General features: G+C 44.1%; 4 protein-coding genes across 11 annotated transcripts in view; 1 reads left to right on the top strand and 3 right to left on the bottom strand.

Moving 5' to 3' along the window:
- Nucleotides 1-16,342: 16,342 nt before the first annotated feature.
- Nucleotides 16,343-17,838, bottom strand: LOC139069785 (putative nuclease HARBI1). Its single transcript, XM_070550735.1, has 2 exons — nucleotides 17,561-17,838; nucleotides 16,343-17,180 (listed from the first exon to the last, which is right to left on the bottom strand). Exon 2 carries the CDS (start codon nucleotides 16,946-16,948, stop codon nucleotides 16,343-16,345), a length of 606 nt encoding a protein of 201 aa, XP_070406836.1. The 5' UTR covers nucleotides 16,949-17,180; nucleotides 17,561-17,838.
- An 84,018-nt stretch (nucleotides 17,839-101,856) lies between these two features.
- Nucleotides 101,857-106,145, top strand: LOC139069619 (spectrin alpha chain, non-erythrocytic 1-like). Of its 6 annotated transcripts, XM_070550230.1 has the most exons (11): nucleotides 101,857-102,028; nucleotides 103,223-103,345; nucleotides 103,499-103,633; nucleotides 103,718-103,822; nucleotides 103,907-104,011; nucleotides 104,087-104,119; nucleotides 105,052-105,099; nucleotides 105,212-105,280; nucleotides 105,361-105,672; nucleotides 105,767-105,978; nucleotides 106,061-106,145. In XM_070550230.1, exons 9-11 carry the CDS (start codon nucleotides 105,465-105,467, stop codon nucleotides 106,109-106,111), a joined length of 471 nt encoding a protein of 156 aa, XP_070406331.1. In that variant the 5' UTR covers nucleotides 101,857-102,028; nucleotides 103,223-103,345; nucleotides 103,499-103,633; nucleotides 103,718-103,822; nucleotides 103,907-104,011; nucleotides 104,087-104,119; nucleotides 105,052-105,099; nucleotides 105,212-105,280; nucleotides 105,361-105,464; the 3' UTR covers nucleotides 106,112-106,145. The 6 variants fall into 6 exon arrangements, with proteins under 6 accessions (XP_070406331.1, XP_070406332.1, XP_070406335.1 ...); XM_070550231.1 differs by lacking the exons at nucleotides 105,767-105,978; nucleotides 106,061-106,145 and having other exon boundaries at nucleotides 103,416-103,633; nucleotides 105,361-105,572; XM_070550229.1 differs by lacking the exons at nucleotides 101,857-102,028; nucleotides 103,223-103,345 and having other exon boundaries at nucleotides 103,404-103,633.
- A 21,082-nt stretch (nucleotides 106,146-127,227) lies between these two features.
- On the bottom strand, nucleotides 127,228-248,562 carry poc1b (POC1 centriolar protein B). 3 transcript variants are annotated; one of them, XM_070550226.1, is made up of 12 exons: nucleotides 248,068-248,561; nucleotides 246,869-246,953; nucleotides 246,034-246,205; nucleotides 245,777-245,956; nucleotides 243,175-243,282; nucleotides 242,179-242,294; nucleotides 241,294-241,427; nucleotides 241,115-241,183; nucleotides 238,457-238,609; nucleotides 236,806-236,883; nucleotides 135,377-135,631; nucleotides 127,228-128,195 (listed from the first exon to the last, which is right to left on the bottom strand). In XM_070550226.1, the coding sequence occupies exons 1-12, from the start codon at nucleotides 248,080-248,082 to the stop codon at nucleotides 128,037-128,039; spliced, it is 1,524 nt and encodes a 507-aa protein (XP_070406327.1). In that variant the 5' UTR covers nucleotides 248,083-248,561; the 3' UTR covers nucleotides 127,228-128,036. The 3 variants fall into 3 exon arrangements, with proteins under 3 accessions (XP_070406327.1, XP_070406328.1, XP_070406329.1); XM_070550227.1 differs by lacking the exons at nucleotides 127,228-128,195; nucleotides 135,377-135,631 and adding an exon at nucleotides 148,030-148,682 and having other exon boundaries at nucleotides 248,068-248,562; XM_070550228.1 differs by lacking the exons at nucleotides 127,228-128,195; nucleotides 135,377-135,631 and adding an exon at nucleotides 190,799-191,494.
- Nucleotides 248,563-287,334: 38,772 nt separating this feature from the next.
- The window catches only part of LOC107397133 (leucine-rich repeats and IQ motif containing 1), a 90,630-nt gene continuing 89,606 nt past the window's right edge, over nucleotides 287,335-288,358 (bottom strand). Inside the window, exon 27 of the mRNA XM_070550212.1 lies at nucleotides 287,335-288,358. This exon is cut by the window's right edge and continues 470 nt beyond it. The gene's annotated coding sequence lies outside the window, so the exon portion shown is untranslated.

Below are 288,358 nucleotides of genomic sequence, written 5' to 3'. Positions count from 1 at the left end.
GTACATGAGGCTGGATTGTGTTAAATTCAATTCAATTCAAGTTTATTTATAAAACGCCAAATCATGACAAGAGTCGTCTCAAGGCACTTCACATAATAAACATTCAAATTCAGGTCAGTTCATTAAGCCAATCAGAAATAATGTTTCCTATATAAGGAACCCAGCAAATTGCATCAACTAGTCAGTGACTTGATGCAATCCTCATACTAAGCAAGCATAAAGCGACAGTGGAGAGGAAAACCCCCTTTTAACAGGAAGAAACCTCCAGAGAATCCCGGCTCAGTATAAGCAGCCATCCTCCATGACTCACTGGGGATCGAGAAGACAGAGCGCACGCACGCACGCACGCACGCACACACACACACACACACACACACACACACACACACACACACACACACACACACACACACACACGTTCTAGTTTGCTTATTCAGGTGGACCAACAGGAGTCTCTCCAGGACCTTCATGATGTGGGATGTCAGGGCAACCGGTCTATAGTCGTCATTGACTGATGGGCGAGTTTTCTTTGGAACTGGATCAAGGCAGGATGTCTTCCACAGGACTGGGACCTTCTCCTGGGCCAGGCTGAGGTCGAAGAGGTGCTGCAGAATCCCACAGAGCTGCTCTGCACAGGCCTTCAGTACTCTGGGGCTGACACCATCTGGACCTGCAGCCTTGTTCCTGTTCAGTCTCTCCATCTGCCTCTTCACCGGACTTCTAGAGACAGATAGGTGGGAGGGGGAGGTAAATGGGGCAGCAGCATCTCCTGACTTGGTTGAAGACATAATTATAGAACCAGAAGAGTCCATGACTGTGTTTGAGGACAAAAGAGCTGGCGTGTGACAGGAAAATGTTGGGTCAGAGGAGAATGGGATGTCTGATTGGCTGGGGACAGGCGAGGAGGATGCTGGGTTTGTTTCTGAACTGAACCTATTGAAGAACTTGTTCAGTTCATTGGCTGTGTCCAGGCTGCCATCTGTGCAATCCTTCCTCTGCTTGAAGCCTGTGATCTTCTTCATCCCTGACCAGACATCTCTGATATTGCTCCTCTGCAGTTTGTTCTCCAGCTTCTTCCTGTATGCCTCCTTGCCATCTCTGATCTTGATCTTCAGTTGCTTCTGTATACTCCTCAATAAATCCCTGTGTCCCTCCTTGAAGGCTCTTTTTTTCTCATTTAGCAGATTCTTCAGTTCACTGGTGATCCAGGGTTTGTTATTAGCGAAGCATCTCACTGTTATGGTGGGTGTGATGTTGTCCACACAGAAGTTTATATAGTCAGTGACACATCCAGTCATGGCATTGATGTCCTCTTCATATCATTAGCAGAAAGTCATCCAATCTGTGGTCTCAAAACAACTCTGCAGGGCTTCTTCAGTGTCCTGTGACCATTTTCTCACAATTCTTCTTGTCACAGTTTGCCTCTGAACACGTGGTTTGTATTCTGAGCAGAGAAAAACAAGATTGTGATCAGATTGTCCAAGAGGTGGTGTAGTTTTGGACATGTATGCATTCTTTACATTTGCATAACACAAATCCAATGTCTTGTTTTCTCTGGTGGAGCAGCTGACAAACTGTTGAAATGTTGGAAGTGTAGCAGAGAGCGAGGCATGATTAAAATCACCAGATATAGCCACAAATGCATTGGGGTGCTGGGTTTGTAGCTTAGCGACAACGGAACTGATGGCATCACATGCATTTTCAACAATGGCTGAAGGTGGAATATAAACAGTTGCCAAGACAACACTGGTAAAATTTCTTGGCAAATAATATGGGTGACAACTTACTGCCAAGACTTCAACATCTGGGCTGCAGAGACGACATTTCACTGAAACGTGACCTGGATGGCACCATCTGTTGTTGACAAGCACTGCCACTCCACCTGCTTTTCTTCTCCCACTCCTCTTCAGATCTCTGTCTGCTCGTACAGTCAGGAATCCTGGCAGAGAGACGCTGGAATCAAGGATATGGTCCTGCAGCCACGTCTCAGTGAAACACATAACACTGCACTGCCGAAACTCTGGCTGAGTCCTTGAAAGGGCTTGGAGTTCATCCATCTCGTTGGCCAGTGATCTTACATTGCCCATTATGATCGATGGCAGAGATGGCTTGAATTTCCTCTTCCTCTGTGTCCGTTTTGCTCCCACTCTGCACCCACGCTTCTTGCATTTTAGCTCAACATTTAACTCAACATTTGGGTTTTTCTTTGTTGTGAAACAGAAAAACACAATAACTCCAAACTATAAGATTCCTGTATATGTGTTTAATTTTCAAATGTTGTGACTATTTATGGTTTTGTCCCTAAGATTATATTATCTTGTTTTTCTTCCTTCACGATCCATTTTGCATTTACCTCAGGTGAGTCGGAGGTGTTTGGGTCATCCTGTGATCTTTACTTCAAGCTTTACTTTCAACAAAGTAAATCTTGAGTTTGTGTTCATGTTTCTTCACCCTGTCACCCACCCGTCTGATTTCACCCTCCCCTATCCTCCTTCTTCCCTCACTACCAGCTGCTTGGCTCAGATGGGGAAATCCTTTGTCCTCACACAAAGACTCCCATCATGCATTAATCGGGTCTAGAGCTAGACCTGTCAGTGTTAGTGTGTGTTTGTGTGCAGTGATGCACATGACACACACTTAGGAAGTGAATGTGACTTCTCGTGGCATTTGTAGTCTGGGAACAGCCCTGAGACAGACAAAGACAGACAATGAGAGCATGTCTGAGAACGTTGCTGAGTTTCAAAAACAGCAAAGTTAGCACATGATGTGCAGGAAGTCTGCGTTTGGGTGTGAAAGGAGGAACCAGGCATTAAGTGTCATAAATGGTGCTTACACAAGAAAAGCAGAAAAAAATAAAGGCAAATAAAGAATTGGCTGAAGTTGCTGTGGAAAAACATCAGGATGCACATCTAATCTGAACACATGGCTAAAGAATAACTCACACGAGCATGCCCACTTTGAGTATTTATGAAACTTAAATGACTTCCAACAAGCAGTGAAAGTTCAGTTTAGGTTTGTCAGTCAAAGATGTTAACAAGGTTTCTGCATTGTGGCTCAGCTTATAGAAGCTGTGGCATTTGTGTGGAGTTAGCATGTTCTCCCATACATGCATGGTCTTTCTCTGGGTACTCCTCCCACAGACCAAACATATAAGTAGCTTTGGAGAAAGCATCTACAAAACGAATGGCTATTTTGTGTGATCATTCGATTTAAGTGTAGTGACTGACTTAGATAGCATTCCCTACAGGCTCACGGCATTCCCAGAGCATTTCAGAAGCTAATCAGTACTGAAACTGCTCACTGAAAGCAGCTGGTCCTACAAGTAAATGACTGGAGAATAGCAAAACCACACATGATTTCAGCAGTTTACACCATAACAAGCAAGGAGAAAGATGGCAACATGTATCCAGAAAGGTCTGTGCTTTATCTTCTACTCTGTTTACCTCAGCTTCAGACTTTCACAGGAAATGACATACTTTTTTTAACAGTTAAAAAAACTGGAAATCTGCACACAACTTTTATTTTGAAAACATACACACACACAATGATAAAAAAGCACACAGGACTTGCAAAGACTCGTTCCTCCACATCTGCTTTTAGTTTGGAAGAAAATGTAAAAGATGGAACAGAGAGAATAGAAAGCATGCAGAACTCCTCTGTTGTTGGATTATCCAAAAAAGTTTTATGAAAGTTCTAAACAACACACACAGAACATAAGATATCAAGCTCTGCAAGATCACAATTAACCACAATCAGGGTTCAAACTCTCATGAATTAAGAGGTTAAAACGAAACAAACACTTTGATTACCAGGGAGGCTCCCTCAAGCTGTTCTGTGACAACCCCAGACAAACACACACACACACACACACACACACACACACACACACACACACACACACACACACACACACACACACACACACACACACACACACACACACACACACACACACACACACACACACACACACACACACACCCTGTTCCTAACCTTGTGAGGACAATGGTGGCTCCAACCTTATCACCTCCATCACTTTGTCTTTGCTCTGCATCTCTTCTGCTAGCCTGTGTTGCAGGTTGACACACACACACACACACACACACACACACACAAACACACACACACACACACACACACACACACACACACACACACACACACACACACACACACACACACACACACACACACACACACACACACACACACACACATGCATACTTGAGTACTACAGAGCCACTGAGAGGATTTCCCCTCTAGTTGGGTGTCCACTTCCCTCTGTGTTAGTCCCATTCATGTCCAGATCCAGTCAGACAGACATAAACAAGCTTCTCTGCTTCTGCTCCAGAGCTTTTAGGCATATATAGCACCCAGAGTGGCCTTAAGAAATCATTTAAGGCTGATCAGCTGTTTTCTTTGGCTGTCTCCATGAGGAAGTAAGATTCATGCAAGGTGTTCAGACGGACGGGGGGAACAGCAAAGTACAGTAGAACATCCTCCAGACTTCATGGAGCCAGAACTAGTTTAGTCACTGAAGAGGAGAATCGTTGAAAGACAAACATCCCGTGTGTCGTGTTTTGAACACATTTGAATGCTAACTCACCAAATATTTTACAAAAGAAAAGACTTCCTTCCTCCCACTAGGGGAGCCAAGGTCAAACACAGTAGCTACGAACTCATTTATGTAGCAGAAAGACATTTATTGTACCTTATTATTAGGAATAAAACAACATTTTTCTTTAAATGATCTGCTTTCCATATTTTGTGGATGTAATCTCTAAATGATGAGTCTGATGGTGTTGTGACTTTGTTTATTGATACCAGACTTACCCCCAAATTCCACTACCTCCGCTCCGCTCCGGTCCGCCCCCGCCTTCCGCAGCCACTCGCTTCCGAACTCAATTTTTACTGGTACCCGCTCTACAACGGCTTTGCTCCGGGGCGGAGACCTGAGGTGGGCAAACAAGCATGAGCGGGATTTTCGAAATCTTGCGATACAGTCCGAGCAATAAACGCGGAAGTTAGATCCAAACACCCGTTGTGTGGGAGAAGCATCGAAACAAACTGTTTAATCTGCCCATCAGTTGTGTTGAGAGATCAGCAGTGTTTGGATCAACAAAGTGTGACTACTTTGATAGTAGAAACTGTATTTATGGCTTACTTTTGTGCATTTAAACTTCAACCGCCATTGATAGTTGTTAAAAGTTGTTAAACCTGTGCATATGGAACAAAAAACGCCTTTTGTTTATCGATTTATTGTGAAAAACGGAAGTTGTGCTTGCTCCTTTTCCTGTTGGGCGGTTGTGATTTCTGTCCATTTACTGCGGAGGTGCTCCGGCGTCCGGCGAAAATAGAATCAATCCTATTTTTGCCGGACTCCGGAACAGAGGGCGGCGCACTGCGCCGCACTGCCGGAGCACGGTCGCAGTAGTGGAATTGCTCTGATTGACTACAACGGGACCGATTTTGCTCCGGCGTTCGTGTCGGAGCGGAGCGGAGGTAGTGGAATTTGGGGGTAAACTCCCTCATTTGCTCAACAGCTTTCCCTCAAACATCACAGGTGAGCTGCTATGTATGCCCAGCACTCAGCAGGTGAAAGGCAGGGGACACTCTGGACAAGTCCCGGTCCATCAAAGGGACAGAGACAAACAACAAGTCCCACATTAATTCACAGAGACAAGTCTTCAGATAACCTGACATGCATGTTTTTAACCTGTTGGAGGAAACCAGAGTACCTGGAGAAAACCTGTGCATGCTTGGGGAGAACATGCTAACATGCTAACTCTACAAAGAATGGCTGCAGTCAGGATTCAAACCTTCAACCTTTTTGCTGCAAGGCACCAGTGCTACTATCTCCCAACATCACAAAAAACCTGCAAATGCTATCTTGGTTCTTGTCTAAGAGCACCAGTGTTATTTGGGCCGAGGTTCACCATTGTACCTGTCCAATCAGATTCCTGTGATGTTTTACCTCCTTGGGTCCAAACAAGAAGTCAAGAAGTCAGAGGAGCAGGAAGTTCCCTGAAGCTGTTAGATTCATGACCTTTGACCTTTGTCAGTATGACATAAGGTATTTTTTAAGTACTGTATTAATTCACACTGACCTGAGTAACACTTGCTGTTCTCCTGAGCCTCTCACATGTTGTTGAATGACAGCAACAGTGTGAGCAGCCCTCTGTCTCACACACACAAACACACACACACGCACGCACGCACACACGCACACACACGCACGCGCGCGCACGCACGCACACACACACACACTCACACAAAACAAATCTTAAACTGAAGGTTCTGAAAACGTTTAACAGCTCAAGACAAATGTTGACATACCATACCATACCACTTTATTTATATAGCGCTTTCAACACGGCATTACAACCATACAAAGCGCTGCACAAAAAACAAGAAAGAAAACACAAGTTAAAATAGTCAGGTAGATGGAAAATGTAAAAAGGAGCAAAAGAAATATAAACAACAGACTATTAACAGTAAAAGCAAATAAAACCTGAATATAAAAACACAAAATTAAAATTGAATTGACTAGGTGGAACAATGGATGAGCTAAGGAGTTATGGATTAAGGATCGAATGCGTAAGTGAACTAGAGGGTCTTCAGACGAGATTTAAAAACGGCGATAGAGGAAGCTTGCCTAACCTGCAGTGGTAATGAGTTCCATAACTTTGGGGCACAGACTGAAAAAGCCCTTTCCCCACGAGTCTTCAAACGTGCCTTAGGGACAGTTAAGAGGAGTTGATCTTCAGACCTAAGAGCACGAGGAGGGTGGTAGTAATGAAGGAGATCACACAGATAGGGAGGCGCTTGACCGTTCAAGGATTTGAACGTGAGAAGTAAAATTTTATAATTGATCCTGAATTTAACGGGCAACCAGTGAAGCGTTTTAAGAATAGATGAGATGAGGTATCTTCTTTCAGCTCCAGTCAAGAACCTTGCTGCAGAATTCTGAACAAGCTGAAGCCTAGACAAAGCCGCCTCACTGATACCGTACAAACAGGAGTTTGAATAATCCAACTGAGAAGTGATGAATGCGTGAATCACAGATTGTAGAAGACGGACACTCAGGATGGACTTTAATTTTGAAATACGTCTAAGATGGTAAAAGCAGGACCTGACCGTGCTATTGAACTGAACATCCATCTTCAGAGCAGAATCAATTCTTATTCCAAGGTTGGAAACAACAGAAGTGACATTAGGCGACAGATAGTTGAGGTCTGGTTGCTGAGCTGCTCTAACACTAGTTGGACTAAAAACGATTACCTCTGTGTTGGAGTCGTTCAGATGTAGGAAGTAGTCAGCCAACCATTGCTTGACTTTGTGATGACAATCGAACAGAGGTTTAGTGGAGTCTTTGGGTTTCAGGGAAAAATAAATTTGACAATCATCTGCTTATAGATGGTAAGACACTGCATGCTGTTTGAAAACAGCTCCCAAGGGCAGAATATAAATACAGAAGAGTAACGGGCCGAGGATGGAACCTTGAGGAACCCCCCAGGGAAGGGAGAGTGTTTCGGATGAATAATCATCCAGCATGAACCTAAGGGACCTGTCATGGAAGTAAGACCTAAACCAGTCCAGGGCCGAACCTGAGATGCCAGCCCAAGTCCGTAGTGTAGAGATCAAGATGTTGTGATCAACCGTATCGAAGGCTGCAGATAGATCCAGAAGCACCATAACCACATGGAACCCCGAATCTAATGCCAGAAAGATGTCATTAAGCACCCGAACAAGAGCAGTTTCAGTGCCGTGCTGTTTTCTGTAACCAGACTGAAACATGTCCATTACCTGATGGTCATTAAGATGTATAAGTAACTGTTCATACACTACTTTCTCAAGTACTTTAGATAAAAATGGTAACTTAGAGATTGGACGGAGATTAGAGAATTTGGCAGGATCCAGACCAGGTTTTTTCAGGATTGGCTGCACAACAGCGTGTTTAAAGTCACGAGGAACCACAGCCGAGGTCAAGCTACCATTTATAATATCCAGCACATATTGCCCAATCAACGGAAATACCTCAGTCAGGAGACGAGGTGGAACAACATCATCTGGAGAGCCCGATAGCTTCATGGTAGCAATAGCTTTTTCCAGACAAGACAAAGAAATGGGTTGAAAACTATTAAATAAGCCATGAGTGGGAATGACAGTAACAGGAACATTGGAAGTAGGAGGAATCTGAGCTCTGATTTTATCAACCTTATCTAAAAAAAACTGAAGGATTTGGTTGCACAAGCCAGCAGAAACAGAGGAAAATAGTGTTTTAACAGGTGAGAGCATAGCATTCATGGTTTTATACAAAACAGCTTGATTATTAGAATTAGCAGAAACAATCCCAGCAAAGAAACGATTTCTAGCGCCTCTAACAGCTTTTTGATACTGCGACCACGCTTCTCTCATGGCTTCAAAGGAGACCATAAGCCTGTCTTTACTCCATTTACGCTCCAGTCTTCTGCAGTTTTGCCTGATTAAACGAGTGCACTCGTTCAGCCAAGGGTCAGGCCTATTTTTGGTCAGTCTGGATTTTAATGGAGCTACAGAATCCATAGCAGCTAGACAGGATGAATTAAGAAGATGCAAATAACTGTCAACAACAGTAAAATCGCAGGGGGCTGATATCAGAGCAAAAACATTTACAAAATCTCCAGCAGTAGAGGGAGTAATAACTCGAGAGAGACGAGTGTGGACATGGTCAGTACGAGAAGCGGAAGCCACGTCCAAGTTAAACAGAACTGATGAATGATCAGAGAAAGTAGCAGGGAGAATAACCAAGTCACTGCTACTCAGCCCATGAGACAGAACCAGGTCCAGTGTGTGAACATGGCCACGCGTGGGCCCATTCACGAGTTGGGACAGGCCAAACGAATCGACAAGATCCAAAAAGTCCTTCACCATAGGTCTGTCGGGACAACAGACATGAATATTAAAATCCCCCAACAGGAGGAGACGGTCATATTTACAGAAGATTTGAGCTAGAAACGCGGCAAATTCATCTAAAAAGTCCTTATTATATTGTGGAGGACGGCAAATAAGTGCGCACAGCATGGGAGGCGATTGACCAGTTCAAAGGCGCTTAGCTCAAAAGTTAGTGGAGTTGAAGAGGGGACTGTGAGGTTACAGATAAGACCCGATTTAAATAAAGTCAACAGACCGCCGCCACGGCGCTGCGCTCTTGGAGTGTTAATGTAGGAGCAGCCAGGTGGAAGGACCTCCGCGAGTGTGGAGGACTCACCCGGGTGGATCCAAGATTCAGTGGCGCATAAAACGTCCAAGCTGTTGTAGTTAAAGAAATCCTTCAGGATAAAAGTTTTATTCCCAATGGATCTTGCGTTGATCAGCGCGAAGCGAGTTAGCGGCAGAACCGGCGGTGGGGAAGCACCCGCCCCAGCAAACCTCATCACATGCCGCAGATTGCCGGGGTTTACTCCGTGCTGGCACCGATGGCAAAACGAGGAGCGGGGAGGCGATCCGAAGAAGGTCACAGGGACAACAGGAACCAGGCACCTCTTTCTAGCATCCGATGAACTCAGAAAGCGCCGCTCAATTCCCCAAGTGCAGAACTTGGACCTGACCACGCAACCTCCACGTTTCCCACGCCGGCGATGCCGCTTCCGTATTCGTGGAGGACGAGGTAAGCGACACAGACAGGCTGGTATGTCAGTCAGAAATGAGTGGGTTGAGCCACTTTGTTCCCGAGCAAACAGAGATATGCTCACAGTTGATTGGATTTGTAAAAGAGTAAGTCTATCATAAACCAGGAGTGAGTTTATGTTAAAACATAAACAGAGCAGAATCATAAAAAAAATCATAACAACAAGAGGAGACGGACGGCGTGCCTGACATGCTGGCGCCATCTTGTCTCTCATGATGCTTGAGAACCTCTGTTCCAGCTAGCTTAATGCTACTTCTAAGAAACTTTGTGTAAACTCTAGTTTCACATCACAGTTGTCTATTCCAAACCAGTGATCATATTTGGTTTTAGGGTGATTTAATTTAGTTTCAGATTGATCCTAATGATGACTCCGCTTCAGAAAACCAATGCCGGCAAGACCACAAGCTCTTAAATGTTACAATTAACACTGACCAAGAAGGAAAAGCTCAGCTTAAATTAGATCTAAATTATAACACGTCTACCTTTGCAACATTTTAGAAGCTTGAGTTTGTTTGAAACCGCTATTAGACAAATCATATTTAGCTTTTGTGGGTTTCTTTCTGTTAAAGGGGAGTTTCCTCTCTACTGTTGCTACATGCCTGTTTAGTATGGGGATTGCTGTAAAGTCACTGACAAACCAAGTCAGTGACTCGATGCAATCTGCTGAGTTTTCTTAGGTCCCAGGCCCAAAACACATTTGTTCAGGACTGAAACCACTGGTAATGCATTACTTTATTTGATGTTGTTATTTTAACAAACTTACATTTGTTTTAATTAAACTCTTCCTTCATCTTGTCAGTCCTGGTTCTGGAACGAATGGCGTCTGAGCTCGAAAACCAAAGCAATGTGATACTGTGTAACAGTTATGGCACAGAAATGCCAGTAGCGTTTCCTTTTTTCACCCATCTGGTGTTTGCTGACCCACAGCAGTAAAACCAGGCCAAAACAGATCTTCAGATCACTCTAGAGGAGTGAGATGGAGACAAATCATCATCATGGTTCAATGGATGCATTTTGTTGTCTTCGCTTTGACTGGAGATCTTTGTCTCAATCAACAAATCTGCTGTCTAAGTCAACCAGCAACCAGGCTCAACATATTTTGGTGACAGCAGCGTGTCGGCTGACCCGGTCAGTGAGTGCTGTTGTTAAACACAGACAGGATGTTTAGAATGTGAGCAATCATCCTCCTGGGTTATATAACATCATTAGTCATTTATCTACAACCTGCGGCAGCTTTATCTCATGAAGTCCAGACTGAAGATCAAACAAGGATTTTACTAACAGAAAACATTCATGGAAACCAGAGCTTCAGTTCTTTATTACAAGATCTTCCTCACAAATAATTAAAGTGGAACTTCACTTGATGAGAAGTGGAGGACATGCTACATGTGCCTCTGTTCTCTATGAGCAGCTCAGGATGTTCTGCAGCAGAACAGAGGACTGCACTTATTCTGTGGTTGGGTGAAAACAGGAAGTGTCACACTAAAGGGCATCCTTCGAGGGCGGGCCTGCAAACAAGCAGACCTGCTGAAGGCGTGCGAGCACAAGCCTGAGGGAAAACAGGAAACACTGATGGGGAGGGCAGGGAAGGAGACACTTTCACAATGTTGTGTTTTCAGAGTGTGTGCCTTGTTTTGTTTTCAGTTCCACTCATTTCATGCCTATTATTCCTGGTAAAGGAGAAAGAAGAAAAAGAGACAGTAATTGTTGAAAAAAAAAGTGTGTAAAGGGAATAAAAAGTTCTGCCTGGAATTGAGAAAACCAACTGTCCCCTAAAAGGCCATCATCTCTGTACGAAACCACTGATTGGTTTTTGTGGAGCCAGATCACAGAGAATACTTGAGAAACTCTGGCTTAGCTGGGGTAATTATTTACTTTCAATAATTGTAAACTGCCTTAAAATGAGCTTTGTGCACAAACTGAAATATTTTGCACTGAATCTCTGATTCTGATGCACTAAAGCTAAAAGACAGAGCTCAGTCCAGTGTTTAGTTCCTCACCCGCTATTGTTTTTAATCTAACAGCGCACACAGTTCAGTAGAAAGGGTCGGGATCTGTGTGATGTAACTAAATCACTCCAATAGGAAGCATAAACACAGGAACACTGCCATTAAAAAGGCACGTGGTCAAAATCCCTGAAGCAACAAAACATCCTCCCTGTGAGGTTTGACGAGCTCTGCATGATTGCATTAGTGCTTTTATGACTTCCTGTTTTGCGTTTAGAGGAAACCAAATTATTGTCTATAAGGTTGTGGACCAATTAAACCCTTTGTTGTTACAATTTACATTTTTGAGGTAAACAATTGAAAACAAAGATTGGTGGCTCCTTAATGCTCAAACAAATAAGCATCTATTTGATGTTTCCTCAGAACGTCTGAGGAAATGAGGCAAAACAAACAAGTTGATGCAGGTCCCGTCTCCCAGCAACAGCTGTTTCAGTGTCACACAAACAGAAGCACAGCCCTACTCGCACCAGTCTGTAGCTCCCTGTGCAAAAGGGGCTGGAGAATGAGAGGAATGTGGTGGGCTATGGGAAAGGAAAGAGGCCCTAAAGCAGCGTGGGTAATGAGGGATGATGGGATGGTAAGCAGGATAAGAATAATTATGGGGTTGTTTGTTAGTGATGGGATGGTTGTTGTGTGAAGTGTGGAGGTCCCTGTAATTGAGCCACATTGGCAGTTATTGCTACCAGCATCTGATTAGTGGGATAAACAACAGGAGGAAACTTTTATGAAGATGTTTTAGCTTCTAGAAGAAGAAGAAGAAAATAGAATTTCTGTAGCGCCTCTCAAGGTAAAAATCATGAGGCACTTCACAAAAACAAAAAATGTAAAAATATAAAAAAGAATTTAGAAAATGATTAAAAATATATTTAAAATGAGCAAAAAATAGACAATTGTGATTTAAAAAAATGTTAAGAAAGAGAGAAAGTGAAAAGGAAAGAGGGAAATCAGTGGATCCTGAGGAAGGTGGAATAGGTGGGGAGAGCAGAATAAAGAGAGATTTGAAGAAGGTCATACAAAAGCCAGCTTGAACAGGTGAGTCTTCAGCTGCTTTTTAAAGGAGACCACTGAGTCCACTGATCTCAGGCTCAGGGGGAGAGAGTTCCAGAGTCTGGGGGCCACAGCAGCAAATGACCTGTCACCTTTGACCTTTAGCCTGGTGCAGTGGCGGCTGGTGAAAAATATTTTTGGTGGGGCTGTGCTATTTTTTTTTAAACAAACTTGTGCTTTCTGAGCTTTGTGCACAACTTCACTATTTCCTGAATTAAGCACAGCTCTTTTATTTCCTGTCTTACATCATTGGACAAACTGATTAATCCAGGTGTGTCTGACTATTGGCACACTGCCTTGTGGACCAAGGTTGAAAAATACTGCATTAAATTGCACATAAAATAACACGACCATAAATGGTAAATAGGCAATGCAAGAGGCAAGTAACAAAAACTTTTGTTTAATTTCAACATTTGAGTGAACACGAAAAATTATGAGCAGGTAACTGTTACAGTAATGGTAGTAAACACTACTTAGACAAAATGCCAGAAATTTACACTGTTAGGACTTATGGAAAGTGGAAACACTTTCATAGGAAATAATGTCATCAGTATCCTCTTACAAATGTCATATTTCCCACTTTTTGGGACAATAAAACATTTCTGGTTCAATGTAAAAACATCTCATTGAGAATCAGAAATGTTTTATTGTCCCAAAAGCTGGGAAATTTGTTTGCTGCAGCAGAAGTGTAACAAGTAAAAAAAAATCAGATTGATGTATGTACAAATTTACTTGAAATACACATTTACATGATTAAATATGTATAATAAGTATGTGTGTTGAAATTAGTTTTTACAGTTATTGCACATTAAACAATGTACATGTTATTAAACAAATGTCCCGGTTTGTGGGACAACCAAGGATTTCTGATTCTGATTGTCTTGTTTACAGAAATGTAATGTACAGCTTACCTCTGCACCCAGCTGCTGTTCTCCCTGTCCAAACGTCCTCCGTTTCTTTGTTGGCTGCTGCATTGATGCGCTGCTTTCCTCAGTCAGAGAATGAATGGAGTCCCCAATGAGACACAAGTTCCACATCCACCTTCTGTGGATCCCAGCCGTTTTGAATAACAAACACAGAAAGCAAAATAACGCATTAGCGTGATTGCATCCAGCTAGCCACTGCTTCCTGGTGTACCAATTTTGGGAGAAGCGTCATGTGTACAGTTTACCCTTCTCCTTGTCCTGCTGGCTTATCTTTACATCAGGCTGATCTGGTCCAAGCTCTTTGACATTAAGTTTTTCCACCATAGTTCTCCTCTCGAACGGATACTGGAGAAGAGACCGAACTGAATTCAGTGGCTTCTGAGATCCGGTATCCATGTTGTAGGCGCACTGGCGTCCATGGCTGTGTCCGAATCCAGGGGTAGGATGCTTGTGAGTGCGCATTTTGAGGTCGATGACGTCAAAGCGCAGCGACGAGTACTGTCCGAATTCCAAGAATCCTCATTCTCGCGTCCTCAAACGCGTCCTCGCTCCACCCACATTTCGAGATGGGTCTGATGGATCCTCATAGGAGCAAGGGTATCCCAGCATGCTTTGCACGCCGGCCGCTGGACTCGACACTCGCAACAACGGCGGACGGAGCGGGACAGCAGTACAGCTTAAAATGTAAGTTAGTTAAAAAAATAGCGGTCAAAAAAATAAAATACGTGTTTGGGCACTTTTGGTTTGTTTTTTGTATAAGATCTAATACCGCAAATTGTTTTTTTTTTTTCATGTAATTTAAGGCTAAAACATGCCCCACCAAAAACCAGCTTGAATGTTTAATAGGAAAACCCCACCGTAAACTAGCTTGATCCCAGCAGGCTTTTTAAAAGAAAATAGCGGTAGAAAACTAAGCTGAAAGCGGTTCTGTTTATAGACATTTTTCGTTTGTATAAGTACATTTTAAGCAGAAATCAGCGAGAACGAGCTTGTATGGTGGTCCCGTCATAATTCCCGTGTGTGTGTGTGTGTGTGTGTGTGTTTATTTAGCGAATAAAGCTTCTCATCATTTGTTTTAAGGTTAACACCCCACTGTAAACTTGCTTGAAAGTCTAATAGGAAAAAACTCACCGTAAAAGAGCTTGTATCTTATGTAATCATGTAACGAACGCCAAAAATAACGAAAACTAAGTTTAATGTTTATTTAAGTTAATTTTTAAGAAACCACATTACTGATTTAATGTTTTTAATTTCATTTTAGGCGGAAAAAACCGAACACAATTTTCATCTCCCATGTTGATAAATTAAAATATTGTTTATTGCATGTTTTATCAACTATGATTTATAATCTGACTTTGTTCTTCTATTCCTCTCTATTCTCATCCAGAACCAGTATCTTTAAGGAGCATCTGTAATTTCATTATGCCCACAGTGTTCTCTGTTGTTAAATGACAATAAAGCCTTGTAATTCTAATTCCCTTTGTCTGTAGGACTGCAAGTATCCAGGGTCAGGAGAGGGAGTCAGCGGAAAGCCCACTGCTGAAACCTGGCCCTGGTTTGTCCCCATGGACGAGGTGTTGGGACAGAGGCCTTCCACTATACATCCTGTCCTTATTGCTTCCATTCCCGAGGACACTCCAGGGCCAAGTGCAGCAGTGGGTGAGACAGAGGACAGGGAGAGTGGTGGAAGGAAGCCAGACTTCTCATCAGGGAGAAAAAGGAGAAGGTCTAATGAGCTCCTTGACCTGATCAGGGAGGACATGAGACAACAGAGGGAAGCGGAGGAGAGGAGAGAAAGAAGGATGGACAGATTTTCAGCATTGATGGAAAGGATGGCCGAGAAATGGGTTTTTTTCTTTTAGTTTCTTCTGGTTCAGGTTCTATATATGTGTTTGAATATTTTTGTTATTTGTTTAAATGTAATAAAATTTCTATTAATTGATAACTCTTTTTTGATCATTAACAGTTTTATTATTCAGTTTTTAACAAGTAACAACATAGAAAATAAATGGTAAGGGAACACTGTAAGGAATAAAAGTAAAGATAAAAGTAAAATATATACAGTAAACTTGGAAAGCAGGGAGTCTTTGGTGGTGTTGCTAAATCTACTAAACATGGATCATCGAGGTGGATGGAGTGCAGGAACCGAGATCCGTGGCTGAACGTTTCTGGTTGGCAAGTGGAACATCAGACAGAGTGGTCTGCAGAGGGTGCTTCTGGATGCCTCATCTGACTGACCACTGCATCGTCCATCAAAAGGGTTTGCTGGGCTGGCTCAATCGACGGCTGTCACATCACTAATATTCAGATATATGCAAAAAAGGAGATCATGAGTATAATACTTGTAACTCTAGCAGATAACAGGACTAAATGATTTTTAAACTAGAGATTCCTACGTAAATTACTTGCCTGTTAACAGTAATTGTGATCTGGTGGTACTTCCTCCAGAGCAGACACCTCAGCAGAAAGTTGGTCCCGCCAGAGGTCACCACTGACTGCCTCCAAACCAGCCTCCCCCTCATCTTCTGGAGCATCATCCTCCAGTTCATCATCCTGCACCACAATGTCACCAGCACTGAGGCAGATGTTGTGCAGGATGGTGCATGCTGTGTTGACCTGTAACAGAGATAAAAATTTAATTTATATTTCATTCCCAAACAAAGATTACACCCAAAGTTTATTTCCACTTTGTGTTAACTTACATGAAAGGTGTGGTGGACCTCCAGCGCTTTCAGGAAGATGGTCCTGAACCTGGTCTTCTTCATTCCAAAAGCACGCTCGATGATGCAGCATGCTCTGGAATGATGGCTGTTGAAGCGCTGGGCTCCCACACCTTGAACCACCCGTTTGTAGGGGGTGATGAGGGGGAGTGGATGTTGGAGGCATGGGTACCCTCCATCCGCGAGGATGAAGTGCCCTGGAGGAGGAAAGGCTGACTGCCTGTACAGTGGGCTGTGCCAGAGGACCCTGGAGTCGTGGACCGACCCAGGCCAGCCCACATAGGTGTCGATAAAGCGGCCCTGATGGTCACAAACTGCCTGCAGGATGATAGATGGGAACAGTTTCCTGTTTCTGTAGCACTGACCATCAGGACCGCTCGGAGCCTTGATCCGAATGTGACAGCCGTCGATCGCACCTGCTGCTTTCATGAAAGCTCTGTGTCGAGCCTGCCCAGCAAACCCACGAGACACAACCTCCATCTCCTCTGGGGTTTTGGGGAGGTGAATGACCTGGTGGAGGTTTGCGACCACATCCTCCGTGACTCGATGGACGATGTCGTGGACAGTTGAGCGAGGCATCCCAAATACTCTTGAGACCACCCTGTAGGATGTTCCACTTGCCAACCAGAACAGAAACACCAGGGTCTCGATTGTGGCACCCCAACCATGTCGCCGATCTTGGTTCAGGAGATTTAGCAACACCACAAAAGACTCCCTGCTCAGACGAAAATCTGGCCTGGGATCTTCCTGGTTAAAAAAACCGGTCCAGGACTGGCACACTCATGTTTATCCTACAGTACAGGGGTCTGTTCTGTTAAAAGAAAAGTAGAGAACAATAAAACAATTTAAAAAAACCTGTATAAATGCTTGAGATTTTTAGAAGAGAGCTAGGCATTATTAGGCATAAGTTGAAAAGGACAATACACATTAAACACATTGTAATGCTACTTTTACTATGAAATTTATGCACAGAACCAAGCATTATGATCAAATACAAACTTCTAAAATGTCATTCCATTAATTATTTTAGATGAATATAGGTTAAATTAACTATATGCATGTTAGTCTACTCTATACTAATGTGTATATTCAGCCACATGTCTTTCTGTTGCTTAAAATATAAATGAAACTAGCACTAAAGTTAACATGTAATGCCTGAAAGCTGGTTCACTAAACAAAAAATTATTTTACCTGGATATGGCTGCTTCTCAGCCATAAATACAAAGGCCGGTGACGTTTACTAAGCAGTCGCAGCTCCTCAAAAACCAAAAATAAAAGGGAATACTGCTGTGGATCCATTTTCACCTCTGACTAGCTTGTTAGCTTGTTAGCCTGTTTGACGCCGTCACGGTAGCTAAGCAACTGGACCTGGGGGCGGGAATAAAAACGAGGCTAGTACTGTCCGAATTCAGAGCCGCTGACTTCCGGTTTTAGCGGTCTAGCAAGGACCCGGTCTTGCTAGACCGGCGAGGACCCGTGCTCACAAGCATCCTACCCCTGGATTCGGACACAGCCCATGTCTACGTCTGCGTCATGACTGTCACGAGTCACGACCAAAAACGTGCTGGAGTCGAGACTCTCCGAGTTCTACCGAACACCAACGAAAGCCTTGGCGGTAGCTCTATCGCCCATCATGCTTCTGAAACGTTCTGAAACAACGTTGACGCTGATTGGATACATTCCCATTCCTACCCTTTGATTTTCTTGTCAGCAATTGGACAACTGGTCCCGTCTTGTTTGGGCGATTGAAAAACAGCACACAGCCTCCACCGCTCGGCAGAGACCGGCAGAGATCGGCAGAGACCGGCAGAGACCAATATATATATATATATATATATATATATATATATATATATATATATATATATATATATATATATATATATATATATGATTTCTTTTTGTTACAAAACACACAATTAACTTAGAATATGTGATTATTGTTAATTTTATTTATTTATTTTTTTAAATAAAAATTAAAAACACAGGGGAAACTGGGAGGGCGGCGCCCTATCGCCCTCTACTGGCCAGCCGCCACTTGCCTGGTGCTGCACAACCAGTAGGCTTTGATCACTGGACCTCAGGGACCTGCTGGGGGTGTAGGGACTGAGAAGATCACCAATGTAAGATGGTGCTTGTCCATGTAAGGCCCTATAGACCAGAACAGGATCTTGAAATTAACCCTGAAGTTGACTGGCAGCCAGTGAAGCTGGAGGAGAAGCGGGGTGATGTGGGTGTGTTTGGAGGACTTGGTAAGAAGCCGAGCACAGGTATTCTGAACCACCTGTAGACGGTTCAGGGAGGTTCTGCTCAGACACGTGAAAAGAGAGTTACAGTAGTCTAAGCGTGAGGAGATGAAGGTGTGAATAACTGTCTCAAGTTCAGAGCGGGACAGAATGGGACTCAGCTTAGCAACGTTCCTGAGATGGAAGATGGAAGAGCGAACAAGAGACCTGACATGAGAATCCAGGGTGAGAGCTGGGTTAAAGGTCACGCCAAGATTCCTGACAGAAGGTTTGGTGTGGGAAGCAAGCCGACCAAGACAGTCTCTGACTTTGGAAACCAGCTTGTCTGGGGCACAGATGAGGATCTCAGTCTTATCTTCATTCAACTGGAAAGTTCCCAGCCATCCAGGTTTTGGTAGAGTCTAAGCAGGTGTGTAACAGCTGCAGCTTAGACATCTCATGGGGCTTAAAGGAGATGTACAGTTGGATGTCATCTGCATAAAGATGGTAGGAGATTCCTTTGAAGGAGCTCAGGAAGAGGAAGCAGATAGAGGAGGAAGAGCAGAGGCCCCAGCTCAGAACCTTGTGGGACACCATGGGTAAGAGAGGTGGTGGAGGACCTAAACTTGGAGACGGCCACAGAAAAGGAGTGCTCAGAGAGATAAGAGGAGAACCACTCCAGAGCAGATCCTGATAGGCCTACCCAGTCTCTCAGCCTCTCCAGTAGCAGGCGATGGTCAACAGTGTCAAAGGCTGCAGTCAGGTCCAGCAGGACCAGAACAGAACAGTCCCTGCATCACTGTGAGTCAGAAGGTCATTAGAGACCCTAAGAAGAGCTGTTTCAGTAGAATGAGCTCTACGAAAACCTGACTGGAAGCTATCATAGATGTTATGTTCATCAAGAGCAAATGTGAGTTGTTTAGTCACAACCTTTTCCAAGATCTTGGAGATGAACGGAAGTTTAGAGATGGGTCTGAAGCTGCTATGGAGAGAGGTGTCAAGACTTGGTTTTATAAGAAGCGGCTGGATTACAGCATTCTTAAAGTAAGCAGGGACCTGACCAGAGGCCAGAGAGGCATTAATTATAGAGAGCACGCTGGGACCGATGGACTGAAAAGCACTTTTAAACAAAGATGAGGGTAAGATGTGGAGGGGACATGCAGAGGTCTTCATAGAGTTAACTAGTTTGGTTAACTCAGGCAAAGAAACAGGAGCAAAGCTATCTAGGATGATGGGCCTGGTTGGAGTCGGGAGAGGCAGCGATAAGGCTGAAGGAGAGATGCTAGATCTAACCTTACTGACTTTGTCCACAAAGAAAGACAGAAAGTTCTCACAGTCTGCAACAGAGTGGATGAAGGCTATAGGAGTGGCAGGAGAGACGATGCTGCTGATGGTGTTAAACAGCACCTTGGGGTTCCCTTTGCTCTGGGACACCAGGTTGGAGAAATAGGAAACCCTAGCGTCTCTGACTGCAGAGTTAAAGGATGTCAGAAGATCCTTTAGGTGCAGCAGATGGACGTGGAGATGGGTTTTCTTCCACAAGCGCTCAATTTTTCTGCATTGACGCTTTAGGCTGCAAAGGCTGTCATTAAACCAGGGAGTAGGGTTCACTGCAGGAACTGATCTGGTTCTGACAGGACAGATGTTGTCCAGGATGGAGAGGCAGTGCTCGTTAATCTGAGAAGTTAAGGAATCTGGGTCGTTATCAGAAGAACGGGGTGGGTTAAAGGCAGCAGAAAATTTTCTAGCTGTGCTCTCATTAAGAAAACAAGAACTAACCATACGGCGAGCAGGAGGTGGGGACGCAGAAACTGACAAGTTAAAGAAAATGCAGTGGTGGTCTGAAATATAAACATCCTCAGGACAAACACTGTCAGCATTTAGACTCAGGGTGAAAACAAGGTCTAGAGTGTGCCCCAGGCGCGGCACCAGGCGGTAGCTTGGTGTTGCTATAGCAACCACAAGATTTGACCAAGCAACTGCTTAGCAACCCTGATTATGTTGTAACAAAGATTGTATAAAGTTTTTATATTAAATAATTTAAATATATATACTGTATAGTTAATCTAACATAAAAAGCGGTAGTTTTACTTATAGTTTTGGAGAACAAATTTCTTGGAAGAACAAAAAAAAAGACGTGCCTCACCGGTGCTATCGCGAGACTTCGATTTAACCCCATGCTTTTAGAAGCACTGAGGTTTGTCTTGCTAGCGCATAGCTATTACAAAGCAGCCCGATGCAAACATGGACAAATATCTTATTCCACTCAAACGACCGCGATTATCAATGGAGACGGATGATGCAGCTACTTCCACCATTGAAAAGGACCACGCCACGGATTGTAACAGCAGCGAGGATCCACGGGTTGAGGATGAATGGGATGAGCACAGAGGAGAACAGGTGCCCGCGCTGTGTGAAGAGACGCGCCCTGACCTGCTTCTATCTGTCCCAGGCAGTGGAACAAACAACGACTCAACTTTATCAGATATCAGCCAAACCCCTCATGAAGGACCACGTCGCCTGATACTGGTAAAATACCGGGCTAAAAAGTGCGGCATACAAATGCGGTCCTTTAACCGCCGATGGTACGAGCAGTATAGTTTGTTGGAGTACTCAGTCACCAAGGACAGTGTGTTTTGCTTTGCATGCAGACATTTTGCTCACCCAGGCCGGCAGTTTCAGAAAGAGACCGCGTTTACCCAGGATGGGTTCAGCACATGGGTTAAAGCTACACAGTCATTCCACACACACAATGTCAGTGCTGGCCATAAATATGCAATGGATGTGTGGTCTGAATTTAAGCTGAGAAAAGAGAGTGGCTCCAAAATAAGCAATACACTCAGCGAGGGACATTCCAAAACGGTACGTGAAAACCGGGAATATATGCGTGCAGTTGTGGAAGCTTTACGCTATACTGCATGTCAGACCATTGCACAGAGAGGACACAGGGAATCTGAAACATCTAACAGAGGCAGTTTTATTGAACTTTTACATGTCATTGGGAAGTTTGACAAAACAGTTAAATCAAAAATTGCCAATAATCTGAAAAATGCAAAGTACACTCATCATGACATACAAGATGAACTGGTTGACATCATGGCAAATATGGTCAGGGAACAAATAAGCGGGGAAGTACAAGAGACTGGCGTATTTGCACTGATAGTTGATGAAAGTAAAGATGTGAGTAAGAAGGAGCAGGTGTCTGTGGCTGTGCGGTACTTGCATAATGAAGAGTTCCTTCACTTTACTCCAGCTGATGGGCTAGATGCCAACTCCCTTCTGACAACCATCAAACAGACTCTGAGCAAATGCAACATTGATCACAACAGGTGCATCGGCCAGTGTTATGACGGGGCAGCTGTCATGTCAGGGTGTAATAATGGTGTCCAGGAAAAATTTAGACAGGAGGTCCCACAAGCGCTTTATGTCCATTGCCATGCCCACGTCTAAATCTGGTCTTGGTGGATTGTGTCAATAATGTCGAACCAGCTGGAGAATTCTTTGAAATTGTGTAGATGCTGCATAATTTTTTTTCTGGCTCTGTTGTGCACAGTATTTTCATGAAGAAACAAAAGGAGCTTCAAGCTGCAGATAAGCCTTTTGAACTAAAAAAGTTGTCTGAAACTAGATGGGCTTGTCAGTATTCTGCACTGTTAGCCATTCAGAAACTCTGCCAGCAATCTGTGCGTCACTTGATGATATGATGCAGCAGCCAAATGCCCGAAGGATGACAGAAGCAAGATCAGTAAAGGGCCTGATTGACTTTCAGTTTGTTGTGCAGCTTGCTCTATTTGAGGATCTCTTTCGCACCACCAAATTCTTGTCTGATCACCTCCAGTCCCCAAATCTTCAACTAGCATCTGCTACAGACCTTGTTGAGTCCACAATTGCATCTCTCTCTGAAAAGACAAACGACAAGTTCTGGCGTGACATTTGGGATAAAGCTCAAACCCTGTCAACCAAGGCCGGCATCTTAACAGAGATGAGACCAGCGAGGCGACATGTGCAAACTGCGGGAAAGTTAGAAGGCTTTGTAGTTGAAGCTCAAACAGGAAGATGTCCAGCCCTCTACTCTCCTGATTCCATTAGACACAACTATTTCTACCCTGTCATCGATAGACTTGTCAGTGAACTGAAAAGACGCTTTTCACCTGAAGCATGTGGCGTTCTACAAGGCACATCTGCTTTAAATCCAAAACATCAGTCCTTTCTTCAAATGGATCTCCTGTTACCCATGGCTCAGCATTATGGAGTAAGCAAAGACAACCTTTCTGCAGAACTGCACCAAGTGCAACAGATGCTTGACCAGAAAAGACAGAACGGACAAACTGTAAGCACCACACAGGAGTTTTTCTCCCTTCTTCATCCATACAAGGATGCATTCATTGATCTGCACAGACTTTTATGCATTTCACTCACACTGCCTGTCACATCTGCAACCTGTGAACGGAGCTTTTCATGTTTACGGCGCGTCAAAACATACCTGAGGAGCAAAAGCGGGGACTCAAGAAACAGCAACCTGGCTTTGTTGTCCATCAACGCAGAACGTGCAAGAGCCCTTGATGAGCAGGACATCATCGATGCTTTCGCCTTGAACCACAACAACAGACGCATTATTCTGCTCTGACATCAGTTGGTGAGTAACTACACCCTCCCTGACCATAATGCATGTGATGAGTGTTTATTTTGGTACATCAAATTACAGTGTTAAAACAGTCCAAAAGCGCAATATTTTTCACTGTGTAATGAAAAGACAATAACTTTAATATCTACTATTATTTATGATCATATTAGTATGTTTTCCTGTTACTTTCTTTCCTGGAAATCTAATTTCCTCTTATTAAAAAGTCGTACAGAGTCATTTTTTTAATTAAGTACACAACTTCAGGCTAAATTGGAACAATTTTAGGATTTGCAAATCCTTACTGTCACTAAGCAACTATTAAGCTACTGCAGAAAAAAAATCCTGGAGCTGCCCCTGGTGTGCCCCCTGGTGTGTGTGGGGCCAGAAACATGCTGGGTTAAGCTGAAAGAGTCCATAAGGCTGGAGAAATTCATGGCAAAGTGGTCTGAGGGATCATCAGCGTGGATGTTAAAGTCACCAAAAAACACCAGTCACAGTGGAGGATAGAAAGTCACTAAACTCCTGAAGGAAAGAACCGTTTGGACCAGGTGGACGATAAACCACAGCACAGTAGAACGGGTCCTTACGCCCGACTTTAATCAGCTGCAGTTCAAAGGAAGCAAAGTGACCAGAGGTTGTAGAGCTACATGGGAGATGTTCTCTGAAAACAACAGCTAGGCCTCCACCACGACCAGAACCCCGGGGCTGGCTAAATAAAGAATAACCACTCGGGCAGATTTCAATCAGACCAGAATAATCAGTTGTTTGCTGCCAAACTTCAGTCAGAAACAGAAAATCCAGGTTTTTAGATAGAATTAGATCATTGAGCAGGAAGGACTTATTGTTAACAGAGCGGGTATTTAATAGAGCCATGCTGAGTGAGGTAGAGGAATCAGAAACTACAGAAACAGCTGGAGTCAGTGGACGTAAATTAGTAGGGTTAGATCCACGGTGTTTATGAAAACCACTTATGGAGGGAACAGGAGAAGAAACCACTGAAGAATGAGGATAAACCGTTGTCGTCGTCGTCGTCGTCTTCCTCCGCTTATCCGGGTCCGGGTCGCGGGGGCAGCATCCCAACTAGGGAGCTCCAGGCCGTCCTCTCCCCGGCCTTGTCCACCAGCTCCTCCGGCAGGACCCCAAGGCGTTCCCGGACCAGATTGGAGATGTAACCTCTCCAACGTGTCCTGGGTCGACCCGGGGGCCTTCTGCCGGCAGGACATGCCCGAAACACCTCCCCGGGGAGGCGTCCAGGAGGCATCCTGACCAGATGCCCAAACCACCTCAACTGGCTCCTTTCGATCCGGAGGAGCAGCGGTTCTACTCCGAGTCCCTCCCGAATGTCCGAGCTCCTCACCCTATCTCTAAGGCTGAGCCCGGCCACCCTACGGAGGAAACTCATTTCGGCCGCTTGTATCCGCGATCTCGTTCTTTCGGTCATTACCCAAAGCTCATGACCATAGGTGAGGATTGGGACGTAGATCGACCGGTAAATCGAGAGCCTGGCTTTCTGGCTCAGCTCCCTCTTCCCCACGACAGATCGGCTCAGCGTCCGCATCACTGCAGACGCCGAACCAATCCGCCTGTCGATCTCCCGATCCCTCCTACCCTCACTCGTGAACAAGACCCAGAGATACTTAAACTCCTCCACTTGAGGTAGGACCTCTCCCCCGACCCGGAGGTGGCAAGCCACCCTTTTCCGGTCGAGAACCATGGTCTCAGATTTGGAGGTGCTGATCCTCATCCCAGCCGCTTCACATTCGGCCGCGAATCTACCCAGCAAGAGCTGAAGGTCAGAGCTGGATGAAGCTAGGAGGACCACATCATCCGCAAAAAGCAGAGACGAGATTCTCCTGCCACCAAACTCGACACACTCCACACCACGGCTGCGTCTAGAAATTCTGTCCATAAAAGTGATGAACAGAACCGGTGACAAAGGGCAGCCCTGGCGGAGTCCAACCCTCACTGGGAACAGGTCCGACTTACTACCGGCTATGCGGACCAAACTCACGCTCCTCTGGTAGAGGGACTGAATGGCCCTTAACAGAAAGCCACCCACCCCATACTCCTGGAGCGTCCCCCACAGGGTGCCCCTGGGGACACGGTCATAAGCCTTCTCCAAATCCACAAAGCACATGTGGATTGGTTGGGCAAACTCCCATGCCCCCTCCATCACCCTTGCAAGGGTATAGAGCTGGTCCACAGTTCCACGGCCAGGACGAAAACCACATTGCTCCTCCTCTATCTGAGATTCAACTATCGATCGGACCCTCCTCTCCAGTACCTTGGAGTAGACCTTTCCAGGGAGGCTGAGGAGCGTGATCCCCCTATAGTTGGAACACACCCTCAGGTCACCCTTCTTAAAGATGGGGACCACCACCACGGTCTGCCACTCCCTAGGAACTGCCCCCGATGACCACGCAATGTTGTAGAGACGTGTCAACCATGACAGCCCTACAACATCCATAGCCTTGAGATACCCAGGACGAACCTCATCCACCCCCGGGGCTCCGCCGCTGTGTAGTTGTTTGACTACCTCAGCAACTTCTGCCCCCGAGATCGGACAGTCCATCCCCAGGCCTCCCAGCTCTGGTTCCTCCTCGGAATGCGCATTGGTGGGATTAAGGAGCTCCTCAAAGTATTCCTTCCACCGTCCGACTATAGCCTCAGTTGACGTCAGCAGCTCCCCATCCCCACTGTAAACAGTGTGAGCGAGTTGCTGCCTTCCTCTCCTGAGGCGCTGGACAGTTTGCCAGAACCTCTTTGGAGCCGATCGATAGTCTTTCTCCATGGCCTCACCAAACTCCTCCCACGCCCGAGATTTTGCCTCGGCAACTGCCACTGCTGCACTCCGCTTGGCTATCCGGTACCTGTCTGCTGCCTCCGGAGACCCACAGACCAGCCACGCCCTGTAGGCCTCCTTCTTCAGCCTGACGGCTCCCCGAACCTCTGGTGTCCACCAGCGGGTACGGGGGTGTCCACCACGACTGGCACCGGCCACCTTACGACCACAGCTAGCAACAGCCGCCTCGACAATCGCAGAGTGGAACAAGGCCCACTCGGACTCAATGTCCCCCACTGCTCTCGGGACGTGGTCAAAGCTCTGCCGGAGGTGGGAGTTGAAGACCGTCTTGACAGGTTCTTCTGCCAGGCGTTCCCAGCAGACCCTCACTATGCGTTTGGGTCTGCCAGGTCTACGCGGCATGTTCCCTTGCCATCTGATCCAACTCACCACCAGGTGGTGATCAGTGGACAGCTCCACCCCTCTCTTCACTCGGGTGTCCAAAACATACGGCCGCATGTCAGATGATACGACTACAAAGTCTATCATCGACCTGCGACCTAGGCTGCCCTGGTACCAAGTGTACCGGTGGGCATCCTTATGTTCGAACATGGTGTTCGTTATGGCCAAACTGCGGCTTGCACAGAAGTCCAATAACAAAACACCGCTTGAGTTCAGATTAGGTGGGCCGTTCCTCCCAATCACACCCCTCCAGGTCAAGCTGTCATTGCCCACGTGAGCATTGAAGTCCCCCAGCAGGACAATGGAGTCCCCTGATGGAGCACTATCTAGCACTCGTCCCAGGGACTCCAAAAAGTGTGGGTACTCTGAACTGATATTTGGCCCATAAGCACAAACAACAGTCAGGACCCGTTCCCCGACCCGAAGGCGCAAGGAAGCTACCCTCTTGTCCCCTGGGGTAAACCCCAACACACAGGCAGAGAGTCTCGGGGCTAACAAAAAGCCAACCCCAGCCCTCCGCCTCTCACCCGGAGCAACTCCAGCAAAGTAGAGTGTCCAACCCCTCTCCAGGTCTCGGGTTCCAGAGCCAATGCAATGTGTCGAGGTGAGTCCGACTATATCTAGCCGGTACCGCTCAACGTCTGCCACAAGCTCCGGCTCCTTCCCCGCCAGCGAGGTGACGTTCCATGTCCCAAAAACTAGTTTTCTTGTCCGGGGATTGGACCGCCAAGGCTCCCGCCTTGGTCTGCCACCCGATTCGCATTGCACCGGACCCTTCATGCTCCTCCTGCGGGTGGTGGGTCCACAGTTGGACGAGCCCATGTATCCGGTTCGGGCTGGGCCCGGCCGGGCCCCATGGGCGAAAGCCCGGCCACCAGGCGCTCGCTCACGGGCCCCAACCCCAGGCCTGGCTCCAGGGTGGGACCCCGGTAACCCTCCGGGCCGGGTACTCCGACTCTTCGTTTTAACCACCATGAAAGATCCTTCGAACCGTTCTTTGTCTCACCCTTCACCTAAGACCAATTTGTCATGGGAGACCCTACCAGGGGCACTAAGTGCCCCAGACAACCTAGCTCCTAGGATCATTAGGGCACTCAAACTCCTCCACCACGATAAGGTGACGGTTCAAGGAGGATAAACCGACCTTAAAAAACTAGGACGGAGAAACCGCACTGCAACTCGGCCTGGCGAAAATGCGGAAGTGGCGCTCAGGTCACCAAACAAAGGACAAGAAGCTAGAAGATCTCACCGATGTGTCAGGTTTGGTGGCAGAGCTGAAGCGTAGCTGAGATGTTCTGTTGCCCAGACGTGGAGTGGTGGAGGTAAATAGCATGGTTAGATCCGTTAGGTTAGGTTTGAGGGCTGGTAAGCCTGAGAACTCGTTTCAAAGTCTGGTAGGAACAATGACAGAGTAATGAATGAATGCCGGCACTTCCGTTTATAGTGTCGGCGTGATGACGTCGGCGGCTACGTTGGTGGCGGGAATGCTGGGAAGTGGTGGCGAGAATGCCGGGAAATGGAGTCAGCTGGAAGAGTTCGTGACAGGACCCCCCCAAGGGACAGCTCCCGAAGTCCCAGGACGGCGGGCCCAGAAGTCAGTCAGCAGGGTAGGGTCGACAAACGAGCTTGTGGGCTCCCAAGAGCGCTCCTCCGGGCCGTACCCCTTCCAGTCCACGAGGTACTGCCAACCACGTCCCCGGAGGCGAGCATCCAGAACCTTGCGGACCGTGTCGATACGATCCTCCCCCACACAGCGGGGCGGAGGCACCCGGGTCGGCGGAGGGTGGAGAGGAGAGGAGACCACCGGCTTCAGCTGGGAGACGTGAAAGACCGGGTGGATCCGGAGAGCAGCCGGGAGGCGCAGATGGTAAGTAACTGGATTGATGACCCTGAGGACAGGGAACGGACCCAGGAAGCCAGCTGGCATCCTCAGATTGGCTGAGGAGAGCCACACCTGGTCGCCAGACCAGAAGACGGGGCCAGGCCGATGGCGGCGGCGATGTTGACGGGCATACTCCGTGTTGGCTCGGGTGATGGCCGCACGGGCCTGGATCCAGGTGAGCCGACAGTGGCGGACCAGCGTCTGGGCAGCAGGGACCTCCACCTCAAGCACCTGATAGTCGAACAGAGGGGGCTGGTACCCATAACAGGTCTCGAAGGGAGACAGACTCGTGGCAGAGGAGGTCTGGAGGTTGTGGGACAGTTCCGCCCACAGGAGGAAGCGGGGCCAGGTGGTCGGCTGGGATGAAGCGAAGCAGCGCAAGTAGCGTCCAAGCTGCTGGTTAGCTCTCTCTGTCTGACCGTTCGTCTGCGGATGGTACTCAGAGGACAGGCTGGTGGAAGTGCCGACAAGGCGACAGAACGCTCTCCAGAAGCGTGAGACGAACTGGGGTCCTCGGTCGGAAACCACGTCCTGAGGGAAACCATGGAGCCGCACCACCTGTTTGAGGAGCAGCTCAGCCGTTCTCTTGGCAGTGGGGCGGCCGGCCAGGGCCACTAAGTGCACGGCCTTGGAGAAACGGTCCGTGATAGTCAATATGGTGTCCAGGTGTCCACGGCCGCTTGGGCACAGGGAGAGGCTGTAAATCCCCAGTGCCAGGTCGGTTAGAGGACTTGGATCGAGCACACATATCACATGCAGCAGTGAACTCTCGGACATCCCTCCTCATAGACGGCCACCAGAGAGCCCGACGGAGGAATTGGAGGGTACGGGCTTGTCCTTGATGTCCCGCGAGCCGCGAACAATGCCCCCACGTGAGTGCCTCTTGTCGGCAGGAGACTGGAATGTAGAGACGGTTCGGTGGAGTCTCTGGGGGCGCCGGATCGCCAGGAAGTGCGGCCCGTATGGATTGCTCCAACGGCCATTGGAGGGAGGCCAGGAAGCGTTGAGTCGGCAGAATGGTCAGAGGCTCCGGGGTGTCTGAATCTGGAGTGAAACGCCGAGAGAGAGCGTCTGCCTTGAGGTTCTTGGAGCCGGGCCGGTAGGCGATATGAAAGTTGTACGGCTCGAAAAAGAGGGCCCACCGAGCCTGACGAGGGTTGAGTTGGTGGGCAGTCTGTAGATGGATGAGATTCTGGTGGTCGGAACCAGATCAGAAAAGGGTCGGTAGTCCCCAATAGCCACTGCCTGCATTCCTCCAGAGCCCATTTTATTGCCAGCAGTTCTCTGTCGCCGACCCCATAGTTCTGCTGTGTGGGGGAAAACTTCCGGGAGAAGTAGGCGCATGGGTGGAGCTTAGAGTCCGGGCCCTGTTGCGAGAGGACGGCCCCCGCTCCCACATCAGAGGCGTCCACCTCCACGACGAAGTGCCGGGTCTGGTCCGGGTGGAGGAGGATGGGTTCCTTAATAAAACGCCCAACCAGCTCATGGAAAGCACGGACAGCCTCTGGAGTTAGGCGGAAAGGGCGAGGCTGGTTGGTGGTTTTGGTGAGTGAGGTCAGAGGCGCTGCGAGGGAACTGAAGTTGCGTATGAACCTCCGGTAAAAGTTTGAGAAACCCAGGAAGCTCTGCAACTGCTTCAGGGTCGTGGGTAGAGGCCACTGAGCTACTGCCTGAACCTTCTGATGGTCCATCTTCAGGCCCCGGGAGGAGATGGTAAAACCCAGGAAGGAGGTGGACTCCTGGTGAAATGCACACTTCTCCAGTTTGCAGTACAGCTCATGATCCAGGAGGCGGGACAGAACAGCCCGAACATGCCGGATGTGCTCTTCAGCCGTGCGAGAGTAGATGAGGATGTCATCTAGATATCCAAAGACCCAGCGGCCCAACATGTCTCTTAGCACACCTGTAATGAACCGCTGGAAGACGGTGGGGCTGTTGCAGAGGCCAAAAGGCATCACTAAATATTCATAGTGGCCGGTGGGCGTGATAAACACGGTCTTCCACTCCTCACCCTCCTTGATATGGATCAGGTTGTAAGCACTGCGCAGGTCCAGTTTGGTAAATACAGCGGCTTGGGTGATGGCGTCCAGGGCGGTGCTTATGAGAGGAAGAGGGTGACGGTCCCGGATCGTTATTCTATTTAACCCTCGATAGTCAATACAGGGCCGGAGATCCCCCTCCTTCTTCTTTACAAAGAAAAACCCTGCGGCACCGGGGGATGTTGAGGGACGGATGAACCCCTTCTGGAGGGCATCCGTTATGTAATTGTCCATAGCCCGGGTCTCCGCCGGAGAGAGAGAGAGTACAGGCGACACAGAGGGGGGTGGTGCCGGGCTGGAGCCTGATCTCCAGATCATAAGGTCGATGAGGAGGCAGCCTGGTAGTGGGTTCCTTAGCGATGACCTGAGCGAGGTCGTGGTATTGAGGAGGAACGAGCGTCAGGTCTACATCCTTGGGTGGAGTTACTCCAGTCTGCGGTGTGGGGGAGCCATGGTGGTTCTGGCAACCCGCGCCCCAGGTCAGGACATTACTGGTGGACCAGGAGAGGTGAGGCTCATGACGGCAGAACCAGGAATGACTCAGGATGAGTGGCATAGCCAGAGCCTGGATGACCAGGAAGTGGAGGGTCTCCAGGTGTTGGTCAATAGTCATGTGGAGACCCTGGTTTCGGCGGGTGAGAGGGTACGGCATGATTGGCCGGCTTTCCACAGAGGTCACAGGGATGGGTCGGTTGAGAGCAGTGAGGGGTATCTTGAGCTGAGTAACCAGTCCTTGATCGATAAAACACTCTGCGGCCCCAGTGTCTAAAAGAGCCTCCAGTCTGGTCGGGCCTTGGTCCAGGTGGAGGGAGACTGGGAGAGTGGTGCGGTGTGGAGCCGGAAAAGCGGAGACTCCGGGCGGGACAGCCCCTACTCCAACCTGGAAGGACCGTTTCCCGGTCTTTTTGGGCACGTGCCACGGTGGTGACCCAAATCCCCACAGTACGTGCATTGTCCCTCCTGATAGCGCCGTGCCCGTTCCTCAGGGGGGAGATGTCCGAGCTGCATCGGCTCCTCAATCGGTTGGTGAGCCAGACGACGGGGTGACGTTCTGGTGTGGATGGGAGCTGACATGGTGCTCGGCCTGTTCAGGATGCAGCGGTCCAGCTGGAGGGCCAGATCCACTGCCAGGTCCAGGGAGGTTGGGGCCTCGTGTCCGATCATGCCCTCCCGGATTCTAGGTGACAACCCCTCCAGATAAACGGCCATTAGGGCGGCGTCATCCCACGTCAGCCGAGCGGCTGTTGTCCGGAAGCGAGAGGTGTACTGAGCCACCGTCTGGGAGCCCTGACGAAGCTGGAGCAGCCGAGTCTGGTCCGAGACCTCGCTGCTGGGATCAACAAATGTCTTTTTCATCTCCTTCACAAAAGTCTCATAGTCATTGCAGGCAGGAGATTTTTGATTATAAAGAGCCGCCGCCCATTCACCGGCTCGACCCGTCAGCAGTGAGGTCAGCAGGGCGACGCGAAAGCAAGAAGTGGGGTAGCGTGCCGGCTGGCACTCAAAAGTCATTGCCAGGGTCGCCAGCATGCCCTCCGGAGACCCCCTGGTTCCGTCCCACTTATCTGGAAGGCTGAGGTGTGGTTCTATCATCTCAGAGACGGCCGAGGTCCATCGTTGCAGGGCAGTGGAGAGCTGGAGAACTAGCTCGGTGAGGGACTCGATCTTCGGGGCTTGGCGATCAGTTACGGCACGGAGCTGGTTCATTTCTGCTGTATGCTGATCCATAGCTGCGCGCAGTTGAACCACTTCAACACACAGACGAGCGAACTCCGCTGGGTCAACTTGGGACTCTGTCATCCTGTCAGGTTTGGTGGCAGAGCTGAAGCGTAGCTGAGATGGTCTGTTGCCCAGACGCGGAGTGGTGGAGGTAAACAGCGTGGTTAGATCCGTTAGGTTAGATTTGAGGGCTGGTAAGCCTGAGAACTTGTTTCAAAGTCTGGTAGGAACGATGACAGAGTAATGAATGAATGCCGGCACTTCCGTTTATAGTGTCGGCGTGATGATGTCGGCGGCCACGTTGGTGGCGGGAAAGCTGGGAAGTGGTGGCGAGAATGCCGGGAAATGGAGTCAGCTGGAAGAGTTCGTGACACAATGTTTACTAGATAAACCACGCTTTAATAGAAGTCTTATTCTCACCTGGATTCCTGCTCGTTTACCTCTTTTCCTCCGAGGTTTTCCCGGGACCGGATAAACATAGCCAGAGGCGCGCTGGATGGGATCATCGTTTGGCTCCGGGCCAGTGCGCCACTCAGATAAACAAACAGGATAGTACGTCCTCGGTGCATCTTGGGCGATCGTGAATGAACGGAAGGACAAAAGAGTCTGGTGATCATAGGAGATAGTAGCAGGGACAATACCGAAGAGGATCGCAGACAGGAGCAAGGTGGAAAAGAGGAGGTTAGTGGAGAAAAGATTGAAAAAGTGGCCAGTGACCGTGGCTAAGCCAAGCACAGGCGCCATCTCGTTACCGATTACAGCCTCGAGGAGTCCACAGTGTAGTAAACAGTTGTGATTGGACAATCCCAGAGATGGGTAATCAAGTGTGAGACTTAAACTTGGGTCACATTTAAGTTGCATAAACAAAGAATATCTCAACTTGCCCTCTAAAAGTCAAGATTGACACAGACTCAAGGTTTGGGATTCAAGTCTTTCTCTCTGTGGCTAAACTGTTCATATTGTTTATTAATGACCTGGTAAATGTATCTAATTTACTTGGCACAGTTTTATTTGCGGATGATACCACATTGTTTTATTCAGGATTAAATGCACATGAAGTAACTCAAGTGATAAACAGTGAATTGATTAAAGTTAAAAAATGGTTTGATATAAATAGACTGTCACTGAACCTGAACAACACAAACTTTATACCGTTTAATAATAGAAGAAGCTGTGATGTATCTTTAATGATAGATGGAATGGAAATTCAAAGAGTAAAATAAATCAAATTTCTTGGAGTCATGTTCAATGAGAGTCTCACGTGGAAATCACATGTAGGTTATATAAAGGGGAAAATCGCCAAAGCCATAGGTGTATTATATAGAGTCAAGTTTCTACTAAATCTGTCAGGGTTGTTAACATTGTATCACTCACTGTTTGAACCATATTTATTTTACTGTTTAGAAATCTGGGGAGCCACTTGTAAAACTTTTACACAACCATTGTTCATTTAGCAAAAAAGAGCATTGAGAATAAATAATAACAATAACTATAGAGATCACACTGATCAATTATTCATTAGATACAAAATAATGAAATTTCCTGACTTGGTAGAGTGGAAAATATTGCAAATAATGTACAGAGAGAATACGAGTAATCTACCAACTAATATTCAGAAAATGTTTCATAAGAGAGTAAGTGGGTACATGTTAAAAGGAACTGATGTTTTTAAGAAACCTAGATTCAGAACCAAAGTGAGGGAATGTAACATTTCTGTAAATGGTGTAAGATTGTGGAATGCCATTAACAAGGAATTTAAAGAATCAACTACACTTGCTATATTTAAAAAAATGTATAAAATCTAATGTATTTAGTAATTATGAAAAGGAGAATTATAATGGCAAAGATTAGACATGAAAATATTAGAAAGTGACTGAGGTTATACTGTGTTTGTTTGGCGGATAATTTTATTTCGTAAAAAGGGGCAGAAATCATAAGATTTTTTTCTTCTATCTGCTCCTTTTCATTCAAATGTTTTTTTTTCAATATGTTAATGTATGTTGTATTTGTTTGTGTTTATTTTATACATTGTGAATTAAATAAAAGATTTTTTAAAAAGTTACTGGTTACAGGACATGAAGACTTGAGTCTAAGACCTTTATCTTGAGTCAGCTGTCAAGTCTTGCTTGCACCTGAACTGATCAGCTCTGACCAGTACCTACACTGACTTGTATATACAGTAGTAGCCACTTCTCTAATTATTGCCGCCTTTATACCTTAATATATTATTAATTCAATGTGTTTATTTCTTAATTCAAAATGTTGATGATCTTTTTTTTCTTGCACCAAGTACCACAGCAATTTCCTAATGTTGTGATTAATACATGGCAATGAAACCTTCTGATTTTGATATAACTGTTAAATGAATCCTCACTTCCACCCTGACCATAGGAGGGTTTCAAGGCCAGCCAAAAGAAAGCGACCCTCTATCATATTCTGGGTCCATCCTGGTCTGGAAGACAAGCCTGTCAGTGCATCTTAACCACATATCACCTCAGCTTGCTCTACTCCATTTCCCTCCCAGGTTTCCCAAAATTCTCTTGTTGTCTGGTTTTCCTTTCCCAGGTTCTTTACTAGACTAATAATTGTTTAAATTAAAAAGTGGTTCCACCGCCCTGGTCCACCAATCCAGTGAAACTGCCCCTGATGTCCATCCAATATTGGGGAGCCCTGTCAATCAACACAGCCCTAAAAAATCAGGAGCCTTAAAGAGCAAATCACCCCCAAATCAACCTTTTTTTTGCTGGTGAATAATATAAATGGGTTACTCGTGCTGTAGACATGTGTAGTCAACAATTTGGCACTTTAGTGCATCTTAGTTAAAAGTTAAATATTCTGCCTAAAACTGCCAGTGTAGTGCCCTCTTCAGGTAAAACATCTGCCCTACATTTCAAATTAAATCTGCCATTGCTACTGGCTAAGAGGTACGCTATGACATTAGCTGGTACCATATGATGTCACGATGTTGTGAGCCTGTATGTGCGTATCTGTTAGCAGCTCCGCCCTGTGACTTTTTTGGCTGCCTTCTATTGTAGTTCCAGAACTTTCTGGGGCAGTTTGGTTAGGGCAGAGCAACAACACAGTCCACTGATTGGTTTACAGATATACTTCACTACTTGCAACAAGCAAAAACAAATGTGGTTCAATTGTTTGTATTTTTGTTAGCATAACATGAATGTGAAAGTAATGCCAGCAAGTAGCAGCAAATTTTAGTCAGCTTCAGGGTTCCATATATCCTCACCACCGTCGTAAGAATCCACCGGAGGAGCTAAACGGATCGGTAAGGAAAGTTTTTTTGTCAGTGCATGGTAGCCGAAGAATCATAACGGACATTGGCACAGTGTTGGGTCAAGATGAAGAAATTAAAGCCCAATATAGAAAAGTTAAGGGCAGAAACAGCCGGAGTAGATATTTATTTATTTTTGGATGGGAGAAATACTTGAAGGTGCTACGATGTGCCGGATGTTATTTATAGCCGAGGCAGGCCTAAGGACTTAGCAGCTGAACTCTGGAGTCATGTGGAGGCTGTGGTGAGCATTTTGTTTTTGTCTTTAGCACTGTAGACCATTTATGGAAGCACAGAAATACTGAATAGTTGTACAACTTATAAAATCACGCATGGCGGTTTGTTTAAACCTGCCTGCCGACGCGATGGCCCAAACTGCAATCGAAATGCTTGCCTAAAAATTACACAACCACACCAGTCCAAAAATAACCAGAACTGATCGTACCAGACCCGGCAATGGAAAAGAGCTGTAAGAAACTCTGGGCAGATCTCCTCCACCCATGGGTCCTTCCCCAAGGAACTTTTTGAATAATTCAGTGACCGCAGAGATTGGAGAGGCCAACCCAAAGTCCCCAGGCTCCGCTTCTTCACTGGAAGACCCACCAGTGGGATTGATGAGGTCTCTGAAGTACTCTGCTACCATCCCACAACATCCTGAGGTGAAGTCATCAGCACTTCATCTGCACCATAAACAGTGTTTGTAATGCACCGCTTCTCCCTCATGGGATGCCAAGTGCTGGACAAGAATCTCCTCAAAACCATACTGAAGTTTTTCCCTTTGGCCTAACCAAACATCTCCCACACTCCTTCCAAACATTCTCAACACAATTGTATATTTTTATTGCACGAGTCAGGCACCATTCTCAAACTTCTTAATTGTTTCTTATTTTATTTTCTGCAAGTCAGCCCTGCAGGAAAAGAAAAACAACTTAAGCAGTGGATGGTAGCCAAAATGAATATAAATCAAAACAAAATTAAAACACTTCTTGACTAAATATCTTATGAAGACATGCACTGCAGTTGCAATTTGCTTGCAACAATGCCATCTGCACAGTACGGGTCATTTATATGTTATCATTAAAGTATTACACATCCTAGTCCAGTGTGATTTCAAATGATGGTCTGCATATTTTCATGCAATTTTGTGATTTCAACTATTCGCCAATGTTCACTAACAAAATAAGAGTTTTACTGGTTGGGGATTCACTCTACACTTCATGTTGTTTCAGTAAGTCCATAATTGTATATAAATTCTGAGTTCCAGTTTTTATGTTTTTCATCTGGTATGTTAAATTGCCCAAATGGTTCTCACAAGTCTTAACTATGCAAAGATATTGTTCACATCTTGTTTCTCGTAAACTCTAAGATTTAGGACCCCTTTAGTGTTCTGACACAGCTCTGTGGAGGGTTTCAAGTCCTCTGAAAACGTTTGTAAAAGGTTAAAGATTTGTTCTGTACACCAAACAAGCACTGATTTTGCTTGATTCAACCCCACTACCCCCAAGGTAGCGTAGCAGCGGACCACCCAAGCAGTCTCCTAGTCCCTCATTCAGACATGCAGTGGACCACTATTGTTCAGGTCTGGAATCTGTCCAGAAGAACAAGCCTTGCTGTACTTCATCTTCATTGAAACAGGCAGCAAAAGGAATGACCTTTGACCCACTGAGCACTGGGGAAGAAATGAACTCAGAAGGTCTCAAAGGGGGGAGTCTTGCTCTCTTCTGAAGGTAAACAATAACCAACGTTTTGAAGAGAGTGGTTAATTAGCTTAAACAAAGAGAATGACTGGTTTCCGTTTAGCAGACCCAGCTGAGCTCAATCAGAGTAGCTAACTGTTGGAACTACTGGTGGAAACCTTTTCATAAAAACACTCCATGTCGTTGAAACACACATTTTTTATGAATTGCCTATTTAACCATAAACCTTTTATTGTTTCTTTCCTGTGATAATATGACTCTTTTACTAGAATTCATTCATGTTTTTTTTAATATACTTTATTTGACAGACATTTAAACAAAAAAGTTGGGAAATGTTGACAAAAATATTATGAAGGTTGGCGTGAGAGAATGTGAAGATAGTCATGTGTTTCATGCTCATTGTGTGAGAGTTGGCAGCCCTAAGAACTCCTTCAGGCTTGTGTTATTTGTGGAGATAAAACATCCACGTTGCAAATGAAAGGACTCAGTGTTAGAGATTGTTTTGCTGTAAGCCAATTAAAGGTGAGATGTCCAAATTTCAGGAAATAACACTCAAAATTAGGGCAGAGAACTATCTTGATATTTTAAAAATACTGATATAATGTCAAATGAGAAAGAAGATGGCTCATTAAAGTGACAGTGTGTATTTACCCTGGAGATAGGGGAAAGTAGAAACCCTAAATCATTGCAAGCAAGCATTATTTTTGTGTTCAAGTCAGACCTTACCAACAGATGGCCATTACAGTCATAAATCCTTGGGAGTGCAACCTCCAGCAAAATAACAAGAACATCAGATTCCCTTTCATCACTTGCAATGAGTGAAGAAGAAAATGTGTAAAAGAACATTTATTAATGTTGAAAGTTTTGTAACCATTTGTTTCAAATCAGTAAATACATTATGTCCTAATGGGTTTCCGTAGAAGGAAACATGGCATCCAATATGGAGTCGCCCAGAGACTTAGACCTGCTCCCATGTATTTTAGACCCGATATTTATGGTTATATGTTATGAAACTGCCAACATTTTTCAACAACTGGGTATCTTTTAATTGATTCACAACAACATTTCCATTTATATTTCTAGAAATTAATGGTAAAATCTATATGTTGTCACTTTAAGGCTTATATCTATATAAATTTACAAACTGCTAGCAATAGCAGCTAGCATGTTCTGTATCTAAATTCTAATGGTGCCCCCTATTGGCTAGTAGATGTAAACATAAACCCGGTGTCATGCCAGTCAAAATAAATATTTGATTATTTTTTTAATTAAAAAATGGCTTTTAAAGGAAAAACTGTGCCTTCATTCTTCACACCTCTAAACGTCGTGGATGTATTTTAATTTTTTTAATACAGCTTTTTAGGTGAGGGATCAGACAAAGAGCAGCCCAAAGACTCCGTATGAAGAAAAATATACATGGAAACACTGTTCCCTCGCCTGGACGTGGGTCACTGGGGCCCCCTCTATAGCCAGGCCTGAAGGTGGGGCACATTGGTGAGCACCTGGTAGCTGGGCTTTCACCCATGGAGCCCAGCAATGTCCGAAGAGGAAACATGGGTCCCCTTTCCCATGGTCTCACCACTTGTGGGAGGGGCCATCGGGTTCAGGTACAGTGTGTGACGGGTGGTAGTCGAAGGCGGCGACCTTGGCGGTCTGATCCTCGGCTGTAGAAATCTTGGTGTTATTATTGACTCCTACCTGAACTTCTCTGTACATATTAAGGCTATAACTAAATTAGTGTTTTATCACCTTCATCAAATAGCAAGAGTCAGAGGTCTCATGTCCAGACCAGACGTAGAGAAACTTATTCATGCTTTTATTTCTAGTCGGCTGGACTACTACTCCTAACTGGTCTTCCCCCCCCAAAAAAAGCTGTGATGCAACCACAGCTTGTTCAGAATGCTGCTAGAGTCTTAAGAAGAAGGAGAAGAAAATATGATTTCTATAGCGCCTCTCAAGATAAAAATCACGAAGCGCTTCAAAAAAACAAAAAATAAAAAAATGTAAAAATATAAAAAAGCATTTAGAAAATGTTTAAAAAAATATTTAAAATGAGCAAGAATAAGCAATTACGATTTAAAAGAAAAATGTTAAGAAAGAGAGAGAGTGAACAGGAAAGAGGGAAATCAGTGGATCCTGAGGAAGGTGGAATAGGTGGGGAGAGCAGAATAAAGAGAGAGTGGTGAAGAAGGTCATACAAAAGCCAGCTTGAACAGGTGAGTCTTCAGCTGCTTTTTAAAGGAGACCACTGAGTCCACTGATCTCAGGCTCAGGAGGAGAGAGTTCCAGAGTCTGGGGGGCACAGCAGCAAATGATCTGTCACCTTTGGTCTTTAGCCTGGTGCTGCACAACCAGTAGGATTTGGTCACTGGACCTCAGGGACCTGCTGGGGGTGTAGGGACTGAGAAGATCACCAATGTAAGATGGTGCTTGTCCATGTAAGGCCCTATAGACCAGAACCAGGATCTTGAAATGAACCCTGAAGTTGACTGGCAGCCAGTGAAGCTGGAGGAGAAGCGGGGTGATGTGGGTGTGTTTGGAGGACTTGGTCAGAAGCCGAGCACAGGCGTTCTGAACCACCTGTAGACGGTTCAGGGAGGTTCTGCTCAGACACGTGAAAAGAGAGTTACAGTAGTCTAAGCGTTAACAAGAACTTAGAGAACGGAGCAGATCACTCCTGTTCATAGATCCCTACACTGGTTACCAGTAAACTACAGAATAGACTTCAAAGTGCCTCTACTAGTTTATAAATCACTCAATGGCATGGGACCAAAATACATGTCCAATATCATTCCTGTATATTCACCCAATAGGGCTCTGAGATCCAGAACCAAACATGGTGGAGATGCATTTAGTTACTATGCTGCTCACACATGGAATAAGCTTCCCGATGACCTCCGATCTGACCCAGCCCTAATGTTGTTTAAAACTAAACTAAAACCCTCATGTACTCATCAGCCTTTAAATGAATTGTTTCTAATGCTGCGTCATCTCCACTGTAATCTGCACTGTAACTTCGTCTTCTCCTCTAGCTCTATACTGTAATTCTACCTATGTGTATTTTAATTTGTGTTTTTAATGTTGCAAGTGCCAGCTGGTCAAGACTCAGAAACAGTGGTCAGAGACAAGGGTCACAGGAGGGTCAAGAGGACAAGAGTTCAGGACTTGCTGTCGGGGACAGAACTAGGCCAAGGGTCAAGAGGCAGGCTGGCTTCTCTGGATCCACCCATGGCCCCACCCCTGGATCCACCTCTGGCGGGAAAAGAAGGAATGGAGAAGAGTAAAAGACAGTCCATTTGGATCCAGAAGTCCTCAGGAATGCTGAAGGAAGACCTACAATTTGCTACCAACATGAAGATTTATGACCTGTGTTCTCATGAAGGAGTGCTGCATATAACGTTTTGTGCCCTCATGTGAATGCTGAATGAAGTAATAATGACACCAGATGTTTTATGTTGAGCTAAAAAGTGTATTTGGTAAATGACCTCTTGACCTAAACTGTCAGGATAGAATGATATGTGACTCTTACATTGTGTAAAGCAGTCTCAGGAATGATATAAAAGGATGCAGCTCAGAAGAGTGCTTCACACAGTTTTTGGGCGATTCTCAGAAGACCGAGCTGGTGTAAACCAACTCTCTTATTTAATCATTTTGAACTAATCCCTCCTTGGGGGATAGCGGTTGTTTTTTATATTTACCCATTTTTGTATTCTTTGATTTTGTAATAAACTTTTTTGAAAAAGAAACATAATCCTGATTCTTTCAGGTTTTCTCTAAAGCTTCACGAGTGGGAGCCCTGACCATTAATTGCACAGAGGTAAGCACATTAATTATGGGTTCTTGAATTATCAGGACTTACTTTACGGTTTGTGACGAATTAATATAAAGAAACCTTAAGATAAGGGGAGCTTGACTCCTCCCTCACCCGCAAGTGATGAGTGGTCTTAAGGATGATAAAACCAGAAAATTAGTGGTTAATTTTGGCTCTGATTCGCAAGTTGAAAAAGTCTCTATCAGCTGGAGGGTTGGATTAATTAAATAAATTGATACATTTATGTTAGCCTGATCAACTAACAAAAATCATTTTATAGTTACCAACCACCCACATAAGCTGTTAGAGGCTCAATTAATCCAAATAGCCCAAAAAATTGCCATTCGGGTTGGCCTCCCGGTGGGCTTCGTCCCCAGTATCTTAACCAAAAGATAACGGGATTGCTTAAAAAGAAGTGAGCTACTACAGAAGGAAAAGTCTTGCATATTATTTCACCTTTAAAATAAAAGATATGATTCTAACTTAGGACGCCCATACCAGGGTCTAATACGATAAAACTCACCGAAATCCCCACCGAACCCTGATAGATGCACAGTCTCATAAGTTCTGACGGAACTGGGTTTTAACGGAACCGGTAAATGGGACGTGCACGCGACATTATGTGTTTTCATATCATCGCCTGATAACTGTAAAGCACATTGAATTGCCTCTGTGTTTGAATGTGGTCTATAAATAAAGCTGTTTTGCCTTGCCTTGCCTTTTGGCACATGGAATGTCACATCTCTGGTGGGGAAGGAGCTTGAGTATGTGTGTGAGGTTGAGAGGTTTGGACTAGATATAGTCGGACTCACTTCAACGCATGGCTCTGGCTCCGGAACCAGTTTCCTTTAGAGGGGTTGGACACTCTAGCACCCTGGAGTTGCTCCCAGTGAGAGGTGCAGAGCAGGGGTGGGCATACTGGTATCCACCCATCTTGGTGTCTGTATGTTGGGGTTTACCCCGGTAAACGAGAGGGTAGCCTCCCTCCGTCTACGTGTGGGGGGACGGATTCTGACTATGGTTTGTGCTTATGTGCCAAACTACAATTCAGACTACTCGCCCTTTTTGGAGACCTTGGAGAGGTTGCTGAGGAGTGCTCCATCCGGTGACTCCCTCGTTCTGCTGGGGTACTTTAATGCTCATGTGAACAACGACAGTGAGACCTAGAGACATGAGGTTGGGAGGTTGGCTTCATCGGGACGTGATCTTCAGCTTTCGCTGGTGCGGTTCGCAGCTGAGTGTTGTAACGTGATAAAGGAGCTATTCCTCCGAAGGTTATTTACCTTCTCTCCACAGATGCCTCTGACACAGTACTAAGCTGCATGAGACTGCCTCAAGGTCATGCATTCGCTTCTAAAACTGCTTTCTTTCCAGCTCAAGAGAAGAATGAAGAAAAGGACTCTTTCCTTTTAATGAATCAAAGAACTCTATTTTTAATAAAGCTAATCAAACAAAGTGTTAGTCAATAATATAATGTTGACCGATCAGTGAAATAACAATGTTGTGAATAATATGCTTTAATAAGTAATATGACTTTAATCTAGTGCACTAGACATGCTGACTACACATAATGTAAACGCATGACACATTGCTTTCACTGATCCAATCAGAACCTTCCTTTCTGAAGCGTGGTATAGTCTGTGGTGTTTATAAATCTGCCAACTTTGATTCGACCAGAAATCAAAACATCCAGATTAATAAAACCAGTCCCCACGCCATCTTAGTTCAGTTCTCATCAGTTCTCTGAGTTCTCTACAGTTCACTGCAGTTCACCGCATGCTAAGCGAAGTATCAGACCGGCCATCCGGACTTCCTTCTTTTTAAGCTGAGAACCACCAAGCTGGATAAAATCTGTTGCATTTTACCAACCAAGCAATGGTTCCTTTCAGAATAAAAGCTGAACTCACTGACCCTCTGGGTCCATCTGATGCTGTGAACCAACTGTCACTTTTTACCTGGAGACAATCCAAAGACTAGTCTGTCGTACTGCTGACGCTGTTTCATCGGCTCCTGTACAGAAAGGGGGGTCGTGGACCTGGCATTCTGGATCTGTATGGAGGTCTCATTAAGGGTATGTGTAGAGCGACAATATGGTGTCTCATGTGTTTATGAAACTCTGATCAAACTCTGATCATAGCTAAAAGCAAAACATCACAACATCATTCAGACTTTCTTCTCCGGATACGAGAGTTCTGATTACAACATCACTCACACATACACCATTCATCTCACATCTCATTCACACCAGATCCTTCCATCATTTAGAGCTAGAGTTAGTCTTGTTTAAAATTGTTTAAATTGTTAGAAATCAATCAATCAATCAATCAATCAATCAATCAATCAGTCAATTTTATTTGTAGAGCACCTTCCACAACGTTATCAGAAGCCCAAGGTGCTGAACAGCAACATCATAAAAAACATTCCCAGTATACCTGGGCATAAAAGCAAGATAAAAACATAAAATCATAAAATAACAAGCAAGCAATATTAAAAATACAGAGAGATAACTGGTGGACAGAATAAGATCAAGCATCCTGATCAAAAGAAGAAGTATTAAAAACCATAATGTCAGGGCAATTCAATGAACCCTAGCGCTGAAAAACAATCAAATAGAAATGAGTCTTTAGATGAGAATTAAAGACTTGAAGGGATGGCGCCTGCCTAATGCTCAATGGCAATTTATTCCACAGAGTTGGAGCCAAAACAGAAAATGCATGATAACCCCTCGATTGATATTTCGCCCGTGGGACCACCAGATGTCCCTGCTCGGCTGAGCGAAGAGACCGAGATGGAGCATACTTGTGCAAAAGTGCAGTAATGTAAGAGGGGGCACTGCCCTGGAGGGTCTTAAAAACGAGAGTTAAGATTTTAAACTTAGCTCGATATTGCACCGGGAGCCAGTGCAGAATATCCAGCACTGGGGTAATGTGCTCTCGACATCTAGTACCTGTCAGGAACCTAGCCACTGAGTTCTGTACAAATTTGAGCCGTGCAACCCTGCACTGGGCCAGACTGGCATACAGAGCGTTACAGTAGTCCAGACGGGACAGGACGAATGCATGCAACACAGACTCCAGATGAGCTCTGGACAGCGGAGACCTGATCCTGGATAGCCGTTTCAGGTTAAAAAACAGGACCTCACCACTGTATTTACGTGTGTCAAGATTAAGTGAGGAGTCAATTTTTATCCCCAAATTACTGACCATTTTCTTTTCATAGGGGGTCAATGGGCCAAGGTCAATATCAGCACCTGAGCCATTTCTTCTGCCAGGACTAAGTATTATGACTTCCGTTTTGCTCTCATTTAGATGCAAAAAATTAAAAGCCATCCAACATTTTATGTCCTTCAAACAGTCCAGTAAATGAGAAACAGATCTATCCTCCCCACATCGAAGAGGGAGATAGATCTGGCAGTCATCAGCAAAAAAATGAAATTTCACATTATGCTGACGAAGGAGGACTCCAAGAGGAAGCAAATACACTGCAAATAGGAGAGGACCAAGGACAGAGCCCTGTGGCACACCCCAACAAAGTCTCATGCAGGGTGACGTCACCTCACCCATCTGAACACTAAATGTCCTGTCCTGAAGGTAGGAGCGAAACCATTGGAGGGCCTGCCCAGTTATCCCCACCCAATGCTGTAGTCGGTCCAGAAGGACTTCGTGGTCGACTGTATCAAAAGCTGCAGATAAGTCCAGCAATAGTAGGACAACTTCGTTATCCATGTCACAGGCTAAGAACTCGTCATTAAAAACCATTAAAAGAGCAGATTCAGTGCCGTGACCTGCCCTGAACCCTGACTGAAAGGTCTCCCATAAATCATTTGTGTTTATAAAGGCAACCAATTGTGAATACACGACATTCTCCAGCAGTTTGGAAAGAGAAGGAAGTTTTGAGATGGACCTGTAATTAGCTAAGGTTGTCACATCCAGCCCCGGCTTTTTTAACATAGGATGAATAACAGCCTTCTTAAACGAGGACAGAACCATACTAGAAGTAAGACTGCCATTTATGATTGCCAAAAGAAAATGGCCTATCACTGGAAAGAGTTCTTTATAAATTCTAGGGGACAGCACATCACAAGGAGAGCCAGATGGTTTAAGCTGAGCGACCAGTTTTTCCAAGTCCGATAAGGATACAGGCTCAAATCTTTCCAGTGTAGCCTGGGGCGGCTCTGGGAGTAGAGAGTCAGGTGGTGAGTTTGTAATGGCAGCTCAAATAGCTGTAACCTTATCAACAAAAAAGTGAAGAAAGTCATTACAATTTTCAACTGTGGGAGGCAAAGAACTAGAGTCAGAGAACTCAAGTAGCGAATTTATAACAGAAAAAAGAGAGCGTGGATCGTGAGAATTTTTTTTCCACGATATCAGCAAAGAACTTCACCCTTGCTTCCTTAAGAGTTTGCTGGTAGTTAAACAAAGATTCTCTGAATATCTCACGAGAGACTTGGAGTCTGTCTTTCTTCCATTTCCTTTCTGCCCTCCTACAGGATTGCCTGCAGGCCCGAACATCATCAGAGAGCCACGGTTCTGGCCTAGGCCTCGGCTTTCTAATCCTAGGAGGTGCAATTTTATCCAAAATGTTTTTACAGATACTGTTCAATTGGAGTGTAAGCTCCTCTGCATTAAGTGACATTGTGTGTAGCTCACTTCCTTCAGCACATAGGAGCTCACCAAGCTCAATAATCATTGCTGTATTTAAAACACGATGAAATCTCACATGAGAGGAAGCCACAGCAGGCATGCAGGGCAAGTTAAAATTACATAAAATGGGCGAGTGATCAGAAAAAACCGGGCTCAGTATCTCTACACCAGCAACAGAGAGACCAATAGAGATCACTAAATCCAAGGTGTGTCCCTGCGCATGAGTGTGTCCCAGGACCCACTGTGAAAGATTAAGGGAGCCAAACAGATGTAAGAAGTCTTTGGCCAATGGCTTATCAGGGCAACACACATGAATATTAAAATCACCAAGAATCAAAACATGATCATACTTTAGCATGTTTACAGACAGGAGGTCAGAGAAGTCCTTTAAAAAGTCCCCATCAAATTTAGGAGGACGATATATCAACGCCACGATCAACAGGGGAGGTGGGCCAAGTTCAAACAGGCACATTTCAAAACTGGAAGGAGGATTCGACGGAATAAGCTGTTTACAGTTGAAGTGAGATTTATAGACGACAACCAGTCCACCGCCTCTGCCAGAAGACCTCGGGACATTAAAACAGCTGCAACCCACTGGTGGTATTTCCAGTAAAGCACTCGAATATCCCATGGGCAGCCAGCTCTCACATATGCACAGGAGTTCCAACCCCTGTGCAACAAAGAAGTCTTTCAAAATGAAAGTTTTATTCATTACCGACCTGGTGTTGACCAGACCTAGCCGTGTGAGATGTGGAGTCGTCGGCCCAGCGCTATTTAAGTCCAGGGACGTGGATGATACCCCCATACAGGTCACCGGGTGGAGATTCGGTGGGTTGACTCCCCTCCATCGGCACCGAGACACTGGACGAAAGCGTGGGTACGCAGTCTCGTCTTCAAATCCCACCAATGGCACCAACATTTTAAAGGACTCTCTCTTCTCTTGTCTCTCAGTTAATACAGTGTTACATAATCCCTGCAATAAAAAGTTCCAATCTTCTGGTTAAAATAACCCAACGGTCCGTAAAATTGATTTCATATTTAATATGGAATCTTACGTCTTATGGGTCCTTAATTAGATGTAAATTAACTTCTTTTACAGTGTGAAGCAGCTGAGATGAGAATCATCCCCTCTAAATCTGAGACCACAATCTTGAGTCGGATTAGGGTAGAATGAAGTGGAGGAGTTTAAGAATCTCGGTATCTTGTTCACGAGTGAGGGGAGGCTGGAGCACGAAATCAACAGGCAGATTGGTGCTGCGTCTGCAGTGATGCGGGCATTGTACCGGTCTGTCGTGGTGAAAAGAGAGCTGAACCAGAAGGCGAAGCTCTTGATGTACTGGTCGATCTACGTTTCCACCCTCGCCTATGGTCACAAGCTTTGGGTTGTGACTGAAAGAACGAGATCGCGAAACCAAGCGGCCAAAATTTTTCTCCACAGGGTGGCTGTGTGTGTGTGTGTGTGTGTGTGTGTGTGTGTGTGTGTGTGTGTGTGTGTGTGTGTGTGTGTGTGTGTGTGTGTGTGTGCGTGTGTGTGTGTGTGTGTGTGTGTGTGTGTGTGTGTAACCAGTTTGACCCGCTTGTTGATATCAGAAACTGTACTGATTCTGCTGCTGTTTTGTAGACCAGTTTCGTTTTAAATGGGTAAGTAAATAACCTAGTGTTTATGGTAGTGTACAATTCTATTGTATATTGTTGAATTAAACTTATTTGTTTGTAATTACATTTATTAAATCCCATTAATAATCCCATAATTACATTTATTAAATCACCCTTCGTGGCGCTTTGCAGCAGATGTGACCAAGAACGTAGGTTAACAGAAGCGCTCGGCATTCCACAGCGCTTTGCGACACATCGTCGTGCTTCCACATCTGGTGTATTCCGGGCGTTAGAAGCCCGGTCATCCAAGAGAGGCTTGGAGTAGTTTTGCTGCTCGTCCACATCAAGAGGAGCCAGTTGAGGTGGCCCATGCGTCTGATTAGGATGCCTCCTGGACGCCTCCCTGGTGAGGTTTCCCGGGCACGTCCAACCGGGAGGAGACCTAAAGAGAGACCCAGGGCACGTTGGAGGGACTACGCCTGTCACCTGGCCAGGGAATGCATTTGGATTCTCCTGGAAGAGCAGGCGCAAGTGGCTGGGGAGAGGAAAGTCTGGGCCTCTCTGCAAACCAACTGTGGATAAGCAGAAGAAATAAATGGATGGATGGATAGCTTAAATTGCTCCATAGTCAATCTTTAAGCCACTATGAGTTCTCTTTACACACACTGACTTGTCTAGTGGTCATGTGACCATGAGTTTAGATTTCAAAGGAATATCCATCCACCTGTTCTCTACTTTAAAATTTGTTTTTTTCAGTTCTGAGATTCGTAGCACAGATATGTTTGATTTGTTTATTTATATGGTAGAAAAGTTTTTCCATAAAAGTTATTGCCTCTTTTCAGTTTTTTGTTTTTTGCCTAAACAAACATAAATTGAATATAACTTAAACTCTTAGATTTAATTATTGGCACCAAGTCCAGTGGGGAGTTCACTCAAGATGGCGCCGGTGTTCGTGGCTTGCCGTCTGTCACTACCAGTGTTATGTTTGTTTGTTTTGATTTTATTGACTATTGTAGGAAATGCCAACTCTCTCTTGGTATATGATCGCCTATCCCTATTGGATCTCCGACCTTCTGCCAAAAGCTGGGCGAAATGGAACCAAGCTGGACATAAAACTTTGCCCCCGCTAATATCGGAGATCCCGGCTCACCTGTGCCGTGTCCCAGATCCACCTCTCCGGCATAAGTACCGTCACCGCGGTCGCCGGGCCGGCTTCCTGGTGAAGCTGAAAGCTTCTTTGGCTACTCTCACAAGCCCTTATTTAGAAAACAAGGAGCGGCGCCTAACCTCCGCTTCTCTCAGCGATCGTTGGATCCTGTCTGTGCCTGGCTGGTACCTGTCTTCGGCCTGGATGGGACGCCCTAGTCCCGAAAACCCTACTCTCCTCGTCCCCGCTGGCGTGGTGTGAATCCGCGTAACCTGCGGCCTCTGTGTCGGGCTTCTATGACGGCTTACTGCCAGGTTTGGCCTGGTAAATGCTAGGTCCCTACTGAATAAAACATTTATTTTGAAGGATTTTTTTACATCCCGAGGACTCGATTTCCTCTATGTGTGCGAGATGTGGCTGAGCGCCGGTGAGTGCAGCAACTTCACTGATCTTCTACCTGGCGATTGCTGCTATTTTAATTCCCCGCGTATGTTGGGCCGAGGAGGAGGAATAGCCACTATCTTTAAAAGTCATTTTAGATGTAAAAGCTACCAACCCCGTTGCTTACCAGCTTTGAACTGTCTGTGTTTGAGCTGGGCTGCGCTCACACAGTGTTGTGTGCGGTGGTTTATCGCCCTCCAAAATGCAATACGGACTTTTTGGATGATTTTGCTGACTTTTTGGCTAAATTCATGCCAAAATATGATCGTATTCTTTTTGTTGGTGATTTTAATATTCATGTATGTTGTCCTGGTATGCCCATGGTGAAGGGCTTTTTAAACCTTATTGATTTGTTTAATCTGGTGCAATGGGTGACAGGTCCCACACATGAACGTGGACACACACTTGATCTTGTTTTATCTCATGGCTTCTCTAGTTTTAAAATAGAGATTTGTGATGCTGTGTTTTCTGACCACAGTCCTGTGATGTTTGAAGTTCCTCTTGCATGCATCTCAGTTAAACCTTGTGCTGTTGATCAGCACAGTCGTGTTTTGAACTCCTCCTCTGCTGAGCACTTTTCAACAGTCTTTGACCAGATTTGTCAGATCCCGGATTTTTTATGCAGCCAGACTGAGGAACTGAGCTCTTGGTTTGATTCCACCTGTTGGACTGCTTTGGACACTGTGGCTCCATTAAAAACCAGGCGGCCTAAAGCTAAATCTGAGCCTTGGCTGAACGACATGACCCGAGTTGTCAGACGCGACTGTCATCAGGCTGAGCGCAAATGGAAAAAGGACAAACTACAGGTGTCATTTCAGATGCTGAAGGACTGTTGGCGTCAATATCAAAGAACTGTGAGAGGCCAAAAGAAAACACTTATCTGACATTATTTTGACTAACTGCCACAACCCGCGTGTCTTATTTAATACTATTAACTCTGTTCTTAGTGCACCATTTACTGTCTGTATTGAGCCCTCAGCTGAAGCCTGTGAAAATTTTTTACACTTTTTTATTGAGAAGGTTTCCTTAACAAGGGCTCAAATCTGTCCTTGTACTCATGACCCCTCAGTCTTTGTTTCCTGCTCTGCTGTCTTTGGCAGGTTTGAGCGAGTGACCCTGTCCATTATAAGGGAGACTGTTGGTTGTCTTAAGCCTGCAGGGTCTCCAAATGATGCTGTTCCTCCTCGACTTTTAAAAGAGGTGTTACCTACAGTTGGTCCTCTGGTTCTTGAGCTGGTAAACCATAGTCTGATGTCAGGTGTTCTCCCTAAAGATTTTAAACATGCAGTAGTCAACCCTCTGATTAAAAAACCTGCTCTTGATCCGCAGGATCTTGCGAATTACAGGCCTATCTCCATACTACCTTTCCTTTCTAAAATTCTTGAAAAGATAGTCTATAGCCAAATATTGGCCTTTTTGGAAAATCAAAATGTATTAGAGGTTTTCCAATCGGGTTTTAAACCCTTTCACAGCACCGAATCAGCCCTTTTAAAAGTTTTTAAGGACATATTCTTAGCTACTGATGCTGGGGATTGTGTTGTTCTTGTGCTTTTAGATTTGACAGCTGCTTTTGATACTGTGGATCATGCCATTTTATTCTCTCGTTTGGAGCACTGGGTGGGCATTAGAGGCACAGCTCTCGAGTGGTTCAGGTCCTACTTGGCAGGGCGAACATTTTATGTCAGTCTCAGTGACTATGTGTCGTCCTCTGCTCCTCTCTTGTGTGGTGTCCCGCAGGGCTCGGTTCTTGGCCCTCTCCTCTTCTCTTTGTATCTTCTTCCTCTCAGGTCTATACTGAGTAAGCATGGCATTGCTTTCCACTTGTATGCTGACGACTGTCAGATCTATGTCCCTCTTCAGAAAAAAGGCGGATACCACATACAGCCATTACTTCAGTGTCTTGATGACATAAAGGCTTGGATGTCTATTAACTTTTTAAAATTCAATGATAAAAAGACTGAGGTGATGATTTTTGGTAGTCCTACTGAGACCCCCAATGTGTTTGTAGATTCCTTGGCCCAGTTTGTTAAGCCAACTGTCACAAACCTGGGGGTCAAAGTGGACTGTGATCTGATGTTTGAATATCAGATTAGGGCGGTGGTAAAATCTAGCTTCTTTTACCTCAGGCTAGGGCTGTAGCGACGCATCGATGACGTCGACGGCTCGATTCTAAAAATTTGTCGACGTCAGATCCGGAAGTCGACGCACCGCGCCCACTTGTTGCATCCCCAGGAGTTTGTAAATAGAGGAGGAATCTGCCTGTTTTTCCTCTAGTTCGCCCTCTTCTCCGCCTTCACTAACATCTCCGCCAAATACCGAAGACCCGGAACAATGTCCGTCCACTACTAGATTATTTTCCTGTTTTGCCCGCCTTCGTCTCCTGGCAACGGACAACAACTTCCGGGGTCAGATGCGCTGCTTCGTGTCTACCGCAGATGTAGAAAATCACCGGGAGCGTTTCTCCCTTCATTAAGGAGCTTCTTTCGGACATTAGGAGAGCTGTTTTGGTGGTAGCAGTCTCTCCTCCGTGCTGGTCTGTTTGCTGCTGGGTGTTTTTGGTTTATTTAAACGTGGTAACTTGAACTTAACGTTGGTAAAGCTACTGTTAGCATATTCGCTAACAGCTTCTTGCGTTTGGATAAGCTGTTACGTTTTGGTTTAGAGTTCATCTTTTTTGTGGTGCAGATCTCCCTTTTATTACATTTAGAGTGTTGTGGGTTTTCGGTTTAGTTTAAAATATCACCTTGAGTTTGGTTTAACCACCCAGTTTAGAGTTTGGATCCCTACTTATTTGTACTTTGTTTTAATTCCCCACAGGCAGAATTAGTTTTATTATTCCCAACCTGTGGATGGAAAGATTTAAGATTTTTGTTGTTGTAAATAAACCTGATCATCATTTTAACTTTTAAATCCCGTTATTGTCCCTTCCTTTTTGCACACGAGCCAAACTCCCCAGGAAGGGTCGTAACACCACTCCCCTCACACACATAAGTGACCAAAACAAAGCAGCATGGAGACACTCCATCTTCTACCACCTCTCAGGCAGCAGCCTGCACTCCCAAGTTCTACATGTCACCAGAACATAACCAACCGCAACACAATAAAAGCAGTGTTATACAAAATGGAAGGTCTGTAGTGTTTATTCTCTTACAGTAACAATTTATCAATTTTTTTGAGGAATTTATTTGAGATTTTCTGGTTTTTGTTAATTGTGCAATAGAAAAATAATCATTAGATTAATTTTCTAAATAGTCATTAGAATAGTCGACTATTCGATAAAATAATCGTCAGAATAATCGTTTTAAAAATAAACGTTTACCCCCAGCCCTACCTCAGGCAGCTGGCGAAAATAAAGCCAATTCTTTCACGGCAGCACTTCGAGACAGTGATCCACGCCTTTGTTACCACTCGGCTGGATTACTGTAACGCACTCTATATTGGGGTCAGTGCATCTTATATTAGTCATCTACAGAGGGTGCAAAATGCCGCAGCCCGTCTTTTAACTGGCACTCCAAAGTATGAGCACATTTCCCCTGTTTTAGCTTCACTTCACTTGCTGCCCATTTCTTTTAGGATTCATTTTAAAATTATTTTATTTGCTTTTAAATTTCTCCATGGCATTGCACCTTCTTATCTCTCTGTCCTGTTACAGCCTTACACACCCTCCCGCTCTCTCAGGTCAGCTGATCAGCTGCTCCTGAATGTACCCAGGACTGGGCGTAAACTTAGAGGAGATCGCGCCTTTGCTGTAGCAGCTCCTAAACTGTGGAATGAGCTTCCTTTAGGGATAAGACAGGCCAGTTCCTTACCTGTTTTTAAGTCTCTCTTGAAAACACACCTCTTTACCCTTGCTTTTGACACCTTGTGAGATGTTGGTTGCTATTTTTAGTTTTGACTTATTTTAGCTGTTTTTGGGTGTTTCAATGCTGTTTTTATCTAGTTTTATTCTTATTATTGGGCTGTTTTAATTTTATGTCTCATGTGTTTTATTTATTTCTCTTTGCTGCTTTCTGTTTATTCTATAGTTTTAATGTATTTTCTGTACAGCACTTTGTTCCTGTGCTGGATGTTTTAAAGTGCTTTATAAATAAATGAACTGAACTGAACTGAACTACACATTCGGTATTTACTGTGCACATGCCTGCAGGTATTTCCACAGGTTGAGACCTCACCTGGTAGAGTTGTGTTTGGTTTAAATCCAGACAGATTTCTTACAGCTCTTCAGCAGCTGTGACACTGACACCCAGTGACTGTGAGCAGACGGCTGCTTTACGCTAAGAGTTGACAGCCGTTAGCCGACTGCTTGAGATGCAGCGATTACCAGTGTCACCACCCTGCAACCTGGGTCACCAACTGTCATCACATTCAGCTGCATCAACTAACACTGGCCTGAACTAAAAAATATGTTGAATAAACAGCCAGTCATTAACGTTGTTTACACTGAGGGAGCAACCTCAAAATATCTTAACAGACACTTTTAGAGTCATTTAATCATCTAATTTGACCATAAAAAACAAAACAAACAGTGTTCTACAAGTTTATGTGAAATATTTGTGGTTTACCACAAACTTCCTAATTGTTTAGAAAACCTACAAAATATAACTAGCTGATCTTGTCAGCACCTCTCAACCACAAACATTTCCTCACCTTGTTCTGTCCTTCCTCCATATCCCCGTTTGACCCAAAGCCTACCTACAACCCATCTCCCACTGTAGTTCCCACTCCTTGGATTAGTCCAGTCAGCCTGCATGGGGACAGCTGCCAGCGGGTCTCGTGCATGGCTGGCTAGACTTAAAGGATCTCCCTTCCACTAATACCACTTAAACACAAAGCGCTTAAACTGAGGAAGGCTCAACTCTGACGGTACATTCTAGTGAAGATGAAACATTACCGTCACATGGCCAGATGCTTGCTGGCTGACACGGCTAATACAGCAGGAAGAATGTGTTTTACCCTTCTGTGGCTCAATGACTACATAGTGCATTGCAGGTGGCTGGAAGCAGACAAATTGGGGGTTTTGGCGTAAAGATGTCAGATGTGCACCTCTTTTTGTCATCAAGCAATTTACTGTAGTCCTGATCAAGTAGATGTTCAGAAAATAAGATGTTTGTTAAATACTGATTATCCTCCCAAGACCCAGAATAATGTCTCAATCATGTTGGAAGAACAGTTGCATTGAAACAGAATTCATGCAGTCAGCTGGTGGAATTTCAGGTTCTCTCCTTTCAAAAAATGAAAGATGGAACATAGTTACTGTTTACCAGTGTTGTGGAGTACCGGAATACTAGTGCCGCCTTTACATATTTAGGATACTAATTATGAGTAACTGTTTTCCGGTACAGTTACTATTTTTAAACGTGGTATTTAGAATACAGTTACTTTCGTAATATCATTGAAATACTTGTGTGTTTTTCACTTTTCACCCGAAAGATGAATAAAGAAATTCAATAAATAAAGAAAGAAATTGTCGGGCAGTGTCTACGGTCCGTCAACGGCTCTCAGCTCTCTTTCTAGTCTCTGCTCTAAGCGTGGGGTGCAGTGGCGGATGTAGGATTTTTCTGAGGGTGGGGCCATCAAGGGGCCACAATATTTATAGAGGGGCCACGTACAGTCCAACATACTTGCATACTATTCCCAGTTCTCTTTCTTAACATTCGTTTCGATGTCTCACTATGGCATACGCCCCTCCGCGGATTCCTCAGAAGCACTTATCTCAATACGCCAATCCTGATTGGCCAGTGACCGTGACGTACGCGTCCCCCTGCTACTATAATTAGCAAGCGTCCCCACGCACGCACTATTCAATCACCTCTTCTCGCTTCGGTGGTCGCTTATCTCTGAGGTAAGTTAGCTCAACTGTTCACAGACGGAGCCAGCTAATATTCTCTCCGTCGCCGAACGTTAACTTACTGTCCTTCTGTCCTGGCCTTCACCATAGGCTCGAGGCATAACGAGCAGCTTCACACTCCAGTGCACCTGTTCGTTCTCTGCTAACACACCAGTTAGCCTACATGGAAGCCGCTCCTCCCACCAGAGGAGTCGACGGCGCAGGAGCTCGCCTCTGTACCTGTGGGAACAAAATCTCGAGCACAGACACGCACAAGGTCTGCTCGAGCTGCCTCGGGCTGGAACACGACCAGCTGGCATTGGAAGTCCCCGGGTCATGTGAGAGCTGTGCTTGCTTCACCCTGAAGAGCCTTCGCCGGCGGCTAGCGCGCCAAGCTAGCCTGTCGGGTAAGGACCCTTGCCTGCCGGCCCCTGGGCCACCGCCTGGGGACGCCAGCGAACATGTCCTCCCGGAGCCGGAACCGTGTGCCGAACTCAGCTGGGGCTCACAGCTCGAACCAGCCGGTCCGAGCCACCCCGTCGAGGATGTGTTGGAGTTGGACTACGGAGACGACGAGGACACCACGGAACTCCTCATTTCAGAGGAGGACGAGGATGACGACGTTTTTCTCCCCATCGCTCAGGCCTCCATGCCTAGCTGTCCGTCCTCTCCCAGGGATGGAGCGGCTTCTCCGGCCGCCCACCTGGACATGCAGTCAGTCTGCCGACGCGCTGCGACCAGGCTCAACATCCCTTGGCCCACCATGGTCACTGAGGCTGTCAGATCCCGCTACGAGGGTAAGAAGCTGCCTCAGGCCACAAGGGCGGCAAAGCCTCTCCTTCCCACCTTCCCGGAGCTTCTCCAAGAAGTGAGGTCCTCCTGGGACAAACACCCTTTCAGCTCCAGGTCTCCTGTCCAAGGAGCCTCCTCGCTGGACTTCGAGGGGGTGGAGAAGGCTGGCATGCTTCGCATGCCGCCTATGGAACCGCTGGTTGCAGCCCACCTGCACCCACGGCTCTCGGCAACTTCCTCCAGGCCTCCTGCTCTCCCTGCGAAGGCGGACCGCTTCCAGTCGGCGCTGAACGAGAGGGCGTACAAGGCTGCCACCATCTCCGTCCGAGCTTTGAATGTCTCCTCCATGCTCTCGGCGTACCAAGCTGAGCTCTGTGAGGACATGAATACGAAGCCGGACCTGGAGGTGTGGGAGGAAATCACCGTACTGGCCGACATCTGCCTGCGTGTGCAGCGCTGCGCGGTCCAGGCCACGGGTAAAGCTATGGGCATGATGGTGCTTCAAGAACGTGCACGATGGCTGAACCTCACCAACCTCTCTGATAGAGAGAAGGAGGACATTTTGGACATGCCAATTGTGCCTGAAGGCATTTTTGGCTCTGCCCTGGCATCAATGCAGCAACGGTGTGAGGCCAAAAAGAAAGAGGATGAAGCCCTTCATCTCTGCCTTCCCCGTAAGCCCTCACCGGCGCTGCCGGCTCGGCCGAACCTTCCTCAGGCGGCTGTCCGAGCCCAGCCTCAGTTCCGGATCCCAAAGCGCCCGAAGCCTCAAGCTGTCCAACCAGCTCCTTCGGGCTCAGCGCCTCGACCAGTTTGGCCTCAGAGATCCGGCAACCAAGCCGCTCCGCCGCCGGGACAACCCACCCGACCCGGCGGTCAGCAGGTGCGGAAGAAGAAGAGGGCGGCCTGACGGAGTTCTTTCCCTCCGGACGCTGCAGCTGGCAGTTCCCCGTTCGCCAGCTCCTCCTGTTCGATGTTGCCATGGTGCCTTCTCCCCCCCTCACGGAACCCCTCCGGCAGAGTCCCCGAGTGGTCCAGGGTGGGGCCAGGACGTGCAGCCGGCTGTGCCGGCTCAAAACACACGTCACAAGCACTCACATTGTTTTTCACAAACATGTCACGCTCAAGAAGCATTAAAAAGTTCGCTGCCGCATCCAGACAAAATGTCAAGGGCGCAGCAAAAATCAATAAAAATGTTGCCCATGAGCAGTTCCAGGCGGGGGCGGCCCCTGGCGGACTTACCCGCCAGCCACGGGTCGTCCCTGTACGCCTGGGCCGTCAAAGCACAAAGCCCCCGCGCATGCTCAGTGGTTGCCACGACCACCGCTGCCCCACAACCTATGGAGGGAGCTGCTGCTCCGTGTGTCACGGCTGTGTCACCGCTCTCCACTCACATGGAGGAATGGACAGCGGTTTCTGCTTCATGTTGGGTGCTGAGAACTATTTCGAGAGGTTACAGGCTCCAATTTACTTCTGTTCCTCCTCGATTCTCCGGCGTAGTGTTCTCCCACGCCCAGGGGACGTCAGCTCACATCCTTCAGGGAGAAATCTCCTCCCTGCTGGAGAAGGGAGCGATATGCATTGTGCCTCCCGATCGGTCTCAGAGCGGTTTCTACTCCAGGTACTTCCTGGTCCCGAAACGGGGAGGGACCGGGATTCGCCCGATCCTGGATCTGAGGGCCCTGAACCGATGCCTCAGAAAGTACAGATTCAAAATGCTGACGCTCTCATCCCTTTTGCGTCTGATTCACCAGAACGACTGGTTCACCTCAATCGACCTGAGGGACGCATACTTTCTTATTCCCGTGTACCCTCCACACAAGAAATTTCTGAGGTTTGCCTTTCAGGGAGTGTGTTACGAATACACCGTGCTCCCATTCGGCCTCTCGCTGAGCCCGAGGGTGTTTGTCAGGTGTATGGAGGCGGCGATCGCCCCTCTGAGAGGGAGGGGCATTCGGCTGGCCACGTATTTAGACGACTGGCTCCTGCTGGCACGGTCCAGAGAGGAGGCAGCGTCAAACACACTGGTTGTGATCCATCACTTGTGTGGTCTGGGTTTCAGAATAAACTGGCAGAAAAGCGCTTTACTCCCCTCCCAGAAAATAACCTTTCTAGGTCTGAATCTGGACTCAGGGGTGTTCACGGCCCGTCTCTCGACACCGCGCGTGAACGCGCTCTCGCTCTGCCTGGCGCGCTTCCGCCTACACAGTTCGGTGCGGTTTGCGTTATGCCTCAGGCTTTTGGGTCTCATGGCGTCGGCTATTTCAGTGGTACCACTCGGCCGTCTACACATGAGAGATTTTCAACGCTGGGTGGCTTCTCTGGGTCTCTCTCCAGTGTGCCACAGAGCGCGCAGGGTGACGGTCTCTGCAGCATGCGTCGCAGCGCTCCACTGTTGGCGTCACCCCTCCCTCTTGGCACAGGGGGTGCCTTTGGGGTTGGTTCTCGTGAGGAAAGCGGTCACGACAGATGCGAGCCTGTCAGGTTGGGGGGGGGGGGGGCTCCTGGAGGGTCGCTCTGTCAGGGGTGTGTGGAGCAGAGAGCTCTGGGGGACACACATAAATTATCTGGAACTCCTCGCGGTCTTTCTGGCCCTGAGGCGCTTCCTGCCTTTTCTCTCCGGCCATCATGTCCTAGTGAGAACAGACAACACCATGACTGTGGCTTATATAAACCGCCAGGGGGGGCTGCGCTCCATGCGGTTACACACGCTGGCACGCAGACTGATCCTATGGTGCAGCAGGCATCTCCTCTCAATCAGAGCCACCCACGTCCCGGGTGTTCTGAATCGGGGGGCGGATCTGTTGTCCAGAGGGACACCCCTGTACGGGGATTGGAGCCTGCATCCAGCAGTGTTGGAACAGATTTGGATCCGGTTCGGCACAGCCGTAGTGGATCTTTTTGCCTCCAAGGAGAATGCTCAGTGTCCTCTGTTCTTCTCCCTCCGCGACCGAGACGCTCCACTCGGCGTGGACGCGCTGGCGCACGACTGGCCACGGGGAATGCTTTACGCTTTTCCCCCAGTGGCCCTGATACCACCCACCTTGCTGAGGGTACGAACCCAGCGCCACACTCTCATTCTGGTGGCCCCATACTGGCCAGCCATGCATTGGGTGGCGGACATTTTCCAGCTCCTGGAGGGCCAACCTTGGAAACTGCCGCTTCGCAGGGACCTGGTGTCCCAAGCGTGAGGCTTGATCTTCCACCCTCATCCAGAACGACTGGCCCTGTGGGCCTGGCCCCTGAGGGGTGTGTGCTAGTGTCAGCAGAGCTGCCCCAGGCAGTCATTCGAACCATTCAGAATGCTAGGGCCCCCTCCACTAGGTCCCTATATGACTGTAAATGGAGGGTGTTTGAAGCCTGGTGTCAGGGCAGGGAGGTCTCACCCTTCCAATGCCTGGTGAACGTCATTCTGTCTTTCCTGCAAGACTTGTTGGATGGGAAGAAGGCTTTCTCCACCATTAAAGTGTACCTAGCAGCCATTTCCGCCCGACACTTGGGTTTTGGAAGGAAATTGGCAGGTCAACACCCCCTGGTGTGTAGCTTCATGAGGGGCGCGCGCAGGCTTCTCCCTGTGTCTCGACCCCTGGTGCCCTCATGGGATCTGTCCTTGGTGCTGTCGGCCCTCTCCGGGCCTCCATTTGAACCTATGGACGGCCTGGACCTTAAGATCCTGTCTCTTAAGGTGGCGCTACTCCTGGCTTTGGTAGCTGCAAAGCGAGTTAGTGACTTAAAGGCTCTCTCTGTGCACCCATCCTGCACCCAGTTTCCACCAGGTGACATGAAGGTGTCCTTGAAGCCCAACCCTGCCTTTGTGCCTAAGGTAGTGGGCTCATTTTCTCCTATTATCCTCACAGCTTTCTACCCACCACCCTTCTCCTCTCCTGAGGAGGAGCGGTGGCACAAGCTGTGTCCGATTCGCGCGCTCAAGGAGTATGTGAATCGGACGGAGAACCTTCGCAGGGGGGACCAGCTTTTTATGTCATGGGGTGGGCCTCGTAAGGGGAAACCCGTCACAAAGCAGCGGCTTTCCCACTGGATTGTGGAGGTTATTTCTATGGCTTACTCCTGTCAGGGCATTCAGGCACCTGTTGGGCTCAGGGCCCATTCTACTAGGGGCCTGTCTGCTTCTTGGGCCCTTTTTCGGGGGCTGTCAATCCAGGAGATTTGTGCTGCAGCAAGTTGGGCTTCTCCACTTGCATTTGCACGCTTCTATAAGCTTGATGTTTCGGTCCCTGCAATGACTCACACGATTCTGAGTGTGGGGTCTTTGGCGGGCCAAGACGTATCCCTGTAGGTTGGTGATCGCTGGATAAGCTGTCTGGCAATACGGGAGTCTCCATATCCCATAGTGAGACATCGAAACGAATGTTAAGAAAGAGAACTTTAGGTTACTATCGTAACCCCGGTTCTCTGAGTAACATGAGTGAGATGTCTCACCAGACAACCCTTCTTGCTGGGCGAAGCGAGAAGAGGTGTTTATCTTGAATAGTGCGTGTGTGGGGACGCTTGCTACTTATAGTAGCAGGGGGACGCGTACGTCACGGTCACTGGCCAATCAGGATTGGCGTATTGAGATAAGTGCTTCTGAGGAATCCGCGGAGGGGCGTATCCCATTGTGAGACATCTCACTCATGTTACTCAGAGAACCGGGGTTACGATAGTAACCTAAAGTGATGTATGGTAGATACAGTTTACCACCCACACCATGTTGAAAAACATCAATGCAATTGTACATCAATTTTTACTGTACATAGACAAAATACAACCACACACAGCATTTGAGAAATTTTAGCATTCAATTTATTTTTCAAAGCCACAAATATCAGGTTAAAATATGTTTGTGTGTGGAAAAAACACCAGAAGAATATCACAGGACCCTCTGCTCTTGACTGGGAAATGTCTGGTGAGAAGTAAATTAAATAAGTCTGAGTCAATTGCTTATATCTCTCAACCTTTAACATTCATGGCATTCAGAATCTGCAAGTTATTGACTGCAAAATTCAATTAAATTTAAAGAGCCTTTACAAAATGAGAAGCATACCACCAGGTCCTACTGGACCAGAACGCCGTTCTGATGTCTGCACAGGACTCTGTGCATGACACTGGAAGATGTCTGAAAACAGCAAATGAAAAATTATCTAACTTAAGCCCAATACACACACAAGCATTCAGGGTCCGAAATTAACACTCGCCACTTGCCAAATGCGAGCAAATTGCTCCATTTGGCGAGTAAATTCTTGAGCTCTATCTGCCACATAGCGAGTAAATGTTTGCACCAAATTAGTTATGTTTATCAGTCATCTTCCATGGATTTCTGATACTCCTCCCGCCTGCATGCAACGTACACAAACGTACGCGAAACGTGAGCGCCGCATCCAACGTCATTTCCACCTATTCCATTCAATCAGTTTATCAAGTTAGCAGTTAGCTTCGTGTTAAAACTAGCGGTGAAATGTGGCGGTTTTTAACGAGTCAGCCAGCCTTCCAAAAGAAAACTCGTCGAACTGGAAGAAAAACCACCAGGACCAGTGGCAACCAGAAGATTTTGTGAAAAGGGGCGAACCGGAGATGGCGGAGTCGTGAGACAATGGCTACATTATGATGGCCACGTAGCGTTGCTGCCTTTCACAGACAACTGTCCCTCTGCATTCTTCAAATAGCCCAAAAAATGCCCATACTTCCGACTTTGTCTTCTTTGAGGGATGATAAATGTCCTTAGTGCTGCCATCTCCTCCTTTGGCCATTATTTTAGCTTTAGCTTAAAGAAAGTTTTGGTTGTAAACAACAAAGTGCGCATGTGCCGCCGGCAACTTCAGCAGATGATACGGTGGCTGGTAAGGGTCACCGCGCCTATGCCGCAGCCACGGTAATCCATCGAGGTAATTTTTTTTAAAACAAGACGGTTATTATTATTGTCAACTTTTTTACCGGGGTTTACCGCTACACCGGTTACCGTGACAACCCTAGCCCTGACACACTTTCAGATATTCTCATGGTGCAGCTGTGTTCTCCAGAGATCAAGGACTATGACCCAAATGAGGCTGTAATGCTTTGGCACAAAGACGGTGTCAGAAGCAGGAGGCCAGACTTCATGGACAGAGAAAACAAGGAGTCTGACTAGATTTCAATGAAAGAGTTCATAATAAACATCTCTAAAAATAAATAAATAAATAGTAAAAATGACAAAAGAGTTGTTTTTCTTATTAATTGATGTTTTAATTATTTTGTCACTCTGTTTGGAATCAACATAATATAGAATTACATGCTTTAGGTAGATCTAAATCATTTAGAATTTTGGCCGGTAAAAAATATGCTTGGCCGGTAGATTTTCATCATCTACCAGCCAACTTGGCCGGTGAGTAAAAAATGTAATTTCGGACACTGCAAGCATTTATTACTTTCTAAGATCAGTGTTTACCATTTGATCCTGCAGGATTAGCAGTGATTGGTGACTCTGGTGGCCCAGCAGGATGGGAGGTTAAGTCATTAACTTCACTCTGGTTGTCCGAATTGGAGGGTCTTGTCCCAGTTTGCAGCTAAAACACAAATATATGTCAAACTCCAGCTAAATCCAGCCAAAACTTTGTTTTTTCTACTGCAGATCTGGAAAAAATCATCCATGCCTTTGTGTCATCACGCTTAGACTACTGTAACGCTCTTTTTACTGGTCTCAGCAAAACCTCCCACTCACCCCTTCAAGCCATCCAAAATGCAGCAGCCAGACTCCTAACCAAATCCAGCAGACGAGCTCACATCACTCCAGTTTTACAGTCCCTCCACTGGCTCCCGGTAGAATATAGAATACAGTTTAAAGTTTTAGTCCTGACCTATAGAGCTTTTAACAACCAGGCTCCAAGCTACCTATCTGAGCTTTTATGCCCACACACCACCTCTCGGAACCTTAGATCCACATCTGAAAACCTCCTGGCTGTTCCTCGAACCAGACTGAAAACCAAAGGGGACAGGGCCTTTCAGACTATTGCACCCAGACTTTGGAACAGTCTACCTTCTAATCCCATCTCTCTAACACTGTAGAGGTCTTTAAAAATCATCTAAAAACTCACCTTTTCATCCAGGCGTTCTCTCCTTAAATGTTTCAAAATGATGGCTTTGTTTGGGTTCACACCTTCACTTTGTTTATACTCATGATTTTATTTTCTACTTTATCACTGCTATTGTTTTTCTGATGTTTTTATTGGTTAGAGGTATTTGCCCTGATCTTTATCATGTTGTACAGCGCTTTGTGATTTATATCTGTGAAAGGCGCTATATAAATACACTTTTACTTACTTACTTCTATGAGACCACATTTTTATTTATTTGAAATTGAAGACTTGAAAGATTGGAGACTTGAAAGATTGGACTATAAAGATGAGTTGTGGTAGATGTAGACAAAGAAACCAGTACAATTTAAATCCATTATGTTAATGTTATAGTAAATCACATCACCATGAAGCGATAGAATTCAGTTAACATATGTGCCATTAGTACAAGATAACAACATAATTTCACAAATTTGAGATAATGGTGATTTTTTTATTTTTACCTAGAATAATGGCAGGAAAAATTGGACTAACAAAGGAATATCCAAAACACAAAATCTCTTTGGAAAACTTAACCTTGATCTTACTTAATCAACCAATTAGAAAATTCAGTGTCTCAAACAAGGACTTTTACCACACATTTTACAATACATCAAAATGTCACAATTTAGGGAAACCTTGAAGGGATTGTGGGAAAGGAAACTTAACTGCAACATTACTGATGATGAATGGAAAGATGCTTTGAGAAATGACAGCTCATTTTACTAATGGGAAGCAATTTTGCCACTAATGATTTGTCACAATTAACAACTTCTATCAATTTAAACAATAATCCATTATTTTTGGTACTTGAAATAACTGACCCAATTATTACTGATAAATATAAAAAGCTCAATGCAAATTTTCTGTGGAAGAAAATGACTCCACATTAACTGGATCAGCTCCAAGATAAAATGGGAAAAGGTTATCCTCAATTAGAAGGAGAAAACATTGGGCAGCATTAGTTCATTTATAAGTGGTCAGACCGTCCTGCTGGATAATGTGGTGCAATCATGATCTTTTTACAAAAGATTACGCGATGGCGGTGAAAAGGGGGCTTGGGGGTGGTCTCTGCGCTGCCACGGACTTCAGTTTATCTTGGACATAACTTGCTTTTTATTGCGATCAAAGCCACACTCATTAAGCTTTTTTAACAAACCGCGCCAGAAGGTGTCTGTCCCCGTGCAGTCTCTGGTGATCTGAGCTTCAACTCTTACGGAGAGAGGCTCCCCATCATCTCAGCTGATTCTGTTTAGAAAAGCCAAACTTACGGCCCATGTTTGCTTTTATTTTCAAGATAGTTGCCGGCCGGAGCTCAGCAGTAACTGCCCACGTGATCATGATACCTCCCTCTGTTGCGCCAAGTTGTAATATGCATTCACAAGTCCGGCGTTGCAGTAATATTAGTATCAACCATGGCAGCACGAATGCCACAAAATTCCCGCAACACCGCCATGTTGCGTTTATATTACACACCGTACGCTGATTTCCCGGCATGCTGTGTCCCAAAAGAGGCTGTCTCTCGTGTTTATCTGACATGACTGTTGCACAATAAAGATTATATTCTTTCTGACCTGATTAAGGGGGAATGGAGGTACCTTGCCCTGTTCCAGCCTCTGGTCCACTGTCTCCTGCTGCTCTCTCTCTGATTTCTCCATGCTCGTTTTCACCAGCTGACACATTCACTCTCTTGGGAAAAAACTGCAGAATTCCCGCCTGTATCTGACCCTTTTTTTTCATGTTCTCTATCAGACTGTTAGGTTGTTAGTAGGTAGATGGACAGTATCAGGGAGGGAGTTAAAGGGTGTTTTCCTGGGGTGTCGGTAAGAACACAAGTTCAGACTTTATTTCAACTTGGCCTCTTTATTCTCAGGCTAAAAGTAGTAGCAACAGCAATGCACAGGGGCACGCTGGACAATGATGCAGGGCTGAGCAATGAGTATTCAACTCATTAACATTAACAGGGATGTTGGTAGGTGAGTGTGGTTTAGCAGTCATTCACGCACACAAAACTGACTTAACCTGGGAACTAGCTAAGTAAAACTCTCCTCCACTCTGCTGTCTCATGAGCTTCTCCACCTGCTCTGCTCGGTGGTCTCCTCTGCACTGTCGTCAGCTCTGCTCTGAGAGAGTGAGAGCGTGAGAGCGCAAGTTTGCCACCCGGTGGCCTTTCCAACACAGCCGCCCCCAAATTTGTGATAAATTTGCTCCCTGGAAAGGCCAACGTACAGCAGTGGGTTAGTCTCGGAGTCAATCTTTAATCTGGAACCTCAGGTAGCACGACTAGGCGGGCGATGGGTCTTGTGTGGGTACGGTCTTGGATCTGCACTTCGGCGCTCCTTACTTTACCGTTGGCACCAAGGAAAACCTTGGACACTTTGCCGATTTGCCAGGCAGATCGGGGAAGCTGGGTGTCGACTATCATGACAACAGTACCTGCTTCGATGTTTGGTGCCGAATGCTGCCACTTCCCTCGGGTCTGTTGGCCGAGCACGTAGTATTTTTTAAAGGATGACCAGAATCGCTCAGCCAGTACCTGCACATGTCGCCATCGTCTCTTGCTTAAGAGCTCAGATGTGGGGTAAACAACTTGGGGAAGGGAGGTGTCTGGCCGCCCCATCAAGAGGCAATTTGGGGTCACCGGGTCAAGATCTGACAGGTCTGATGAAACGTATCCAAGGGGTTTGGAGTTTAAGATGGCTTCTTTTTCGACAAGGACAGTGGTCAAAACTTCTTCCGTAATGGTCTCTGCTCCCAGGGTAGCACGTAGTGCTACCTTAACGGATCGGACATCCCTTTCCCAGACTCCTCCGAAATGCGGGGCAGCAGGGGGATTGTAGTTGAAGTGGATTTGCCTTTTAGCTAAAATGTCTTGCAGCTGTGGGTTAAGCTGGTCAAAGCTGGTCTCCAGTTCCTTCTGTCCCCCGTGGAAGTTGGTGCCATGGTCCGAATACAGTTCGAGTGGAGTGCCACGGTGGGCAATAAACCTTCTCAAGGCCATAAGGAATGCATCACTGTCAATGGACGTGAGCACCTCCAAATGAATGGCTCTGGTGGTGAGGCACTTGAATATCAAGCCCCATTGTTTCTCAGTACGACGCCCAATCTTGATGGTGAGGGGGCCAAAGCAGTCCATTCCTGTGGAGTGAAATGCCGGTTTACATAACTGCAGTCAGGCTGGAGGCATGTCTACCATTTTCTGGCTGGCGGTTTTGGCTTTAAGCTTACAGCATTCTAAGCATCGGCGTTGGTGTTTCTTTATGGCTTCACGGCCTCTGAGGATCCACACCTTCCTACGTAGCTCTGCATAGACTCTTTCAGGCCCAGGATGATGCAGTCTGTCATTATAGTCCTTGATCAATAGCTGGCAACTCTGGTGCTTGGGGTCCAAGACAATGGGGTGCACCAACTCTGGACTGAGAGCTCTGCTACGTCGCAGATGACCCCCTACCCGGATAAGATGACTGGAATCTTCAAACTCTGGGGACAGGCACAGCAGCCTGCTGTTGCACTGAAGGGATTTACCACTCTGTAAAAGAAGGTAGTCTTCAGGAAAGCTGTCCATCTGAGCCTGCCTAAAGACTTGACGCTCTGCATCACGGTAGGTCTCAGCAGGGGGTTGACCCGTCTGGTTGGAGTATTTGTGAATCTGTTCCACTGTAGCTTCAACTTGCTCTTTCCAGCTGCGATTCTCTTTCCTATCCGCCAATGAAGGGGAGATAATAAGGCCACAAAAGGCACCTTTCTTTCGTTCATTGTCATCAGGAGGCACAGGTGCACATGGGTTCAAAGGCCATTCACTGCTGGGCTGCAGCAGGAAAGGAGATCCTGGGAACCAACGGTTTGGTCCAAATAGGTCCTTCAACTTCTGGCCTCGAGTTAGGTCATCTGCAGGATTCTGTTGGGATTCTACATACCGCCATGCCTCCGCCTTGGTGAGTTCCTGAATCTCGGCCACCCGTGTGCCGACAAACACTTTGAAATGGCAGGACTCAGAACTTAACCAGTGGAGGACTGTAGTAGAGTCTGACCAGCATATCACCTCTTGTATGGACAAGGTGAGCTCGTTGGTTAGTAGCTTTGCCAGTTGTGCTCCGGTAAGAGCAGCACACAGCTCCAGTCTGGGTATGGATTGCTGCCTCCGTGGTGCCACACGGGATCTTGCTAGTAAGAATGAAATGTTAACATGTCCATCGGGTCCCACAGAGCGGAGGTAGGCTACAGACCCATATGCTCTCTCTGAGGCATCCGAGAATATGTGTACCTCATGGGTCACTTGGGGGTCATCCATGAATGCAGGGGTGTAGCACCTTGGGATGGTTATTTTTGGCAGGTGTTGGAGGTCTGCTTCCCACTCTTTCCATGCCTGCAGTAGATGATCCGGCAAGGCAGGGTCGTCCCAACCCCTGGTCTTGTCCCACAACTGCTGTACTATTACCTTCGCTCGGGTGGTAAAGGGTAGGAGGGCACCTAGCGGGTCGTATTGCGTCGCCAATACGCGATAGATGGTCCTCATGGTAAGGATGCTGTAGGAGACAGGTCTGTGCTTGAAGCCAAGGTGATCAGTGCTGCAGTTCCAACTTAATCCTAGAGTAGACTCCTGCGCTTCTGCTTTGTCCTGTGAAAGCCATAGCTCAAGTTTAGGGGATCTGGCTTCAGGTGGTAGGTGACTTACAACTTCGGGCATGTTACTGGCCCATTGCCGAATATCAAATCCTCCGGCTGCTAGCACAGCTCTGAGCTTGTCACTCATGTGAGTTGCTGCCTGGCCAGATGAGTAGCTTTGAAGACAGTTATCTACACATAAGCTCCTTTCTACTGAGGATCAGATGTCCTCATCGGGGTGCTGTGCAGGCTAACATGCCTTTGGAGGGCATATGATGCACAACAGGGACTGCAGGTTGCTCCAAAAGGCAGAACCTGCCACTCAACCACATCAGGTAGCTCACTACTCACTAAGTCTCGCCAGAGGAAGCGTAGCAAAGGCTTGTCTTCAGGCAGAAGCAGCACTTGGTGGAACATGCCGCGTACGTCTCCACTAATGGCCATGCTGTGTTCCCTGAAGCGCACAAGAACACCTAAGAGGGAGGGGCTCAAAATGTGTCAAGGAAGTAGCCACTCGTTGAGATTGAGGCCCAGATACTGAAAGGAACAGTTAAACACTAGTCTGTTCTTTAGTAGCTTTCCCTACTGGGGTCACCTCTGCAGGGAGTTTAGCTACAATCCCGCTCTCCAGGAGTTTATGGACTTCAGCCGTGTATGCCATTGCTTTAACAGGGTCTTTGGCCAGGCGTCTTTTGGTACCTCTGAGGTGTGGCATCACTGCTTCTTTGGGAGCTTGGAACTGGGGGAAGCCCTTTCTCCTAAGAAGTGGAGTGGCATAGCGGAGCACCCCGCTCACCTCCTGCCTGATGGTCTTTGCCTCTAGGAGAGCAATGGCTTCCTGATCCTCCCTTGAGCTGGTCGCCTGCTTCTCGCAGCGGTAAGGTAGTTGGTCGAGTTGCCACAACCTCTCAACGTTCCTCTTCAGCTCCACCTCGGCAGGACTGAGAGAGATGTGGAGACATTGTGGTGATGGCATCTGGGTCTGGAGGTGGCGGGCAGGGCCCTGGAGCACCCATCCTAGGTGGGTCTTGATGGCAGCTGGGCCATCTGGTGCTGCCAGCTGGACCGGAGCGGTGGGAGTGATCAGATGGGTATGATCAGCACCAATCAGGAGAAGAGGATGGACATGTTCGAAAGGCTGAATAGGAATATCCTTCAGGTGCTTGAATCTCTGAATGATGGAGGCAGGGTAGGAATGCTCGGCAAGCCCCAGGCTCTGAGCAGTGAAGACTGAGGTAATTCGGAACCTCTTCTGTGGTTGCTTGGCAGGGGATATCTGAAAGGAAACTGAGGAGCCATTAATGGTACTTACATCCTGACGGATGGTCCTTAAGGCTAGACTTTCTCTAGATCCTTGGATTCCGAGCTCAGCTGCGGCAGGTGAGAGCAGTATAGTGCGCTCAGACCCGTCATCGAGGATGGCATAAGTGCTGAGGCTTTTACCTTGGTGGTGGATTACTACACCAACAACCTTGAGAAGCACCCTTCTGTCATCTGCGGGTTTGTCCAGGCACAGGGTCTTCGTAGTGGAACTCAACAAACAGGAATCCTGGTTTGCAGGTTTAGCATTGACTTCATGAAGGATCTGCAGATGCTTGCCTTTGCAGAGGTTGCATGCTTTCTTAAGGGTACACTGCGCGGCTTGATGTGAACGTGCACAGCGCCAGCAGCGATGGTTAGTACGAATCCAGTCCACCATCTGGTCTTTGTTAAAGGCCTTGAATATGGTGCACTGGCTCAGGTAATGTTCATCATTGTTGCAATATGGACAGAAAACCTTAGAGGTCGCTTTCAGCTTTGATGACTGGGGTGTCCTAGATGGTAACGGCTCATGAGATTGTACCTCTGAGGTGTTGTTAGCTCCATGCAACACTGTGGCAGAATGGGTTGCTGGTAACTTATTCTCTCGCCATTGGTTTGGATTAGGTACGCTTCGTGTACTTTTGATGCTAGACTGTGGATCTGAGCCTTGGCACCACGCCTCATACTGGAGCCAATCTGCCAGTTCTTGCAGGGTATAAACTGTACCAGCCCGACGTCCTAGCTGCCGGCGGAATGCTGCTCTCATTTCTGCAGGCAGCTTACTCAACAGCCGTTCGACATGTGACCCACACCTTAGCTCGGCCTGACCCTCCCTACCCAAGGTCCATAGCATTCCCACAAGAGACTGAATCCGGAGAGCAAACCGCTCGAATGCTTCGGCATCACCTCTTCTGGTGTCTGGCGAATCCATCACTTTGACTATTCTTTGGAGGGCTAGGCGATGAGGCTGTCCATACCTCTCATTCAAAGCAGCCATTGTGTCACTGTAGGGGTAGGGTGAGTTGAGGAAAGAATCAGCTACAAGACTAGCCTCTTCTAGCTTTAAATGGTCGACTAGGATCTGGTATCTGAAGAGCTCGGTAGCATCAGGGGGTAGGAGGTTTTTCAAAGCTATTCGCAGGCGGGTGAACTCACTTGGATCTTTACTGCGAAAGTCCGGGATTGTCGGTTGCGGGCCTCTGTAGGTCTTCTCCTGGGCCAATGGAGTAGCTAGCGGGTGTGAGGACTGTGGGTTTTGCCAGGACAGGTGAGGCTGGGAGTAGATAGGTGTAGGTTGTTCGTACCCAGACCATTGTGACCAATGTTGAGTAGGCCTACCTGAACGTAGGCTCGGTGGATACAGTGTATTTGTGTAGGGGCTGCTAATCTGATCCCTTGGGTCAGCACTATTGCATGATTGCTGGCCGGCATTGGATGCCTTTGATCTACCGGGTGTGATGGCGGCGACCTGGTCCTTCACTACCTGCAACTCGTGGAGCATCTTGCTAAGCATGTTATAGACCGGATCCTGAATTGGCTGGTCTGATTGTCTGAATGGGTCCCCAGCTTGTATCGGAGTACCTGTCAATCGGCTGTGGGATGGGAGCCTAGGAGCTGGACCGGAAGGTCTGAAGGGTGACCCCGGTGCCATTATTTCTTCCTTCCTCAGAGGCTGAGGCTGCTCCCGCTCTTGACTGAAATTGACCTGCGGTCTTGGCACGTTATCCTCCCATGGTTGGCAGTAGGGTACAGTGAGCGGGGGTTGTCTAGTATGCAGGATGTGATCCTATGAGGCAGCTCCTAACTGAGGGCCTTGTCCGACGGGACCCTGAGGTCGATGAGTGTTGTTGGGATATGAAGGGATTTAATCTAGAACTTCCCACTGGAGGCCTGGACTGGAGCATCTCGAGAGGGATGGTATAGACATCCCCTCCTCCACTTGCTGCTGTTGATCCTCTTCAGTGCCCCATGCATGCTGTGCTGGTTGACTAGGATGCTGAACACCGCCTGAAAGGTGATAGTCTTGGAGGTAGGGGGGTAGCTGGGACTGGCATCGAGGCCTGACAGTCTGAGTCGTAGCTGAGGTTGGTTGCATACTACTGACTTGTCTCCAGGAAGTGCACTAAATCCGGCTCGAAGGACCAGTGTTAGATTGTTAGTAGGTAGATGGACTGTATCAGGGAAGGAGTTAAAGGGTGTCTTCCTGGGGTGTCGGTAAGAACACAAGTTCTGGCTTTATTTCAACTTGGCCTCTTTATTCTCAGGTGAAAACAGCAATGCACATGGGCACGCAGAACAATGATGCAGGGCTGAGCAATAAGTATTCAACTCATTAACATTAACAGGGATGTTGGTAGGTGAGTGTGGTTTAGCAGTCATTCACGCACACAAAACTGACTTAACCTGGGAACTAGCTAAGTAAAACTCTCCTCCACTCTGCTGTCTGATGTGCTTCTCCACCTGCTCTGCTCGGTGGTCTCCTCTGCACTGTCGTCAGCTCTGCTCTGAGAGAGAGAGTGAGAGCGTGAGTGCGCAAGTGTGCCACCTGGTGGCCTTTCCAACACAGACAGTGCCAACTATTAACACACACAATGCATATTACAAAAGAAGTACATGGATTAGCAAGGGCTAACGTTTTTTCACAAGCCTTTTTTAACATTACTTTCAACTAATGTCGGCATTGCTTTCCATTTGACTTATTGTCAGACTTGACTTACATAGCAACTGTGAGTAAACAGTGATTCATGACTTACCAACAAACTCCTCATAATGTGGACTTTCATCAGATCAGATGTCGGTTGAAAAGTTCTCCCTCCTTGGAATCTTTCAAATCTTCTTCTGTTAGATTTCACACACTATTTTGCTCCTTAGCGCCACGCGGCTACTAGTGTTTGGACTCGTAATTGCATCCACCTACAATCTCATCATCACACAAAGAACAGAGTGACAGGACAGGGGCACTACAGGGGCCAATCATATTTCAGCAGGGGCCAGTGCCCCTGTGGCCCCGCCCCTAGAACCGCCAGTGGTGGGGTGGGATCTACGGTATTTCTCCGCATGCTATTGAATACCAAACAACCAGACTACTCACCATTATGGATGTCAAGTCAACGATGCGGTCCGCCCTACTCCGTCAAAAAAGTTGCTGACACGTCCTTTTCTAAATAAACTTAAGTACCTCCATCTCCCCTTGACACAAAGAAAACCCTAAGTCAAAAATAGTCCAAAGTTGATGCCAACGCCATTTCAAATGATACACCGCTATCTTTATAACAGTAACATCCCGTCCACCAACAGAGTGCTGTGATTGGCCCACCAAACCAAAACAATGCTGTGATTGACCCACTACGGAGCAGCGGCCATCTTGGCTTGCTAACTTGCAGGTACATCTCGCCCATTTGGCTGACCGAGTAATATGATTGGCCCATCAAACATATAGAGCACTGTGATTAGACTGCTTTGGATGTCTGTCAATGAGGTAGTCCACCATTCCATCGTGGAAAAACTACAAACACATAAAAAAAATAAAAACAATACATTGTTTTTTTTCTAAATAAATGCGCTGTGATTGGCCAGTCCCAATTATTTTGAAGTGTTTTTTTCTAGATTACATTTTCTTGCAGACAGTAATGCTGTGCAATGTTCAAGCACTTTCTCACAGAAACAGAAATATATTTTCTATTGACTGTTTGATAAAAAAGTAACAAAAATAATTTAATCGTTTTATTTTTTTCCAAGTCGGTACATGACATTTAGCGATAATATGCCCTGCTTTCCTGTGGGAGTAGCTATCAACACATATTGTGACATTTAATAGACCTAAATGCTGTTTTTATGGGAAAGTATTCTAAGTATTCTGAATACAGTACCAAGATTAAACAAAGTAACAAAATACATTACAGAATACATTTTAAAGCAAGTATTCAATATTCTGTAACTACTGAATTTAAAGTATGCAAAGTATTCTCCTCAACACTGCTGTTTACACTCTTTGAGCCTGTGAGGTTCCCAAGTCGGCGCTGCACTTGTAATTTGACACAGGCTGGCAAAAAGCTGCAAAGTTGTTAAAGGTGGTACTTTACTCATACTTTTAATACAGTTGTGTTATGAATGTCTTGTAAGTTGTACTCGGGGAAGAAAAGTTCCTGTGACCCTGTTTCAGGAACTAGAATTGAGCCAGAGAGTTGAGTTGAACACAGTGGGATTTGGAGTATATTGACCTCATATTTGGTTATCTCATCTCTGATTCGCAATGCAACTCTACCTGCTGCGGAGTTGCTTATGCTAATGGTTAGCTTATACTAGTCAAGATGTTCTCTGATGTTTACTGGACGCTTAAACAACAACAGTCTTCCCATTGCGAGTCAAGATAGGTGAATCCATGAATGGTAAGTGACAGTGTGACGTAGATCTGTCAGGCTTTTCAAATCCTAGCGATTCACCATTTATTTTTCTCAGAAGCTATCAGAGGCTAATACAGGAGATAGGTATAGGAGACCATTTTCAGAGTGACCAATTCTAATCAGAAAAAATAAATAAAAATGTTTTTTTTTTCAGTTCAACACTTTAAAGAACCAAAGCCAGTAAGTTATATATGAAGGACCAGAAGTTATATCTTGTACCCCTAAGAAGCCACCGTATCCTTTTATAAAAGTCTAATATCAAGGGAAGCAGGCTAGAGGCTAACATTGAGTTTACAACGCAAACGGTGAATTTAAAGCAAATCGTCAACACTGAAATAATGTCAAGCTACTTTTTCAATTACCAACAACAGCAAGATGGCAAGAAGCCACACATTTCCCTTAATGCCAGAGGCTTACTGCCAGACTTTAAGGAATAAGTGCTTCACACCATAAAACATCCAAGACTGCCAATGCCAGATATGACAATGTATTTATTTACTTACCAACTTATTGAGTATGACTTGCCTTCACTCATCATCTAAAATCTTCTGGCATTGATTCGTAACTGTAGCAACCAAGTTTGACCACAGGATGTAATTCTTACTTTATTCTTACATATTGTACCTTTATGTATTGAAGTAAAAACATTTTGAAACATTTTTCTTTTCATGAAAAAAAATCCATGAATTCACGTGGCTGGATTTTTAAAGAATTTATTTGTAAATCAGGGTGGAAAATAAGTATTTGGTCACTTCAAACAAGGAAAATCTCTTGCTCTCACAGACCTGTAACGTCTTCTTTCAGAAGCTTTTCTGTCCTCCACTCGTTACCTGTATTAATGGCATCTGTTTGAACTCATTATCTGTATAAAAGACACCTGTCCACAGCCTCAAACAGTCAGACTCCAAACTCCACTATGGCCGAGACCAAAGAGCTTTCGAAGGACACCAGGAAAAGAATTGTAGACCTGCACCAGATTGGGAAGAGTGAATCTACAATAGGCAATCAGTTTGGTGTGAAAAAATCAACCGTGGGAGCAATTATCAGAAAATGGAAGACATACAAGACCACTGATAATCTCCCTCGATCTGGGGCTCCACGCAAGATCGCATCCCGTGGAGTCAAAATGATCATGAAAACGGTGAGCAAGAATCCCAGAACCACACGGGGGGACCTGGTGAATGACCTGCAAAGAGCTGGGACCACAGTAACAAAGGTCACCATCAGTAACACACTACAACGGCAGGGAATCAAATCCTGCCGTGCCAGACTGAGTTGCATCCCAAGAACACCATACCTACTGTGAAGCATGGGGGTGGGAACATCATGCTTTGGGGCTGTTTTTCTGCTAAGGGGACAGGACGACTGATCCGTGTTAAGGACAGAATGAATGGGGCCATGTATCGTGAGATTTTGAGCCAAAACCTCCTTCCATCAGTGAGAGCTTTGAAGATGAAACGTGGCTGGGTCTTCCAACATGACAAGGATCCCAAACACACCGCCCGGGCAACAAAGGAGTGGCTCCGTAAGAAGCATTTTAAAGTCCTGGAGTGGCCTAGCCAGTCTCCAGACCTCAACCCCATAGAAAATCTGTGGAGGGAGTTGAAAGTCCATGTTGCTCGGCGACAGCCCCAAAACATCACTGCTGTCGAGAAGATCTGCATGGAGGAATGGGCCGAAATACCAGCTACTGTGTGTGCAAACCTGGTAAAGACCTATAGTAATCGTTTGACCTCTGTTATTGCCAACAAAGGTTATGTTACAAAGTATTGAGTTGAATTTTTGTTATTGACCAAATACTTATTTTCCACCCTGATCTACAAATAAATTCTTTAAAAATCCTGCCATGTGAATTCATGGATTTTTTTTCACATTCTGTCTCTCACAGTTGAAGTGTACCTATGATGAAAATTACTGACCTCTGTCATCATTTTAAGTGGGAGAACTTGCACAATCGGTGGCTGACTAAATACTTTTTTGCCCCACTGTATCTGTAGTGATTTTTGATAAGTGTTTAGTATGATCCCTTTTGGGCATTCAGGAGTTTCACATAAACCAACAGTTCTTTAGCTTGCTTTGAAACTGCTGAGTTTGTAGTGTTTATTTCTTTTTTCAAACTTAATTTTTATTTGTTTTCATACATGAACAGACAACACACTAGAACATGCTAGGAAGGGCTGGGGAGGCCAACAGAGGCTGTAGTGTTTATGTAAAAAAATCTCACTTCCTTCCTGACTGGCGCCTGGTCGTGACTCAACCACAATACCAGCCGTTTCCGATTCCCCTGTCCTTTGGCGACAAGGTCATGGGGTTACAACCTGTTTAGTTAACAAGTCTTTCATTAGATCAAGAGCAAGGTGGAAATTAGGTTTATGCTGCATAACCAACCTAACTGTTTTTGACAGTTTCCTCGGACGTTTATTGTATTTTTGCCCTGAACTGAAATTAATCTTTGAAATGAACAAAGATCTTTCACTACATGTTCACTTAAGTGTCTCCATGTGCAACAAAAATCTTTAGTAAAAACTTCAGAAGTGGTTTCTGATAACGAAAATGATAACAAAAACAGAAGTCTGAACCTCGTCAACAAACAGAGTGCATGTAATGTGGTTGTCTGGATCTGCAGAATAAATCCAAATATCTGGAATTTGATATTCCCGGCCTGGGTTCGCCAGCTTTCATCACCGCTGTCTGTAATTAAAGTCAAAAGACTCTTTGGGTTAAAGTAGAAAAAAATAAAAATAAAAATAACAGGCTCAAATTACAACCTGAGATAAGATATGTTGTGTATAGAGAAGATTAGGAATAATCAGGAAGCAAACTAACCAAATCAATCAATTTACAAAAAGGGATTTCCCTCAGTTGGTCACGGTATTGTTGTTCTGTGCAAACAGGAGGAAGCTCCCGTACTACCCATCTCTGATTGATCTCTGCTCTTCTGGAACCTCTTTGATGTGGAGAACAAAGGGCTCCTGCTGGGTTACACATGTCGTGACTGATGATGTGTAAAATCAATGCCTCAGAGGAGGAAAGCAGGAGAAGACCACTTGTGAAAGTCCATTTTCCTTTAACGTGCCAGAAGACAAACATTATCAGGAATATGTTGAGAAGGTGGAATCATCAGATGAAACTAAACAGTTGGCAAAGTAAATACAAGAGTTGATGGCTCTTTTCCTGCATTATCTGCACAGGTTCACATCACCATTTAATCCTAAGTAGCCATTTATTTCCTCAGGAAACCAATAGGACTCATCTCCGACAGCTCTGACTGACCCATCTGCTCCTTTTGCCCTCTCTTGTCTGTCATCTGCCTCACCCCTCCTCCTTCAGTCTGGGGGATAAGCATGCTGACAGATGGACCTAGATCATTTGGATGCAAGCAAGGAGGGTGAAAGGAGAGCAGGAAAGATGGAGAAGGGCAGAGTGGAAGGAAGCCAAAAGAGAAGCAGTGACTGCCAGGCAGGCAGACAGGTTTTCTTCATGGGGGTTAGGGTTGTCTAGAGGGGGTAACTAACACCTGAGAGAGGTGAGGTGGGGGATTAGAGCTGGACAATTGTTTTGCCTTTTTAACATCACTAATAATAGACCTGGGAGTGGAGGTGTGTCTATCAGAAATGTTCTAGTACAGTTCCATTCAAGACATTCGAGAGAAAAATAGGAAAGAAAAGGAAACTTTTAAGTAAAGAGAAGCACTCAACAGAAAAAAAAGTGAACAGGTGTCCCGTAAATCCAGCCAGGAAACCTTAAGAGGATGACAGGATAAGAAATGGTGAAAGAAAGTGTGTGTGTGTGTGTGTGTGTGTGTGTGTGTGTGTGTGTGTGTGTGTGTGTGTGTGTGTGTGTGTGTGTGTGTGTGTGTGTGTGTGTGTGTGTGTGTGTGTGTGTGTGTGGAGAGAGGTTGAAACAAATGACACAAGTTTTAGATGAATTTATTTTAATTAATCTGAAAGTCATTTTTGGATGAACAACTGACCTCTGATCAGTTCTACAACTATTTGAGCTTCATTTTGTTGAAGTAATATTTTAGAGTCATTCACAATAAAACTCTGAGAGCTTACCGATCACTCCAGATTTTGTTACATTGTTGATACTGTGAAAAATCCTATTTTAAGTTTGTGACCAAACTGCTATAACTAATGATAAATTGACTGCATTAACAAGGGGAGATTTTCCATCCATTATTGTCCACTTTATCGGGGTCAGGCTACGGGGGCAGCAGTCTATGTAGAGAGGCCCAAACTTTCCACTCCCCAGCCACTTGGGCCAGCTCCTTTGGGGAAATCCTAAGGTGTTCCCTTGCCAGCAGAGAGACATAGACCCCCCAGCATGTCCTGGGTCTTTCTTTAGGTCTCACCCAGAAAACCTCACCGGGGAGGTGTCCAGGAGGTATCCTAAGTAGATACCCTAGCCATCTCAACTGGGTCCTCTAGATGTGGAGGAGCAGCTGATCTCCTCCGAGCCCCTCCCGGACGACCAAGATTCTCACCCTATCTCGAGAGAGAGCCCAGCCACCTTGCAAAGAAAACTTGTTTTGGCCGCTTGCATCTGCACTCTCATTCCTTCTGTGACTATCCAAAGCTTGCGACCATAGATGATGGTTAGAACGTAGATCGACTGGTAAATCAAGAGATCAGCTTTCGGCTTAGTTCTCTCTTCACCACAACAGGCCGGTACAACGCCCGCGTCACTGCAGACGCAGCCCCAATCCACCTATGAATCTTACGCTCCATCTTTCCCTCACTAATGAACAAGACCTCCAAACACCTCCACTTGAAGGCCATCTGCCCTTTACCAATTCAAGACCATGTTCTCAGATTTAAAGGAGCTGATTCTCCTCCCAGGTGCTTCACACTCACCTGCAAACTGCTACAGCGAAAGTTGGAGATCACAGTGTGATGAAGCCAACAGGACCACATCATTTGCAAAAAGCAGAGACCTGCTCCTCTAACCACCAAATTGGACGTTTTCAACACCTTTGCTTAGAAATCCTGTCCATAAAAGTTATGAACAGAATCAGTTATAAAGGGATGCCTTGCTAGAGTCCAACTCTTACCAGAAACAAGCTAGACTTACTGCCGTCAATGCTGACCTAGTTCTGGCACCAGGCATACAGGGACCTAACAGCCTGTATTAAGGGGGGTGGTACTCCCCTCACTAGGAATCTGGTTCCAGAGCCAGAGCCATGCATCAAGGTGAGCCCGGACTTTCTCAACCTCACACACCAACTTCGGCTCTTTGCCCACCTGAGAGATGACGTCCCACACAATGAGACCTAGCTTTTGTAGCCAAGAATAAGACTGCCAAGGTCCTTGCCTTTGGCTACCACCCAACACACAATGCACCTGACCCCTTTGGCTCTTCCCACAAGTGGTGAGCCCATGTGACGTGGTACCCACGTCTCTTCTTCGGGCTATGCATGGGATTTTATGCATGGCTCCATGGGTAAACGCCTGGCCACCAGGCACTTGCCAACATGCCCACCTCCAGGCCTAGCTCCAGAGGAGAGGCCATGGCGACTCACATCCAGGCAAGGAATCATTGTTTCCATTTTAGGTAAATTATCATAAGGGATCTTTGGGCTGTTCTTTGTCTGATCTTTCAACAATTATATTTTTAGTCCTCCAAATGGGTCCAAAAGGAGTCAGTGGTAACACTTTACTGTTATGGGTTACTCCTCATGAGTGTCTTTAATGTGTGTTTTTTCTCTATGTAGGTTGGCTGTGGCTCTTCCTGCAGTTCCTGCCCCTCTTTGGAGCACAGGGGAGTGCCGCAGCTGACTGCAATTTCCTGATTGCCACACCATGTATTTAAGCAGCTGCTCCCAGTGCATGGTGTGGCGTTGTTGTGTAGTGTTGCTGGTGTCTATAGCAAGAACTTAGAGTCTGTGGTAGTTTTTGATCAAGTAAAAGTCCTGTGAAGTCCTTTTTCCCACTTATGTGGTGACTTTTTGTTATTAAAATACCTCAGTATTGGATCTAGTCATCCTGCCTCCTGCTTTTGGGTTTATTCCTGTGTACCCTCGCGTGACATTACAACGCCACCTTGACCGACCCAGCAGGAGGATTACCAGCCACCAACGTTCCCTTACTTGGGTCAGATGAGGACGCGGCAGGTGGAGGAGAACTTGCTGTATTGGCTCGGGAGTTACGCGGCTGCCTGTCCGGAATGCAGCAACTCCATGGACGCCTCTCTAGACTGGAGCAGGCTCCCACTCCGCCTCGTAAGGTTCGCCTGGGTTCTCCCGAGCTCTTCGACGGCATGACTGTGGACTGCCGGCCGTTCCTCGCCTCTTGCAGGCTGCATTTTGACTTCAACCCCGGTGAGTTCCCCTCTGAAGAAAGCAAAGTAGCCTTCACCATGAGCTTCCTAACTGGACAAGATAAGAGGTGGGGCCTGGCAGAATGGGACCGAGGCTCAGAACTCCGCCGCTCTTTCCGGGAATTCTCTCGCCAGCTGCTCACAGTGTTCGATCCATCCATGCCTCACCGAACTGCTCCTGCTGACTTACTTCGCCTTAGGCAGGACAGGCGTAGCGTCTCCGCCTATGCAGTGGAGTTCCGGACCTTGGCAGCCAACACCCGCTGGCTGGAGGAAGCCCAGATCGACGTTTTTCTTCGAGGCCTCTCCAACACTCTCAAGGACGAGTTGGCTGCACGGGAGGTTCCGGAGTGTCTGGAGGAGCTAATCGAGCTGGCTACACGCATCGATCCTCGGAGGATGGAACGAAGCAGAGAGGAACGCCGCCTACCGGATTTTACCTCCCGCACCCATCAGGCCCTTATCACAGCCTCCCGTCGCTCCTGAGGCTCCGCCCCCGTGGAACCTATGCAGCTGGGAGTGGGAAGGCTCCCCGCATCTGAACGACAGAGACGGATGAGGGAGGGGCTGTGTCTGTACTGTGCTCATCCCGGTCACCAGGTGTGTCACTGTCCGGGAAGGGGTGGGGGTGGGGGTGGGGGGGGTGGGGGGGGGGGTCGGCTCGCTAGTGGGAGGGCACCTAGTGAGCCAGTTTTCATCTTCCTCTCCACCCTCTCGGCCCTCCGTCAGCGTGCTGGTGACCTATGGCCAGATGCAGAATGTTTACGAGACTTTGATTGACTCTGGTTCAGATGGTAATCTGATATCCCAGGAGGTGGTAAGCACACTTTTAATTCCAGTAATACATATATCCCCTGCCTTGCTCATCCGTGCCATAAACGGTTCCGTTATCCACAAAGTAACAGCACGCACGGTCCCTATTAAGGTAACTGTTTCTGGAAACCATTCTGAACTTATGGATATTTATGTAGTGAATTCCCTGAAACCTCCGGTTATTTTAGGATATCCCTGGTTGTGTAAGCATTCTCCTCACATTGACTGGTGTTCAGGTCGTGTGCTAACCTGGAGCTCTTTTTGCTTACTGAACTGTTTAACGGCTGCTGCTACACGCTCCTCTGTTTCTAACCCTCCTGTTGAACCTCCAAACATAAGTTCGGTTCCCCCGAGTATGCGGACTTGGCCTCTGTGTTTAGCAAGGTGCGAGCCAAGGCCCTGCCCCCTCATCACCCTTATGACTGCGCCATCGACCTCCTGCCTGGAACGCAGCCACCTAAGGGCTACATCTACCCCCTCGCCTTCCCAGAGCGGGCAGCCATGGAGGAGTACCCACAGGAGAGCCTGCAGGCTGGGATCATTCGCCCATCCTCATCGCCAGCAGGGGCGGGATTCTTCTTTGTGGTCAAGCGGGACTGGGCTTACGACCCTGCATTGACTACAGAGGACTGAATGGTATAACAGTCCGGAACACTTACCCTTTGCCTCTTTTACAGACTGCTTTTGATCTTCTCAGGGGGGCTCAGCTCTTCACCAAGCTGGACCTGCGGAGCGCTTACCATTTGGTTCGTATCCGTGAGGGGGATGAGTGGAAGACTGCTTTCAATGCTCCCAATGGCCATTTTGAGTATTTAGTTATGCCGTTTGGTCTCACCAATGCACCCACAGTTTTCCAGTGCCTCATCAATGACGTTCTCAAGGACATGATTAACAAGTTTGTGTTTGTTTATTTGGATGACATTTTGATATTTTCCCCAGACCGAGACACTCGTGCAGCACGTCAGAGCCGTATTGCAGTGTCTTCTCGAGAACCAGCTGTTCTGCATGGCGGAGAAATGTGAGTTCCACACAACTCAAACAAAGTTCCTTGGACATGTGGTCTCTCCTGGTTCGGTGCAGATGGACAAGGCTAAAGTACTAGCTGTTCTCGACTGGCCTGTCCCCGCGGATCATAAGCGGCTCCAGCGCTTCTTGGGGTTTGCTAACTTCTACAGACGTTTCATCAAAGGGTTCAGTGGCATGGCTGCACCTCTCCATAAACTCATCTCAGCTCAGGTACGTTTTGTCTGGGACGATGGAGCCAATAGGGCTTTTACTGAGCTTAAAAGACGTTTCTCTACTGCTCCTATCCTGACACAGCCTGACCCCTCCAAACAGTTTATTGTGGAGGTCGATGCGTCTGAATCTGGGGTGGGGGCCGTGTTGTCACAGAGAGCATCTGATAACAAAGTTCAACCCTGCGTGTATTTCTCCTGCAAGCTCACTCCTGCAGAGAGAAACTACGACATAGGGAACAGAGAATTGCTAGCTGTGAAGCTGGCCCTTGATGAGTGGCGCCACTGGCTGGAGGGTGCAAGACAGCCTTTTCTGGTGTGGACTGACCACAAGAACTTAGAGTACATTCGCACAGCTAAGCGACTTAATCCACGCCAAGCCCGGTGGGCTCTGTTTTTTGATCGTTTCAACTTCACCCTCTCTTATCGCCCTGGTAGCAAGAACATCAAATCTGACACCTTGTCCCACCAATATCAGCAGGACTGTAAGTCGACAGAGACCCCGGGCACCACCACCATCGTTCCTCCTGTCCTGGTACTTGGGGCAAACCGCTGGGCCTTGGAACGAAGGGTCAAGTCTGCAGTTTCGGGTACAGTCCCAATTCCTGATGGATGCCCCCCTAACTGCTTGTTCGTACCTTCAAGTCTACGTCCCGCTGTGCTGAAGTGGGGGCACTCGTCACGCCTGGCTTGCCATCCTGGGATGACAAGGACCGCCTTCGTGGTGGCTCAGCGTTTCTGGTGCCCACCATGTCCTCTGACATTCGAGCTTTCGTCTCCTCATGCCCTGTGTGTGCCAGTGCTAATGTGCCCAGAACCCCTGCTGTGGGACTCTTACAGCCTTTACCTATCCCCTCCAGACCATGGTCCCACATAGCCATGGACTTCATCATGGGTCTGCCCCGTTCAAGAGGTAATACTGTCATTCTAACTATTGTGGACAGATTTTCGAAGTTGGTTCATGCTGTGCCCCTACAGAAACTGCCCTCGGCAAAACAACTGGCTGAGATATTGGCACGACATGTGTTTCGACTGCACGGGCTTCCTGAGAATATTACCTCTGATTGAGGCCCACAGTTTGTGGCAGCGTTCTGGAGGGAATTCTGCAAGCTCCTCGGGATAACGGTCAGTTTGAGTTCTGGTTTCCATCCTCTGACCAACAGGCAAGTGGAACGTTTTAATCAAGACTTGGAGACCACCCTACGAGCTATGTGCTCTAAGAACCCCACAACCTGGTCCTCACAGCTCCCTTGGGCAGAATATTTGCATAATTCACTTGTGAACTCTACCAGTTTCTCCCCTTTTCAGGCTGCCTATGGTTTTCAACCCCCTCTTTTTCCCCATCAGGAGAGGTCTGCATCAGTCTCCAGCCCCGCCGCATTTGTGCGACGCTGTCGGCGCACTTGGGTGGATTACCGCTCTCGACTGGTCCAGAATCAGGAACGTTTGACCGCAGTGGCGAACCGTCGGAGGTCAGCCGTTCCTGACTACAAGGTGGGAGACAAAGTTTGGCTTGCCTCGACCGATGTGTCATTGAAAGGGGGTTTGAGAAAGCTTCTTCCTCGGTACATTGGCCCCTATCCGGTGTCCAGGATCATCAACCCTCAAACTGAACCTTCCTCGCTCCCTGCGGATCCACCCCGTTTTCCACGTGAGCAAGCTGAAGCCCTTTAGGACTAGCCCCTTGCATCCGCCCCCTTTGGCTCCGCCTGCTCCTCGCCTTGTGGGTTGCGGTCCGGTCTTCAAGGTAAACAAACTCCTGGCCTCTCAGAGAGTGGGTCGGGGCATCCAGTACCTGGTGGATTGGGAGGGTTACGGCCCGGCGGACCGCCAGTGGGTCCCCGAACACCACATCCTGTGCCGTGACCTGATCACCCGTTTTCACCGGGACAACCCTGATCAACCCCATCGTCCGTCTGGAAGCCGGACCTTGTGAGGGGGGTTACTCCTCATGAGTGTCTTTAATGTGTGTTTTTTCTCTATGTAGGTTGGCTGTGGCTCTTCCTGCAGTTCCTGCCCCTCTTTGGAGCACCGGGGAGTGCCGCAGCTGACTGCAATTTCCTGATTGCCACACCATGTATTTAAGCAGCTGCTCCCAGTGCATGGTGTGACATTGTTGTGTAGTGTTACTGGTGTCTATAGCAAGAACTTAGAGTCTGTGGTAGTTTTTGATCAAGTAAAATTCCTGTGAAGTCCTTTTTCCCACTTATGTGGTGACCTTTTGTTATTAAAATACCTCAGTATTGGATCTAGTCATCCTGCCTCCTGCATTTGGGTTTATTCCTGTGTACCCTCGCGTGACATTTACATTAAGGTCCCTTCATTAACATTACTAAAGCTATTTTTCCAGGAGCACTACCCACCCAAAGCAGCTCTGTACAGCGTGGATTGAGTCAGCCCACCTGAGGGTAATTTTGTTCCCATGCCAACTCCATGACAGAAAGTGGGTGCACTACTGATAGGAGTGGGGGGGGGGGGGGGGGGGGGGGGGGGCTGTTTTTTTTTACCTTGTTTGCTAATGTTTCAGCTATTTCCTGTAGCTATCCTCAGAGCTGTGACCATGATGGCAGCTTCACTTCCTTCTCCGTTTATCTGCGGGCAGCAGAGGACGGTGTCGCCCTCTGCTGCCGGGGCCCTCCTTGTCGATGATCCAGTCCCATGTGTAATCTAAGGTGTAGACCCCATCATCTCTGGTCATTGTTCCATGCCCAACTTCTTTTTTCTATCACTTCCTCAATCAATCTTTTGTATTTTTGTAATTCCATGTTTATTGTGATCCTTGTTTTGCCCCAGTCCATTATATGGTTTTCTCTTGTGCACATTGACATATAAATATTGGGCAATGGGTTTCCATAGATTCCAATAATTTTTTGTGCTAAAATGGGAGGTGGCCACCACCGACATTTTGACCGTGTCACAGGTTCCGTCAAGCCCAGACAATTCCAAAAAAGGGAAGAGAGGTGGAGCTCAGGGTGGGGCTGTAAGGCTGGGATCAACTGACGACACCCGGTGTAACTAGCTACAAGCTAACCTGAAGCTAACCCTGGCCAACCCAAAGCTAACAAGGAGGTGGGAGCCAAGCTAACGGATGTAGCCACCTAGCTACAACCAGAGCTTACTCTGTGGAACACTAATCGGCCGCATGGAGTTCAGGTGGAGGTTTGCGGCGCTTTTTCATGAAAAGTACCTTTCTGTGACTAAAAAAGTATTAAATCGGTAAGTTTATGAGTTATTTCCGTAATGAAAATATATTTTGCTTTGAGCAAGTTTTCACTATTTTTAACGTACCGTATTTTTCGGACTATAAGTCGCTCCTGAGTCGCGCCAGCCATTAAATGTATAATGAAGAAGAAAAAACATATGTAAGTCGTATTTTGGGGGGAAATTTTATTATTTATCTTACAAAATCTGAGACCAAGCGTTTCACATTGCAAGACAAGTACCGTAACAATAACCAAATAATGTGCCGCAGCAGTGCGCCACGGTCTCCAGCAGAGGATGGCAGTGTTTGAAACCCTCCCAGCGGGACAGGGGAACTCATTCTTGGGTCGGAGTCGGCCCGCAGCAGCGCAGTGTAGCCTACATATTTTGTTATATAAGTCGCTCCGGAGTAGCAGGACCGGCCAGACTATGAAAAAAAGTGCGGTTTATAGTCCGGAAAATACGGTAGTTAGTAGTATTTGAGATAAATTAGCAGGCTAAATACATTTAATATATTTCCAAACGTAATACCTGTTTGTATCTTGTACAGCCAAGTAGCCTTTATTCTGGACTCAGTACAATTCACCAAAAGTAAAGAGACATTATACAGATGAAGAAAGCACAAGATAACTTACTGGAAGATACAGAATTATCATGAGAACCAGAACAAGACAGCCTGATAACAGTCATGTGAAAATAACAGTTAAAAAGTATGTATGTGTAGTAGAAATAAAAATATATTATAATTAGTGTAACTCACTGTGATCCAAACAATAAATCAGCCATAGCTGATTAGCAATCATGAAATGAGGTCTGGGAGCTTTTAAGTTTCATTCTTTTATTACATTTTTTTTTCTTAGATTTGTTAAAAGGTCACCATGGCAGCCTGTGTGTCTCCAACGTCGGCTACACAACGCAGCAAGTGTAAGTTCCAAGTACTGTCTTGACCACTTCATGTATGGTTTGGTACTTTGAACAGCTAGGCCAAACCTGTTATTTTTTTCTCCATAGCCATTTGGATCATCGGTGACAGCTGAGTGAGGCGTGGTGCCCAGAGAGCTGCAGAGACCCTCAGACAACCTTGGCCTCCCTGACGTCTGTGTCTCCTGGTTCGGTTGGGGCGGACTGAGGTGGAAAGACCTTCTCCCCTTCTTTTTCAACTCCATGCATGGAAGAGCAGCTCCTGATGTCCTTCTCATCCACTGTGGCGGCAATGACATGGGGGTGGTCAGCAGTGTGAATCTGGTGAACATGAAGATGGAGGACCTGCACCGGCTTCACCTTCTACACCCTCATTTCACACTGTTGAGAACTGTTCTTCCTTCACAACCCAATGTTCCACTCACTCTGCAGCTCTCTGGGCCCCTATTATTATTTTAAGTATTTTTTAAATGTACCGACAACTTTGTGTCCTGTTATTTTATAAAATGTGACGTAAAAAAAAATGTTTTTGCTCAATTACTGGAATTTCTTTGGTTAAGACAAAAAAGGAAGAATCATTTATGCCAAGTTGTTTCTACAACAGGCCCGTTTTAAGTCTCAACAGTTTCTTAGCAGAAAATAGAAATGTGTTCTTTACTAACTTTACTTGGTTTAAAAATATTACTAAAATAAACAGAGTGCTGTATTTCAAAACCCAATCATACTTGTTATGTAAATATTAGCTCTGTAGATATTTTTTACAGATAGATATTTGTGTGCTAAAAAACCATAAACTTAAATAATTTGTCATTCCTTATTGAAAAACAACAAAATACAGGTATACAGAAAGTGTGGGGAAATGATAATGTGAAAGTATTGCTCTTTAAATGTAATATTATTTATCTTTAAAAAGAAAAACTCTAAAAATGTCCTGTACAGCAACATGACAGAGAAAAGGTGGTCTGTCTGTCAGAATGTGCTGAACAGATTTGCTCTATCAAGAGGAGCCTTTTGTGTAAGAGTTTATGTTATTGTAATATTGGTTTGGGTTATGTATCGCCACATCAGCATGTAAATGCTGAACCAATCTGGAATAAAGAGGGTTGATAGAGGACAAACAAGTAAATAAGAGAGAAATATAAAAACAACTAGGAAACTATCAGAACCGCTCACGGCGCATGCGCAATCATGCATCAACACCGCTCGCCGGCTATTTCCCTAATAACACACTTTGTTCGTTTTTATTCCTACACGTTTTTTACTCACAAAGATTGTCAAGAAAGCGTGTTTGTCGTATTCATATCAAATTAAACTGATCACGAAACAGATTTACTCTAGAAGATCAGCAGGCCCTGAGGAAAAAAGGAATATTAGTATGACTAGTATGACTTACAAAAGCAAGACTGGTGAGTTGTGTTATGTTACACACGGCTAAAATTTTCAAGTTGGATGGGAGCCACAGAGCAGAATAGTGTAGAGATCAATAGACATCTGGGAGGTGGACAGCATGAGTCACGAGTGGATGAGCAGAAAGATCCATAATGACGAAACTGATTGTTAGTCATGGGAGGATGGCTGAGGACTACCCAGGAGGACGAGGAAGAAATTGTGATTGAGAAGAGAGCTGGGATTCCAGAGATCTGTGCAGAAATTAAGTTTCAATAAAGTAAAGATGAGTGACTGGCCACCAGCTGTTTTTGTTCTCCTTCCAGATGAGATGATGGTTACAGGTGTGAGGATGCATCTTCTGTTATAGCCACATTAGAGGAGTTGTCAGGTAACTCCTCTGCCGTACAGTGGTGTGCAGCCTGGCTGAGGAGGAGAGAAGGAACAACCACACAGAGTAGAATACTAACTAATAATTACAATCTCTTGTTGTGTAGCTCACCTTACGTGCACTTTAAAACCTGGACCTGTGCCTGCTCACAGCATCCCGTTTATCTGGTCTTTGGAACTGGGCACAGAGAGGTTCTGGAACCGGAATTTTGTCCGACTACTCCTGATATGGGAGAGGATCCACCACCACAGAGTTGAACAGCAGGTCCATAAGCTTGTGCACATATACTGGAAAAGGGTTTTCAGTATTACAATAGCTCTCCATGACCATCAGTTTGGTTTTATCATACAATATATGACATACATGAGGTTGGATTGGTCTTCAAGGCTCTCACTGTGTAGTCTCCACGTTTGTACTTTGGGTACACTACAGCATATCTCAGCTCACCAGTTGCTGTTGCTGCATGTGAGCGTGCTGCATTTTCATTATAGTGCATTGCAGCAGTTTGTAATCTGAAATAATCAAATAAACAAACCATATAGATTTTAGGCAAAATTCTACATTTCATGCTAAAATTTAAACAATTAGAGGCATTAATTTGACCATTTATTCTATTCATTACCTAGACAGCATTCCTTTGAAGGAGAAGACCTGACTTTTTGGAGTGAATCTGATGATGAGGCTGTGGAAAGCTTCCAAGGTGGATGTGTGGTACTGAGGGCTTATCTTCTCTACGTCCTTCACAAACCGTGGAGCTAACAGAATGCCAGTGAGCTTCTCACATGATGCTGTGCCTACGTTGAAAATGTTAATTACATAAATTGCAATTTGATCAACTTTAGCCACTTTTGCAGAATTACCGACTGACACAAAAACAACCCAAATTTTCTCAGAGCCTGACAGTAATAGTCATGTGGACCGTTTCATCGGCCAGGGCTTTGAGATATGTTCCAATTCGCCGCTGATTCTAAACTTACATCCCGTTCCACATTTTGTGAACTTGACGAATCAGCCCGAAGGCAGTGCAGACTGAAGTTAGCTAAATGAAGTGAACCACGTCTCTCAAACTTTGCATTTAGGTAGGGTATTGAGCTGCAGTATTTCTGCGGTCAGGTCTCTCTCCGAGTCCGAGAGCTCCACGAGCGGTCAGCCGGCACAGCAGCTGGGTGCCGCAGCGGTCAGACATGCACCGGGCTGACCGCTGGGGAGAAGAATGGAGCACAGAAGTGTCCCTCCAAGAGCGCTGTCATATTTCAACCCATTTTTATGTTAAATGCACTGGGTTTTACCCTTTTACCCATCGACATATGCCCTATTAATCATTTTACCATATTTTACATCTAAATTTCATGGTTAAACAGTACATGCTACATGTTAAAATTATAGTTAGCTAGCTACTTCGATAAACTCAGCTAGTTTAAAGGCGGCAGTGACCTAAAATACATAAATATAATTTAACTTACCGAAAAAAATGAAGTGGAGACTCCTTGGATGCTCTATTAGTGCAATTAATGCCACAGCAAGTCATTTTGTCCAACAATTGCACAAAAAATATCCAAAACAGAATACACACACACAGAGACTCAAAATCCTGAAACAGTTTCCAGGTGAGACTGAGGCTCTACTGAGGCCTTTCCACGGAGCTAGCTCTGTGGTCACGTGGGTCTGATGCTCATTAATTATACAGAATTTTAGACTTTTAATACACTTAAACAGAAGAGTGAGAAAAACATTCACCCCCCTCAGAGTTGTCATGAGTGTAAACTAGATCATTTAAACAAAAAACATGTTTTGGTACCAGGCTGTAAACATGTTTATTTCTCCTGTGAAATTGGTATTTTTAACATGGGAGTCAATGAGGATTTGCTCAAACAAAACAAACAAACAAAAAACAGGGACACACAACAATACAACAAGAGTAAGCTATCGCTGCATCAACCTGAGGAAGAAATATAAAATCAACATTGAGAGCACCATGCGAGCACCTGTGTGTGTACACGTGCTTGTTTACGTAAGGTTTCTCTATAGGAGCGTCCAATAGAGAATGTGAGGGGCCACAGATCTGCCCACTAAAGATGTACAGGAGATGGAGGGAGCTCCAAGCCCCAGAGATCCAGGAGCTGCCCCAGAGCGCAGGGACCCCTGGGAAACTGTAACAAGAAAAACCCCTGTGAAGAGGCACAGAGGATCGCCCCAGGGGGTCACAACCAGCAGCCGGCAGAATCCCGGGAGATATCAGCAGGAAGCCCACAGGCCCGCCCGCAGCCTTCCACTCCCAAGCCAGCCGAGCCCGGAACCCAGCGACCCGGAACCAGGGGCGACCAGATCCGCCGGGGACCCAACAGAGCCCAGGGACTCAGATCTCACCAGGCAGCCACCGGGATTAATCAGGCAGACGTGAAAAATCTTAAACCCCCGACCCGGGAGCTGTGAACACTCAGGCAGACCAAGGCACCACACTCCACAACAAATGTGGCAGGGGGGAGGGGAGGCAAAGATGTGTAGCAGCACAAGAAGTCCAAGGAGAGGGGATGAGTCCAAGACCCCACCTGACATGTACAGTCATACACAGACACAGTCACACACTCCCTCCCTCATGCTCACACATGCCTATTCAACCAAAGACTTACAAAAATGAACGCTAGACACCCACTCACGCTCCCCATACACACCCTATTCACTCTGTTCCCGGTACTGCTGCACAAAGCGTACAACCATCCCCGGTTCCCAGAGTTCGCTCCTTTCTGCTGGGGTGCTGATGAGCAGGCTCCCCCGCCCAACGCTGAGCACAGCAACCCACCACCACAGACCCCAACCAGTTGGCCAGATCTCCCTCTCCTAGCCTCCAGCTCCGGGAAACCAAGCGACAACAGAGGTGTGCTAAGACCCCTAGTCTCCCTCCATCTGCTCCAATACAGTGTTGGTGTGTGTTGATGAGGTGTATTCTATGGCTGTGGTGAGCGGGCAGTGCAGGCATCGTCTGGCCTATGCCAGCTGATGCCCCCACACAACCCCACTTCCCCCCACAGCCCTCGGTGTCTAAGTGCAGTTTAAAATTGGAAGTGGGCACCGGCTCTCGGGATGAGGCTGAAAGATCCCCCTGCCAAATGCAATTGAGTGTGCTCACTCCCAAGGCCCTGAGTGTGTGTTTCCGTGGAATGTCGTTGGTGGAAGTGTTTAAGGTGCAAATAAAATTGGGGGGCAGGTTGCCACAGGAATACAGAAATGGAATCCATACTTGTACCCCCTGACTTGCTCACTCCCCAAGGTCCTATGTGCATGTTTGTGTGATGATGTGAAGGACCAGGAGGAGAAAAATGTATGGGGATGGGGAGGAATGGCTGGTTGGGCTTAGCCCTCCAGGGAGCCAGCTCCCCCACTGGCACCAATAGGCACCTCTGTTCCCAAAATGCCACCCAGGGCATGGAGACCCCAGCCCATCTTACCATGGCCCAAAGCAGCAGCATCGCAGAGCTCCACCTGAGTCCGAGGGCACCAACCCAGCCCCACCCCAGCAGAATATCTACTCCCATCCCTGCATTTGCACAACTTCCAGAATATGAAAGACATACAGTAAGACATCCAGGTAAGTTTGGGTCCTCCCCCTCCTGAACATCCCTCTCCCCTGTGATGGGACAGAGTTGTTATTTCAGAGGAGCCGAGGTCCACCTGAGGCCCCTGAACCTGGGCCATGCACTGCCGCATCTTCCTGCCTTCTTCCCGGCAGCATACAAGTCAGGACCCTACACACACACACACACACACACACACACACACACACACACACACACACACGCAACCCAGAGCGGGGCATGGTGGGCCACCATGCTGTCAGAGAGGTGCTGTTATTTATACCTTTAAAGCCTTTGTTCGTCTTTTCCGTCTGTTGCTGTTTGTTGTTGTCCTTTGTTTGTTGCCCATGTCGAGTATCTGCAGGTGTTTAAAGCATTTAGTATATGTTGTTGCTCTTATTTACGGTCTTGTTTTTCTGTTATTATGTTTGCTCGGTAGTATAACGTTTTGATCAAAGACATTTTATGCATGGTAGGATGTGCTGATGTCTATAGTAAATACTGGTCTGTGTGTGTTGGTTTTCTATATGTGTTTATGTTAAGGGTCCCACCGCTCTGCCTAGTTATTTTCATTTCCATGAATGTTATGCCGCTTTCTATTACTTTTTCATACGTAAATGTTATGTTGTTTGTGGAATCTATGTTGTTTGTGTCATGTGTTATGTTTGCTGTAGGAGTCCCTTCTCTGGTAAAATTGACACCAGGGATATGTGTGAGTGGCACAGCATCTCATGTCGCTCTTATTGTTGGAAACCAGCGCTGGACTGACCATAGGGCATAGCGGGCAACTGCCCGCTGGGCCGACCCTTTCGTCTTTTATGGGCCGGTGTCTTTTTTTTTTTTTTTTCCTGGCCTCTAGTTGTTGCGGACAACTTGCCCGCGCCGCCCCACGCGACGCCTCGTAAAAGTTGGTGGATTGGCCAATTGGTAATAATACACTCTGGGCTGGACCAATAGCCAGAGGTCTGATGCACCCGCCAGTTGTTTGTGAATCTCAGTAAACAGACAGACGAGCTTTACAAAATGGAGAACAAAAAACGGAAAGGAGGAGCGGAGAAAATTCGACTAAAAAAGAAACTGGCCCTTCAGGCTGATGCTGGCACATGTGTTAAAATCTCACAGTTGTTTGGTAGTGAAGGTTCAAGTAAAATCAATTTAGGAAGTGATGGAGCCTCAGCCCAGCGACAGGTTGGAGAAGAAAAGAGGGAGGAGGAGGAGAAACCCGAGCCGGTGTTGTGCCATAAATTGACTCGCTGCCAAAAAATGATTAGCCACCGCGGGATCGCGCACGGTTAGGTAATTGCATTTCTAGACAAAATTCCCCAGGATTTCGCCCTAAAACTCGGCATATCTAGCAATATGGACATTCAGAAAGCAAAGATAACCTCTTCCGGTACTTAAACAGATGTTTATCGCGGATATTAGTGTGCAGTGTTTGTGGCACCCTGCGCGGGAGCACGAGGACGTGCTTGTGGAAAGAGGGAGGAAGATGTAGCTATGTGAGCGTCCTGTCACAATGTCCCGATTGATGATGCGCCCTGGCTACTGGACTAAGGAGATGCCTCTTTGGCTGACTGGTTAGAGCGTATGACTCTCGCCCGGGCACTCCTTTCTGCACCTTGCCACATTAGTTTTTCCAGTTCGGAAGTTGTTTTAAGTGTTGCTATTTGTCTTAAACGTTCACAATGAGGATATATTAATCCTTTTTGCAATATTTGCGATTGAAAGATGGTTTGTGCCACAAACTTTGTGGTAAGAACTGGCTTTCTTTATGTTACAGCCTTGATACTAAAAAAAAAATAAATAAACAATGTAAAATGGCACCCTGTATTGAATGTAAACGTTGTATAAATGGAAATAAACAATTCTCCAGCGATTTAATTTTTCCCCCTTCCTTTCTTTAGTCCACTTGACATGGAGCCACAGTTAACTAGTTTGGGGCACATTTTTACTTGAAAAAAAGTATTTAAAATGATCAAGCTTTGGCTTTAATGACACTGTGTTGGTTACTATCTATACATTACGTTGCTCTATTTAAAAGTAACAAGATAAAAGCACTTCAGCACATAAAATTAAGATTTTCACTTGCCAAATAGACTACACCCTCCCGTTTACCTATAAGAAACGCCTCAAAATATCTTTAAATTCTTTATTGATGATTTAATTGTAGACAACTAAAATGGCATTTTACTTGCCAAAAAGTGATTGAATCGCTAAGATTTTCATGGAGGCTAAAATTGACCAAATAAGGGTTTTATGTATTATCTGTTGATGTTACTGTACTCATACTGCCTACTGTATCATCATAAACACCCCAAAAATGGCAAAAAAAGAAAAAAAAAGAAGATAATTTCCCTTGCCAAAAACTGATTACAGTGTCCTGGTCACGTGTAAAGGTTTACATTTACCTAAATATTACTTTATTTATTATCTCTTGATGTTATTAGTGCCATCACAGGACGCTGGGTGTCTTTCACATTCATAAACACTTCAAAAATGGCAACAAATGATCATTTCCCTTGCCAAAAATTGATTACAGTGTCCTGGTCACGTGTAAAGGGTTAAATTGACCTAAATATTACCTTATTTATTATCTCTTGATGTTATTAGTGCCATCACAGGATGCTGGGTGTCTTCCACATTCATAAACACCTAAAAAATGGCAACAAATGATAATTTCCCTTGCCAAAAATTGATCACAGAGTCCTGGTCACCCATAAAGGCTTAAATTGGCATAAATATTACTTCATTTATTATGATGCTGGGTGTGTTCCACAATCATATTCGAATAAACATGAAAATATTCTGTCCGAATATCTGTTTCTTGTTATAAATATAACAGCATGAAGGATTTACAGTTAAAATAGGAGAAACACGTGACTCCCCAGGAAGGGTCGTAACACCACTTGCTTCATGAACATAAGTGAACAAAACAAAGCAGCATGGAGACACTCCGTCTCCAACCACCTCTCAGGCAGCAGCCTGCACTCCCAAGTTCTACACGTCACCAGAACATAAACAACCGCAACACAATAAAAGCAGTGTTATACAAAATGGAAGGCCTGTAGTGTTTATTCTCTTACAGTAACAACTTATCAATTTTTTGGAGGAATTTATTTGAGAATTTTTTGGTTTTTATTAATTGTGCAATAGAAAAGTAATCACTAGATTAATCATCTAAATAGTCATTAGAATAGTCGACTATTCAATAAAATAATCGTCAGAATAATCATTTTAAAAATAATCAGTTACCCCCAACCCTACTTTTTAGAATACCAGGATAGGAAGGATGGTGTAGGTTTACGTTTATTAGATTGATACATAAATACTACCAATAAGAAAGTGTACGTTGGTGTGTGTCAGAAACAGCGTAAGGCTTAATGTCTTTTCCAAAAAAAACAGGTGATGGGCCGGTCTCCAGTCAAAATGCCCGGGCTGAATTTTTGTCCCAGTCCAGCCCTGTTGGAAACTCCTCTGATTCATTGGCATGCAAGTGAAATGTAGTGGAGAGGGTGTTAGGGTAGGTAGCTTAACCTTCTGATGCAATGGGGGATGTGTGATGCCCTGGCATCCTCCAGAAACTGCTGACAACAGGCTTAGAGAAAAAAAATTATTAGCCAGAAGGGGATCCTTGAGTCTGGAGCCAAACACATGACTGAACACACACATGGATCCTAGTGAGAAAAGAAGCTGGTAACTGGGTTACTCATCTGAGGAGAGAGCTCCACTCTCAGAATGTGCCAAGTTGTCACCCAGCTTCACATCTTCATATCTAAAATACTGGGGGGAAAAATCTACACAAGAATTACTTTTCATTTAGATAACAATGCAATTCTGAATGATAATCAGAATGGGTTTGGTAAAAATAATTCTACTACCATGGCCTTACTCAACTTGACCAACAAAGTCTCAACTGCTCTTATACAATAAATTAACTTGTAGTGTTTTTTTTAGAATTTTCTAAAACATTTGATACTGTAAATCACAAAATTATTTTAGCTAAACTGCACAAACATGGTTTTAAAAAATAATAATTTTTTTAAATGATCTTTCTTATGGAACCCAATTTGTTTCTGTTGATTTTTCAATTCCGTTTTTATGATTCAGTTGCTCACTTTTGGCACCTCGCACCATCTGGTATTTTATTTGGTTTTATTTGTGCTATTTCAAATGTTTTTATCATTCGTCGCATTATTTTATTTTTATAGTGCTGTTAACTGTTCTCCTATTTTATCGTTTTTAGTAGGAATTTTTATCTCCGACTATTTATGCTTTGTTCTTATGTATTTTGCCAGTTTTTATTGTGTTTCAAGGTCAACTGGTTGACTTTTTTATGTGCAGCACTTTGGTTAGCTGCCATGCTATTTTGAAATGGTGCTTTATAAATAAATATGGTATGGTATGGTTTTCTAACAGCTCCATTCTGGGGTACTGCAGGGTTCTATTTTTGGTACACTGTGGGTCCTTATTTATATTATTAACTAATTTGCTACCAGCGTTTCTCACCGTTTTTACAGTTTTTTTAAGAGTCACAGAACGTTGCGTGCTAGGATGATGTTTATGTTTATGTTTATGCATTTAGCAGACGCTTTTGTCCAAAGCGACTCACAAGTGATAATGTCGATGCCAAAACAACCAAAACAAAGAGAAACTCACCTCTTATCAGGAAGAACCCGCGCGTTTCGAGCGTTATCTGTTCTTTCATAATCCGTTTTTGAATTGTTATCTGCAGAAGTTTTTCCGGTTCGCGCCTCACTTTTTTTACAGCAGCGGCCCAAAACGATCTCCTAACACGTGGATTTTCTGCTTCCTGATTACGTGACGTGTGACGTACGTGGATGAAGATTGGCTTTAGAGCTGGGATATTTGTTCTCATGGTGCGGGGGCTCGTTCCGACGCCCACACAGGAAAAAAAATGTAAATGACAATTTTAATCGTCATTGGCAGTGAACGGTTGGATTTAAAATGAAGACTTTAGTCGTCAGTGGTAGTTACAGTAATAACATAATTCGGTCAGCATACTTCCATCTACGTTCCATAAACCGTCTCCGCCCCTCCCTTACCCTTCACACTGCCACCATTCTCGTCCACAGCCTCGTCACCTCCCGTATCGACTATTGCAATTCACTTCTTTATGGTCTCCCCAACAAACTCCTTCAAAAACTGCAACTGGTCCAGAATTCAGCAGCCCGTATTATCACCAGAACCCCTTCCTTTCACCAGATCACCCCGGTTCTCCAACAGCTTCACTGGCTCCCAATTAAATTCAGGTCCATCTTCAAAATTCTCCTCCATACCTTCAAAGCAATCCACAACCTCTCTCCTCCATATGTCTCAGACCTTATAAGTATTAACACCCCATCCCGTTCTCTCAGATCTTCTTCTTCCATCCATCTTGCGGTTCCTTCTGCCCGTCTCACTACCATGGGGAGCAGAGCTTTCAGCCGCTCTGCTCCTCGTCTCTGGAACTCACTTCCCCCAGACATCAGGAACATCGACAGTTTTACCCTTTTCAAAACAAAACTCAAAACACACATGTTTAAATCTGCCTACAACCTCTGATTTTATTGAACTGTTTCTCTCTTTGTTTTTTCTTCTTTACATTTTATTGTTGTTTTAATGTTTTTTCTGAAGTATTTTCTGTCAAGTGACCTTGGGTGTTCTGAAAGGCGCTTTTAAATAAAATGTATTATTATTATTATTATAACATCAGCCGTCTGCTTTTCTGTGCTAAAGTCCTAACAAATCCATCCATATCTAGGCCTGTTGTGGCCTTCTCGTGAGCCAGAATGACTACATTTCTTTTTCTCTCATGTAGTGTAGTACGGCAGAACGAGGTAAGAACACGAGACACAGAGGAGAAAGCTCTACCATGATGCTGCTGATATTCCAATCACAAGGGAGGTCACATACGTGCGATGGAGCTGAGGAAAGGCATTCTTATACCCATGTAGATATTTGCAAACGGTGGAGAGGTCTACAACCTCTACACTGTTATCATCATCAGTCTTTTTGAACTCTTTCTCCAACATTATTTTTGCAACAAGAATCTCATTGGAAAGTTTGTAACTTCCTGTCATTTTCTGCAGAGGACTTAACATGTCAGGATCCAGAAGAGAGGGAGACTGAGGTTGAAGGCAGTTAACGCTTTCATGAGATGGAGATTGCTTTTGGAGAATCTTGTCTCCTTCTCTAGAACGACTATGTCCTAACTGTTGAGAAGAGCTCTCTTCAGAGCCTGGCTAGGAGTTGTGGAGTCTTCTGCGTGGCCCACAGTGGACATTACAACACTACCTGTTAGCAGTGAGCTTGTTTTTCTTTGTCTTTTAGCAGCTGGTGCAGGTGTGCTGGTTAATGTCTCACTTTCCTCCTCTCTCATCTGCCTCAAAGCCTGCAGAGATGCACTGACTACTTCTGAAGCACAGCACAGGTCAACAGAGTGAGACTGCAGCAAAGAATTTGCAGACTTCAAGGAACCCAGAACTTTTAGGAGGAATTTTCCTATTTCAAAGAAATTGTGCCCCCTTCACATCATCAACAGCCCTGATGCCTCTGTACAGATATCAACAGCAGCAGCTCTGTCCTCTGTAACCTCTGACAGGATACTCATAATAGCATCCTGATTCTCCACAAGGCACTTGGTTCCATCATGATGGCTTATCCACCTGATCTCCAACAGTCGTTTCAGGGAGGGAACGTCATAGTTCTGTGAAACATAATGACGGTGGAAAAATGAGTGTAGAGATCCTGAAAGATCAAAGAAGGTTTTTTCACATGGGTCTGCCTGCATTGCATGGACCACTGCCAGGTGCAGCTGGTGGTTGTAGCAGTGGATGTAGGGAATATCCTTCCCTACCTTCTTCTGCAGTAAGGCCTGAACCCCACCCCTGAGCCCACTCATGACAGAAGCTCCTTCATAGCACCGACGGATCATTTCAGCTGCACTATAGCCTGAGTCAGAGAGATGCTCAAGGGTTTGGGTGGTAATGAATTCAGCATTTAACTGACTGAGGTCAAGCAGACCAATCAGGTGTTCCTCTGGAATGCCATTACAGACAAATCTAACCATGACTGACTGATTCTCCATGTTACAGCCACCAGCCTGGCCACTTTGGATGCAGGAGCCAAGATCACCCAGCCCTGGTGATCAGCCTGACACCTCCCCTCCTCCTCCAGGCTGCTGAGGAGCACAGCTGAGATTAATCTCTCTGAAGACCCACACCTGGGATAAAAAGGCTGTGCCTGCAGCAGTCTGGGAGGCAGCAGTCTAGGGGTTCTGCTGTTCTCCGGGCCTTACGCTTTGTTTTAAACCCCTTTTGAGTGTTTTAGAAGATCCATGTGATCATTTTGGTTTATGTACTGGTTTTAAGGTCAACATCGTAGTTTACCGACTTTGGGATTTTAAAACACACACTGTGTTGGTAGTGCGTCAGTTTTTATTATCAACTTGTGTTTTTAAAAACACCTTCTGTTTCAGTAAAACTTTTAACCAGGTGTTTAAATGTTAAGTGGTCCTTTAAATGTTAAACTTTTAGTCTTGATTTTTGTTAGGCAGTATTTAAATAATGCTCTCCATCTGCTTGCTCGCTTGTTTTTAAAACCTTTTTATGGCACTCAAACCCGTTTCAAATCCACTGTCACATCTCTTATGTTACCCCTCCCTTCACATTTTGACAACACATGTCGGGGACGTAACGCTCCACATTGCATCTGTCCCTATTGTTCCATCACTTTTAATGCAAAATCAGCATTATCTGCTCTGTCATAATTATCTTTGATCTTTTTTTAATACCATTTTTGCCATTGTTGCAATAATTTTGTTTTGTAAGTTGTGACATGTGTATTTAGCATTTTCTGGGATGTTTGTTTATTTCATTAAATTTGGAGTCTTTGGCCAGTGTGTAGTCGACCATTTTTAAGAACAGTCCTGCAGAGAAATCATCACCACTGGAGCTTTCCACACTAACATTTACTGCTAGTAACTGAACTACTTCTCCAATAGTTTTTACGTAGTGTCTGTTCTTTTCGAGTTGAGAAGCAGCACCCGACGAGCTGGCTTCTGCCGCTAGTGTCTTAGCACTGTTGCTAGGTTTAGAAACCAGAAACCTGTGCATGTCGACTCGGTTCACTTCAAAAATGAAAGAAGAGAACGAGGCAAACTAAAACCTTGAGAAAGAGTAACCAAATAATTCCAGTGACCAACAGCAGAAGAAAACTTCAACCAGTGGATAAGCTCAGATATCAACGGTGCATCTCTGTTCTGCTGCTGACTGTCTGGGAGCGTGTGAAGCGAGGGACACGACAGAGAACGAAGTGCAGTGGCTGGCCACACCCTCCCTGTGCATCTACCAATCAGCAGCTGCTTTGAGTGAGCGAGAGAGGAGGGCACTCTGATCCTTTTTCATCAAATCTTTTCAAATTTGGGATTTCTACATGTCATCGCATTTGGGGGGGCAGTCAGTAGTTTTTAGGGGGGTATTGCCCCTCCTTGCCCATGCTTACATCCGGGCCCATCGAAGTAGGGCAAAAAACTCCACCAGCGCCCAAGCACTCCCCGAGGTGCGCCCAGGCCGCCACAGTCGACCACCACCTCCAAGGCAGAGGGTCCCACAGAGGAAAACACTGACACGAACAAATAAGTAACATAAAAAATAATAAGAGCTGTTATGGATAGTAAAATAACTAAAAACTGATTAAAAGATAGTAAAAGACTAAGACATAAATGTCTAATAAAACTAAAATATAAATAATAAAATAAAAATTAAACAAGCAATGCAGCTAAAAACAGATATCAGTTCAAAGCTATGGTAAAAAGGTGCGTCTTAAAAACATGAACATTCTCTACGACCCTGAGGTCCTCTGGCAGCCTGTTCCAGAGACGAGGGCCATAAAATTGGAAGAACGCCTTACCGTGGGTATGTGTCCTGACTTTTGGAATCAGAAGTGGACGGCTGCCAGAGGAGCGCAGAGGTCGCGAGGGTTCATCGGGTAAAAGAAGTTCTGAAAGACAAGCAGGCCCAAGACCATTAAGACACTTAAAAACCATTAAGAGAACTTTAAAATTGATCCTGAAACATACGGGGAGCCAATGCAGTGATTCTAAAACTGGTGTAATGCGCTCCCACCTCCTGGTCTTCATCAGGACACGTGCTGCACAGTTTTGTAAAAGTTGCAAGCCTGAAATGCTCTTTTTAGGAAGACCAGAAAGCAGGGCATAACAATAGTCTATTCTGCTGGTGATAAAAGCATGCACTAGCGTCTCAGGATTGGCCCGAGAGAGAATAGGGCGGACTCTGGCAATGTTCTTTACATGATAAAAACCTATTTTAGTAATGTTTTTTATGTGTGGGACAAAAGTCAGCTCAGAGTTGAAAGTACTCCCAGGTTCTTCACTTGTTCAGAAGGAATAAAAGACAAAGACTGTATTTTTTGGTGAAAGTTTCTCTCTCTGGGCCTCAGGACCAATAACTAAAACTTCAGTTTTGTCCTGGTTGAGCTGGAGAAAGTTTTCTGCCATCCACGATTTGATGTCTAAAATGCAGTTAAAAGTGCATCCATTGGCTGTGTGCCATCAGGAGACACAGAGATGTACAACTGTGTGTCATCAGCGTAGCTGTGGAAGTTCACCCCATGTCTCCTGATGACCCCGCCAAGAGGGAGCATAATAAGGTTAAAAAGCACTGAGCCTAAAATTGAACTCTGGGGCACACCACATGTAATCCCATGGACCCTCGAGGAACAGGTATCTAAACTCACCATAAAAGTCCTGTCTGTGACATAGGATGTGCACCATCTATGTACAGCACCAGAGAGGCCAATCTGTTTTAAACGAGTTAAAAGAATAGTGTGGTCTAGTGTGTCAAAGGCAGCGCTAAGATCCAATAGTACCAACACCATTATCCTTTGGGCATCTTAACTTACTCTAAAATCATTTAAAATCTTCAGAAGGGCCGTGTCCGTGCTGTGGTTCAACCTACAACCAGACTGAAATTTCTCTTGGACATTATGAGTATTGACAAAATCACTAAGTTCAATTAAAACAAGATTTCTAAAATTTTGCTTAAAAATGGAAAGTTGGATACCGGTCTGAAGTTGTTTAAATCATTAAAATCCAAATTGCTCTTCTTCAACAGGGGTCTCACCACCGCCCCTTTGATGATAAATTACCCGCACTTGTATAGCACTTCTCAGAGTAATGGGCTCGACACGCGGGAGGCGACATCGCCTCTCCTCCATTTATTTTCAATGAGACATGCACGACAAAGCGATAATCGCAGGTCTCTCTCCTACTAAGCGAAACGCGAAAAACTTGCGTGTGAAGTTTTGCGCTGGTGCACGTGTCGTGCACAGGCGACCCAGCGACGCGATCCCAGAAAGTTGAAACATTTTCAACTTTTCATCGCTGTCGCTTGGACGAGGACCAATCAACGGAGGTTTAATTCACTGACCAATGAGCGGACAGGATGCTCCGTACATCTCCGAGCAAACATGGAGGAGAAGTTGATTATTATTATGTTTTATAGTAAAATCAGAAGTAAGATTTCACATAACTCTAGCAGCACCTTGTGAAACATCATATCTACCGCTTTATTAACTCTGAACCGCTAAATAACCTTAATTCCCTCCAACGTGACACAGCCAATCAAAACAACGGAAGTTTCGATTTCGCCATGGAACAGAACGCGTAGACGGCTTTGCCGCTGGCCACTGCCGCGGATCGCCTCCCGTGTGTCGAGCCCCTAAGGACTCCAAAGCGCTTTACACTACAGTGTATCATTCATCCATTCACACACACAATCACACACTGATGGTGATGAGCTCCAATGTAGCCACAGTTGCCCTGGGGCACACTGAAAGAGGCGAGGCTGCCGAGCACAGGCACCACCAGTCCCTCTCTCAATAGCGCAGCTAGGTTTTAGGTGTGTTCTCAGCAAGCCCCCACAATGCCGCTCAGAAAATGGTCCCAACCCGGAAGTAAGAAAAATTGCAGTTCCACCCTCATCCGCTGGGGGCTGGTACCAGAAGCGAGCAAATCCTCATTGACTCCCATGTTAAAAATGCCATTTTCACAGCAGAAATAAACATGTTTACAGCCTGGTTCAAAAAATGGTTTTTTGTCTAAATTATCTAGTTTATACTCATGACAACTCTGAGGGGGGTGAATTTTTTTCTCACTCTTCTGTTTAAGTGTATTGAAAGCCTAAAATTCTGTATAATTAATGAGCATCCGACACACGTGACCGCCGCCTCAGACCCACGTGACCACAGAGCTAGCTCCGTGGAAAGGCCTCAGTACAGCCTCGGTCTCTCCTGGAAACTGTGTCGGGATTTTGAGTCTCTGTGCTTGTGAATTCTGTTTTGGATAATATTGGTGCAATTGTTGGACAAAATGACTTGCTGTGGTATTAATTGCACTAATAGAGCGTCCAAGGAGTCTCCACTTCATTTTTTTCGGTAAGTTAAAATCTATATTCGTATTCTATGTCACTGCTGCCTTTAAACTAGCTGAGTTTACCGAAGTAGCTAGCTAACTATCAGTTTAACATGTAGCATGTACTGTTTAACCATGAAATTTAAATGTAAAATACGGTAAAATAATTAATAGGGCATATTTAAATGGGTAAAAGGGTAAAACCCAGTGCATTTAAGATAAAAATGGGTTGAAATATGACGGGGCGCGCCGCTTGGGGGGACACTTCTGTGCTCTATTCTTTCATCCGGTAATCCCCAGCGGTCAGGCCGGGCAGGCTGATCGATGCGGCGCCTCGCTGCTGCGGGCTGACCGCTCGTGGAACTCGGAGACAGATCTGACCGGAGAAATACTGCAGCTCGTTGAGAAGTCTATAGGGCATACAGCGTTTCCCTTAAATCCCACTGCCACGCCGACAAGATCCCAAGTTTCTTTGTTTTTGTTGGCGCTGTTTACCGAAGAAGCAGCGGGAATACCAGCAACTTTCATCAGACTCATAAAGTTAGTTTTTGCAGGGGACCCCCTGTAATTTACTGCTCCCTCCTGCAGTCTTCCCCTATTAAAATTTAAAATGTGTAACTTCATGTATTGTGATGAATGACTAATATTCATGTTAACTAAAACGTTAGGTATTTAGGGGGAAAAAACAAAATAATAAACATTATACAGATGTCAAATAAATCAAACTGTAATTAAACTATATATTTTCAAAGTCTCGATTCTGGATAAAATCCAACAACATATGCTTTATAAATAAACACTACGCATGGCTTTTACACACACACACACACGTTACATTGTGATTTCTTAGTAAATATTCTATTTGGCGAGAGATAAACTTTATTGTATTTATCCTAGTGAATCTATAATTAAACGGGTAAACTAGTAGTAGCACATCCAACATCAAAGAAAGTAAAATGTTATTATCAGGAGAGGGAGAATGATTAAGTGGTTAGCAGCAGTGTGCTAGACGATGGCCCCCTCCATGAGGCCACCACAGCTCAGCAGAACATCATTGTAGCTTCTTCTGGGGAGAAAAACACTTACAGAAAAAATAAAGTTAACAGCTGAAATAGCAGGAAATAATACAGTTAAAGAGCAGATTGTAGAAGAAAGAAACCCCTAGGTTAAACTGGTCTGTCTACTGCATAATGCTGAACTCTAACATGTGTCCTCAGGGAAGGACCTGATTGGTGTCCAGAACCTGCTGAAGAAGCACGAGGCTCTGCAGGCTGAGATCACAGGTCATGAACCTCGCATCAAGGCTGTCACCCAGAAAGGAGAGACCATAATGGAGGAAGGTAGAGCAGGTCTGGTCCTGACATGTTTCTGAGGTGTCTGCAGGTTCTGGCTCACTTTGTTTGGGTCCAGGTCACTTCGCTGGTTCAGAACCCTCGGCCCGTCAGAACATTCTTATCCACCACGTTCTAACACCAGACCTGTTAACCCAACAGCAACAAGTGGCTCCAACTGACGATGAGACCGGGAAGGAGCTGGTTCTGGCTCTGTACGACTACCAGGAGAAGAGTCCTGGAGAGGTCACCATGAAGAAGGGCGACATCCTCACGCTGCTCAACAGCACCAACAAGGTTCGTATGCCCTTCACAGCCGAGGAACGACCTCCAGCTCAGAGCGAACATCTCCACACCTGCTTTGTGTTTGTGTGACTTTAGGTTGTTTTACTTGAACTCGCGTCTTTAGCTGAATGAGGATGGAGAGACGGGTCGGACCTGGAGCAGGTCGAGGTCTTGCAGAAGAAGTTTGACGACTTCCAGAAGGTCGGACTTTTCCTCCTCTCCGTCTTCCAGCAGCAGCTGTCAGATCAGCTCAGGTGATAATCAGCAGGTGCTTTTGTCCTGCAGGACCTGAAGGCCAACGAGTCCCACCTGAGGGACATCAACAAGGTGGCATCTGAACTGGAGTCAGAAGGTCTGATGGCTGAGGAGGCTCCTATGGTTCAGGCTCAGGTGAGCGTCACCAGTCTGCAGCAGCTGGTCCCTCTCACTTCCTGGTTTGTTAACTCTGCTCGTCTCTGTTTGTAGCAACAAGAACATCTGGGTTCTGCTCCTGGAAAGGTGCGTGTTGTCCTCCGCCTCCACCAGAACCAGACGTGGTGTTTTTGTTACCACTCATTTGTTTGTTTACAGGATGAAGCCGTCTCTAACCCCGGCTTTCCACAGGAGTCGTCAGCAGCACGTTACTGCAGCAGCACGTCATAGCTGCTGATAGGAACCGCTGTGGTCAACAGAACCTTTTCCACCGGAGCCGTCAGCAGCGCGAGTCGGCCACGTCTCAGGAGCAGCATGTCGCGGCCCTTACGCGCCGGTTCTATTTTCTACGCGCGACGCCTCTGAAACGGGTCAAGTTCGACATTTTTGGGGAAGGAAAGACAGGAAATCGGACGCGGAAATTGAGAGAAGCTACCGAGATTTTCAGAATAAAGAACGTGCTGCCTTCCGGTTGCTTTACTTTTAAAAAAGGTTACTAACTGAGCGGCCCCGTGAGAAGTTATCACCTAGCTAGCGGTCTCCTTTGTTTTTCAGGTCCGTATTGGCGATTATAAAACGGACAGAACATAAAACACAAACCATGTTGTAGTTTTCTCCTGCTTGTTGTTGTGTTTACTGACAAAGTCACTCGAGTGACTTCGTGCTCGGTCGGTGACAGCTGCTCCCCTGCTGCTTCGCGTCTCGTGGGAAGGGCCAAGCAGCAGCTTACGCGAGCAAGACGTGCTGCTGCAGTAACATGCTGCTGACGGCTCCCGTGGAAACCCGGGGTAACACGGCGTCACCCTAGAAGGTGAGTTCATTCAGCTGATCAGAGGTCACCTCTGATGGCCGCAGTCACGGCCGACCGTGCTGAAATCACACAGGAATTCAGGTGACCCGGCAGGCACCAGGTGCTGGTGAAAGTGGGGACATGTCAGCTGGTTGCCATGGCTACAGTTATCTTTATGCATCTGTATGACTGCTGACTGGTGTGTGTTTCCTGTGACCTTTGACCTCAGACCGTACGGTTGGGCGTTCAGACGACGGCTAACTTTAATTCCATCAAGGTAAGAGGAAGCTCTTCCCTTCCTGTCTGAGCGATCCGTCTCCAGGTTTCCTCGTCCGGCGTCCAGCCCACTGGCGTCCACCTTCATCTCACTGGGTTTGGTTTCTCTCCAGGAGCTGAACAACCGCTGGCGCTCGCTGCAACATGCTGGGCAGCGCCCATGAGGTGTAGCGCTTCCACAGGTACCCCGCACACTTATGCGCCGCTTACGGGTCAGTAGAGTTTGGACCCACACTCAGACGGAGTTCTGATGTCTTCTCAGAGACGCTGATGAGACCAAAGAGTGGATCGAGGAGAAGAACAAGGCCCTGAACACAGACAACTACGGCCACCACCTGGCCAGCGTTCAGGCTCTGCAGCGTGAACATGAAGGCTTTGAGCGTGACCTGGCAGCTCTGGGTGATAAGGTCCGCTTTCCTGATCGGTACCAGGACCCGGGTTGTCTCTGGAGACACGTTCTTCATGGTTCTGGTGACTCCACCCCAGCCGTTCCTGATCAGCGATCAGCGGGGTGCTTTCCTATTTAAGGTGGATGGAGGACAAAATTTGACGCCAGAAGATTGCCTCAGTTTTGGTAGTAACCAGCCACTCGTGTTACCTCTAGTGTTCCTAGGATTAATGTTATTTCGTAGTGTTTTTGCTCTTATATTGGATTTACCATTCTTCAGGATTCCTGTCGACCTCATTGGATACTGAACTCTACTCCAGGAGTTGGATATTTAACACACGGACCTTATCACCACCCTCCATAACCCACCTCTCATCTCACCCGTTGCCCCATCCACCAGGACGCCCCGCTTCTCTCCACCTCTGCTCCCTCTCCTGCGCTTCCCCGGCTCTCTACCTCTCCCTCCTCCAGCCAACACATACACCCACCACAGTAAGTCTGCTGAACACCTCTGCCTGCCTACAATGGATTTTGAAACCAGAACCTAAGCTCACCTGTGTTCTCCCTCCTCCAGATGCTGAGCTGTTGTTGCAGTTCCAACCACAGACTTATCTGTGCACCTTAAGTTCCTCCTTATAAATAAATCATTTTTTCCATCAGTTTTTGGTCAGTGTTGTATTCTGCATGTCTTGGGTTAAGTACCTTCCTCCAAACATGACACTCCTCTTCAAAGAGCAAATCTGTTCAGCACATTCTGACAGACAGACCACCATTCTTCTGTCATGATGCTGTACAGGACATTTTTAGAGTTTTTCTTTTTAAAGATAAATAGGATTACATTTAAATAGCAATACTTTCACATTATCATTTTCCCACACTTCTGTATAACTGTATTTAGTTGTTTTTCAATAAAGAATGACAAACTATTTAAGTTTGGATTTGTTGCACACAAATATATATCTGTAAAAAATATCTACAAAGCTAATGTATACATAACAAGTATGATTGGGTTTTGCAATACGGCACTATTTTAGTAAGAGTTTTAAACCAAGTAAAGTTAGTAAAGAACACATTTCTATTGTCTGCTAAGAAACTGTTGGGATTTAAAATGGGCCTGTTGTACAAATAACTTGTAAATGATTATTCCTCACTTTTGTCTTAACCAAAGAAATTCCAGTAATTGAGCAAAAACATTTATTTTTAACACTACATTTTATAAAACAGGGCGCAAAGTGTCGGCACATGTATGTATGTCGATGGTCCACCCCAACCGAACCAGGAGACACAGACGTCAGGGAGGCCAAGGTTGTCTCTGCAGCTCTCTGGGCACCACGCCTCACTCAGCTGTCTCCAATGATCCAAATGGCTATGGAGAAAAAATAACAGGTTTGTCATAATTGTTTAAAGTACAAAACCATACATGAAGTGGTGAGACAGGTATGTGAAACTTACACTTGCTGATGTTGGAGACACACAGGCTGCCATGGTGACATTTAAACAGATCTAACAAAAAAATAAAAATGAAAATTAAAAACTCCCAGACCTCATGTCATATTTACTAATCAGCTATGGCTGATTTATTGTTTGGATCACAGTGAGTTACACTAATTCTAATATATTTTTATTTCTATTATACATACATACTTTTTAACTGTTATTTTCACGACTGTTATCAGGCTCTCTTGTTCTGGTTCTGATGATAATTCCGTGTCTTCCAGCAAGTTATCTTGTGCTTACTTCATCTGTAGAATGTCTCTTTACTTTTGGTAAATTGTACTGAGTCCAGAATAAAGACTAGTTGGCTGTACAAGATACAAACAAGTATAACATTTTGGAAATATATGAAATGTATTTACGCTGCTAATTTAGCTCGAATACTAATAACTGCAATATTTTCCGGACTATAACAAGCACTTTTTTACATTTTCTGGCAGGTCCTGCTACTTATACTCCGGAGCGACTTATATAACAAAATATGTAGGCTACACCACGCTGCTGCGGCCCGAATCCGACCCACACAAGAATGAGTTCCCCTGTCCCGCTGGGAGGGTTTCAAACACCGCCAGTATCTGTTAGAGCCTGTGGCGGGGTGCTGAGGGCCGGCTCCAGCCCAGGAATGAGCTCTCCTCGCCGGCCGGGAGGGTTTGAAACACCGCCATCCTCTCCTCTGCATGTTGTTCATTCTGTTATGGTTACCGGTGCTTGTGTTGCAATGTGAAACGCTTGGTCTCAGATTTTGTAAGAAAGATAATAAAATGTCCCCCCAAAATACGACTTAAATATATTTTCTCTTATTCATGATACATTTAATGGCTGGTGCGACTCAGGAGTGATAGCGCCGAAAAAAACTGTACTGAAAACTTGCTCAAAGCAAAATGTTTTCATTACGGAAATAAATTATAAACTTACCGATTTAAAACTTTTTTAATACAGGTACTTCTCACGAACAGGCGCAGAAAACCTCCACCTAAGCTCCGTGTAAGGTTCAGGTCGATGGGTGTTCCAGTTAGCTCCGGTTGGGTTGAAGCTAGGTGGCTACATCCGTTAGCTCGGCTCCCACCTCCGCTTTAGCTTTGGGTTAGCCAGGGTTAGCTTCAGGTTAGCTCGTAGCTAGTTCGCCTGGGTGTCGTCACTCGAGCCCAGCCTTACAGCCACACCCTCAGCGCCTCATCTCTTCCCTTTTATGGAATTGTCTGGGCTGGACGGAACCTGTGACACGGTCAAAATGGCGGTGGTGGCCACCTCCCATTATAGACAACAAACGTGTTATTGAAGCCAATGGAATCCGTTTGTCCAGTATATGTACAGTCTATGGTTCTCAGCGAGGTGAAGAGTGTAAGAACAGGAATGAAAGTGACACGGTCGCTTATAAGTGGAGGGCAGGGCCTCCACGCAGCGTCACATTCATTTGCCTTACAGGCGTGATTAGATGTGTTTTCAGCCAGGCCACATGAGGGTGTGATGTCCCATAGTACCTTTGTTGCACCTTGTTCCTGTCCGTCAGGGAACAGCGGTTATGTGCATAACCCAATGTTTTCTATGGTTTAGTTCTGTCTTAATGAAACTACCTGGAACACTGGATTTAAAAAGTACATTCTTGTTGCCTTGTTTGACTTGATTTCTTTCTCTCACAGGGAAAACTGTATGGAAAATAAAATGTGTCATTGCAAACCAGAAAAATATTCAGTCTACTTGTTGCTCTGAATGGTCTGTGGGATTCAGAGCTAGAAGTAAGAAGGACACAATATAGACAATTTATGCAACACTAAATCAGCAGAATTTAAAGTGCAAGTAAGTTTACATCCTGTTTATCACTTTGTGCTTATAATAAAAAGTTCACCTCTGGCTTACTAGTGAGCTACTGAGGTTTGTGTACACTATCATGTCCAAGAATACAAAGCACACCTATGAGAAGTCAGCTGGCTCAGAATTGCTGCAACATAAATGTTGTGTTGGATCTGAATCAGGTCATACCACAGGGTCTCTAAAAGTTTTGGTCCACTCTAGTGTGATTCATTTGTTCACATGTAAACTATTAAACTGTACACACTGGACAAAAGGTCCTCTTAAAAACGACTATTGAAAACACACCTTAAATACATTCTCTGAACTGTTCCAGAATTCCATGTGATCCGTTAGAATAGGTTGTTTTAATAGCTGTGGTCATTTATGATACAATCACAGAAGATTCTCTCATTCTGGAATTATTAAAGCAAACATTTCATGTGCAAAAAGTCATAAAACATGGGACAAATTCATTAAGCAAGCAAATCGTGCCTTTTGAGACAAAATAAACAGACACACACTGAACAGGAAGAATGTGTGTCCTATCTGACTGACCTCCAAATCACATGACCCTGGACCAGCCAGGATGTCAGGAAGTCCAGCTCTTCCTTTTCCGAAGAACAGAGACTGTTTGTTCCCGCGTTTTGGCCCTTATTCCAGAGAAAAGGGAACCTGAGGCCGATTGGAAGAGCAGAACTACTTGTAATGGGAAGTGGAAAGTTTAATCATTGTGTGTTTTGAACTTCTGAAGATTAGATCAGGCTTTCTGAGTAGAAGAGAGTGAGTAGGTTTCAAAATGCTTCCCTTAGTTAGGGTTAACTAAAAACATCATCCCTGGTTATAGTTTATTACAAACTTTAATCCCATTAAAATAAAAAATATCTCAATTCAATTTTATTTATATAGCGCCAAATCACGACAAGAGTCATCTCAAGGCACTTCACATAATAAACATTCCAATACAGGTCAGTTCATTAAGCCAATCAGAAAATCACATCACCTTTGAGAGAGTGAGATGGCGCTCGCGCGGGTGCACGCTGCGAGCTGCTCGTCCTCTTTATCAGTGTTGGGAGTAACGCCGTTTAAGTATAACGGCGTTTCTAACGGCATTATTTTATAGGTAACGGAATAATCTAATTAATTACTTTTCCCGCCGTTGCAACGCCGTTACCGTTACTGGGGACGGAAGGTTGTGCGTTACTATGTGCTTGTCGAACGTTGAGCAACAGGCTTTCTGACCGCCACACTTCAGCTGCAGCCAGGGAGAGAGAGGTGTCGGCGCGCTAGGATGATGTCGACGCCAAAACAACCAAAACAAAGTGGAGACTCACCTCTCACATCAGGAAGAATCTGCGTGTTTCGAGCGTTATCCGTTCTTTCATAATCCGTTGTTGAATTGTGATCGGCAGAAGCTTTTCCGGTTCGCGCCTCACTTTTTTTACAGCAGCGGCCCACGTCTTCTTTTATCAAAACGTCGTTTCTGTTACTGATAAGGAAATGCGTGCGTTAAGCAGCGCGGTGTGTTGAAGCTGTCATCAGCTGATCAGGAGCTAAAGAGGTAGACGTTTTCATCCAAGAGCATCACGGCCCGTGAAGAACGAGGAAGACATGATGAATTGTCTACGGCTGCAGACCCGCAGATTCGCTGCTGCAGATTCCCACCTGCAGCAGCGAATCTGCGGGGGGTCTGCAGCCGTGCCCTTCTTGGCGTGACAGCGGGACGTCCCGAAGGTCTGCTCACCTGTTCACCGCTCAGACGTCCTGATCTTCTACCTTCCTAGATCATCCAGCTGTAACCTGTTTCTGATCATGTCTTTAGTCCCGCTGTAACACTGATGCATCAGTCTCAGACGGCATGGAGCTCAGGTGTTATTAGAACTACCTGTGTGTGTTTACCACCCAGCTTCAGCTCTTCTGTGGTTGGGTCTGACCCACGTTAGTACATTTAAGTCCTCCATCAGGCTTGTGCCTCTTCTAGTGTCATTTTAAAGGATTTTATTTATTTATTTAACCATTACTAGATTACCAGCAACAGAAATGCTGCTAAAAACACACAATTATGTGAAGCTGGAAAAATTAGAATACTGTGCAAAATTACATTTATTTCTGTAATTTAACTAGACCGAGATACCATTTAAAGGCTCGGGAACCTTTACAGGTGTTTCTATTTGCAATTTTAAATTTTAGCTGATTGGGGTCTTGTTAAATATCACACAGTGACCATTTAATAGTCTAGATTAGTGTAATGTTCCTATTAGTAGTTCCTCCTGTTAAGTGCTTATTTATTGAAATTATTCAGGTTTATAAAAAACATTTGGACATACATTTTATTATGTTCAGTCATTAGTCATTTATATTTTACTATTGTAGTAATTCTTGCATTCTTTAATGAAAAAAGTAACTAAGTAGTTATTTTTGTTGGTAATTAGTTACTTTTATGATCTTGTTACTCAGTTAGTAACTGAGTTACTTTTTTGACAAAGTAATCAGTAACTATAACTAATTACTTTTTTAAAGTAACGTTCCCAACACTGCTCTTTATGCAGTGGTACCTTGCTTTTTACTGGCTTTTATTGGCGTTTTATTGGCTTTTATGCATTTTTGTTGTCTCTGATGACTTTTTTGAATGGTGTGGATTCCCTGCTGACATACGATCGAGCTGCGCTGCTGAGGCTTCGTCCTCCCATTGATGTAGCGGGCTGCGCGCGCTGGGAACCTCAAGGATGGTGCTGCTGGTTGGACTGCCCGCGTGCTCTATCCCCTCAAGCCGTGATGTGTCGGCCCTCTGTCTGCCCCAGCTCGAGAAGGAAGCATCGGAGAAGACGGGGAAAGAGAGGTAGCCGGCGTGTGAGACGTCGGCCTGGATCCCTAAAGAAGCGGCTGGCCCGATTCGGCCCAGCTTCTGACCCGGTGGTTCCGAGATGTCTCCTGGATTACTCAGTGCCCTGCCTAGGGAACTTGGCCGGCTCTGAGGGTGAGCTGGCACAGCGCCATGGCTGATCGGCTCGAAGATCTCGCCAGACTGGGGTTTGCTGGGAGAATCTGCGCTCGGTTACAGGCACAGAGTTAGAGGGGACTGGGCCCATGCGCGATCTCGGTGCCGCAGCCCCGCCGCAGACCCGGTTTGGTCTAGTCAATACCAGGTCTGTGCTGAACAAAACATTTATTCTTCGTGACTTTTTTATTCAGCATGACTTGGGTTTTCTGTACATCTGTGAGTCCTGGATCCCGTTTGGTGACTCAAGCACCCTACTGGAGCTGGTACCACCTGGCTGCTCGTGTTTTAATATCCCCAGGTCACGGGGCAGAGGTGGAGGGCTGGTTGTTGTTTTTAAATCCAGCTTTCCTTGTAAACAGCTTACACACACCATGTCATTTTCTTCCTTTGAACTGTGCGTATTTGAACTGTGCATCTCCCTCGCCTGCTCGTTGTGCTGATTTAACGCCCTCCAAAGACTGACTCTAACTTCCTTAATGATTTCTGTGATCTTGTGGCAGACTGCATCCTAAAATATGACTATGTCCTATTTTTTGGTGATTTTAACATCCATATCTGCTGTCCTGACAATGTGCTTGCTAAAGGATTTTTTAATTTGCTAGATTCATTCAATTTGACTCAATGGGTATCATCCCCAACTCATGCCAGGGGTCACACCCTGGACCTGGTTCTCTCTTTTGGTCTCCCTGTCATGAACCTATGACTTTGCCTCCTGTGTTCTCTGACCACTCTCCTATACTCTGTGATGTTACATTGCCATGTCCTGTCCCTGTGTGTGAAGCTCCAGCTACTAGGTTCAGAGCCCTGGATGCAGAAACTATTTCAAAGTTTGTGGACTGTATGTCTGTAAGGTTAGAGACCTTTAACCCTGATCCATCTAACATTGATCACTATTCACAACACTTTGATTTACTTTGTAATCAGGTCCTGGACGTGGTTGCCCCTCTCAAGCTTTGTAAGTCTAGGCCTAGGAGGGAGCCTTGGCTCTCTGATGTCACACAGGCTTGTGTAGAGCCTCTGAGAGGAAGTGGAAAAAGGATGGCCTACAGGTCTCGCGTGAGTTGTTCAGAGCATCTCTGGTTGCTTATCAGGATGCTGTGAGGGCTGCCAGAACGGCTTATTTTGCAGACATCATCGAAACAAACTCCAATAATCCTAAGATTCTCTACAAAACACTAAACTCTGTTCTGGTGTATCAGGAGCCTAGCTTCATGTCTCCTACAGCTGCTGGAAACTCTGAAGCTTTTCACAGGTTCTTTGTTGATAAAGTGTCAGGCATTAGAGCAGCTATTTCTGGTAACTCTGTTGACCCGGTTGCAGTTCCTCCATCACCACCCACCCTGAGCTCCCTCAATACTGTTTCATACTCTGAGCTGAATAAGCTTGTTGCGAGGCAGAAGCCATCTGGCTCTCCACTTGATGTTCTGCCGCCTCGTCTCTGGAAGGCTGCCTTTCCATGTCTTGGCCCTTCACTTGGTCAGATTATCAATGGGAGCCTCAGCACAGGCGTGGTCCCAGCAGCTTTGAAAGCAGCAGTTGTTCGGCCGACCCTGAAGAAACCTGGTGCTGATGTCTCTGTGATAGAAAATTACAGGCCTATCTCTACCCTGCCTTTTACATCAAAACTGCTTGAGAAAGTCGTTTATCAGCAGCTGGTCTCACATTTAGCTGACTCTGATCTATTTGAGGTTTTCCAATCAGGGTTCAGGTCTGGCCATAGCACAGAGTCCGCTCTACTGAGGGTCCTAAATGACATCTATCTGTCACTAGATCAGGGAACATCTGTGGTGCTTCTGTTGTTAGATCTGACAGCAGCCTTCGACACAGTTGACCACGCAATTCTACTGGATCGCTTGGAACGATGGGTTGGGATCAAAGGGTCTGCTCTGGATTGGTTTAGATCATATCTCCACAACAGGACATTCTGTGTTAAACTGGGCGATGATTTTTCATCTTGGGAGGGGCTCCGCTGGGGGGTCCCGCAGGGATCGATCCTTGGTCTACTTTTGTTTGCCATTTATCTGCTACCTTTGGAGTCAATCTTTCGTAAACATGGCATATCATTCCATCTCTATGCTGACGATTGCCAGATTTACTTCTCCATTGTGTCAGGAGAAAGGTCACTCTATCCAGTCCTTTGTGTCCTGTCTTAACGAGGTGAAGTCTTGGCTAATGTCCAACTATCTACATCTGAATGAGGGAAAGACAGAGCTCATTGTTTTTCACCCCAACAGCAGGAATGTGGATCGTTATGCTGATCTTGGCCCTCTTTCTCCCTACTCAAAACCAGTTGTGACCAGTTTGGGGGTGAAACTTGATGCTGGACTTAAATTTGATGCTCACATCAACTCAGTGATCCGGTCCAATTTCTATCACCTGAGACGCCTTGCAAATATCAAGCCTATGCTGTCGAGAGCCCACCTGGAGTTGGTACTGCATGCTTTTATAATTTCTAGGCTTGATTACTGCAGCTCTCTATATGCAGGGTTGTGTCAGTCATCACTGCGTCACCTACAGGTTGTGCAGAACAGCACAGCCAGGTTCCTGACTGGGACCAGGAAACGGGACCACATCAGTCCGGTTCTGGCCTCCCTGCACTGGCTTCCGGTTTGCTATCGCTCACAATTCAAAGTCCTCGTCTTTGTTTACAATTTCTTCCAGGGTGGTGCTCCCCCCTATCTAGCCACACTCCTGAACAGACATTCCCCATCACGCGCTCTGCGCTCCTCTGACCAAGACCTGCTCTCTGTCCCTCGTTCTAGGTGTCGTACTCGCGGGGACCGGGGCTTTCTCAGTCCTAGCACCGTCACTATGGAATCAGTTGCCACCCTCAGTTAGGCTGTCCCCATCTCTGCCAGCCTTTAAGAGACGCCTAAAAACACACCTCCTCTGCTTGGCGTTTCCTGAACATGTTTGAATTTGGCCCTCTTTTATGTTGATTTTACCTCACAGTTTTCATTGGTTCACTTTTTCCCTTGTTTTACCCATCAGTCCTGTACTAGAATGTTTCACCTTTTTTGTAATTTGTATTTTGTAATTTGAATTGCTTTTATTTTTGAATTATTCACTATATTTGTACTTCTACTTTACCATGTTCAGCACCTTGGGCTTCCTGACAGGGTTGCGGAAGGCGCTTTATAAATAAAGCTTTGATTGATTGATTGATTGATTGATTGATTGATTGATTGATTGAAAAAATGTTTCCTATATAAGGAACCCAGCAAATTGCATCAAGTCACTGACTAGTGTCAGTGACTTTACAGCAATCCTCATACTAAGCAAGCATGCAGCGACAGTGGAGAGGAAAACTCCCTTTTAACAGGAAGAAACCTCCAGAGAATCCTGGCTCAGTAAAAGCAGCCATCCTCCACGACTCACTGGGGATGGAGAAGACAGAGCGCGCACACACACACACACACACACACACACACACACACAAAGCTGTTGTGTGCCCTCCTTGATCCTTAATTAGGTGTAGCACCCTGCATTGAATCATGACACAAAGGGCTGGAAAACAGTAGGCGTGAGCAGAAGTGCTCGTTGAAAATTCTCGCCTGATGTAAACAGAGGAGGAGTGGACAGCGCATGGACTTCATCAGCAATCCATTTCGTGGCGCTCCTCAGCTGGTGTGTTCCTGGCGTTATTCTTCTTCTCTGCATCTGTTTGAGATGCTCTGATCAGCGGGTCTGGGGTTATTAGAGGTCAGACCCTCAGCGTGCACCGGCCACAGTGAGAGAGAGAGAGAGAGAGAGAGAGAGAGAGAGAGAGAGAGAGAGAGAGAGAGAGAGAGAGAGAGAGAGAGAGAGAGAGAGAGAGAGAGAGAGAGAGAGAGAGAGAGAGAGAGAGAGAGAGAGAGAGAGAGAGAGAGAGAGAGAGAGAGAGAGAGAGAGAGAGAGAGAGAGAGAGAGAGAGAGAGAGAGAGAGAGAGAGAGAGAGAGAGAGAGAGAGAGAGAGAGAGAGAGAGAGAGAGAGAGAGAGAGAGAGAGAGAGAGAGAGAGAGAGAGAGAGAGAGAGAGAGAGAGAGAGAGAGAGAGAGAGAGAGAGAGAGAGAGATTTAGCATTTTCATAGGCACGGCTGTTTCAAGACATTTGGGGGCCCCAGGCAAGATGGTCTTTGGGGGCCCATTAACTCATTCACTGCCAGACGTTTGCTGATCAGTAAAGCCCTTCGCTGCCAGCATTTTTCAGCGTTTTTACTGTTTAAGAGTCACAGAACGTTGTGCACTAGGATGATGTTGACGCCAAAACTACCAAAACAAGGCAGAGACTCACCTCTTACATCAGGAACAATCCGTGCGCTTCAAGCGTTATCCGTTCTTTCGTAATCTGTTGTCAAATTGTGATTGGCAGAAGCTTTTCCGATTCGCGCCTCACTTTTTTTAACAGCAGTGGCCCAAAACAATCTCCTAACACATGGATTTTCTGCTTCCTTATCACGACGTGTGACGTACGCGGATGAAGATCGGCTTTAGAGCTGGGATGTTTGTTCTCACGGTGCGGGGGCTAGTTCTGATGCCCACACAGTAAAAAAAATGCATATGAAGATTTTAGACATCATTGGCAGTGAATGAGTTAATATAGGGAGAAATATTAACTTTCCCACATACGCCCTGTAATGCTCTCACCGACCACTAATGTACACGTAACCCTGGTCTGGAATCAACGACACATGCCCATAGGTGACGTTTGTTGTGTAGTTGTACACCAGGAAATTATAGTCCACCCTTTAAAGCTGGGATCACCAACACCAGTCCTTGTAGGCTAACATGCTTTAGCTGGTTTCTTGTCATAACACCTGATTTAAATGAAGTGGTGATTAACAGAACTCAACTGGGTCAAGAGGGGAATAAGCCATATGACTGGAGCTGGAGCAGGAAATGTTTACAACATGCAGGGTGCTAGCCCTCAAAGAATGGATTTGGTGATCCCTTCTTTAAAACATGAAACAATTAATGATAGTAATTAGAGTTGGACAATATATCGGCATCAATATCGATATCGGTCGATGTTGTTGCTGGTCATTTTTTAACATATCGGTATCGGTTCAATAAATAAAACCGGGCCGATATTAACAACCGATATTTTTTCCATCTTGACTCCAATTGTTTGGCTGTTTCAGAGGGTGAGGGGGGTGATGTGTAAATGTTTAGTTATGTGAACCATGAATTAAATCATGTCAGAACCATAAACTACAATAGTGAAAAATAAATGACTAATGACTGAACATAATAAAATGTATGTCCAAATGTTTTTTATAAACCTGAATAATTTAAATAAATAAGCACTTAACAGGAGGAACTACTATCAGGAGCATTACACTTATCTAGACTATTAAAAGGTCACTGTGTGATATTTAACAAGACCCCAATCAGCTAAAATTTAAAATTGCAAATAGAAACACCTGCAAAGGTTCCCGAGCCTTTAAATGGTCTCTCAGTCTAGTTAAATTACAGAAATGAATGTAATTTTGCACAGCATTTTAATTTTTCCAGCTTCACATAATTGTGTGTTTTTAGCAGCATTTCTGTTGCTGGTAATCTAGTAATGGTTAAATAAATAAATAAAATCCTTTAAAATGACACTAGAAGAGGCACAAGCCTGATGGAGTACTCACATTTACTAACTTGGGTCAGACCCAGCCACAGAAGGGCTGAAGCTGGGTGGTGAACACACACAGGTAGTTCTAATAACACCTGAGCTCCATGACGTCTGAGACTGATGCATCAGTGTTACAGCGGGACTATAGACATGATCAGAAACAGGTTACAGCTGGATGATCTAGGAAGGCAGAAGATCAGGACGTCTGAGGGGTGAACAGGTGAGCGGACCTTCAGGACGTCCCACTGTCACGCTAAGAAGGGCGTAGACTATTCATCATGTTTTCCTCGTTCTTCACGGCCGTGATGCTCTTGGATGAAAACGTCTACCTCTTTAGCTCCTGATCAGCTGATGTCAGCTTCAAAACACAGCGCTGCTTAACGCACGCATTTCCTTATCAGTAACAGAAACAACGTTGTGTTAAAAGAAGACTGTAATTAGTTACTTTGCTCGCTACAGAAAGAAATATTTTTTTATTAACGTGATTATTTTAAACGGCGTTATTCCCATCACTGCTCTGCTGTGTCTACAGCAGGCAGCGACTGAGACAGTGAGAACACTGAGGGTCTCCGTCCACCCGGCCAATCATCATCGTGTTTGTAAGTGTGTTACCGACACCTCTCTCTCCCTGGCTGCAGCTGAAGTGTGGTGGTCGGAAAGCCTCACACTGCTGCTCAACGTTCGACAAGCACATAGTAACGCACAACCTTCCGCCCCCAGTAACGGTAACGGCGTTGCAACGGCGGGAAAAGTAATTAGTTAGATTATTCCGTTACCTATAAAAGAACGCCGTTAGTAATGCCGTTATACTTAAACGGCATTACTCCCAACACTGGTGGTGTGTGTACATAATAAAATAAATTCAGCTTTAACTATTTTCATTCTATACAAAATCTGCTGATTTTAGAAGCATTAATGTCAGTTTATCGGTATCTGCAAATATCGCTTATCGGCCATAACAGTGATCTTAATATCAGATATCAGTATCGGCCCAAAAATTTCATATTGGTGCATCACTAATAGTAATGTTTAGATTTTAAATGAACTATTTGGTGTCTAGTTTTATTATAAAACCCATATAATAATTATTTTATTTTATTACATATGTATGATATATAACAGAAATAAGTTGGCCCTTGCCATGTAGACATGTACAGGACTGGACGTAGGTTTATGAAGAAGGTAAAAATACTCCATCTAGGCCTTAAGGCCACAAGCGGCTTGATGTTAATCTGCAACAATAATATTCAAGAGGTGACAGGTCAAAGCTAATTGACGGAAAGTTTGAAGGGAAGTTTAAAAGTTTGAAGGAAAGTTAGAGGGAAGCACTGTTTGGCTCAAAAAAACAAAAAGTAGAATCTGCTGTCAAAGGCCTTGGGTGCATATGCATTTTTACTTCCTGCAAGTGAGACAGAAACAGGAAGACTCAGAGAGAAGAGAGAGAGAGAAATGAACTCAGAGATCAAACAACATCTCACACAAGGACAGAGGTCCATTTGAAGCTTGTGTGAGGAAGTCAGCTTTTCTTTTCTGCATACACCGCGCCCTTGTGACCATCAGAGAAAAGCTTCCAGCGCACTGACCTCTGTAACAGGCCTTGGCTGTTTAAGAAGAGGCACACTTGGGTGCATTTCTGCATCAAACTACTGGTGCTTCCCACGTTGTGTGGTCTTGACTTTTTTAGAGCCTCACCACAGCAGTAACTAGCATGTTGTAAAGACAGGAGACTAGATTAGTCAGAAGTGTAGTGTTTGTGTTTAAAGTCATGCACCAGCCAAAGATCCACCATAGGCTCCATTGGATCAGTGCTGACACTTATGGAGTCAAATGAACAGAGACCTCCTCTGCCTTTGATGTAAACCTTTGCTGTTAACTGGAATGATCAGAAACCGGGGTTGCCTACTTTTGAATATTAAAATTCAAATGCATGAGAGAGGTAGGGGGTCGGGGGGTGACCGGACCAGAGGGTCAAATGCATGTGTCTCACTGTCAATTCATGAGAGTTGGCAGCCCTGAGAAACACATGTAAGCAAAAGGGAAATGCTTGGATTTGGTTTGATCCACTACACAGCCTAATTCTGAGCGTAAGACATAGTCTCACAAGTCCTTTTGTAGGTTTCTATGGAAGTTCTCACCCTTTTCCTTACAGACAGATGTTAGAGGTTGTTTCCTTGGCCTAGCTCAACTATGTGAGCCATTTTTTACCAGTTCCCCTTGACTTTTTATTTTAGTTCTTCTGTGAAAATTTTCAGTTTGATCTTCATAGACTTTCTCGCTCCTGAGATGCCTTAAACTAGTCTACTGGATCGCTGTCTGGACTTTGTGGTGCCACTCATCCTTTCTTATGAACGTGTTGTCTTCTGCAGCTCAAGTCAGAGACGATGCAAACAACAAAAGTCTATGAAAATGGGGCTAAAATTACAATCTTTGAGTGAAATGACAACAAACAAATGATGAAACTACATTATGAAACAAGTTATATTATAATCCTGCTAGGAAAAAATATGAAACTGGATTTTTCTGAAATATATAGAAAGGTTTTTATTTAATGTTCAAATCCTTTATTTTTTCCACCCGAGAGACTGTCCCAAACAAATGTCACTGGAACACAACCCAGAAAAGTCATCATTCAAAGATGACTAACAGGACCACTGTTAGAATAGAATAGAATCGCCTTTATTGTCGTTGTACAGGGTACAGCAACATTTGAATGCAACTCCCTTTGGTGCAAAATGTAAAAAAAAAAATACAGGAAAATGATATAAAAATAATGTAGAATCAACAGTAGTATTTACAATTATATACACAGAGTAGCAGCACTTATGATGAGGAGCAGTCGGATGTGTAGAGTGTAAACAGGAGGGCGCTTAGGTCTCATTTATCAAACATTGCGTAGAATCCTTACTAAAACTGTACTTAAGCTCAGCGAAAAAATGTGCTTGCGCCAAGCAGGTTTGTGATCTATCAAACATGGAGTACGCACAGCTGCATGCAATCTCCGCTTCATAAATCGGAGACTAACGAGTATGTTTCTCAGTTGCTTTTTAGTCACATCCCGCCCTCACCATGCCCACTTACTGCCATAAATGGTCAATGCAAAGTGCCTTGTGGACCTCATGCATATACATAAGCCGGCTGTTGCAGCGCTCCACCAATGACATGGTGACCGTAGATCAAGGCAGATCAAGGAAGCGCAATTTCACAGAAGCAGAAGTTGAGGTACTTGTGGGTGAGGTGGAGAAATGAAAGGAAGTGCTTTTGCAAAACAGGTAAGAGAAAATCCACGGAGTGGCACAGCGTTGCTGAAGCCGTCAGTGCTGTGAGTTCTTCAGAGAGATCTGTGGCGGATATAAAAAAAATGGTCCAATCGGAATTCGATCCCCAGACTTCCGGGTGACAGTCACGCACCCCTGTACAAGTAGCCAGGGCACATAATCAATCGGCTCACAGTGACAGGACACACACTGTTACAGATGCATGATATTCTGTCTCAATCTGTCCCCCTGCTGATATTCTGCATTCTGTATTCTGCGCTTCAGGCTGTGTGTGTGTGTGCGCGCGTGTGTGTGTGAGAGTGTGCGCGCATGTGTGTGTACTCGCGCAGTACAAGTGATAATGCTGCAGGATTTCATAATTTAATCCTTCTCAACAGCAGCACTGCAGGTGCTCTCCATGTCCAACATGTGTGTAAGCCAGGTCCTTAGTCAACTTAAAGTTGCGCACATTTTCCCGCTAAGTTTTCTTTCATAAATCCCAAAGTTTGCATGGAAAGTTGCTTACACAGTTTTCCGGCCCCATGTTGTGCGTAAGCAAGCTTGATAAATGAGGCCGCTGGTGCTGAGCGTGATGGTGTTGGACAGTAATGATTAGAAATGAGTGACCTAACGCATTGCTGTTCCCAAAGCAGGAATCAGATAAAAGTCACCTGTTTATGTCATTTTTCTTTAAAAAAAAAAACATGCACTTTCTTCTTGCATCTGAGGGAATTGTGTGGCATGTGATAAGTCACGTTTTCAGCATGTGTAATAAATACCAAGCATCCAGCAATGCAAACAGAAACAACAGAGGGAGTAGAAAGATGCACGTTTTCTAGCTGGAAATAGAATAACTAAATAACGTTTATGTCAATGTTAAATTTTGTTGTTCACTCTGTGATGGTGAAAAGTGTTCACTAGCTTTAAAAAGCCGTCAAAAGCCGTCAAACTTAAAGCAACTCTAAAGAGATTTCAACACTTAAAACTATTGCTTTAGAACAGGTTTCAGTGGATCTTGAGCACCAGACAGCACCCTGTAGCCCCCTGCTGATCGCAAACTGCACTCAACAGTTGTTTTGGTCTGAGTAGGAACATTAGTGGGAGGTTTCCACTACAATAGTCCAATGGGATCCAGAGATACTCTCCTGCATAACAGAGCTTCAGCCAAAGCCTTTAGCGTATTTTTATGCTCATCATTTCAATAGACAACAGAAACCAGCCGGTGAAGGAAACAGTACTGCATTCCAAATACACTTGGCAAAAATGTGCCATTTGAGAGTGTGCCTGAAGTGTTGGTGTAAAAACCTCTGGTTCTTCACTTTATCAAACTCTGTACTACTACAGTCAAGGTGTAGGGTTATGAATGTAGTGAAGTTCGAAGCTACTGCTGCATTTTTCCAAAGCGTTGTTCAGCCTGAAATCAAATGCTTTCAGGTGGCAATAAAAAAGTTAATCTTTTTACAATGTTCCACCAGCCTAATCAGTGACACATATACTGATAAGTAAACATTTGAACAATCCCACAAGATTTTACTTTAAAATGAGACCAAAAGCAATCAAATAAAGCTTTTGGTTACAGAAACATACTCATTAAAGTTTTCGAACATATTTCTCAAAAGTAGAAGTTTCTTACTGTAGAATCATTTTGCAAACGTTTAATAAAAAACCTCTAACTTGAGTGTGTGTTTGAACAGAGACATCTTTATCAACGCCTGCAGGACATAGCTGGTAGGTTTGTTCTTTCTGCACCCACTGGTATAGAAGCTGTCCATGCTTTTATTAAAAGGTGCAAATAAAACCAAGTGTTGTAACTAACGTTAGTGTTCGTCTGAGCTCAAAGTGAGATTCTGTAACCAAACACAGCCGTAGCTGCTGCTGGGGCTGCCACTCTTCTGCCGTCTCTTTTGCCTCTCTGTGCCTTTGTCCCTGGTATTCATTTATCTTTTCATGTCCCTGAAGGGGGTTAACGGGGAATTTGCAAAAAGGTAATCCTCCTGTTATTCAGAGATGGATGGGAAGCAGCAAAAACACGGAGGAGGAGGAGGAGGAGGGGGAGGAGGAGGAGGGGGAGGAGGAGGAGGGGGAGGAGGAGGAGGAGGGGGAGGGGGAGGAGGAGGAGGAGGGGGAGGAGGAGGAGGCGGAGGAGGAGGAGGAGGAGGAGGAGGAGGTTCTCTCAGATCAGTTGGGAGCTGGATATGTTGTTTACTTTCTGAGTTGTGTTGGTTTTGAGGCAGTGTGGGACAGAATGACGATGCAGTTAGGTTATTTGCGGCCGATATTGGTGATACTGAATAAAAGTAAATGCTGTTTATACTGTACCAAATACACTATTGACAACTGCTGGCAATAATAACATATTTGACTGAAATGTGCATGTGTATATAACAGTAAACAGATGTCAAATGTACAGATGCAGATAATATTTGGTATCCTTCTAAGGTGAAAAGCAAACAAAAAAAAAATCAATGGTAACTAAAATTATCTGAAACGACCAAAAATAATAACAGATGATATTTTGTGAAAATAAACTAAAGAAACATTGCATTTAAATTATTGTTCAACAGTCCCAAATAAAAATGGTGGTATCCTCAGCTTCATGTTCCGTTGCAAAAGCCTTTAAGGCAATTATTTCTGTAACTGCTTTACAAAATAGTCTGAATTCAGCCATTCTGGATGGGTTTCCAGCAAGAACAGCCTGTTTAGCGTCAAAGGTCAGACATTCTTCAGAATTTTCCTCTAGAGAGCAGAAATCACAGCAACGCCTTACCAGTCCCTCACATCATGGAAAGGAAAGTTCTGCTTTTGTTTCATTGGAATATTTTAAAGTTTAGATTTATTGGACGGCAACATTACATGTTCAGGGTCTGTACAGGTGCTTGAAATCCTTGAAAATGCTTGAATTTCAAGACCGTGTTTTCAACCTATCAGTTTCTTTTTGTTCTGTTATGTATTAGTCGGTGTCAGCTGACTGCGTGTTTTTGTCCGAGTTGCTGCGGTGAACTGGGAAAGCGTTATAAATCATAACACTTGTGTGGAAAGTCACTTACGCAGTTTTCAGACCCCGTTTTGTGCATAAGCAAGCTTTATAAAATGAGGCCCCAGAGCATTACCTCCTCAGCTCATAAACATAGACATAACCAGGTAGACACACACACAATGCACAGTGTTAGCTGTAAAGCTGGTCTGTGAGTACTTAATGAGACTGAAGTGGAAGTGAAGGTGGAAGTTGGTCATTAACTGTCAGCAGGCGGCTCTCCGGTTATTTGAACACAAAAAAGTTTGGCAGCTGATTTTGTTTGTGTTTGTTCTCAGACTTCGGGTCATGTGAGTCCAAAAGCCTGCAAGGGATTTTTGTTAATGAGGCCATTTCAGCCTCTTCTCATTTCTCCAATGAGATCTGAGTCTGACAAAATCAACAGAACATAATTATCATTGTTTCAGGACACCTGCCAAGATCTCCACCTTTAGGTTCAGGAGTGTTCAAATCACCACAACTATAATACATCTGTAGTTGATCATTTGTTAATGTTTCAATTGGATTTTTTTTATCTTTGAAGACAACAGGATGACTTGACTGAAAGAGTTCATGTGTGCAAATGTGAGATAAACAATCCAGATGAGTGCTTCCAAAACTATTCAGATGTATAAACCAAACAATCCAATGGAGTTTGCAAATCACAGCGGAGGCATTTATGTAACGTTAGTACTGCCTTATTTTACTCAGAGGTTAGAATTTCCATGTTCCAGGTCAGAAAACCAACTCGGTGCCATCAAAGGATAAAAGATCTGATTCAGAAGTTGGTCTCCAGCCCTAACCCCAAATTCAACATGGCTGCTTTGTAATGAAAAATAACAATAGCTGCAGTTATAAACTATTTATCTTACATCAGTTTGTATCTCAGCTACACAGATAATTCCTTACATACTAAGGGTTTCCTTGATTTCCACAATAGATCCAACACATCTAAGCAAATAAGGCAGGTAAGGAACACAAGAGGAAGAATAAGGTGAATTTTCAAGTCTAATATTCTGCTAACCTCCCTTTCAAACCCATCAACACTCTACGGCTGGGAATAAACTTGCTTTTTTAACCTCGAGATGATGCACGCAGCAGGCTGCATCTTGCTACTATGGTACAGGAGGACTTCACTGTGTGTAACAGTAGAGAACTCAGACCAGATAGAGTTCTAGATTTGTTGAATACACAAAATCAAACATGGCGGCAAGAGAAAAGATCAGCAGCTGGTTAACCAAAAAAAAAAAAAAAGCAGTATCAGTGGTATCGTAGACAGTATGGAAGACCTCTAAACCAGAGACAACAGGACAACGGCGGATGTGTCTCGCTTGTTTTGTCTACTCCCCCTACTGGTTACTTGCATGCAGCTTGTAAATCTGCTGCATTCATTTTAGAGGGTGCACAAAAACAACGCTTTGAACAAACGCACGTTATGTGAGGCAGCCATGATAAACACATGCACATGTAAGTATATTCTGCCCCTTAGGCAGAAATTGGTTCACATTAACTAATTTACTGTCACTGACAACTAAAGTCGTCATTTGCATTTTTTTTACTATGTGGGCGTCGGAACGAGCCCCCGCACCGTGAGAACAAACATCCCAGCTCTAAGGCTGATCTTCATCCACGTACACCACGTTTATTGCTTTGTTTTATTCTCAAAAAGATGCAAAAAGATCTTTGTTAAAAGGGTTAGTGTAATAAGCAAATGCCTTGTTTTGCGTTTCTTGCTTTGTGGTCATCTTTATTCTGTATTCATTGAGATATTTGAATGCTAATCAATAAAAAAATCAATCAAATATGCAAAGTGTTTAAAAGGTGAAGGATGTTTCTGGCAGTCTATTTGTCTTGCTGTTACTATAATGGTGTGTCCAACTTGGGGTGGGAGCTTAAAACAAAGGTAATTGTTTTTGCATTGAGGAAAATGGACAAACAACAGAGCAAGCTCAAGAGAACGTAAGCTAACTGAAAAGGGTAAAGAAATGCAAGAGCAACAAAATAAGAAAATTCATGAAGCCTTTTATAAGGCTTATGACACACGGAGAAAGTTGGCTAGAGAAACAAGGACAAAGCTCAAAACTTTCTGTACAACTGAGGATCTTGATGAACTGCAGAATAATATCAAAACTAAACGAACTCTAGTGCGCAACACATAAGTCTCTTTGTCAAGGTAATGCCACAACCTCAGATGTTGTCAAATCATGGATGCTTGTATTGTTTTGTCTGCAGAAACATGTGATTTGACAAGCAAACGTTTAGAGGAAGTGGATACGGTCTTCAACAACCACCTAGAGAAGGAACGTGTGAGAATGGCGTTAAGGAAAAAGGAGAATGGCTCTGTTCTTGGGCAAAAAGAAACAGCAACTGTGGTCTCAGACTAAGGAAAGCAGTGCCTTGTTCAACCTCTAGCTCAAAATTATCTAAACAGATGCCGAGGCTGAATTAGCTGCTAAATTAGCCCAAGCAAAATAATTAAATTCAAGAACAACAATTAAAGTAGTCTAAACTAAAACACTAAAAGCACTGTAACTGGTCAGATGTTTTACAACTTTTACACAGAAACCCTCAGCCTAACTGTTCCTCTCTGCTATGAAAGTCCCTGCTTTGCCTGAACTCAACTCAAGGTCTTCCTCAGCTGGCTCAACCACATTTATGTGACCAGAAGAATTATGAAAACCAGTAAAGTCAGAGAGGAAATGAAGGATGTGGTGGTGAAGGCGGCCAGCAGCGAGAGAGAGCTTTTCCTTTGTGTGGCTGTTTCACAGCTTCCTCTTGCTGTAGCCACACTGCTCACCACATCTCCACCGCTGGAAAACATAAACAGCTTCAGTCTTTAGGATGGGTGAAAGCAAGCCAGAAGGTCTAAAGTTCAGAAACCACTCGGTTATTCAGTTTCTCTGTTCAAGTCAAATGGGTCAAGGTGTGAAGTTGTAAATGGGTGTTTGAAGAAATAGATGAGAACTTCAACATGTATGAGGTGTAAACAATAAATGTATGGCTGCAAGGTGGCACAGTTGTTAGCACTGTTGCCTCGCAGCAAGGTTGCAGGTTCGAAACTCAGCTAAGGCCATTCTGGGTGGAGTTGCGTGTTCTCCCCTTGCATGCGTGGGTTTACTCCGGTTTCCCCCACAGATCACAACATACCCTATAGGTTAAAAATTGTATGTCGCTTCGGATAAAAGCATCTGCCAAATAAATAAACATAAATGCTGGTGAAGGTTCGCAGTCATCCAGGGCATGTTCGTCCAAAAGGGTTCAAATGAGGGCAACTGAACTTCTCTGGTTTCATGTTTCTTTGGAAACCAAAGAAGTTCAGTTGCCCTGGATGACTGCGAACCTTCACCAGCATTTATGTTTATTTATTTGGCAGATGCTTTCATCCGAATTTGAACCTTTTTGGAGAATATCAAACTCGTGTGAAGAAAATATGTATGTATTACACTCAGAATCAAAAGGTGAATGATCTAAACGCTTGTTAACTCTCAGGGCTCAAAGTTATCAAGCTGTGTCTGAAAAGACTTTATTACATCTAACATTATTTATTGTGTACACAATAAATAATATGAACTGTCTCGCCTTGCATTTTTCAAAAGTAAAGCCAAAACATTCACCATGACACAAGAGATTTACCCAGGATGTGGGGTTAACATGCCCATCTTACTGCATTACTTCATGTTTTTTTGTTTTTGTTTTGAGCATCAAATAACTTCACACATCGAAATGTACAAGGAGAATGCATATCTGAACATAGGGCAGCAGGGTAGGGACTGTGTGAATAAACAGTTTGGTGTGGGCTAGCTGTTAGCTCATCAGTCCTCTTGAACAAAACCCCCATTTCTCTAAGCTGTGCAGAAGACCGTGTACATGTCACAATCTCACAAACACTTCTCACAGGATTAGTGCAATATATGTCACTGTTTATTTTATAAACATAAATGTACACACATTTATATAAGGAGCTGTGTTTGAGGTTTGGTTTTACAAAAATCAGAGTTCAAAATAGAGAACGTCATCGCTGAAGCAGCAAGCAGCTAAAAACACCTGCTAGTTTACGAGCACACCCAATGTTAACACTCCGACACGGAGGTCATGTGGCAGACAAGCTGATTTCATAGCTGCAGCTGTCCATTATCCATAAACACACACACACACACACGCACACGCGCACACACACACACACACACACACACACACACACACACACACACACACACACACACACACACACACGTGCGCGCGAACAATTAATCACACTGACATCCGCCAAAATCCTGATTAGCCCATTGACCCCTGAGAAGGACCACCATGGTGCTTAAAGTAAAGGTTTAATAGTTGAACCAGTTACAGCCTGTTTGTTTCTGAGGGAGAGGTGGAGTGATGGGAGGGGGGTGTTCTTTCTTAAGTGAAATGAAGAGGAGATCCATCAGTCTCATCACTCGACATCCTGGGCCTTTCTCCTGATGCTTGTATGTCTTTCAGAATCTGAGACTGATGCTGTAGACACTCCTTCATCTTGTCCTCTGTCAGGGTGAGACGCTCCTCCAGCACTGAAACAGTCTTGGGGTGGGGGTGGGAGGAAAACACAAAGGAATTACACAGCAGTCAGAGAATATTTACAGAGGCAGAAATCAGAGGAGCCACGACCAGCTTCACCTCCATGGAGTCGGTCCTGTGACAAACTCTGGATAGCAGCTCTGCACTGACTCATGACTTTTCAGGTCCACTTTGTTTGTACTGGGTTGGACCCTTTTTGCCTTTAAACCCACCTTAATTATTTATGTCAGGTTTAACAAGGTGTTGGAAATGTTCCCTTAGAGGTTCTTGTCCATACTGACATGACAGCATCAGCTCCATCCAGGATTAGAACCTCCCAATCCACCACATTTTACAAGTTCTGGACTAGACTGATATCAGGTGACTGTGGAGGCCATTTGAGTCCAGTGAACTCATGGTCATATTCTAGAAACCAGTTAGAGAAGATCTGAGCTTTGTGACATGGTGCATGATCTTGATGGAAGTAGCATCAGAAGAAGGGTCCATGTGGTCGTAAAGGGGTCAACATGGTCAGCAACAAAACTCAGGTAGGCTGTGGGGTTTAAACCATGTTCAGGTGGTAATGATGGGTCCAGATAACACCAGGCCTGTTCCATGAGTTTATTTTTTTAAAATAATTTCACTGAAGCATGGTTGAAATGCAATGCGTGACTTTCATTGGTTAATTTATTATTACTTTTGTCAGATTCAAGTTATTTCTGTGACTATTGTGGGTTTTTCTTTCATTGGCCGAAGGGTTACCAATATATTTATTCACGTCTGTATATAAGACATAAGACATAGTGTCCGCAACCCAGTGACCGTATGCTGGTAGGTGAGTCTTTCCACCTGGACAATGCGAGTCTTTTAGCTGACAAACAGCAAAAGGTGATCACATTTAACTGGCATGTGTCCAACGAGCATCCAACATGACCACTCTAAACAAAGCAATCAAAGGGTCTGGCCGTACAGTGATCCCAACATCCCTGCAGTTTCAGGCATGTCCAGAACATATGAAGAAGTGTGGCAGCTCACATCGGGTCTAACTCGGACTTAATATTAGGCAGGCTGTCTTTGGACCAAAAGACCGTCTACACTGATTCCAGATCTGAACTGTCTGAACAACGATGGGATTGGCTCAATATGAAGACTTTGAGGGTGAAAAGGGCAACCAAGAGCAGAGTATAGCTATAAGAGAGCTTTCCACAGCTTTTCAACTCGCAACATCTCCCCTCAGCCAGAAAAACAGTACATTAATATTAGAAGCCCAGTAATAATATATAAATTTGGAACCCCCCCCCCCCCCCCCCCCCCCCCATGTCACCCGGTTATTTCAACAACCTTTTTACCTGCTCTTGAATATCTGTTGTGCCATATAGATCGCTATCGGTCAATGTCACCTCCTGCTAATGTGCAAGTCAGAGGCAGAAAGAGCCACAATCACGTCTTGTTGTGCTGTTGGTTGTACAAATCACTTTGATAAAAACAAAAAAACAAAAAACAAAAAAAGAGCAGGTTCTACAGCAGGAGTCACCAACTCTGGTCCTCGATGGCTACCGTCTTGCGCACGTTAGCTGTTTATTTGTCCCTACACACCTGACTGAAATGCATTAGTATTTAACAGGCCTGTGTAGAGTGAAATTTAAGCAGAGGATTAAATTACTCCATTTAGATTTGGTGGAGCAGGAAACAAAGAAAACTCGCAGGACTGGAATCCTCAGGGGCTACCAGTAACAAACCCTGGATCACCAGTGAACTGAAGAATCTGCTAAATGAGAAAAAAAGAGCCTTCAAGGAGGGACACAGGGATTTATTGAGGAGTATACAGAAGCAACTGAAGATCAAGATCAGAGACAGCAAGGAGGCATACAGGAAGTAGCTGGAGAACAAACAACAGAGGAAGAATATCAGAGATGACTGGTCAGGGATGAAGAAGATCACAGGCTTCAAGCAGAGGAAGGATTGCACAGATAGCAGCCTGGACACAGCCAATGAACTGAACAAGTTCTTCAATAGGTTCAGTTCAGGAACAAACCCAGCATCCTCCTCGCCCGTCCCCAGCCAATCAGACATCCCATCCTCCTCTGATCCAACATTTTCCTGTCACACGCCAGCTCTTTTGACCTCTAACGCAGTCATGGACTCTTCTGGTTCTATAAATCTGTCTTCAACCAAGTCAGGAGATGCTGCTGCCCCATTTACCTCCCCCTCCCACCTATCTGTCTCTAGAAGTCAGGTGAAGAGGCAGCTGGTGAGACTGAACAGGAACAAGGCTACAGGTCCAGATGGTGTCAGCCCCAGAGTACTGAAGGCCTGTGTAGAACAGCTCTGTGGGATTCTGCAGCACCTCTTCAACCTCAGCCTGGCCCAGGAGAAGGTTCCAGTCCTGTGGAAGACATCCTGCCTTGTTCCAGTTCCAAAGAAAACTCGCCCATCAGTCAATGACGACTACAGACCGGTTGCCCTGACATCCCACATCATGAAGGTCCTGGAGAGACTCCTGTTGGTCTACCTGAATAAGCAAACTAGAACATATCAGGACCCGCCACAGTTTGCTTATCACCATGGAGTTGGAGTTGAAGATGCCATCATCCAGCTGCTTCAACCAATCCACTGTCATCTGGACAAAGCAGGCAGCACTGAGGGTCATGTTCTTTGATTTCTCCAGTGCATTTAACACAATCCAGCCTGATGTACTTTGCCAGAAACTCCAGAAGACACAGGTGGGGGCCTCAACTATCACCTGGATTAAAGACTACCTGACAAACAGACCACAGTTTGTGAGGCTGAAGAACTGCACATCAAACCAGGCGATCAGTAACATTGGAGCACCACAGGGGACTGTACTCTCACCATTCCTTTTCACCCTGTACACCTCAGACTTCCAGTACAAATCAGAGACCTGTCATCTACAGAAATACTCAGATGACTCTGCAGTTGTCGGGTGTATCAGAGATGGACAGGAAGCTGAGTACAGAGAGCTGGTGGAGCGCTTTGTGGCATGGTGTGGAAACAATCATCTGACCTTGAACGTGAACAAAACAAAGGAGATGATTTTAGACTTCAGAAGAAACAGGGTGGAGTCAAACACTGTTTCCATCATGGGAGAAGAAGTGGAGGTGGTTGAGGAATACAAATACCTTGGAGTTCACCTGGACAACAGACTGGACTGGAGAAAGAACAGCGAAGCTGTTTACAAGAAGGGACACAGCAGACTGCACTTCTTGAGGACGCTTAGGTCCTTCAATGTCTGTAGCAAGATGCTGCAGATCTTCTACAAGTCTGTTGTTGAGAGTGTAATCTCTTCAGCCATCGTCTGTTGGGGTAGCAGCATCAGAAGCAGGGACCTGAAAAGGCTCAACAGCCTAATAAAAAAGACTGGTTCTGTTCTGGGGACGACTGTGGAACCACTGGAGGAGATAATGCAAAGAAGGATTCTCTAGAGAATCAAGAAAATGATGGACAACCCTGAGCATTATCTTCACAAGACTGTCCGACAACGGAAGAGTGTCTTCAGTCAGAGGCTTCTTCAGTTTCGCTGCAACACTGACCGCTACTGGAGATCCTTCCTGCCAACAACCATTGTAATATACAATAACTCTTTGATGACTTGATTATTATTATTCTGAGCTACTGCAGCAATCAATTTCCCTCTGGGATTAATTAAGTATTTTTGAATTGAATTGATTTGAATTGAGTTGGTGACACCTGTTTTACAGAATTCTATCAACTCGCACCCCTTTCTAGGCAAACAAAAGACATCTTTGGTTGCAAGCTGTCAGAAAAAGAAGTGATTGGAATGAGCAGATAATAAAAAATGCTTAAATCATCAGCTATCATTTCATATCAATTAAGCCTTGGCTAACAACAAGCTAATCAGCACTGTAGGATTTATAAACTCAATTATTTTATAATATGAAAAATGTGTTAAGTTACCTTTGTTCACTTTTGTTCATTTGTGTTGCTAAACCTGTAGAAATTAGATTAACGTGATTAAAAAACATAGCACGCATAATGTGGCTGTAATTAATTAATCTAAATTAACATGATAATTTGACGCCCCTTATTAAAATACACTGACATCTCTAGCCAACTACAACGCAACCACAAGATAATAGCAAAAACTAATGGAAACCCGAGAAAGCCGGATTTTGCCTTTGCGCATTCATGAGTAGTTTCTGCTCGTTAAGCAACAATAGACAGCTACAGTTTATAAGGCTGAACTGCCCATATTTCAATCAGAAATGACAAAGCTTCTCGAATGAGAAGCAAAATGTCCTCGAGAAACGAAAGAAGTCCAGTTGCCTTCATTCATACCCTTTTGGATCACCTTGACCGGGATGAGTGAGAACCTTCAGCAGCAAGAGGCCTATAAAACCTGAAAGTAAGCTATCTAAAAGAAAAAAGAAAAAAAAAAGATAAAAGAAATATCTGGAGACAATGGCACAAATAAAGGAATTTAGGTAGTATGGTCATTTTAATGGTGTTAAACCCCCACTAGGGCTGGGTGATATGGCAAAAATAGAATATCACGATTTTTCCAATATTTTATCACGATTTCGATTTTATCACGATTTTTTTATCCATGAATAGCATAACTTCAATTGCGTATTAAAGAAGAGAAACATTGAATAAATAAACATTTATTCATATTAGGGATAATCAACACAGTGCTAACACACATATTTTAAACTCACACCAGAGATGATAAAAGCCCTGAGAGAAACAATTACAAAAATCAGTTTTTCTCGTTTTTCAAGTAACTTAACATAAATTAAAATCGTAAACATATTTAAAGTGCAAACATGTCAATTGCAAACGTATTGTGCAAACATTAACTTGTTCAAAATACTATGTAGCTCCCAGTTGCTCATGTAGTGGATAGTTAAGCTCAAATACGGCTCTGATGTGCGGCTGGACCAGAGATCGCTTGTGGTAGCAAAAAACTGCGCATTCTGAATATTTTCTGCAACAAGTCTCTAAATAAAGTAAAATTTTCCAGTGCAGATTGGAGACAACCCATAGAAGCACTGATCTGATGTCATTTCAGAGAAAAATAGAACAGGTTAGATGCACCTAATAAATAAAATTACTAACATAAACTCAGGAATCTTTCTTTGCTTCACTGTTCTGGTGCTGAAAATATCACTAATGCGGATCAAAGGAGATACACAGATAAATGCACCTCTTATTATTTGGAAACTACATTTACTGCAGCTGGCAGAGGCAGAGATTGTTTCTATTGATACACGGAATTTACAGAATCATTTTAAATTGTAATAGGGGAAGACTGCAGGAGGGAGCGGTAAAATACAGGGGTCCCAGCAAAAACAAGAAACTACGAGTCTGATGAAACCCGGCCCGCTGGTTTTCCATCAGGCAGTCACGGGGCAGCTCCATCAACCCAGTGACCGAGCTCAGTCCGGTACCGACACCGGCTCGGCAGAGGGTGGACGAGCCGAGGCGGCGTCGTGCTCTGCTTAAGAAGCGGTGTTATTTTCCTGCTTCAGAAGAAGCGTCCAATGTGTTTTTACGCTTTCTCCGAGACATGTCACGTCGCTAAGTTGTTAGCGCCGCGCGCTAAGGAAACCCTGCGTTCCTCTTCGGAACGAAAACCTCGTTGTCGCTCAGCCGCGGCGAAGCCATGTTTGTTCACACACAAGTGAAAACAAGCGGGGGCACTAATATATTACTATGACTCACTCTGATTGGTTGAGGGTCAAACAAAGGCGTGTCATTCGCCTGGGGTAAGTTTCCTTTTCATTCAGAGGCAGAAATTCAACAGCAGAGCTGTGAATCGTGATAAAACAGTCTCTCAAAAATGACAGACCGTCAGATGTGTAGATCGTAAAACGGTCTAAAATCGTCATATCGCCCAGCCCTAACCCCCACCCTCCCTGGAATCGAGCCAGTGGACTGTCCCTCCAAAATTGATACAGGCATCATTTCACTCTTCTGAATGCTAACCATATAGCCAGAGATCTGTCCAAATGTACCAAGAACAGTCAACAGGTTGGGAATATTGAAAAGAGGAATTGGAACATACAAAAGCATATTGTCGGCATAAAGAGAAAACAATTTAACATTTAAAAGTCCTAAAATTACTAGTTTTGGTTTGTATCTGTTTACATTTCACATTTTAACAGGCCTTAACACGTAAACCTTTATTATCAAAGTACATGTGTATGGAGCTAGGATTGGGACAATATTCCATGTAACTTGTACCGAGCTTTGTAACTTGTAACATGTTTTGTAACTGTAACTTTTGTTTTGTAGCATATAATCCACGTGTTGTAACATAACTTTTGTTTTGTAACACATAACTTTTGTTTTGTGGCATGTAATTCTCATTTTGTAACATTGTAAAATTTTGGTACATAACATGAAACTTTATTTTGTAACAAGCAGAAAAAAAATATATGTACAAGTTTAACAAGTTTAACTCTCAAAAACACATCTCAGTCTACAGTTACAAAACTTAAATCTATGTGTTACAAAACATTTTATCCCATTTCTAGCTTCCTTTCCCAAAGAACCAATGACAGGCTTTGTCTGACCAGCCAATCATGAGTCTTGGGTTCCTGTCCAATCAAGGCAAGAGGGCAGAGGTCTGTTGTACTGCTCACAATCAAACTTCATTACATTCTCATTCTTTACCAGTAGGTGGCAATTTTTATAGAATTAGACTGATGTAAATGAAGAACTTGCATTTTGAACTGAATTAGAGCAGGATTTCATATCCGAGACACATGATTGGCTGATAAGACAATGTCTGTCATTGGTTCTTTGGGAAGGAAGCTAGTATTGGGACAACATATTTTGTACACGTAGACTTGAATTTTTTAACTGTAGACTGGGATGTGTGTTTTGAAGGTTGTGATTTGAAACTTGTACATAATTTTTTTCTGCAAGTTACAAAATGGAAGTTTCATGTTACGTACTGAAAGTTACATCTAAAAACAAAAGTTACGAAATGTGGCTATCATGCTACAAAAGTTATGTGCTACAAAATGCAAATTGCATGCAAAATGAAAGTTACAGTTACAAAACATGTTACAAAACTTGGTAAATGTCCCATGTAATATAGTTCCAATTCTAGCTCCATACATGTGCAGCTCCATCATAGCCATGTACAAGATGACGTGATTGTGAGGAGTTTTTTACTTCTTGTCAGAAGACATGTTATAGTTTAACTGGTTACTGACCTGAGTGAGAATATCCAGCTGCTGAACAATGTGTTGCAGTGTGAAGTCTAGACTGGATGGATGAGTAGAGAGGACTTCCAATGGGTGAGTGTGTGCCATCTCCTCTTCCTCTCTCCTTCCTTTCCCTTTACTGCTGATATCAGCTCCAGTCCGGTTCCCAGCAGCTGGATCTGCTGAGCTGGCACTTTCACCTCCTGTCCATCCCTCTACCCTTGAACTGGTGTAATGATGTACTGGGAGATCATTGAAGGAGGCCTGTGTGGTTGACAGTACATGCACCTGTTAATAACTGGAAATAAAAGCATGTGTAAAACTTTGGGATTTTAATGGACATGACACCATTCCCCATTAAAGGTACCCTAAGTAGGCAGCTTGCTTCAGTGCCTTGCTGGAAATGTTAAAAAATTTGAATGAACTAGAAAAGGTTTCAGATTTCTTTAAAAAAGTTTCTGTACTCTCACTTGCTCGCGTAAGCTGCTGCTTGGCCCTTCCCACGAGACGCGAAGCAGCAGGGGAGCAGCTGTCACCGACCGAGCACGAAGTCACACGAGTGACTTCGTCAGTAAACACAACAACAAGCAGGAGAAAATTACAACATGGCTCCAAAAGGTTTGTGTTTTATGTTCTGTCCATTTTATAAGCCAATACGGACCCAAAAAACAAAAGAGACCGCTAGCTAGGTGATAACTTCTCACGGGGTCACACAGTTAGTAACTTTTTTTTAAAGTAAAGCAACCGGAAGGCAGTACATTTCTTTATTCTGAAAATCTCAGGAAGTTTCGCTCCGTTTCCGCGTTTCCTGTCTTTCCTTCCCCAAAAATGTCGAACTTGACCCATTTCAGAGGCGTCGCACGTAGAAAATAGAACCAGCGCGTACTAGCTGCTCCTGAGACGCGGCCGACTCGCGCTGCTGACGGCTGCTGACGGCTCTGGTGGAAAAGGTTCTGTTGACCACAGCGGTTCCTATCAGCAGCTATGACGTGCTGCTGCAGTAACGTGCTGCTGACGGCTCCGGTGGAAAGAAGGGGTTGCAATAGCTTCAGTGATTTTAGACATTTTTTGTCAGATGTCCATATGGCGTACTGAAGAAGAATAAAAACATTTTCAAAGGCTTTAACTTGAACTTAAATAATGTTGATGTCAATTTTTGTGGTGATGGTTCTTTTTCTCTAAACTGATCGGCTATCAATTAGTTTCTTCTCCATATCCTACGGATGGAGCTCATCTTCATCATACATGTTTGGGTTTTGTCAAAATTTGTGGGTTTTTGTTCATCCCATTGAGAACTGACCACAAGTTCTCATTGGGGAAAGGTCTGGGGAGTTTCCTGGACCTTGACGCAACATGTTGATGTGGCTTAGTGCTCCATCATGCTGGAGAACACATTGTTCATCACCAAACTGTTGTTGGACGTATTGCTCTAGGAAGACGTTTCGGTACCATCCGTTATTCATGGTTGTTCTGATGCTTAACTGAATTACGCTCCCTTGGCTTTCTTAAATCATCCTGAAGCAACGCAACAACAGTTGAACCCCTCTCCCTAAAGTTCTTGGTATCTAGCTGGATGATTTAGGTGCAGATTTACTTTCAGCAGTATTCTTCAGATCCAAAGTGTTCAAATGAAGGCAACAGGACTTCTTTGGTTCCTTGAAGACATTTCACTTCACATTCGAGGAGCTTTGCCAATTCTAACTGGAATATGGGAGAGTCAAGGTTATAAGCTGTAGCTGTCTATTGTTATTTAACGTATCGAAACTACTCTGAGTACCCTGCCTCTCCATCCCCTGATGGTCTCTATTGAGAGGGAGCCGTTGTGTTGATTAGATATTAAATATGTTAAATAACAATAGACAGCTACAGTTTATAAGCTTGAAACCAAAATAAACCAAAGAAGTCCAGTTGCCTTCATTTGAACCCTTTGGCTTACCATGACCTGGATGACTGAGAACCTTCACCAGCATATTTTCCTGTAAAGACTTCTATTTGCAAAGAGATGACTGCACGTTTCCTTGAAGGTAACCATGGTTAATTTGCTGCGTTTCTTATATAGGAAACTTTTTACCCATTGGCTTAATGAATGATTAGGCGCTATATAAATAAACGGAACTAAATTGAATTAAGAGACAATGGCTAACATCAGTCACATATCACTGTGCTGTCAAAGTAGTGCAGACCTTGTGCCTCTTACAAATGTGCACAATGATGATGGAGGACAAGGGCGTCAGTTTGTTTTCAGAATTGCTGGGGACAATAACCATACACTTGAGTGGGGTTTAAAAATTGCTGGGGACAATAAAGTAGGCTAGCACAGGAGTCGGCAACCCGCGGCTCTGGAGCCGCATGCGGCTCCTCCATCCATCTGATGCGGCTCTCTGTGCTTGTAAAATAATGAATGGATATTTAAATAAAATATTTATATTTTACTGCATTAATTTTACATCTGTATGCCAATTCTAAATGTAAAGATTGTCTGCGTAAACCTGAACAGTTCCAACCCGGTCTTACTGTGAGACCGGGTTTACGGGTCACGCTTGTGCGTAATCATATGCGCTTCTGAGCTGCTTTCTGACCTTCCCCACCTACAAAGTTTAATTACAACAATCAAACGTGACAGAGCCTGGATTTGTATTCTGAACAGTCTAAACATGTTTTAAAAAGAAACGTGTGACAAAAGGGGCACCTGCTCAGTAAAACCACCAACAGGGTGAAAAATATCAAAATATTGTCGGCAGAGACGGGCTACAACTTCTGGATCCACTTTATATAAATCATTTTATTGATTATCGTCTTATGAAAGATAACTTTGATGTACACGAGTGACCAGGCGCGTTGCAAGCTTTTCAAAAATGTGGGGGATGTTGTCTGTGCCTAAAATAATTTCATGTTATTCATCTTGTTAGTTTAATTTCCATAATAGCGGAGCAGGTGCGAATTTTAGACGCGTCACGCATGTCTCCGTTTTAAACATGTTTAAACTGTTCAGAATACAAATCCAGGCCCTGTCTCGTTAGATTGGTGTAACTAAAGTTTGTACTGAATGAAACTTTACATTAAACCATGTTGAAAAGAAAAAGATCCGATTAAATCGTCTCCCCCTCATTTACAGTCACGGAGTACAACGCAGTGTGCATGGCTCTGGGGTTAATCAAGTTTAATTGTTTCTCTTTGCAACAATCTTCACAGGAAGGTAAAACAGTTAAATGGCAGGTTACAGATACTTCCATTTGACTGTTTATTTTGACGGATAAACTCAAGGATGCTGGTTGATTTCCTCCCACTGAAGCGGTCTGGAAACCCGGTCTCTCTGAGGGATGTGTCACTTGGAAAAATGTTATTTTTACGAAATTATGAAACTTTGGCTGAACAGCGCTTGTTCCCGTCTCTAATATGGAGACGCATGACGCATCCAGTCTGAGGCAGAATGGCCTCTTCAGCTCAGAAAGCACCTGTAGAGACATTTGATCACGCACAAAGTTTATGTGGAGCAGAAGCGGTCGGGCCACGGCAGGTGAAACGTTCCTAGCCTACATGAAGTGAAACTGTTTAATTGTAACATTAATATGTTACTGGTCTGGTTGGTTAGACCAGTGTTTGATGTGGAAAACACACACACACACACACACACACACACACACACACACACACACACACACACACACACACACACACACACACACACACACACACACACAATTTATTTATTTTTTTTTTTACCGTGTCCTGTCTGGCTGTGAAGCAAGCAGAATTGATGTCTGAATGCTGGTGACAAGCCTTACAGATTTATTCTCAGGTGGAGCATCAAAGCGTTTGCTTTTAATGTCACACCTGGTACTTAAAACTTTATTGTTATTGTTGTTGAATGCTTTGTAATTCCGACCAGACACGGAGACAGAGGTGAAAGAGAAAGGAAGAGAAAACGTGGAGAGAGAGGAGGAGGAGGAGGGGGAGGAGGGGTTCCACAAAAATAAACAATGAACAAGAGTCTGCTTCTAGACCTGCAGAAAAAGACAAAAAAAAAAAAAAACAAAAGGACACAAAAAAGGGACACAACAACAATACAACAAGATCTACCTATCACTGCGTCAACTTGATGAAAAAAAACAAAACAAAACAAAAAAAACAATATATATATATATTTATATATATATATAATCAACATTGCTTAACTGAAGAATCACGATAGTAAATCACAATGCATTAAGTGCCCCCCATAGTCTTAAGACATGTGTTGAACGTGCCCAAGCCCATACTTTTGAGAGCACCATGTGAGCATCTGTGTGTGTACACGCGCTTGTTTATTTAAGGTTTCTCTATAGGAGCGTCCAACAGAGTGTGTGAGGGACCACAGATCCGCCCCCCAAAGATGCGCAGGAGACGGGGGGGGGGGGGGGGGGGAGCTCCAAGTCCCAGACATCCAGGCGTTGCCCCAGAATGCAGGAACCCCAAGGAGACTGCAACCAGAAAGGCCCCCGCCCCCGTCGAGAGGCACAGAGGATCGCCCCGGGGGGCCACAACCAGCAGCCGGCAGAGTCCCTGGAGATATCAGCGGCAAGCCCACAGGCCCGCCCGCAGCCTCCCACCCCCTAGCCGGCCGAGCCCGGGACCCAGCGACCCGGGACCCAGGGGCGACCACCCCCGCCGGGGACCCAGCAGAGCCCAGGGACCCAGACCCCACCAGGCAGCCACCGGGATCTATCAGGCAGATGCCAAAATCTTAAACCCCCAGACACGGTTGCCACGAACACTCAGGCAGACCATGGCACAAGCCCCCACACCAGGTGTGGCAGGGGGAGGGGGGACAAAGATCTATATCATCAAGAGAAGTTCCAGGAGAGGGGAGGACCCAAAGGCCCCACCTGACATATACAGTCATACACAAACACAGTCACACACTCCCTCCCTCATGCTCACACAAGCACATACAACCCAAGACTTACAAAAATGCACGCCGGACACTCACTCATGCTCGCCATACACACCCTATTAAATCTGGTCCCGGTACTGATGCACATGGGGTACAACCATCACCGGTAACCAGAGTTTGACCCCTTTCTGCTGGGGTACTGATGAGCAGGCTCCCCCGCCCAACGCTGATCACAGCAACCCACCACCCCAGACCCCAACCAGACGGCCAGATCTCCCTCCTAGCCTCCAGCCCCAGGAAGCCTAGCAACAACAGAGGTGGCTAAGACCCCTAGTCTCCCTCCACCTGCTCCAATATAGTGTTGTGTGATCATGAGGTGTATTCCATGGCTGTGGTGAGTGGGCAGTGCGGGCATCATCCGGCATATTCCAGCTGATGCCACCGCACCACCCCACTTACACCCTCAGCCATCAGTGTCTAAGTGCGGTTTAAAATTGGAAGTGGGCACCGGCACTCGGGAGGAGGCTGAAATATCCCCCTGCCAAATGCCGTTGAATGTGCTCACTCCCAAGGCCCTAAGTGTGTGTTTGTGTGGAATGTCGTCAGTGGAAGTGTATAAGGTGCAAATAAAAATGGGGGGCAGGTTGCCACAGGAATGCGGAAATGGGGTCCATACCCGCACTCCCTGACTTGCCCACCCCCCAAGGTCCTATGTGTATGTTTGTGATGATGTGAGGGAGCAGGAGGAGAGAAATATGCGGGGATGGGGAGGAATGGCTGGTTGGGCTTAGCCCTCCAGGGAGCCAGCTCCCCTACTGGCCCCAATAGGCACCTCTGTTGTCAAACTGCCACCCAGGGCATGGAGACCCCAGGCCATCCTGCCAGGGCCCAAAGCAGCAGCATTACAGAGCCTCACGGAGTCCGAGGGCACCAACCCAGCCCCATCCCAGCAGAATATCTATGCCCACCCCTGCATTTGCACAACTTCCAGAATATATAAGACATGGGACATCCAGGTAAGGTTTGGTCCTCCCCGTCCTGGACCTCCCCCTCCCCTGTGATGGAACGGCAGAGGAGCCAAGGTCTACCTGATGCCCCCGAACCCTGGCCAGGCACTGCTGAGTGTTCCTGCCTTCTTCCCGGCAGTATACATGTCAGGACCCGACCCCCAAGGCCCCGCCCAGATCCCCACACGGGGCCGGCCACCCCCAAACCCCGAGCCCCCAGGCCCCCACCCAGACCCGCCCAGGGGTATTGCAGCCGCCAGGCAGTGACCCATGGCCGCCGCCAAGATCCTCAGGGGGCCCCACTCACAACCGCCAGCAGCCCACCCCCCGAGGCAACCCAAGCACCTCCAGAGGGGGGCAACAGCCCCCCAGTCCCAGACACCCCCAGTGAACCCACCTCCAGGGAACATCCGGATACTCCAAACTCAGACCCCACACCCCCCCACCCACACCATCCCGCAGGACAACATCAATGGCCTCCCACCCTCGCTATGTGATGGAACCGATCAAAGGAGCCCAGAGAGATTCATCTGAAGTGGAAGCAGAGGCTATATCAAGTGCAATATGATCTAACAAAAGATTTCTATACTGGTTGATGCAGAGAGTTTCTCTATTTTTCCAATTCAAGAGGATAGTTTTCTTAGCGATGCACATGGCAGTCAGAACCACGTGAACCAAAGATGTTGCAATCGGGACATCGTGCAGCTGTCCCAGTAAACAAAGAGAGGGGGAAGTTGGGATATGACATTTCAGACATTTTGACAGATCCTCACATACTCTACCCCAAAATTCCTGGACAGGTGGGCAGGACCACAGTGCATGAATGTAATTGTCCGGAATGTTGTTTGTGCAGTGTGTACAGGTGTCAGACGACACAAACCCCATCTTGAACATCCGATGACCTGTATAGTGTACTCTGTGTAGAAATTTGTACCGAATTAATTGTAAATTGGGGTGTCTGATCATTTTAAAAGTTTTTAAACAAGTTTGGGACCAGAAGCCCTGGTCAAAGCTAACTGATAGATCCACCTCCCATTTTTCAATAGGGATTGCAATTTTATCGTCTATTTTGGACAGTGTCTTATATACTTTAGACAGTAGTTTAGGGGGTTTGAGATTATAAAAGTCTAATACCCTTGGTGGTGTTTGTAATTCTATTTTATTGAGCTTAAATTTTTGTTTGACTACAGATTTAATTTGGTGATATTCTAAAAAGCTATTCTTATCCATTCCAAATTGGAAGACTATTTGATTAAATGGGATGAAGTCCAATCCTTCATATAAGTGTTCCAGGTATAGGATTCCTTTATTTTTCCAGTCCGGAAGGTTCATCATTTTGTTGTTTTGCAAAATGTCAGGATTGTTCCAGATAGGTGTGCGTCTGCATGGTACTAGTGAAGACTCTGTCATTTTAAGATACTCCCACCATGCTGTCAGAGAAGTGCTGATACTAATACTTTTAAAGCTTTCATGTTTTCTTATGCTTGAGCTAATAAATGGTAAGTCTGAAAGCTCTATCGTATTGCAAAGTGTCTGTTCTATATCTAACCAGGACTCATCTAATGGGTTATCTTGCAACCATCTTGGTATATATTGCAGCCTTTTGGCTAAGAAATAATAATAAAAGTTGGGTAAATCAAGTCCTCCTCTGTCTTTGGTCTTCTGAAGCGTTTTTAAGCTAATTCGTGGAGGTTTATCCTGCCAAAGGAATTTAGTAATTGAGGAGTCCAGAGATTTAAACCAGTCAGCTGGTGGCTTGTTTGGGATCATCGAGAATAAGTAATTTATTCTGGGTAAGACCATCATTTTAATTGTAGCAACTCTCCCCATGAGTGATATTGGTAAGGATTTCAATCTTGCAAGATCATCTTCCACTATCCTTAAAAGTGGGATGTAGTTTAGTTTGGTTAGATCTGCTAACTTGGGAGAGATATTAATTCCCAGGTATGTGATATTCCCTGACTCCAATTGTGTATTAAGCAAATTGACAAATGAGAAATTAATTGGTAGAACTGTGGATTTTAACCAGTTTATAGAGTAATCTGAAACTTTTGAAAAAGAGTTTATCAGTTCTATTGTTTTGGAGAGAGAGGACTGAGAATTCTGGAGAAAGAGTAAAACATCATCTGCATAAAGACTGATCTTATGTTCTATTTTATTACACTTTATCCCTTTAATGTCTGTTGTTTGCCTAATTGCTGCTGCTAGTGGTTCGATAAAGATAGCAAATAGTGAGGGGGAGAGTGGGCATCCCTGCCTGGTCCCCCTCTGAAGACAGAAGCTAGCTGATATTTGGTCGTTCGTCCTGACACGTGCTGTTGGTGAACTGTATAATGTTTGTAGCCAGTTTATGAAGAAGTTCCCAAAGCCAAACTTATGTAAAGTTGCAAATAAGAACTTCCAGTTAACTCTATCAAAAGCTTTTTCTGCATCTAGAGATAATATACTAGTTTCTATGTTTCTACTGTAAGATAAATCTATCAAATTAAGTAATCTACGTGAGTTTGTGGATGACTGTCTACCTTTAATGAAACCAGTTTGGTCAGGGTGTATTATGAAGGGGGTTACCTTCTCTAATCTTTTGGCCAGGGCTTTACAAATTATTTTGAGATCAACATTAATAAGAGAAATTGGGCGATAGCTGGTTGGAAATGCTGGGTCTTTGCCTGGTTTTAACAAGAGACTAATATTGGCTGAATTCATGTTCGGCTGTAATCTGCCGCTCTCTTAGATTTCCCTCACCATTCTGAAAAATGTTGGAGCCAGAATGATCCAGAATTCTTTGTAGAATTCTACTGGGAACCCGTCTGGACCTGGAGCTTTCCTATTAGTCATGGATTTAAGGGCTTCCTGGAGCTCCGCTGATGTTAGTGGCGAGTCCAGGACTGTAACTTGGCTGTCTGATAATTTAGGAAGTGTTATCCTGTCAAGGAACTCATTGATCTCATGATCTGATGGATTTATCTGTGGTGAGTACAACGTTTGGTAAAAGTCTCTGAAGGTGTTGTTTATTCTTTCAGGGTCATTAACTATATTCCCGGTTGAGTCTTTAACAGCAGATATGGTAGTTTTCTCTTTATTTATTTTTAATTGGCTAGCTAAGAATTTACCTGATTTATTACTATGTTCGAAGTTTTCTATTCGTAGTCTTTGTGCTAAAAATTGTGTCTTTTTGTCAATAATTCCATGAAGTTCTAATTTAGCTTTACGTAATTTGCTCATTGACTCTTATTCTGTGGATGCCTCTAAAGACTTGATGATTTCCTCTAACTCCTGAATACGTTTGTTTTCTGTTTTTTTCCTATGTGATGAGAAAGAGATTATTTTACCTCTCATCACTGCCTTTCCTGCCTCCCAAAGAATAGGTGCTGATGTTCCAGGCAGGTCATTATGTTCTAAATATAAAGCCCACTCCTTTTTAAAAAATCAATAAAACCTTCGTCTTTAAGCAGTGATGTATTAAACCTCCAGTTTTTGCTTGGTGGGATTGTCTTTTTACTTACCAGAGTTAAAGAAACCGGAGCATGGTCGCTGACAACTATGGGGTGTATCTCAGTGTCTGAAATTTCAGCCAACAATGAGCTGCTGACTAGAAAATAATCCAAACGTGAGTGAGAGTGATGGACGTGCGAAAAAAAAGTATACTCTCTACGGTTAGGATGAAGAGATCACCATGCATCACAAAGCCCATAATCACTCATGTACTGTTTAACTATATTAGTGGATTGCCAATTGCGCTGAGTCCCAGCTGTACTGAGCCTGTCTGTTAAGGAATTCATCCAAAAATTAAAATCACCTCCTAGTATAAGTGGACAGTCCAAGTGTTCGGAGAGTACAGAGAAAAAATTATGAAAGAATGGAGGGTCATCAATATTTGGACAGTATATGCTGACGATACATAAGCGTTGGTTCTGTACAGATATTTTTAACATTATAAATCTACCCTCTGGATCAGAAACTGTGTCCAATACTGTGAAATTGATGTTTTTGTGTATTAAAATAGCTACACCTCTTTGCCTAGAGTTATAGCAGGCAGAGAACATGCTGGGAAACTCAGGTGTTTTAAGTTCATCTGCGGATGTGGCAGATCTATGAGTCTCTTGTAACAATATTACGTCTGCTTGCACTCTCTTTAACTGATCAAAAATTTTTAATTTCTTCTCTATGGAGCCAGCCCCATGTACGTTCCATGAGACAAACCTTAGTGCACCCATAGATGTGTGTGTGAGTAGCTAAAATATGATGCCTTCATGTGAATAAGATGGAATAAGTATATAAATGTATAAATAGTATGTTAATAAATAACAGAAAAGTAAATAATAATAATAATAATAATAATAATAATAATAAAGATCCAACAGTGTTTGTGGTTGTATTATTTGACGCATAAATTATGATATTGTGCTGTGAATTTAATATATATATATATATATGTGTGTGTGTGTGTGTGTGTGTGCGTGCGCGCGTGTGTATGTATGCGTGTGTGTGCGTGTGTGCGCGTGTGTGTGTGTGTGTCGAGTCTGACGCAGTGTTGGAAAGTTGTGTGGTTGTGCCATACAGGTGTAAAGGTACAGAAGCAGGTAAAAAGGAAGGTAAAATACAGATATAGGTTAAAGAAAGATGAAAGAACTAAAAAGAAGAGGTGATGGGGTGTAAGGTGGTGATGGACAGGTGATCTTATCATCTACAAAACGGATTTAGCAGCTGTTTAATCCTGACGTGATCAAACCCAGTGAATCCTGATAAGAATAGTAAATGTCTGACCTGATGTTGGGCTAATACAGCCAGTCAGTCACTCCTCGCTCCTTGTAAAGTTTATTGTCCACATAAAGCTTATCCACCGCGATGACAGCTCTCTTCCCATCCTGGATAAACTTTTTACGCAGCGGAAAGAGGACCCGGCGTCTATCCAGAATTTCCTTCGGGAACTGATCATTCACGCTGAAATCTTTTCTTTTGAGCTCTCTTCCGTGACTTTTAACAAGATCTTTCTGCTTAAAATGTTCAAATTTAGTCACGATGGGACGAGGTCTTCTGCTGTCCACTCGTCTAGCTCCAAGGCGATGTACCCGGTGAAATGTGATGTTTTTTATTGTTTCTTCTGGAATCTTCATTTCTGTCTGGAGAAAGTTTTTTATCGTTTGCTCGCAGTTCTCCGCACCTCCCGCCTGCTCCGGCAGACCTGCGAACACCAAATTATCCCTCATGCTGCGGGCCTGAAGGTCCAAAACCGTCTCCTTTAGAGTTTTGTTGTCCTGGGTGATCCGCATCATTCTCTCTTCCAGGGAAGAAACGGACTCCCGCAGAGACGCGTTCTCAGCAGCGAGCCGCTCAACCTGCTCCTGGCTGAACTCCAGAGATGTTCGGAGGTTCTGAAACTCCTGGTGAAGAACCTCGAGCAGATGAAGTCGCCCCTCAAATCCCAGAAGCCGTTTATCTATAGAATCTAATAATTCTAATATGTCCTTACGGGGAGATGAGGCCTCAGGCGAATCCTGAGGACGGCTCCTCTTGGTCCCAGCAGGTGCTTCAGCCTCAGCTGCTGATTTCTTCGGACCCATGACGAATAACTAAAAAACTTCGTCAATATAATTTAACAAACTTTCTGAATTTTCTTCACTTACCTCCAGATTGAGTGAGTTATACTTACCAGATTATTTTTTGCGTTGTCAGTAAATAAATTAGGCGAAAATGTGTCTTAATTGTTTGTGGATGTTTGTTAACGAGCTGCCATCAGCTTCAAACGCTGCCGTGTATCCGGTGATCGGCCGTCAGCGCATGCGCATGCATGCACACACACACCAATTAAAATAATGCTGATAGCGTGGACTAGAAGACAGGTGATGTTTATCAGGCTGCTGTAAAATGTAATCTCCATCCACATCCAGACAGAATTATCCTCTATTCTGTCTCTATTTGCTCTGCTCTTGTCTGGGCTGATGTAGCTGATGGTGTGCGCAGCGCGCCTAACTAGCGGCTGATTAACATTTTACGCATTTGGAGAGGTGGGCTGGATGCTTTGCTTTTACTGGAAGATGGTCCACTTAACGCACGGTTGTAGACTACATATTAATGACAAATGAATGAAAATTAAATTGGGAGTTTTTACTTCATATTTTAGAAATTAAAATGACGGGGAAAACATTTATGACTTCTTTTTAAACAACATTTTCTAGCGCGACCTGCCTGCTTCACTTAAGTCACTGCTTATTAAGGTCCGTCCAGAATGACCGTGCCTCACCCAAAAATGAAAACCTGGCGCCACGCCTGTTATAAACCTCTGCAAATTGTTGTTCTTCACTTGATCAAACTCAGACTTTGTACAGCTAATGTCAAGATGTAAAATTATGAATTCAGTCGAGCTCTTCCGTCCCTCCCTCTCCTGCTCTCCTGGAAACCCGACATTGGCTGTGAGAAGCAGAGGTGAAGAAGGAGATGAGGCAAACAGAGTGAGTGCGACGTAAAGAAACCAGACTGGCGTGGAGGTGAGCAAAACAGCTGGAAAAGTGTGGGTGTTGCCCATGCGAGCGACCAGTACCGGCTGCTGTCACCTGTTGTGAGCAGCTCTCTGCTGTCTGAGGGTAGGCCCTGCCCACAACGCTGCGGCTGCTGCGGTGTTTTCTTTACTATGGGAAATGGGTAATAATGGCTCTTTGATGGGAACAGGTTGCCGACCCCTGGTATAAGATCTGAGCTGGTAAAACAAAAATCCTCATCAGCAGGCTTTTTTGAAAGTGGGGGGGGGGGGGGGGGGACACAGCTGCCAATCACAAATTTTGCCGGGGACATGTCCCCGGCGTCCCCGGTTAAAATGACGCCTATGATGGAGGATATTTCACACCTCATTTTAATCTTCATTTTACTTTTACTTAAAAAAAAAGAGTGCACCAGGAAATAAAAGTAATTTTTCTTTCATGAAGGAAAACAAGTTTAACCAGGGACATACAATATTCTACTTTATTACAGAAGAGATGACTAACACGCTAGCTTCACAACTTTAATGATGGCGTCTCTAAAGCTGGTCCAGAAGTGCTAAAAAAAAACCAAACTTTCTCAATATTTACAGGAAAATATACCAGTTTGGAAAATAATAATTAGTTAGTTATACACATCCCATTAAAAGACATGAATACAATCACTACCGTAATTTCCGGACTATAGAGCGCACCTCAATATAAGCCGCACCGGGCTAAAAGCCGCAGATATCTACTGAATTGAAAACGTAGTTTAACTGAACGTAACTGAACTGATCAGTATCAAACAAAACAGAAAAGTTATTGATTAGTTTATTCATCGTCCTCCTGCGCTCTAAAACCACTGAAGTCCTCTTCTTCAGTGTTGGAGTTGAACAGCCTCAGAAGAGCTTCGTCACACACATTTTCTGTGGCAATGTCAGTGTCGCTCTCCGTGTTGCTGTCATCATCCCGGGGTGAAGCTGAGAAAACAAGCAGCGCCGTTTTACTGTGAAAAAAATCCTCCTGGGCGCTTTCCGTAGCACTCCTTTAACCATTCCTTCATTAGACTTTCTAGCATCCATCCTTTCTGGTTGACTAAAGCCGCACCTCATTATAAGCTGCATGGTTCAAAGCGTGGGAAAAAAGTAGCGGCTTGTACTCCGGAAAATACGGTAACTCAAGAGATCTAAAGATTTTTTAACTACTTCATCAAATACAATTTAAAATCTATTAGAGCCACAATGATGTTGACATGACAACCTGCAAATAAGAAAAAATAACTTTTAGGTTTTAGGTTGAGCAAAGTATTCATATTTACACATGCATCCCTGGACTAAGCACTTCTCAGAGCTAATGTTGCTAGATTATGGAAAAAAGTCAACTATTTTGGTGAATATTGACATTTTAATAATTTACCGCACTGAGTTAGGAAATAACTGCAATGATCTTTCTCCCGGGGAGAACACAGTAAGACCAGCAACGTGACTTTTCAAAATGAGAGCATCAAGTTACACCCCAAACATACAGGAAGCATTAATCTGCAGGAAGTACTAAATTACAGATTATAATCTCTGCTAAAATTATCAAAATTTTCCATTCTTAGTTGTATTTCTGAATGATGCAGAGTGCAAAGTATACAAAGTTCACATTTTATGGAGACTGCAGTTATCAAAATACATAATTTCAAAGATTCAAAGATTCAAAGATTCAAAGTCATTTATTGTCATATTCTCCACATGTGCAGGACATACAGAGAAATGAAATTCAGTTTCAGCACACACAATTCAAAGATCAGACATACGTGGGTAAGACACATAACAAGAATTGGTGACTGCGGTCATTCGCAACATGAGTCGCGCTACCTTAATAGATAGATGAAAAGGGTGTTACATGAGGGAAGTTCAGGGAGGGAGAAAAAAAGGCATTAACAGGATTACACCAGCAGGGTGTAGCACTCCAATGCAAAAAAACACCCAACATGTAAGCAACAAACGTCACAGTTCACAACATGAGACCCGGTAGGTAGGGGGGAGGGGCTGGGATCCTGGTTCCTCAGCGGGGGGCGGCCTGTGTGGCGCTCAACCAGCTGGCTCTGCAGGTAGGAGGGAGGTCATGGGGAAGCACAGAGAGTAGTGAGTCCTTAGCTTGATGACCTCGGTGGAGACCTCAATCTTAAGGCGGGGGGGTGGGTGGATAGAGATTCACAGCATTTGTCAGCATTCCTTCCAGCGTGGGGGTTTTGCATGCAACTCCAAGGCTGCTTATGGCGTCAGAATCGATAACAGAAACTTTGTTTGGGTCAGACAGAGATAATTTTTCCTCCTTGCCTTAAGTCTGTATTGATCATTCAAGTCCTCCAGTGAAGCCAATTCAGTGATTAAACATCTCCACACCGTCCGGTGACCCTTTCCGAGATGTTATCAATCCTGCGCGCTAACACCGGAAACGCAGCTAAGACATTGTCCAGCTTGCGATTCACCTCGAGCAACGTCCCAGTCTGTGAGGTATCCACACGGACGGTGCCGTCCATGGTTGCGGGTCGCCCTCCAATTGCTTCCGTCATCCCAATTTTGCGGAAAGCCAGATATCCTCCCACTCCAATCAGGAGAAATCCAACGATCATCAGGCCAAATATCCACATATCTTCGACGTCCTCAATGGACAGCTGAGAGAGACAGATGACATTCCAATTTTTCCAGGAATCGAACATATATCCCGCTGCATGTGTCCCCTGAGGACAAGCGTGAGCCCCCTCCTCCGTTCTCATTGTAGAAAAAATCTTATCAATCGTGTTGAATGACCAATTAATTAAGTCCATGTTGAAAAATAAAAGGTGATTGCAGAGGAAATGCAGAGAAGCGCTCTGTAGGCAGACGGGATAAAAAGAGCCTTGGGAAAACACAGATAATGGAGGAAAAGGCAGAAGCGTCTGCTCCCTGTGAGCGCCGGAAGAAGATTTAAGTTATGAAATCAAAATGAAAGCCTATAATCAGGCCACTTTATGATAAGAGGCCTGATTAAATGAATGATTTAGTTAAAAACATAAGTAAATGAAGCTAATTTTCCACTTGATGGAGCAGTCACATGAAGAAAACATGGACAGAGGCCATGACTACAAAAGCAGAGATGAGCTGGTACAGAAGCTTGAATCTCCCAACAGGGAGTGAGTGCACATGAACATGTGTTCTTTTAAGGACCCGTGTCCTAAACCACCACAGGCACAGTAGGGCTGTAAGTGCATGTCGCTTAAAAGGCATGACAAAGTAAAAGTTTAGTGAACTATTTTAATAATTTTGTCAGTGATAATATTTTTGTGATAATTTGGAGCAACATAAATGTAAATACAAATTTGATTAATTGCACAGCTATTGAGCAAATTGAAGCTTCTTTCCGGAGTCTTTCTCTTATCCGATGGCACCATCTAGCTGACAAGCACATCACACTGCGTCTGTTTTTTAAGATGGCGACTTCACGTTTCGGTTTATGAATGTGCTTCTGTAGCCGACAAACGGAGCTAAAACACGTTGTTTTACGAGTTTTATTCTCATGTCATGCTGTGTTGTCATACATTTATATTTTAGAGACTTACTTGTCCGTGAAAAGTTCATCAACTCTGCATCAGCCGAGGTATTCCTTAAATTTGAAGCAAGTAAGCGTTAGTCTAACGTTATTGGTTAGTTCTGGTCGGCGCTCGGTTTCCTATTGCACGGAGCTCTGCGGGGCAGGTGGTGTGCTTAGCAAAAAAACCAAAGAGACGTATTGCTTACATTATATCACAGTACATGATAAGATAATCACTTTTATGGATTTCTGACAAATCATCCATAATTTCTGAAAGGGAAAAGCTCTGGAGAGCTGCTTCAAATTCTTACTGAGTCAGTCAAAAAAATGTTTGTTGATATATTATATAGCTTTGTCATTAAACCTAACCCTAACCCTAGTCTGAGTGGGACGGTATCTACAGGGTGGGCCATTTATATGGATACACCTTAATAAAATGGGAATTGTTGGTAATATTAATGTCCTGTTTGTGGCACATTAGTATATGTGATGGTGCAAACTTTTTAAGATGGGTGGTGACCATGGTGGCCATTTTGAAGTCGGCCATCTTGGATCCAACTTTTGCTTTTTCAATGGGTCATGTGACCGGGTCATGTGACACATCAAATTTATTGGGAATTTCACAAGAAAAACAATGGTGTGCTTGGGCTGAACATAACTTTATTCTTTCGTGAGTTATTTACAAGTTTCTCTTTGTTCACAGCCAGTGACATGTCGAAGAGGTTAACACGTGGGGAGCGGATCGAAATTGTGTTGATATCTGGTGAATGCAGTAACTGGGTCATTGCAGCAGATTTCAATGCAAGACACCATACGAAACCTGCTTGCTAAGTTTCGTGAAACTGGTTCAGTGTTGGATTTGCCAAAATGTGGACGCATGAAAACTGTCACTAATGAAGAAACATCAGTGGCTGTTCTAGCTTCATTCAGCAAGAGCCCACAGCGTAGCACTGGCCACATGTCACTGGAGAGGGGCATTAGTTGAACATCCCTTCGGCGGATATTAGCTACTCACAAATGGCACCCTTACAAACTCCAGCTACTGCAGCATCTCAACGAGGATGAGCCAGATCAGCACACAGAATTAGCAGAATGGGCAAAAAAAAAAAAAAAAACTTGGAACAGAACCCTCAGTTCACACAGATTTTATTCAGTGATGAGGCAAACTTTTATGTGAATAGTGAAGTTAACAAACAAAACCACCGCTATTGGTCTGACACTAACCCACATTGGACAGTTCCTTTCAAGACTGTTGGAACAAAAAAGCGATGGTATGGTGTGGTATGAGGTGTATAAAGATAGTGGGGCCATTCTTCACCAATGGAATCCTCAAGACCACTGGATATTTGAAATTGCTACATGATGTGTTTCCCTCTTTATGCACTGAAGTTGACACATTCCCTGAGTTTTTTTCCAGCAAGATGGTGCACCACCACATTATGGGTGTCAGGTCCGAGCAATCCTAGACGAACAATTTCCTGAAAAGTGGATTAGTCATCGTGGGCCAGTTGAATGGCCCCCAAGGTCTCCCGATCTGACACCCATAGACTTTTATTTTTGGGGTCATCCGAAGGCAATTGCCAATGGTGTGAAGATGCATGATGTGCAGCACCTGAAACTACGGATACTGGAAGCCTGTGCTGGCATTTTTCCTGCAGTGTTGCTATTAGTGTAGAGTGGGAGAAGAGGCTTGCATTTACAATCCAACATAATTGGCAGCACATTGAACACAATTTAGACGTGGTCAGAAACTTGTAAATAACTCATGAAAGAATAACGTTACATTAACACCAAGCACACCGTTGTTTTTTTTTGTGAAATTACCAATAAGTTTGATGTGTCACATGACCCTCTTCCTATTGATAAAACAAAAGTTGGATCCAAGATGGCAAACTTCAAAATGGCCACGATGGTCACCACCCATCTTGAGAAATTTGCCCCCTCACATATACTAATGTGCCACAAAGAGGACGTTAATATCACCAACCATTCCCATTTTACTAAGGTGTATCCATATAAATGGCCCACCCTGTATTTGAATGACTTCAAAACAAATGTTAATGTCTCATATTCACATACATCAGGATTAAATAATAAAAGTTAGCCATTTTATTACCAAGTTTATTCAACCTTCTGGTACAGTTAAACATTCCTGAAATCATCAAAACTATCTTAGAGGACAAAAAAGTAAATGTATTATCTATTAATTTAACTTCATTGTAAAAATAATTGTGCTTTACTTGAAGAAAAACATGCAGAAATTTATGTCATACACATCTAATACTTGATTGGTTGCTTATTGACCTTTGTGTAGACAACAGAGAAAAACTCACTCTTCCCCATCCCCGCCATATTTTTCTCCTCCTGCTCCCTCACATCATCACACAAACATGCACATAGGACCTTGGGGGGTGGACAAGTCAGGGAGTGCGGGTATGGACCCCATTTCCGCATTCCTGTGGCAACCTGTCCCCCAATTTTATTTGCACCTTAAACACTTCCACCAATGACATTCCACGCAAACACAAACTTAGGGTCTTGGGAGTGAGCATATTCAACGGCACTTGGCAGGGGGATTTCTCAGCCTCCTCCCGAGTGCCGGTGCCCACTTCCAATTTTAAACCGCACTTAGACACCGAGGGCTGTGGGTGCAAGTGGGGTGGTGCGGTGGCATCAGCCAGACGATGCCCGCACTGCCCGCTCACCACAGCCGTGGAATACACCTCATCAACACTCCCTAACACCATATTGGAGAAGGCGGAGGGAGACTAGAGGTCTTACCACACCTCTGTTGTCGCTTGACTTCCTGGGGCTGGAGGCTAGGAGGGAGATCCGGCCGTCTGGTTGGGGTCTGGGGTGGTGGGTTGCTGTGCTCAGCGTTGGGCGGGGGAGCCTGCTCATCAGCACCCCCAGCAGAAAGGGTCGAACTCTGGTTACCGGTGATGGTTGTACCCAATGTGCAGCAGTACCAGGACCAGAGTGAATAGGGTGTGTATGGGGAGCATGAGTGGGTGTCCAGCATGCATTTTTGTAAGTCTTTGGTTGTATGTGCATGTGTGAGCATGAGGGAGGGAGTGTGCGACTGTGTTTGTGTATGACTGTAAATGTCAGGTGGGGCCTTTGACTCCTCTCTTCTCCTGGGACTTCTTTTGATGATGTAGATCTTCGTCTCCCCTCCCCCTGCCACACCTGGTGTGGAGTGTGGTGCCTTGGTCTGCCTGAGTGTTCGTGGCTCCCGGGTCAGGGGGTTTAAGATTTTTGGCGTCTGCCTGATCAATCCCGGTGGCGGCCTGGTGGGGTCTGGGTATCTGGGCTCTGCAGGGTCCCTGGCGGGGGTAGTCGCCCCTGGGTCCCGGGTCGTTGGGCCCCGGGCTCGGCCGGCTAGGGGGTGGGAGGCTGCGGGCGGGCCTGTGGGCTTGCCGCTGAAATCTCCTGGGACTCTGCCGGCTGCTGGTTGTGGCCCCCCCGGGGCGATCCTCTGTGCCTCTCCAGGTGGGCGGGGGCCTTTCTGGTTGCAGTCTCCTTGGAGTTCCTGTGTTCTGGGGTAGCACCTGGATCTCTGGGACTTGGAGCTCCCTCCGTCTCCTACACATCTTTGGGGGGCAGATCTGTCGTCCCTCACACCCATTTTTTCTATTCTTTCTCTTTCTGCAGGTCTAGAAGCAGACTCTTGTTCATTATTGTTTATTTTTGTGGACCCCCAAACCCCTCCCCCCCCCCCCCCCCCACGTTCTCTGTCACCTCTGTCTCCGTGTCTGGTCGGAATTATAAAGCATTCAAAAACAAAAACAATAAAGTTTTAAGTATCAGGCGTGACATTAAAAGCTGACGCTTTGATGCTCCACCTGAGAGTAAATCTGTAAGGCTTGTCACCAGCATTCAGACATCAATTCTGTTTGCTTCACAGCCAGACAGGACACGGGGGGGGGGGGGGGGGGGGACAAAAAAACAACAGAGAAAAACTTAATAAGTGTAAGCTAACCTTTGTTTGCAGTAAGTAAAACAAAGTTGTGCAATGGTAGGGTATCATGATTGAGCCTGGAGAGCAACAGGAGGAACATAAGGGGGAAATTAATGAGGAACATGTCTGAGTGAAGGGAGAGGAAGGAAGAGGAGGAGGGTGTCACACATTCCTGGCCTAATGCATGGGGCAATCGATTCCGGCTTGCTTCCTGCATGCTGTCCTCACTTCAAAGCAAGTTTGCACAGAGGCAGGAGAGAAAGGATGTTTGCAGTAAGAGAGGAGACAAGTATGAATGAGTTTAAAGAGAGAAGGAGAAGGGTTACACTTAACTCCTGAGAGGAGGCGAACAAAGCTGTTACTGTGTGGTTAGGCAGACTACTTTGCTATCTGTACTCTACTCTTCTGTCCCTCTCTTCATCCATTACAGGCAACCTCCCCTCAGCTCTGCTGCTCAGCCACATCTGGCCAACATATGCTCATCTGAAAATGCTTAGCAGATTCAGACCTCCACCACCACCCATGCCTCCCACTTCCAGGAAGTTTGGATGCAATCAAATGTTTAACAGACAAGGTACCCCAGCTGTGCTCGGTGTCGATCAGTGCACACAAAACACACACATGCAGGCGTGTTCAAACAAATGAAACTGTCAAATATCTGGGCCTTTAAACAAAGTGAGTGCTAGCTGTTTTGCTGTTGCAAAGTATCACAAGTTACAAGATGATAAATCAGAAGCACATGGAAAAACGCTATATGGTAGCAACAGGCTTGTATCCCAGTGTTAATGATCATTCATCCAGGACATAGCATGCATAGGAGCAATGCAGCTTGTTTGTAGAAATTGTTGTGACAGTCACCTTATTAGTGTCATTGTTTAGTTGGTCATTGACGTTTAGGTGTCCTCAGGTGTCAACTATCTCAGTAGCTTCTTTTAGAAATCAATGCCGCCAATTTGCCACAACGTTGTGGCGTTCATCTGGGAGCCTTAGGTCATTTATTAGTCAGACTGTGGCAGTAATGTGATGCAATCGAGTCCTTTACGCGTCTCCCCTTTATACCGCTATGGCGTCAGTTTCTGCGCTGCCGTGAATTTCTGTTCATCTTGGATATAACTTGCTTTTATTGCGATCGATTTCCACAACTCCATGCTGCCACGGCGCATTCATAAAACACACCGTTGCAGAAGTATTATGCTGATTTGCATGGGGTGTCTTCTAAAAATAGCTAGTTGTTCCCAAACTGGTTAAAGAGCACCACCCAAGAAAATATGAATACCTTCAAGTGCCACCATAGTTACAGACATAAAAACAGCAGTGTTACTTGTGTTATCCATGGTTCATAAGGTGGCTTAACTAATTATTTTTAGGCTTGTACTGAAATAGATTAGTCTGGGTTTCCCCCAGCACTTCACAAACCTGGCGAGCTGCCAGGCCAAGCATCCACCCCCCAAGTTTTCTGAGGGGAACCCCGTGAGTATTAAACATAAATAAGCAAACGGGTCAATCTACTTGCACACCTAACTCAAAAATACAAACTTGTTGCAAACGCAGTTAGTGGCTATGTTGTTTTCTTATCCCCACAACACCATAGACACCATAAATCAAAATTTGTCTCTGGAATATTCTGCATCCAGTTTCCTCAGGGGAATTAGATCGATTCCACATTGTAGTTTTGTGTAAAGTTCCCCTAGTCATGACTGCATTGTGCTTCTGCTTTTTTACCTTGTGTTAAAGTTTAGCTTTGAAAATTCGTACTGTAACTGCAAAGCTGGACAAGTTTTACAGCGACCTTATTAATTTCATTATTACTATACTGATCGCGGGTTGAGACACCTGAACCATAATGCAAACACAATATGATCCAGTGGATTTAAAAATACAAGACAATGAATGTTTTTAAAAACAGCTTTTCTAATTAACAAATACTTAGTCACAGGGACTTACCATGAGAAAAATGAGCCACACAAACTGTCCATTGCTACAGGTATTCTGGCTGTCTTCTTCTTTAGTTTAACGAATATTACAAATTTGACACCTACAATCAGAATCTTGAATGTTCTGTGATAGAACAACACAATGTAGCACATATTTGTGAAGTGGATTGAAACTGATACTTAGCAAGTAAAAATCTGAAATGTTTGTAGAGCATTTGCATTCAGTCCCCTGTACTCTGATTGTCCTAAATAAAATCCAGGGCAATCAGCTGCCTTCAGAAGTTACCTGAAGAGATAAGAGTTTACCTGTGTGTAATTCAGGCCTCAGTGGTCTGTAAAATAACATTATAGAACAAACAGCATCAAGGAACTCACCAGACAAGTCAGGGATAAAATTGTAGAGAAGTTTTAAAGCAGGCTTAGCTTATAAAATACCCCAAGTTATGGACATCTCAAGGAGCACTGTTCACTCTACCATCCAAACATGGATAAAGTTTGTTACAATTGCAAGGCTAGCAAGACCTGACCGCCCACCTAAAGTGATAGACGAGAAAGGAAAGCAATGGTCAGAAGTTTCCAAAAGGCCCATGGTCACTCTGGAGAAGCTACAGAAATCCACAGCTCAGGTGGGACCATGTGTCCACAGGACAACTGTAGGTTGTGCACTCTTCAACTCTGGCCTAAATGGAAGAGTGGCAAGAAGAAGCCATGCCAAATGGCTCCACAAATTATTGATGCAGGAGGGCTGAATACAAATGCACACCACACTTTTCAGATTCCATGGCACAATTATGTGTTGCTTTGTGTTGGATTATCACACAAAATCCTTTAAAAAAGCATTTAAGCGTGTGGTTGTAAGGTGTTAAAATGTGTAAAGGTTTAAGGGCTATGAATATTTTGATAGGCACTGTGTTCAATAACATTGGTAAATATTTTAGGCATAAAATGTTGTTTTATGAATGAGGATGTTGTTATTGTGATTATAGGGTTGGGCATGGAGCATCGATTGGAACCGGAACCAACTGTTAGTTTTTCCCAGAATCGTTTAAAGTTTTTTATTTTGATTCCTAGAATGCCGACCGGAAGAGGAATCCGCGGCCGATCTCCGTGAAAAATAAACGTGATCTGCAAATTGTGATCAACGCTTTTCAGAGCTGATCACACCAGCTGTATTTGTGCAGCACGAGTCCCCCCTCCCCCCCACCCGGTGCGCAGCGGCCAAATGTAAACAAGCGCGTCTGCCGAACTTTTACTCCGTAATGTAAACTTTAACTCCTGCAGCGTAGAGGAAACGTGTTAAAATACGTCAACATGGTGGATTTAATAGAAGCTTTAAAGAAAAAACTCTGGACGGTGTGAGGTGAGTTTGTCTCACTGCAGAAATAAAAACGCACAAGGAGCGTCAGCGGTCAGACGCAGCCGCTCGCCAACACTCGTGTGTGTGTGTGTGTGTGTGTGTGTGTGTGTGTGTGTGTGTGTGTGTGTGTGTGTGTGTGTGAGCATCAGAAGGCTGAACAATAACCTGTAGAATAATTAAAATCATCATGCTAGAGCAGCTTCTCTGTGGTGGACCACACCAGCTTCTGCCACTAGGAGCCAAAAGGGATAATAAATAATAATAATAATAAATGACACACAAAGTTGTGAACATTTTAATTTCCTTTCTGAACTATTTCTGTTGAGTTTTAATGTTTAAAATATGTTAGATTGTTACTGACAGCAGCTACATTTATGTTTCACTTCCTGTTCTGACTGAATGCTGCTGCAGCATGGAGGTGTAGTTCTCAGTCATCCTGGACATGATCATCCTGAGAGTTTTAGCTGAAAACAGCTGGACGCTTCTGGATATGTTGGAGACATTTAGCCTCTCATTCCAGAGGCTTCTTCCAGACTTTGGTTGTGGTCAGAAACAAACACACTGGTTGTGCTGCAAGTCTTTTTCTTTTTTTCTCCAAAACATGTTTTTGTCTGAAGGTGATGTTGTTGTTCATAGAATTTAAATTCATGTTGAAGTTAAGATTATTTCATCAAGTAGGACCTGTGGTTAGCTGGCTCATGTAAAACATGTCATGTCTTCAAAGAATCGGATTGGGAATCAATAGGAACCGGAATCGAAACAAGGAATTGGAATAGTTCAAAATAAAATGATGTTCAACCCTAATTGTGAACCCTCATAAATACAGTTCTTTATACAATGAAATGATGTCTATGAGACTCAGGCTGCTGCAGGGTTGTTTACAATAGTTGTAATTCCACTTTCAGCCAGTAGGGCCTTGTGTTGGACTAAGAAGATCACCAATGTAAGATGGTGCTTGTCCATGTAAGGCCCTATAGACCAGAACCAGGATCTTGAAATGAACCCTGAAGTTGACTGGCAGCCAGTGAAGCTGGAGGAGAAGCGGGGTGATGTGGGTGTGTTTGGAGGACTTGGTCAGAAGCCGAGCACAGGCGTTCTGAACCACCTGTAGACAGTTCAGGGAGGTTCTGCTCAGACACGTGAAAAGAGAGTTACAGTAGTCTAAGCGTGAGGAGATGAAGGTGTGGAGAACTGTCTCAAGTTCAGAGCGGGACAGAATGGGACTCAGCTTAGCTCTTAGTTCCTGAGAGCTGGGTCAAAGGTCACATTAAGATTCCTGACAGAAGGTTTGGTGTGAGAAGAAAGCCGACCAAGAGAGTCTCTGACTTTGGGAACCAGCTTGTCTGGGGCACAGATGAGGATCTCAGTTTTGATAGAGTCTAAGCAGGTGTGTAAGAGCTGCAGCTCATCTCATGGGGCTTAAAGGAGATGTACAGTTGGATGTTATCTGCATAAAGATTGTCGGAGATTCCTTTAAAGGAGTTCAGGATGTGCTGAAGAGGAAGCAGATAAAAGAGGAAGAGTAGAGGCCCCAGCACAGAACCTTGTGGGACACCATTAGTGAGGGATGTGGTGGAGGGCCTAAACTTGGAGACGGCCAGCAGAGAAGGAACACTCAAAGATAAGAGAACCAGTCCAGAGTAGATCCTGATAGGCCTACCCAGTCTCTCAGCTTCTCCAGTAGCAGATGATGATCAACAGAGCCAAATAATGCAGTCAGGTCCAGCAGGACCAGAACAGTAGACTTGAGGAAGACTTGAGTGTAACTGTCAGTAATCAGGACGAATTGTGTGGACAGCTGGTACACGTGTAAGCACAGACCACACACAACACAGGATGCCACTCCAACCTGTGAGATCACTCCTACTGCTTCAGCCTACTCAGGCAGTGCAGTGACTAAAAACCTGAATTAGTAACTATTCATTTATTGATGCTGTTAATGACTTGACTGCAGCAGAGTTCCCTAAATGGTAACACTGTCAGAAAAGCTGTTCATAATAAAAGCTTAACAGTGGCTGTGATGTTTTATGATCAAAAGGTCTGTTGAGAGAAAACAGATCAGGGCAAGCCTCTCCTCGACTTCTACATTAAATCACAGATGTCTGATCAAAAACACGATTACCATGAGCTGCATGTCCTCTTTTGGCAGGAAACCCAGACCCTTACATAAAAAGCTCTTTCATCTGAAGTGGAGGGCTTCTCTAATGAAGCATCTCCCCACACTACCTCTTAGCTCCACCTGAAGATCGAAAGTCATCCTCAGAAAACTGTCCCACCCTCATCTCTTACCATAGAAAATCCACCTAATAAAAAAACTATTTTTAATTAATATTTCTGATTACAATCAGTCACTCTGAATTTTCCATGCCGGCTGAACATGAAAATAGTCTCTGCACCTATATCCTGCATTAGCTTCTGTTAGATAATAGACGTGAAACTCTAGGATTAGAAAAGCCTGACAGATCTACGTCACACTGTCACTTAACATTTATGGACTCACCCATCTTGACTCACAACGAGGAAGGTTGTTGTTGTTTTAGTGTCCATGAAACAGCAGAGAACGTCTTGGCTAGTGGAAGCTAACTGTTACGATTAGCAGCTCCACCACACAGCAGAACTCCTCCAGGACTGAGTTATTTGTGGAGATAAAACATCAACATTGCAAAGGAAACAGTCAGTGGTTAGAGTTGTGTTGCTGTTAGCCAATCAGAGGAGAGATGTCCAGATATCAGGAAGTAAGACTACAACTTACAAGGCATTCATTCATTCACAGACCAATAATTTTACATGCACATTACTGTATATGTAAAACTCAAACAAGTGAACCACACTTTTAAAGCACAAAGAATATAGCTAAAGTTTCAATTTATGTTCAAAATTATCTTGTTTTTCAGTTAGAGGATCTCAATGTCCAACAACGGCTTCTCTAGTGCACTGTATGGAACAGATGCTGAGATAGAGAATTGTGTGTGTGTGCACATTTGTGAGCATGCATGCATGTGTTCAAGTCAGAAAACATGCTGCACAAACCTCCACTTTACTTCTGGACACATTTTGAGCTCTGGACACACACATAAAAAAATAAAAATAAAAAAGCACTAGTTCACCACTTGCAAACATTTCGTTGCATTTCAGTTGTGTCCATGTAGTTGCTTCTCAGTGGGGTTTAACCTGACGTGGTGATTTGTGTGAACTAGCATTTGTGTTTTCTTTAAAAAGGACTGTGGCTGCAGGTGTGGACACAACATCTGAGGATGACAGTCAGGTGTGGCACAGAGGGAGAGAAAAGTAATTGTCTGATGTGGCTGGACTGTCAGGAAACAGAAGCTTCAGATCTCTCGCCAACTCAAACTACCATCTGACTTCTTCTAAAAGGTCAGGAGAGAATATTGTTTTAGTTTCTACTCAGTACCACAGTGGCAACTGCTTTTTTCTTTACTAATTTACTCTTTTGTTATCTGCACTCACTTTTTTCAGTCTATCTGACACTAAGGCCAAAGGAAGGACACACCCTGAACAGGCTTCCAGTTCAACACAGACTTTTATTTTAGGGGAAAAAAGTAAAATAAAAATAAGTTCTACAATATGAGGATAAATAATTGTTGATTCTGCTCAGTTCGCAGCCGGGTGTGAAGCAGCTGGGATGAGAATCAGCTTCTCTAAATTCAAGAGCATAGTCTTGAGTCATAAAAGGGTAGAATGCCTTCTCCGGGTCAGGGATGAGGACTTAGGCTGCTGTCCACGCGACCTGACTCCGGATAAGCAGAAGTAAATGGATGGATGGAATTTTTGATTCTATAGAAATCGAAAGTAAACGCTATGTACAATTTAAATTGAAGCTAATATCCAAAACAATCTTTACAACTTCTCTAGCATGGACTAGGTTTACATTTTTGACCTCAGATATGACACCAGCCACACGTAAGTCTGTTGTACATTCAGTGGGTATGCTTAGGTAGCAGTACAGATGAAACTTTGAATGTTAGAAATGAGTGCAGAAGTCCATTAACTCATTCACTGCCAGCCGTTTCCTGATCAGAAAAGTCCTTCGCTGCCAGTGTTTTTCAGCATTTTCACTGTTTTTTTTTAAGAGTTACAGAACGTTGCATGCTACGATGATGTCAACGCCAAAGCAACCAAAACAAAGAGGAGACTCACCTCTTACATCAGGATGAATCCGCACGTTTCGAGCATTATTCATTCTTTCATTATTCATTGTCGAATTGTGATTGGCAGAAGCTTTTCTGGTTTGCACCTCACTTTTTTTACAGCAGCGGCCCAAAATGATCTCTTAACACATGGATTTTCTGCTGCCTGATCACGTGACGTGTGACGTACACAGATGAAGATCGGCTTAAGAGCTGGGATGTTTGTTCTCATGGTGCAGGGGCTCGTTCCGACGCCCAAATAGTAAAAAAAATTGCAAATGACGACTTTAGTCATTATTAGCAGTGAATGAATTAGTGTCAATAATCCAGTTTAGACTGAGAGACCATCTAAAGTCTCAGGAACTGTAGAGGTTAGAACTTGAGACATGGGATGGCTTACAATAAAACTGTCTAAGTTGCTCCAATGCAGCTGGTTCCAAATGTAGCGTAAATTAGCAGAGCTACACCGTTGAATAATCCACGTCCGAAGTGCTGTAAAAGTAAAAAAAACTCTCCGGTTTTATTTCTTGGTTGCGTAATTACATAAAAGAAACAAACATAAATGTGAGCTGGCTAATACGCTTGTTCTAGCTGTTTATCAAAAGAAAAACTCCTAACAAAACTTAGCAGTTTGCACGCAAGAAAACCGTTTGCTTCCACTTTTCTCTAGCTCTGTCCGAACAAGCCACCACACCTGTAGCTGGAGTGAGTCTGCTCTTAAAGAGACAGTACCCTTTTTAACCAACACGCATTACCTAACTTACAAACATACATTTTAACACGTGTCTTAATTCTTACATTAACTACGTAATATTTACATTCTTTTTGTAAACCTATAAATGAAATTGTTTATCTTTTTAACATTAACTATTATCTACTTACAATGAACTGTATTTTGGCCTCTACAGGAACCTTTTGCAGGTGTTCTGAATTCATTAGCTGATTAGTCACTTTGAGTCTAGAATATTGCAACTCGTGCAAAAACACTGCAGCCAGATGTTTAGAAAGTAAGTGAAAGCATCTGTTTCAACACGGAGAAGTCAGCAGGAGGAGAAAGTAACTTCAGATGATGGAATTTGGAGTCTTACTTCCTGCTTTTTTGACATATTGTATTTGATTGGATAACACTAACACCGCAAAGCCTGAAGGAGTTCTGCTGTTTGGGTGAGTTATTAATGCTTATGGTTAGCTTCTACTAGCCAAGATGTTCTCTGATGTTACCTGGATGCTAAACCAACAACAGCCTTTCCTGTCATGAGTCAAGATGGGGGAGTCCATGAATGTTCAGTGACAGTGTGACGTAGATCTGTCAGGCTTTTCTAATCCTAGAGTTTCACCATCTGTTTTCTATCAGAAGCTAATGCAGGAGATAGGTGTAGGAGACTATTTTCATGTTTAGTCTGCATTAAAAACTCAGCCTGACTGACTATAATCAGAAATAATCATTAACCCTTATAACCCTTTAACTTTCTAACGTTTTTGTCCTTTGAGCACAAAAAAATGCACTAACGTCGTATAAAGCCGGGCGTACACTGTGCGACTTTTTCACTCGCAGTGTTCAGCTTCAGCTCAAACTGTACGACTTCCTCGCAGAGCAGATCTCACGAGTCGTGTGCTCACACTGTACGACCCAGTTCTCGGATGCGACCTGAATGCTCACACTGTACGAGTGGCATGAACTACCGCAGCTAAAAATTTGCCAGTAGATGACGCAACACGTTGGAATTACAAACACGAAGAAGAAAACCCCGGAAGTAAACACGAGGGAAAACGTAAACAACACGTTCGGATCCGAGCAGAATAGCGCTTGCATGCTCGCTGTTAACCGCAATAATGCCCGTGAAAACAAGACGTTTGTCTTTGGCTCTTCTTGCCATCATGTGTGTCGATGAAAAGAAAAAGAGAAGACGAATGTGGACAAAGAAATGGCTGGGCAGACGTCGCCAGTATGGTTTGTCAAATCTACAGCGGGATTTGGAGGCAAGATGTTTGAAATTATCTTTTCCTTATGTAACTACAATTGTATCTATTGACTTAAATTACATTTTGACCAGCTGATGGACTTTGGGGTGGTGGGTGGAGTGACAACCGCCATTTGTAATGCTGTTGCATTGGTGTGTGAAATAGATCGATGATATGAAGGGGTTTCGGGACCTTCTCCACATGTCTGTGGAAGAATTCAACGACCTTCTGGAGAGAGTGACCCCTCAAATCATCAAGAGAGACACACACCTGAGGAAGGCGATCAGTCCTAGGGAGAGGCTCTCTGTGACACTGAGATTCCTTGCAACAGGCAAGAACACACACACACACACTCACTCACACTCTCTCTCTCTCTCTCTCTCTCTCTCTCTCTCTCTCTCTCTCTCTCTCTCTCTCTCTCTCTCTCTCTCGCACACACACACATCCAAATCAAGTTTACACATTATGAAACACTTTCTTAATCTTTACAGGTGAGACCTTCAATTCCTTATCTTTCCAGTTCAGGATTGGGAGCACCACACTGAGCCGCATTGTGATGGAAACCTGTGCAGCCATAACTCTAGTATTACGTGACGATTACCTAAAGGTAATTTTTTCCCTGCCCTAAAACAGCGCATCCACCCATCACGCTGTGCAGAAGCAATTTATTCACCTGCTGATGTAAATCTGGTGTGTTTGATCAGTAAAAACTGTAAAACATGCTTGATAAGGACCCTCCAGTAACAGAGTGGTATGTGGCACATCACAGATTCATGCACATACAGTTGGAACGTAAAAGTTGTTATTGAAGTGTGTTTACATTCTGAGGATTATGAACCTGTTGAGTGATAGTGAAATGTGATGCATTGCACCAGATTTAGCTAGAAGCTAATTTGCATGTGCAGTCCTGATTAAACCTGAGACTAATATAATGTATCACCATGTACTTCTTCCACAGACACCATCAACTGAGACTGAGTGGAAGGTCATCGCTAAAGACTTTGAAGACAAGTGGCATTTTCCACATTGCATAGGGGCCATAGATGGGAAACACATCTTCATTCAACCCCCTGCCAACAGTGGAAGCACGTTTTATAATTACAAGTCAAGGTTTTCCATCATACTTATGGCTGTAATTGACGCAAATTATAGATTTGTATATGCAAGTGCAGGGACACAAGGAAGGGTATCTGATGCTGGAGTGTTTGCCCATTCTGATCTCAGAGAGGCTATGGACACAGGCAATCTGAATGTCCCTCCTGATGCAACCCTGCTAGGCACTGACTCCACAATGCCATATGTGCTCAGGGGCGTCGGACTGGGGGGGGGGAGGGTACCGTTTACCCAGGGCCCACTGCAGGGAGGGGCCCTGAGACAGCTTTGAATAAAAATGTATTTATTGTTTTTTTTCCCCCAACTTACTTAATGTCTTAATAAACGTCCCTTTACCTGGATAAAGAGGTTAAGAAACAGAATTTTGCCTTAAAAATAATAACTGAATAATCTCTGAGGCATCTATCACCCCTTAAAAATGTGCAAAGTGGTTTAGTCCACACCTGCGGCCAGGGGCTGCACGGCGGCACATGTACAGCTATGAGACATCGCAGATGCCGACAGCCAGAGCTGGAGGCAGGAGAGTCAGTCATGTCTTTTCCCAAGAAAGGGAAATCTGGCTTCCAGAAAAGAAAAGAAAAGAAAAGAAGGAGAAGGAGAAAAACTTAATTGAACAGAAGCAAGTATTGACTAGGTTTTTGAAGAAGGAAGGTGAGCAGCAGCAGCAGAACACAGTTTTAGCTGATATTAGCTAGCTCTCAGAAGCTGCATTCATGTTAGGTGTTCAGTGTTAAACGCCTTTAGTTTCACCATCAAGATCAAATATAAATTAATTAGTGTTATCAGTGAAAACACTAATTAAAATATATATATTAATCAGAATTATCATCGCGGGCGGCTGCCGCCAATTAATTCGCGGACCTCGCAGTAAAAACAGGTTCACTCTGTGTGGATATTTCAGCTCCTTCCCAGTCATGGACCAGGACAAACTTGGTATCGATGGATTCGTGGTAATCTCAGGAATGAGAAGCTGCCACTGTTTTTCGTATAGCATGATGACACTGGTTGTTAGAGGATTGTTATTGACTTGGTTAGATATTTTAAGCCTATTTTAAATTTCTTTATATTTGATCTTGAAAACGGACAATCTTGTAATTTGGCTGATAATGCAGGGATTATAAAATTTAGAGTACATTACATTCACAGAGAGAACCTGGTTTATTTCATGTCATATGTATTTAATATATCAATATATATGTATTTAATATATCAATATATATCAGTATTAGCAAAGCTTAACATCATGAACCATGACAGACATGACTGAAGAGCAGATGAAGATATCATGCCAGGCACTGATGAGAAAATATTACAAGGATCTCACAGCTGAATTTGAGAATGAGATGCTACACCTGAGAACAATATATGGTGCCACATTTCCACACATTCGGTCTCCTCTTGAGCTGCTTAATGCCATCTACAGGATGCAATTACAGAGCATTTTTGGAGAAGTTTGTATTGGACTGAGGATATTTTGCACACTACCTGTGACTGTTGCTGGGGGTGAACGGGCTTTTAGCAAACTGAAACTGGTGAAAAATTATTTGAGATCAACAATGTCCCAGGATAGACTGAACAGCCTAGCTCTTCTTTCTATTGAAAGCCAATTAGCCAAAGGATTGGACTTTAAAGATCTCATAAGTGATTTTGCTAACATGAAGACCCGTCAGTGGGCATTTACTGGAAAATAAATTCCAGGATTTTTGTTTGAACACATTGTTGGCAAATAAAAATAATTATATGTGAAGTCTGGGCATTTCACTTTTATTATGCTGGCATTTGTATTTGCTCAATATGGAGGTTAAACTAAGATCATATTTATTATCTTGTCTTATAGCATGACAAAAAATGTGTAAGAGAGATATTAAGTAATTGAGCATGGGGGCCCACCTAGAAGACTTGTACCTAGGGCCCAGAATTTGGTGCTACGCCCCTGTATGTGCTCATTGGTGACGAAGCATATCCCCTTAGGCCAGATCTGATGAAACCATATCCATCACGAAACCTCAACCATGATCAAAGGATTTTCAACTACAGGCTTTCCAGAGCACGCCGTGTTGTTGAGAACGCATTTGGAATTCTGGCCAATCGCTTCCACGTTTTCAGAACCACAGTTTGCCTGCATCCAGACAAAGTTGTTGCAATTGTTTTTGCAACACTTTGTCTCCACAACTTCCTCCGACAACAGAGATCAGATGCCTACACACCACCTGGCTATGTGGATTCTGAAGATGCAAACCATCAGCTGGTCAGTGGCACATGGCGAAGTGAGGGAGCCCTTCAGTCAGTTTCGGCAAGCAGAGCTAGGAACCCCTCAGTGGATGCTAAACAACGTGATGTGTTAGCCCAGTACTTTGTCTCACCTGCAGGAAGAATTTCCTGGCAGGAAAACATGGTGTAGCTTCATATGTGTTAAACTTCTGTAAATAAAGCGAGAGCATTGGTTCCACTCAGTCATTAGCTCAGATGGTGTTCCTGTCTGGCTGTTAACTTTCTCTGAACAAGAACAAGACATTGATTATGTGTACGGAACTGCATTTAAAGGCTGATTTCAACTCTTAGGGTGGATTCTTTTGAAAATTCATAATGTGTGGGAGTGGAGTGATGCATTTTCTTATGTTTGTAACATTTCTGAGCAGTACATTAAAGAATTTTTCAAAAGAGTTTTTATTTATGAAAACTATTTAAACAATGGCAGATAAAAAAACAATAATTTACATATACACCAAACAACCTGTGTGGGAGAAAAAAGGGCAAACTTTCCCTTTTTAAGACAAAATGATTTTAAAAAATACTAAAACAAAGATACTATTGATAAAAGTAATTAACTAGTCTGAGTTGAGCAGGTGTCTGTATGACATTGGCGATGGTGATAGCAAAAAGTTGTCATTCCGTGGTGGCTGGAACTGTTGCATGTGGAAGGAAGGTGCAGGACTGACATGTGGAACAGGACATTGTCCAGCCTGTTCTGCTTCTTGTGCATCATAAATTAAGTTCATGATGCTTCTCCTGAGCCTCAGCTGTGAATGTTTGTCCTTGACATTCCGCATTTGTTTCTTTGTTTGTTGCTTCCGCTTCCTAAATTCCGCCCCTGCTTTCGTGTTTGCGCATGCGCCGTGAGCGGTTCTGATACTTTTTGGATTGTAGCTGCTCGCAGTGCCGCTTCAACAGTGCGATACCCTCACGAGGGACGAGCGAAATTTCAAACACACCAGAAGTCCGTGCGACCTCACGACTGCTGATCGGCAGCTGGTCACGTGGTGTTAATCGCCTCTCGTAACCCCCTGTACACCACACGACCGCTCGGCGCAAAACTCGCCCCGATGTCGTGGCTTCTCGCACGACTGGAAAATCAGCTCAAAAAAGTGAAAAAGTCGCACAGTGTACACCCGGCTTTAGGGTTAAAAATGTTCTTTCAGTGTTCCACACCTTTAGTGCTACTTACAAAATATAATACAGAGTTATTTAGGTAGGATATACACAGCTCCAAAAATAAAAGGGAACAAAAATAAATATTTCCTTGATCCGAATGAATGAAATATTATTGGTAAAAACTTTATTTACAAAGCTGAATGTGCTGACAACAAAATCACACAAACATTATCAATGAAAGATGAAAACAAAACAAATGCGTACCCATAGATGCATCCAGAAATAATGGCAGATGGGTGATGGAATACAAATAGGCGGTTCTACGATCTCCGAGCTTTTTAGATCATCATCACATTATAATCCCTAATGATCTAATATAGTTACATCAAACGGCTATAACCTGGAGGCCTGGATTTGGAGTCGCACTCAAATTTAAAGTGTAAAAACACACTACAAGCTGATCCAACTTTGATGAAATGTCCTTAGAATAAGTCAAAAAGAGGCTCAGTGGCGTGCCTGTATGACCTCCCTACAACGCCCTGGCATGCTCCTGATGAGGTGGTGGATGGTCTCTTGAGGGATCTCTTCCTAGACCTGGGCCCTCATTTAACAACTGTACTTAGGCACAGATCTGAGCGTATACCGTGCGTAGGAATACATGTATGCATTGTGTGGTATTCACCATTTTGTACCTGTGTGTGGAAATGTTCCTAAACATAAGGAAACGTCAGACCATCTGTACAAACAGCATCTAGTGGTAGAATGGGGGACCCACAACACCGAAGGTCTCAGTCGTCCACACATGTTCCTAATCCACAAATAATTTTACCCATTAAACAATCATTTGGTGAAAAAAACAGGTAACCACAGGTAATAGGTGCTACCGTGGCCGACGGATATCTGACATTGTAGAATTGACTGTGTTTTTGTAATACCAAAAACGTGATAATTTTGGTCACAATAAATACGAGATTAAATTTTCACACCGTGACAACCCTAGTGGTCACCACCTGCTGTATTGGGGATGTTTCGCTAATATAATTTCCACTTGTTGTCTATTCTATTTGCACACAACAGCATGTGGAACCGATTGTCAACCAGTGTTTCTTCCTAAATGGTCAGTTTAATTTAATAAAAGTGTGATTGACTTCAAGTTACATTGTGTTGTTTCAGTATTCCCTTTATTGATTTGAGCGGTGTATTTTGATAGACTAGCACCAGAATAGCATCCATACAGTGGAAAGATATCAGTATTAGAGGCGGTGCATAGATTAATTTTTTTAATCTAGATTAATCTCACTGTAATCTTGGAATTAATCTAGATTAATCTAGATTAAAATGGCTCATTCAAATTCTGCCAAAGGCATATGTGTGTGCTAGCTAGATAATGAATAAAAGCAAGTCTTTGAGAATGGAGGCGTATTTCTTGTTTCAATAATGCATCACAGACTGATAAAGCAGTTTTACTACAATAACTGATGATGAAAATAAATAATGATCAATAAGTATTTGTGTTTAATAGCTGTTTATTCAGTTCAACAAATTCTGCACTGTAGGTCTACAGAATAGGTCATGATTAACTATTTACAGTCAGTAGCATTTGGTCAATCAGTCCAGGCTCTATTTCTCCTTCTTCCACCAGTCACTCTAGCAGACCAACTTGTTCACATGGTCTGGTGACAAACTAGATCTTCTCTTCTGCACAATATGGCCTGCTAAAGAAAAAAGTACACACATATATATATACACACACACACACACACACACACACACACACACACACACACACACACACACATACATACATACATACACACACACAAACTATCTGGCCTGGGGAGGGGGTTAAATTTCTGGGGTGCCCTTCCAATGCCCCCCTTTAGTTTGCATGTAGGATCGCCTCTATTGAATAGGAGCGAGAGCTGAAAATGATGCCACAGCTCACCTGTATGAGCAGAAGCCAACTGTTGCTGTTGTTGTCTCTGAAAACGGCAAGGGGAGTTATCCTAGCTCAACTTTTCTAAACAAATATAAAAATTTATGAGTAAAACGTTTATTATTACAGGTGAATTTGAGTCGAAGCCACATGAACAACGACCTGTAGAAACAATTTATCACTTTATCAAAATAAACAGCTGCTAAAAGAGCTAAACTTAGTTGGAAACCGCACCTGTCTGAGAAAGTCTCGTCGCGGTTTTCTCACATCCGAGCGCTGCTTCGGCCGTGGACGGTGAAGTGTGGCTCGGGGAAAGCCCGGCTGAAAATGTTGGAGGTAAACAAAACAAAATAAAAAGAATGAAAGTCGGATTTATGGATTAAACTCTGGTGAAAGTACATAAATTATTTACTTGTCCCGCGCGATGAGAAGGGAGAAGCGCTGCTGGTGGCGAAGGTGCGACTGTTCGGCTGCATGGGGGACGTTAAACTCCGCGAGCCTGGCGTCCGTCCATACGTACGATGATCCGCGCCGAGTATACATCCACGCCAACCAGGTATCCATCCGCGCAATGTGAAAGTCATTATAGCTTACGTAGTATAGACCCAGATCCCAACCCAACTTTGAGAATAGATTAACGGCGTTATTTTTTTTTATTGCGCAATAAGAGTCTGGCTTTGCCGCAGCGCGTTAACGCCGATAACGGCCCACCCCTAATCAGTATCACTACACACCTCAATGTTTGTCCGTGTCATGATCTGTGCTGAACTAACCATCTCTGTCTGAGCTTTGTTTACAGGTGGGTGTGTCTGGAGAGCTCAGCTATTATCAAATCAACTCATCAGCGGTCAGGGGATTTAAGGAGCAGCAGGACAACTCACCAGTGCCAGATGATACTCAGTCTTGGGTAGTTTCTAGCCCTCCTCCTGATTTTTCTGAAATATTTTAGAATTTGTTTGTCTGCCCGTTCCTGCCCTTCAGGCAGTTAACTTGCTCTGCCCTCCGGATCTCTCCAGGTTCCAGTCCTCTATTCATATACGCTTTCTGCAATATCACCGGAACCATCATCAACATTCCAGTCCTGCCGTTCTCCCCTGATCGACTGCTCTCCGCCACTCACTGGCCCACCTGCAGCTCCTCTGTCTCCCTGTTCAGCCAGGTCTGGCATACCCTCCCAGAAGAACCCGGATCATCCAGGAAACCGTAAGCCCTTTGCATTCCTCATCATCCTCTCACGTTGTTCCAGACTCTGACCTCTCTTCCTCTCTCAGACCCCCACGGATCCATTTCCTGTCCATCGGAAGCTACCTCTACTGCACCATATAAAATAAATCATTTTTACTTACCTTCCCACTCCTGGTGGTGATTCTTCATGTCGTGGGTTAAGAAATTGCCTTCACACATGACAGAATCATCTGGCCAAACTCCTGACTGCACTGTCGAATCACTTCCGTCCGCCATATCCACAGCTTTCGCCCAACATGAACACTCCATACAAACTCTCCTCGAACATCAAGCCAGCACTAACCAACGTTTGTTACAGTTAGATGCCATGTTAAGGGAGCTGCATGATAAACTGTCTGCTCCGGCTGCCCCTGTTTCTCCACCACCATCACAACTACCTCCGGTTCAGCCTGGTCCATCAACACTGTGGCACTTTCGGGTCGCATACTCGCCTCCTCCAGATACCTTCTCTGGTGAGTCCGGTAAAATACGATGTTTTCTCCTTCAATGCATGCTAACTTTTGAAAGATCCCCAGAAACAATTATGAGTGATCCTGCTAAAATCTCTTATATTGTTGGTCTGCTCTGAGGTCGTGCCTTACAATGGGCAGAGGCTAAGAGTCGGGAAGCTGGTTTCCTCAGAGGTACCCTAGACGATTTCCTAGCAGATTTTAATAGGACTATTGGCCGATCAGAAACACCCTCAGAAATAGCCAGGATCATTTGGAACCTGAAGCAAGACAAACAAACAGTTTCAGACTTTTCAGTCGATTTTAGAACGTTGGCAATAATGTCTAGTATGGACGAGGAGTCATTAAAGGGAGCTTTTGCTCAGGCCCTCAACGATAAGATCCAGGACCAACTAGCTCTGTGTCCTGAACCTGGGATTCTGGAGGATCTTATAACACTAGCCATTCGGATAGAGAAGAGACTCAAGACCAGTCCCAGGCCCGCTCCGCCCTGTTATCATTCCTCCCAAACTGCCCGTTCCACTCCGCCTCCAGCTCTGTCACCCATTTTAGCTACTGCTCCAGTTCCTCCGCAGGTTCCTATGCAGATAGGCCGGGCCAGTCTGACCCCAGAGGAGAGACAACGCCGTATCTCCTCGCAACTGTGTTTGTACAGTGGTCAGTCTGGTCATTTTCTATCTAACTGCCCAATACGCCCAAAAGGAAGAGCCCACCAGTAAGTCTGGGAGTTCTGGTGGGTAGCAACGCAGACAAAGAGACCTCCTGGTGCATTTTAACCTGCTCTGTTTTTTTAACCAGCTGCCTTTTTCAACTACGGCCCTGCTTGACTCTGGTTGTGAGAGGAACCTCCTAGATCAGTCCGTGGTCACTCGACTGAGGATTCCCACTACACCTCTCCTCACTCCAGTTCAGGTTTTGTCATTGGATGGAAACACTCTAACCACCATCACCCACCATCACCCACCGAACCGTGCCTGTGAAGTTGCATGTATCTGGTAACCATCAAGAGGTCATTTAATTTTTTGTTTTTCCCTCTCCTCAGTTCCCAGTCGTCTTGGGTCACGAATGGCTTATCACGCACAACCCCCACATCGATTAGAGGACGGGTCAAGTAGCTGTTTGGAGTCCGTACTGCTTGTCCCACTCCTTGTTGTCCGCTAGCCTTCCTGTCCCAGTTCCTGCCACCAGTCCTCCACCCATTCCGGACCTGTCTTCGGTGCCACTTGAATACCACAACCTGCAAACAGTTTTCAGCAAGGATCGAGCTGCATTCTTTCCTCCTCATCGTCCGTACGACTGCTGCATCGATCTGCTCCCAGGTGCAACACTCCCATCCAGCAGGTTGTACAGTCTAACCAAAGCTGAACACGAATGCATGCATGACCACTTACATCTCTGAGTCATTAGCATCAGGCCTGATTCGTCCCTCCACTTCTCCCTTGGGCGCAGGGTTCTTCTTTGTTTCAAAGAAATGGTTCCCTGCACCCTTGCATCGACTATCAAGGTTTAAATCAAATCACTGTCACAAATAAATACCCTCTGCCTTTGCTATCCTCTACCTTTGACCCCGTACAGAACGCAACCGTCTTCACCAAACTGGATCTCCGCAATGCTTACCATCTCGTCTGGATCAGGGGTGGTGACGAGTGGAAAACGGCCTTCAAGACACCTCTGGGCCACTACGAGTACCTCATCATGCCTTTTGGCCTGACCAATGCCCCCGCAGTTTTCCAGTCCCTGGTAAACTCTGTTCTCACAGATTATATCAACAAGTTTGTCACTGTATACCTTGACAACATTTTGATCTTTTCCAGTAACCTCTCAGAACACGGTCAACACGTCCGTGCTGTCCTGCAACGCCTCCGGGAGAACCGCCTTTACGTCAAAGCTGAAAAATGTTAATTCCACGTTTCCTCTGTAAAATTTCTTGTATTCGTGCTGGAGAAGGGACGGCTGAGAACAGACCCTGAAAAGGTAGAGGCTGTCCGTGACTGGCCAACTCCCGTAACCCGCAAACAGCTACAACGTTTCCTCAGGTTTGCACATTTTTATCAGTGGTTTATTCATGGCTACAGCCAGGTGGCTTCCCCCTTGACACAGTTGACCTCTGTTAAAAGAGCTTTTGTGTGGTCAGCTAACGCTGAGAAGGCTTTTCAGGAGTTAAAGACTCTTTTCACTCAAGCCCCTGTTTTGGTTCGCCCTGATCCGTCCATTCAGTTTACCATGGAAGTTGATGCTTCAGATTCTGGTGTTAGTGCTGTCTTATCCCAAATGTCGCCTTCGGATAACCTACTTCACCCCTGTGGTTTCTTCTCTAAGAAACTCTCTCAGGCAGAGCATAACTATGATGTGGGAGACCGAGAGCTGCTAGCCATCAAATTGGCTCTGGAGGAGTGGCGCCACTGGCTAGAAGGTTCCGAACATCCCATCATAATCTGGACGGAGCATAAAAATCTCGCCTACCTGAAGGAGGTCAAAAGGCTAAATCCCAGAAGGTCCCGGTGGACCCTGTTCTTTACTTGCTTCAATGTTATCATCTCTTACACCCCTGGAACCAAGAACGTCAAGCCAGATGCTCTATCACGCCAGTACGCCTCAGACAGAGATCTCGAACCCGCCACTATTCTTCCACCATCCTGTGTTGTAGGAGCTGTTTCCTGGGACATTACTAACAAGGTGCTGGACGCCCAATGCACAGACCCTGACCTTCCCATAAACAGTTTGTGCCTCAACAAGTATGAGGAGCCGTGATTCACTGGGCACACACCGCCAAGTTTTCAATTCACCCTGGAATTGTTCGCACTCTCGCCCTGATCCGCAGGTCATTCTGGTGGCCCTCCATGTTTAAGGACATGAAGGAGTACATCAACGCCTGCCATGTCTGTTCCCAGAATAAGACCACCAACCAACCCCCAGCGGGACTTCTAAGACCTCTCCCCATTCCCTCTCGTCCATGGTCTCACATAGCGGTTGACTTTGTCACTGGCCTGCACCTCTCCAAGAGTTTTTCTGCCATCTTCACCATCATCGACAGATTTTCAAAGGCCTGCCACTTCGTCCCCATAAAGTCCCTTCCATCCTCCACTGAGACTGCTAACCTCCTAATAAAACATGTCTTCAGACTGCATGGCATCCCGTTGGAGATCCTCTCAGACCGCGGTCCCCAATTCCTCTCCAGGGTCTGGAAGGAGTTTGCCACCTTATTGGGGGCCCATGTTTCCCTGAGTTCTGGTCAGGGGCGTCGGACTGGGGGGGGAAGGGTACCGTTTACCCAGGGCCCACTGCAGGGAGGGGCCCTGAGACAGCTTTGAATAAAAATGTTTTATTGTTGTTGTTTTTTTCCCCCCAACTTACTTAATGTCTTAATAAACTTCCCTTTACCTGGATAAAGGGGTTAAGAAACAGAATTTCGCCTTAAAAATAATAACTGAATAATCTCTGAGGCATCTATCACCCCTTAAAAATGTGCAAAGTGGTTTAGTCCACACCTGCGGCCAGGGGCTGCACGGCGGCACATGTACAGCTATGAGACATTGCAGATGCCGACAGCCAGAGCTGGAGGCAGGAGAGTCAGTCATGTCTTTTCCCAAGAAAGGGATATCTGGCTTCCAGAAAAGAAAAGAAAAGAAGGAGAAAAACTTAATTGAACATAAGCAAGTATTGACTAGGTTTTTGAAGAAGGAAGGTGAGCAGCAGCAGCAGAACACAGTTTTAGCTGATATTAGCTAGCTCTCAGAAGCTGCATTCGTGTTAGATGTTCAGTGTTAAACGCCTTTAGTTTCACCATCAAGATCAAATATAAATTAATTAGTGTTATCAGTGAAAACACTAATTAATTTATATATATATTAATCAGAATTATTATTGCGGGCGGCCGCCGCCAATTAATTCGCGGACCTCGCAGTAAAAACAGGTTCACTCTGTGTGGATATTTCAGCTCCTTCCCAGTCATGGACCAGGACAAACTTGGTATCGATGGATTTGTGGTAATCTCAGGAATGAGAAGCTGCCACAGTTATTTTGTACAGCATGATGACACTGGTGTTAGAGGATTGTTATTGACTTGGTTAGATATTTTAAGCCTATTTTAAATTTCTTTATATTTGATCTTGAAAACGGACAATCTTATAATTTGGCTGATAATGCAGGGATTATAAAATTTAGAGTACATTACATTCACAGAGAGAACCTGGTTTATTTCATGTCATATGTATTTAATATATCAATACATATCAGCAAAGCTTAACATCATGAACCATGACAGACATGACTGAAGAGCAGATGAAGATATGATGCCAGGCACTGATGAGAAAATATTACAAGGATCTCACAGCTGAATTTGAGAATGAGATGCTACACCTGAGAACAATATATGGTGCCACATTTCCACACATTCGGTCTCCTCTTGAGCTGCTTAATGCCATCTACAGGATGCAATTACAGAGCATTTTTGGAGAAGTTTGTATTGGACTGAGGATATTTTGCACACTACCTGTGACTGTTGCTGGGGGTGAACGGGCTTTTAGCAAACTGAAACTGGTGAAAAATTATTTGAGATCAACAATGATCCAGGATAGACTGAACAGCCTAGCTCTTCTTTCTATTGAAAGCCAATTAGCCAAAGGATTGGACTTTAAAGATCTCATAAGTGATTTTGCTAACATGAAGACCCGTCAGTGGGCATTTACTGGAAAATAAATTCCAGGATTTTTATTTGAACACATTGTTAGCAAATAAAAATAATTATATGTGAAGTCTGGGCATTTCACTTTTATTATGCTGGCATTTGTATTTGCTCAATATAGAGGTTAAACTAAGATCATATTTATTATATTGTCTTATAGCATGACAAAAAATGTGTAAGAGAGATATTAAGTAATTGAGCATGGGGGCCCACCTAGAAGACTTGTACCTAGGGCCCAGAATTTGGTGCTACGCCCCTGGTTCTGGTTACCACCCCCAAACTAATGGCCGGTGCAAACGGCTCAATCAAGAGTTGGAGGCAATGCTCCATTGTGTGCTCCTCTAACCCTACCAGCTGGAGTGCCCAACTACCCCGGATTGAGTACGCGCACAACACCCACGTTTCTACTGCAACCGGTCAGTCCCCGTTCGACTTCTCACTTGGTTATCAACCTCCCCTGTTCCCTTCGGATCTCTCCGCCTCTGTCACTATTCCTCAGTTTATCCGCCGGGCTAGGAGAACCTGGATCCAAACCTGGGCGGCTCTTCAGCGCACCATGGAACGCAACCAACGGCTGGCAGATCGTCACCGCTGACCCGCACCCGTATACAGCCCAGGGCAACAAGTCTGGCTCTCTACCAAGGATATCGGTCTCAAGGGCACCAGTAGGAAACTTTCCCCTCAGTTCCTCGGTCTATACCCCATTCAGGAGGTCCCCAATCCCTGTTCAGTCCGTCTTGTCCTGCCCCCGTCTATGAAGATCCACCCTGTTTTTCATGTTTCCCTCCTGAAACCTGTCTCATCCAGCCCGTTGTGTCCTGTCCCTGCTCCATTTTCGCCAGTTCGCCTGACCGATGGTGGACTGGGCTATCGTGTTCGGCGCCTTCTGGACGTCAGGCCCAGGGGCCGGGGTTGTCAGTTCTTGGTGGACTGGGTGGGCTACGGTCCAGAACGTCGCTAGTGGGTTCCCAGCTCCTGGATTGATGATTCCTCCCTTATCAGGGATTTTGACGCCGCTCGGGCTTCTTCTGCCTCCTCCTCCGCCTCCTCCTCCTCTGCTCGGCCGCCGGGTGTCGGCCTTTAAGGGGGGGTACTCTCATGATCTGTGCTGAACTAACCATCTCTGTCTGAGCTTTGTTTACAGGTGGGTGTGTCTGAAGAGCTCAGCTGTATCCAATCAGCTCATCAGCAGTCAGAGGATTTAAGGAGCAGCAGGACAACTCACCAGTGCCAGATAATACTCAGTATTCGGTAGCTTCTAGCCCTCCTCCTGATTTTTCTGAAAGATTTTAGAATTTGTTTGTCTGCCCGTTTCTGCCCTTCAGGCGGTTAACTTGCTCTGCCCTCCTGATCCCTCCAGGTTCTAGTCCTCTATTCATATTTGCTTTCTGCAATATCACCGGAACCATCATCAACATTCCAGTCCTGCCATCCTCCCCTGATCGCCTGCTCTCCGCCACTCACCGGCCCACCTGCAGCTCCTCGGTCTCCCTGTTCAGCCAGGTCTGGCATACCCTCGCAGAAGAACCCGAATCATCCAGGAAAACGTAAGCCCTTTGCAATCCTCATCATCCTCTCACGTTGTTCCAGACTCTGACCTCTCTTCCTCTCTCAGACCCCCATGGATCCATTTCCTGTCCATCGGAAGCTACCTCTGCCGCACCATATAACATAAATCATTTTTACTTACCTTCCGACTCCTGGTGGTGATTATTCATGTCGTGGGTTAAGAAATTGCCTTCACACATGACAGTCCGTAGACCCACTTTAAGCAATGATAAAAACCAGCAATGCATTAACCAAATATACCCAAATTGATACTAGTAACTTTGTAACAGAGGGTCTGATCTGCTTTATGACTGTGGGGTTGTTGACATTAACAGCAATAATTATGTGTTTAGTTTCTGCTTGTTTTAAAGCCGTTATCAACAACATCTGACAGTCAGTGGGCTCACATTTATAAATGAAATCTGAATTCATTGAATGATGGTAAATGAAGCTGTTGAGAGTTGCGGTGTCAGTCCAAAGCTGAACTCACCCATTAAATATTAAATATTACAGGCTTTACATAAAGCACACCTGCTGCCACATATAATGAGACTTCAGCAGCTGTAGATGTATTCATGTGAGCCGAGTAGGTGAAGCATAATGGATAGAACACAATGCTCTGCAAGAGTTGCGGGTTACCACTCATGCTAAAAGTGGATGCAGTTTTCAAAACTGAGAGCTTTAGATGAGGGCGCAGTTCAAAGAGTGTTGCACAGTTTTCATCAATATAGGTAGACTGGCTGTGTGGGTGTAAAATCAGACTGTTGGTCATGAAGTGGATTTATTACCAGCCTCTGATATAAAAGCACTTTTGGTTTATTCACTCCGTTAAGAGGATGAGTCACTGTTGGGAACAAATTTGCTAAAATGAACCCTCTCATTATCATTGCAAATGTAATTATGAACAGGGTCCAAACTAATATTAGTTTGAACAAAGTTTTAACAGCAGCTGAAAATGTCTAAATAAAGAAAGAACATGGCTAAAAGAGCTGTGTTTAAACACTTTGACAATCTAACTTAGGCTTAAGTGTGTGTGGATGGCTCAGACGCTCTGTGAGCTGTGTGATGGACTCAAATATCACCCAGTGAAAAAAATACCCTCTACTCAAAACCTGGATAACAGGATAAAGAAGATATACTTATTAATATTAACGATTATGTATCTATCTACATGATTTTACATTATATGTATATATGTATACATATATATATATATATATATATATACACATATATATATGTGTGTGTGTGTGTGTGTGTGTAAAATTTGACCTATTTACTAGGGTAAAACAGACAGAAATGAACCCTAGAGATACTGTATCAGTATCAGCCTGAAGCTCCTGATCCAGAGTTGTTATGGATTAGATCCTGGCCAACGTTTGCTTCCAGGTGCAACCAAAACTCTCGACTGCACTCATCTTTCTCTGAAAAGAGCACCGGCATCCCCTCACAATTAACAATCTAGATTCTGGTTTCAAACTCAACTGCATTTTTTAAAAAGCATACAAATCTGTCAAATAAAATATTGATTTTTAAACATTGAATCAAGGCTTCAGTTCGTTCACCCCAAAAATTTTACTTTGCACCTCATTTTGGAAAAATGATAACAAATTGGATTTTTTTCCCCATTTGAAAAACAGTTATTGCTTCTTATAACAGAAAAGAACATGACAAAAACTTGAGTTTCATGTTAAATCTAAAATTCATTCCATCCATTTTCATCCGCTTATCAGGTCAGGTCGCAGGGCAGTAACCTAAGTCGAGAGGCCCAGACTTCCCTCTTCCCAGCCACTTGATCTAGCTCTTCCGGGGGAATCCCAAGGCGTTCCCTGGCCAGGTGAGAGACATAGTCCCTCTAACATATCCTGGGTCTCCCTTTAGGCCTCCTCCTGGTTGGACTTGCCCGTAAAACCTCGCCAGGAAAGCATCCAGGAGGCGTCCTAATCAGATGTATGGGCCACCTCAACTGGCTCCTCTCGATGTGGAGGGGCAACGAATCTACTCCAAGCCCCTCCTGGGTGACTGCTACCTCTAAGAGACTGCCCAGCCACTCTGCGGAAAAAAATCATGTTGGCCACTTGTATCCGCAATCTCGTTCTTTCAGTTACTACCCAAAGCTCGTGACCATAGGTGAGGGGAGGAATGTAGATCGACCAGTAAATCGAGAGCTTTGCCTTCTAACTCAGCTCTCTCTTCACCACGACAGACCGGTACAATGCCCGCATCACTGCAGATGCAGCACCAATCCGCCTATCGATCTCATGCTCCAGCATTCCTTCACTCATGAACAAGACCCCGAGATACTTAAACTCCTCCACTTGGGGCAGGACCTCATCCCTGACCCGGAGAAGGTATTCTACCCTTTTCTGAATCAAGACCATGGTCTCAGATTTAGAGGAGCTTATTCTCATCCCAGCTGCTTCACACTCGGCAGCAAACTGCTCCAGCGAAAGCCGAAGATCACGTTCTGATGAGGCCTACAGGACCACATCATCTGCAAAAAACAGAGACCTGATCCTCAGGCCACCAAAATGGATGCCCTCAAGACCCTGGCTGCGCCTAGAAATCCTGTCCATAAAGGTTATGAACAGAATTGGTGACAAAGGGCAGCCTTGGCGGAGTCCAACTCTCGCTGGGAACGAGCCCGACTTACTGCCGGCAATGCGGACTAAGCTCTGACACCAGTCATACAGGGACCAAACAGCCTGTATCAGAGGGCCTGGTACCCCATACTCCCGGAGTACCCCCTACAGGGTACCTCGAGGGACACGGTCAAACGCCTTCTCCAAATCCACAAAACACATGTAGATGGGTTGGGCAAATTCTAAACGCACCCTGCAGGACCCCCCTAAGTATATAGAGCTGGTCCAGTGTTCTATGGCCAGGATGAAAACCAAATTGCTCCTCCTGAATCTGAGGTTCGACAATCCGATGAACCCTCCTCTCCAGAACCCCTGAACAGACCTTACCAGGGAGGTTCAGGAGTGTGATCCCACTGTAGTTGGAACACACCCTGCGGTCCCCCTTTTAAAATAAGGGGACCATCACCCCAGTCTGCCAGTCCAGTGGGACTGCCCCAGATGTCCACGCGATATTGCAGAGCCGCGCCAACCAACACAGCCCCACAACATCCAGAGCCTTAAGGAACTCTGGGCAGATCTCATCCACCCCAGGAGCCTTGCAACCAAGGAGCTTGTTGACCACCTCGGTGACCTCAGCACCAGAGATTGGAGAGCCCAACCCAAAGTCCCTGGACTCTGCTTCCTCACTGGAAGACGTGGCGGTGGGATTGAGGAGGTCTTCGAAGTATTCTGCCCACCGATCCACAACGTCCTGAGTAGAGGTAAGCAGCACACCGTCTCCACTATAAATAGTGTTGGTAGCGCACTGCTTTTCCCTCCTGAGGCGCCGGCTGGTGGACCAGAATCTCCTCGAAGCTGTATGGAAATCTTGCTCCATGGTCTCAACCCAGCCGCATTTCGTTTGGACTGCCAGTACCTATCGTACCTATGCGTGCGTGCGTGCGTGCGTGCGTGCGTGCGTGTGTGTGTGTGTGTGTGTGTGTGTGTGTGTGTGTGTGTGAGCTCTGTCTTCTCCAACCCTCAGTCAGTCGTGAGCCAGGATCTTCTGGAGGTTTCTTCCTGTTAAAAGGGAGTTTTCCTCTCCACTGTCGCTGCATGTTTGCTTAGTATAAGGGTTGCTGTAAAGTCTCTGACACTAGTCAGTGACTTGATGCAATCTGCTGGGTTCCTTACACAGAAACTTTTAACTAATTGGAATAATGAACTGAACTCAATACACTGATAAGTAGGTTTAGCTAGAATTTTAACACTGTAGAGGGCTTTAAGATGACTTTTGTGATTTGGTGCTTCTGAATTCAGTTAGGCAATGTAGGACTAAATTTAATGCCTAAACTGTGTTTTGTTAATAAAGAATAAATTTCATTACAACTACTTAATGTTTCAGTTCACAGCTTGAGGGCTTTCAATATGTAATTTTTATGGTTCAGTACAACTCAACTCCATGAAAACTAATGCACATTAACCAAACAACAGGATCTAATAGTCATTTTCAGAATGTGATCGCCCTCGTTTTTTTGTCATTGCAAAAAATGTGCAGTTGGAGAACTTGTGGATAATAAACTTTTCATTCATCTAAATAGGCCTAAAACTCCTTCATTATTGTTTTTTTTTTGGGTTTCATGCCCCATTATGTACCACTCTTACCATAACTGACCCCAGGACAGACACCACAGGTGAGAATGTGTACTGTTGTATAATAGGCAGAGCAAAAAGAATGGTGGTTCAGTAGGTATTAGACAACGCTGTGTGGTTTTCATGCCAATTTCCATCAGAAAACTGAGTGGGTGTATTCAACACCTCAGTTACCTCCACTTCAGGTAATAAGGTACAAAATATTTTCAACACATTTCATAGTGTTATTGTTAAATAAGTTTGTCCCCTGAAGCCAACATGCTGCTGGAAGTTAAACGTGTTGAGCAATTCTAAAATTACCAGGAGAGGCTAAATGATAACAGATGCTTCAACCACAATTGCACAACAAATTTAAAACAATGAACAATTTTTTTAAATAACACAATTTACTAACTGATTAAATCAACTTTTGTAATGAGACTGAAGAAAATTTTATTTTTTATTTTTTGGCATTTAAAGAGCAATCATGATTTTGATTAACAAAGAAGAGCTATTCAGATCCCTGTCAAGTTTGTACTCTGTTACATTGCAGCCATTTCCTAAAATCAATAAAAATCCATTTTTTCCCTCATGAATGTACACACAGCACCTCGTATTAACAGAAAAACACAGAATTTTAGAAATTTCTACAGCGTTATTGAAAAATAAAAACTGAAATGTCACATTCAGACTGCTGTGACACTCAAACACTCACCTAAAGGATTATTAGGAACAACACACTAAGACGGTGTTTGACCCTCTTTCGCCTTCAGAACTGCCTTAATTCTGCGTGACATTGATTCAACAAGGTGCTGAAAGCATCTTTAGAAATTTTGGCCCATATTGATAGGATAGCATCTTGCAGTTGATGGAGATGTGTGGGATGTACATCCAGGGCACGAAGCTCCCGTTCTGCCACATCCCAAAGAAGCTCTATGGGGTTGAGATCTGGTGAGGGGGCCGTTGTAGTACAGTGAACTCATCGTCATGTTCAAGGAACCAGTTAGAAATGACAGGAGCTTTATGACATGGTGCATTATCCTGCTGGAAGTAGCCATCAGAGGATGGGTACATGGTGGTCATGAAGGGATGGACATGGTCAGAAACAATGCTCAGGTAGCCCGTGGCATTTAAATGATGCCCGATTGGCACTAAGGGGCCTAAAGTGTGCCAAGAAAATATCCTCCACACCATGACACCACCACCACCAGCAGCCTGCACACAGTAGCAAGTCATGCTGGATCCATGTTCTCATTCCGTTTACGCCAAAATCTGACTCTACCATTAATGTCTCTACAGAAATGGAGACTCGTCAGACCAGGCAACGTTTTTCTTAGGGCTGCACGATATTAGGAAAACCTGCGATATTCGATAACAGCGCTTAATATTGCGATATCGATATTACTCACGATAAATGAACAAATACTAAAGTATGCAGTGTTGATGTCGTCTGGCGTGTGACGTCTGCTCTGGGTTCAAAGCAAACAAAAACTAATGCATGAATTCCATTACAACATAACATTTTTATTGCAAAAATATGCAGCTGCACCTGCTACTGTATTAGCAGCAAAACAACAAACTGCATGCATGCAGTTTCTCAGTGACTTTAAAACATCACCACCACCATAAAACTTTTTCTGATGCTCCAAATACAGAAAAATATCCCTTACCAGGGTTTTTTGAATAAATAAAAAAATCAGAAAATAAGTTTATTAAATAATAGTTAACATCACTTAAATGCAACAGCAAATTCTCTCATTGCTACTGAACATTTTCTCCACTTATGTGGTTATGATATAAGGCTGTTGCTGTAATTGGGAAGTGAACTGTGCTGGGCCAAACTTGGAGAATATTAAGATTTTCTGAGGGAAAGAGAAAAACAATTGTCTACCTTTCAGAAGAGGAACTGGCAAAAAAACTACATGGAAAATATGTGAAAACGTTTGTTTTTAACCCCAAATTGAACAAGTTTAAAAAGCAGCTCAGATGATGAAACTGCAACTATGATTCTGATAACAAGCTAACAAATTGAACTAGCTCCTCTAAGATAAGCGGCTAGCAGAGCTTCTGACTGACAGTTTATGTGCAGCAGCAAATCAACTATCCTGATAAACAAGGTTATAAAAGCTCATAAATGAAAAATCACTTTGATGTGTGGGGGAACTTTTCCAGGCCCTCTTTAGCAGGGTGGGACTGGGAGGAGAGTGCTGTAGCCTTTTAGTTGGAAGCTAACCGGAGCCTGGGGCTAATGGTGGGTTGGTTCACCAGCACGTGACAGAGCCAGCCCGGTTATTATCAGCTTCTTAACGACACCGAGCGGACTCACGTTCACGTTTGAAAGCAGCGCTGATTCCAGAAACCTCAGCACAAAGTGCGTTCGTTAATCTGAGCCAGCATGACGAACAAGAGAAGCGAGCGGCAGCGGAAAGCGGGGGCGGAGCAGAGCGGAGATAGTGGAATTTTGGGGTAAGGGTCTACGTAGAGGGCAGGCGTATTACGTGAATGGAACCATCTGATTGGCCGCATATCAGAAGGGCTACATTTAATTGGTCAAATAATACTTCCACATAAAAAACAGAGCTGGTTCACAAAAAGTTGATGTATGACACGGATGGAAATGTTTGAACCAAACATTTATCGCTGTTTTTGACGTGCTTCGCAATGGGCCTATCGCACGTCCTGTTATCGCGATGACGATAATTTTTCGATATATTGAAAAAGGTTTTCTACTTATATTACATCATTTATGGACTCTTTTGAGCAGAGAGCACAGAGAGCGGCACAGCGCTGCGTTGTTGCGCAGCGCTCCAGGCTGCTGCGTCCAGCGCACGGTCCATTCTCAAAGTGGCGCAACCAAAAATCTATAATTAGCACACGATCGTTCATGTCCGCACATGTTCTCTATTTTCTGTCTTATTTGTGCCTGAAGCGCTCTGTTACTGCGGAGCTCATCACCTGTGCTGCGGTGATTTCACCTCACTGACACAGCATCGACACGCCTCTCCGCTTTGTGGTCAGGAGATCCCTTTGATCTGCTCAAAAGTAACTGATGAGGTGAAAAAGTTAGAATCCAGGCAGCAGTTTTTCTGGAGAGTTTAGAGGAGATGCAGGAAGATGAGAGACAGACAGGACAGGAAAATAGTTCAATAAAAACAAGAAAACAAAACAAAGTGTTGAAAAGTAAAATGTAGATAGATTTATCTCCGCTACACGTTTTTACCTGTGTAAAACAATAAGTTACACACATGTAATATTTATACATCTGATACAATTCAGATCACCTTCAAAACTCAGTCACACACCCAGGGCCGTTTCAAGACATTTTGGGGGCCAAGGCAAAATGACCCCACCCCCTCATAACTGGGCTCCCCAGAAACCTCTGTGTAATTCATACCCTCTCCAGTAGTGTTAGTTATACAGTGTTTGTAAAAGCCCCTCAGACATTGCTGACATGTTATCAGATGAAAAACTAAATTATCATATAGCCATGCCCTGATGTGGGGCTGGGGGGTGCGTCGACATGGTCGGGACATAGAAGGGGATGCGCGGCTAAATAAGTTTGGGAACTACTGCTTTGCTGCATTCCTCGGTTGTAACGAGTGCTTATTTCAGTCCAAGTTGCTCTTCTATCAGCTTGAATCAGTCGGCCCATTCTCCTCTGACCTCTAGCATCAACAAGGCATTTTGGCCCACAGGACTGCCGCATACTGGATGTTTTTCCCTTTTCACACCATTCTTTGTAAACCCTAGAAATGGTTGTGGGTGAAAATCCCAGTAACTGAGCAGATTGTGAAATATTCAGACCGGCCCATCGGGCACCAACAACCATGCCATGCTCAAAACTGCTTAAATCACCTTTCTTTCTCATTCTGACCTTCAGTTTTGAGTAGAGGTGAAAAAAATGATCGATTCTAAGATGCATCGTGATTCAGCCGTGCATGATTCCGCATCGATGCAGCAACGTGACATAATGAGATTCTCTCCCTATGTCTATGTCGGGGGTCCGCAACCGCGGCTCTGGAGCCGCATGCGGCTCTTCCATCCACCTGATGCGGCTCTCTGTGCTTGTAAAATAATGAATGGATATTTAAATAAAATGCTTTATATTTTACTGCATTAATTTTACATCTGTAAGCCAATTCTAAATGTAAAGATTGTCTGCGTAAACCTGAACAGTTCCAACCCGGTCTTACTGTGAGACCGGGTAGACGCGTCACGCTTGTGCGTAATCATATGCGTGTTCTGAGCTGACGAGGATGTGAGATTCTGGGATTCTCCTCAGCTCCTGGATGTGTCGCCACATTGGAGACAGGAACGAGTGCTATTCAGCCAAAGTTTCATAATCAGGGAGCATTTTCTAAGTGACAGGTCTCGCTTCAGTCGGAGGAATCTTCCTGCATGCGCTCTGGTTCTACTGGGGTCAAGTGAGCCGTCATTTGTGAGCCGCGGTCAAGCCAGCCTCATCTTATCCGCCGCGAAAATGTTGACTGCGGCTCACAAATGACGGCTCACTTGACCGCGGTCTGGTTCTGCGACGTGCTCCAAGCCCCTCTCCACATCTTCAGTTCACTGTGCGCCGTACATACGCGCTGACAGCGAGCTGCGCTGAGCTCCATGTCCAGCTCAGATGGGAATCTTTTCTTAAGTGATTTAGCTACATCTGCGATGTGCGAAACGAATAAAATGTTAGTTCGTCTGCATGCGCAGAGGCGGATTTAGCAATTTGGGGGCCCAAGGCGAAGACAGACGTGGGGCCCCTTACACAAAATTTTCAACAATCTTACCTTTAACTGGATTTGCGAAACTCTCCCCTCTTCTGACAGGAGTTATTTTCCCTTTTTATTAGTCCTCCTCTTTTTTCCTGTATTTCCCTCCTTTTGAGCGCTTTCAATATTTGCTCCTGTGCTTTTGCCTTTGTTTTTCTTTTTTTCTATTTCCCATTTTGGTCTGTTTTCCTCCCTTTAAACATTTCCATTGTCTTTCCTTTCTGCTTCCTTTTGATGTTTACATCGAGAAATGACGTCACTTTCAGAAGTGAAAATAAAAGCTTTTATGAAACTTTCAGCTTCTTTCTCTTATTGGAGCCACTAGGATAACTCAATTTCATGCTTAATGGTTTGACTATCGCTTTGAGTTGGTTACGAACGCTCCCACCTCTCTTCTTCTTCTTGTTTGTGGTCTTATGGCACTTGGCAAACAACCATTTGGTGCATTACCGCCACCAACTGGATTGGAGTGGAATGACTACTAATCACTTCCTGTTTATGCATCGCCGTCTTAATGACCCTCTTATGACCATAATTATAACAGGGCCGCCTGGTATTTTTTTTATCTTATGGCTGTAAAATTGTAATAAAAAGTACAAAGTGTGTGTAACTCTTCTCCTTTTTTCAGAAAAACCTCAGCTTTCAGTGTATGGTTTGTATTTAGAATTTATTTCTGTTAAAGCCTTTAAAAATCAGCTTAAAAGTGAAAAAAACAAAAGACAGATTTGAATTTTATTACATGTATTACTGAACAAGAACTTCAAAATTACTGGGTGAACAATTTGGAATGAACAATTTAAACTTTGATCTGTAATGCATCTATTCTTAAAAAAGTGTGAACCTTGGTATCTTTTTTTAGCAGTTTTTAAGAACATTTATTTTTGTAAACTTTCAGACGTTTTTTTTTTATGTGGTAGACCTTGAAGCAGTTTCTCTTCAGCTGCAGGCAGAGTCCTGCACACCTCACACCACCATGGGGTGCTTCTCTTGCACACCGTGCTGCTATACCAAAAACTTTTGTTTTAGCAAATGTAATTATTTATTGTAAAAAGATAAATAATGCTGGAATGAAGCCGAATCTTACAATTAGCAAATAATTGAGGGTTGTTCAAATAAAAAATAAAGACTGAACAAATGTTCATATCCTGGTTCACTGAAGATCTGTCCTTCTTCGTGGTCACTGTCTTCAGATATAAGCCTTCTGGGACATCTAATAGATCGTGTTGATTTTCTTTGAGGAATTTCCATGATTTCATGCTGGCTTTTTATGCTGATTAGCTTCCCCGTTCCGTTATCCGCTTTCACCGCAGCACTGCACTCTGTTTCAATCAGGCTATACAGCAGGATTTCCCCTCGTAGCGATATTTTCCATAACTCTGATTGCTTCATGCTAGGAAAGCTGTTTTTATGTTCTTTTAGGAACCGTTGGAATTATTTGAATCTGATCAGCCTTTCAAAAGTTATAAAACGGAGTATTTTGGATGACAAACAGCACGTCTCTGAATCTGTGTTGTGATTCGTTGCACTCAAGACAGGGAATCCCGGTGGCTACCGTAATGTATTGTATATGCATGAAAAGCCCCATTTTTAATCTTTTCAGCACTTTTAGAATTTTAATGATATCTTGAACGGTTCAGGAATTATGGTAACGAGAAGCATGTCCAATCCCGTCTGCGGCAACAGGTTGGTAATAAGAATATTGTGGCATTAACAGAGGGGTGCCGGCGGTCAGGGCTAGGAGGACCCCCAACACAAGGGGGCCCCAGGCGGCCGCCTACCTATGCCTAATGGTAAAACCACCTCTGTGCATGCATCGGGGTAATTCTTTCTATTCTTTCTCCGTCAAAATAAATAGTCAAAACTGGGAACTATCTGATCAACACATCACAAGCCCTGCTTTTAACGGTTTTGTTTTCTTGTGAAAATAGATATAATTAAACTTGATTAACACCAGAGCCAGGCGCACTACGCCGTTATCTCTGTCACTGTAAATGAGGGAAAAACAAAATGATCGGATCCTTTTCTGACCTTCCCCACCTACAAAGTTTAATTACAACAATCAAACGTGACAGAATCTGGATTTGTATTCTGAACAGTCTAAGCATGTTTTAAAAGAAACGTATGACAAAAGTGGCACCTGCTCAGTAAAACCACCAACAGGGTGAAAAATATCAAAGTATTGTAGGCAGAGACGGGTTACAACTTCTGGATCCATTTTATATAAATCATTTTATTGATTATCTTCTTATGAAAGATAACTTTGACGTACACGAGCGACCGGTACTGGCTGCTGTCTGAGGGTAGGCCCCGCCCACAATGCCGCGGCTGCTGCGGTGTTTTCTTTACTGTGGGAAATGGGTAATAATGGCTCTTTGATGGGAACAGGTTGCCGACCCCTGGTCTATGTCTATGCGAGGACAATAAAATTTTGAGGTATTACTTCTGGGGGCAGAGTTGCAATGACATGCGCACTGCGTTGTCCTAGAAGCAATTGGACAGGGATACAGGGCCAACATTACCAGTAATCAAAGATGTACCTGTTACATTTAAATCGGATGTCTGGGCTAATTTCTGTTTTGGGATCCTGGATGTGAAAGAATCACTTAACTCAGTATTTGTTTACTATTTTTAAGTTCAGTAATATTCTATCTTAAAGCTGCTCTACAGAAAACATTATTTCTTATATTAAGTAATTATAGGCAGCACACTTTAAACATGATTGCTCACTATAGTGAATAGATGAATGTTCTGTTTTTCAGGGATTTCGAAATCAAAAAGAAATTGAAAACTATTCTACTGCTTTTATTAAGTAATGAAAATTTTTGTGTGAAGAATCATGATGCATTTCAGACTCAAATCGAATCGCTAGGCAGATAATCGGAATCGGATCGAATCGTGAGGCAGGTAGAGATGCACACCACTAGCACAGATCCTTGCAATATGGGGCCGTGTGTTATCACGCTGCAACATGAGGTGATGGTCGTAGATGAATGGCACAACAATGGGCCTCAGGATCTCGTCACGTTACCTCTGTGCATTCAAAATGCCATCAATAAAATGCACCAGTGTTTGTTGTCCAAAACATACGCCTTCCTATACCAGTACCCCACCACCATCATGGGCTACTCGTTCCACATCGTTGACATCAGCAAACTGCTCATGCACACAACGCCACACACGCTGCCATCTGCCCTAAACATTGAAAACCGGGACTCATCTGTGAACAGAACACCTCTCCAACGTGCCAAACGCCATCGAATGTGAGTGTTTGCCCACTCAAGTCGGTTACGACATCGGACTGCAGTCAAGTACAGACCCCGATGAGGATGACGAGCATGCAGATGAGCTTCCCGGAGACAGTTTCTAACAGTTTGTACAGAAATTCTCTGGTTATGCAAACCGATTGTTGCTGCAGCTGTCTGAGCGGCCGGTCTCAGGCAATCCTGGAGGTGAACATGCTGGATGTGAAGGTCCTGAGCTAATGTGGTCACACGTGGTCTGCGGTTGTGAATGAGAGCACAAGAAGAATAATTCAGCTTTGGTTGTTTTCATCACGGTGGAACCTGGAAGCAAAAGTAACAGAATACTGAGTTTGGATGCAAAGAAAAGTTCTATAACCAGAGTGAACATCGACATGGCTTGCACACTATTGAGGGAGCTGGTAAACTTGAGACTTGAGACCCTGGAGGAGGTGTCTGAGAGGAGAATGCTAAAAAAGCTTCTCTCTATCATGGACAACCCCTCCCACCCCATGCACGCCCACATGATGGACCATCAAAGCAAACGCAGCAAAAGACTCATTGCCCCGAAAAGCAGAACTGACCGCCACAGGAAATCCTTCGTACCAGTGGCAATAGGATTGTTTAACTCTTCTTCACCCTGTAGGTGATTCTCCTAATACCTTTACCAAGGTTATTCTGTTCCCTCCCAGACTGTGCAATATCACCCAAGAGTTCTTATTGGAAATATATTTTTATCCCCCATCATATCATATGCTGCTACTACCCCTAATTCTATTACACAATACTTTAATCACTTTTGTGAATCACCTGCACCGATGGGCTTAATTACTTATTCACCAGGATACAGTCATGTATTTATTTGTTGAGTTATCCGATTGCTTGTTTTGCACTATCCTACAGGGTACTACTGTAGATCATTTATTTACTGTATATATTGTATATCTTATTTCTATTTCACCTGTTCCTTTGTCTCTCCTACTGCTTTAAGCATGTACATGACACAAGAATTTCCCTCAGGATAAATAAAGTTGTTCTTATCTTATCTTAAAGGCTACGAAATCACGGAATGATGGTGACCTGGCTTTGTTGCTACTGGACATGTAAGTAAAAATTTTTGTCCAACAATGTGGATCTTTTAACTTCATGGCTTATCAAGTATCAGTTGGTGTGAGCTAGAGTTAGCTCAGTGTTAGCACAGCCGGTTGAGTAAACAATTCAATTCAAGTTCAATTCAAGTTTATTTATATAACGCCAAATCACAACAAGAGTCGTCTCAAGGCACCTCACATAATAAACATTCCAATTCAGGTCAGTTCATTAAGCCAATCAGAAATAATGTTTCCTATATAAGGAACCCAGCAAATTGCATCAAGTCACTGACTAGTGTCAGTGACTATACAGCAATCCTCATACCAAGCAAGCATAAAGCGACAGTGGAGAGGAAAACTCCCTTTTAACAGGAAAAAACCTCCAGAGGATCCTGGCTCAGTATAAGCAGCCATCCTCCATGACTCACTGGGGATGGAGAAGACAGAGCAGACACACACACACACACACACACACACACACACACACACACACACACACACACGTAATGTGTGTACAGTTATATTGTGATGTCTTAGTAAATATTCAATTTGGTGAAAGATAAACTATATTGTATTTATCCTAGTGGATCTATAATTAAACGGATAAACTAGTATTAGCACATCAAATAAAAGGGAGAGCCGTCTTTACCGACTGTACACTTCACCTCCCTCTACTCCCCCACTTGTCCAGATTTAGGCTAACATCAGATTTTAACCATAGGCCCTATCAAATAAAAATGTTTTAAGCCTAGTCTTAAAAGTAGACAAAGTGTCTGGCTCACGGACTAAAGCTGGGAGCTGGTTCCACAGGAGAGGAGCCTGATAACTAAAAGATCTGTCTCCCATCCTAATTTTAGATATTCTTGGAATCACCAGTAGACCTGCAGTCTGAGAGCGAAGTGCTCGGTTAGGAACATATGGAACAATCAGATTCCTAATGTATGATGGACCTTGATTATTAAGAGCTTTATATGTGAGAAGAAGGATCTTAAAATCTATTCTGAATTTAACAGGTAGCCAATGTAGGGAAGCTAAGACAGGAGAGATATGATCTCTCTTTTTAATTCTCATCAGAACTCTAGATGCAGCATTTTGGACAAGCTGAAGACTTGTCCAAACACTTAACATGAACATACACATATCACTCTAGTTCTGATGCCTGCTGTTTGGTTAATGTTTACTATGAATGTATTCACACTTTGTAGCTCCAGATATGCTCAACCTAAATTAAGTTTATTTATTTTCACATTAGGCCCACATCTATGCCATGACACCTGCAGAGAGGCTGAGAGAAATTGTCTCTACCTTTAAACACATATTCAATTCAGAAAACACATTTTTATTGAGTCTCTTATTATATAAACAGCATTGGGTGCCCAAACTCAGTAGTTTTATTCGTGTCACAAATTGATTTGGAAAGGCCGGTGCATGTTAAGGGTCAGCAGCAGAACTCTGACCCTAGCATTTGCATTGTTCTCAAGGAAACTTCTACAAACACCACATCGGATTTCACTCAGACTGAATAAAAAACATTACAAATGGAAAGAATTAACATTTGATGCTTCTGCAAAAATCTAAACTAAAAATGTGACAGAAAAAATGAGGACCTCAGGCACATAGTTTAATGAAAACTCATAACTGAGGTCAATTATCTATTTTTTTATCTATCTCTGTAACTCTCAGTTCCTTCTTTTCATTATGAATCATTCAGCAACTCAAGTTCCTCTGGTTTCATTGTCAACCCTTTTTTCTACATCTTTCCCACTAGACTTCCTCCTTCTACTTCCACTTTCCTTTTTACTTAGTGCTAAAAGACAATGGTTTTGACTCTTTGTGAACTTGGGTAATCCTTAACAACATACCTCTAATTTTCCAAAACATTGTGCGTGTGTGTGTGTGTGTGTGTGTGTGTGTGTGTGTGAGTGTGTGTGTGTGTGTGTGTGTGTGTGTGTGTGTGTGTCACACCAAAGGCAACAATTGAGACAAGTTTATGTTTATGTTTAGTCAGAATTACTAAAGCCACAAACAACATAAGTTTTAAAGTGCTGCTTTGTTTCTGTAAAGTTAGAAACAATATATATAATGACTTCTGCCAAGGGCTGGGCGATATGGCCTAAAATCAATATTGCGATATATTGAGGATTTCACCTCGATAACGATAAATGAACAATAACTACAGGCATGCGCAGAAACAAAAGTTGTCCACTAGATGGAGCTGTCACATGTATCGTGTTGAGTGACATTTTTACGTGACTCAAGGTGGTACAGCTTCTTAAAGGGACATGAATGCTGCCAAAATACACGCATCGTTTAATTTTTTATTATCAGATTTATTGACATGGGAAAAATTATCACGATAAGAATCAGAAATGTCAATAAAGGTATATATGTTTGATTTATTGTCCAGCCCTACTTGTGCCACTAGTATTTTCCAGCATGTTTTACACCTTTTTTAGAAAACAAATACGTCAATTTGCCACAATGCTGATGCAGCATCAGGGAGTCTTAGGTCGTTTATAAGTGCTCAGACATTGGTGGTAATGTGGCACCATCGTGTTCTTTTTACAAATCATTACTCAATGGTGGTATAAAGGGGGTATAGGGGTGGTCTCTGCGCTACTGCGGACTTCCGTTTATCTTGAACATGATTTGCTTTTTATTGCAATCAAAGCCATGCTTGTTAAGTTATTTTGACAAGCCGCTCCTAACGGTGTCTATCCTCCGCAGTCGCTGTGCAGTCTCTGGCGATCTGAGCTCCAGCTCTAATGGAGAGAAGCTCCTGGAGCTCTGCATTGCTCCAGTTTATCATCTCAGCTGATTCTGTTTACAAAAGCAAGACTTAATGCCTATGTTTACTTTTATTTTCAAAATAGTTGCTGATTGGAGATCGGCAGTAACTCCCCACTTTATCATGACACCCCCCTCTGTTGCGCTAAGACATAATATGCAATCACAAGTTAGGTGTTGCAGCAATATTATTACCAGGCGTGGTGGCACAAATGCTTCAAATTTCTCGCAACACCACACTGCCACAGTGTATTCATATGACATACCGTGACGGCAGTATTACGTGGATTTTCCAGCATGGTGTGTCTTCTAAAAAGGGGCTTGCTTGTTATCTTTACAAAACAAACAAATATTATGGTAGCAGAGTGTTATGATGTTTTAAGCTGCTACTACTAGTTTGCGTGCCCGTGCACATGCATGGATTATATGATTATATTGTAAAAGGTGTGTTTTGTTGCCCAAGTCTCTTTTCACCAGGGCTGTGCTAACAGAGCTGGGGCTGAAACTTGTAAGGAGCACAACAGCAGTGGCACGCACATTTAGGAAGCCACTCGAGATGGTGGTGTTTAAAAACAGCGTTTCTTTGAGGAATTATATGATTTAATGGCCATTGGTTGATTCATGCGGTTATCAAACTCAGGTCTGAAGAATCTCTGTGTACACTATGTTGTCTATAGTGCTTGTCGGGGTGCCCTACTTGTTGAACGCAAACACCTTGGCTCCTTCCTGCTCTCCAACCTTCGGCTCAGCAACGTACAGCTGCCCATGGGAGAACATGGGAGAGCTTGTCGAAGGTCTGGCCCTGGAACTTGTTGATGGTCATGGCAAAAGCAGGCTTGATGGGGAACTGGCGTCTAGTGAAGGTGAAGGGAAGCTGATTGTCTAAGGGCACGATGGGGATCCTGGAGATGAGAACCTGTCTGTCAATGTGGGAGCTTATGATGACCTCAGCCTGGATGACATGGGGCTGAAATGCATTGATGATGAGCCTGGTGCCATTAGCCAGCCCAGATGATGGGTTGAGTTTACACATGAGCATGATGGGCATGGCCACCTTCAGAGTCAGGCGATGTGGTGGCATGCTCTGTGGCTGCAGAGAGTTATCAAACTCCACAGGATGTGCCACAGTATCAGCCTCCAAACCGATAAAAGCTGCTGTCTAATCAAAGGACTGTCTGAGACAGGTCTGGGACAACTGCACTGGACGTGGACGTACACACACACACACACACACACACACACACACACACACACACACACACACACACACACACACACACACACACACACACACTGGGCTGTTTTCATTGAGGCTTTGTGTTTCTAATGCACAGCAGAGACACTTTCGGATGCAGACAGAGCACGGAACCGAACCGGAACCGCTCAGAATACCGCTGCAGCACAGCTAATGTTTTAAAAAAGTTATCGAAGACTAAACTGCATACGGCCACTTCTGCCTTTAATTTTCTTGTTTTGTACTTCGAACATTGGTGCTAAACTAAAGGCTTGTTAGCTAAAATGTTAGCTTAACAACTGAGCTGCCAGATGCTAGCAGAAAATTACCGGAATGCATCCTTTCAAAATAAGACTGGCTCAAATTGAGCTCTGGCTCTAACAACAGTTATCCTCGTTTGAATGTGGTGAAATGACCAGCTGCACCTTCGTGCTGTGAACCTGTTTCCGGCTTCACAGACGATCATGTAACCAACGTTACTTATGAAGCCAACAGCCCAGACGAAGCCATCCGAGATGTGCTGCGTCGGGGCTGCAAGGCAGTGGGGTTCTGGGAACAACATCATCATGACAACGCACCATGGCAATGTTTCCGGCTTCAGAGATGACCACGTTTCTTTAATTATATAGATGATGAAAAAGAAAACAGCAAGTTTTAAAATTAAGTGCCTCCTTGTGGCTAGCTGGCAGCAGTACACTTAATCTCCTCATCATAAATAATATTAATATAGCTTAAGAATAATTTTAGCCCTTCGAGTATTTTATTTCAGGTGTTGACTTTAATTTACTCAGCTCTTACTGCTGTGTTTAAAGTACTTATCTTGTAATATGTTCAGCTGTAACTAGTTACGTGGTGCTAATTGAATATCATGACTGTGTACAGCTGACATTGTGGGACATTCATCTTCATACCTCAAGTGCACAGACTATGGTTCCAAAAACCCAACATGGCAGCCCCTGATGCATCAGTTATCTTTCTTTCTCAGTGTTGAACACTTTAAATGTCTCAGGAACCAACAACAAAGACCGCATGGCAACCAATCTAAACAGTATCCATGTTGATGACATACATCTAGCATTAGGGGAGTATTTTTAAGGATGTTTTTAATAGACTAATGTCTCACTGCAAAGCTTCCTCAAACAGAAGAGGAAATGAGGCTTTCATCGACAAATTCAGAAACTTGCTGATGTAGTTCTTCAACTACTTTCCCACCAAGGACAAATTCCTTCACATTAAGGAAGTGAATGAGCGTCATTGTGGCTTTGCAGGGGATTAGCCCATTTTAAAGCTCCTTACAAAGATTTACCAACATTACTCACATTTTATTGAACATTCTCACCCACACATTTACAGGCAGCTAAAGTAAAAATCAAAGCTCAACCTTGGGAGAAAGATTCCTTGACCTTCAAAAAATCCAATTATTCTGTTTATACTAATATTGAAAAACGAAAAACTGTGTATTGAAATTTAGCCAATGTAATGTCCACTTAGCAACACAAATCAATTAAACCTACACATCGAAAAGCCTTTTCATATCATTTTGTCACAAAGTTCTCAGTGTTTTGTCACTGGTACTCATCAAATAGTTAAAGAGCAAGTCACCCCCTACCAGATTCTTACTCAACTCCCACTTCCTGTTTGAAAAATGCAACAAATGCTGTTGCCTAGCAGACCGAGAGGGTGGAGCCACTAACAAATACACACACATGACATTGTGACATCATAATGTACCATCTAACATCATAGTGTACCTCTTAGCCAATAGCAACGGCAGATTTAAATTCAAATGCAGTGCAGAGTTTTTACCTGACAACGGTGCAACACTGACAGTTTTAGGCAGAATATTTAAATTTTAACTAAGATGCACTAAAGTGCCGAATTATTGACTACACGTGTCTGCAACACGATCAGACACTCATTTATATAGTTTATCAGCAAAAAACATGTTGATTTGGAGTGACTTGCTCTTAAACCAGACTCACCATGCAGAGCTTCAACTACTAAGTTCTCCTTTGTGGTTGATGAGTGTCAGGTGCACTCCATCTAGAGAAACGGTCAAGCTCAGTCTGTGATGCTGAAATTGGAGAATCTGTCTAAAAGGAAATAAACTAGGAACATTTTCTTATTTCCTACACAGTTTTGAAAATCAATACCACCTGATGCACCTGATGCCAGTACTCTGAACTTTGTTTGGCAATACTGTAAAAAATGTAGGTGTGACTTTTGATAAGAATTTTAATTTTTGCAAGTTGAGTAAGTAGTCAAATCAAGCTTTTATCACCTTTGTCTTTTAACTATGGTTAAACCTTTTTATGCCAAATTGATCTTGAGCAGGCCATGCATGCTTTTCTCAGCTCCAGGATCGACTGCTCCAATGCTCTCATGGGCAACTCTCAGCAAGCTGCAGCTGATCCAAAACACGGCCGCTGGAATTTTAACTGACACCCTCAGATACGAACACATCATTTTTATTTTGTCTGCCCTCCATTGGCTGCCTGTTTGTTTTCGAATAGATTTTAAGCTCTTATTGTTTGTTTGTAATGGTCTGGCCCCATTCTACATCTCAGACTTGTTGAGTTTCAGCACTAGCAGTAGATACCTATGGTCTTCTTCCCAGTTTCTTTTAAACATTCCAAGAACAAGATATAAACACTCATGCAACGGGGCTTTCTGTGTAGCAGCACCCTGAATGTGGAACCAGCTCCCTCTGGACTTACGCTCCATCTCTCCCTGGCCTTTTCAAATCTAAACTGAAAACCTTCCTATTCAGGGATGCCTAAAATGCACAGTGATGTGGACTTTTATTAGTGTTTTTATCTCACTTGGCCTTATCGTCTGATTTGTGTTTTTTTATGCTTTCTTTTGATTTTTGTTTTTATACCATCTGTTAAGCAATTTGGCTGTCTAGTTGATTGTTTTAAATGGCTATATAACCAATCAATGACGATGATGACACTGATGCAGTAAACAACCCTGCTTTATATGTGTTCTGACATGTGAAAAATCTAGCTGAAGCTGTTTCACAGGTGCATGGATAAACATACCTCCAACAAAACGATCCAAGCTAGTTCTAACCTGATGGGGGCTTATCTTTTCATAGACAGACACTTATCAGCTACAAGATCGATCACGGTTTGTCAACCATAATGGGCTATGTTTGTGTAGTGTTAGGCTGCTCCAATACAGCTGAACGACTTGAGAAGTTGTTGCTAACCAAAAAAGGAACATGCATGGGGAAAACACATTAGTAAAGCCACCAAAGTTCTGATGTTTTTACTGGATTTATTTTACTTATCTTCAAATATGGTTATTAGACCCTGCACAGGATGTGATGTCATGGCAGAGTGATCTACATTCTTCATGTACTATGTCTGTTTTAATCCACATTGAGGCTGCGCATTCATAGCCAACAAAAATAAATAAATGAGTTTGCCAAACAAAATAATTGAATACCAGCATTCTTGTCTGTGATTTATGCGAGGATCAGCTTTGTCGTTCTGATCTTAAAAGAGGTATTGGACCAACAGACCACACATATTAATGGTGGGTGACAATGCAGTCATCACTGTGACTATAACTATATGTTACACAGCAAGTTGAAATGTCAGCAACATTTCATAATGATAGATCACTATCAGCAGCTAGCTAAACGACTGACAAGACAAACTATCTTACTGGGATGATATGATGAATGTGTGGGGGTGTAAAGGAGTAGAGTGATGCTGGTGTATTTGACTGACAGCTGGAACAGTGGGCTGTTGGAGGTCATGCTGTGTCTTTGCCCTTCATAGTGCAAGCAGGAGGGGAGCAGAGAGAGCTGCCCCGGGCCCTGGCAGCCACAGGGGGGCTTTGTGGACCGTCAAGCCCGTTTGCTGCACTGGAAAACGATGGAAGCCTGAACGCTGAAGTTTACTGAAAATCCACACATAGATCAATACCTGCCTTTAGAATTTCATCCAACAACAGAACATATTATCATCAGAACTCTCTTGCATCAGTCTGAAAGCATCGCCAGCAGGGGAAAAAAGAACGTATAAAACAAGGCTCTTCAGACCTGCCGATACCCAAACTGGGCTTCTGTCAAGACGGCCTCCTGGAAAACACAGAACCGGAGGAGAAGAACAGATCCAACAATATTCTTTCTCCACATGTAGCAGCAGTAGCTGAGAAGCTCCAAAAGATTTTCTCCAAACAACATCTTGGTGTACTTCAAAACCACCTGACAGAAATTGACTGAGATACAACACCCACACACAAACTGAGTGGTGTGGTATACACAGTCCAGTGCAGTGAGGAGTTTTCAGGGGTCTGCAACATGTGGCTCTTTTTAAGTTTGTATCTATGTCACAATATGAAGGATGATTAGAGCTGTGGTTTTAGGTTCATGTAAGTGTGTGACAGAGTGATGCTGATGTAACAAACAGAGTGGTGAGTTTGCTCTAAGTTTATTAATCACATCAGACAGTGTGATCTTTTTACAAGATGCCCCAGAAAAATGTAAAATTTTTAACCGTATTCAAGCAAGATGCTGAAGGAAATAAAGGTTTTGCACACAATAAGGGCATTCATTCCCATTACTTGTGCCCAGGTAGAGTACAATTAGAACTAAACATAAGGGCTTGCCTTTGATGAAAACACAATAAAAGACAGAGTAAATGGCCTCATTTTTATGCTTGACAATCTATTAAGATAGAAGTATTGGCTTTACTTTTCAATGTGAAATAGGTATTGATGTCTCAAAATAATTATTTAAAAAGTCTCACATAGTCTTGTCCAATTAAGTTAAAAGTGTGGTTCACTGAAAATCATTTTTAAATGATTATTTCTGATATCTTCCTGATTATAATCGGTTACGCTGAGTTTTTCATGGAGGCTGAACATGAAAATAGTCTCCTACACCTATCTCCTGCATTAACTTCTGATAGAAAACATACGGTGAATCTCTAGGATTAGAAAAGCCTGACAGATCTACGTCACACTGTCACTTAAAGATATTAGCCAGAGGCAAAAATCCTTTGAATGGCATGTGTAAAAAGTATTAAAACTAGGACTCCATCATCTCATCGCATCACCCCCATCCTGCAACAACTTCACTGGCTGCCCATTAAACAGAGAATCAGTTTCAAAATTCTGCTCATCACATTCAAAGCTCTCCATAACCTGGATCCATCCTACATTTTTGATCTCCTTCACATCACCACTCCTGTCCGTGCTCTTCGTTCCTCTACTGCTCCTCAACTCTCGGCTCCCTCCGCTCGCCTTGTCACCTTGGGGAGTAGAGCATTCGGCCGCTCTGCTCTCTTCCCCGTAATCTATGCACCACTCATTCTCTCACATTTTTAAATCAAAACTCAAAACCCACCTCTTCACACATGCTTTCACCACATAGCTTTAATACATTGTTTTAAATTTTAGCATCCTAGTGTTCTTACTTGTTTCTGTACTGTTTATCTTGTTTTATTATTTTTTCCCCATTGTTGTAAAGTGTCCTTGGGTGTCATGAAAGGTGACGTTAAATGAAATGTATAATTAAAACCTCAGATGAAAAAGGTTTTCGGATTTTCACAGCTGGAATTTTAAGAAAATCTGACAAACGCGAGAAGAACAGAAACACAAAAAACTGTAGGCGTGAGCAGAAGCGCTCCTCAAAAGTTCTCACCTGATGTGAACCGAGGAGCAACGGGCAGCGCGCAAATTTCGTGAGCGATCCACTTTGCGGCGCTTCGCAGCTGGTGTGTTCCGGGCGTTAGCGTTATAGCAGAGAACAATGTGTCATCAGTCAGATGTAGCTTCTGAAGCCTCTGCTAGTCGGTCAGATTTGTTTTTTCTCTGGGAAACGACGACAAGAACGGATATTGGATTACCGGAGAAGTTCAACCGAACTCCAAACCCCGTTAGCTGGATATCACTACCAGCAGTGCAGACATGTTTTTGACCGTTTGACTCACAAGACACACTCGATTTGGACACCAGCGAGAATTCTGTTCATCTTCACAACCAAAATCTGTACTGTTTATTTACTTTTGTTAAATATTTCATTTCTGTGCTTGTAGCGCATCCACCGGGAGCTCTAAGCTGGCGAGTTATCAGCTGGTCTTAGCGCAGTCATACTGTCCCAATATAATTCAATAATCTACAGATGAATAAAACAATGTGCTGACAGTTTTACCACTGTGTGTGTCAAGCATTTCATTGTCCAATTTCTATCAGTTGCTTGGGTTATCTACTGTAAATTATATTGTCATCAAGAACCTATCAAACATATATACTATACTAATATATATAGATATAGATATTACTGTATATGTTTCTTTCTATGTGTTTTTGCACAAAAAAAATGGTTTGGAACCTTTTTAGATTTAGGGTGAAACCAAACTTACTGGAGTTCAGTATTTACACTTAAAAGATGAACTGGTACCATATGGAGCTCTCAGGTAAAACCTGTTTAACAGGAAGGTCATCTAGACTCTTACCGCTTAAAACACAATCCAGGATATTACTGGAAATGTAAACAACTGAGAGAGAAAACAAGAAGAAAGAAGGACAAAAAAAAACAATGAGTCAAATGTACAAGGTGATGGCACAATTCATTCAAATGGTGTAATTTTGTGATACTCTGTATGTTTGTACACATCTTAACCCTAACCCCAAAACAATAAGTATTATTAAATTTAGCATATTAGATCAAACTAATACTAACATACTAAGTGTCAAATTAATAAAAGAAAAAGTGTGCCAAAGCTGATGGGTAGCAGGAAATGAGAAAGACTGCAGTGAGCTGCATGGCCACACATGCCCATTAATCAGCTTTAGCACTTAGACTAATACCACTAAGGCTGTAAAGCACTTGTGGGAAACTCATTCTCCATTCAGAACAACCCACTGCTAATTGTTAATAGTCCAGTTGTAAGGCAATGCACGCTCTAAGACTTAGCCAACGAGCTAACCTTCCGTTCCCACACATACCGGGACGACAGCCACCAAGAAGCACTTAAGTATCTTTAACCAGAACCTTACTTCTGAACTACAATTCACTAGTGCTCTGGCTCTAACAATCCTAAATACCATATAATCACACATTTTGGCATAGAAATAAGCAATCTTTGATTGAATGGATTCAATTTGTTTAAAAAAATAAATTCTTAGATGATCAAACGATCCTGAAAGCCTATGAAGAATGATCCAAATTTGCTGGCATCTACATCAGAATGTTTAAATATTTTAGTATGTAAGTAAAATTTATCTATATAGCACTTCACAAAGTGCTTCACATAGATCAAAACAAAACAAGGCATGAAGTCATAAAATCATAATGAGCTTAAAACAAATAAATAAAAATCTGAACAACAAAGTCATCAAATACCATAATTATTACAAATTTGAATAAAAAGAAAAAAAAGAAAATAAAAGATTTAGGTTAAAGCAGCTTTAAATAAAAAGATCTTCTTCTGTTTTTTAAAAGTGTCCAGTCTGTCAACGCTACGTATGGATAAAGGAAGGTCATTCCAAAGTCGAGGTGCAAGAGCCTAGAAGGAGCGATCACCATGACTTTTATATCTGGTTTTTGGAACTTCTAGAAGGTTCTGGTGTGTGGACCTGAGGGCTTCGGGTTGGAGCATAAGGCTTTAACAATTTGGTACTGTGAGGAGGAGCTTGACCATAACTGAAAGTTATAGTCAGGATTCTAAAATGAACTCTAAAGTTTATGGGTAACCGGTGCAGAGACAGGAGTGATGTGTGCTCTTCTGTTTGCTCCAGTTAAGAGCCTTGTTGTAGAGTTCTGGACCAACTTAAGGCGGTCAAGGGCTTTTTTGTTAAAACATGTGAAGAGTGTGTTACAGTAATCTAGACAGGAGGAGATAAAGGCATGGAGAACCATTTCAAGTTCATGTTTTGACACCAACCTTCTCAGTTTGGAGACATTTCTTAAAGTATCTTTCCAGAGTTTTTCCCCTTTCAGAAATTTTTCAGAAATCCGTAAAAGTGATTATCTTACTGTGATATAATGTAAGCAATATGTCTTTTTTTGTGTGTGGCAAGCATTCCCCCTGTCCCGCAGAGCTCAGTGCTCAGTGAGGACACTGAGCAACGACCAGAACTAATCAATAGCATTAGATTATTGCTTACATGCTTTAAATTTAAGGAACACCTCGGCTGATGTAGAGTTGATGAACTGTTCACAGACAAGTAAGTCTCTGGAATATAAATATATGAGAACACAGCATGACATGAGAATAATACGTGTAAAGCAACATGTTTTAGCTCTGTTTGTCAGCTACAGAAGCTCATTTATAAACTTGAAACGTGAAGTCGCCATCTTTAAAATACGAACGAAGAAATTACTTGTGTGGTATGCTCCGATGGTGCCATCGGATAAGATAAATACTCTGGAAAGAGACTTTAAGTGATAAAAGTAGTCATCTTCTAGCCAGCTGGTGATAGCTGATAGACTAGTATTTCAGACAGTTTATAGAACTCAGAATCCTTAAAGGAGCAGTACAGCTGAATATCATCTGCATATAGGTGATAAGAGATAGGGCTGGACGATGATTCAGTAGTTCAATATATCTATCGATAGACATGTGGTGCAATAGATAAAAAACTGGTCGATAAAACTTCGATAAAAAAGTTTCCTTTTTTCTTTATAGCCTATCAGGAAGCAGCATACTAGACTGACTACTTGTTCCTAACCAATCAATACCACAGACTCAGCACGCTACGTCACCAGGCCCTCCCCTCTCAAACCAAAAGACAGCGAGAGGCAGCCGCAGCAAGATGTCTAGTCGACTCGTCACGATAACGACAACAAATAAAATAGACCTTATTTTATAAACAATTTTTTCATCTCGCCTGCTGCACCACGTTCAGCTTTTGCTTCCTGCCTCTCTGCTCAGCCACTGCTTTAGCTCCGAGGCGCATGCACAGTGGTGGCCATCCAGCTCAGCCTTCATCATCGGAGAAAGTGTCGAGTCCCAACATATCTGAAAAGTTTAGGAGCATTAATTATACTAATTCAAAAGAAAGCCACGTAGTGCAAACTCTGCAAAGCGAAACTCTCACAGGAGCACATTGGCGATGCACGAGCATTTTAAGAGGAAGAACAGAGTCGCCTCTGTAAGTTTACCTCTTGTTAGCTGCTAACATCAACAGAGTTACTTGTATTTATAGCTGCAGCAATACCAGTAGAGACGGTGATGTTATTACCTTTAGAACACGTTTGTATGTCACATATTTTTGCTCTAATTACAAACGCTAATGATTTATCTCATCCTGCTACGTTACAGTGGAGCTTACAGACAAATATATGACAACAACCATCAACCAGGCTGGAAAAGAAGAGTTACACAACTTTTATGGTGTGTGTGTGTGTGTGTGTGTGTGTGTGTGTGTGTGTGTGTGTGTGTGTGTGTGTGTGTGTGTGTGTGTGTGTGTGTGTGTGTGTGTGTGTGTGTGTGTGTGTGTCAGTTTCTCTCTGGATACAAATAAAATAAACTGTAGAATAAAATGCATTTATAATAAAATAAAAAGGTTGCTGGCTGAACAATCAAGAAACTAATATTTTTAAAGCATAAAACATTTTCTTTGTGTTAAATCTTAACCCACTTTATTTGATTTAACACAACTATTAATCTGGTAAATAAAGTAAATAATTTCAATATCTTTTATCTTAATGCTAAAGCAGACCCTCAGAGCTGTTGATGGTCCCTGACTGCTGACGTGTGGACCAGCCGTGCTACAGAGGCGTACCTTGGTGTGTCCTGCTATTTCCTGAGTTAAGATTGGAAGATGAAGCGCTTCAACCTTGCCACCATGCCTCTTATGAACACAAGTTTTTGTTGGTTTTAGGTGCCTACCTCCATTTGACTGTAGCATTTGTATTAACAGGTTATGAAGTTAATTAAAGTTGTTTGATAAGCTATCATCTTGTCTTTATTATTAGATGGCCCATAGCTGATCACACTTCAGACTGGAAGCTAATGATTAGAGCATCCTGGAGCAATAAGCTAAACTTTTATAAATTACACGATTGGTCTACTACTAAAATAGTCGTTTGTGGCAGCCCTAAAAATGTTGCAGTGAAAAGAGGTGGAGAAAAAAATCAAAATACCAAAAATAAAAAGGCCAGGGGTGCACGCAAAATATTTTCTACAATTTTTAAAATATTTTTCAATAATTATCGATATCGATCAATATAAAACATTTTTTATCGATATACTTTTTTTCTATATCATCCAGCCCTAATAAGAGACATTATGAAAATTGTCAATTATCTGTCTAAGAGGGTATATATATGTACAATAGAAACAAGGGTGAACCAAAAGCAGAGCCTTGGGGTACCCCACAAAACGGATCTGGCATGATTTGGTTTATACAGACACTGTAACTTCTGTCAGAAGGGTACAATCTAAACCAGTCTAGGAGACATTTTAGGGAGAAAACAGTGAATGACTTATTATCAATGTAAGCCATGAATTACAGCATTTAGAAGTTCAAACATACAAGTACAAGACTACATCTAAGGTTCTTTTCACAGTGTTTTAACCTGAACATGAACCTGGGAATGGCTGTTGCTCATTTAAGGAGTCCAACTTCTTATCAATTATCACCATCATTTATTCTTTTATAAAGCACTACCAATCGGTGTACCAATCAAGGTAGACCAAAGTGGTGAACACAACAAAGTAATCGCAACAGAGAAGATAAAAGTGAAGAATAAAATAAGAAATCCATAACATACACAGATTAAAAACTGAAATAAAAGCACCCTATAAAAAACAAATAAGATACTAAAAAGGCCAATCACTAATTGACAGAACGTGAGAAGAGGTGCAGAAAAAGCCTAGCCTTGAAACACTGCAATGAGGGAGTTTAATCTCAAGAGGCAGTTGGGTCCAGAGTCTAGGTGCAAAAATCGAGAAAGCTTTGGTCACCCATTGTGCTGTTGGGACCTCCAAGAAACTGTGATCGGCTGATTAAAGAGATCTCGAAGGGACGTGTTTAGAAAGCAAAACTGAGATGTAGGATAGGGGAGATGTGTTCCCTTCTCTTTAACCCAGAAACAAATCTAGCTGCTGAATTGTGAACTAACTGCAGCATCATAAACAATCGTGGAGAGATTGCCTCCAAACATCAATGTGAATAGTGAGCAAGCAACAGAGAAAAAGTCGGAACAAGAGGAGGCTCGTGCTTCACTTGAAAGTGGGTTTGAGAAAAGAAAAACACCCCAGCTGCTACCCTCCTGCTCATGGCACAAAAAAGTCTCGATGTGGACTGGAGATTACATTTTTCATCGGCCCTGATTACCATTTGTTGAATGTCTTGTTAACTGACAGTCAGCACTGCTAAAAAAGGAGTAGTTAACTGACCAGCTGGTGGTTGTATATTGTCTCAGGTTTATAGCCTATCAATCTATGCTTCTCTGTTATATTCCTATAATCAACCCTGGTAAGTGCAGAAGTCCCAACTGTACCTAGGGGGTTGATGTACTTCCTCTAATTATATTTTGAACTTAGCAGTCAAAGCAAACAAACATATATTGCCAATGTTTTTGTAAAATAATAGGAAAATAAAATTAAAATGAATTATGTCAAATTCAAGGCAGCATCGGGCAAAAAAATACAGAAACCGGCAACAAAGTATTCCTCTCCAGGATGTGGATATATGAATGGCTCCCTCACAGGTGGACTATGAGCTTAACAGGTGGGGGATGGCAGAGAGTAGTGGTGTGGTTTAACCTGGGAGGGAGGTAGTGTTGTTTTACAGCTGCACATCCGGAGGGTTGCCTGTGGCTTGGTCTGCTCACAGGAAACGTATCCATTTTCTCTCTCCTTTCCCAGAAATCCAACCTACAGTCTCAGCTTTTTTCTCCTTGTGAACAGAAGTGTTACACCTGGAACACACCAGCTGGGAAGCGCCATGTTATTCGTGCGCTGTCCGCTCCTCCTCTGTTCACATCAGGCAAGAATTTTCGACAAGCCCTTCTGCCCACGCATACTGTTTACCAAACCCCCCTACCCCACCCCCGTTCACTTGTTCTGTGTGTGTGTGTGTGTGTGTGTGTGTGTGTGTGTGTGTGTGTGTGTGTGTGTGTGTGTGTGTGTGTGTGTGTGTGTGTGTGTGTGTGTGTGACAAGTTTGCCCCACTTGTTGATGTCACAAACTGCGCTGATCCTTCTGTTTTGTAGACCAGTTCTGTTCTAAATGGTTAATAAATGAATTAGTAAATAACTAATGTTTGTGGTAGTGTACAATGCTATTAGAATTAAACATATTTGTTTATATTCACATTCATTAAATCCATGTTTTGCTGTAAAAATTGCATTTGAAATTAAGGAAATGCTGTGTTTCTCCACAGGAGTGTGTGTGTTCATTTTCATCTCTCTGGTCTGTTTATATACACAAAAAAATATCACATTAATCAGTCACGGCGTTTGATTTTCATTTTTTTCTTTTATTTTGTTAAATTGACTGACCTGCCTCTTCAGCTTTGGTTTGACTTCCAGCCAGAATTGACGTGGCTCACTCACGGCTCACGTCGAAATGATCGCTGCATGGTGCGAGTCTTCGTGGTGCTTCGCAGCTGATGTGACCGAGAGCGTAGGTTAACAAGGGCACTGATTAGAAGCGCTCGTCGTTCCACGGTGCTTCGCGTTGCATCGTCGCGCTGCCGCGTCTGGTGTGTTTCGGGCATAAGGTAGGTCATTCATATTAGCTTCCTTAAACAGTCCAAGGACACTTAAAACAGAATTAACATTGTGGAAGGCAATGCAACAAACAAACTGATGAATTAAACACAACAATCCTTACATCGCCGAGTTCAAAACGTCATTAAGCAAAAACAAAAATCGATTTCAACATGACAGCACCGTCGTGTCTTGGTTAACCTTAGCCTGCATCAGTCAATCCCTGCAGGTGGATCTGTCTAAACTGAGGGAAAGAAAAGCATAAACAAAAGTTGTGCAGAACAAATCAATGTTTTATTCTTCTGCAGACGGAGATGAGCCTTACAGAAATAAACCCGGCCAGCAGAGCTGTGAGGAGTCTTATCTGCCTACGCGGTTCACTGGGCCACATCCTCTCTGCCTCCACCAAGGCAGAAAATAGCATCAGTGAGCAGCCCCGCCAGACGTTAGGTAGCCTGTTAGTTCCACATGTACTACACATACACAGGCTTCACAGCAGTTACCCAAACACACAGTGAAGCTTATTTTTTAACCACATAGAAAGGGTCTCAATAAAACACCTACTGACTGTTCAACTGAAATGCTGCTATGATTTTAAGAAAACACAATGAGACTGGTGAGAAATTCTGAGGTTGAATTGTTTTAAAAGACCCTTTGAAGCTTTGCCAAAAGGGTTCCTCAAGTCAATATTTTCTCTTTGAGAACACTGTCAACAGTCATTTAGCTCCACATTAAAACACTTTTATGAATTAAGAGTCAAACGTGTTGAAAACTCATAAAACAGAATGTGACCATGGTTTTAGGTGGAGTAGTAGTTAAATATGCATTTTATTGTAATGGTTCATGCATGAACCATTTACTAAAGCAACTTGAGGATTTCATGGTGAAAAATGGAAAAGCACGGACTTGCAGAGGTCTGCAAACAATCATATCCTAAAGACAGTATCTCACTGAGCAGGGTCTGTTGGCGACAAAAAGTGAACAGGAAAGAACCTGCTTTTCACTCAGAGCTCCAGCATTCCTCTTTGGAGAAAGGAAAAGCTTCCAAAAGGTTTCTAGAAGGACAACCATTTCTAACCACTTCTAAAAAGCACACCAACGCAAGCCTGGAGTTAAGACACTTGAAAGACTCTCAGACCACAAGAAACACAATTCTCTGGTCTGGTGAGACAGTGACTTAACTCTTTGGTGTGAGTGCTGGGCATCCTGCTTGAAGGAAACCAGATTAGCCACATAAAATGTACGTATGAGGAGTAATTAACTCCATTCTGAAAGGCCACAGCCAGGATTTAAACCTTTGACCCACTGAGCAACCCACATCTATCTATCTATCTATCTATCTATCTATCTATCTATCTATCTATCTATCTATCTATCTATCTATCTATCTATCTATCATCCATCTATCCATCTCTATCCATCTCTATCTATCTATCTATCTATCTATCTATCTATCTATCTATCTATCTATCTATCTATCTATCTATCTATCTCTATCATCCATCTATCCATCTATATCTATCTATCTATCTATCTATCTATCTATCTATCTATCTATCTATTTATCTGTAGCATTATTAAGATCCTATTGTCTGCCCTTAACAGCTGCCCCTTCACACAGTAACAACGTGCATGAATCGCCATGGTCGAGTGTTGTTTCAGAATGTTTACATTCCAGGAGGAGAGACAGAAGAAGAGAAGAAGAACGCTTTCCATTAATTAATCAAAGTACTTTATTTGTGATAAAGCTAATCAAAGCATATGTTGATCAATAATAATCAGGTGACTGATCTGTGAAATAAAGATGTCATGATTTATGTGTTTAATGAATAAACAGGACTCTGCACCAGACAGACTGATCAACATAACATAGAAACGCATGACACATTGGTTCTCATCCAATCAGAACTTTCGTCTGTCGTAGGGCAGAATCTGGGCTGTTTACTTAAGTTGTCCAATCCGGTTTACTAAGATTTATAAAAAACTAAGGGATATAAAACAAGGCAACGCCATTTTAAAGTTAGTTCCATCCCAGCCTCAGTTCTGTTCGATCTGAGTTCCAAAGGAGTTACATCATAGACTCAACGTAGTTTTCAACCAGCTCTCGATCCATCACCGCAAAAGAGAGGCCAGATGCACTTTCTACTTTAAGCTGAGAACTGTCAAGCTGGAAATTTCTGTCGTTTGAACAACAAGACGACGGTTCCTTCACAATAAGAGCTGAACCCGCCGAGATCTGCTGCAACTGCCGGAGCTATCCGTAGACTGGTTGGTCGTGCTGCACCACTGTTTCATCAGCCCAGCACCAAGGGGGTTCTAGGACCTGACACTCCTGATCTGACCGCGGGAGACTCCATAGGTACGTAGTCACGGCACAAGATGGCAGCTCATGTCATAAGCTTCTGAAGCCTCGTGGTCCGTAGTCATAACATCAGACAACCAGATCCGCCTACGGCAGCCTAGAGATTCTGAACACGCACACACGCACACACCAACACTATAACATTCAAATCCATATGCATCCATCATTGAGTTAGTCCTGGTAGATTGTTGGAATTTATAATTATAGAAATTAAAGATTCTTAAACGATCCCAACTCTCTCTTTTCTTGTCTCTCAGTCAATACAAAGTGTTTAAGTAAACTCCCTGATGATAAAAACAACCGCTTCTGATTATAATATCTGGATCTAATTACAGTCTAAAAATATATACACTATTTTCCACTACATTTTGGCTAGCCTGATATCTGCACAGTTTAATACACTTTGTGCCGATTTTGAGACATATTTGGGATTTGTTCAGTGTGTAAGTTCAGGAAAAAAAAAGTGAGCTTTTCACATTCAGCTTGAGACAGGGCTTTTATCTTGAAGGGGGGTTGCACATTCCTCACCCTCCACAGGAGGCGCTGTTTCATCAAAACACCTTAAAGCTGACGTGACAAGCGGCCATTTTAAGGCCTACATCTGAAGGTATTTTTCCTGTCTTGGTACGTTGAAAACTGTCTGTTTTATTATTTGTTGCGGTGTTTGTGACACTGTGTGCGATTATTTGTGAAATCGGAGATAGATTTATCCCCGTCGGAAGTTACTTCCATTCGGAAGACGTCTGATCCGCGTCTGTCCATTCCCGGTAAACATCGCTAGCATAATAGTTAGCTTCACTTGCTAATATTATTCGCTATAAGCCAACGTTATACACCGAAGAGCGCATCTGCACCACAGAGTGCAGACGCTAAAGTCCCTAAATTACCTCGTCGCTAAGGCACGTTTGGTTAATCGGGCTCTAAGTCCTGGTCGCTCCAGGCGTTCGCTAGCTTAGCCGAAGAGCTAACTAGCCACCCCGATTTTGGCACGGGAACGTGTCCCGATAAGCTGTCAAACCGTTCCGACGCAGCAGTTCTGCGTCCTAAAATCCGCTAAACCTTCCGGTACAAAGTACAGTCGGTTACATTAGAGGTGGTTCTTGTAAAACGCTCCGGTGTGTAGAATCGAATTTGCTACAGGGCTAAACGCCGAGTGATGGACAGCGCATGCACAACAATCCGCCATCTTAGGTAACCCGACACGTAGCTCGACCGGCCATCTTGGGTAGGTCAAAAGAGAATGATATTTCTGGCATTACTGAACGATTTTGCCCCAAATATTCATTCAAAAGCCAAGCTTCCCTGTAACAAATTCTTTAATAAGTCTACAGGTAAGGTTGTTTCTGGAAGAATTAGTAAATTAAAGAACTCATTACTAATTTGGAAGATGGGCTCAGAGGAAACAATGCAATTACCATCACAACTTCAGGCGATGATGCAAAGCGATTTCCTAACGATGATGACGAACATGATGAACATGATCTGCACTCTTCAGCAGGACGTCCAGGACGTAAAACATTTTGTGCGTGATTTTCAGGCGACCCGGGCAGCGACCCCGTGTTTGGCCGAGACGCCGCCAGATGAGACGAAGATGCTGCAGGCTGATGTTTTGACAGGTTCTGACTCACAGGAAAACAACAACACCTCACTGGTCGTTCCATCCGTGGCGATGTTAGGCGATGCACCCATGGACGACGGCCCCGGTACCGCTATCGCCATAGCTGACAAAGTTTTGCTCGCACCTCTGGTCGTGAAGAAGGGGTCTAGTAGGCCCACAGTAGAGGTCACTGTACATCAGGGACATCGCTGTGTCGCATTACTAGACACAGGTTCGGACATTACGCTCATCAGCAGAGGTTTTTACAATAGCATGTGCGAAAAAAGGGGGGAGGACCTCTTCCCCCCCCCCACACTCATTCCGTGCTTGTTAACTGTCAATGATTTCAGTGGCATTCCAGCGACCGTGTCTTCAAAGACTGAGGTCAACATCTCGATAGGGGCCATGACCCTAAAACACCCCGTGTACATCGTTGAGAATTTAACCATGCCCATGCTCATAGGGCTGGACTGTCTCCAGCGCCTTAACTCTGTCATCAACTACGAGTCCGGACAACTGTTTGCACGTGTGAGAAAGCCTAAGCCGTACAAACCGCCGCCTGACACGGACTTCCACTGTTCTGTGGCAAGTCTTTCAGGTGGGGGCACAACTATGGGCTCACCACCACGCTCAAAGCCACCGGGAAAGCTCCCTGAAATTCTGTCCCAGATTGAGAATGTAATAGACCAAGCGGATGCTCTCACCAACGAGGTCGAGCGAGACAAACTACGACAACTTTTGCTAAAGTACATGGATTTTCTTTCACTTGACTCCTTGGACTGTGGTCTAACCACTATCCATGAAGTCCGGATTCCTACAAGGCCAGATGCACCGCCGACCTTTGTGCGGCAATACAAGATTCCCCTGGCGTCCCAAGGACTAGTCCAGGAAATCATTGACAGCCTCTTGACTAACGGGATCATTTGATCCTGCAACAGCACCTACTCGGCTCCGTTGTGGCCGGTACAGAAGCCTAATGGTAAGTGGCGGCTTACCATTGACTACCGGCAGCTCAACAAACAGGTTCCCTTGTCTAGGTGGCCTATGGCACGCCTAGAGCAGGAGCTTCCAAGAGTGAAAGATGCTAAGTACTTTTCCACACTTGACATTGCGTCCGGATTTTGGACGATTCCCGTCCATGAATCGGACCAACACAAACTTGCCTTCTCCTTTGCCAACCGGCAGGACACCTTCACCCGGTGTCCTTTTGGTTATTCCAACTCACCTGCTGAGTTCAACATCTTCTTGAACAAAGCCTGCCCCGATGCTCGAGAGCGGGGGACCCTCATCTATGTCGACGACATTCTTATTCGCAAGCGTACATTAGATGACCACCTGTCCAAACTGGACCATGTTATGGGTCAGCTCGCGGTGGCAGGTGCAAAGATCTCTCTCACCAAAGGACAGTGGTGCAGGTCGTAAGTTCAGTATGTTGGCCTCCTGGTGGGACCACAGGGAGTGCAGCCTCAACTTGGCAGAATTCAGGGCGTTTCCACCATCACACCTCCGACAAACGTCTCCGAACTTCGGAGCTTCTTGGGGGTCAGCAACTACTCGCGTCAGTTCGTAGAACATTACGCTGAGATGGCACGACCTCTGACTAATCTGTTGGAGAAGGATGTGACATTCGAGTGGGCAGAGCAGCACCAGCAGGCCATGGATGACCTGAAGGCCGCGTTGTGCTCGGCTCCGTGCTTGGCGCTCCGCGATTGTGACAAGAAGTTCCACCTTGAGGTTGGTTTCTCGGCTCACTGTTTGAGTGCTGGTCTCTACCAAGTTCATGACTGCGACAGGCGTGTGGTAGCCTATGCTAGTAAGCTCTTGTCTGGGCCTGAGTTGAAGTACTCAGACAGTGAAAAGGCTTTGCTTTCCACCATGTGGGCAGTTAAGTACTTTGCAAACTACATTGGCGGCCAGAAAATCATCATTGAGACACAGCACCAGCCGGTGACCTTCCTTAACAGTCAGCGCATCAGAGATGGTGTGGTGACCAATTCGCGGATCGCGTCATGGCTGCTGGCTCTTCAAAGCTTCGACATCGAGGTGCGCTACGCCCAGAACCAGCGTAGCCCTCTTGGTATGGGTTTGGCTGCGTGCCAACACTGCTCGGACGACGCCATCGCGCCAGTCCCGCCAGCCAGCCCTCCTCAGGCTCTTCTAAACCACAACCACCACTACTTCGACCAGTCATTCTGTGCGGATTTGCCGACCGTGTACGTAGATGGCAGTGCTTTTCGGCACGGTCCTGCGCCTAGAGCGGGCGTCGGTGTCGTCTGGGTAGACGGTGACCAGAGGGAATCCCATTGTTACTCTCTGGGTGAAAGGACCTCACAGTTTGCTGAAGTAGCGGGGATCTTGATTGTGCTACGCAGCGCTAGGGACCGTGGCTTCCGTGAACTGGTGATTTGCACTGACTCGGACTACACGCGTCTCAGTTTCATATGTCATCTACCATCTTGGAAGATCTTGGAAGAGTAACGGGTTCCAGACCGCTAACCGGAAGCCCGTCAAACATCAGGACCTCTTCAGGACATGTGACATTCTGATGACTGCACTTGACATGCACATTTACTGGCGTAAAGTCAAAGGTCACTCTTGCGCACCCGGTCCAGAAAAGGAGTTGAACGATCTCGCAGACTCTTTGGCCAAACGGGGCACGGCCGATGGTACCCCATGGGTTTTCGACCCCAGGTGGCTTGATGGACGGGTGTGGCCTCTACCTGGTCAACCCCAAGTGTGTATTGTTACTCGAGCTCAGGCCGTTAACGCGTCCACCTCGGAACCAACCAACGGTGCGGTGTCCGTTAGACCTGCCTATTCGGGTAACGATCTTGTCAGTCTTCAATCCCGGGACCCTGCTATAAGCAGGATGATCAGGTACATTTCAGATCCTAAAACCCAGCTACCGACTTCCATCGAGCTTGACTCCATTCCTGAGCTTCGGTCTCTCTTTCGCGTGCGGTCCACGCTGAGGATGGTCGAAGGGCTGCTGATGCACGCCGCCAAGCCCCCTTTGCCGCCTGTCCTCGTCACACCAAAGCCGCTAAGGAGGGGAATGATCACGCAGGCTCATGACTCTCCCTCCGCCGGACACAAAGGTGTCAAGGCCACGTTCGGTGCCCTGAGCCAGGTTGCTTATTGGCCAGGGATGCATCGTGACATCTCGGACCACGTCGAGCGTTGCTTGGTTTGTTGTCAGTTTCAGCCGTCCAACCCTACGCACAGAGCTCCCCTACAGGAAAGAGGGCCGACCACTCCATGGTCGGACCTGCAATTCGATTGGGTGGGGCCTCTGACCAAATCTACCAGGGGAAATAAATACATGTTGACTGTCACCTGTGCATTCACCAAATGGGTTGAATGTCTGCCTGCACCTGATGACATGGCGAAGACGACAGCGATACTCTTGATGAATCACGTTTTTGCCCGCTTCGGTCTGCCCACGCGGGTCGACTCGGACAGGGGTACTCATTTCACCTCTGAAGTGATGAAACATCTGTGGGAACTGTTGGGTGTCAAGGCTAAGTTCCACATTAGCCACCGCCCCCAGTCTTCTGGACAAGTCGAAAGGGTGAACCGCACAGTTATCGGCATGTTGAAGAAGTACGTGTCAGCTAACCACCGAGACTGGGATGTGAAGCTTCCGTTGGTCCTCATGGCCATACGGGCTACCCCCCACGAGTCTACAGGTGTCTCCCCGTTTTAAATGATGACAGGCAGACAAATTACCCTACCACTTCACCTACTGTATCAACGGGTTCAGCCCGACACAGCCCCGGCTTGTACGAGCGACCAATACTTGCAGGACCTGAGAACCCACCTGCTTGCAGCATTCTCGTTCGCACAGGCAACTCTGGAGAAGTCGGCTGAAGGCAGGAAATCTTATTACGATAAGAAAGCCTCACATTCCGAACTCGAGGTAGGTGATGAGGCCTGGTACTACATTTTCGCTCCCAAAACGGGTAACAATAAGGCGACCTCGGGGAAGATGGCTAAGAAACTTTTGCCCAAATGGTCGGGTCCATACCTGATAACAGATAAGATCTCTCCGGTCGTGTATCAGATCAAGATTGCCGGCAAAAACAAGGCGCCCGTCTACAAATGGGTACACAGGGACCATATCAAACTGCCCAAGGGTTCCACAGATTTGGCCGATGCCGACAACAACAATCTATCGACTTAAAAAAAGGGGGGGGGGGGGGGGGGGGTGATAAATGCGTCCCGTTAGTTCCACAGATTTCTAGCTCAGGTTACACAAATTTGTTTGTTTGTGAGTGTGCATGGTTGTCTTTCATGTTATATGTCACGTGCAGACTTAGAGTGTGTTGAGACGGGCATGCTGTGGGCTCCTGGAGTCAGGTAAACGGCCAGGTAACAGTGAGTGGTTAGGCCACATAGTACTGTTGTCCAAAATTTTGTTTTTATCTTTACTAATCATAATTCTTTAGGGGTACATTGACATGAAAGTGATTACTAACACTACTGATTTACATTTTAGTACTGATTTACATTTCTGTTTTTTATAGTATCTTTGACAGGTTGATTTAAAAGTGAATGTTGTGATTTTCTGCGTTGATTTACCTTACAGGGCTATAACAAATTTTGCCCCTATCCTGACAATATGTGTTGCATGTGAGGATTCACTGATACCAGATAGGGTTCTTTCATTTTCTGCTTTTTGCATCATCCTTTTTGCATCTCACACAGAGAGGGCTGCATCCATTTCTTCACTTAATAGGTAATTCACATAAAACTTACACATAGTACAACAGGTACTCATAGAGATAGGTTTTTATTTGTTTGAGGACATGAAACGCAATCTTGCCGGGTCTACATTGAAGTGCCTGCACTGTGCTCTCTCTCCTCTGCTGAGCTTGTGAAGATCCTGCTTCCTGGGGATGGATCCGCGACTCGTCATCTGAATCGACTACTCCTGGGTGGTGCTCCGGCTCGTTGGCCTTGGACGTCCGTGCTTCCGACATGGTTGCTGGGACACCTCATTCGTTAGGATTACTGTCTACTGCTCTTCTCTTTTTCTGGATTACGATAATTACTGTTACAAAGATCAATTTTCTATTTGGAATATTACCCTGCCAGTGGATACAAAGATCAATTTTCTTTTGGAATACTTCCCTGCTCGTGGATACGTACAAGATTTGCTCCTGCTTTGCATTAGTGCCCTTGAGGATATAAAGTTGCTGTTGCTTCAACTATGGCTTCCATGGGGAATAGTCAATAACCTGCTGACTTGTGTTCTTCCTGAGGAGTATGCGAGCCTGTTCTTCAGCGTGGGGTTCATACCTTACCACAGTTGGCTGTTCCAGTGGGATTGCATCCTGTTCGGTTGTCAAGATTCTTCATAACTTGGGTTTGTTCAACGACCAAGTGGTCTCTTGCAGGACCACATTGACCTTGAAAAGGGGTGTGTGTAGCGTTATTAAGATCCTATGGTCTGCCCTTAACAGCTGCCCCTTCACACAGTAACAACGTTTAGGAATCGCCAAGGTCGAGTGTTGTTTCAGTATGTTTACATTCCAGGAGAAGAGAGAGAAGAAGAGAAGAAGAACGCTTTCCATTAATTAATCAAATTACTTTATTTGTGATAAAGCTAATCAAAGCATATGTTGATCAATAATAATCAGGTGACTGATCTGTGAAATAAAGATGTCATGATTTATGTGTTTAATGAATAAACAGGACTCTGCATCAGACAGACTGATCAACATAACATAGAAACGCATGACACATTGGTTCTCATCCAATCAGAACTTTCGTCTGTCGTAGGGCAGAATCTGGGCTGTTTACTTAAGTTGTCCATTCCGGTTTACTAAGATTTATAAACTAAGGGATATAAAACAAGGCAACGCCATTTTAAAGTTAGTTCCATCCCAGCCTCAGTTCTGTTCGATCTGAGTTCCAAAGGAGTTACATCATAGACTCAACGTAGTTTTCAACCAGCTCTTGATCCATCACCGCAAAAGAGAGGTGCACCCTGGCCAGATGCACTTTCTACTTTAAGCTGAGAACTGTCAAGCTGGAAATTTCTGTCGTTTGAACAACAAGACGACGGTTCCTTCACAATAAGAGCTGAACCCACGGAGATCTGCTGCTACTGCCGGAGCTATCCGTAGACTGGTATGTCGTGCTGCACCACTGTTTCATCAGCCCAGCACCAAGGGGGTTCTAGGACCTGACACTCCTGATCTGACCGCGGGGGACTCCATAGGTACGTAGTCACGGCACAAGATGGCGGCTCATGTCATAAGCTTCTGAAGCCTCGTGGTCCGTAGTCATAACATCAGACAACCAGATCCGCCTACGGCAGCCTAGAGATTCTGAACACGCACACACGCACACACCAACACTATAACATTCAAATCCATATGCATCCATCATTGAGTTAGTCCTGGTAGATTGTTGGAATTTATAATAATAGAAATTAAAGATTCTTAAACGATCCCAACTCTCTCTTTTCTTGTCTCTCAGTCAATACAAAGTGTTTAAGTAAACTCCCTGATGATAAAAACAACCGCTTCTGATTATAATATCTGGATCTAATTACAGTCTAAAAATATATACACTATTTTCCACTACATATCTATCTATCCATCTATCTATCTACCCACCTACCTACACACCCATTCATCCATCTAAGCCAAAGTCTTACACAAGAGTCCAGCAATAAGATTCATTCTCATGTTTTTTTCTTTCTCCTATCCAAGGTTTATTTTTATTTCTCATGCAACACATTACCATTTGCCTTTCAGGTGTCCCGCTACTACCTGTAAATAGACCTGCCGGTCTATTTTTAGTCCTGTGCAAGGACTGACTATCAGCTCACTCCTACCAGAGACTCGAGGATACAAGCTGTATCCTTAAGAGATAGCTTACACATGGAGAGATGGTGAAGGGAACTGGCACAGAGAAAAGCCCTTCAAACTAAATTAACAGCTCACAAATACTTGGAGTTCCTAACAGCCATAGTTGTAAAATTCACTCATCACTCATCGCACACACACACACACACACACACACACAATCACACACACACACACACACACACACCAAAATAAAAATAAATAATTAAATAAAAATCTGAGGTTCTCAAAATTGATACTAACTTTTGGGCTATTTATCCTTACAGATGCGGTCCAGAAAGCTATCTACACTGAAGAACACAGTAAACATTACAATTTTCTACACAGAAACAGACTTCAGAACAGCTGAAATGTTCCTTTAACTCAGTGCTTCTCATTTATTTTCTGTCATCCCAAAGGCTGCCCATTTCACCCAGGAATAAACAGGCAGCCTGTTTATTAGTTTGAGAATTCCTGCCAACTAGTGGCTGGAGGCTGGTTTAGGTCTCAAGCATGAGAAAATACACAATACTAATAATAATGGGTCTTCCTGCCTCCCCAAAGGCGAAGCTCTTGATTTACCAGTTGATCTACATTCCAACCCTCACCAATGGTCACGAGCTTTTGGTAGTGACCGAAAGAATAAGGTCACAAATACAAGCGGTCAAAATGAGTTTTCTCTGCAGAGTATCTGGGCTCTCCCTTGGAGATAGGGTGAGAAGCTCAGTCATCCGGGAGGGGCTTGGAGTAGACCAGCTGCTCCTCTACATCGAGAGGAGCCAGTTGAGGTGGCTCGGGCATCTGGTCAGGATGCCTCCTGGACGCCTCCCTGGAAACGTATTCCAGGCTTGTCCAGCAGGGAGGAGTTGTATACACTGGAGGGACTATGTTTCTCGGTTGACCAGGGAACGCCTTGGGATTCCCCCAGAGGATCTGGCCCAAGTGGCTGGGGAGACGGAAGTCTGGGCCTCTCTGCTTATGCCACTGCCCCCATAACCCGACCCCGGAGAGAAGGAGGAAAATGGATGGATGACGGTCAAGGTAATGCTAACGGCAGAACAATACTAGTCCAAGCTACTGCTACTTTTAAAGGAAACCGAAACATTGGTCTGACCAAAATTATGCAAGGTCACATTTCACCTTTAGTTAAATGTTGCTGGGAGTTTAATCACTAGCTCTAGTTTGTACTTGGATAATAAAACACACAGTAGATGCAAGTAGGTAGGTTTTAAAACTTTCCATTTAACCAATTTTATCATGTTTTCTGGTAAAGTAGCAGATAAAGACAAAGACTAAAACAAAGTGGAAAAAATCTAACAAATTCTGATTAACAAACAGATTTCTCTAGATTAGAAGACATTCGAACATAACCAGACAGCCTCACTGGCACTTTAATTCTTAAGTCATAGGATTCAGTGTTATTAGAAAAGAGTGTATATAATTCTTAGCATCAACAATTTGTCATACCTCCTTCCACTGTGGTTTCCCATCTTAAATCTGTCTGACCACTTCAGATATTTAGTTTGTTTTTATTGTTTTAGTTTGTCTGTAACCATACTTTGTTGCATTAGTTTTTAATTGTTTATATGATACAACTATTTAATGCTTTTGTTGTTTTATTTTGTACAGCGCTTTGGTTGGTTGTAATGCCATGATGAAAGCGCTTTCATGAATAAAATGGTATGGTATGGTATATGCAAGCATGAATAGTGCAAAAATGGCTTCATCTATTTTTATACATTTATAAATAAATACACTGCAAGCAAAGTGTGTGAAACTCAGAGGGATTCTCAGAGAATCTAGGAAGAATGAAAGTGCTAGGCTGCAGGCGTGGTTGATTATAGTAACAGTCTATTTGTGGACGTGTGTGTGTGTGTCCTGTTGGAAAGAAACCCCATTCCCCCAGCTGTTACTATCTTTATCTCATTTGTATCGTGTTTTTTCACTTGCAATATCCTCTAAAGCACTTAGATCTGGTATCAAACTCCCAGTTATTCAATATCCTTCCTATCTCCTGTGCAGGAAGCTGGAGAGTGCTAGGAAAAAGGCTTTAATACACATGGACACACACACGCGCACACACACACACACACACACACACACACACACACGGACACATACATACACACACATGCACATACAGAGGAGAAACACCTGTAAAGAACACCTCATCTGGCTGAACTGGCATCCCTGATAACATCCATGGGGACAAAAGAGATTGATGGTAGATAGATACTTTATTGACACCACAGGACATTGCCTTATGGCCAGCTGCTGTCATTCATATGGCACATGTCACAATAAGTGACTAAAACACAATAAAACAGTACTAATAATTTACAAAACCCCAATCAAACAGTCCAATCAGGTCAGGCCTTCATGAGCCAGGAAGTTGCACAATCTAATAGCATGTGGTACAAATGACCTCAGTTGCTACTGAACATGTTCCTGAATCCGGACAGAGTCTTCCGCTCAGCCACCTTTCCAGAAAAAGCAAGCAATAAACATGCAAAAATATACAACAGAGGTTCATTTTATTTAGAAAGTGCGTAACTTGTTGAAGTGTGTAAAATCACAGAATACAGTCTTTAACAGAGAAAACCTAAAATCAAATCCAGTTTCTGTTCAAAAACATTGTTTGAAAAAGTCTATTGAGTAAACAATGAACAGGAAATAAATCTAGCATAGTTAGCTTATGTTATTCAACTTAAATGTCATTTTCACAGCATCAGTTAAACTAGGATTGCCAACTCCCCAAAATATAAATAAGGGGCACCTCGCTGACATGGCCCCCAAATGCTTTGATACGGCCCTGGGTGGGAAGGAGTTTTGAAGGTGATCTGACTTGTATGGAACACATGAATATTATGAGCTTTTAAATAATATTTATTTTATAATGTTAAAACATGTAGTGGGATAATCTACCTACATTTTCCTTTCCAAGCTCTTTGTTTTGTTTTCTTATTATTTGACTCTTATCCTCTCCTGTCTTTCTCTGATCCTGCATCTGCCACAGGGAGATGCAGGATCTAGTTCTCCAGAAAAAACGCTGCCTGTGATGCGCGCCAGGCACGAATAAAAGACAGAAAGTACCAAAGCAGTTAGGAACGATCATGTGTTAAATATATTTTGGTGGCGCCACTTTGATATTGTTACTGTGGCCGTATCCAAAACGCAGATGTCGGTGGAGCGCATGAGCGCATGTTCTCCCCTCAAAAGAATCCTCGATGCTGACAGTCCATAATAGAACCTAGATCTTTTTTCAAGCTCAGTAAATGATGGTTAGCAATATTGTCCAGGGGGAAATATGGAGAAATTTATAAACCAGATTCCAAAAAAGTTGGGACACTATACAAATTGTGAATAAAAACTGAATGCAATGATATGGAGCTGCCAACTTAAAATATTTTATTCAGAATATAACACAAACGGAACAAAAGTTTAAACTGAGAAAATGTAACATTTAAGGGAAAAAACATGTTGATTCAAAATGTCATGGTGTCAACAAATCCCCAAAAAGTTGGGACAAGTAGCAATAAGAGGCTGGAAAAAGTAAATTTGAGCATAACGAGGAGCTGGAAGACCAATTAACACCAATTAGGTCAATTGGCAACATGATTGGGTATAAAAAGAGCTTCTCGAGTGGCAGTGTCCTCAGAAGCCAAGATGGGTAGAGGATCACCAATTCCTGCAATGTTGCGCAGAAAGATAGTGGAGCAATATCAGAAAGGTGTTACCTAGCAAAAAATAGCAAAGACTTTGCAGTTATCATCATCAACTGTGCATAACATCATCCGAAGATTCAGACAATCTGGAACAATAACTGTGCGTAAGGGTCAAGGGCGTAAAACCACACTGGATGCCCATGATCTCCAGGCCCTTAAACGTCACTGTACCATGAACAGGAATTCTACTATAAATTAAATCACAGAATGGGCTCGAGATTACTTCCAGAAACAATTACCAGTGAACACACTCCACCATGCCATCCGCTGTTGCCAGCTGAAACTCTGCAGTGCAAAGAAGAAGCCATTTCTAAGCAAGATTCACAAGCTCATGCATTTTCACTGGGCCAGGGATAATTTAAAATAGAGTGTGGCAAAATAGAAGATTGTTCTGAGGTCAGACGAGTCACGATTCAATTTTTTTTTTAAATGTGGGACACCATGTCATTCGGACCAAAGAGGACAACCCAAGTTGTTATCAACGCTCAGTTCAGAAGGCCTGCATCTCTTCTGATGGTATGGGGTTACATGAGTGCATGTGGCATGGGCAGCTTGCATGTCTGGAAAGGCACCATCAATGCAGAAAAATATATTCAGGTTCTAGAACAACATATGCTCCCATCCAGACGTCATCTCTTTCAGAGAAGACCCTGCATTTTTCAACAAAATAATGCCAGACCACATTCTACATCAATCACAACATCATGGCTGCGTAGGAGAAGGATCCGGGTACTAAAATGGCCAGTCTGCAGTCCAGATCTTCCACCTATAGAGAACATTTGGCGCATCATAAAGAGGAAGGTGCGACAAAGAGGGCTGAAGACGATTGAACAGTTAGAGGCCTCTATTAGACAAGAATGTGGGAGCGTTCCTATTTCTAAACTTGAGAAACTGGTCTCCTTGGTCCGCAGACATCTGTTGAGTGTTGTAAGAAGAAGGGGAGATACCACACAGTGGTGAAAATGGCCTTGTCCCAACTTTTTTGGGATTTGTTGACACCAAGAAATTTTTAATCAACATATTTTTCCCTTAAAATTATACATTTTCTCAGTTTAAACTTTTGTTCCATGATTTATGTTGTATTCTGAATAAAATATTAGAAGTTGGCACCTCAACATCATTGCATTCAGTTTTTATTCACAATTTGTATAGTGTCCCAACTTTTTTGGAATCCGGTTTGTAGGAGAATGGTGGCGAGATGGTCAAATTAATTGCATCATTTACTTTTAACACGTTAAAATAACTAAATTAATGCTAATAATTAAAGCGCTAATTTTCCTGGCACTAATATTATATATATATATATATATATATATATATATATATATATACATACATACATACACACACACACACACACACACACACACACACACATACGTGACCCTTTATTTCCCTCTGTGCGTCTGCAGCGTGTGGAAGACACCCCCAGATCTCTGCGTTGTGTTTTTGGTGAAGGTGGGATGTGTTCCATGCAGAAACAAGGGCACTAGACATCAGGTTCTGAATTGTGAAGAGACCTCGAAGCATTTAATTTGTCCAGACTCGCCTCTTCTCCAACCTTACAGTCAGTGAGAACAAACTGTGTTTAGAGCATTCATTCTTTCTTTTAACAAAATAATAAACTGAACATATTCATACATTGCTTCCTCCTCACTGTGTAATTTTAACAATAGTCTGTAATTTATAAACCCACAACATTCTATTCCACAAGCAAACACTACAACCGGGGCTTCCTATGCATGAGCAATGACACCAAACTTTTCCATAAAAGTGTTACTCGTTCATAAACCATTCAGTTTGTATTCACTTAGCAAACCAAACAAGCACAAGACACAAACAAATCGGCATCTAAACCATTCTGAACCTATTTTCATTTATACTAAGCAGCAGGCTGCCAAGGACGCTGCTTACCTTACAGTCAGTGAGAACAAACTGTGTGGAATATGGCAGCTTACGCACTCAATACTCTGAGCTACGGTGTCTCATTAGGACAAACATCACCCAGTAGCATGCATGCTGAGAACAAATTAGGCAACTGCACCCCTTGTTGGCATACTCATATCATGACCTTACATCCACCCCTTCTTTATTTGATGGCGTCTCAGCCATAGAACCAAATGAAACATGACGAACATGACAGTCAACAAAACACAGCCTTCAACAGTTTGCAGGTCTCCAGCCCTGTATATCACTCAGGCAAATTCCAACACCAACGGTGTGCTGTGTCTTCATGTTGGACCCCGAACTCTCCTTGCCTTCTCCCTTTGCCACAGCTCCCACCATTTTCTTATCATCTGTTGCTCCTTCTCTGTTCGTGTAACTTGTGATTCGCATGATAGTGTCTTTGTAGGACGCCTGGCCCTGGGAGGGTTCTTTCGCGAGGCGTTCTTGTCCTGCTCTGAATCTCGACCCCCAGGAGATGCCCCTTCTCCTGCCTCTTGCCCCACATTTTCATCAACCTCCTCCTCGTCAGCATTCTCAAGCCACAGGGTGGGTTCAGTTCCCTCCACATCGCCAACTTCGGTGGCCCACTGTAGATCACCACCCACACTTGCCACACTGGAGTCAACTCAGACCTCTCCTCTTCGGCCACCACTCCATTTACCCCCTCTATTGGGATGAACATGCACTGAGTCAGCAGGTTCCTATGGACCACCCTCTCTTGACCACCATCCTCTGGTTGCACCACATACACTGGTATTGCAGGTTGTTTTTTCACCACAACATATGGGCATGACTCCCACTTATCCCCAAGCTTCTGTCGTCCCTCAACGTGACATATCTTGACCAGCACTCTGTCTCCTGGGTGGAAAACTTGGGATTTTGCCTTTTGGTTGTGATATTTCTTTTGTTGTCCTTTAGCGTCCCAAGAAGCCTGGTTAGCCTTTGCATATGCCTCCACCAAACAATCATGCAGCGTCTGCACATACTCGCTGTATCCCCCTTGGTTATTATGGGATGAAGTCCCAAAAACCAGGTCTATTGGGAGCCTAGGATGTCTCCACACGTGTGTATCCAGTCGAGTCATGTCGTGTGCAGTTATACGCATGAGTCATGGCATCCACATGTTCATGCCACCTAGGCTTCAGGTGGGGCTTCAGAGTTCCCAACATGTTCATCAGTGTCCGGTTGAAACGTTCTGTGGTCCCATTGCCGTGTGGGTGGTATGGAGTGGTGTGGGCCTTGGTGATGCCTGTGATCCTGCACAGCTCTTTCACGATTGCACTCTCGAAGTTCCGCCCCTGATCCGCATGTAACTTGGCCGGAAACCCAATCCTGCAGAAGAAGTTCTTCCACAGAACCTTGGCTACTGTGGCAGCTTTCTGGTCTTTGGTGGGGTAGGCCTGGGCGTAACGCGAGAAGTGGTCCGTCACCACTAGTACATTCTCGATGCCCCCCCTTTGACTTTTCCGGGCAGAGAAAGTCCACGCACACGAGTTCCAATGAGGCACTGCTGTGGATGCTCACCAGAGGGGCTCCAACCCCACCCATGGAAGTCTCCCTGAGACAGCATCTTTCACACCGCTCACACCAGACTTTGATCTCCGTGAACATATTCGGCCAATAGAATCTCTCCCTTATTGACTGAAGAGTCCTCTCAAAGCCTGTGTCCTGAATTGTCATGCAGCGCAGTTTTGACCCCCACAAGCAACTTCTCTGGTAGGATGAGCTGTTTTATAGCTCCCCTCCGGCAATCGGTGGTACATCTGTACAGGATTCCGTTCCTGACCACTAGCTTCCTCTGCTCTTTTAAGAAAATGCCCGCCTGTTTTCCTAGGCCCACCCTCACATTGTGTGGTGGCTTCTTGTTCGTATTCCGGAAGTACAACAGCTGGCCAACAACAGGATCCTCCTTTTGATCGACACGGATCTGTTGGGTTGTCATGGCAGGGAGTACATCCGTCCCCATCTCCAGGTACCTCTGGTTTGCTACGGGACCAGCGTCAGGCTCCTGTGGACCAGCAGTGCAGTCCAGTAGACATTGGGCACCTGCCAGTACCCAGAAGTCAGATCCAGCGTGGAAAAATACTTGGCCTGACCCAGGGCCTCCAATGCCTCCTTGATTCGTGGCAGGGGAAACGTATCAGGCATGCTGCAGGAATTCAGTTTCCTGTAACCAATACAGAGCCGCAATGACCCATCCTTCTTCGTGACAATCACCACCGGCGATGTATAAGGGCTTTTGCTAGGCTGAATCACGTCAGCCACCTCCATCTCCGTCAGCAGGTTCCTCATTTCCTGCCACTGTGAAGGGGGGATTCTACGGTAAGGGAGTCGAAATGGCTTTGTGTCCACCAGCGGGATTTCATGCTGGACAGTTTTTGTGTGTCTATAGTCCATTGCATTTTGAGAGAACACTGCCGCATTCTTGTCCAGCAGCTGTCTGAGTCGTGCACGCTGGTCTTCATTCTCCACCACTGCGTCGCTCAGGTCCACTTCAAAACCCGCGACCACCCCTGCTTATCCTTTCTCGTGGTGCGCACGGTGTGCCTCATCAGAGGGTTCAACCACTCGATCCACCAGAAAGGCTGTGGCAAGTTGAGTATGAGGCTGGATAGTGATGTCCCTCTGGGAGGTATTCATGACTCTTGCTGGGGCATGCCCCTTCTTCACATCTGTGAGGACCCTAGCCACCAGGATCCCCTGAGGAAGTTTTAATTGCAGCGGGCCTTCAATCAGGGCTGTGTAGGTTTTTCTTTGGGGCCTGCTGTAATCTTGCAGTCCAAATCCACCTCCTTTCCAGCTGGAATCCGGATAGCTTGACCAGCGAGGACTGCGGGGCCCACCATTCCATGCTGGTTCCCTTCCACTATGCTTCCAACTTCTACTACAGCAGAATGGCATTCTGGGTGTGTCACTTTAATCCGGTGGAGGAACTCGGCCCATATGTAGCTTGTAGATGGCTCGTGGTTGCACGAATGACATTGGTCCCAATAAGCAGCGGCACCGATGAGTGGTAGTCTGAATCGGGGACAACAAACATGGGCACAGTCATGCAGTTATCCCCAAACACCCTAAGTTGTTGTCGAAGGGATCCTGTAACCACATGGGGGCGGCTGGGTCACACTAGTATCTCCGACAACTTGAGGAAGTGGCACAGCTGTACCGCTTGCAGTCAGCGGTGTGTGGAGATCCACCTGCTTAGGCTGGGTGGTCGGGGTGGAGTGCAAATGGTTTGTGTAGCTGCTCCACCCCACCAGCTGGCTGGGTTGGCCATCGACCGCTGGGCCCTGTAAATATTGAGATCCACCTTGACACGTACTGGCCTCATTGTTCTGCAGACCATTGGCCAGGGTGGTTGGGACAGGGTATTGGCCACACTGGGAAGGCGAGGGTGGATGTGGGGGAGTGCATTGCCCCTCGTGAGTCCACTGCAGCAATGGAGACTGACCTGGGGAGGACGTACAAGCACCCTGTTGGGCTCCCATAAAAGGGTCTGGTTTAAGTGCTCCAGCTGAATAGTCATACCACTTTTTTTTTTCAGAATAACAGCTGTAGCGTTAGGAAGCATGATGGTCTGCCCTTAACAGCTGCCCCTTCACACAGTAACACCGCCAAGGTCGGACGCTTGGTTCAGTATGTTTACATTCCAGGAGAAGAGACAGAAGAACAGAAGAAGAACGCTTTTCATGGATTAATCAAAGTACTTTATTTGTGATAAGCTAATCAAAGCATTTGTTGATCATTAATAATCAGGTGAATGATCTGTGAAATAAAGATGTCATGAGTTATGTGTTTAAATGAATAAACAGGGCTGCCCAGACACACTGATATGCATTACCATGGAAACGCATGACACATTGTTTTCAACCAATCAGAACTTTCGTCTGTGGTAGGGCAGAATCTGGTTTGTTTATGAAAGTAGTCCAATCCGGTTTACTAAGATTCTCAAACAACTGGGAGATATAAAAAGAAGGCAACGCCATTTTAAGTCAGTTCCACGTTACGTTCCACTTTCAGCAGTTACGTATTAAACTCAGCTCCAGGACATCCGAGTTCCTAAGGATTTCCATCGTCATCATTAAGAAGTTCAGACTGGCCAGCTGGACTTCCTACTTTGAGCTGAAATCTGTCAAGCTTGAGATTTTCCGTCATTTATACCAACGAGACGACGGTCCTTCAAAATAAGAGTGAACTTGTTGACGCCTGCCTATATTACCTGAGTCGACCCTTCAGACGGGCGTTGTGTGCTGTGACCGCTGTTTCAACCAGCTCCAGTATCGCTGAAGGTCCGAGACCTGGCAATTCCTGATCTAACACGGGAGGCTCTTCCTGGGTACGTAAATAAGGCAAATGGCGGCTCATGTCATCAGCTTCTGAAGCCTCGTGGTAGCCTAGTCAAAACAACCAGATTCGCTACTCAGCCTAGAGATTCTGAACAAACACACACACACACACCAACCCGAACCATCTACATCCATATGCATCCATCATTGAGATAGTCCTGGTGGATTGTAAGAATTTATAATTATAGAAATTAAAGATTCTTAAACGATCCCAACTTTCTCTCTTTCTTGTCTCTCAGTCAATACAAAGTGTTGAAGTAAACTCCCTGATGATAAAAACGACCACTTCTGATTGATTATTTAGATTGTATAAATATACAGCATCAGGTAATTAAATTATTTAATTACAGTATATAAATATACAACTTCAAATCACAACACAGCAAAAAGGGCCAAAACAAAATCAAAGATATTACACTGCACAAGGAACCTTTTTTACGACAAACAATGGAAAAGGTCCACAACAGGCAGTGGCATTTTGATCAAATTTTCACACTGTGACCTCTAGAAATGTTTTGCCTAAAAAGCTTTTAAACCTCAGGCCACTGAATTATAAACTCCAAAGTCATAACGGCATTTCGCACACTCTTCAAAGGGTACACTGAAAAGTGAACTTGCTGCAGCCCCAGTCAGGCAGGAGTCAGTCTACAGGAATACAGTCACTTCACTTCACTGAATGGACTAGGCGTCCAGCCCAACTGCTGGTCTCCCAGAACCACAATCCAAGGGTCACGGCACCTAGATGTAACCCTTTATTTCCCTCTGTGCGTCTGCAGCATGTGGAAGACACCCCCAGGACTCTGTGTTGTGTTTTTGGTGAAGGTGGGATGTGTTCCGTGCAAAAACAAGGGCACCAGACACCGGGTTCTGAATTGTGAGGAGACTCGAAGCATTATTTTGTCCAGACTCGCCTCTTCTCCAACCTTACAGTCAGGGAGAACAAACGGTGAGGAATATGGCAGCCTGCGCGCTCAATTCTCTGAGCTGCGGTGCCTCACCAGGACAAACATCACCCAGTAGCATGTATGCAGAGAACAAATTAGGCAACTGCACCCCCTGTTGGCATACTCATATCACTACCTTACACATACACTACTGGGACAGCACTAGCTCAGGAAGTAGAGCAGGTTGTTCAGTAATTGGGAGGTTGCAGGTTCGATCCCGGCCCCAACCAGAGAATGCTGCTGTTGTGTCCTTGGGCAAGACAATAAACCTGCCTTGCCTGCTGGTGGTCAGAGGGATCGTTGCTGCCAGCGTTCAGCAGGCCTCACGTCTGTCAGTACGCCCCAGGACAGGGGTGGCCACATCGTAGCTCATCCCCACCAGTGTGTGAATGGGTGAATGTATAATTATGTTATGAAGCGCCTTGCACATTGAATTGCCTCTGTGTTTGAAATGTGCTATACATAAAGCAGCCTTGTTTTGCGTTGCCCCCCCCCCCCCCCCCCCCCAACGCAAAACAAGTCTGTGGTTGTGGAACCCTAAGAAGTCGCTATACAAATATAGGCCATTTACCATTTACCATAAGGGCAGCTTGTGTCCCAACTCAGTGAGTTAACCTGCTAATAAATGTGATCAATACAGAACAAAATAACAGGGGTGATTATAGTTATGATGGAACTGCTTTAGTTTCTACATTCTCATTTTGTCATTCGCTACTAGGTGTTTAAATTTCATGAACTGCGTCTAATGTGAATTGTTTTTTAATTAATTGTGGACTTTAGAGTTTTGAACTTTCTAGAATGCTCACATGCACACACAAAAAAGGTTATCTGATGCTTTAACTTGAAGGGGAAACCCCCAAAAGCATCTTGGTCCTTTTTAAGAACACAAAGGTTGTGAATGGCAGCAGGACCTCTGAGTGCAGGAACATCCCCATTTAACCACCCACACACTCACCTCAGGCAGTTTGCACCCCCTGCATCTATCTACCAGGCTCTCTTATCCCTTATGTTTCCGCCTACGCATGAACCTATTAGGGTGTTAGAGGGGAAACACAGATGCAGAGTGGAAGGGAAAGTACTCCAAGTACATGCACAACAGTGGGAGGGGAATGAAATAACCTGAGGGACAGATGAGCTAGAGAGTGTAGGAGGAGAGGAGTGATGCATATCAGCTGATGAGAGCTGACAGGGGAAGCACTGGGGGCTCCACGGTCTGAACCCATCCAAATACAACTGACCCTCACGCGCATTCACACCCATTCAAAATGACTGATGCTCAAACACACACACAGAACTCAGACATGATGACAGTTTGTCCCCTTCTGAGAAGCTTATTCACAAGCTCACCTTGCTACTGACTGACCCAGGTGGAGCATGTAGATTTACACATGGAGACAACATGCAGCTGGGACACATGAACTGATGTCCGTTTGTCTCAAATGTGGAGGCTGGGTGAAGAACTGACAGTGGGTTCAGTGTGCATGTGAGGGACCAACCATTTCTTGCTATTTTTAGCAAGAACAGAGATTATGTTTATGCACCAAGTGCAGCTGACACAGTAGGTTAGACAAGCAGGCTGTGCTCCAGCTCAGCTATTATTAGATTTCTCTGGTCAGGGCCCCTAGGGGCCCTGGAAATGGCACGTGGATTCCTGCTTTCTCACCCCATCCCTTTGATGTTAAAACCCCCTCCCACCTCCAGTTCAGACATGCAATCTCAGAGGAGACAGAAAAAGGGACAAAAACTGTTACAAGACAATTCTCTTGGTGTAAAAGACATTTCCCAACTAACCAACAGTACATTAAAAGTGTAGAAACATGCTTCACAACACCACAGATGTTCCATGTGGACATCGTATCACAACGAGTCATGAGCTCCTGATTTATGTCCGGAGACCAGAACCAAAACCACTTATCTGACTTGGCTGTCCTCATTTTAAATGACTTCCACTTGGCTCAATCCATTCACCACTTTCCTCCCACAGGAGGCAAACACAGGTTTGTAGACAAAAGTATAATACACAACAGTCACTGTGAGAACTTTTGTTTTTAAAAGCATACCTTAGCATACAAAACATACAAAAACTAACCAGATTATTAAAGCATGAGCAACCACTTATGATGATTACCTCAAATGGAAACAGTGTTTTGTCGCCCGGACAAGGATCACCAGGACCAAAAGGTGTTGGGTGCAATGTATGATGGGTGGTGGTCGAAGGGGGGGACCTTGGTGGTCTGACGCTTGGCTACAGAAGCTGGCTCTCGGTAGGTGGAATGTCAACTCTCTGGTGGGGAAGGAGCCTGAGTTGGTGTGCGAGGGTGAAAGTTCTGACTAGGTATAGTCGGTCTCACCTCGATGCATGGCTCTGACTGGTTTACCAGCTCAGTGACCTAGTGGTAGAGTGTCTACCCTGAGACTGGGAGATCAGGGTTCGATTCCCGGTTGGAGCATACCAAAGATTTTAAAAATAGGACCCAATGCCTCCCTGCTTGACACTCAGCTTTAAGGGGTTGGATTGGGGGGGTTAAACCATCAAATAGTTCACAAGCACAGCCACAACTGCAGCTCACTGCTCCCCTCCATGGGGATGGGTCAAATGCAGAGATGAAATTCACCAGTGTGTGGTGATGACTATGAGACTTTGACTTTAAAAGAGAAGGTAGCCTCCCTCCATCTATGTGTGCAGGGATGGGTCATGACAGTTGTCTGTGATAATGATCCAAACTACAGTTCAGACCACCTACCCTTTTTGGAGTCCTTGGAAGAGGCACTGGTGAGTGCTGCATCCTCGTTCTGCTGGGGGAATTAAACGCTTATGTGGGCAACAACAGTAAGACCTGGAGAGATGTGATGGGGAGGAAAGGCCCCCCTGATCTGAATTTGAGCACTGTTGAGACTTCTGTGCTCATCATGGATTGTCTATAATGAACACCATGTTCAGACATATAGGTGTCCATATGTGCTCTTGGCACCGGGATACCTTAGATCGCAGCTCGATGATAGACTTTGTTTGCTCTTGTCTCATCTGATCTGCGGCCACATGTCTTGAACTCGGGTAAAAAGTGGGGCAGAGCTGTCAACTGACCATTACTTGGTGGTGAGTTGGCTTCGATTGTGGGGGAGGACGCCGGTCAGACCTCACGTATTGTGAGGATTTGAACATGACTGCAGGTCTCATGTTGTGCTAATCATACCTCAGGTTAATATGCAGCTTTCACTTGTCTCCTGCGTTGTAATTGTTGCTCTCGGTCTAACCTTTCTTTTTATGATCTCTGTAAGCAAATACAATTTTTAGGAACTACTTGTGAGATTAATGATGACCTTAACATTGCTATTCTTACCTCAGATTGCTGAATTTATTAACTTTTTTAAATCTTTTCTAGTGGTCATCACAGCTATCCGTATCTCTTTTCTTTTGTCTCCATACTCCAGTATTTCCTTTAGTTGTCTCTTACACAGCATCTTTCTCCATAGGAAGAACTTTGTTGAAATGTAAAAATCATGTAAAAAATACTGTATGTCATACATACTCACATGAGCTGTCTTTGCTAAACTGGAATTAGATATTTTCTAAACTATTTACATTGCAGGAATTTGTTGTCCAACTCCCAGGATTGCATCTTAAATCTTTTTGTGCTTTATTTCTTGTCTCCATCCTCTCCTTTCTCAGCCTTCTGTTTTTTAATCTCTTCTTTTGTCAGATGTTTTTTTATCTAAATTTTCATATCAAGACTTTCTGCTGACTTGGCATGAAAAATGATCTCAACTATATACCGTATTTTCCAGAATATAAGTCGCTCTGGAGTATAAGTCACACCAGCCATAAAATGTATAAGGAAGAAGAAAAAAACATATATAACATATATAAGTCGCACGTTCATGTTCGCTGTATGCGGGGATTTAAAAAAACCAAATTTGCAAGAATCGTTTATATAATACGCAATCCAGCTGTGAGTTCCAGGCCCTGATTTTGTAACTGTTGAAATTAGATCATTGAATTTGTTGTTGTCTCAATATGTCGCTTTCTATTTTTACTGTATTAAATTTAATGAAGAAAAATTGTAATTTACTCAACTACTAGGCATTAGTAATAATTTACTTTATGAATCCAATTGATCTGGAAAATGCATTTAACTTTAACTTTAAAATATTTTATGGTTAGACCTTAGACAGTTAAAAGATTTGCTGCATTTCAATGTATTTAGACATTATTAAAACTTTAGATAAAAGAAAAACATTTAATGTTTTCTCTTTTTCATTAAAAATTGATTTTGTCACCATGTAATTCTTTCAATACAAAATATTTACATTTTATTTCTGCTCTTCACATTAATCTACTGCAACAGTCCAACCTTCCTTTACAATAAGTCCTTAAATCATGTTTGTACACGCACATATATCTAATCCATTTGCATATTCATGCCATTCAAAAGATCAAAGTTGATTTTATGGGATAATTACGGGAGTGACATCAGTGTATGGTTCAGGTTAACATTTCCGAGTGATTTTGCAATGTTGGTCATGTGTAAATTAGCGTTCAGCCTCCATAATTTAGCTAGCAAGCTATAAAACTTATTTAGCTATACACTAACTACACACAAGTGTGTCAGCCTTCACTTACCTTTCTTTATGTAACTTCAGATGTTGAAAGAAGTTTGATGTTGTTCCCTCTCCATCTGTAATTTTTGATGCACATGTTTTGCAAACTGTAGTTTGCCTTTTGTGATCCACCTGGTAGTTTGTGTATGCAAACGAAATTACCTGCGGTATAATTCTATCGACTGGCGCTCGGCAAGTTCAAGTTGCTTGTTCATACGTCGCTGTTGTAACTTCATTGGATGTTTTTTCTTTATGTATATATTTATTTATGTATTACTTTTTTTTACATACATACCTATAAATAAATAAATAAATAAATAAAAAAAAAAATATATATATATATATACATACATATATATACATATATATATATATATATATATATATATATATATATATACATACATACATACATACATACATACATATATGTATATGTATGTATGTATATATATATATATATATATATATATATATATATATATATACATACATACATACATACATACATACATACATATATTATATATATATATATATATATATATATATATATATATATATAAAATATAAAAAGATGGATACATAAACAGACAGGATTTACCTGGATAACTAAATGAATACTCAATGAATCTGTACATTTTGACATAATAACACCCGTGTCTTGTTCCCAAATGTTATCCAGGATCAACACACGTAAAGTAAGCAGATAAGACTAACTCACATCAAGTAATTCATCTTGGAACACAGTAAGACCTCTAGGTCAAGGTTGGGTCTGTGACCTGCAGCTCCAGACTGACCTTCAGCATCATGATAAACATCATTGTAGTTACGGAGCGTAACATTTGTGGTAATGCAGTTGTAACAAAAAGTATGTATATTAATGTAAATAAATTCCTCAGTTTGAAATTCTAACACGAGATTAAAATAATTTTCATGATGATTAAAGTAGATCTAAGTTTGATGGAAAACAAAACATTAGTTATAAACCAACTAAAACTTCAAATAAAATTATGTTTACATCAGAAACCTTGGTGTGTATGAATCTGTGAAAGTACAGCATCAAGATTTGGTCAAATTCTCCAAAGACCAAATAAGAAACAACAACAACCATGTGTATGCGAGTTTCCTGGAGCTGTAGTTGGGACTGAACTCTAGTCTGTACTGCCCCCTGGTGTTTAAAATGGTTACTGGTTTGGTTCTATTACATCTCCAGTTTGAAGTTGTCCCTCATCTGGAACACGAAGGTCTAACCATCAAATGCTGCAATACCACGCAGAGACCCGGAATCCAATCTGTACAACTCTTTACATAGTTTTTTTATGTGGATTTAGCATTTGTGTTTAGATGTCATTACTTTTCACCATCATTCCCATCATCACCCTGTGTGTGTTTGTTTAGCGTTTGCAGCTTTTGCTGTTTGTGAAGAGTTACTGAAATAAAATCTGACTTTTCTTATCAGCTTACCTTGATGTGAGGAGCTGCTGGACCCAGATCTATGACATGCGGGTCAGTGGACTGGGTGTCTGCCACAGCTGGACTGATCTGTGAGGGAAACAAAAACAACATTTCTTTAGGTCTGATTACAACTTACAGCTGATCAAACTCTGTTGTTGTTCTTAAATGTAAAATTAAATCAGAAAACGTGTCTTTAAGCTCCATTAGATTAGAACCATCTTCCTGTAAATATTGGTGCTATAATATCAGTTAAATAACATTGTAATCATAGACACTGTAATACTCTGTACTAGGACTGGGCCGTATGGCCTAAAATCAATATCATGTTATATTGAGGAGTTCACCTCGATAACTATAAATGGACAATAACTACAGGTATGCGCAGAAACAAAAGTTGTCCACTAGATGGGTCTGTCACATGTCTTACGTTGAGTCACATTTTAACGTGACAAGATGGTACAGCTTCTTACAGGGACATGAATGCTGCCAACCTACACACATCTTTTCATTTTTTATTATCAGATTTATTGATGTGGGGAAAATTATCACGATAAGAGTCAAATTTCGATAACAATAAATTTTCGATTTATTGCCTAGTACATCTTTAGGACATCTGTTCTTGCCTTTAAGTTTAACATCTGGAGGAGAAACTGTAATAATTGCTTATGTGTCTGTTTTACGAAGGTTTAGGTGCGGTTAAATGAGCTGGTTCGGTGCCGCATCATCCCATCGCGTCAGTTTTACGCTGCACTGGGATCGGCAGTCAGAAAAGGGAAAACACCCTTTTCACACATAAGTAATGAAAAAGGGCACTTTTGACGTCAGGGGTCTGATGCGGAGGGTGGCTGACCAAGCATTTGTTTTTTACGCGCTGGGAGTGAGAATGTGTTGCTTCTTCTGGAAACTGCTCAGCTGTCTTGCAATTCTCTTTTTCTTATCATTTGTAATGGATCCCTTCAAAAACAAGGTTGAATATGGAACACAGACACCCTAGCGACATCTAGTGTTTAGAGGTGGTAGCTGCAACAACAGAAATCGTTTTCCAGCCATCGGGGTGTTGGTTCACTGTTGACCGTTAAGTGACCAGCCAGCACCATGTCCAGTGAGAATTTTACAGGGTAAGAACTAATTTCGACTAACGTTTATTTTACAACAGTATTTACTGTTAGAACATCTTCTGGGCACAGAATCCGCTGCTTGACATGTCGAGTTCGCCATTTTACACAAATCCAGCCTCGCCTTGCCAAGCAGACTTCTTAGCTCAACGGTGCCCTCTAGTGGCTGGTAGATGTAGACATAAACCCAGTGTTGTGCCCGACAAAATAAAAATTTGATAATTAGATTTTTTTTTAAATATATATTGCTTTTAAAGGCAAAACTGTACATGGATTCTGCACACCTCTAAATGGCCCGTGGAGGTTTTTTAGTTTAAAAATATAGCTTTTTATTTAGAATGTACCATATTCTACCTTTAATTCTTCTTCAAAATTAAATATAAACAACTTTACATAAAAGCTAACTCATTACCAGATCACGACCAATTAAGCCAGCTTTATCTAGTTTGAATTAAATATATGGCACCACTACCAGAGAACTGTGATCACCTAAAAACACAATAAGGGTTTGCATTTAGATTTAAAACATGTTTTGTTCAGGTGACCTGAATGGCTGCAGGCTGTGGGTGGTGGAGGTGGGGGGCTCTGGGATGAATGTCAGACAGGTGTGGTGGAGGATCGGGGGTGGACCTCTGGCTGTGTTGTTGTAGAACATCCTGATAGGGTTTGCGATCAAAGTTGGTCCTCCACAGAAGGACCTATGGGACAAACAACACGTCTGACCAGAAGCATGTAAAAACATGTACGGATAACGGACACGACGACTGGTGTCTCTTTCCCTCTAAATGTTTATTCATTGTGTTCCTAAAATAAAATAAAATCAGATGAACAGTAACAGATTTACAGTAGAGGAGAGGAGACGGTAAATAGAGGGAAAAGGTGAATGAGCTGAGAAATTACTGATGGAAAAGGTCCATTAAAGCGATCACGGGCTCCTGTGAGATGTAATGTCCAGAATAATGAGTTCTGGACTACTGTTCATACAGAGAATCACAGCAGAGAACCTCTATAGGAAACCTGGAGCAGGGCCAGAACAAAGTCTAATGTTGGCCTGGTTCTCTGTACTCGTTTCTATATTGCTTTAATTGATTTTATTCTACAAAATATTTTTTAACGGACTACTTCAGATGAGTCAAAGGTTGCATCATTTGGTTGAAAAATATAAAAGTTTTAAATTGAAGGGTAGTAATTTAAAATGAATTTATAACATAAAGGAATAAATGTAAGTGAGAAGCCTTGGCTCTTTATACAACTGTAAAAGTCAAATTCACTGAAAAACCATTTTTAATGATTATTTCTGATTATAATCAGTAACTCTGAGATTTTCATGCAGGCTGAACATGAAAATAGTCTCCTACACCTCTCTCCTGCTAGCTTCTGATAGAAAATGGATGGTGAAACTCTAGGATTAGAAAATCCTGACAGGTCTACATCACACTGTCACAACATTCCTGGAGGGTCTTCCAGAAAGCAAGATTTTCCCAAAACCAGGCTTTCTTGTGAGATTCCCGGTGTAACCCTAAACCGGTTTTACAAACGTGGCTAGCCTGAAAGCTCTCCCATTCACCATGGTAGCCACGGAGAACAAACCTGCTCCGTGGCAGGCTAGCAGCTAGAATTACTAACGCTTTGTGAATATGATTGGACGAGGTAAGTGTCTTTTTCTGGTCTGTGGCTGACAGCTACGAGGTGGTGAATTAGCGCCACCGCCGGCCCACAGCCAGTGATGTGTAGCGAGAGGAGGCAGGGGAGGCACTGCCTCCCTTGTCGTTGTGACAAGTAAATACTAATAATAATTTAATATAAAGGCAGAGAATCCAGGCTTATACAATAGTTTTCTGTATGATTTCATCATGTTTATGGTCAAAATCACTGCATTTACCCATTTCCTGATCAAATACACATGCAGAAGCGAGAGGGGAGACAGACGAGCCTATCTGCTTTCTTTGAGCTGCCCCGCACACACTAGCTGATTCAGACAGCACATGCGCAACATCCCCGTATCAAGATGTGTTTTCCTCGGTGTGCAATATACGTGTTAAATGTACATTTGTGACAAACGATTTACAGCGTTAACTTTAGGGTCACATGACCTCCACGAACATATAATCTTAAATCTCACAGCTGCTCGGCGAAAACAGAGTCCTCGAGTCTAAAACCATCCAGACTCTGGAGCAGAACATGAAAACGACATATAAATGAAGAAAACTTTAATAAAATATGTGGAGAAACAAGAGCTGAAGCGGACTTCCGGCATCGCCATGTAAACTGCACATTCTAACTAAATAGGGTCAGCTACACGGCTTTAATCAAACAGCTGACAGTCTCTTTTTTAGTTTTGATATCTTTGTAGTCCTCGTAGGCATGAATGAATAAGCATTGCTATGTCTGGATGAAGAACGAGGCTCTGTCCGTTCCTTCCATTCTCATTTATCTAGCATCAACTAACAGGGGCTGCTTATAGACACACGAGAGCTTCACTTCCCGCTCCTCGCTTGGATTAGAGGGGATTGAATCCACCTGAGAATCGTTCGTGGAGCCGGCGAAACCAGGAGGGGAGGGGAGCTCTTTGTCAAGCAGGGATTTATCAGGAGATCCCCGATGTTCTAAACTTGTTTTCTGGAATACCCCCTGGGTCACCCATGTTGACTCACAGCAGGGAAGGCTGTTGATTGTCCAACGTTCAGGAAACAGCAGAGAACTTCTTTGCTAGTAGAAGCTAACCATTAGCATTAGAAACTTCAACACACAGCAGAACTCCTCCAGGCTTGTGTTATTTGTGGATATAAAATATCAACGTTGCAGAGCAAACAGAGTCTGTGACAGAGTCGTGTTGCTGTCATCCAATCAGAAGAGAGATGTCCAAACATCAGAAAATAAAAACAACTCCTGTCGTGATCGGCTACTCTCCAGCTGACCTCTACGTCCTCAAACGGGTGCACCAGAGCTTTTGTTTCCCAGAAATCGACCTATAAAGCATTCGTTTCCTACTAGAGACTACTGCAAATCTATCAAAATCTGAGTAAAGTTGACCTTTACAGAGGAAGTTTTTTCTAAATTAAAATATCCTCCAGCAAATATGAGCTCTGGTGAAAGTGAAAGAAAACGTCCTGAGGATCTCTTGTGTTATAAATGACTAAAGTCTGAGCAGGGTCATATGCATTAAAGGGAAAACAGTCCCTATGAAGTCATAAAGCACCAACCTGACGGTCAGCTCCACCTGAGGAAAACAGATCTCCAGCCCTGGAGAAGGCCACTGTGATCACAGCTCCCTAAAACACAAAGAGAACTGTGTTAATAATGCAAACCTAAGACATCCACTGTTGTCAGACTGCCAACGGCGGCCTGAGCCTGTCTGATGTGTGACTGTGTGGCAGCTCACCTTGTGACCATGGAGAGTATAGATGAGGCGTCCCTCTAACAGCTCCATGATCTTGATGGTGCTGTCGCTGGAACAGCTGATTAAGTAGTTGTTGGATGGGTGGAAGGAAAAACTATTGATCCCAGAACTGTGAACTAAGATGTACACGAAAAGATAAAAACACCTAAAACACAATTCAAGCACAAAGAAATGTTCCAGTTTAAACAAGCACAATGAAGCCCAAATCCCTGAGATTTAGGAACTACGGTAACAGGGAAACTGAATATTTCAGGATATTAAAGGCGTGATTCACTTGTTTAATCAATACATTTGCAGTGGTCTCTAGTAGGAATGAATGCCTTGTAAATCGCACTCTGGGGAGAAGCTCAGATGCGCCTGTTTGAGGCGGTACCCAGTCAGCTGAAGGAGAAAGTAGACTCAGACGGCAGAAATCGGAGTCCTATTTCCTGATATTTGGACATGATTGGATATCAACACCGTGGCTCCACCACTGATTCTGTTAGCTTTAGAAGTTGGTGTTTTATCTCCACAAATAACACAAGCCTGGTGGAGTTCTGCTGTTTGCTGGAGCTGCTAATGCTAATGGTTAGCTTCTAGCTGAGACGTTCTCTGCTGTTTCCTGGACGCTAAACCGACAACAGCCGTGCCCGTCATGAGTCCAGATGGGCGAGTCCATGAATGTTAGTGACAGAGTGACGTAGATCTGTCAGGATTTTCTAATCCCAGAGTTTCACCGTCAGTTTTCTATCAGAAGCTACTGCAGGACATAGATGTAAGAGACTATTTTCATGTTCAGACTGCATGAATAACTCAGAAATAATAATTTATAAATTGTTTTCAATGAACCACACCTTTAATCAAATCATTTTAGCGGTGAGTGTCCACCTTGATAGTGCTGAATGAGTTTGTTGGTCCGGAGATCCCAGATCTTCAGTGAACTGTCAGATCCTGAGGATGCGATGCAGGTGCCACTGGAGTTGAAATTAACAAACGTAGCAGAGCTAAAACAAAATTAAGAGAGTCAGTCACCTGAAAGTGGCTAGCGCTTCAATTTCTACACAATTAAGGATTTCCTGTTCAAGACTTTTTGTCATCAATATTGATCTGAGTCATTTAGGGTGAAGTACAGAGTCTCAGTTGCATTATTCTCTCTGTCTTCACGTACAGATTAGCAGACTACACTACACTGTAAATATATAGAAGTTATTCTTGTTGCATGAAGTGGATGAAAAGTGCAGGATTTATCTAATCAGATCGTAGTGTTTGACTTAATTTCCCTGCAAACAGATGTCTAAATATCGCTAGACAGCTTTATAAATGCTGTTTTAAAAAACTGTTGGCGTTTGTGAATGCCCTTTCTTGGTCTTTGGTAAAAACAACAATAAATGAAAGTCACACACATCCAGGATATGTACACACCATGTTAAAGAACGTGCCCATGTCTGTTTATAAACATAAGACTTGCTAAGCCCAACGGAGGGTGAGAGGGCGCGGTGGGGTTACGGATCGGTACACTATTGTCCGTCGCCCATGACAGCAGAGGAGGGCGTAGGGGTGTGCACGCTTGGCCTGGCAGGGGACCATGCAAGACCTAGATGGTGTTCATAAAACAATTGATTTTAAAATGTATTAAGAAATGCGTTTATAAACATAAAAGCTGTTTATTAACAAAAAGAACACATTTGGACTGTGTCCCAAAGCTGAACATAAACATTGCTTATGTTTATAAACTGAACACCAGCTGACCACATGTTCTACATGTAAAGGTAAAGTTAGAAGACAAGAACCATCAGGTGACTGTGTGCATGCACACAAAAATACCGATCTGTTAGCAAATGAAGAGAAAAGGAAGGAAACCTTTGTCTCCGTAGGAACCATTACCTTCCACATTCAGTGAAGCAGTTGATGCAGTGTTTGGTGGCCGTGTCCCAAAGGCGGACAGACTTGTCGTCCCCACAGGAAGCGATGAGTCTTCCATCTGGAGAAAACCTGGATAAAAACACAACATATAATTACAAGCAGCACTGACTAAAAGGTTAAATGCATTCAGTGTTTTATGTTGAGTAACAGGAGACGGACGTTTTAGTACTTGGAGGATTTCTGACTCGCAGGGCAAAGACTTCTTTTAAACCAGTGGTTCCCAACCTTTTTCCCAAGGGACCCCGTTTTTTACCAGTAAAATTTTTGACGACCCCCTCCCATTCTCTCTTCCAGTACAAACATGATTAAGAAATGATAAAATTATTCAAGCACATTTTAATATGCTTTGATTCAATAGATAACAGTAATAGTAGGCTCCAGTACAGAACAAAGTCATTAACAAAACCAAACAGAGCATAATGTGCTTGACAGTTTGTATTACTTTTCTGAACACATTGTTTCTTGTAAACACTGATAAATCAATCATTCCTTTCAATAAACGTTTGACACATAAAAAATACACTGAGCAAAATGTACTTAAATGTGTATATTACTGTTTATACAGTTGTGGTCAGAGGTTTACATACACTTGTAAAAAATATAATATAATGGCTCTACTGAGTGTCCCGTTATTTCTAAAACTCTGATTTTTCTCTGATAGAGTGATTGGAACAGATACTTCTTTGTCACAAAAACATTCATGAAGTTTGGTTCTTTAATGTCTTTATTATGGGTTAACAGAGAAAAGTGACCACATTTGCTGGGTCACAAATATACATACAGCAACATGAACTAGCAATTTTGGTGACTTAGAAACGTGTCAGTGAACTGAGCTTCATAGCATGGCCTCTTAACTTCGTGTGAGTGATTATGAGTGACTACAGCTGGTGACTTCTCTTAGGCCAGGTAAATAGGGCTCATTGGATACAAACGCCCACAAACGCTACAATGGGAAAGTCAAAGGAGCTCAGCATGGATCTGAAAAAGCGAATTATTGACTTGAACAAGTCAGGAAAGTCACTTGGGGCCATTTCAAAGCAGCTGCAGGTCCCAAGAGCAACAGTGCAAACAATTGTTTGTAAGTATAAGGTGCATGGCACTGTTTCATCACTGCCAAGATCAGGAAGAAAACGCAAGATATCACCTGCTGCTGAGAGAAAATTGGTCAGGAGGGTAAAGAGTGAACCAAGAATCACCAAAAAGCAGATCTGCCAAGAATTAGAAGCTGCTGGAACACAGGTGTCATTGTCCACAGTCAAACATGTTTTGCATCTCCATGGACTGAGAGGCTGCCGTGCAAGAAGGAAGCCCTTGCTCCAAAAGCGGCACCTTAAGGCTCGACTGAAGTTTGCTGCTGATCACATGGACAAAGATAAGACCTTCTGGAGGAAAGTTCTGTGGTCAGACGAAACAAAAATCGAGCTTTTTGGCCACAATGCCCAGCAATATGTTTGGAGGAGAAAAGGTGAGGCCTTTAACCCCAAGAACACCATGCCTACAGTCAGGCATGGTGGTGGGAATATTATGCTGTGGGGCTGTTTTGCTGCCAATAGAACTGGTGCTTTACAGAGAGTAAATGGGATAATGAAGAAGGAGGATTACCTTCACATTCTTCAACATAACCTAAAATCATCAGCACGAAGGTTGGGTCTTGGGCGCATTTGGGTGTTCCAACAGGACAATGACCCCAAACACACATCAAAAGTGGTAAAGAAATGGCTAAATCAGGCTAGAATAAGGGTTTTAGAATGGCCTTCCCAAAGTCCTAACTTAAACCCCATTGAAAACATGTGGACAGTGCTGAAGAAACAAGTCCATGTCAGAAAGCCATCAAATTTAACTGAACTTCACCAATTCTGTCAAGAGGAGTGGTCAAAGATTCAACCAGAAGCTTGCCAGAAGCTTGTGGATGGCTACCAAAAGCGCCTGATTGAAGTGAAAATGGCTAAGGGACATGTAACCAAATATTAGCACTGCTGTATGTATATTTGTGACCCAGCAAATGTGATCACTTTTCTCTGTTAACCCATAATAAAGACATTAAAGAACCAAACTTCATGAATGTTTTTTGTGACAAAGAAGTATCTGTTTCAATCACTCTGTCAGAGAAAAATCAGAGTTTTAGAAATAACGGGACACTCAGTAGAGCCATTATATTATATTTTTTACAACTGTATGTAAACCTCTGATCACAACTGTACTAGATTATTTACTGTAAAGGCTGTGATTAATCAACCAGTCCTATCTTTAATGAACTTTTGACACTTGAAAATAAAACAGTGAGCTGAGCAAAATGTTCTTAAAAGTGTGTTACTTTTTCTGTACTAATTATTTCCTGTCTTAATATCAGTAAACTTTTCACTCATGAAAAAAATGTGAGCAAAATGTAGGCTATAAACAAGTAATAAATGAAGTTTTAACCCCTTAAAGTGGAGAGGTCCTGGCGACCCACTGAGAGGCTTTGGCGCCCCCTTGTGGGGGTCGGGACCCCCAGGTTAGGAACCACTGTTTTAAACCATCTGTCAAACACAAACGCTCCTCATCACAGGAGTGTAGCTGGTACCTGGCACAGCGAACCCAGTCAGCATGCTGGTTCAGAGAGTAGACGAAGCACTGCCGATGGACGCTCCACACTTTGACAGACTTGTCATCGGACGCCGTCACCAGCTGGTGGCCATCGTAGGAGAAAGCTACACTGCGTACAGCAGCTGTGTGGGCTTTAAACACTGTTGACTCTCCTTTCCTGACAGAAAAACAAACAATAAATTAAAACTCGGCTCATAACTCCTGCACCATAGCAGTTTAATACATTCCACTTACATGGAAGGTGTCCACAGACGAACGGTTCTGTCTTTGGAGGAAGAAGCCACCAGAGCTCCAGATGGGGAGAACTGAACCCCTGTGACGGCATCTTGGTGTCCGACTAAACGAAAGGCTCTCGCTTTGGGAGCCAGACTCCAGATCATCAGCGTCTTATCCGCTGATCCCGTGGCTAGAGAGGGACAAAGAAAGTCCAGCCTAAAGACAACGTATGTTGTTTCAATGGAGCAGGAAGTCCTTCTTGAGACTTATAAAGAACATGATGATGTGTGGGGGCAGCACAAATTTAAATGGGACTGACGCCGTTTAACTCAGCCAACACAACGAGAACCAAGTTGTGGGCAGCAGTAGCTCAGGAAGTAGAGCGGGTTGTCCAGTTATCGAAAGGTTGTAGGTTAGATCTCGGCTCCAGCCAGCGAATGCTGCTGTTGTGTCCTTGGGCAAGACACTTAACCCGCCTTGCCTACTGGTGGTGCTTGGAGGGACCAGTGGCGCCAGTGTTCAGCAGTCTTGCTTCCAACAGCATGACCCAGGCAGCTGTGGCTACAATGTAGCTCATCATCACCTGCGTGTGAATGTGTGTGTTACTGATGGATGGATGAGGGATTGTGTTGTAAAGAGCCTTGGGGGGTTGCAGAACCCTAACAAGGTGCTATACAAATATAGACCATTCGTCATATATTCCCTCTGATGTGACTGCACATCCATAGTGTGAGACGATGCGTTTGCAGAATGTTCTAAAGATGAATGACTGAATTTGATTCTTTTTTAAATGGAATCTTCCCATGTGTCTGGTAAAGTGTGTATTTGTAGAGAGTGTAGTTCCAAGAATCACCCAGATATTTGCTGTTTGGACTGAAGTCTGCAGAGGTGACAGCGTCTCTGTGTCCCTTAAAGTGTCTCTCTAAGGTGGGATCCTCCTGTAAGCACAAAACCCGCACAGAAACAGGTTATCTTACAAACATACAAGTGTGTTTCTAAATATTTACCTGAGAACAAATAAAGACTTTAGCAATAATGGTGTCAGGATGTTTTTCATCCAACATTTCAAGATGTCCGAACATATTGGTATCGTTATCATCATCGTAGCCCTCTCCAACAACTGAAAGGCCGACCAAAGTGCTGTACACTAAAATACATGAAGAAAACATTAAATAAACCATGAATGGTAACATGTGAAATTGCAAATGTATACAGCAGAGAAGATACATAATATAATCTTTTGGAGAAATAGAGAAAACAGCTTGTGACAAGTCTATGGAGTAATGAGCCTTTGATTTAATTTGAAGATAATCAGAGGGGACAGTTTGTTTATTGTTTTTTTACCTGACTGCTGTATGTGAATTTAGAACAACATGATGGAACTTGTGCTCTTGTATTTTGTGTGTATTTTTTACACTCATGTTTGAAATGAAATATCATTTCAAGTTACGTTCATCACCATTATGTTTATGACAACCACTTTAACAAATGAAGACATAAAATCCATCCACAAAAGCAAAAATACATAATATATAAAAATACCAGGACAATAAAACTGTTTAAAAACGTTGGAAACTGAAATCAGCAAAAATAGATTTGGACTGAATTATCGCGTTAATTTCTAAGAATAAATATTTATTAAATACTCCGTAAACAATAATTTCATAACACCATGTACAGATGTGTTTAGCAGGGAGCCAGGTAGGGACAAGTTTGACAGGGGGACACATCTAAACGTAACACCAGAAGCCGAAGTGTGCTGTTCCGTTTCGACTCAGCCAACGTTTTAACCTATGGTTTTAACACTGCTGAGGTGAAGGGATAAAAGCTAAAAGAGCTGCTTTTGGTGACTGACTGGGTGTGATATCAATAAAGACATAAGAGAAATTCCTGAGCTGGAGAGTCATTATCAGGCGGCGGAGGCACCACGATTTAAAACCCCTCCAACAAATCCTCTTAGATCAGACTCAGCTAGAAAACTTACTAAGCTGTCTCGTGTGCGCGTGGCTTCAAATTTACCCAAATAAAATACTTTCATGTAAACATACTTACCATAACAGACGCCATTGTGTTCCGTTTATTATACAAGCTGAAGCTTTCTAGAGGAAATTTGAACAGGACCGCTCTTCTACACTCAAAAGATGACAGCACGCCCTGTGGAGATTTCAGACCTGACGTGTCGAGTTCAGATAATATTGCGCTTACGTGTCTTTAAACAATGGTAGAAATTTAACGTAACTTACTAACATAAAAAGTAAATTGGGTGTTTATATTAGCAAATGATTTAACTTTCGTGAACGTGATGCAAGTTAACTACTCTAATGCGTTTCTTACTACATTTCGCAGTGAGAAAAATGTTGCGTTCAGGGTTCAGATTAACTTACCGTCCTAGCTGAAGTGAAATCACAACAGTGAACTATAGAAGTAATACCACATTTGCTCCAAATGAAAAATTATTTTTTAAATACCTTATAAATGCAAATATTTATTTAAGTAAATAATTTTTATTTTACTGGGGCAAAAAGGAGAGACAGCAGGAGGGATTTGTGGCAGCGGCAGCACGAGTGGCACTTGCAGTGGCAGCTCTGATACTTCCGGGTGGTGCCACGGCTTTTAGTGGCACCCGCGGCTTTTAGTGGCACTAGCCACGCCCCTGCCACTGCTGCTCTTGCCTGTTAGTGGCACTAGCCACGCCCCCTACCACTGCTGCCATTACACTTCCGACTTTTAGTGGCACTAGCCACGCCCCCTACCACGACTTTTAGTGGCACTAGCCACGCCTCCTACCACTGCTGCCACGGTACCTGCGGCTGTAGTAGTGACCTCAGTAATTGCAGCACTTATTGCATCATCGGCCTCATCATGCCAACGTTTTTATTTTTTACTTTATTAACAAAATCAAAACAAACAAGGCTGTCACCGAAAATATTTGAAATATTTCAAGCGGTTTACAAATGCGTTTCCCAGTCACTTCATGCATATACAGTGTAATGCAATCAGAAGCGTTAATGCATTTATTTTTTCCATCATTTTTGTTGCTCCCCCAGACGAATCCGTGACAGATCTAGTGGAAGATCCACAGACACTTCCGGGTGGAAGACCGGCGGTGGGTCACCGGCCTCCGGTACAGAGTCAGGAAAAGCAGGGGAGCACCAGAGCCAGATGGAGAGCGCCAGAGCAGTTCTCAATTTCTGAAATAATTTATGACAACTGCTACCAATGTGGATTGTGGAATAAAAAGAGATAAACTGTTAGTTTTCTCAATATTGTCATTGCAATCGGGACAGATACCGCCATCTGCCGGCTTAAAATGGTATTGCAGTACATTTTAAACAACTTGGGAGTGAAAAGGCTGTTTTGTCACTACAACGGATTTGGGGATGTAGTTTATTGTTAATAGATATTGTGGTTTCACAACAATAAAGTTTTGTATTTTGCATATGGATTTATGAGTAGTACGAAACAATGTCTGAGTTTCTTGTTCTTTAAATTACAGTCCAATTAATCATACATGTTTGAAATATAATGCTGAAATATTAACCTCTGAACATTTTTTGTTTGTTGATGATATTTCATTTTTAATTTATTATTATTTTGCATCATGATTTATTTTATGGTGTAGTGTCATGTGGTAATTGTTGCAAATTCTAAATGTAATTTTTATTTTCCTCAACTGAGGTCATTTTTATTTGCTTTATTCTTCAGTACGTTGAATGTAGGTTACATTGTAAACTGAATGTATGTGAAAACGAAGATTGAAATAGTTTAAAAAAAGTTTAAAATGTACTGCAATACCATTTTAAGCCGGCAGATGGCGGTATCTGTCCCGATTGCAATGACAATATTGAGAAAACTAACAGTTTATCTCTTTTTATTCCACAATCCACATTGGTAGCAGTTGTCATAAATTATTTCAGAAATTGAGAACTGCTCTGGCGCTCTCCATCTGGCTCTGGTGCTCCCCTGCTTTTCCTGACTCTGTACCGGAGGCCGGTGACCCACCGCCGGTCTTCCACCCGGAAGTGTCTGTGGATCTTCCACTAGATCTGTCACGGATTCGTCTGGGGGAGCAACAAAAATGATGGAAAAAATAAATGCATTAACGCTTCTGATTGCATTACACTGTATATGCATGAAGTGACTGGGAAACGCATTTGTAAACCGCTTGAAATATTTCAAATATTTTCGGTGACAGCCTTGTTTGTTTTGATTTTGTTAATAAAGTAAAAAATAAAAACGTTGGCATGATGAGGCCGATGATGCAATAAGTGCTGCAATTACTGAGGTCACTACTACAGCCGCAGGTACCGTGGCAGCAGTGGTAGGAGGCGTGGCTAGTGCCACTAAAAGTCGTGGTAGGGGGCGTGGCTAGTGCCACTAAAAGTCGGAAGTGTAATGGCAGCAGTGGTAGGGGGCGTGGCTAGTGCCACTAAAAGCCGTGGTAGGGGGCGTGGCTAGTGCCACTAAAAGTCAAGAGCAGCAGTGGTAGGGGGTCGTGGCTAGTGCCACTAAAAGTCAATAATCCAATAATACCTAGCTGCGGACATTGCCCAGGAAAAACGTTTTTCCTGGGCAATGTCCGCAGCTAGACCTTACTCTTAAAAGTCGTGGCACCACCCGGAAGTGTAATGGCAGCAGTGGTAGGGGGCGTGGCTAGTGCCACTAAAAGCCGCGGGTGCCACTAAAAGCCGTGGCACCACCCGGAAGTATCAGAGCTGCCACTGCAAGTGCCACAAGCGCTGCCGCTGCCACAAATTGCGCTCGGTCCTGCTGGCAAAAAGTGATGATTACCCCAATAAAAAAAACACGCCCTGAATGCACCATACCAGTAAGGTGGAGCCAAAGCGTCTTCCGCTGCTAAGCAACTGAACTAGCCAGCGAATGTGAAGCTGCATTGAAGATGACGCAAGCTAGTATCGATTTATGATGATTTATGATTGGTTAGTCAAAATACACCAGCGAGTAACAGGGGACATTACCAAACGTATGAACTGATGTTGTGTTCAAATAATCTCGATGAATATGTCAAGGTTGACATCCTCTCGACCCCTTTGACTGACCACAAGACCATCCAAATTAACATTTCTTTACTTCCTTCTTCCACCACACGCCAACATAATGCATACTGGAAACTCAACAGCTCTATCTTGTGTCATGGCGTAGTAAAAGCCAAGGTTAAGGAACTAATACAAGCTTTTTGGAATGAGGCCCAGGCTGAAAAAGTATATGGGAGTAAATGGGAACGTCAAAAGTTTGAAGCTGGAAATTTTTTTTTAGAAAATACTGTAGTGAGGTAGCAAAATGCAAACGTTATGAAGAGGAAAATGCGATTTCTAAAATAACACAGTTTTCATCTATTTGTCCAGATAAGTTATCCCCTGAAGAAAAAGAAACTGTTTGAATTTCAAAATAAACTGGATAAACTCTATCAATCTAGAGCTGAAGGGGCTTTTGTAAGGTCCAGGAAACAATGGCTGGAAGAAGGAGAGCAGAACTCAGCATATTTTTTTAGGCTAGAAAAATCCCAATCCAAAAATAATACCATTCATCAACTAAAACTAGACAATGAAATATGTGCCGATGCTAATCGAATTGCAAACTTCTGTTCCAATTTTTATAAGGAGCTATATAGCTCTCGTTATTGTGATGACAGTGCTGTCCGTTTTCTTGGACTCTTTAACGGATATTGCTCCAATTAGTACGGCGGATCAAATGTTCTGCAAAAGTCCAATCACCTTAAAAGAAATACTAGAGTCAATTAAAAGTTTAAAGAACAACAAATCTCCTGGTATGGATGGACTCACTCCTGAATTTTACGTATCCTTCTCTGAAGAGCCAGCTCCTTTGTTTATTAGAGATCTTTAATGAGAGCATTTCCAAACTCCAACTCTAACGCAGGGCCTCATAACCATCCATTAATCCATTTTCTGAACCCGCGGGGGTGGGGGGGGTGGGGGGGGGGTGGGGGGGGCTGGTGCCTATCTCCAGCGGTTAACGGGCAATCAGGCGGGGTACACCCTGGACAGAGATCCAGTCCATCGCAGGGCAACACAGAGACACACAGGACAAACAATCATGCACACACACACACACCTAGGGACAATTTAGGCAGACCAATCAACCTAACAGTCATGTTTTTGGACTGTGGGAGGAAGCCGGAGTACCCGGAGAGAACCCACACATGCACAGGGAGAACATGCAAACTCCATGCAGAAAGATCCCAGGCCAGGAAGCGAACCCAGGACCTTCTTGCTGCAAGGCAACAGCTCTAACCGGCCTCATAACCCTGATCCCTAAACCTAAGAAGGATATCTCACTTTTTGACAGTTGGCGGCCAATTATTCTCCTCAATAACGACTACAAAATTTTAGCTATTATATTTGCTAAGCGCCTAAAAAACGTGTTAGATAATATTATAGATGAGATGCAGTCTGGGTTTTTGAGGAACAGGCACATTTTTAACAATATTCGACTCGTACTGGACATATTAGATTACCCTGAACTAATTCCCAATGAAAGTTTTATCCTCTTTTTGGACTTTTGCAAGGCATTTGACTCCATCAAACACAATTTTATCTTCAAAACACTAGAGAAATTTGGATTTGGGGATTTCTTTTGCAGAGCAATTAAAACCTTTTACGCTAAGGGAAACAGTTCAATTAAACTAAAGAATGGCACATCTATAGATTTCAGTTAAATCGTGGGATATGTCAGGGATGTCCCATCAGTCCTTATGTATTTATCCTGGCCACTCAATTATTGGCCTCTCATATCAAAATGAGCAACCTAAAAGGCATATCGATTGCAGATAGAGAAATCATTATTAGTCAACTGACACGACCCTTTTCTTACGTGACTCATCTCAAATTTCCCTCACTCTTGATGTTATTCAGGTTTTTTCCAAAGCTTCGGCCCTTTTTTTAAATATAAATAAATGCAAACTTATGGCAGTCAAGAATTGTGAGCTACCTTCCATCTGCAATATTCCAGTTTAAGAAGAAGTGATGTACCTAAGAATAGTTGTAACGAAAAACCAAAAAGACAAAGGTGACCTGAACTTTACCCCAATATTAGAAAGAACCAAAAAAAATAAATTTAACCAGTGGCTCCAAAGGGACCTTTCATTAAAAGGCAGAATACTAATCTCTAAGGCGGAAGGAATCTCCAGACTTACATACGCTGCTATTTCTTTAGACGTTAATAAAACAATTACAAAGGAAATTGATCTGATGCTTTATGAATTTATTTGGAAGAACAAAACTCATTATATTAAAAAGATTTGTACTAATGAATAATTACAAAAATGGTGGACAACTTTTTTTTATTTTAATATTTTAAATAACACATTCGCCAGAGTCCGCCCCATTCTCTCTCGGGCCAATGCAGAGACGCTAGTGCATGCTTTTATAACCAGTAGAATTGATTACTGCAATGCCCTGCTTTCTGGTCTTCCCAAAAAGAGCATCTCAGGTTTACAACTTTTACAAAACGCAGCAGCACGTGTCCTGATGAAGACCAGGAAGCGGGAGCACATCACTCCGGTTTTAAAATCACTGCACTGGCTCCCCGTATGTTTCAGGATCGATTTTAAGGTTCTTTTAATGGTTTTTAAGTGTCTTAATGGTATTGGGCCTTCATATCTTTCAGAAATGCTTTTATTATATAAACCCTCGCGGTCTCTGCACTCCTCTGGCAGCCGTCTCCTAGTTATCCCTAAAGTTAAGACTCACACCCACGGCGAGGCGTCCTTCAAGTACTACGGCCCTCGCCTTTGGAACGGGCTGCCAGAGGACCTCAGGGCCGAAGGGAACGTCCAGGCTTTTAAGAAAAGGCTCAAGACCCACCTTTTTAGCTTAGCTATTAACTGATCACTATTTATCTATATATACATATTTATCTCTTTTAATTAATTTTATCATTTTATCTACATCTAAGTGTTTTTACATGATTATGTTTTCTTTTACTATCTTTATAATCACTTTTTATCAGTTACTTTTTATAAATATTAGCTTTTGTTATTTTACATGTTATATATTTTAATCCTCCAGTGTTTCCTCTGCGGAGCCCTCTGCCTTGGGGCCGGTGGTCAGGAGCGGCGGCGGCGGCCGGGGCGCTCCTCGGGTATAGTGCCCGGGCACTGGTGGGGGTTTCTGCCCTCCGCCACTGGGCGTCATGGGCCGGTGTCTTGGCTGCTGCCGTGGATCTGTTACTGTCAGGGCAGATGGCTCCGCTGATGATGTCTCGTTCATTACTTGACCCATCTGAACTCAGCCTATTGTTTCCACTGGTGTTCACACGTGTGTGTGTGTGTGTGTGTGTGTGTGTGCGTGTGTGCGTGTGTGCGTGTGTGCGTGTGTGTGTGTGTGTGTGTGTGTGTGTGTGTGTGTGTGTGTGTGTGTGTGTGTGTGTGTGTGTGTGTGCATGGACGAGTGTGCGGGTGATTGTATGTCCACTTTGGAAGTTGGGTGTGGGAGGGGAACTGTAATTTTTAATTGTTTTATACTTGGGGACGGGGGACTGGGATGGGAATGTGGGATCTATGGGGCCATTTTAATCTGTAAAGCACTTTGAGTTGCATTTTGTTGTATGAAAAGTGCTATATAAATAAAGTTGATTTAATTTGATTCAAAATTAATTGGATTAAACATTATTTAAAAGACCCAATGTCTATGTGGAATATCATTTCCCATCAAATCTTTTCCAAGCTGGGTGGACTAAAATTTCTCTTAATGTGCAACTACAGTATTGAACGTATACCTGTCTCTCTCTCAAATTTTCATAAACAAATGTTATTGGCTTGGTCTCTAATTTATAAGCATAACTTTTCTCCTAATAATCACCTTATATGAAAAAATAAAGATGTCTGTTACAAAAGGAAATCCTTATTCTTTTACAATTGGTTTAGGAATGGCATTATAAAGATCAATAAGATCTTTAATAAGGAAGGAAATTTATTTACTTATCAAGAACTTCTTTGTCATTATAAAACTCCTGTAACCCCTAAAGAATTTGCTATTGTTTTCGACGCTGTTCCATCTGGTGTTATCATGCTTTTCAAAAGTTGTACCACCCCACCATCTAACATGACCCCTTTGCCTGATCCAAGTGACACATTTATAGGGAAACTTTGTTTTCTATCGAGATTACGGCCAAATAAGCAGATTCGCTCCCTCTTTCTAGCTGATTGTGTTTCTGTACCACATGTTCTCCCTAAATGGAATCCACTTGTTCAGTACGTGTCATGGGAAAAAGTATGGACTCTTCCTAACAGATACTTGCTTACAAACAAAGTCAAAGGAGTCACATTCAAACTCCTCCATCGCTATTATCCTGTTGAAACAATCCTAAGGAGATTCATTAAAGACTTTGATGTATCCTGTACTTTCTGCAAGTAGCACCCAGAAACTATCAACCACTTGTTCTGGACTTGTGTACACACTCGGAAACTATGGCAAGGCGTCTGTAGATTTATATTGGACCATATCCATGAGACCTATGTATCACATTTTCACAATGTTCTGTTTGGATTTCTAGACTATCAGAGAGATTTGGAAAATGAACTGTTCCTATCCAGTCGTATCATGTTGCTGACCAAGTTTTACATCCATAAATGTAAAGTGTTAAAAAATAAGATCTTCCTTTTGTGTCTTGAAAAAAGAACTCGAGCTTTATTTGAAAACGATCTCCACCTCGAACAATAACAAAGTCATTAAGACACTAAGTCTTTGCTTGAAATTTCAAATCTTTCCATAGTTCATACTCAGTTGTTTGTCTCGTATTGTTTCCTGTTTTGATCATCATTCTCATATGTTTCATAATGTGTATACTGTAACCCCTGGCGTTGAATCTGTTGGTATGTTTTTGTCGTCCCCCCCCCCCCCATGCAACCCTGCGTGGACAAGCGGGTTCAGAAAATGGATGGATGGATGGATGGTATGTTTATGTTGTGTTTGTACTGTTTCCATGTACTTCATACTGGACATTCAGTCATTTATGTATCTTGATTGTATTGTTAATGACTCAAATATAAATAAATAAATTAATTAATTAATTAAAAATAAATAAAAATGATGTGTTCTCCGGTTTGAAAATATGTCGCTTAACCGGGGCATTGGCAGTGAGGAGGTATATAAACATACCAGGGCTGCCAACTTTTGAACATTTCACAGGGTTGGGAGCGGACAATTTGTCAGTTTAATATTGAGACTTTTAGTGCTCTATATTTTATTTATTTTTACTCAGTATGGAAGAGGATTAGAGCCACTGACAAGAAAAAAAAGAAAAGAGAATTGTTACTATTTTCTCAGAATTCTGACTTAATCTTGGAATACAGGGAAATCTGGGGAAAAAGTCAGAATTCTTTGTTTTCTTTTTTTTTTCTTTTCAGTGGCCCTAATCTTCTTCTGTACCTCTGACTTTACAGAGGGAACTGACCTTTGTTTAATACAAATTTTCTTTTTGTGAGGAAAATTGAACAACTCTCCTGAACTCCTTTACATTATCTATCATTTGAGGATTTATAGCAGGTTGCTTAAGATTAGCAATCACTGCAAGGTGCCAGGTCAGGACAGCGGTTATATGTTCAGGAGAGTGGGAAATAATTAGTGAATGTCCAGCTCCAAAGTTGTCTTTGAGTTCGTTATTTAGGCACAAATATTCTCCATGCAGGTATCCAACTGGTTTGGAAGCAGATGCAGAATACATGGGATGTTTGTGTGTGTGAGTGTGGTTCCCTAAAAGAAATAAACAAATACAGAATCTTCAATAATTGCTTGCGAGTAATTATTTCTCATACAACTAAACATGTGGTTACACAAGGGAATTATACATAACATATTTGTAGTCTTCATAAATTAAGGAGCTGACCAAAAACTACTTAACATACTGTCATGTTTGGATCGAGCCTTTTGACCCACGACATGCAGAATCACGAAGAGACAAAAGTGAGTGAAAATAATATATTTATTAAGTTTGATGAGGCTGGGGAGACGTCGGAGGAGGGCGGTTCTGGCAGCGTTCTGAGATAGAGAACAAGAATGAGTAATGTAAAACAGACAGGGAAGGTGTGATTAGAATAGAGGCTTACGGATTCCAGTAAGGTAGTGGAGCGCTGAGAGGAGGCTGGTAGCTGAGCACCAGTTCCAGGAGCTGAGCGGGCAGGTGAGCGCAGGAGAGCAGACGGCCCAAGGGAGAAGCGGTGTGGCGGGTGGACAGGAGATTCAGAGGCTCCTGGTAGTAGCAGGTGAGAGTGCAGGTTGACGAGCTGGTAACAGGCAGATGATGAGAGTACCTGGGCGGGAGAACAGAGGAACGGGACAGGAGATGATGTGGCTTTAACAGGCAGAACAGGATGCAGAAAAAAGAAACTAGGAAACAGGTCTAGAGCTGGTGTATACTACCCAATGTGAGTAATCATCCGGCACTGGTGAGTTGTCACACCGCTACTTAAATCCCCTGCGAGCTGATGAGAGAATTCGCAGCAGCTTATCTCCGGGCGCGCCCACCTGCAAACAGGAAAACTCAGTGAAGAGGTTAGCTACACCCCTGGTGACACATACAGCTTAAACCACACAACTAAGAATTTCCCTTGTCAATGGTGAATCAATGTATTCAGCACACAACACTAAATAAGACATTTCAACCTGATAGCACTCAGCTACAACAGTAGCAGCAGTGGTAACTAGAACCTCATCTGTGCTTGCACCGTTTTGATCCAGTTGAGCTTTCAGCGGTATCAAAAATATTAGCTTCATCTAAACCTTCCACTTGCATTTTAGATCCAATCCCAACCAAATTATTTAAAGATGCATTTCCTTTGGTTACTGCTCCTATTCTAGATATAATCAATCTATCCTTAGTAAATGGGTATGTACCACAAGATTTTAAGGTTGCTGTAATCAAACCTTCACTTAAGAAGCCTTCTCTGGATCCAGATGACCCAATGAATTATAGACCAATATCTAACCTTCCATTTTTATCCAAAGTCCTGGAGAAAATAGTGGCCATCCAAGTATGTGAGCATTTAAACACTAATGCTCTGTTTGAGGAATTTCAGTCTGGTTTTAGAGAGTATCACAGCACTGAAACTGCATTAGTGAGAGAAATAGTGGAGAAAATTTAGAAATTTTACAAATATATATTGACAAGGTTTTTGAGTTTTTTGTCATGGGGCTGAAGAAAGCAGCAGCAGCTGAGACGGAAACACCTGAGACCAAGAGGAGCCGTCTACAGGACTCGCCCGAGGCCTCATCTCCCCATAAGGATGTCTTAGATTTACTACAGTCCATAGATAAACTGCTTCTGGGATTTGAGGGGCGACTCCACCTGCCAGAGGTGCTTCACAAGGAGTTCCAGGACCTCCAAACATCTCTGGAGTTTAGCCAGGAGCAGGTGGAGCGGCTCGCGGCTGAGAGCGAGTCTCTGCGGGAATTGGTTTCCTCCTTAACTGCAGGATTAGATCGGATCTCCCAGAACAACAAAGTTCTAAAGGAGACAGTTCTGGATCTCCAATCACGCAGCATGAGAGATAACCTGGTGTTCGCAGGCCTCCCAGAGCAGACCGGAGGAGAAGCGGAGGATTGCGAACAAACCGTCAAGAACTTTCTCCACACCCACATGAAGATACCTGAGGAAACGGTTAAAACATCACCTTTCATCGGGTACATCGCCTTGGAGCCAGGAGAACAGACAGCAGAAGACCTCGTCCCATTGTGGCTAAATTTGAGCACTTTAAGCAGAAAGATCTTGTTAAAAGCCGCGGGAGAGAGCTTAAAGGTAAAGATTACAGCGTTAACGATCAGTTTCCTAAAGAAATTCTTGATCGCCACCGAGTTCTCTTCCCGCTGCGCAAGAAGCTCATCCAGGATGGGAAGCGGGCTGTGATCTCCATGGATAAACTGTTTGTTGACGGTAAGATCTACAAAGAACGAGGAGTAACAGACTGGCTTTATTAGAAAAACTTCAGGTACAACTTTATTGTTATTAAAAGCACTCGCTGGGTTTGAACATGTCAGGATTTATAGCTGCTAGATCCGTTTAGAAATGTTCACCTATTCCCTCACCACCTCACAACCACAACACTTTATCTTTCTTATTTTTTCCTTTTCTTAACCTTTATAATTCCTTTTTTCCCTTTTTTTATCTGCTTCTGGGTCTTTACATCTGCATGGCACAATATTTTTTCCTCTTTCCACACTGTAGCACACAACTTGCGCTCGCACGCACACACACACACACACACATATATAGACTCCATACGCACAGTCACAGGGATAAGTAGCCTAAGGCGTTTCATTGCACAATCAAAACACTGTTGGGCTTGTCTTGTTATTATTATTATTATTATTATTATTATTATTATTATTATTATTTATAATTATCATTATGAGCATTAATATTTTTATATTAATATTGTCTAAAAATTGCTACTATTATTTTTTTATTAATGTTGCAAATGATAATAATGATTATAACAATACCCTTATTATTTACTCTCTATTATTTACTATAAGATTAATGTATGTGTTTAATCACTTATTTTATCTCATACACATGAAGGCATCATAAAGCTACTCACACACACATCTATGGGTGCACTAAGGTTTGTCTCAAGGAACGTACATGGAGCTGGCTCCAGAGAGAAGAGATTAAAATTTTTTGATAGTTAAAAAGAGTGCAAGCAGACGTAATATTGTCAAAGTTGGGACAGTTTATGCAGTGCCCCTTTACTGTGCAGAAGTTGGTTTTCCTCTAATTATCAATTGCATGTCGTTTTGCTCCAATTATCAATGCATGTTTTTCTTTTCTGAGATGTTTGCTTGGATTTGTGTTTTCTTGTCATGAGCATGGAACAATGAACTTCTGATTGAGAGCAGCTGCACAGCTCATAATCACGGACTGATGCGGCTTGGGATTGGACAACTGGGGGATTGGGACTTGATATAAGGACACTGACAGATGTGCGAGAGGAGCGAGACACGGAGCAAAGCCGCCACAGAGTAACCGGGCAGCAGCGGGACTCGCGTTCCTGGAACTACGTTGGGTTGCGGTACAGACGCTTTCTATCTCATGGGAGAGATCAGAGGATGCCGCGGGAGGATCCAGCCATGACTTCAGAATCATTCAACACCTGCCAAACATCTAAGTGAAGGAACGTGAAATATTGTGGCTATTTCCTGTGTGCCTGTGGATTCTGGGATGGAAGTGAATGCCCCCCTGAGGTGTTGTCTTGTGTTTTCCTCGCAGCGGCAGAACCGGAGCCAGGGAGGGAAGAGGAGCGGGACAGCGGCCCACCCCAACTGACGACGAGTTGGAGCAGACGCAATCCGTGACGGAGCCCAGACGAGGGGTGGCTGGGCCCTAGCCTGGAGATTTCTATAAGCACCAGAGACTGGAGGACACCAGGGAGGCCCCTGCAGGAGAGTAAAGAGAACGCACCAGAGCTCCAGTTGGTGGGAGCAACAGTTTTTTTCTGAGCAGCAAAGACAGTTCTTATATATATATATATATATATATATATATATATATATATATATATATATATATATTAACAGACTGTTTTAGAATAAAACTTTTAGATCATACTTTGGTTTTAGTCTTCCTTTAGCAGTGGACAGGGGCGTCGGACTGGGGGGGGGGGGGGGGGGGGGGGGGGGGGGGGGGGAAGGGTACCGTTTAGCCAGGGCCCACTGCAGGGAGGGGCCCTGAGACAGCTTTGAATAAAAAAAATTTTATTGTTTTTTCCCCCCAACTTACTTAATGTCTTAATAAACTTCCCTTTACCTGGATAAAGAGGTTAAGAAACAGAATTTCGCCTTAAAAATAATAACTGAATAATCTCTGAGGCATCTATCACCCCTTAAAAATGTGCAAAGTGGTTTAGTCTACATCTGCGGCCAGGGGCTGCACGGCGGCACATGTACAGCTATGAGACATCGCAGATGCCGACAGCCAGAGCTGGAGGCAGGAGAGTCAGTCATGTCTCTTCCCAAGAAAGGGAAATCTGGCTTGCAGAAAAGAAAAGAAAAGAAAAGAAAAGAAAAGAAAAGAAAAGAAGGAGAAGGAGGAAAAGTTAATTGAACAGAAGCAAGTATTGACTAGGTTTTTGAAGAAGGAAGGTGAGCAGCAGCAGCAGAACACAGTTTTAGCTGATATTAGCTAGCTCTCAGAAGCTGCATTCATGTTAGGTGTTCAGTGTTAAACGCCTTTAGTTTCACCATCAAGATCAAATATAAATTAATTAGTGTTATCAGTGAAAACACTAATTAATATATATATATATATTAATCAGAATTATTATCGCGGGCGGCCGCCGCCAATTAATTCGCGGACCTCGCAGGAAAAACAGGTTCACTCTGTGTGGATATTTCAGCTCCTTCCCAGTCATGGACCAGGACAAACTTGGTATCGATGGATTCGTGGTAATCTCAGGAATGAGAAGCTGCCACTGTTTTTCGTATAGCATGATGACACTGGTGTTAGAGGATTGTTATTGACTTGGTTAGATATTTTAAGCCTATTTTAAATTTCTTTATATTTGATCTCGAAAACGGACAATCTTATAATTTGGCTGATAATGCAGGGATTATAAAATTTAGAATACATTACATTCACAGAGAGAACCTGGTTTATTTCATGTCATATGTATTTAATATATCAATATATATGTATTTAATATATCAATATATATCAGTATTAGCAAAGCTTAACATCATGAACCATGACAGACATGACTGAAGAGCAGATGAAGATATGATGCCAGGCACTGATGAGAAAATATTACAAGGATCTCACAGCTGAATTTGAGAATGAGATGCTACACCTGAGAACAATATATGGAGCCACATTTCCACACATTCGGTCTCCTCTTGAGCTGCTTAATGCCATCTACAGGATGCAATTACAGAGCATTTTTGGAGAAGTTTGTATTGGACTGAGGATATTTTGCACACTACCTGTGACTGTTGCTGGGGGTGAACGGGCTTTTAGCAAACTGAAACTGGTGAAAAATTATTTGAGATCAACAATGATCCAGGATAGACTGAACAGCCTAGCTCTTCTTTCTATTGAAAGCCAATTAGCCAAAGGATTGGACTTTAAAGATCTCATAAGTGATTTTGCTAACATGAAGACCCGTCAGTGGGCATTTACTGGAAAATAAATTCCAGGATTTTTGTTTGAACACATTGTTGGCAAATAAAAATAATTATATGTGAAGTCTGGGCATTTCACTTTTATTATGTTGGCATTTGTATTTGCTCAATATGGAGGTTAAACTAAGATCATATTTATTATCTTGTCTTATAGCATGACAAAAAATGTGTAAGAGAGATATTAAGTAATTGAGCATGGGGGCCCACCTAGAAGACTTGTACCTAGGGCCCAGAATTTGGTGCTACGCCCCTGGTCCCCAGCAAAAACAAGAAACTTTACGAGTCTGATGAAACCCGCTGGTTTTCCATCAGGCAGTCACGGGGCAGCTCCAGCGACCCAGTGGCTGTGCTGGATCAATGTTAACGAGCTCAGTCCGGCTCGGCTGTGAACGAGCTGAGGCAACATCGTGCTCTGCTTAAGAAGAAGTGTTATTTTCCCGCTTCAGAAGAAGCGTCCAACGTGTTTTTACGCTTTCTCCGAGACATATCTCCTCGCTAAGTTGTTAGCGCCACGCGCTAACGCGTCAATAGTGCAGCGTAGCCTGCTGGAGGTTTTAAGGGTTCAGATGAAACACCTGACCTCTCAGGCTGCTCACACATCGATCTTAAGTTGTCGCTGTTGCGCTCACATCGTAATACAGTATTAGATGTGGTTAAAGTCAGACATGAAAATATAAATTTTACATGAATAAGTGATGCTTAGCCTGGTGGGGGAAGGAAACCCTGTCAAGATCGTCAACTCTCGTCTATCTTAATGCTATTGAAACATGTAAACCAAAAAGCATTATATCCACTGCTACCTTTCTAATTTTAAACTCAGTAACTTATGCTGTAACTTCACCTTGCCCTGCCTGCTCCTCCTTGCTGCCACCGGCTGTGATCACAAGTGACAACATAGTAGGTCCCGCTGCTTCTTCGGGAAAAAGCGCCCAAAAAAAAAAAGAAAAAAAAAACTTGGGATCTTGTAGGTGTGGCGGTGGGATTTCAGCCGTGGCGGCCCGCCACGGCTATGCCTATGTAAGGGAAACCCTGTGTTTTTGAATAAGTATTTAAAACGATTGTTTAGCAAATGAGATGGTGATTGTAATTCATTTCGGACGGTTATTTAGTTGACATTTTAGGGATATCTAGTCATTTTTTATAAATAAATTATTATTTCCATAAGTAGTAACTATGGCATTTGTAAAGATAAGATCATGATGAACATAGAGGACTTTTAAAATTTTATTTTTAATAAACATGTTTGCAAGATAAATCTGATGGACATGAAAACTCCTGCAATTATATATTGACCTGGATACCGAATTCAGTACTTTTTAAGGTACCGACCGAATCCCATAGTACCGACTGAGCACCGATTCATGTCATTTGAAACGGTGCCTCGTTTCAGTACCCGTCCTTCATAGCGAGAACTTGCCCAGACAGCTGCGCATGCGCAAGAGCGTTATGTCGTTGGTCGCAGTGAGCGAGTTGTAAACAGAGCAGCATGGGTAGAAAGAACACACGCTAAAGCTTGGGTCCACTTCACTAAATGTGATGGGTAACTGGGTGATGATGAAACCAGCGACAATGATCTAAGTGAGACATCCTCATCTTAATCTGCTCTGGTAGGTAAATAAAATGTTTAAGATAACGTTAGCTTGATATGTTAGCTTCCGTTTCGCTAATGGTGCATTCGCTTTCTCCTCGGAACTCCGAATTTCTGACTAGAAGAACATGAACGCGCTCTAAAGTTCACTTTACTAAATGCGACGGGTGATTGTGTGAAGATGAAACCAGCGACAACGATCTAAGTGTGAGGCATCATCGTTTTATCTGCTCCAGCAGCTAAATAAACTGTTAAAGATAACGTTAGCTTGATATGTTAGCTTCCATTGCCACCGTTGTTATCAGCTAATGGTGTGTTCGCTTTCTCCTCGGAAATTCTAGCTTCCCAGTAGGAAAAATCAAATGAAAAAAGACGGCAAAAGGAATGAAGATACACAGTAAATTTAGTTCACCATAAAAAGATGTTTGCTTCAGTTTAATTATCAGCTCATAAAACTACAAGGACGATGTTAAAATACAAACAGTTGTATGTTATTTATCGTGATATTTATCAAATATGGTTATAAATTGAGAAAATATATATTTAGTTATAAAAGAGAATAAAAATATTAAACACTCAAAAGTATCGAAAATTGGTACCGTTAAGTACCGGTATCGATTCCTAGGTACCGGGAATTAGTACCGAATTGATTCAAATGTCAAAGGTACCCATTCCGTACTGTTCCAATGAGTGTCAACTTCCACAATCATTTTAAGGGGCTGCCTTCCCATTTGTTCCTACACCTGGAACAATCGCTCCTTTACTGTGGTGCTTGTCCTGAAATATGTTACGAGCCGTCTGCATTAGGCTCTCAAGTCATTTTGCCCATCAACGTCATCACATGATTTTCGAACAATGAGATTAATGGCATGGGCAGTGCAAATTGTGTGCCTTATGTTCCGTTTTCTTGCACAGGCAAGCATGTTTGATGCCCCATCTGTAATAAGGCATTTTACTTTGTTAACAATGTCCCACTCCTCCATCAACTTAATATGCCCATCAGCCAAGTTTTCAGCTGTGTGAACCACTGGGAAATGGTGAACACCAAGTAAGGTGGTGTGCAGTGTGTCTTCTTCTATGAAGTGGCAGGTCACTGCAAGGTATTAATGGAGGTCCACATGTCAGAATTGCGACTAACAGCCACCGCCTTCTGCAGCTGGACTTTTGCCTTTTCTCTTGCCTCCTTGTATCTTCCCTCCACCATTTCCTTCAGAGTCTAAGGATGAATTAAAAATACAATTAGTATGAGACTATGCATTAGAAATGAACAGCTTCACTCTGCTGACGCACCTTTCTACTCGGTAGAATGTAGCTGGGATCCACGACTTGCATCAGCTCTCTGAAGCCAACATCCTCCACAATAGAGAATGGACGGGAATCCTTGATTACCATGTTGACCACAGCGTTATCCAGCATTGATTGTCTAAAATCTAATTAAATAATAGGTAAGGGGTTAGCCTATGAAACCTAAAAGAATAATACTACTTTCAATACCTTGGCTGGTAGCTGGTTGATTGGCAGGACCTGCTGCAGGGCCAGGATGGTCATGTAATGCTCTATAATGGCGAAGCATGCTAGAAGTGTTGTTGCTGTAAGTTATCTCCTTATCACACACCATGCACTTAACCTTTGATATGAAATAACATTAATATGGGCATCCCATCACTGACACCTCCAATTTATAACACGCCCTGGCTACCAGTCCTCAAAGATAGTACTTTGGCTGACTGGTTAGTGTGCCTGACTCTCAGGCCAGAGATAGTGGGTTCAAACCCCGCCCAGGCTCTCAACATTCACCATGTCACTATAGGCTTTTACCAGTGCTATAATATTGAAAGGCAAATTTGCTAGCAGGCTAACAATTATTGTTTGTTTGATTCTTGCTGCCTTTGTGGATATTTTTATTTATTTATTTTTAACCGTGTCCTGTCTGGCTGTGAAGCAAGCAGAATTGATGTCTGAATGCTGGTAACAAGCCTTACAGATTTACTCTCAGGTGGAGCATCAAAGCGTCTGCTTTTAATGTCACGCCCGATACTTAAAACTTTATTGTTATTGTTGTTGAATGCTTTGTAATTCCGACCAGACACGGAGTCAGAGGTGAACGAGAAAGTAAAAGACAAAAGGTGGGGAGAGAGGGGGGAAGGGGGTGGGGGGTCCACAAAAATAAACAATAATGAACATCTTGGGCTTTTTCCAAGATGACGCCGCAGACGGCTGCCTTGGTACTTTGGTGCGCTGTTATTGTTCTGTTTTTGTGTGTAAATTGCGTATCTGGGTTCTCCTACTCAAGAGAAGAACTCATAAGTTACAACACTTTGATTTCGGTGGACTTAACCTCGTTTTTTGTTGCATCTGTGGCCGATTCAATATCAACTTTGATCAGGAAAGTGAGACGCAGGAGGAGAGGTAAACAAGCGGGCGAGCTCGTGCGTCTGAGGAGACGGGGACTGCGCATGGCTCTACCTGGGATCTTCCTCTCTAATGTGCGCTCACTCCACAACAAAATGGACGAGCTGACCCTGATGAGGAACATAAACAGAGACTTCTCCTCATCTGGGGTTCTATGCTTCATTGAAACATGGCTCAGTGAGGACACCCACGACTGCGTGCTCCAGCTGGAGGGGTTTCACCTCATCCGCGCAGATCGGGAAGCGACTCTCCCCGGCAAGACTGCAGGTGGAGGTGTGTGTTTGTACATCAATAATGGTTGGTGCACAGATGTCACAGTGATCGCGCAGCATTGTTCTCCATCCCTGGAATGTCTTTTCACAAACTGTAAACCATTTTACTCTCCGCAGGAGTTCGCCTCATTCATTCTAGGCGCTGTTTACATCCCACCTGACGCGGACGTGCACGAGGCTCAGCGTGCGGAAGAGATACTGTGCATGGAGCGGACGTACCCGGACTCCCTCATCATTGTACTTGGAGACTTTAACGAAGCTAATCTGAGCCAGGAGCTTCCCAAATATAAACAGTACATCAAATGTCCAACCAGAGAGGGGAAAACCCTGGACCACTGTTACAGCACAGTAACAGGAGCCTATAATGCAGTGGCGCGCGCTGCGCTTGGACTCTCTGACCACGTGACCATCCATCTGATCCCAGCTTACAAACAAAGGCTAAAACTCTCCAAGCCTGTTGTGAAGTCAACAAGACAGTGGAACACAGATGCCACAGATGAGCTTCGCGCATGCTTTGAGACCACAGACTGGGAGGTAATGAAGGCCACCTCAGACAGTTTAGATGAGTTCACAGACACCGTCACCTCCTACATCCACTTCTGTCAGGACAGCATCAACCATCACACACCAGGGTGAGTTATAACAATGACAAAGCCTGGTTTACCCCTAAACTCAAACAGCTGTGGCTAGAAAAGAGAGATGCATTTAAAAGGGGGGACAAGGACTCCTACAGAGACACTAAATACAGGTTCAGCAAAGAATTGGTCGAAGCAAAACACCAGCATCATGACAAAATGCAGCAGCAAATCTCTGAAAACGACCCAATCTCTGTGTGGAAAAGTTTCAGGAACATCACCAACTACAAACCCAGAACCCCCGCCTCCACAGTTAATCTGCTCTTGGCAAACAACCTAAACAATTTCTATTGTCGGTTTGATGAGCCATCAGGCAGGCCTCACTCCTCGTCCATTCCCAACAATAGAGACATTGGTCAGCCACTCCCCACTACAGAGACATCACCATCACTGTGGAATTTACCTTCATCACCCTCCCCCTCACTCCCCACTCATGAGGTCTTCACATCACACACCTCCACCACAAATCTACACATTCATGAAGCAGATGTAAAGAAGCAGTTCAGGTCTCTTAACACACGAAAAGCCCCGGGCCCTGATGGCGTGGCTCCTGCCACACTAAAGCCGGGCGTACACTGTGCGACTTTTTCACTCGCAGCACTCAGCTTCAGCTCAAACTGTACGACTTCCTCGCAGAGCAGATCTCACGAGTCATGCGCTCACACTGCACGACCCAGTTCTCGCATGCGACCTGACTGCTCACACTGTACGTCTGGTAGCAACACGTCGGCCCTACAAATATGCTAAAAATAGCAGTTTTTACTCAACACGTCAGACTTTTTTGTCTTGTTTCGCCTGTTGTCCTTCGGGAGTGCTGCAGGCCACACAGGGATTTATGTATAAATCTGTGTTTTGTGATCAGTTTAATTTGACATGAACACGACAAACATGCTTTCTTGACAATCTTTGTGAGTAAAAAAACGTGTAGAAACAAAAACGAACAGCGTGTGTTATTAGGGAAATAGCGAGCGGCGTTGATGCAGGATTGCGCATGTGCCGTGAGCGGTTCTGATACTTTTTGGGTCACAGCTGCTCGCAGCGCCGCTTTAACAGTGCGATACCCTCACAAGGGACGAGCGAAATTTTAAACACGCCAGAAGTCCGTGCAACCTCACGACTGCTGATCGGCAGCTGGTCATGTGGTGTTAATCGCCACTCGTAACCCCCTGTACACTACACGACCGCTCGGCGCAAAACTCGCCCCGATGTCGTGGATTCTCGCACGACTGGAAAATCGGCTCAAAGAAGTGAAAAAGTCGCACAGTGTACGCCCGGCTTAAGGCACTGTGCTGAAGAGCTGGCCCCAGTGTTTACGAGCATCTTCAACTCCTCACTGGAGGAATCTCATGTGCCTGCCTGCTTCAAGATCTCCACCATAGTCCCTGTCCCCAAGAAACCAAGAATCACTGGACTAAATGACTACAGACCTGTGGCTCTGACATCTGTGGTCATGAAGTCATTTGAGCACCTAGTTCTCCCCCACCTCAAGACCCTCACAGCCCCCCTCCTGGACCCCCTGCAGTTTGCCTACAGAGCAAACAGGTCTGTAGATGATGCAATCAACATGGCTCTACAATTCATCCTGCAGCATCTAGACTCCACAGGTACCTACGCCAGGATATTGTTCGTGGACTTCAGCTCTGCATTCAACACAATCCTGCCAGACCTCCTCCAAGACAAAATGTCCCAGATGAACGTGCCTGACCCCATCTGCAGGTGGATCTGTGACTTCCTGACAGACAGGAAACAAAGTCAGGCTGGGGAAGAATGTCTCGGACCAAGGGACCATCAGCACCGGCTCACCACAGGACTGTGTTCTTTCCCCTCTGCTCTTCTCCCTGTACACCAACAGCTGCACCTCCAAGCATGAGTCTGTCAAACTAATTAAGCTTGCTGACGACACCACCATCATCGGACTCATCTCTAATGGGGATGAGTCCGCTTACAGAATGGAGGCTGAACGGCTGGTGTCCTGGTGCAGCCACAACAACCTGGTGCTAAACACCCAGAAGACAGCGGAGGTTGTTGTGGACTTTAGGAAACACACACACCCCATCCCCCCTTAAACCTGTCTGACACTCCCATCACGATGGTAGACTCATGTCGCTTCCTGGGCACCACCATCACCCAGGACCTCAAATAGGAGCCCACTATCACCACCATCAGAAAAAAGGCCCAGCAGAGGATGTACTTCCTGAGGCAGTTGAAGAAATTCAACCTATCACCACAGTCAATGAGGCAATTCGACACCGCTATCATCGAGTCCATCCTCACCTCCTCCATCACCGTGTGGTACGCTGGAGCTACCACCAGGGACAAGAAGAGGCTGCAGTGTGTCGTGCGCTCTGCAGAGAAGGTCATTGGCTGCAAACTCCCCTCCATTCAAGATCTGTACACCTCTAGGACATTGAGGCGTGCAGGTCGGATAATAGCTGACTCATCTCACCCTGGACACAGTCTCTTCGACTCGCTCCCATCTGGCAGAAGGCACAGATCCATTCGGACCAGAACCTCTCGCCACAAAAACAGTTTCTTCCCCTCTGAAGTTGGACTTTTGAATGAAAATCCTAGGGCAGCCCACTCAAGTTGATTGGTCCCAGTCACGTGACCCGATGCTGTGCTTGAACCATTCAGCAAACACTCAGATTAGTACCTGCAAGGGGCAGATAGCTGCTTCTCTAATTCCTGCCACTTTTTACATTAATATTTTATCATGAGTGTTTTATTAGTTCTTATATTGCTCATCTCCTAGTTAATTTTTTTTCTTTCTTACCTTCTGCACCAAAATGTCGCAGCAATTTCCTAATGTTGTGACTTGGCACACATATGGCATTAAAAACTTCTGATTCTGATTCTGATTCGGATTCGAGAGTCTGCTTCTAGACCTGCAGAAAAAGACAAGAAAAAAGGCAAAAGAACAAAAAAAAGGGACACAACAACAATAGATCAGGAGCAAGCTATCACTGCGTCAACTTGATGAAGAAATATATAATCAACTTTGTTTAACTGAACAATCACACAGTAATAAATCAGAGTGCATTAAGTGCCCACCACAGCCTTCAGACCTGTGTTGAACATGCCCAAGCCCATACTTTTGAGAGCACCATGTGAGCACCTGTGTGTGTACACACGCTTGTTTATGCAAGGTTTCTCTATAGGAGCGTCCAAAAGAGAGTGTGAGGGACCACAGATCTGCCCCCCAAAGATGCGTAGGAGACGGGGGGAGCTCCAAGTCCCAGAGATCCAGGTGCTGCTCCAGAACACAGGAACCCCAAGGAGACTGCAACCAGAAAGGCCCCCGCCCCCCTCGAGAGGCACAGAGGATCGCCCCGGGGGACCACAACCAGCAGCCGGCAGAGTCCCGGGAGATATCAGCAGCAAGCCCACAGGCCCGCCCGCAGCCTCCCATCCCCTAGCCGGCCGAGCCCGGGACCCAGCGACCCGGGACCCAGGGGTGACCACCCCCGCCGGGGACCCACCAGAGCCCAGGGACCCAGACCCCACCAGGCAGCCACCGGGATTGATCAGGCAGCCAAAAATCTTAAACCCCCTGACCCGAGAGCCACGAACACTCAGGCAGACCAAGGCACCTCACCCCACACCAGGTGTGGCAGGGGGAGGGGGGACGAAGATCTATATCATCAAAAAAAAGTTCCAGGAGAGGGTAGGAGTCAAAGGCCCCACCTGACATATACAGTCATACACAAACACAGTCACACACTCCCTCCCTCATGCTCACACATGCACATACAACCCAAGACTTACAAAAATGCACACTGGACACCCACTCATGCTCCCCATACACACCCTATTCACTCTGGTCCCGGTACTGCTGCACATTGGGTACAACTGTTGCAAGTCCCAGCAGCCGGTCAAGGCTTAGAAACAGTGGTCAGAGACAAGGGTCATACAAGGGTCAAGAGGACAATAGTTCAGGACTTGCTGGTGAGGACAGAACTAGGCAAAGGGTCAAAAGACAGGCTGGCTTCTGTGGATCCACCCATGGACCCACCCCTGGGCCCGCCCCTAACTCCACCTCTGGCGGGAAAAGAAGGACTGGCATGGAGTGAGGAAAGTCCAACTGGACCCAGAAGCTCTCAGGAATGCTGGAGGAAGATCTACAATTTGCTACCAACATGAAGATTTATGACCTGTGCTCTCATTCCAGGAGTGCAGCATGTAACTTTTGTGCCCTCATGTGAATACTGCATGTAGTGAAAATGATACCAAATGTCTTATGTAGAGCTAAAAAAGTGTATTTGGTAAATGACCCCTTGACCTAAACTGTCAGGAGAAAATGACTTGTGACTCTTACATTGTTTAGAGCAGTCTCAGAAATGATATAAAAGGATGCAGCTCAGATCGGGCTAAAAGAGTTCTTGGGGAGATTCTGAGAAGACAAGAGCTGGTATAAACTAACTCTTATTTAATCATTTTGAACTAATTCCTCAGTGGGGGATAGCAGTTGTTTTTCACTTTACCCATTTTTTGTATTTTGATTTTGTAATAAACCTTTTTTGAAAAAGAAACATAATCCTGATTCTTTCAGGTTTTCTCTAAAGCTTCACGTTTGGGGCCCTGGCCATAATTGCACAGAGGTAAGCATATCGATGATCGGTCTCTGAATTATCGGGACTTACTTTACAGTTTATAATAGAATAATATAAAGAAACCTTAAGATAAGGGAAGTTTTAACTTCCCCCTCCTTGTGAGTAACGAGTTGTCTTAAGGGCGATAAAAGCAGAATATTCGAGGTTATTTTGGCTCTGATTTCAGGTTGAAAAAGTCTCTAATCAGCTGGAAGGTTGGATTAATAAATAAATTGATAAAATTATGATAGCCTGATCAACTAGCATAAATCATTTTATAGTTACCTACCTCCCACATAAGCTGTTAGAGGCGCAATTAATTCCGGGTAATCCAAACAATTGCTGAGAGGCTTGGCTTGCCTCCAGACTTCTCTCTAGTATCTTAACCAAAAGGTAACGAGTTTAAAAGAAGTGTAGTACTCTGGGGCTGGCTATTCGTGCAAGTCATTTCACCTTTAAAATAAAAGATAAGATTCTAATTAGATGGTCCAATCCAGGATCTAGTACAATTATACTCGCCGACATCCCCCCGAACCCTGATGGATGCACCGTCTCATAAGTTCTAACGGAACTGGGTTTTAAAGGAACCGGTAAATGGGACGGGCACGCGACACAACCATCACCGGTTACCAGAGTTTGACCCTTTCTGCTGGGGTGTTGATGAGCAGGCTCCCCCGCCCAATGCTGAGCACAGCAACCCACCACCCCAGACCCCAACCAGTTGGCCAGATCTCCCTCCTAGCCTCCAGCCCCAGGAAGCTAAGCAACAACAGAGGTGTGCTAAGACCCCAGTCTCCCTCCACCTGCTCCAATATAGTGTTGTGTGTTCATGAGGTGTATTCCATGGCTGTGGTGAGCGGGCAGTGCGGGCATTGTCTGGCCTATGCCAGCTGATGCCCATGCACCACCCCACTTGCACCCACAGCCCTCGGTGTCTAAGTGCGGTTTAAATTTGGAAGTGGGCACAGGCACTCGGGATGAGGCTGAGAAATCCCCCTGCCAAGTGCCGTTGAATGTGCTCACTCCCAAGGTCCTAAGTGTGTTTTTGCGTGGAATGTCGTCAGTGGAAGTGTATGAGGTGCAAATAAAATTGGGGGGCAGGTTGCCACAGGAATGCAGAAACGGGGTCCATAACCGCACTCCCTGACTTTTCCACCCCCAAGGTCCTATGTGTATGTTTGCGTGATGATGTGAGGGAGCAGGAGGAGGAAAATATGCGGGGATGGGGAGGAATGGCTGGTTGGGCTTAGCCCTCCAGGGAACCAGCTCCCCTACTGGCCCCAATAGGCACCTCCGTTGTCAAATTGCCACCCAGGGCATGCAGACCCCAGCCCATCCTGCCAGGGCCCAAAGCAGCAGCATTACAGAGCCTCACAGAGTCCGAGGGCACCAACCCAGCCCCACCCCAGCAGAATATCTATGCCCATCCCTGCATTTGCACAACGTCCAGAAGGGACAGGGAGCAGTCGCTTGTGCCTTTCCTCCCTTATCTGTATTTTCCCAAGACTATTTTTGTCCCGTCTGCCTACAGAGCGCTTCTCTGTATTTCCTCTGCAATCACCACTTTTCAGCATGGATTTAATTAATTGGTCATTCAATGCGATTGATAAGATTTTTTCTACAATGAGGACAGAGGAGGGGGCTTGCGCTTGCCCTCAAGGAACACATGCAGCAGGATATATGTTCGATTCCTGGAATAAGTGGAATACCATCTGTCTCTCTCAGCTGTCCATTGAGGAAGTCGAAGATATGTGGATATTTGGCCTGATGATCGTCGGATTTCTTCTGATTGGAGTGGGAGGATATCTGGCTTTCCGTAAAATTGGGATGACGGGAGCGATTGGAGGGCGACCCGTAACCAAGGACGGCACCGTCCGTGTGGATACCTCACTGACTGGGATGTTGCTCGAGGTGAATCGCAAGCTGGACAATGTCTTAGCTGCGTTACCGGTGTTAGCGCGCAGGATTGATAACATCTCGGAAAGGGTCACGGACGGTGTGGAAATGTTTAATCACCTAATTGGCTTCACTGGAGGACCTGAATGATCAATACAGACTTTAAGGCAGAGAGGAAAAATTATCTCTGCCTGACCCAAACAAAGTTCTGTTATCGAATCTGACGACATAAGCAGCCTTGGAGTTGCGTGCCAAAAACTCCACGATGGAAGGAATGCAGACAAATGCTGTGAAACTCTAACCCACCCCCCCCCCCACCCCCCCCTGCGCCTTCAGATTGTGGTCTCTACCGAGGTTATTAAGCTAAAGGACTCACTGCTCTCTGTGCTTCCCCATGACCTCCCTCCCACCTGCGGAGCCAGCTGGTTGAGCGCCACAGGCAGCCCCCACTGAGGAAACCAGGATCCCCCCCCCCACCCCCACCGGGTCTCATGTTGTGAACTGTGACGTTTGTGCTTACATGTCGGGTGTTTTTTGCATAAATATAAGTGCTATACCCTGCTGGTGTAACCCTGTTAATGCCTTTTTTCTCCCTCCCCTGAACTTACCTCATGTATTCCCTCATTCATGGCTGCTCCCATGGTCTGCCTGTATCTGTTCTGTCTAAATGTGTGTGTGTAACCTTGGTCAGGTTGTACTATGGAGTCAAGTTCCTATGCTCTGATCTGATCTGAGCACTGGCAATAAAATTCGTTCTGATTCTGATTCTGATTCTGATTCTGACATGGGACATCCAGGTAAGGTTGGGTCCTTCGCTTCCTGGACCTTCCCCTCCCCTGTGATGGGACAACAGAGGAGTCAAGGTCTACCCGAGGCCCCCGAACCCGTGCCAGGCACTGCTGCATGTTCCTGCCTTCTTCCTAGCAGCATATATGTCAGGATCCGACCCCCAAGGCCCCGCCCAGATCCCCACACGGGGCCTCCCACCCCCAAACCCCGAGCCCCCAGGCCCCCACCCAGACCCGCCCAGGGGCAATGCAGCTGCCAGGCAGTGACCCATGGTCGCCGCCAAGACCTCCAAGGGGCCGCACTCACAACTGTCAGTAGTCCACCCCCCGAGGCAACCCAAGCACCTCCAGAGGGGGGCAACGGCCCCCCAGTCCCAGACACCCCCAGTGAACCCACCTCCAGGGAACATCCAGAAACTCCAAACTCAGACCCCCACCCCCCACCACACCATCCCGCAGGACAACATCAATGGTCCCCCACCCTCGTTATGTGATGGAACTGATCAAAAGAGCCCAGAGAGATTGATTTGAGGTGGAAGCAGAGGCTAAATAAAGTGTAATATGATCTAACAAAATATTTCTATACTGGTTAATGCAGAGAGTTTCGCTTTTTCCAATTCAAGAGGATAGTTTTCTTAGCGATGCATATGGCAGTCAGAACCAAGTGAACAAAAGATGTTTCAATCAGGACATCATCCAGGTTTCCTAGTAATTAAAGAGAGGGGGTGGTTGGGATATGACATTTCAGACACTTTGACAGGTCTTCACATACTCTACCCCAAAATTCCTGGACAGGTGGACAGGACCACAGTGCGTGAATGTAATTGTCAGGAATGTTGTTTGTGCAGTGTGTACAGGTGTCAGACGACACAAACCCCATCTTGAACATCCGTAGAATTTTGTACTGAATTAATTGTAAATTGGGGTGTCTGATCACTTTAAAAGTTTTTAAACAAGTTTGGGACCAGAAGTCCTGGTCAAAGCTGACTGATAGATCCACCTCCCATTTTTCAATAGGGATTACTATTCTATCGTCTATTTTGGACAGTGTCTTATATACTTTAGACAGTAGTTTGGGGGGTTTGAGATTATAGAAGTCAAATACCCTTGGTGGTGTTTGTAATTCTATTTTATTGGGCTTAAATTTTTGTTTGACTACAGATTTAATTTGGTGATATTCTAAAAAGCTATTCTTATCTATTCCAAATTGGGAGACTATTCTATTAAATGGGATGAAGTCCAATCCTTCATATATGTGTTCCAGGGATAGGATTCCTTTATTTTTCCAGTCCGGAAGGTTCATCATTTGGTTATTTTGCAAAATATCAGGATTGTTCCAGATAGGTGTGCGTCTGCATGGTATTAGTGAAGACTCTGTCATTTTTAGATCCTCCCACCATGCTGTCAGAAAGGTCCTGATACTAATACTTTTGAAGCCTTCATGTTTTCTTATGCTTGAGATACTAAATGGTAAGTCTGAAAGCTCTATCATATTGCAAAGTGTCTGTTCTATATCTAACCAGGACTCATCTAGTGGGTTATCTTGCAACCACCTTGGTATATATTGCAGCCTGTTGGCTAAGAAATAATAATAAAAGTTGGATAGATCCTCCTCTGTCTCAAAGCCTACTGGTTGTGCAACGCACCAGGCTAAAGACCAAAGGTGACAGATTATTTGCTGCTGTGAACCCCAGACTGGAACTCTCTCCCCCTGAGCCTGAGATCAGTGGACTCAGTGGTCTCCTTCAAAAAGCAGCTGAAGACTCACTTGTTCAAGCTGGCTTTTGTATGACCTTCTTCACCACTCTCTCTTTATTCTGCTCTCCCCACCTATTCCACCTTCCTCAGGATCCACTGATTTCCCTCTTTCCTGTTCACTCTCTCTCTTTCTTAACTTTTTTTAATCACAATTGTCTATTTTTGCACTTTTTAAATATATTTTTAAACATTTTCTAAATGCTTTTTTATATTTTTACATTTTTTGTTTTTGTGAAGTGCCTCATGATTTTTATCTTGAGAGGCGCTATAGAAATGATATTTTCTTCTTCTTCTTCTTCTTCTTCTTCTTCTTCTTCTTCTTCTTCTTTGGTCTTCTGAAGCTTTCTTAAGCTAATTCGTGGAGGTTTGTCCTCCCAAAGGAATTTAGTAATTGAGGAGTCCAGAGGTCTAAACCAGTCAGCTGGTGGTTTGTTTGGGATCATTGAAAATAAGTAATTTATTCTGGGTAAGACCATCATTTTAATTGTAGCAACCCTCCCCATGAGTGATATTGGTAAGGATTTCCATCTTGCAAGATCATCTTCCACTTTCTTTAAAAGTGGGATGTAGTTTAGTTTGGTTAGATCTGCTAACTTGAGAGAGACATTAATTCCCAGGTATGTGATATTCTCTGACTCCAATTGTGTATTAAGCAAATTGACAAAAGAGAAATTAATTGGTAGAACTGTGGATGTTAACTAGTTTATAGAGTAATCTGAAACTCTTGAAAAAGAGTTTATCAGTTCTATTGAATGGGAGAGAGATGATTGAGAATCCCGGAGAAAGAGTAAAACATAATCTGCATAAAGACTTATCTTATGTTTTCTTACACTTTATCCCTTTAATACATCTTGTTTGCCTAATTGCTGCTGCTAGTGGTTCGATAAAGATAGCAAACAGTGAGGGGGAGAGTGGGCATCTGTGGAGGTTCCTCCAGCCATTCCTCAGTGTTAGTATTATTTAAATATTTTTTTCCACGCGCTGGTTTATTATTTCATTTTGTTGCAATATTGTCAGATGTTTACTAATGGGTGCACACATTTAGTAATTTATCTTATACATAGTTTATGTGATCATTAACTATTTTCATTTGTATTCTGAGATTGGATGAACTGGCAGAGAGAGGGGACACGCCCAGTGTAACTCCATGCAGGAAGTGGAACATTCCATCTGGCTCCTGGAAGCAGGGAGCTTGATAATGAAGAAACCAGAAACCAGACGTTCTGAAGCTCTATTGAGTTTTCCAGATTTTGTTAGGATGTATTAGTTAAACTTTTGTGGTAGTTATATTTTGTTGACTTAGTTTCCGAGGTTTATTTACTGTTTGTCTTAGTGTTTCCCTTGTCTCTCCCCTCCTCGTTGTCTGTAGGCTAGCCTTTGTGTATAAATTCCCCTGTGTGTCTCAGTTTTAGAGAGTCTTGCTTGTTACTTTTAGTTAAGGTTATTTTTGTGGCCATTTTTTCCTTTGGGCCCGTTTTTGTTTTGATTTTGTTTAATTCTTTATGAAATAAATGGAGAAAATATTCTTTTTATACCATTGTCCTGGAGTTTTACTGCTCGGTCCCTGACAGCATCCCTGCCTAGTCCCCCGCTGAAGACAGAAGCTAGCTGATATTTGGTCGTTCGTCCTGACACGTGCTGTTGGTGAACTGTATAATGTTTTTAGCCAGTTTATGAAGAAGTTCCCAAACCCAAATATATGTAAAGTTGCAAATAAGAACTTCCAGTTAACTCTATCAAAAGCTTTTTCTGCATCTAGAGATAATATACTAGTTTCTATGTTTCTACTGCAAGAGAAATCTATCAAATTAAGTAATCTACGTGAGTTTGTGGATGACTGTCTACCCTTAATGAAACCAGTTTGGTCAGGGTGTATTATGAAGGGGGTTACCTTCTCTAATCTTTTTGCCAGGGCTTTACAAATTATTTTGAGATCAACATTAATAAGAGAAATTGGGCGATAGCTGGTTGGAAATGCAGGGTCTTTGCCTGGTTTTAACAAGAGACTAATATTGGCTGAATTCATGTTCGGCTGTAATCTGACGCTCTCTTCGATTTCCCTCACCATTCTGAAAAATGTTGGACCAGAATGATCCAGAATTCTTTGTAGAACTCTACTGGGAACCCGTCTGGACCTGGAGCTTTCCTATTCGTCATGGATTTAAGGGCTTCCTGGAGCTCTGCTGATGTTAGTGGCGAGTCCAGGACTGTAACTTGGCTGTCTGATAATTTAGGAAGTGTTATCCTGTCAAGGAACTCATTGATCTCATTATCTGATGGGTTTATCTGTGGTGAGTACAACGTTTGGTAAAAGTCTCTGAAGGTGTTGTTTATTCTTTCAGGGTCATAAACTATATTCCCGGTTGAGTCTTTAACAGCAGATATGGTAGTTTTCTCTTTATTAATATTTAACAGGCTAGCCAAAATTTTACCTGATTTATTACTATGTTCAACGTTTTCTATTCGTAGTCTTTGTGCTAAAATTGTGTCTTTTTGTCAATAATTCCATAGAGTTCAAATTTAGATTTACGTAATTTGCTCATTAACTCTTCTTCTGTGGATGCCTCTAAAGACTTGATGATTTCTTCTAACTCCTGAATATGTTTGTTTTCAGTTTTTTTTTTCCTATGTGATGAGAAAGAGATTATTTTACCTCTCATCACTGCTTTTCCTGCCTCCCAGAGAATAGGTGCTGATGTTCCAGGCAGGTAATTATGTTCTAAATTTAAAGCCCACTCCTTTTTAAAAAATTCTATAAAACCTTCGTCTTTGAGCAGTGATGCATTAAACCTCCAGTTTTTGTTTGGTGGGATTGTCTTCTTGTTTACCAGAGTTAAAGAAACCAGAGCATGGTCGCTGACAACTATGGGGTGTATCTCAGTGTCTGAAATGTCAGCCAACAATGAGCTGCTGACTATAAAATAATCCAAACGTGAATGAGAGTGATGGACGTGTGAGAAAAAAGTATACTCTCTACGGTTAGGATGAAGAGATCGCCATGCATCACAAAGCCCATAGTCACTCATGTACTGTTTAACTATGTCAGTGGATTGCCAATTGCGCTGAGTCCCAGCTGTACTGAGCCTGTCTGTTAAGGAATTCATCCAAAAATTAAAATCACCTCCAAGTTTAAGTGGACAGTCCAAGTGTTCGGAGAGTACAGAGAAAAAATTATGAAAGAATGAAGGGTCATCAATATTTGGACAGTATATGCTGACGATACATAAGCGTTGGTTCTGTAAAGATATTTTTAACATTATAAATCTACCCTCTGGATCAGAGACTGTGTCCAATACTGTGAAATTGATGTTTTTGTGTAATAAAATAGCTACACCTCTTTGCCTAGAGTTATAGCAGGCAGAGAACATGCTGGGAAACTCAGGTGTTTTAAGTTAATCTGCAGATGTGGCAGATCTATGAGTCTCTTGTAACAATATTATGTCTGCTTGCACTTTCTTTAGCTGATCAAAAATCTTTAATCTCTTCTCTCTAGAGCCAGCTCCATGTACGTTCCATGAGACAAACCTTAGTGCACCCATAGATGTGTGTGTGAGTAGCTAAAATATGACAACTTCATGTGAATAAGATGGAATAAGTATCTAAATGTATAAAATAGTATGTTAATAAATAACAGAAAAGTAAATAATAATAATGATTCACACATTCTTCAACTTATTATGAGCGACCAACTCAAAATATTGCCACACTGGTGAAGACTTCCTTTTTCTTGCAGGCTCCATCTGTAAAAGTTGGATTGTTGGTGTTTAAACCTAGATTCTGTGACTGCAGAATAAAGTGCCCACACCAAGAGTGCATCATTGACAACTCATTCAAACAAACACCCAAATTTTAACCTACTCCCAAGTGTGTCCTAAAAGTAAATGTAACATTTGGCTCACCTCAGAAGGCTACAAGTAAGATGTTCTACAGACTGCTTCACTCACTCACTAACTCTCTCCTAACGCCAACAACACCACGAAGCTTTGCAGTTTTTCACGCAGCTTATAAAGAAGTGACACGCTGGCCGAGCCAATGACGTCACTGCACAAACCAAGGCCTTGGTCACGTGGTTTCCCCCTTCCTGATACAAGCCTCGAAGCAGGGCTTCGTTTGGCACGCCCACTTTTGCTCAACACGAGCTGCGGTGCCTCGCTTCATTTTTCCCATCACTAACTGTGACCTTGCTTTGTTACTGGACTTGTAAGTGATAATATTTTGGTCCAGCAGTGTGGATCTTTAAACTTCGTGGCTTTTTTAGTACCAGTTTGTTAATGTTAGCTCATTGTTAGCGTTAGCTAAAGAGGGCTGCAGCAGGATTGTTTCAGATAGTTGTAATTCCACTTTTAACCAGTAAGAGGGAGAAGCAGGTAACTTAAGTGCTGTTTTAACAACAAGAAGTCAGGGGAAAAAGCTGAAGTGGCAGAACTTCTTGCATCACGTTGATTAGAATCACTGGCTATGGCCGATTGTACCACAGTTTTCCAAGTGTCTGTTGTGTACAAGTCCATTCTAATCACACCCAGCACCACGTGCAGGAACCAATAACAATGACTGACACAGACACACACACTTGTGTTCCGCTCTAACATCTCTGGTAACCGAACACCAGCTCTCTTCAACCATGACTGGCAGCCCGCTGTAGACAGGCCAGATCCAGGCCCGGATCTTCCTAATTGGATTTGTGAGGCATCCTGCCACAGGCCTCTAACAGCCTTTTGGAACCCCCCTTAGGCTCGTTGCAGACCACTTCCTCACTACACTGGGACTAAGGGACCCACTGAAAGGCCCTTTTTTTTAGCTGCACACCCGGGGTCCTCAGAACCATAAGGAACTTGTAGATTCTGAGTGGTTCTGAAAAGAAATGGGTGCTACGGTTTGCATCATTTTAAAGGACAAGTAATTGCCAAAGGATGTTTGTTTTACATTTATCAGTTTATGATTCACCTCAGGTTGTTTCTTCAATTGTTCAAACTTTCAACTGGCTTTCAAATCTATAACAGTCTTCGGTTTAGTGCAACTCCATTGAAAATGATCTTTTGAACTATGTACAGAACTCCAGTGTGCAGCCAATGTCTGGAACACAAACACGTTTCCTAAATGATGAAAATTACTGTAATTATTGTGGAAAAATCCCAGAACAATGTCAGGAGATAAAAATATGAGACATTAGAAGCGTTTCTGCATGAAGACTGACAAACACAACATTATGAAAAGAGAAATAGGAATAATAGAAAATATATTTCAAACATATTCTCAGTAAAAAACAACATTTTCTCCTGCAATAACTGATTTTTCCATCAGTCAGGTGTTTGCATCTTTGACCACTAGAGGGCAGTTTAAGAAAATAGCTATTTGTTAATTTAAGCTTCCACTTACAACCACAATATGAGGAGCTCTATTATAGTAATTATACCATCTGGGAAGTGTGCCAAAAAGTATTAGAAGCTTCAAATTTTCATCTTTTTAAAGAACAAAATCATCAGGAAATGTTAGAAAAACTATGGTTATAAGTGTCTTTTTTTACCGTGAACAGTTAAATGACAATTAATCAGGTTTTGTTTAATGATTAGAACTCTATCAAAGTCTGCTGGTTGTGTGCCATCATGCTAAAAAGCCAAAAAAGATGCTGCTGATCATCAGAATAGAGAAAACAGTCACATTTAGAGTGGATACTGATGAAAAGGTGTAAATAGGAAAATTTAAGGTCAATGTTAACATCAAGAGGAGGCAACAACATTCTGTTCTATATCAATACAAAAAAAACAGCTAATAAACATTTTGTGAATATGTGCTATACACTGCTCTGCTATAAAAAAGTTGCACTTGGATTTAACTAAGCAAACAGGTAGGAGCCTCCTATTGGATAATTGCTGCATGGGTGATTATCTTTCAGCTGCAACAAGTTATTTAACCCCAACTGGTGCAATGAGTTGTTTCTCTTTCGCTCTTACTCCGACTCACACTCCAGCACAGTAGGTGGCGGAAATGCACCTAGCAGTTAGATGCCACCCGCCATTAAACTTGAAGAAGAAGAAGAAGAAGAAGAAGAAGAAGAAGAAGAAGAGTTGCTTCTTATTCCTTAAACAACCATGTGAAAAGACACATCAGGTGGTCGTGGAAAATATGGGGCCAGCTCATTGGCATCAAGCAGAGAAAACATCTAAGAAGATTGTAGAAACGACTAAAACTGGGTGAAGAACTGTCCAACGCTTTATTAAAAACTGGTCTGATGAGTCCAGATGGACCTGTTCCAGAGTGATGGTGCATCAGGGTAAGAAGGAGGCAGATGAAGTGATGCAGCCATCATGCCTAGTGCCTACTGTACAAGCCTGTGGAGGCAGTGCTATGATCTGGGCTTGCTGCAGTTGGTCAGGTCTAGGTTCAGCAACAGGATGTGCTCCAAGAATGAGGTCAACAAATCTCCTGGTATGGATGGACTCACTCCTGAATTTTACGTATCCTTCTCTGAAGAGCTAGCTCCTTTGTTTATTAGAGATCTTTAATGAGAGCACTTCCAAAGGTTTTCTCCCTCCAACTCTAACGCAGGGCCTCATAACCATCCATTCATCCATTTTCTGAACCCGCAGGGGGAAGGGGGTGTGGGGTGGGGGATGTGAGGTAGGGGGGGGTGGGGGGGGCTGGTGCCTATCTCCAGCGGTCGACAGGCAATCAGGCGGGGTACACCCTGGACAGAGAGCCAGTCCATCACAGGGCAACACAGAGACACACAGGACAAACAATCATCCACACACACTCACACCTAAGGACAATTTAGACAGACCAATTAACCTAACAGTCATGTTTTTGGACTGTGGGAGGAAGCCGGAGTACCCAGAGAGAACCCACACATGCACAGGGAGCACATGCAAACTCCATGCAGACAGATCCCAGGCCGGGAAGCAAACCCTGGACCTTCTTGCTTCAAGGCAACAGCTCTAACCACTGCACCACTGCACAGCCGCGCCTCACAGGTAATACAGTAATTATACACAGCTACTAAACCAGCACAAACAAACTATAATACATAAAACAAAACGTGTCCCATCAGCCGAGCGAGACAGTCAGTAAAGCAATTGTGTTGTATTATGTTGCTTTGTGAGGTATTGTATTAATTTGTATTGTATTGTGTTGCGTAGTGTTGTGTTTTATTGTGTTGTATTATGTTGCCTTGCGTTTTGTATTGCGTTTAAATGCGTTGTGTTCTGTTGTCTTGTTTTGTGTTGCGTTGTGTTTTATTGTGTTATATTACATTGTTTTGTGTTGTGTAGTTTTACGTTGCCTTGTGTTGTTTTGTGTTGCGTTGCCACACTCGTCTGCACAGCAACCCACAGCATTAAAAGCTCCAAGTCTTGTCTATATGTTAGTTCCAGCTTTATCGATGCAGCAGATGTATGTAAATTAGGTTCTAAAGGTTTGAACTTCATAAAATTTGTATTTGTCGCAGTATGAATGACCTCTCAATAAAGGTAAGTGGTCTGAGCACATTTCCCAGAGGAAGAGGAAGGCATGTGAGAAAAAAGTGTGCTCCACCCGCTCCAGAGGAGAGGAAGAAGCAGAACATCAGTGCTGAGTGATTAGAAAAACAACGGTGGGCAGACACCGAGTGGAGAGCTCCGCTGTGGAACATACGTGACCGTCGACACCATTATTCAGCTGCCTGCCAGCCCCACGTTTGATCTACCTCTGCTTCTTTGTGTGTGTGTGTGTGTGTGTGTGTGTGTGTGTGTGTGTGTGTGTGTGTGTGTGTGTGTGTGTGTGTGTGCAGAGGCCTATCCTCCCCCATAAGAGGGAAGTAGGGAGATGGGGAGGGAATCTTTTATATTAATGGCTGCGGTTAACCTGGAGGGGTCAAACCCATTGGAGCTGTTGATGGATCTGGTCTGCAGAAGTTGTCTCACTCTCTCCCTTTCTCTCTCTCTCTCACACACACACACACACACACACACACACAGAGAGAGAGAGATAACGGATGATGTGGAGGGGCAGGGAAACAGAAATGGAGAGGTGGTAAAAACAAATGACGGATGTTGTTTAAGATCAGACCAGAGTTTTTGTCATGAGTTCGTTTATCAGAGGTAGGAGAAATACCACCAGTGGACAAAATAAATCCCTCTGATATCTGTCAGAAACTACAACTAGCTGCAAAAACAAGAGAGAAAAGACACTTTTACTCATTTTAATGAGTTACTTATAATGACCTGCTGTATGTTACAGCCTCGGAGAGCATTAAAACCTGAACTCACATATTCAGGGTGGATTTAGATCAATGCTGCTGATCTTCTAACCGTACATTATTTGCTCCAGTGCAGAGCTGAACCAAACAATAAAACGTGACAAAAAAGGTAACATGAATGAACATAAGACCAGAGCTACAAGAAAAAACACCTGAACATCCCAACATAGGAGCTTTCTTTGAGTGTCTGATGATCTGATGAGGACAAATGTCCTCATGAGACTTCACTCTTTATATCAGGTGAGCAAAAGCATCAGCTTGTATTTCTTGCTTCAGCAGATTTTTGTGGATTTTGCCATACCTGATTTCACCTGAGTGAGTGGTCAACTCTAGTGTGACCAGTTACTGAAGCTAATGACTCACACACAGTGAAGTTTTGTTGCATAGATGTTTCCATAAGACATTCCACATCAAAGCCTGTGCGTTCTGATACTTGTGGATAAATGAGTCGGTGGTGGCTTTCTGTGACAGCAACCAAGAAGAATCTCAGAGCAACAACCGTGTCTCCAAAGCAAAGCATCTGACAAAAGTTACAAGCATAATTGATTCAAGGCCGGCTGCTCCTATATCATCAGGGTTTCCCTGAAAATACCAACCACCGCTGACAGTGAACTCAGAGAAAAACATAACATGACGTCAGTGAGGAAGCGGAGGAGGACGACGAATGGATGAAAGAGATGGAGGAGCTGGGTGGAGTCAGACATGATTGTTTTTAAACTTTGTTTTAATCTGATAAACATGATATCATGACCAGACAGTATGATCTAAGTCCACCATAGAAGACACAAACTAAAATAATCAGACCAACATACACTTCTGATTTTCTACTTGGAACAACAAACCTCCAAACTTCTGCTCAAGGAACTTTAGCTAGAAACCTGATGATGGCGCTCTGTTAACTCATTCTTGTGTTTAGTAGATAAATCAGATTAATTCATTATAGAGCGACAGAAAACCAAAATGTTATTAGTTACAACTTATGATGTCATAAAACAATAAACCTTCTAAAACATTTAGAGAAGGTAAATGAACAAAACATATTAGTTTCCTTCTTCTCCCCTTACTGGTTGAAAGCGAAATAACAACCCTTCTTCAGCCCAGTGTAGATAGCTCTAACACTGAGCTAATGCTAACCTGAGCTAATGCTAACCTAATCTAATGCTTACGACAAGTTCATATTAACACGGGCCGACTGATACTAAATAAGCCTCGAAGTAAAAAGATCCATGCGGTTGACAAGTCAAGCAGCAACAAAGCCAGGTCACCATCAGCCTCCTTGAGCTCCCTCAAACAAGTGTACAACGCGCCGATGTTCACTCTGGTTTTAGCTCTTTTCTTCACCTCCCAAGACATTACTCTGTTACATTTTTTTTTCCTGTGTCCTGTCTGGCTGTGAAGCAAACAATGAAAGTCTGAATGCTGGTGACAAGCCTTACAGATATACTCTCAGGTGAAGCATCAAAGCTTCTGCTTTGATGTCACGCCCGATACGTAAAACTTTATTGTTATTGTTTTTTGACTGCATGTAATTCTGACCGGGGGGGGGGGGGGGGGGGGGGGGGTCCACAAAAATAAACACTAATGAACAAGAGTCTGCTTCTAGACCTGCAGAAAGAGAAAAAAAAGAAAAGGGACACACAACAATACATCAGGAGCAAGCTATCGCTGCGTCAACCTGATGAGGAAATATAAACATTATTTTACTGAACAATCACGATAGTAAATCACCGTGCATTTAGTGGCAACGACAGCCTTAAAACATGTGTTGAACGTGCCCAAGTCCACACTTATGAAAGCACCATGTGAGCACCTGTGTGTGTACACGCACTTGTTTATGTAAGATTTTTCTAGAGCGTCAACTAGAGAGTGTGAGGGGCCACAGATCTGCCTCCCAAAGATGTGTAGGAGATGGAGGGAGCTCCAAATCTCAGAGATCCAGGAGCTGCCCCAGAGCAAGGGGACCCAAAGGAGACCGCCACCAGAAAAGCCCCCCGCCCCCCTAAAGAGGCGCAGAGGATCGCCCCGGGGGGCCACTACCAGCAGCCGGCAGAGTCCCGGGGGATATCAGCGGCAAGCCCACAGGCCCACCTGCAGCCTCCCACCCCCTAGCCGGCTGAGCCCAGAACCCAGCGACCCAAGACCCAGGGGCGACCACCCCCGCCGGGGACCCAGCAGAGCCCAGGGACTCAGATCCCACCAGGCAGCCACCGGGATTGATCAGGTAGACACCAAAAATCGTAAACCCCCTGACCCGGGAATCACGAACACTCAGGCAGACCAAGGCACCACACTCCACACCAGGCGTGGCAGGGGGAGGGGCGGCAAAGACGTATAGCAGCAAAAGAAGTCCCAGGAGAGGGGAGGAGTCAAAGGCCCCACCTGACATTTACAGTCATACACAAACACAGTCACACGCTCCCTCCCTCATACTCACACATGCACATACAACCAAAGACTTACAAAAATGCACGCCGGACACCCACTCATGCTCCCCATACACACCCTATTCACTCTGGTCCTGGTACTGCTGCTCACTGGGTACAACCATCACCGGTTACCAGAGTTGTCTGTTACGTTTACTTCCAGGTTCATCCACGACTCCAACACCAAAACAGTTAAGTGCAGATTCTGGTCAGCTGAGGGCTACAGGGTTCTCTCTAATGTGAAGTTGGTCACGTTTTTGGCTCAAGAACCACTGAAACCAGTTCGAAAGCAACAGTTTAAACTGTGGAAACTTGTTAATGTTGCTTTAAGTCTCCACAACTTTGTTCCATCTCACTGAATTCACCCTGAAAATGATAGCAGCCAGTAGTTTTTTTAGTGTTTATCGTTGCAGCTTCTAGTCAGCAAGAGAACATGGAGCAAAATGAACGAAATATTTATATTCAGAGGAGTTCAGTAAACATGTGAATAAGAAACAGAATTTCCCCTTTTAATGTTCTCTAGAGTCAAAAGAGTCAAAGTAGAACCAGTCGTTTATTCCATATGATAAATTCATACCACAAACTTTACAAGATGCCTCCTGCAGACCACAGGTAGAGACTCAGAGCATTGGTACAAAGCACACACACACACACACACACACACACACACACACTCACGCGCACACACACACACACACACACACACACACACACACACACACACACACACACACACACACACTCACGCACACACACACACACACACACACACACGCGCACACACGCACACACACACTCACGCACGCACGCACACACACGCGCACGCACGCACACACACACACACTCACGCACACACACACACACACACACACACACACACACACACACACACACACACACACTCACGCACACACGCGCACGCACGCACACACTCACGCACACACACACACTCACGCGCACGCACACGCACGCTCGCACACACACACACACACGCACACAAACACACACGTACGCACGCACGCACACAAACACACACGCACTCACGCATGCACACACACATACACACACACACGCACACACGCACACAAACACACATGCACGCACACACACACACACACACACACACACACACACACACACACACTTGTTAATACATCAAGTCAGGTTTTGGTTTGGTGGGTCTGCTCTTCTGGAGTCCTGATCTGAAACAGGACAGGAAGACAGGAGACGGCTCCCTCACAGAACTCAAACATCTCAGCTTCTGGATGTCTCCTTCAGGATCCACATGGACCTGAACTGAGCTCAGATCGTACATGGGTTGTCATGTTCTACTACTTCCTGCTGTCCTTTATTCTCAGTCTGGAGGACATGACCTCCGCTGACCTGACCTCTAGAGATCAAGAGAGGTGATCATAATATCTGACCCAAAAGGGTTTGGACCTGAATGATAAAACCATCTGACTCCGTTGTTTTGGGTATTATTTGGTGACAGGACAGACTTCTTGGTGGGACTGATGTTTTTATGCTGAGACATTGCCTCACATTTACACACAGCCTCCTTCTCTCTGCTCCCCTCAAAGTTCTGTCTGAGTTTGTTG

This window comes from Nothobranchius furzeri, chromosome 4, assembly GCF_043380555.1.
Source record: "Nothobranchius furzeri strain GRZ-AD chromosome 4, NfurGRZ-RIMD1, whole genome shotgun sequence".
Lineage (NCBI taxonomy): Eukaryota > Metazoa > Chordata > Actinopteri > Cyprinodontiformes > Nothobranchiidae > Nothobranchius > Nothobranchius furzeri.
Note: the sequence above shows the minus strand (reverse complement) of the source record. Positions and strands in the feature narration are given on the sequence as shown.

Excerpts from the sequence above, each read along its gene's own strand:
- LOC139069785 (XM_070550735.1), bottom strand. The coding sequence starts at position 16,948 with ATGCCTCGCTCAACTGTCCACGACATCGTCCATCGAGTCACGGAGGAT.
- LOC139069619 (XM_070550230.1), top strand. The coding sequence starts at position 105,465 with ATGAAGGCTTTGAGCGTGACCTGGCAGCTCTGGGTGATAAGGTCCGCT. Across the intron at positions 105,673-105,766 it reads AGAAGATTGCCTCAGTTTTG|GATTCCTGTCGACCTCATTG; the intron begins GTAGTAACCAGC and ends ACCATTCTTCAG. Across the intron at positions 105,979-106,060 it reads CAACACATACACCCACCACA|ATGCTGAGCTGTTGTTGCAG; the intron begins GTAAGTCTGCTG and ends TCCCTCCTCCAG.
- poc1b (XM_070550226.1), bottom strand. Across the intron at positions 243,283-245,776 it reads GACTGGGTTCGCTGTGCCAG|GTTTTCTCCAGATGGAAGAC; the intron begins GTACCAGCTACA and ends GTTTTTATCCAG. Across the intron at positions 236,884-238,456 it reads CACAGCCTGCAGCCATTCAG|ATCAGTCCAGCTGTGGCAGA; the intron begins GTCACCTGAACA and ends TTTCCCTCACAG.